Source organism: Schistocerca americana, chromosome 3 (genome assembly GCF_021461395.2).
Source record: "Schistocerca americana isolate TAMUIC-IGC-003095 chromosome 3, iqSchAmer2.1, whole genome shotgun sequence".
Lineage (NCBI taxonomy): Eukaryota > Metazoa > Arthropoda > Insecta > Orthoptera > Acrididae > Schistocerca > Schistocerca americana.
In genome coordinates, this window is record NC_060121.1 from 256,183,142 (window position 1) to 256,426,934 (window position 243,793).

The 243,793-nt window shown below is 39.7% G+C and overlaps 1 protein-coding gene and 1 long non-coding RNA gene across 2 annotated transcripts; one reads left to right on the forward strand and one right to left on the reverse strand.

Annotated features, from left to right (window-relative positions):
- Positions 1 to 96,080: 96,080 nt before the first annotated feature.
- Positions 96,081 to 152,253, reverse strand: LOC124605096. The gene is made up of 3 exons (XR_006978596.1): positions 152,167 to 152,253; positions 115,802 to 116,088; positions 96,081 to 96,164 (listed from the first exon to the last, which is right to left on the reverse strand). It is a non-coding gene; the product is annotated as an uncharacterized LOC124605096 (long non-coding RNA).
- Positions 152,254 to 153,134: 881 nt separating this feature from the next.
- On the forward strand, positions 153,135 to 239,816 carry LOC124605433 (pre-rRNA-processing protein TSR1 homolog). Its single transcript, XM_047137098.1, has 12 exons — positions 153,135 to 153,362; positions 172,708 to 172,981; positions 181,508 to 181,733; positions 205,076 to 205,276; positions 206,063 to 206,269; positions 208,964 to 209,135; positions 209,268 to 209,468; positions 213,143 to 213,363; positions 220,824 to 221,087; positions 225,786 to 225,896; positions 236,411 to 236,618; positions 239,626 to 239,816. The coding sequence occupies exons 1-12, from the start codon at positions 153,254 to 153,256 to the stop codon at positions 239,796 to 239,798; spliced, it is 2,367 nt and encodes a 788-aa protein (XP_046993054.1). The 5' UTR covers positions 153,135 to 153,253; the 3' UTR covers positions 239,799 to 239,816.
- The last annotated feature ends 3,977 nt before the right edge of the window (positions 239,817 to 243,793 follow it).

The window sequence follows — 243,793 nt, forward strand, 5'->3', positions numbered from 1 at the left end:
AAATTATGAATTGTAATAAGGAAATGCAAGGCATATTAAATATTTAAATATTTTTAAACTGGGGGAAAAATCAAAAAATTGTTAAAAAATTCAAAAGAACTTTGTTAAGTAAATTGAAGGATAAAGGTTAAATGTAATGGAACTAATTAACAATGTAATATTTGCAGTTAATTTTTATGCGTTATGCTGTATCCTGCTACTAGTGCATTTGAGTGCAAGTGCAGCAAGTACAGTGTCGCCATGCAGGCCCAGACCAATGAGGGAGGGGTGGGGTGGAAGGGGGGATCAAACTGGGGTATCTGCCCTGGGCAGCAATTTCAGGGGTCTTGAAGAAAAAACGTTGTTTCACAAAGTGCCTAGCATTCAATGCATGTTGGTCTATCGATTGCTGTTGCTGGGGCCTTCAGCCCAAACACTGGTTTCATGCAGCTCTCCCTGCTACTCTATCCTGTGCAAGCCTCTTCATCTCCAAGTACCTAATGCAACCTACAGCCTTCCAAATCTGCTTAGTGTATTCATCTCTTGGCCTCCCTCTACGATTTTTACCCTCCATGCTTCCTCCAATACTAAACTGGTGATCCCTTGGTGCCTCAGAATGTGTCCTACCAACCAATCCCTTTTCCTAGTCAAATTGTGCCACAAATTCTTCTTCTCCCAATTTCAATTCAGCACCACCTCATTAATTACATGATCTATCCATTTAATCTTCAGCATTCTTCTGTAGCACCAAATTTGAAAAGCTTCTATTCACCTCTTGTCTACACTGTTTATCGCCCACATTTCACTTCCATACATGGCTACACTTCATACAAATACTTTCAGAAAAGACTTCCTGACACTTAAATCTAAACTCAACATTAACAAATTTCTAACAATGGAAAATCCAGGATGGAATGTAACAATATTATGAAAAGGAAAGTCGCTACTCACCTTATAGCAGAAATGCTGAGTCACTGATAGGCACAACAAAAAGACTGTCACAAATAAGATTTTGGCCAACAAGGCCTACATCAAAAATAGATGACCAGACACACACACACACACACACACACACACACACACACACACACACACACACACACACACACAGAGTGTGTGTGTGTGTGTGTGTGTGTGTGTGTGTGTGTGTGTGTGTGTGTGTGTGTGTGTGTGTGTGTGTTGTCGTCTATTTTTTTCGACAAAGGCCTTGTTGGCTAAAAGCAATATTTGTGACAGTCTTTTTGTTGTGCCTATCTGCGACTCAGCATCTGGACTATATGGTAAGTAGCAACTCCCCTTTTCAAAATATTACTAACAAATTTCTCTTTTTCAGAAACGCCCTCCTTGCCTTCACCAGTCTATATTATTTATATGATTTTGAGACACATCCCTACTGGTTTTGAACACATTCTAAGTTGATTTCTGAACAAATCATAAGTTGATTTTTGAATGTCTGCCTTGTGCACATGATGTCTCTGCCAGGGGCATCTAGAAATAAGAAACTTTCCCACAGGCAAAAGGGGACAGGACTATATGAGCAGAGCCGAATAAGCCTGAATGGGTGAATGCCAATCGCTTTTTGTTTATGTGGTTGGTTGGGTGTGTGAATGATCAGCATTGTTATAATTATTAGCAAAATCTACATATGCTGACTACCAGAGTGGAAGTAAATGACTAACAGGAATAATAGGTAAGAAAGACTAATATTTAATCCTCTCAAAGTATCCAAGAAAATGATATTTTGAGAGAAATGTTTTGCCAGATTGCTACAATACTAAGGGTCAGTTGTACAGTCCCAGGCTAGCAGCCACTTAAGTTCTACTTTTGAAACACGGAAAATGCATTGTATGAACACGTAATAACGCCTAACTGGAGAACAAACACGGGATAACTAAACTGCTGATTCAAGCAGGGTTAGTGAAGTTAACTGGAGAATAAGATCTGAAAGTGGCAGAATAGTTATAGAATTAGTAATGACAAGATTGTTTGTTAGAACGAGGAATGAGAAGAAATGGGGATATCACACAAATTATAGGTAAGAATATGATGATTCAAAATTTATACAAAAGTTTTGTACTACTACTTTTCAATCTCATGCTTGAGAAACTGAACATATGAATGAAATATGAAACTATTGCCTAACATAAAACTTTTTGCTTGTAGAAAGCCTATGAAGCATTTGATATTAGTACTTCATGGGTTATATTCTGTTGTGTTATTTATGTAAATGAGGTAGATAAAAATGACCATTCGTGTCAAAACAGTCTCCCTTATTTGCCTTGTGTTACAACTGCTGCAATATTAGAAAGGACTATTTCCTTTTATCTAGCAGATAGTGACAAAATAGATGTAATCAAATCAAGAAATAACACCAGTCTTGGGTACTATTTGTATTAACACCTTTTCCAGTTTTAGACAGTGACATTTTGATTTTTCACATAACAAAATATTTGACAAACTCTGATGAGGTAATAGATTCTTTTCACAGAAAGGAGAGCACGCCGTGTAAAGTTGCAGCAAGATTAGAGAGAGAAAAAAATGCTGGGACCTAAGGATTGGAGAAATATGTACTGTCTTGCTTATCTCAAGTCTTTACTGGTTTTATGTTTCCTATATTTATTTTTATGTCACGCACAAGAGAAAGTTATTAGCTGATAGGGAATAAAGAGTGCAAATTTTATGAAGAGTTCTTATTCTCTGGGTTAGAAATAATGCCACCCAGTATTGATCATGAGTTTTTTTAAAGGGGGGTAAGATGTCAAACTGGCCGACTGGGAGAAGGAGAGGCACCACACGACATTTTAATTTCCATTGTCCTTAATATAGGTTTGATGGCTTCCATTACAAAATATATGCATTTGAATTCCACAGAGCAAAATACAGTGACGTGCAATAGAAGAATGCTGTGTGAAGGGGCATGGCACTGCACTTTGACACACTTAAGACCAAATAACGTGTCTCACACTTCCTTGAACACATATTTTTTATATATCAAACTCTCCGACTTTTTTAAAATTTTTGAAATTCTATCACAAATGCTTGAGGGGGGAGGGGGCATTACCATCAAGTTCTTGCTTCAGATCGGAAATATTGTAGATCCAAGGCAGTTGCCATAAGTGTGTACATAAATCAACCGTTAACTGAATCAGTGCAGCCCAGATGCTAGAGGTAGCCTGTAGGAAGTGTGCACACAGCACAGTCTCCACTACATCGTCTACAGGTGACTCATGCCTATACAAGTGCAGGACTTTACTGACTCACCCTCATTACGTTCTTGTAATTTGTACCTCTTACATCAGTTGTTGTGTGTGTTGTTTATATTGCACCTTCTGTATGATTCTTTTCTCTTGTTATGAGTGGAGTCATGAGAGGCTTATTTTCGTTATTGTTCAGAGGTTTATGAATAAAAGCCATACTTGTGTTACTTGGATTGGTTTTGTGTATTACTTGGTTGCTACACTTTTATACCTACAAATGAGATAAACCATGAGATGAGACTGGTATTGTTGAGATGGACTGGACAAATGGGCTGTATGTTTTCACATTGCAGTAAAAATAAAATGAAGATGGGAGTATTAGTGTCAAGTATCATACATAATACCTGGACCAACACAGCCTACATCTAACTCAAGTATCACAATCCATAATACACACCAGCTCAAGGTAACAAAATTAAGTGATTAAACAAAATTAACTGATAAACAAAATTACTTTTTTTTTACATTTATTCAGATGGAATGGAAATGTTAAAGATATAAATAAAAACATTCCAAAACTGATAATGTCAAAAAGCATAGCAAACAATACAACACATGGTATTAAAAATTGACTAAGAAGAAAAAGCATAAACTGATTTATTGAGTTTCCTCAATTTCTGACAGAGACTAAAATGGCTATGATCTTTTCAGATAAAAGTTAATGAAGCAAATACAAAAATACATTCTAAGCAAAGCACAATGATGAGATACAGGGTGTCCCAAAAGAAAATTTATATCTGATGTGTCAAAATAAAAAGGTTGAAGTCTATTGGCAAAATCTTTATTTATTACTGAAATATACAGGTTAGAAACTTCCTTCTTAATAATAATGTCATTTAAATGCAATCTAGCATGCCTAGATTATTCACTCAAACAATGAACAAAATTTTGAATGATGCTCAGTATGTTGACACTGGGATAGCTGCCACTTTTTTTCTTTCAATTGGTCCAAAAAAGTCAGATTATTGGCATATGCTTTATATTTGATATATCCCAATAAGAAAAAATCCATGGGGCTCAGATCTGGACTGAGAGAGGGCCAATTTATGTCACCCCTCCTGCAGATAAATTTGCCGGGTAAAAATTTCACAAACTCGCAGTAGAGATGCACTGGACATGTGTGCTATGGCTCCATCTTGCAGAAAACATGTTCTTTGGCTACACCCAGGAACTTTTTGCAATTCAGGCACCAAAACGTCATTTATCATCATCACATAACTTTCCAAATTCACAGTTACTGCATGACCACTGCTGTTCTCGAAAAAGTACAGGCCAACTATTCTTTGAGCCAACATCACAGCCCATACAGTAACTTTTCACAAATGAAGTGCTTTCTTATACTTTTGTTTAGGATACTTTACACTCTAGTAGTGGCAATATTGGCACGATCATTCAGGTGAAAAAGATTCTTGTCAAAAAACAAGATGATGTTAAATGAAGGGCACTCGATCATTTCATTAACAAACTGCAGCCTATGCCTATCATCCTTAGCCTTTAATTCTTGCACCAACTGGGTTTTGAAAGGGTGCAGTTTAAGGTCTGTTTGTAAAATTTAGTGCAGTGATGCTGCATGTACAAGTGTGTTCAAAAATAAACCGAATTTTTGAAATAACGCACCAACAAGCAGAGAAAGCACACTGCAGCTACCAAGCGGACGCACCTAGCAGCAGGCTTAGGCAACAAACTGCCATTTGCCTCATGTCACTCGCACAATTAGCAAGTGAACCACAGCTGCTGAAGTAAACATGTGTACACCCTGTTCATTGGATTAGTGCAATGAAGGAACCTGAAGAAATGTGTGTGAAATTCTGCTACAAACTTGGCAAAACTTTCATAGACATTTGAAATGCTTAGCCAAGCATATAGGAACAGCTGTATGAGTTGCACACAGTGCTACGAGTGGTTTACACTTTCAACTGGGCAGACTGTCGGTCTGCGACAATTCCAAGTCTGGACATCCTTTCTATGATGGCCATGTGGATAGCATTCGTGCTGTGATTCACAGAAATCATTGTTTAACTGTTCAGGAAGCTGCTGAGGAGGTGGGTATCAGCATAGGGTCATGTCATCAAATGTTGAGTGAAAAACGTGAGATTTGTCATGTCAGTGCAAAATTCGTACCGTGTTTGTTGACTGGCGATCACAACCATACCAGTGGTGAAATGCGCAAGGAACTGATTGCCACTGTTAATGACAGAACATCATAACCAGCAATGAGATATAGGTGTACGGCTATGATGCTGAAACGAAGATCCAGTCGTCGCAGTGTGTGGGCACCTTGTCCAATGCACGCATGAGTCAGTCATAGATCAAGGTGATGTTGGTTGTGTTTTTGACTACAAAGGCATTATCCACCATGAATTTGTGCCACGCGGTCAGATGGTAAACAAAGAGGTCTACCAGGGAATCCTAGGGTGCATGAGGGATGCTGTGGGAAACCCAGAGTTGGATGTTGCATCATGACACTGTGCCAGCTCATGCATCACTCCTTGTCTGCAGCTATCTAGCAAAATTACACGTTTCCATTGTGCCCCATCCACCGTATTCTCCAGACCTAGCCCCATCAAACATTCTTCTGTTTACCAAACTGAAAAACACATTTGTGTCTGTGTATGTGTGGGTGGATATGTGTGTGTGTGCGCGAGTGTATACCTGTCCTTTTTTCCCCCTAAGGTAAGTCTTTCTGCTCCTGGGATTGGAATGACTCCTTACCCTCTCCCTTAAAACCCACATCCTTTCATCTTTCCCTCTCCTTCCCTCTTTCCTGATGAAGCAGCTGTGGGTTGTGAAAGCTTGAATTTTGTGTGTGTGTTTGTGTTTATTTGTGTGTCCATCAACATACCAACACTTTCGTTTGGTAAGTTACATCATCTTTGTTTTTAGACATATTTTTCCCACGTGGAATGTTTCCCTCTATTATATATATATATATATTAGCGTGGTACACTTTAAGGTACATCACACAAATGTGCCAGTAAAATTTTTAATAAAGACATAAATTTCTGATCTCCTGAGCTCGAAATTTTTCTAAATTTAGTCGTCAAAGACGATTTTTAAATGAGAGTCAAATGCTCTGTGATTTAAGTAATTCATTGTACATTCTCACACGTAATTCATCTTGCATAAAAGGAAATTTACTTTGAAAGTAACGCTTTACAAACAATCATTCACAATATTTTCGCATGACCTGTTAGAAATAGGTTCGTTTCAGTAGTTGCCACAGAGTGCCAGAAAGAGGCGTCACTGCGCTTGCGCAGATACAATGATGCAGGAAGCCCGTATGTTCGCAGGTGTAAAACATTAAAAGATCTTACACTATGTCATAAAAGAAACAAGACATCAGAGGATATTCCAAGAACATCGGAAATTCGTGAACCATACTAAAATGCATAATTTGGCTTAAAGTGCACATTCGTATGTCCACATTCGAATGTAAACTTTCTTGAGTACCGGTACTGTATTATCTCATGTTTGGTTCTTTATTACGGCACAATGCCATACATGCTAGAAGATGAAAACACGCAGTTTTGAAATGCAGCAAACAGTTGAAACTAGCCCATGGTATGGAATTAAACACTACGTTTCAAATAAATTGACTGCCCCAGCGGAAAAGATTAATAAAAGCCAAATTTCTTTAGCAAACCAACAAAAATAACTTCATTGTTCTGCAAGGCGATTAATGCTTCACTGTCACAAAGGTGGAGATAAAGCCTGAACTAATAACGTCTTTAAGCCTTCTGTAATTATGTGAATGTATTTTAATTCATTTGATAGCTCACGGCCATAGACATTCGTTTACTTTTCGTTTAATGTGAGAGCAATAAATGAAGAGGAAACAGCAAAATCACTAAACATAAACACGGGTCGCTTGCAGACTCCCCACTACAACTCAGACTGCTCTGTGGATCAGCCCCCGATCTCCGATATTTCCGAACCGGAACAATATTACATAGTGGTGCCCAACCACACGTCTGTAGCCAGAAGCGGGAGAAGGTACTTCTCATACGCGACTCAACTGCATATGCACAAGAGCCCACTCGCAACTGCTCAAAGGAATCTAAAGTAAACAGTTGTGACGTCACGCTCATTGGAGGCAATTTGTTGTTAGGAAGCATTGCATAGTCTTCCCAAGGCCTTCGACACACTTTGCAGTTGGCAAACGCTTGTATGAGTATGGTGTTTTGTTGTTGTACATTTCTTTTGTGACTTAAGTTTTATTTTCGTTTTTTCTCTCTTTCATGTTTTGTTGCTGCAGTATTATTCTGCAGAAGGGGGATACAGTAATATCCTTTGTTAGAGTATTGGTTCTTACCCGTCAAAATCCCAAAAATTTAACTGAAAACTAAAACCATGAAAAATTCCCGGAATTCCAAAAAATTCCCAGGTTTTTCCTGGATCTCCTGGTTGTCCCGGGTCGTATACACCCTGTGAATCCATTTACTTCCACCAGATTATGTGAGCTATCTCACTGGTGAAATTTTATTCTGTTTTCCTTTTTCATTTCTCAGAATTAGGATGTTCCCAACAGTTAGAAGTAGAAGTTCTTGGGCCTCTCAGGTTGACTTCAAACTTTACAACTGCAGCAAGTGTGTCATCATTAAATTCTATCAAATAAAAAATTCAACCAAGAAAATCAATAAATTATTATGCAGAACTACTGGTCAGTACTTAATTTCAAATGATAGCTTTCTAAAACTAACATTTCTCCCATGATGTGGGATAGAAGAATGTGTTGGGGGAGGTTAAAAAGGATGGGCAGGTCACTCATACCATATGATGAAAGAGCCTGAATGGTCTGGCCTTGCTTTCTAGACCTCCCAACCTATCCCTCTCTCCTTCCTAAGGAAGACTCTATTTCATTTATTTACTAACGGCAGAAGCATCCCAACTACAATAAATTGTAAGAAAGGGGAGTGGGGGCAATAATATGTATATAGTATTGTTTTAGATTACATTGTCTTGGATCAAAAGTTGACTACATCCAATGCATTTGGATTAGCCTCATGTAGATCCTCCATAGCACAGATTTTTGGACACAACTCACACTGCAAGAGCTATGTGGTAGCCTGCAGGTGTACACAGTGATAGTGAGTCTGTTCATCCAGAAAACTCTGCCTCTATGTTTTCTTTGAACTTTGCAGCTTTAGAGCACAGTCTGTTGAGCAATTTCCATGTTGTACACTCCCTGTGCATGGCCGGGAGAGAATTCCTCTTTGCATGTTGGCCATCACTGATGGATGCGGTTCGTACTTTCCCCAGGTCCAGTCTTGTACTCTGAAGTATACCAGTTAGGTTCTGTGTAGAACACAGAAAGTTTTTCCTATGTTTAAGCCACTGATGAGCTGGCAAGTTATCATACAACAGATTTATCACAGAGGTTAATATTTTTGTTTTCTCCTTTTGGGCTGCCAGTTTCCATCTGATGTGTAGTGGTATAAAGTATCTGCAAGACAGTAGAGTGTGTATTTGGGTGTGTGCATCAGGCATCTTGTTATGATATAGGATTCATTAAGGGGTATGTCACCCAGTTTGCACAGCGCGACTTACCCCGTATCAGGCACACCAACTCTGCTGCTGAATAGGATAAAGTGGGAGCTGTAGTCCTTATCACCAAGGGCTGCAGACCCCATGTACTTACTAACAGTTTGTGAATGAAGTTTCTTGCTGCAAACTTTTTGTTTAGTGTTCACATGGTGTTTACTCTGGGTAAGTGTTTATCCAAGGTGATCCCTATATATTTTAGAGTTGTGCAGTGTTCCTGTGGAGTGCACTCACTGGTCAGCTGCAGAGTTCTTGTACTCTGTATGCTCTTCAGGGAAAACACACATGTTCAAGTTTTGGCAGGGTTGGATTGAACTGATTGTCCTTGTAATAGGCAGAAAGTTGTTCCAGGGCTGCTGATACATAGTACTCCAAGACATCAAAGCTATTTGCTTTGGTGGTGAAAGTGTGGTCATTGGCGTATATAAAAATTTAGGTGTTCTGAGAAACAAGTTGGCCATTAGAACTGGTATTATAAACAATAAGGCCAATTATACTGTCCTGTGGGAGACCATTCTTCTGTGCTCTCCACCAGCTCCTCTCTTGTTGAAAGTGCAAATAAAATCTTTGATTTTGGAAAAGTCTTCCAAATATTCATCTCCATTTGTAGTCCTTGAGAGAACCTATGGTGTCTCTAAAAGCAGTTGGTGGTCGATTGTATCTTAGGCCACTGAAAGGTTCAGAAAGACAGCCCCCACCTGTTTTTAGAATCATCCTTGATGTGGTGCATTAGATCCAGTGCTTGCACTGTACAGCATTTACTTGGTCTGATGCCAGCCAGTAATGGGATCAGAAATGACTTGATTAACTCTGTAAGGCAGTGGAGCAGCATTCTTTAAAGAACCATGTGCAAGCGGTACACTAGCAAATAAGTCCATAGCTTTTAGGATTGTCTTGTTCTTTATGCAGTATTAACACTGCATGGGATGGCTGGAGGACAAATGTAAGGATGTAGAGGCATATATCACTAGGGGTAAGATACAAATTGCCTACAGGAAAATTAAAGAGACCTTTGGAGAAAAGAGAAACACTTGTATGAATATCAAGAGCTCACATGGAAAACCAGTTTTAAGCAAAGAAGGGAAGGCAGAAAGGTGGAAGGGGCGTATAGAGGATCTATACAAGTGCAATGTACTTGAGGGAAATATTATACAAATGGAAGAGGATGTAGATGAAGATGAAATGGGAGATGTGATACTGCGTGAAGAGTTTGACAGAGCACTGAAAGACCTAAGTCGAAACAAGGCCCTGGGAGTAGACAACATTCCATTAGAACTACTGATAGCCTTGGGAGAGCCAGCCCTGACAAAACTCTACCATCTGATGAGCAAGATGTATGAGACAGGCGAAATACCCTCATACTTGAAGAAGAATATGATAATTCCAATCCCAAAGAAAGCAAGTGTTGACAGTTGTGAAAATTACTGAATTAGCAGTTTAATAAGTCACAGCTGCGAAACACTCACATGACTTTTACAGACAAATGGAAAAACTGGTAGAAGCTGACCTTGGTAAAGATCAGTTTGGATTCTATAGAAATTTTGGAACACATGAGGCAATACTGATCCTACAACTTATCTTAGAAGATAGATTAAGGAAAGCCAAACCTACATTTCTAGCATTTGTAGACTTAGAGAAAGCTTTAGACATTGTTGACTGGAAAACTCTCTTTGAAATTTTGAAGATGTCAGGGGTAAAATACAGGGAGCAAAGGGCTATTCACAATCTGTACCCAAACCAGATGGTAGTTAATAGAGGCAATGGGCACAAGAGGAAAGCAGTGGTTGAGAAGGGAGTGAGGTAGCACTGTAACCTATCTACGATGATATTCAATCTGTATATTGAGCAACAGTAAAGGAAATAAAAGAAAAATTTGGAGTAGGAATTAAATTCCACGAAGAAGAAATAAAAACTTTGAGGTTTGCCAATGACATTGTAATTCTATCAGAGACAGCAGAGGACCTGGAAGAACAGTTGAATGGAATGGACAGTGTCTTGAAAGGAGATATAAGATGAACATCAACAAAAGCAAAACAAGGATAATGGAACCTAGATGAATTAAATCATGTGATGCTGAGGGAATTAGATTAGCAAATGAGACTCTTAAAGTAGTAGAGCAAACAAGCTGATGATGCTTGAATTAGAGAGGATATAAAATGTAGACTGCCAATGGCAAGGAAAGTGTTCCTGAAGAAGAGACATTTGTTAACATCGAGTATAGTTCTAAGTGTCAGGAAGTCTTTTCTGAAAGTATTTGTATGGAGTGGAGCCGTGTATGGAATTGAAAGATGGACAATAAATAGTTCAGACAAGAAGAGAATAGAAGCTTTTGAAATGTGGTGTTACAGAAGAATGCTGAAGATTAGATGGGAAGATCATGTAACTAATGAGGAGGTACTGAATAGAATTGGGGCGAAAAGGAATTTGTGGCACAACTTGACTAGAAGAAGGGATCGGTTGGTAGGACACTTTCTGAGGCATCAAGAGATCACCAATTTAGTATTGGAGGGAAGTGTGGAGGGTAAAAATCATAGAGGGAGACCAAGAGATGAATACAATAAGCAGATTCAGAAGGAAGTAGGTTCCAGTAGTTATTCAGAGATGAAGAGGTTTGCACAGGATAGAGCGGCATGGACACCTGCATCAAACCAGTCTCTGAAATGAAGACAACAACAACAACAACAACAACAAGAACAACACTGCAATCCCTTGACATTTTCTCTAGATTTGTGAAATTTTGCCGGTCTTCATGCAGTTTCAATACCTATCTTTTTGTACAAGGGGGCATAAAAAAACAAAATGAGAGGGTGCTGCCATTTGTAGATGTAGTACAGAGTTCTTGCACTAGATGGAGTTAGTAGGAACCTTCATGAAACAACTGTGCAGACGGTGTCAGTGTGTAGAGGAAGGTGTGAGTGTAGTGTGTTTCTATGACTCTCTGGCATGTTCCGCTGGCAAAGTCATTATGCAATCTTGAAAAGAACAAAGAATGTGTGTGAAATTTTGTTTCTTGCTCAAAAAATCCGGAATGGAGACCCAGCATACACTTCAAGAGGCTTTCCAGATGGTTGCTATGAGCCACATAAGTTTTCAACTGATTTGACCACTTTCAACTTGACAAGATGATTAATGAAGAGCAACCTCATTCTGGATGCCCTCAAACTTTGCGAAACGAGGACAACAATGAAAAAATATGCCAAAAATTCAACAAGGATTGTCACTTCATGATCGAGCAAATTTCAGCAGAGACAGGCGTGAACTGGAGCTCTTGCCAGTGGTTTTTGGAGGATATTTAGACCTGAGATGTGTTGCCACTAAATTTGTTCCCCACCTTCTCAAACAGGAAGAAAAAAAACATACGCATGAATGTGTGCCAGGACCTGAAAAAAGAGACTGAAAGTTATCCAAACTTTTTAAACAAAGTCATTATAGGCTATGAGAGTTGGTGTTACAGGTATGATCCAGAAACCAAGCAAGTGTCAAGCCAGTGGATGACTTCCAACTCTTCCAGACCAAAAAAAGCAAGGCAAGTAAGGTTGAACGTGAAGACGACAATTGTCTTTTTTTATGTTTGTGGAACTGTGCATCAAGAATTCATATCCCTGGCCAGATTCTTAACCAGCAGTTTTATTCGGAAGTTTTAAGATGTCTAACAGAGGATGTGCAGAGGAAATGCCCACAACTGAAGCAATCAGGTGACTGGTTCATTCATAATGACAATGCCTCTCAACACACGGCCTTACGTGGGACCCATTATTCGGCATCTCAGGGATGGTCTGTCATTCCCCACCCTCTGACTTCACCAACCCTCCCCACGTGAATTTTTCCTATTCCTTTGAATAAAAAAGAAAAGCACTAAAAGGAAGTGTTATAATGATGTAGAGGCAGTAAAAACAGTGTTGCAAAGGGCACTGGATGATATTAAAGTTGAAGAGTTCCAGATATGCTTCAAACAGGGGAAAAAAGTCTACCCATCACTCTCTCTTTTTCCCCAATATCAATGAGACCATAGATGACCCTTTGCAATGCTTTCTTTGTTGAAACCACTCCTCTCACACAAAACATGGTCCTCATGCAGTAAGGCAGCTGTTTTCTGCACCAGTCCTAGTTTATTCAATATCTTCTGTTGCTGGATATTAAAGAACAAGTTTTTATTGCATTTCTGAGGAGATCATATTTTTCTGGGATAGCTCTGACAGACCTGGAGACACTGGAAGGTTTCAGATTGATTATATAATGGTATGACAGAGATTTAGGAACCAAGTTTTAAACTGTAAGACATTTCCAGGGGTAGATGTGGACTCTGACCAGAGTTTATTGATTATGAACTGCAGATTAAAACTGAAGAAACTGCAAAAAGGTAGAAATTTAATGAGAGGGGACTTGGATAAACTGATAGAACCAGACGTTGTTGAGAGTTTCATAGGGAGCATTAGGGAACAGATTGACAAGAACAGGGGAAAGGAATACAGTAGAAGAAGAATGAAACAATAGAAAATCCAAGATGTAATGTGCCAATACCAGAGAAGGAAAGTTGCTACTCACCATATAGCGGAGATGCTGAGTCACGACAGGCACAACAAAAAGATTCACACAATTAAAGCTTTTGGCCATTAAAACCTTTGTCACCAGTAGACACGCACGCGCGCACGCATGCACACGCATGCACACACGCACACGCACGCGCACACACACACACACACACACGCACACACACACACACACACACACACACACACACACACACACACACACACGTCTGCAGTCTCAGAGAGCTGAGACCACACTGCTATATGGTGAGAAGTGAAGGAATCAGAGGATAAAGTAGGTAAAACAACAAGGGCTAGCAGAAATCCTTTGGCAACACAAGATATACAGAAATTAATTGATGAAAGGAGAGAATATAAAAATGCAATAAATGAGGCTGGCAAAAAACAATACAAATGTCTCAAGAGTGAGATCGACAGGAGGTGCAAAATGACTACGCGGGAATGGCTAGTGTATAACTGTAAGGATGTAGAAGCATATATCACTAGGGGTAAGATAGATGACACCTACAGGAAAATTAAAGAGACCTTTGGAGAAAAGAGAACCACCTGTATGAATATCAAGAGCTTAGAGGGAAAAACAGTCCTACAAAAAGAAGGGGAAGCAGAAAGGGGCAAGGAGTATACAGATGGTCTACTAAAGAGTGATTTACTTGAGGGCAATGTTATGGAAATGGAAGAGGCTGTAGATGAAGATGAGATGGGAGATATGATACTGCATGAAGAATCTGACAGAGCACTGGAAGACCTAAATAAACAGTTTAGACTAGAAGAGAATAGAAGCTTTTAAAACGTGGTGCTATAGAGGAATGCTGAAGATTAGATGAGTAGATCATGTAACTAATGAGGTAGTACTGAATAGAATTGGGAGGAGAGGAATGAGAGGAATGTGTGGCAGAACTTGATTAGTATTAGGGATCGGTTAATAGGACACATTCTGAGGCATGAAGGGATCACCAATTTAGTATTGGAGGGAAGCGTGGAGGGTAAAAATCGTAGAGGGAGATCAAGAGATAAATACACTAAGCACATTCAGAAGGATGTACGTTGCAGTAGCTCCTCGGAGATGAACAGGCTTGCAAAGGATAGAGTAGCATGGAGACTGCATCAAACCCGTCTTTGAACTGAAAACCACAACAACAACAACAACAACAACAACAACAACTACTACTACTACTACTACTACTACTACTACTACAACAGCTCTGATAGTTTTAACGATTCATCTAACATCCTGGAGAACTGGGCCAGTCTGCCATTGTGAAGTTTTATCTTCTCCTGAATTGTAGTGAGGAATGGCAGTGATATTTCATATCTCTACCTATGTCCATTACTGGCATTAATAAATAATAAGTTTAGTTAACGAACACATTACCATTCATTCGATTTAAAAATATGCAATAGCAAATGTTCAGTTCACTGATGCAGTCAGCATATAACTTGGCCCTAAGGTTTGCTGTCTTCCAATTTTGAAGGTAAAAAAACAGCAGAATTCCCGAGTGGACAAGGTAGTCATGTTTACTATCATTCCAGAGGATACGAGGAGAAAAGTAGACTGAATATGAGTGAAGGTGAACCGCTTTGGGTTCAGAAGAATGGACACATGCATGTCCCTGAAGTGCGAGAAAACACAAATATTGCTTTAATAACTGAGCTGTTTGGAAGACACAAATAAGCAAACTTTTCATAATAGTTGAACCAAGTGAGAATAAGCATTTGTCATAGTCTGTACTAATAAAAGTAATTAAGTTAAGTTACCCAATAAAACTGATGGTGAAGAGTTTACTTACAGAGGTGGCTGTCCCTTGTTTGGGAGATATTGTGACAAGGTTGATTGAGTGCAGATAATGTTGCCAGTGGTAGTCGAACCTTAGTGATGCCATAGGCTGAATTAGTAGTTTAACTCATGTTGATGAGTGAAATATGTAAAATCATGTAAGAACTAACTTAGAAAGTGTGTGGTTCATGCCCACAGCTCTGTTGATTTTTAAGGGGTTTTGCTGATTCACAGAAAATGTGTTAGAAAGATAATTATTTTGAATTCATGGCTCTTGTGAAGACTCCTTAAATTCTGGTATTGATTTAATTTTAACACTCACACATAACAATTTAAATGGAGGACACAGAACCTCAACAATATGGTCTGTTTTTACCAGATGAGTTTGGTATTTATTTGCGGGCCAACTGACCTCCTTCGTGGCCTATTATTTTATTCAGTGTAGATGAATGTGTCACCAAAAGGAGCAAAATATCAGAGGAACTCACGCAGGTGACTTCTGTAGCTGAGGTCACAAGATGGTGGGTGTGAGTCAGAGTGTTATTGTCTGTATCTGTAGCTCTGCTAGCCGTCTCTGCAGATTCTCATTACATAGAGATATTATACTTTATGCTTCCACACAACTACTTTAAACCATTCCTAAATGTGTAAATGGGTGAAAGTTTCCAAACTAGAACAACAAGTCTGTGAAATTTGATGAATGATGCAATCAGAAGCATGAAATAAACAAAAGTTTCGAAAGCATTCTCCATGTAACAGCACAGGGAGTTTTAAAGCACTGAGAATAGTATAGTCTGGCAGCAGGGCTGGCCCTTGCATTTGAACAGTTGGAGTTTTATAACCCTCTGCTACCCTGTGGCAAACAGCAGATAACAGGAAATGTATGCAAGTAGAAAGTAGTCAGCTGAGCTAGGGCTGTGGCAGTATTTATGAAACTCTGCAAGAAAAGCACTGTGGTTCCTGCACAAGGGTTTGAGTCAATGAAAACATGCCCCAACACCACCGACTCACCTGATGTCAATAGGCAATGCTTCCGTGGAGATCGTGTAAAGCAGTTTCAGCAAAGTTTATTCAAAAGGTTTTTTTTTTTTTTTTTTTTTTTTTTTTTTTTTTTTTTTTTTTTTTTTTTTTTTTTTTTTTTTTTGCAACTCCTGGGCAGTCTTGTAAAATTGTAGAACAGAATGGCCACGAGAAGCCAATAATTAGTTTCTCTTCCACATGATGACACTTAGGAAATAAGTGATCTCAACATAACTGAAGCTGACTTCAGTGGCATTGATGTTTTCAGTCCTGATATTTACTCCACTGTCATTATGAGTGATGTCAAAATTCCTGAATAATTGCCTATTATGAGATCAGTAGATCAAGTAAAAATGGAACCAGTTGTACTCAATGTGAGTAATTTAGTAGCTAATGGTACTGATGACATGTAATAACAGAATCCCCTGTAGAGAAACTGTCTTGGATGTCATAACCATTGGGCAATATGTTTTGATGTTGTCTTTGTAGGTGCTCTCAGTTCTTTCAAGGCAGAATTGAATAAGGACAATGTCACTTTAAATGCAAACATAAAGACAGATTGATAATGCATGAATACATTTCAGTTGAAATTACCGAGAAGTCAAATGCATGTACACGAATCCGAGCTCAACATTGAAAAAAGTTGAAAGTGAATGCAAATGCTTATCACATCTTTACTGAATATAGAGGGAAAGCAGACAACACAAGAGGACACCATGTGTAAAGAGTTATCTAGTATAAGCACTAACATTATGCAAGAACAGTGAATTAGTTTTAATGACATTGTAGAGGAGGTGAATCATACACTTGACACCAAGTGGAAAGTGCATGTCATTCCAAAGTGTACATCTAGAGCATAATACTGGTACTGGTGAGAAATTATCTGAAATTAACCAGGAAATTCAACAGCAGTTACAAAGAATTATTAGTATTCACCTGTTGTCGCAGCAGAAGTTGCATTTACAAGATCAGGTAAGTCCAGTTACTTTGATCCATAAGGGACAGTGAATCTGAAGGCATTTACACAAGAGTTTATGGGTGTGTCACTGGTATATTGGCCAGGACACAAACAGATTTCTTTTACAGTGGGACATCTGAATAGACATGCAGTTTAGTGGATGAACGATATTTTCAATGCCTGCTCTGACATTAAACAGTTTCATGACAAATTTCTTCATGAACATTGGACAATATAAATTCAGTGGGAATTATCAGTGGTGATCGATAACAGCTGAACTGTGGTACAGCGAAAAGATTTTGTGGGTACTGATGGACACACCTTAAATACACTGACAGAGGAATTGACACTGAAGTCTTTGCTACCAGTTCTGAGAGAATGTTACATCCCTCAGCAGTTTATTGCTGCACCCTGGAATGATTACAATAATTACGTAAGATTCTTAGAATGAGTAAAATGCCTGCATGTACACGATGGGCAACATATGAAAACCAACAAAGTCAAGATCGTATCCGGCCAGTTCATATGGTGTTCAGCAGAGGCAGTTCACCAACCTGAGGTTGTGTGCAATGTAATGGTAAGCATTGGCTGACAACTGATTATCAAAATGAAGCAGCTAAAATAATCATGTCTTGGTTGGGATCAACTAAAGACGATGGAATCTGAGGTCCAAATGTACGTTTTGGATGTAAAAAATGAAGGAAAATGTTTTCAACTAAATGAAAAGAAAAGGGCAAAATTGTGACATCTTGATTAACCTTGAGGTTCAGAGGTGTGCATGGAGTGATACCAGCAGCTCATGCTTTGCACAGTTCCAGCAACCATGACACTTCTGACAAAAGAAAAGCAGATGTTATTTTCAGTATTGTAATGGTATTTAATGAATGGGAACAAATTGTGCTGTATTCTGCTATTATTGCGTGTGAGTGAGAGTGCGCCAAATGTAGTGTCGCCAAAAGAGTGTATTTAAATCGACCACCAATTGTATCAGTGTGGACCGGCTACTAGAGGCAGCCAGAAGCAAGCATCCACATGATATGGTCTCTGCTGCGCTGTCTACTGGCGACTCGTGCCTATATACGTGCAGAGCAGTGCTGACTCACCCCCACTATGTTGTTTTAATTTGTACCGCTCACATCAGTTGTTCTGTGTATCGCTTACATTACACCTTCTGCATGATTCTTTTGTCTTTTTATGTATGGAGTCATGAGAGGCTTATTTCCGTTATTGTTCAGAGGTTTATGAATAAAAACTTATTTGTGTTACTTGGATCCGTTTTGTGTATTACTTTTTTACTACATGACCGGTCATGAGTTTGGAACAGCTACCGTATGTGCAGTCTTTGAGTGTGTTCTCATTAGGTTTAGTCATTATGGGCACTGTGCAGAATGCCTGATTGAACAGCTTTCTTCAGCAGTGACCACTCTGTCGGCTTCCATTAACAAACAGGGTACCATTCCATCAGTCTATCTACTGACTTTTCAACTGCATGATGATTCAGCCGAGATTTGGGAAGTATACGAAAAAAGACTCAGACAGTATTTTTGGCTTTTGGCATCTGTTACTTTTGATCATATGTGCCAGAAGGCTTTACTCTGTGAAAAACCTCCGCTGGCAGAAGTTCTGCAGATAGCACAATCTTTTTAAGTTGCTCAGGCAGTGGGTGACCAAACTGAAGTGTGGAGCAATGTGGCAGTAATCACAAGCTGTGCCCATTAGGACAACAGATAGCTTGCAGCAGTAAACATACAGGCCCGGCACCAAGCAGACCAAGGCCAGCCCATAAAGCTGTGACTGCCATGCACCAGCACCAGCGTTCTCTGCTACTGTCTCATCCTTTCTGTTTTGTCCAGCACGAACATTCGGCATACTCTAAGTGCTAGGCTACTCGTAAATGCTTGCCAGAAGAAATGCCGCATCACCAGTGTGTGTCATTTGCAGAAGGTTGCTCAGGTTGCGAATACATAGAAAGAAGGATCCTTTATTCTATGATTATATGATAGCGGAACAAACACTGGTAGCAGTTACTTCTGTAAAATATCTGGGAGTATGCGTGCGGAATGATTTGAAGTGGAATGATCATATAAAATTAATTGTTGGTAAGGCGGGTACCAGGTTGAGATTCATTGGGAGAGTGCTTAGAAAATGTAGTCCATCAACAAAGGAGGTGGCTTACAAAACACTCGTTCGACCTATACTTGAGTATTGCTCATCAGTGTGGGATCCGTACCAGATCGGTCTGACGGAGAAGATAGAGAAGATCCAAAGAAGAGCGGCGCGTTTCGTCACAGGGTTATTTGGTAACCGTGATAGCGTTACGGAGATGTTTAATAAACTCAAGTGGCAGACTCTGCAAGAGAGGCGCTCTGCATCGCGGTGTAGCTTGCTCGCCAGGTTTCGAGAGGGTGCGTTTCTGGATGAGGTATCTAATATATTGCTTCCCCCTACTTATACCTCCCGAGGAGATCACGAATGTAAAATTAGAGAGATTAGAGCACGCACGGAGGCTTTCAGACAGTCGTTCTTCCCGTGAACCATACGCGACTGGAACAGGAAAGGGAGGTAATGACAGTGGCACGTAAAGTGCCCTCCACCACACACCGTTGGGTGGCTTGCGGAGTATCAATGTAGATGTAGATGTAGATATGGACATGGATGTAAACTGTGTGACTCCAAAGCTTGTGACTTTTCCCAAGTTGTTTATCAAGTCAAGTGTGTTTTGTCAAGTGCTCTGGCTACAGGTCGACACAGGAGCTGCAGTGACATTATTGAATTCTCAAACCTATGTAAGTTAGGCCCATCGCCACTGACACCAGCCATACAGAAGCTGTTGAGTTGTAACAAACAGAACACTACAATGTTGGAACAATTTATGGCATTAGCCTCTTAAAAGTTAATGGTTTGTTCCATTACATTCATGGTGGTTACTGATGCTGCTGTTGAGAACTTGTTTGGGGTGGACACATTTCAGGAATTTGGATTTTATATCACTGACACTGTATTCACAACTGGGAACACTATGTGAGGAGTTTTTGGACTTGTTTTGGAAGGTACACATTGTGCTACAAATTTTCTTTGAAATTCATGGCTCGACCTCATTTTTGTCGTGTGCATCCTATTCCTGTCACCCGAAAGACCAAGTGAAAGCAGAATTGGATGGACTTAAATCTCTAGGAGAGGTGCAACCTGTTGTGGCTAGTCTATGATCATCTTTGTTGGTTGTAGTTCGGAAGCCGTTGCGGAAACTTCGCCCCTGTGGCAACTCCAGTATTACTGTCAGTAACAGCTGTTTTCCTTCTTCCATGCTTGCTTAATGAGTTTGTTGTAGCTCAGAACTGGTATGTAAAACCTCTTGATACCATTTGTTGCATTCACCTTAGCCTTTCTTTTGTCACATAATGAAGATGATATGATCCTGTTTGCCTGCTCTGACCCACTACATTCTGGTGGTTCACCAGAAATGTTGACACTGTGTTTTGCCCTGACTCAGTGTAAGTGGGAAAATGTTTTCATTGTGTATGCCTCATTTTGACATTGTTGCATTGTAGTAAGACAGCTTTGCTCTGGGACTTCGAAAATTTTATCCGTTTTACTGCCCTATACAAGGTTGGCATGCAACAGTTTTTTCAACCTTCTATTGTTTATTTGGGTTCCAGGTCTCGCAGGATAGGATTTGTCCTCTGCCAGACCACATCTTCACTGTTACGACTATGTGTCACCCCTCATCCAAGAATGAGTTTCAGGCCTTCCTAGGGAAGATAGCTTACTACCATAAATTTCTGCTAGTGATAGTCACACTGATCCACCCATTGCAGGCCTTGTTATAAAAGAATGTACCTTTTTGCTGGAGCCTAGATTGCAAACATGCTTTCCAAATGTTAAAATTCAAACTACTCTCGGCTCCTTGTTTAGCTACATTCTCTCTGGACCAGCATATAATTTTGGCGACTAATGCCTCACAGTGCGGCCTTGGCGTGGTCCTAGAGCACTGATATGCCAATGGCTCTGAACAACCTGTTGCTTTTGCCTCTAAATCTCTCACTCCAGCACAGCAGCAATACTCTCAGGTAGAAAAAGAGGCTCTTTCCATAGTCTATGCACTCTAGAAATTTCATGTTTTTTTGTATGGCTCCAAGGTGCACCTTATTACTGAACATAAACCCTTGGTTTCCTTGTTTAACCATCACATTTCCTTGTCTGACAAGGCTGCACAATGCCTACAGTGGTGGGCACTATTCTTGTCTCACTACAATTATGAAATTCATTTTCAATCTACCTTTTAACGTGCCAATGTGGATGTCTTGCCCCACATTCCTGTGGGTCCTGATCTCAATTCTGATCATGAAGAATTGCTTTGCTTCCATCTTGATGCAGAACACAAGTCGCAGTCGAGGGTTTCCCAATTATGAGTTCACGCGTAGCAGCTGCTGTTGCTGCTGACTCGGTTCTCCACCAGATGGTTCAGTTTGTTCAACGGGGCTGGCCAGATAAACCACCAGGTCAGGCTTCAGATCCCCTGAATAACTATTTTTCCTTACAGTATTGCCCCTCTGTTTTTGATGGTGTTTTGCTGTTGTCCGTGGAAGACCTCTCTTCCAGGGAAGTCATTCCCAACACTTATAGGTGTGACGTTCTGTGCCTTCTCCACCAGAACCATTGGAGAGTTCTGGCACTAAACTGTTAGCTAAGAGACATGTTTTTTGACCAGAGATTGATGGAAAAATTGCCTTTCTGTCGTTGCTTTTGAGCAGTATGCCCAACAACAGGCAGCTCCCAGGGCATCTCTGTCCCCCTGGCCTGCTCCATGCCAGCCACGGGAACACATTCAAGTATACTTTCTGTGTCCCTTCTTGAATTCCTATTGGCTCTTTGTTGTGGATGCATTTTCTGGGATTCCTTACGTTTTCTGGTATGCATCAATGTCGACTGAGGTCACAAATCGTACTCTTTTGCGGGTTTTTTCTATTGAGGGGTTGGCTTGTAACTTAGTTTCTGACAATGGGCCCCAGTTCATTTCTCACACATTTCAACTGTTCTGTTCCTGTCAGGACATTCATCATGTTATGGTTCCACACTTCCACCATCAATCAAATGGCAAGGTGGAATGACTAGTGCATACATTCAAGTCCCAGATGAAAAAGTTGGTTGTGGTTCTTTGCTGGACGATGCCCTCCTTCATTTTTTGAGCTCCTATTGCTTTACGCCTATGGGGGAGGAGAGGCTGGCTAAGTTGATTCATGGCTGGCAGCCACACCCCCATCCTACCGACTGACTCCTCCACATGTGGCACCCTGGGGTTCCAGATTCCCAGCACTGGGCACCAGACACTGGTACATCTCCAGGCTCAGATCCACAGCCACAGCTTGCTGTTCTGGCCACGCCACATCCACTGACCCCTTGCCATCATTATCTCAGCCATCATCACCAACAGGTCAATGTGACACCTGCCTGCCGATGACAACATATAGATGGCAATGGCACCCCCCCTCCCTGGTGGTGTCGTCAGGCACCGTTGGGCCCACTGCCCTCAGACATGCTCACATCTCCATGCATTCCACCCCTATGCTCTGGTGCTCGCCTAGCACATCATCCCACACCCACCATTGGCACTGGCAGCCGCTGCTCCAGATCTGATGCATATGTCTCTCGTTGGACCACTGTCATCTCCCGGCATAGGCATCCTCGTCACATGCTGGAGAGATGTGTTGTATCCTGCAACTAGTGCATGTGACTGAGTGTGCCGAATGTCATGTCACCATGGCTGCGAAATCAATGGTTAACTGTATCAGTGCGGGCCAGTCACTGTAGGCCGCCTGTAGGAAGCAGGCACATGGCACAATTTCCACCGTGTCACCTACCAGCAACTCGCACCTGCATACACATGGAGCAGTGCTGACTTACCCTTACTATGTTCTTTTAGTTTGTACCACTCACAATCAGTTGTTCTGTGTGTCGCTTATTATGCACCTTCTGTATGGTTCTTTTGTCTTGTTACGTGTGAGCCATGAGAGGCTTATTTCTGTTATGTTCAGAGTTTTATGAATAAAGCCATATTTGCGTTACCTGGGTCAGTTTTGTGTATTACTTGGTTACTACAAACTGCAAGATAACAGTTACTAAATGGTGGGACATTTAGCCGACAAATATGAGATTTATGGGCTCCAAAAAATAATGTAGAACAAGATGCAGTCAAGACTGCACCAGTGGTTACAGTTGAGAACTCGACACTTAGGAATGGTTGAAATGTGCAGAAGTGCCTGATACTGAAAGAGATATATTTGTATTCAATGGTAAATCCAAGTATGAAACCTACTTAAGGCTAGATGACAATGCTTCATTCCTCTTAAACACACACAAAGTGTGGGGCAAGGCTAAGTGCATATGTGACCTGTCACTTCAAGACAGGCTACCTAAGTAGTTCTAGTATTTACCTCTGAAGAGAACATGAAATGTAAATTCTCCCACTAACAAAGATTTTGACAACAGAGCTGTTATTAAGCTGCTCTCTCTCTCTCTCTCTCTCTCTCTCTCTCTAATCAGTTCTCACAGTCCTTCCCCAATTCCCCATATACCCAATCCAAAGTGTGATGTGATTCATTCTGAAGGGTGTGTGGCACATGGGAAGATGTATCATGAAAAGGGCCTCATGGATACATGACTATCACCTGTTGGCATGTAGATACACTTCCAGCATCAAAAAAAGTAAGAAGTAATTTGAATGAAAAAATACACTGTCAGTCCGGAGAAATGGACTCGTAATTTCTATCTTCAGCATAGGCTGTGGTCATCAGCGTTTACAAAATGTTCCCATCTCATGCATATGTCCTTTCTGTTACTAATTTCATCCATAGAAATTTGGATCATCAATAATGTCTGGTGTTAAGTGTTCCTTGCACACAGTGTGTGTCTAATTAAGCTCTTTGGCATGACTCACTCAGTGTCTGTTCTTCGCAAGGTGGAAGACCTCCTACGTTCATGGAGAATTGTGACAGTTGGTTCCACAAGGCATTTTTGTAACATTTGCCCATGCTGCTGCTTTGAGAGAATTTGCTGGTACAAGCCATTACCAGGGGATGTCATGCAGAGGCTTCCCTTGTGCTCCTTGATGCAAGTATATGTATTTACACTAATGTTAGTTGCCTTAGTATGTATCCCAGTGGTTATGTCTGTTATCCTGTATTTGCCACTGTAATGAATGATATTGTCATGTTGCAAAGGGAGATGGCTATTGCATTTTATACGTGTACTTGGCTTGCTAAAGCTAACTTTTGATTGATGGTGTGCATTTGAGCATTCATCTGAGTCATTAACTCCACAATATTTGGACAACTAGCCCAGTCATCTTCTTCAGGTGTTGCGGACTATACCTACATATCATTGTTGCCTAGATTCCAATCAGACTGTAAAGTATTGTTGATTGCATACCGTTATTTATAGTTTTACTAATGGCATCCATTATGCCCTTTGATAGCCACTTGTTTTTCAGAGACTGCACTGTTATTCAGTGAAATGCATGTTCAGTGAAATGCATGTTCTCTCAGTGTTTTCCAACTCTGATGGATGACACAACTAGAGAGATCTTAATAAACTGACTGCTGGCTCCCAAGCTTTTTCTAAACTGCAACCCTCATGCTAGTTTATTTGATTTTCTGACACGTTTATTTCAATAGACTCTGTAATTATGCCATCTAAAAAGTTATTGTTTGCACACATTATTGCTGGTTGTATTTCATTTCAATATCGTATTCAAGTTATAACAGTACTACCATTGCAGTCTTACTACAAGTGCTTGGTGGCACACGCAAAACTGAAGTCTCATGTCCTGAAATTGTTTTAGTCGACTCTCTCACTGTTCAGTGACAGATACAATTGATTTAAGTTTGATATTCTTCCACATTTATTCAAATTAAATCACATTTGAGCAATGACAGTTTCCACAGCATTTTTTCATATAATCAGCAGTTTTTATTGTTTTGTAAAATCAGCAGTTTGTTGACAATAATTTGACTAGTAATACTCATCTGAGCAGTCCACTTTCCCCCTAGATAATAAAAGTAAGTGACCAAATGTAATGGGTTTGAGACAGTGGCAATAATTTTACAGCACACTTTCACAAACGAGTTCTGACTAATGAATATCATAAGGATATTATTAAGTACATAGTCAATGAATACAACAGTACTCAGATGGTCATGTGACTGATGCAGAAAATTTAATGAAATAAATAAGGCAGACTTTAAGTGATATGTTGACAAAATGATTACTGATTGCACAATAACTTTCATCAACCCTGTTTACATGAGCTGACCAAGAGACGTTAACTAGGTGAAAGCTAGATATGGACTTCATCACATAGATGTTATTGGATTGAATGCTAGCAACAGACTCATTTTCTCAAAGTTCAAATTTATGGGTGCCACTCTATTGAAACAATTAGTTATTTTGTTTAACTGTATTCCAGGTAGTTATGAAAATTGAAGGTACTATTTGATTAAATTCAGTTTCTTAATTAGTGGCTTATTTGGATGACCAAATTCACTTCCCATTCAGAAAAATTAGGGCAATGAAAATATAATGGCAAATCCGGGAAATAAACAAATTTAAAAGTTCAAATAATGAAAGCAATTTCAGGGGTGTTAAAAATTTAAGTATGAATAATTCCTTAGTTATCGTATTTTTGGAAAAAGTAAACTGATTGTTGGGAAGAGTGAAATTAAAGTTATCCAGTGAGCTAGTACTTTTTGTGGATAAACAGTTATTAGCCAAGAGCCTTTTCATGATCAACAGGCATGGGAACAACTTCAGTTACTAATTTACCTTTAAGAAAAATATTATATGGAAAATTAATTATTTCATTGGGATTAGCAGCACATAAATAATCTAGTGGACTATGAGTATTAATAAAGTACTGCTTAGATAGGAATTTTGACATTTAAAGTAAAGAAGCTATATCTGCTATCTGCCCAATAATTAATAAAAAAAATTCATTACCTAAAGGAATATAATGACAGAAAACTGAGTAATTCCATCTTCCTATGCTTCAATGTCAATGGTTGGCACAATTGACTATTTTGTTATTTCAGCAGTACAAAAGACAGGAAACCACTGACATTCTGACATTGCAATGTTGCATGGCTGCAAACAGCTACTCCATTCATTCACTAAATGTGAGGTGTGAGAATGTACTAAATACCATGAAAGAATTTACAGAACTCTGTGTATGAGAGTATCCCATGTCTGTAAGCAACGTAAACTGGTTTATCTGATAAGCACAAAGTTACTCATAAAATTACAAAAACCTGTTATAAATGTGTATTATAATACATCTTGTATGTGGAAATGTGACAGACACCAAGAGATTATAAGGAAAGTGTTAAACTAATTGTAGTGCACACACATGTATGAAAGTATCATCTTCTGCCTATGCATGACTTTTGCACTTCACAAACATTTTTTCATGTCATTTAACATCTGTCGCTGTGATATTTACCTTAATATTTTTACTGCAATCCATCTCCTTATTTTTAATAGCTTGTTCAATATCCTTTATTTTTGTTTCAAGCTCACTCTTCAGAGCATTTTTCTCGACAGTTTTTGTGTTTACAGACTGAATGGATAGGTTGAGAGCTTCTGTGACTTTTTCAAGCTGGTTACTCATTTCCTTCATCGAGTTCAATTTCTCAAGTCCAGCAGATATAGCAGCTTGCAGTTCTGCAGCCTATTAAAAAACAATTTATGAAAACATGAGAACATGAGATATGTTTAGCTTATCAACAACATAGCTTTGTCCACATTTTCTGTTAGTTAATAAAGAGGTGATATAGCAGCTTGCAGTTCTGTAGCCTATTTAAAAACAATTTATGAAAACATAAGAACATGAGATATGTTTACCTTATCAACAACATAACTTTGTCCACATTTTCTGTTAATTAATAGAGATAGAATAAAAACAAAAGGAACATTAGAACAAATATTTACAAAACAGTGATGATGTGGTGGAACATGACAATCAATGTCAAACAATGGAAAATCCAGGATGGAATGTAACAATATTATGAGAAGGAAAGTTGCCACTCACCATATAGCAGAGATGCCGAGTTGTAGATAGGCACAACAGAAATATTTCCACACTAACAGGTTTTGGCCAATGGCCTAGACAAAGGCCATTGGCCAAAAGCTATAAGTGTGAAAATCTTTTTGTTGTGCCTATCTGTGACTCAGCATCTCTGCTATATGGTGAGTGGCAACGTTCCTTCTCATAATGTTATTATGACAAGCAATGTCATTTTAAAAAAGGGCAGTACTTTAGAGTGCTGTTAATAACAACAATTCTCCCCACTGCCACTATAAAGCAAGTGTAAATGAATAAATAAATTAGTTTTATTGGAGAACAGTTAGTACAGAAAAGGAAGCATACAACTAAAACTATACAATTTTCAAGATTTTCATAATTATATCCAGAAAAATTACAAAAGTCCAAGCTCTTATGTACATTAAAAACATAATATGACACACTCCTGGAAATGGAAAAAAGAACACATTGACACCGGTGTGTCAGACCCACCATACTTGCTCCGGACACTGCGAGAGGGCTGTACAAGCAATGATCACACGCACGGCACAGCGGACACACCAGGAACCACGGTGTTGGCCGCCGAATGGCGCTAGCTGCGCAGCATTTGTGCACCGCCGCCGTCAGTGTCAGCCAGTTTGCCATGGCATACGGAGCTCCATCGCAGTCTTTAACACTGGTAGCATGCCGCGACAGCGTGGACATGAACCGTATGTTCAGTTGACGGACTTTGAGCGAGGGCGTATAGTGGGCATGCGGGAGGCCGGGTGGACGTACCGCCGAATTGCTCAACACGTGGGGCGTGAGGTCTCCACAGTACATCAATGTTGTAGCCAGTGGTCGGCGGAAGGTGCACGTGCCCGTCGACCTGGGACCGGACCGCAGCAACGCACGGATGCACGCCAAGACCGTAGGATCCTACGCAGTGCCATAGGGGACTGCACCGCCACTTCCCAGCAAATTAGGGACACTGTTGCTCCTGGGGTATCGGCGAGGACCATTCGCAACCGTCTCCATGAAGCTGGGCTACGGTCCCGCACACCGTTAGGCCGTCTTCCGCTCACGCCCCAACATCGTGCAGCCCGCCTCCAGTGGTGTCGCGACAGGCGTGAATGGAGGGACGAATGGAGACGTGTCGTCTTCAGCGATGAGAGTCGCTTCTGCCTTGGTGCCACTGATGGTCGTATGCGTGTTTGGCGCCGTGCAGGTGAGCGCCACAATCAGGACTGCATACGACCGAGGCACACAGGGCCAACACCCGGCATCATGGTGTGGGGAGCGATCTCCTACACTGGCCGTACACCACTGGTGATCGTCGAGGGGACACTGAATAGTGCACGGTACATCCAAACCGTCATCGAACCCATCGTTCTACTATTCCTAGACCGGCAAGGGAACTTGCTGTTCCAACAGGACAATGCACGTCCGCATGTATCCCGTGCCACCCAACGTGCTCTAGAAGGTGTAAGTCAACTACCCTGGCCAGCAAGATCTCTGGATCTGTCCCCCATTGAGCATGTTTGGGACTGGATGAAGCGTCATCTCACGCGGTCTGCACGTCCAGCACGAACGCTGGTCCAACTGAGGCGCCAGGTGGAAATGGCATGGCAAGCCGTTCCACAGGACTACATCCAGCATCTCTACGATCATCTCCATGGGAGAATAGCAGCCTGCATTGCTGCGAAAGGTGGATATACACTGTACTAGTGCTGACATTGTGCATGCTCTGTTGCCTGTGTCTATGTGCCTGTGGTTCTGTCAGTGTGATCATGTGATGTATCTGACCCCAGGATTGTGTCAATAAAGTTTCCCCTTCCTGGGACAATGAATTCACGGTGTTCTTATTTCAATTTCCAGGAGTGTATTTTTGTATCATGAAGTGGATCCTTTCTTTCTTCTACACCTTTGTGATGAGTATGTTGTGCCCACTCCCACTTACAAGATGACAACAGCCAGTTTCAAAGAGCTGCATGTATACATTTCTGGTTAGATGACATACAGGCACCCTATCAAACCTAGACTGGCCAACTATATCATGTATATGTCTGGGACTATTTGGATCTGCAACTAAATTATAGCCATCAGCATAAATGCAGTTAGGTAACTCTGGGGTAACTAACTATCAATGGGTGACTTCAGCTGGCTATGGCATTCCTGAACAAAGTCAAGGACTCTCTTCACAGCCAAACTGAGACCATTACTGAAGCATAGTGTCTCCGGTGGAGAACTAATTTTTTGTCTAGTGGGCTTCTTATTCTTTCCATTTTCAATTCATGTCCTCCTCCTGAATCAGTTTGTTTTCTTCTTTTTCTTTTTTCTTTTTTCCTCAGGCCAGCCCTGATTCTGAACTGAATATGGCATAATCCATACTATCCTTGACCTCTTACTCCACTCATTGCTTTTCTTTTCTCGTGATTTTCCCTTCCTCCTGACACAAGGCGGGATACTATTAGGCTGTCCAACCCATCTGTCTTGCTGAAAATTTAACAATTTTCTGTGCATAATTTATCATTTTTAAAATTATATCTTTCCAAATAAATCAAATTAAACTGGGACAAAGATAATTTATAAATGATTGCGCTTCTAAAAACAGCAGGAAAATGACTATAAGGAGAAACACACTACCTGTGATTTTGAATTAAGTGCAATTATAATTTTTGAAAGGCAGTCAGACAATGGAAACTGTCATATGAGAGCACAGAAATTACTACAGTGTTATACAGATGGAGTAATCAGCATGTCCTGAAGTAAGCACATCAAAATCTCCTGCTATGATACAATATTTCTTTTTTCCTGCAACGGTGCTATTATCAACAGTACTTTCTTGATTTTAAGTTTTCAGAGAGTGAATTTATCTTATTTAACAGCGAAATTTTCACTAACCTTTTTTTTTAGTTACATTCTGGCACTAGATGCTTCTCAAAATAAATGAAACATTATCCATTTATTGATTTAATTTTATTCATATAAAGTAAGCAACTTAAGATTTGAATTATAGAAAAATACACAATTAATCTCTGCTAATAATATGTCTGCTGGTTTAAAAATGTTTCTCCAAAATTCCTAGGAGAACTTTTATCAGGTTTTCACTATAAGTTGAGTACAGCTTGGGGCATTGTATAGGCTATAATTTATCAAAATCAAGTCATGGGAAGAAATGTAATGTACCTGAAAGTTTTATCCATACCAATATTAAGAATGTAAAAGTAGCTCTGTCTGTTACACTTTCATAATCAATACACTAAATCAATTTATATGTAACTTGTTATAGAGAAGTTAGAACCCCGAGGAAGAACACAGCCTACTTTAGAATTGTGTAGTACAAGTTACTTATTGACCTGAGGAATATTATGTAATTACGGAAACAAATCTTTACACTTTGCAAAAGCTATTTAGTCTTGATCTTTATCATATCTGAGAAAATGCTTTTTTTGATTGATATGTGCTGTTGTTGTTGTGGTCTTCAGTCCAAAGACTGGTTTACTGCAACCTACATCCTTCTGAATCTGCTTAGTATATTCATCTCCCTCTATGATTTTTATCCTCCCTACTTTCCTCCAATACTAAATTAGTGATCCCTTGATGCCTCAGAATTTGTCCTACTAACCGATCCCTTCTTCTAATCAAGTTACACGACAAATTCCTCTTCTCCCCAATTCTGTTCAGTGCCTCCTCATTAGTTATGTGATCTACCCATCCAATCTTCAGCATTCTTCTGTAGCACCACATTTCAAAAGCTTATATTCTCTTCCGGTTTACACCATTTATCATCCATGTTTCACTCCCATACATGGCTACACTCCATACAAATACTTTCAGAAAAGATTTTCTGACATTTAAATCCATACATGATGTTAACAAACTTCTCTCCATCAGAATCATTTGCCTTGCCATCCCCAGTCTACATTTTGTGCTTTCTCTATTTCAACCATCATCAGTTATTTTGCTCCCCAAATAGCAAAACTTATCTCCTACTTTAAGTGTCTCATTTCCTAATCTAATTCACTCAGCATTGCCCGATTTAATTCGACTACATTCCATTATCCTCGTTTTGCATTTGTTGATGTTCATCTTGTATCCCCATTACAAGACACTGTCCATTCCATTCCACTGTTCTTCCAAGTCCTTTGCTGTATCTAATGGCTCTGAGCACTATGGGACTCAACTGCTGAGGTCATTAGTCCCCTAGAACTTAGAACTAGTTAAACCTAACTAACCTAAGGACATCACAAACATCCATGCCCGAGGCAGGACTCGAACCTGCGACCGTAGCGGTCTTGCGGTTCCAGACTGCAGCGCCTTTAACCGCACGGCCACTTCGACCGGCCTTTGCTGTATCTGACAGAATTACAATGTCATCGACAAATCTCAAGGTATTTATTTTTTCTCCTTGAATTTGAATTCCTACACCAAATTCTTCTTTTATTTCCTTTACTGCTTGCTCAATATACTGACTGAATAACATTGGGGATAGACTATGGCACTGTCTCACTCCCTTTTTAACCTCTGCTTCCCTTTCATGCTCCATCAACTCTAATAATTGCCATCCAGTTTCTGTACAAACTGTAAATAGACTTTCGCTCCCTGTATTTTACCTCTGCATTTTCAGAATTTGAAAGAGAGTATTCCAGCCAGCATCGTTGAAAGCTTTCTTTCTAAGTCTACAAATGCTATAAATGTAGGTCTCCTTTCCTTAAACTCTCTTCTAAGGAAGTCATAGGTCAGTATTCCCTTGTGTGTTCCTGCATTTCTATGGAATCCAAACTGGTCTTCCCCAAGGTCAGCTTCTAACAGTTTTTCCATTCATCTGTAGAGAATTCGTATTAGTATTTTGCAATCATGACTAATTAAACTGATAGTTCAGTAATTCTCACACCAGTCAGCATCTGCTTTCTTTGGAACTGGAATTATTATATTCTTCTTGAGGTCTGAGGATATTTCGCATGTCTCATACATCTTGCTCACCAGGTGGAAGTTGTCTACTCCCAGGGCGATGTTTCAACTTAAATTTTTCACTGCTATGTCAAATTCTTCATGCACTATATATCTCCCATCTCATATTCATCTACATTTCCTTCCATTTCCATAATATTACCCTCAAGTACATCGCCCTTGTACAGACCGTCTGTACCCTCCTTCCACCTTTCTGCTTTCCCTTCTTTGTTTAGAACTGGTTTTCCATCTGAGTTCTTGATATTTATACAGGTGGTTCTCTTTTCTCTAAAAGTCTTTTTAATTTTCATGTAGGCACATCTATCTTATCCATAGTGATAGATGCTTCTACATCCTTACATTTATACACTGGCCATTCCCACTTAGTTATTTTGCACCTCCTGTCAACCTCATTCTTGAGATGTTTCTATTCTTTTTTGCCAGCCTTGTTTATTGCATTTTTATATTTTCTCCTTTCATCAACTAATTTCTATATCTCTTGTGTTACCCAAGGATTTCTGCTAGCCCTTGTCTTTTGACCTACTTCATCCTCTGCTTCCTTCACTATTTCATGTCTCAGAGCTACCCATTCTCCTTCTACTGTATTCCTTTCCCCTGTACTTATGAATTGTTCTCTAATTGCTCCCTATGAAACTCTCTACAGTCTCTGGTTCTTTCAGTTGATCCATGTCCCTTCTCCTTAAATTCCTACCTTTTTGCAGTTTCTTCAGTTTTAATCTACAGTTCATAACCAATAAATTGTGGTCAGAGTCCATAACTATCCCTGGAAATATCTTACACTTTAAAACCTGGTTCCTAAATCTCTGTCTTACCATTATATAATCAGCCTGAAACCTTCTCGTGTCTCGAGTCTCTTCCACGTATATGACCTTCTTTCATGATTCTTAAACCAACTGTTCGCAATGATTCAGTTATGCTCCATGCAAAATTGTACCAGGTGGCTTCCTCTTTCATTCCTTACCTCAGTCCATATTCACCTACTACTTTTATTTCTCTTGCTTTTTCTTTCCTTCCTTTTCCTGCTACTGAATTCAAGTCCCCCATGACCATTAAATCTTAATCTCCCTTAACTATCTGATCATACATTTCTTCAATCTTTTTATCATCTGCAGAGCTAGTTTGCATATAAACTTGTAATACTGTGTGGGCGTGGGTTTTGTGTCTATCCTGGCTACAATAATGTGTTCACTTTGCTGTTTGCAGTAGCTTATCTGTGTTTCTATTTTTTTATTCATTATTAAACCTACTACTGCATTACCTTTATTTGATTTTGTACTTTTAACCCTGTATTCACCTGACTAGAAGTACTGTTCCTCCTGCCACCAAACTTCACTAATTCCCAATATAACTAACTTTAACCTATCCATTTCCCTTTTTTAAATTTTCTATTCTACCTGCCTGATTAAGGGATCGGACATTCCACACTTCAATCCTTAGAACACCAGTTTTCTTTCTCGTGATAACGACATCCTCCTGTTAATCCCCACCCAGAGACCAAAATGGAGGACTTCTTTACCTCTGGAATATTTTACACAAAAGGATGCCATCATCAATAACAACACTGTAAAGATGCAAGCCCTTGGGAAAAATTACAGCTGTAGTTTCCCCTTGCTTTCAGCTGTTCGCAGAACGAGCACAGCAAGGCCATTTTGGTTGGTGTTACAAGACCACTTCAGTCAATCATCCAGACTGTTGTCCCTGCGACTACCGAAAAGGCTGCTGCCCCTCTTCAGGAACTACATGTTTGTCTGACATCTTAACAGATACCAGTCGGTTGTGGTTGCACGGCACAGCTAACTGTATCGCTGAGGTACTGCATAATTTACATGCTGTATAATGTGTAGCTATTTCGATAGCACAATGCATAGATGCCCGTTCCTGCCTATAACTCTCTGTAAAAACTGATCAGCAGCAATGCTGCACATGCCAACACATAATGTGTTGGGACATCTTGGAAGAGGGGAGAGCAAGGCACACATCATCAGCTATGCTTACCCAAACAGTCAGACACATGAGGGCAGCTGATCCTATTGCATGTGCAGTAACTTACTTATTCACCATAATTCATCACAACAAAACTGCTGATATGCAAGTGCAGCTGTGGGTAACAGCTAGTGTAAAATACTATTAATGAAGTCTTACAAAATTACTTGGCTGAAACAAATAAAATCTGTATTTTGGAGACTTCTGTATGTTAAATAGAAGATGTGAGATGGGAAAAAGTATATAATACCTTTGTCGCACATTCATTAACTTTTAACATAAGCTCCTGGATTTGCATTTGAATATGATTTTCAAGTTCCATATGTTCACTGAGCTGGAGTTCAATGCTGCTCACATTTTTTTCCTTTGATTTCAGCAGCTCACTTAGCTTTGACATTTCTGTTAAACTGTTGTTCTGCAATAGCTCAATATCAGTCCTGAAAAAATATTATATTACCATGTTTCAAACTAGTCTGTGAAAGAGCAATAACATTGGACCACAGGCATAATCCATCCACTCCACAAAAAAGGAGATAAAAGCAACCCAGATAATTACAGAGGTATCTCTCTCTTAGACTCCACCTACAAGATTTTCCCCAGAATCCTATACAAGAGGATCAAAGAGCAACTAGAGGAAGAATTAGGTGAATAGCAAGGAGGCTTCAGACCTTGGAGAAGCTGTGCCGAACAGATCATCACTTTAAAATTAACCATAGTATATTAAAAGGAACGAAATAAACCTCTTGTAATAAGACCAAGATGGCGCCGATAGAAAAGTGTAGTGGCACTGTGCTCTCCTCCAAAAGGCAAAAAATAAGCAGTTCGTCGTGTAAAGAATGTGAAAAGCGAGTGATGAAAGGTATTTGGTGTGTCAAGTGCAACTATTGGTTACACGAAAAGTGCGTGAAAAATAAACTTTAAAAAAAGCATAAGACTGTATCCATAGACCTTCAATGTTAAAATCTTAAGAAATTTTGGGCTCCATACAAAATTAATCAAATTGATATAACTCATAGAACTCACCTTAACCAACATTGTATCAAAAGTCAAGTTCAGGGGGGAACTCTCTGAGGCATTCATCATAAAAACAGATATAAGACAAGGAGATTGCTTGGTACCCCTGCTATTCAACTGCGCTTTAGAATTCATAATGAGGCAATGGTACAAGACTAACCCAAAGAACATCCAAATTGGAAGACCCAAAGACAATATAAGTTTAAATTGTCTAGGATTTGCTGATGTCCCCCTCTTGTCCAACAGTATTCAGGAAACCAAACAACAAGTTATCTCACTATAGGAAATAGCACAGAAAATTGGTCTTGGAATATCCATTGAATAAACAGTCATCATGTTAACTGACCCACCATTCATAAACAAAATTGCTGTAGGAAACCAAGAAATCAAAATTATGGATAAATTTAAATATCTGTGAGAAATCATAACATATAACCTCAATGAAAAGCCAACATGGCATAACAAAATAAACAAATTGACTAGAGCACAATATATCACCAAGAACCCCTACAACAAAAAGAGCCTGTCAATAGTAACAAAATTAAAACACTACAAAATAGTCAATCAACCAGAAATAACATACACAAGTGAAACCATCTTCAAAACAACGAACACTGCACAAATAGACAAAATACTCAAAATAGAGAGAAGAATCATCAGAACGTGCATCAAAAAATCGTACCAGAAAGATGGACACTGGAGAGTAACTACAAATGGAACAGTCTACAAGAAAATAGAACTGGTAATGAGTACAATCAGGAAGAAACACATTTAATTTTTTGGACATCTAATCAGAACACCAGAGAACAGAATCATCATGAGAATAATAGAAAAATTGTGGAATAATAAGTGCAACATTAAGTGGATTACAGAAATCAAGGAAGATGTGGATGAGCTACAGATTACATTGGAAGACCTAAGAAACAAAACTGACAAAATCAGGAAACTCAGAGACAAACAAAGCAGACTGAAAATGAGAATCAACAAACGGACAATAGGAAGGTTGATTTCCGAGAGAATGAAGAAGTACTGGGCTGACGGAAAACTGAAAAATTCTTTGTATAAAGTTGGCTAGAGTGGTCCAATGAAGGCCATAAAATGTAAATAATAATAATAATAATAATAATAATTTAAAAAATGTCCCTTTTAAGAAACACATTCCACGTCAGGAGTGCAAATCAAACTGCTTGCATACTGAGAAGAAACTCTTACAAATAATTTTTTGGAAACCGTGATGACTATCTTTTGAACACTCTAGACAGGGAACATACAAAATTCAGAAATATGCAAATGAAAAAGGAAGTAAATAAGAACATAAATTTGGACTAATAAGAATATAATCAGGCTCAAGTCTATGTGTAGTAATATATCACAAAGGTAATGAATATAATTAAGTCTACACTTACATCAAAAGACACACAATTATCAGATTTACATGTTAATGATTAAGAACTTCATTCACTCAAACCCACATCACATTCCAGGATCAAACAATGGAAATTCCACAATGGAACAACAACAATACGGGAAGGACACACTGTTCCTCACCACATAGTGGAGTCATTGAGTCACAGACAGGCACAGTCGAAAAGACTGCTAAAATATTTTAAGCTTTTGGATAAAGTCCTTCTTCTGAAGTAGAAAACATACACACAGTCATACAACCGCAACTCACACATGCATGGCCACTGTCTTCAGGCACTGATGCCCTACTTCGACTCTGACAGCTTAAAGTATTTCAGCAGTCTCTTTCACTGTGCCTGTCTGCATCTCAATGCCTCCTCTATGTGGCACTCTATTCTTACGCACCATATTCTGTAAATCCCAGTCCTGAAGGAGAACCTCCAGGGATGTGGAATATATTGAATGTCACCTCACGAGGCAGAATCAACCAGTGACAATTACTTCTCTAAATTATACTACCAATGAATCATGACTTGTGCTAAAGTACTCACATTGATGACTTTAAGAATTACTCTTAGATTACATATGTATGTAGATAGAGTGTACTTCCAATTATTCATGTGCAGACGTGCAATTTTTCCTCTAGAAAATAGCAATAAACAACCCACTGTTTGACAATAAGTGCCACATCCATTGTTTAAATGAGTGTTGTGTCACAACAGAGTACCATTTCCACAGTTATCCGCCATTTCCATGTAAATTGAAAACAAATTCAGTTTTCTGATATTAATTGGCATGCAAGTGTCAATGAAGCAAGTTAAAAAATTTGTAAAAGAGATGATGGAGAAATGAAAGAAGTGTGTTGACATTAAAATAAAAATTAGAATTAATTTAAAGAATTGAGAGGGGGGAAACTTCTGCAAAACTAGGTGCCGCTTACGGTATTGGAATGCGGGCTGTTTAGGACATTAAAAAGAATAAGAAGAAATGCTGTTCTAGTTCAGGACCATCTGCATGAAAACGACTGATGAGATCTACTTCTGATGAATTACATGCTTCTCTTTTGCAATGATTTAGGCAAAAATGAGCAGATGTCATTGTTACACATTCAGTGTGTGCTGAAACAGCTAAATTTTTTCATGAAGCTCTAGGGTTAAAATCAAAATTTAATGCCTCATCTGGATGTCTAATCAGATTTAAACAATGTCATGGCAGTTGATTCCTTGCAGAAAGAGTTCCAGTTATTTGTGGAAGGAGATAATTTCACATCAGACCTACTTTATAACGCAGATAAAAGTGTTCTGTATTGCAAATGTCAACCAACCAGAACCTGTGCTTTTAACCCTTTCCAATCCAATTTTTCTAATCACTGCATTATCCCCAACTCTTATTTATTTTACACAGGTAAGGATGTAAGGCATTATGGTTTATTACGCTACTGTTTCAACAATAAAAAAATAAAATAAAAAATAAAATAAAAAAATAAAATGCAATATGAGGTAACATGACAACTTTATTTTCTTTACATCAGTTTTTGCAACAACATGGTGTTTGTTTATGGCTGCTTATAATTTTTTTTCTTTATGGTACTTGTTAAGATATTCTTCCAGGTGAAGTCTAGGCTGCCTCTTGCATGTTTTGCAGTAGAAAATTGTCTCTCTTCTTCCTCCTTACGTTTGGTGCAAACCATGGAATCCTTTGTTTTTTTTTTTTTTTTTTTTTTCCTCCATTTTGCATTATAAAATGCATCTTCCCATTTACTCTCTTCTTGGTATCAGACAACGATGGTCTTTCTCTTTTCTCTGAATTTGTATTTCTCGCCTGGCTGACTGGCTGTTTGATTACATTTCCTCTGTAGGAATGGTGAGTCTGCAGTTGGTCTACACATTTGTTTTAGTCTATTGAATAAAGAACATAACTGTTCACTACAGCAACTTCAATCAGCCGGAAAAATAAGTTTTCCCACCACTTGAATGACCACCTTGTAAAACCATAGCAACCACATTACTGATCAGCAGTGTCCACTGCTCCCATGAACTTCATATATTCCAAAATAACAATGGGTTTCAGGAACCCCACCAGCTCTTTCCCCCTATAAACATCAGTTGGGTTTGAGGACCAAACAATGTACTCAATATAGTCACTAACCTCTTGTCATAGAATACAAGACACATAATTTTCATCTCACTTTGATAGGCACATAACTTATATTCACCAAGTTCTGTTTTCTTCAAATCGCATGGAAAATCCTTCCTGTAAGGTACAACTGTACCTGTTAGATGAAAATTCATTTTCCTGAGCAAGTTGAGGGCTTGTGCAGTAAAGATGTAATAGTCTGAAACACCTGCACAAGCCAGCAATTGCTGAACCAAATAAATCACTATTCAGGTGGCAAAAGGTAAATCTGTAGTTGTCTTTCCATAATACAAAATGTGAGGAAAAACATAAGCATCTTCTGAATCACACAGGCACAAATCCCGTAAACCACACTTTCTGAGCTTGTTTGGATTATGGCACTTGAATTGAATTCTTCCTTTGAATCCTACTCTGCTCTGCCCTATAGCCACATTTCTCATTGGTACATCAAGTTCTTTGCAATTACTGTCGATATACTTATAAATGTTCTTCACCTTGCTCCCTCTCGCATGTTGAAACCCTTAGCTGTGACAGGTGGAACTAAAAGCAGTTTCCAAAATATCTTGGAAAAAACTGGAGATGAGAAAAACTCCTTGAAAAATGGAGTTCATTCTAGACAGTCTTCTGTAAAATTGTCAAGTAATTCTCCCTTTAAATTCAAGGACATGTTCGATATTATACCAAGAAAAGCTTTCAATTCTTCTAATGAAACATTCCTCTATGATTGCCACACTAAGATTTTTTGTAAGTGGCATGACTTTCTCCATCCTTTCTTTAGCATATATATTTTCAGCATCCACAATTTCATTAGTAAGACTGTCAGTGAAGAAAAGTTGGAAATATTCAACTTCATATTTTGGTTAAACACCATGAGGAATGGTGAAATCTCATTGTGTGACAGAAAAAGGAAAATTCATGAGATCATTGTTGTCACCATGATAAACTTCCCAATTATTTGCTACAGGTTGTGTCTCTTCGTACTAAGTGTTGCCATGCACCTAGTGAATTCCTACAATTGAGCAGATGGAAAGCACAATGATGGAAACATGTCTGACATCAGACTTGTAGCAGAAAATTGTAATGTCAGACACAATCCAACAGTGAATCTGAAAGGGTTAAGAGTGAAGTTTGTGCTCCTGGATATAAGTCGTCTAAAGAAAGCAGCACAATTTTGTGCACTGCAAATGCTCCTGGGAACTATAAAGTGAAACTATTAGTGATTGGAAAAAAACTGAGCATTCTAGGATATTAATATAGCTAAGGATCTCCCTGTGCATTATTACAAACAAAAAGGAGCATGGATGGATAATGAAATTTTCAAAAACTGTTTCTACACACACTTTGTACCACAATTTCGCGATTTCTGAAAGAGAAAGGACTGCCACAGAAGGCTATTTTATTGCTTGATAATGTTCCTTCACATCCCAATGAGAGGATTCTCATATCTGATGATGGTCTTATCATAACTAAGTTTTTACTTCTTAATGTGGCTGTCATTATACACCCAATGGGCCAAGACATAGCTGAAGTGATAAAATGGCACTATTGGTCTGGTCTACTGAGAATGCTAGTTAAAATTAAACTCCACCCGAACAGGCCATGGAGGCTGAATGGTACCGACCTGCGGCTGTGCCATCCTCTGCCCACAGGCATCACTGGATGCAGATATGGAGGGGCATGTTCTCAGCATACCACTCCCTTGGCTGTTTGTCAGTTTATGAGACCCAATGCTACTTGATGAGGATGGTTTGATGGCATTCTGGAAAAAGTTGACAATTCTAGATACTATACACATGATTTCTGATGCCTGGCAGGAAGTCAAGCAACTTACATTAGTTTCATCATGCAGGAAAATTCTTCCAGATATAGAATAAAGAAAGTGATTTTCAAGGTTATAATGATGAAGAAATAACAATTGCACAGATAAATAATATGGCAACAGGTTTAAATGGTTTTGAGGATTTCAGTGAAGAAACTTGAATGAGTGGCTGAAGAACGACGCATGTGACCCCAGCTTCTAGCACATCAGTGATGCTGAAATTGTGACCACCACCTCACAACACAACAAAGAAGAGGACAGTGAGTGTGAAAGTGGAGATGAAAACAGTGACATCGTCAGTGATTGTGCCACATTCATTGCAATGTGTAGATACTTTTATAGATATATGGGTCATAGGGGGTTTCAGCACAATGACATTATTGCTTCAAGAAAAATTGGAAATCCTATGGAAAGATATGACATCTCTTCTCAGAAGCAGACTAAAATCACAGACTATTTTAAGAAATAAACTGACCTACAGTAACTGTGCACAGATATTGGATAAACTTTCGAACAATGAATACATGTTTGAAACTATCTTGATTATTTATGGATTCCCTCTGACAACCATGCCTCCACCCTTGCTACCCTCCCTGTTTACCTTTCCCTGTTGCTTCATAACTTGGGTTGTGAGTAACTGAATCCACTTTCCCTTCTTCCCTTTCTTCCCCTCTCTCCACCCTGATAAAGGAACAAAGTTCCAAAAGCTAGGAATGTAAATTTTCTGTTCCGTTTTGTGAATCTATCGGCTGTACTGAGCTGAGGTAAGTACTGGCCAGCCCCTCTATCTCTTTGTTAGTATTTGTTTCACATCTTAATATGAGATTTTCCATTAATCATTACTTGTGGTATTGTGGTCAAAGATTGCACAGTTCATCGTAAACTGACTCTGGTTATTAACTGCAAATACAATGTCATATTCATAGCTAAAAGACAAGTTCTGTGAACAATACTGAGAGTTAGAGTAAAGACAGAACTTTGGATATGGCAGAACAAGCCACAAGGGCCACAGACGGTAGACTACAGGAGGTGACTTGGGCAACCTTTTGAGATACGTTACACGCTGGGTTACAGAAGCATAGGAGAGCATTTAGGGAGGCCTATGAGGTATAAGTTAGTTGGCAGAATTAATGAGCAAAAGTGTTAGACAGTTAAGATAAATTAGGTGACAGAATTCATGAAGCAAGTTACTTACATAATAACTGAGAGACAGAGAACAAAGCTGTGAGAGAGAAAGAGAGACAGACTTGTGAGCGGGCTACGGTACATCATGAGAAGGCTTAGGTCAAATTTGGTGGCCTTATAGGGAAAGATTTCCTATCCGACCAATTGATTACACATAGAGATATGCACCCAGTACAGTCCACCAGGTCACAAAGGACTGTAGGGGGAAAAAACACGTAACACGTTTTAAATTCAAACAAACAGGGCATTATGCCAGGGACTGCAATAAAGATATATGGCATGTAGAGAGGAAGTGGAGAATGTCAATTCCTTGTAAAACTGGAAGAAAAATTCAGGGAAACTAAAGTGTGACAAAGCCACACAGTCAGGCAGTGTTGAGTTAAATAAGCCCACAGTTACGATAATAGACTGTGCCACTGAAAATGATGTGTCACACAGTGTAGAATTAAGAAAGAGACTGAAGTTGCTGTTAGACACTGGTCAGCAGTTGTACTTTTTAAAGAAAATGACTATTTCTATTACTTATACTGTTTGAATAAATGAAGCAGAAAGGCTTCGTCTGGAAGGTGTCAGCAGTGGAGCAGTAAGTACAACAGATGCGGTGAAAATACACCTCAGAGTGGAAGGTGGCAGAGAGGTTGGGTACAAATTTAATTTGTATGGGTCAGGGTTAGAAAGTTAATGTGAAAGATTAACTGGTAGAGACTTTCAAACACAGCATAAGGTTAAGTTGCTTATGTGGGAAAAGGGCAAGACACCCTTTGCAGCAGAAGAGGTTCCAATTTTGAGGGAGATCAGGAATCTGATTGAGAAATAGGACTGAGAGAGAAAAAGATACTCCTGTTAAGAGTGGAAATTAAGGTACTGCGAGAGAGTGAAAGATACTTGTTTATGCTGAAACAGGAGATTGGGGGTTGGGTTGTTTGGGGAAGGAGACCAGACAGCGAGGTCATCGGTCTCATCGGATTAGGGAAGGACGAGGAAGGAAGTCGGCCGTGCCCTTTCAAAGGAACCATCCCGGCATTTGCCTGGAGCGATTTAGGGAAATCACGGAAAACCTAAATCAGGATGGCCAGACGCGGGATTGAACCGTCGTCCTCCCGAATGCGAGTCCAGTGTGCTAGCCACTGCGCCACCTCGCTCGGTACAGGAAATTGCACAATAGTTGTACATACCATAGTCATCAGTGAAGGTGCAAAACAGCAAGTGCATAGTGAGTGCAATGAATCTGTCAGAGGACAAAGTTCAGTTGAAGAATGTTAGGTTGATAATGGAAGAATCAGAGCACCTAGTGAAAGTACACCAGGTAATAGGCAGCAAGAAAGCCAGAGAGAAGACACAAAGTCTTATTAGTGTTTTACGGAAAAAACTGAGAGATAATTATCTGAATTCAAAAGAGAAAAGTGCAATAATGGAGATTTGTATGCAGTACAGTGATGCATTCCATCTGCCAGGTGACAAATTGTCATATGCATCCACAGTAAAGTATCAAATACTGATAGCACCAGAACATGCAGGGAAGGTAGTGGATGCTAGACTGTCCAAAAGGAAGTTTTAAAAGAGCAAATTGAGCAAATGGTGAAAGATTACATAACTGTCAAAAGCAAGAGTGCCTGGAATACACTGTTATTGTCGATTCCACAAAAGATAAATGCCATTGGTAAACAGAAGTGAGAGTCATTGTGAACTACAGGTCATTAAATGATATCACTGTAGACAACACATTTCCATACCGATTATCTCTGATTTCTTTGACCAACTGGGGCAGACAAAGTACTTCTTGACACGTGATCTGGTAAGCAAATACTATCAAATATTGATGGACAAGAAGGATAGAGAAAAAACTGTGTTCAGTTCAAATTACCAGCATTATGAGTATAATAGAATGCCAATGGGACTAAAAGGACGTTTGCTATGAAAAAACTTGCAGGAGCATAATGTGAAGCTCTGTGAAATCTTTGATAGGCTGCAAGAGCATAATTTAAAGCCGCAACTGAGTAAGTATGAGTTCTTAAGGAAAGAAGTGATCTTCTTAGGCCACTGTATTACAGATAAGGAAATCACACCAGACATTGCAAAAGTGGACAAGGTACAGTTCTTCCTATTTCTTTAAAAAAAAAAACTTCAAAAGGGTTCCAAGGCTTAATCAGGTACAACTATTATTAAATGCAAAAAAATTGTGAAACCGCTCCATGAGCCTGTTAGAGAAAAGAGCATCATACGAATTGGGAAAACAACAAACAATGCGTTTGAGGAACTGAAGGAGAAATTTGTTAATCCACCACTACTTCAGTATCCAGACTTCGAGAAGCCATTCATGTTGATGACTGACGTGAACAGTGCAGCTTTGGGGGGCAGTTTTGTCAAAAGGCAAGAAAACTGGTGATGACTTGCCCATTGCATATGCATCCAGGTCATTGGACACAGTGGAATTAAACTACAGTACCACAGATAAAGAATTGTTGCATATGGTACATGCACTGAAGCAGTTCTGACTTCATGCACTATAGTCCAGACAGCTATCATGTTGTCACCACAGGTTTCTCATAGTCTGCAGAGGAAAGTCTTCTAGCATCCTTGGAAGATGGTCTGTTAGGAGGCTGCATGTTCAGTGTTCTATCTATGAAAAAAGAAACGGGCCTATGAGTTGATGGTTCACTATCCCACACCACACATTTAAACTCCATGGACACAGACATTCCAAGAGTCAAAGCCAAAGGGGATAGTCAACACACCAATAGCATGTGTTTTGGAGGTTTACCTGGTCAATGATTGATAAATGCGTCATCACTGAACAAGATACGTGATTCGTCTGGAATATCCTGTCTTAACGGGCATCTACAGATATTAACACCATTTTCATAATTGTTTCCATGCAGCTCTTGATGGAGAGAGATGCTATAGGCATGGAAACTATGTTGATGGAGAATGAGCAGGACATTTGCCTGACTCGTGTCACTTCCTCGTGCGTTTGCTTAGGGACTAACATGTGGAGCAATTAATTTTTGGCTCCCTTCTGTCATCACTTTTGCCTTCTGTTACATTATCTAAGTGTTACACTACCATTTTCATGTAACTGGTTGAAGAGGTTGATAAATAACTGCTGAAATGGATGACGTCTATCAGGATATCATGCCACATACACCATACAAGAACGAACTGCATTCTTCCTCCATTCTCCATACGCCATGAGTATGTCGACTGTTGCTGCATTGGTAAATCCCATTGTCCACTCATGACCTACTGCTGGGACTGTCACACACTAACTAACTGTTAAGTTACAATGCACTCAAGGAACACATAAGCACACTGAAAGCAAACATAGAAACGTCATACCTAGCACCTATGCAGGTTGAATGGCACAAACAAACGTCAGTTTGGAAACTTTTCAAAATACAATATCTCATAAATGACTTGCACTTGAATCTTGCAACAAATGCCACTGACATTCTAATTTACACTACTTTTAGTTTGTTGATATCAATAGGCATTGTTCCATTCAAAAAGTATATGTTTGCACAAAAGATACACTCCTAAGTTTTATTACAATCTGTTTAATGGCTGACAATACGAGCCACTGATTACCAATCCGTTACGTGAAAACCGCACAGCAATAGCACTTCCCATTTTCACAATATTTGCAGTGCAAGTTTTAGGTGATTCACTTTATATATGGATGTATGTCACGTCAGAGAGCTAAGTACATACAAGTGAAAACAAGAACGCCTTTAGAGATTACAAACACAGCTGAGTCAGTGACTGAAAAGTGTTCAATGGAAATAACATGTCCGTTAGATGTATCAAGTACAGATAAGACATATATGTTGATTTGTAAAGATGATTTAAGTAAATTACTTTATCAGTTCCAATAGAAAGACAAGATGCAGACACAGCAATTGAAGTGTTCATGAAACTAAAAGTATTAAGATATGGAATTCCATCGGGTTTTTTAAGAAACAAAGTTTGAATTTCTTGAGTGATGTTTTCAGATGAGTGTGCAAATTGTTAGGAATAAAGTGTGTACAGATTACAGATAATCATCCAGAATCCACCTGTGCACTGGAGAGAAGTCATCGTACATTTGTCGAATATCTATGACATTTCGTAACTGGATCAAAGTTCTTGGGACAACTGGGTGCCATACACAATTTTTACATTTAATACGACACCACACAGCAGCACATGGTACTCACCACTTGAACTATTATATGGAGGAAAAGCAAACGTAGCATGAATACTGCAACAGGAGAGAAAAAGCAAATGTAGCATGAATACTGCAACAGGAATCAAAGTTATGATTATGAACTGGATGTGAACAGATTAAGATAAAGAATGCAGGAAACGCCTGAGTACTGGGAGGGTTGATGGTAAACAATAAGAGAACAAAAAAGGAACAATATGGCAAGAAACATAATCTAAAATAATTTAAGATTGGTGACAAAATACTGCTCTTTGATGAGTCAGTAAACCAAGGCTAAAATCTAGAAAGCCCGATTCACAGTGGTGATCACCATACAATGTAGTAAAGGTTAATACTCCAAATGTAATAACAAACATTAAAAGAAACAAACATACATGCAAACAGACTGAAACAGTACTTTTAATATCAGCTGTGACATATGCAGGAAGAATTTTACTACTACTAGCAGTAATTACAACACATTACAACACAGAACAAATGACCAGGAATTTCAAAGTAACGAACATACATAAGCATTCAGAACTGTATTGTAATAATTTAGGGGGAGTTGAAACAAACAGTGCCACTTGGAGAACAGTTACGTATGTATATTATAGATGCAATAATAGATTGAATGGTATAGAAAATCAGCAGTGCAGAGATGTAGGGATACACTGAAAGAACTGAATGTAGGATTAATAGAGTGCTAAATGTTAGACCAACAAGTAACATCACATACAGAGAAAGTCACAGGGCTACAGCAACCACTGCAGCAGCTAACAAGGTACAAGAGCAGAGGAAAGATTGACTGATGTAGATATATTCACAGCCCAAAGTATATTAGGTTATGTAACAATCGTTCCTTTAGTTAATAATAATACATTTAATTTGTATTAAATTTTGAATTTTCAAAAGAGATTCTCCAGTCAAGAAAAGTACATATTTGTCAGTCTGAAAGACAGTTTTTGTTAATTGGTGAAGCCAAAGAAATAGTACACAAAGATGTCAGTTGAACAAGCAAATTGTAAGGAATTAAGTAAGGACAGACACCTATGCAGACAAACATTACACTACTCTCAGCTTTTGACCAGGAACAGTGTGAAGAAAAATTGCTTGATGCAGTAGGTGAAATTCCCAATGATTGTGTAGAAACAATACTATTGCACATATTTAAATAATAGTGAGTGGTTGTCTGTAGCTACTGAAGGGGAATATCTTACAATATTATGCAGAAAGCAGGCTCCAAGGGATGTACTGTTGAAAGGAGCTGGAATAGTAAGTTTTTACAGTAAATGTAAAGGGTATAAACAAGAGTGTTCAGATGGACAGACTGAGCAATATGCATAAACATGACCAAGAAAGATATAATGCCACAAGCTGATTTGGAGTTCAACTGTTGTGTAATACATAATGAAAAGACAAACATTTCCTTGTTTAATTCAGAATTACCTTTAGATCATGTTATCACACAGCTCGATGACTTGTAAAGTTGCGGGGAAAACGAGAACATGATGCACTTCAGGCACTTGACATAGCTTTCTGCCATGACTTATGTAAGCATAACACTTGTTACATTGGTTATATAAACACGCTGTTGCAGACAATGCAAATTTTGCAGGGATTGTTTGAGAATTCTATACAATTAATTTGGTAATAAAGATTGTTGTGGGAAAATTTATGTTAGAACTACCATATTAAACCAATGTCCAGATAATATGTCAACTCACTGATCTCTGAACAGAGGCACAGAGGAGGTAGTAATCTATGAAAAGGTTCTAAAGGCCATGACAGACCAGTAGCCTTTAGACACAGACAGTAAGTTGAAAATAAAAATACTGTAATGAATGAATACTAGAAATCAATGAATTATTTTTCAGAAAATCTTTGAAAACTGTATAGTAATAATAGCATGACAAGGTGAAGTCAAGTCCTCTCTTACAGAAATGTATAACCAGACATAATTGTTTTATATACGTAAACTTTGTGCAAGAAAAAATAAGATTTGAATGTCAACAATGGAAAATTCAGGATGGAATATAACATTATTATGAAAAGGACAGTTACCACTCACCATATAGTGAAGATGCTGAGTCAGAGATAGGCACAACAAGAAGACTGTCACAGTATAAGCTTTTGGGCAACAAGGCCTTTGTCAAAAAGAGATGACACATGCGCGCATGCACACACGCGCGCAGGTGGGAACTTTCCCTGCAATACATCCTACGTTCCCGTAACCCTCCTGGCCTCAACCTTTCTCAGTCACTGTACCTCACCCATTCAGCCTCCTCCCTGTTCCCATTCCAGCACTATACAGCCATCATTTCACCTCCACACCCAGTCTTTTAATTTCTTTTATTTCTCTCCTTTCCGCTACTTACCATCTCCCCCTTCCGCCCCTTCTCTCCTGCCCTCCGTCTAAACTGCAGCACTTGACTGTCCGCCACTCCCACCATACTATCCCTCCCCCTCCCCACTCCAGCCTCCTCCTTACCCCACCCAGTCGCCACTCCCATCATGCACTGGTGCTGCTGTTCACAGTGTGGTCTCAGCTCTCTGAGAATGCAGACGTGTGTGCAAGTTGCGTTTGCGTGTGTGTGTGTGTGTGTGTGTGTGTGTGTGTGTGTGTGTGTGTGTGTGTGTGTGTGTTGTTTGATATTTTTTTTGACAAATTTCATTAAGGAATAAATATAATGGGAAGCCCTAGTTAGTATTGACAGTTCCTTCGACAGACCTCTGCAGGATGTTCTTGACTTCACACCATAAATAACTTCCATTACACATTTTCACATTTTTGGATTCTGAAAACTTTAGCTTAGCTTGATGAATTACTTCAGAAAATGATCGTTTATGACATTATGGCACCTCAAAAGATTGTGGAGCACTGATTGACACAAATACGTATTCAAATAGGGGGTTTTCAAAGGTTAGACATATCAGAATAATTCGTAAGGCGTGTAAAGCAGAAAACTGATTTTGATGAGGAATTAGATCCTCAAATGAAGAACAGGTGTTGGCAGAAGACCAATAATTTCACCAAGGTCTGTACAATCCTTGAAAAAGATATGCTATGTGAACTGGTTTTCTTGTACAAAAGACATTAAAATGAAACTGGAATACAGTGGCATTATTGCATCTGAAAGAACTGTAATAAGCAAACTCACAAAGAAACTTCAAGGCTTATGGGACTGCCCAAAAGCCAAAATTTACTGCTACTATGATGTCAAAATGTCTTGCATGGGCAATGGAGCACAAGAATTGAGAATTGGACTTCTGGAAACTGGCTGAGTACCATTAAATCTGATAGTATTTGCCTTAATACAGTAGTGATAAATAAATTTTCCGAGTTCAAGTCTAATCCTAAAGCAAATCTTAATGGCTTTTTCATTTAGTTACAGTTTTGTTTTAGTGGTGAGCTACCATTTGAAATTTTGTTAAGTAGATCTCAGTCTATATGAAGGCGTCCTGGTGAAAAGAACCATCCTGACAGTATTGTGCAGACTGTGTAACATACCACCAAAGTCACAATATGGTCTGTCATCAGTGGCAAAGGCACTGGATGTCTCTACTTGGCTGAGGGAACAATGTGGCAAGGCTGGTTGGTTGGTTTGGGGAAGGAGACCAGACAGCGTGGTCATCGGTCTCATCGGATTAGGGAAGGATGGGGAAGGAAGTCGGCCGTGCCCTTTCAGAGGAACCATCCCGGCATTTGCCTGGAGTGATTTAGGGAAATCACGGAAAACCTAAATCAGGATGGGCGGACGCGGGATTGAACCGTCGTCCTTCCGAATGCGAGTCCAGTGTCTAACCACTGCGCCACCTCGCTCGGTGTGGCAAGGTTGGCACAAGGAAGTGTTAAGGGGGAGGCTACTAGCTAACATAAAATAATGGTCCCCTAAAGAAAAAACATTTGTGTTTATGCAGGAGGGAGCTCCATATCACCCACCATGATCAGTAAAAATCTTTTTGCAGCAAGAAAATATCCCTTTGTTATCCTGGTCAGGAAATTCATCTGACATGAACCCAATTGAAAATGTTTGGAAGCTGGTGAAAAGGGAAGTGGTGAAGTAAACAATCACCACAAAAATTTGTCCAGTGAAAGGATTATTCAAGTCTGGTATCATCGCCCACTGATTCAGGGCACTGTACTACCAGTATGTCACTGTGGGCTGCAGAATTAACAGCAGTGTGACAAAGAATCAAGAAGTTAGGCCAGTTACACTTATTTGACATTTCTTTAAAATCAACAACAGTTAAAACAGTGAGGTTTATCAGTTATAAATCACGTCATTTAGACTGGTCAAAATAATCTCTGCACCTTTTTGCTCCTCATATTATGTTAAAAACTGAAAGTGTGTCTAAGAATGTGGCCAGGTACTGTATATTTTAATTTGAGTGACTTTTGTGTGAAGTGTTTTTACACACACACACAAAAGAAAAAAAGAAAAAAAAGAAAGAAAGTGTGACACTTCTCTTGATTTCAAATTTTGAAATTTTTCAATGTAAATTACACAAATAAAGTCTGAACTGTGATCATAAACAATCTGAGGGTAAGGGGCAGAGGTAATTTGGGATTAGATCAAAGTACAGATAGTTCATTTTCAGGAGTAAATTCTTTAATAGAACAAATGTTGAGGGAATTGGACGATTTGATAACCGGACCGAATAAGGAGGTTGTAGGATTAAAGAAAGAGACTGAGTGATCAAATAACATAGCCCCCTCCAATCCCTCCCCATCCCCAAAACCAAAGGTAACACAAATGAGTGACAATGTAATGGATCTCAGAGATAAGCTAAAAGCTAATTTCCCAACTGACAAAAACGAGTTAAGTAAGGAAACTGTAATTTGGAATTATAAACCAGATAATCTAGTAGATGAAGTAAGTAGTTCAAAAAACAGATTGACCAGAGTTGAATCTTTGCCAAAATTTTGTGGGTCAGAAGATATCCAAGATAGGATTTGCTTCAAATTCTGAAATGAATACTGTGTCTCATGTTGGAAACCTTTATGTGCATAAGATGAAAAGATGAGAGAGATAATTTATGTAATGATTACATAGAAGTTGAAGAGCTAGCTTTGACTGAAGTAGAAAATACAGATGATGATGTAAAATATTTTCTGGTTTTAAACCAAGATTTTTTTTTGTTAGAGGAAAGACAAAATGACAAATTTAATGTGGGAAGTTGTCAGAAGCACATATTTATTTAGCCTGGGCAGTAACATATATGGATCAGATCAAAGTATATATCTGCACTGTTAGTTTAACACGGTAATAATCACAAAGGCTACTTAATTATCAAAGTGCATCATTTTTAAACACAATAGCATCATACGTAATTACACATTTTGTATCTACTGTACAGTCTAGGTACATACATTTTATTTTTATTCTACCATACATAACAACACATCTCAAATTTACTATTTATCTACCTACATCCATTTTAATTCCATTAAATTGTATCACAGTATCCAGATTTTTGCAATTCGTAAGTATTCATTGACTGAACAGAGAGGACTTTCTATAAACAATAGCTTTACTGTTTGTTTCAATTTCTTTTTTCTAGCTAATATTTGTAATGTGAAACTGTAAGCAGAAGCACAGCTTTACTGTCATATAAGCAGTAATTCTTTCTAGTTTAGCTGTGTTGTGTCGTGGAACTTTTAATTTTGTACTGTTTCTGGTAGCATGGTTTGATATATCTTCATTTTTATTGAACTTGTTCTGATGAAAACAGTAGTATTTTATATCTATGTACACTGTAAAAAGTTGAAATTTTAAGTTTTTTAATAGTGGGCTAGAGCTATCTGTTTTTCTTGCACTAGCGATTATTCTGATGGTTACTTTTTGCAGTTCGAAAATTTTTTTTCTACAGTCAACTGACTTGATATTTTTATTCCATAGGTCATGATAGCATTAAAATACAAGAAATACACCATTTGCATAGCATCATCAGCTACTGATGGTTTAATGTTTCGGAGAACAAATATAGCTCAACTTAGTTTGTTTAGTAGAGTTAGCAATGTGATCTTTCCACAGTAAACAGTTATCTATCGTGAGCCCTAAGAACTTTGTGTTTTCAACTTCTTGTAATTGTGGGGATTCTTCTATTACTCTTCTGTTGTGGTTCCTAAATAGTATTGTTTTAGTTCTCTCTTTATTTAGAGTTAGCCTACTGGATCCTAGCCACTGATGGATACACACGTATCATTTTTCTTTTGTTATAGTGTCATGTAGGTTTGTGCCAATGGTTATACTGGTGGTATAATCTGCAAGAAGAATCATTTTACTCTCAGTGTTAAGACTTAAGTCATTCATATATTTATCATTTATATATTTATCAGAAACAACAGAGGTCCTAATATACCACCTTGTGTTACACCATGACTACTCTGTTGAAACACTGATAAATATTTGTAATGTTTCCATGAGGTGATGTTAAACAGCCAGGAAGTATTTTATAACATGCATTTTAACCATCAGGTGTTTATTTGTCCCATTAGTCATCTTGTATCAGTTCAGTTATTAACCACCATCCAGGATGTAGGGTACAACAGATTAGTTAAAAGCATCCCATTTTCCTTTGAAGCTGAACAATATCAAAATATTCCAGTGCAATTGTACAAACAATTTGTCTTAGAATACAAAAATCAAACAATGGAAAATCCAAGATGGCATGTAACAATTTGTGACAGTCTTTTCGTTGTGTCTATCTGTGACTCAGCATCTCCGCTACATGGCGAGTACCAACTTTTCATAATATTGTTGTCTTAGAATACTGACAGTCATATCTTATGTCAAGCAGACAGACATCACTGGAGAAACAAGACAAACATTTACTGGAAGAATACAAATATTTCTTTCATTCAAACTTTATTTCTACTGCTTGTTTCTGTTTTGCAGGTACTGTTTAATGATAATAGCTGTCCCTCTAATCCCACAGTGATAAAGTTTCCTTATTAAATAGATTTTCAGCAGGGTGAACCGAAAGCAATTTAAAATCTACTGCATCTAAAGAATCAGTGTGTTAACAACTAGCTAAATCTGGTAAACTATTGCATCTTGACTAATGAGAATTTAGTAAACAATTTGAGAAAATTTTAGAAACAGTTTACAGTCAATTAGAAAGAACTGGTATGCATGTATTAACTGATGTTGGCTCATTTGACAGTTTGATTCTTTCAGAAAGGTTTTGATTTGTCTGTTAAGTTAAAGAAGAAGGTGACTGTAATGTGTAAACCTACAATTCCGTATGACTGTAAAGCATAAATCTACAGTTCTGTATGGTGATATGAGAATGAAAGTACAGATATCAAATGATGTTTTGACTAGGACAATAAAAAAACCATTAGTTAGTAGAATATGGGTATAGAGCAAGAAAATCAAAGTATACAAATCTGTCTACTATGGTAGAGAATTAATTCTGTTTACTGATTGTACATTAATTATACTACTCCCTTGTACTAATTTTTTAGGTTCACTATATAGTAAGATTTTTGTTGTTGTATTACATTTATTTATATCAGGATGCTGTAATACAATTAACTAGCATTCGAGTTTCAAGAAAAATTTTATTGTCCAAGGGGACACCCACACTTTTTTATTCTTGTGAGCACATGGCTCAGAGCCACATAACCCTATTTTCCATTTTTAATTCTTCTACACTATGTTATGTTATTAATCATAGCTAACACTTGGTTCAAGAATCATGAAAGAAGGTTGTATACATGAAAGAAGCCTGGAGATACTAAAAGGTATCAGAAAGGTTATGTAATGGTAAGACAGAGATTCAGGAACCAGGTATTAAACTGTAAGACATTTCTAGGGGCAGATGTGGACTCTGACCACACAATCTATTGGTTATGAACTGTAGATTAAAACTGGAGAAACTGCAAAAAGGTGGGAATTTAAGGAGATGGGACCTATATAAACTGAAAGAACCAGAGGTTGTAGAGAGCTTCAGGGAGAGCATTAGAGAACGATTGACAAGAGTGGGGGAAATAAATACAGTAGAAGAAGAATGAGTAGCTTTGAGAGATGAAATACTGAAGGTAGCAGATGATCAAGTAGGTAAAAAGATGAGGGCTAATAGAAATCCATGGGTAACAGAAGAGATATTGAATTTAATTGATGAAAGGAGAAAATACAAAAATGCAGTAAATGAAGCAGGCAAAAAGGAATATAAACGTCTGAAAAATAAGATCGACAGAAAGTGCAAAATGGCTAAGCAGGGATGGTTAGAGGACAAATGTAAGGATGTAGAGGTGCATATCACTAGGGGTAAGATAGCTACTGCCAACAGGAAAATTAAAGAGACCTTTGGAGAAAAGAGAACCACTTGCATCAATATCAAGAGCTTTGATGGAAACCCAATTCTAAGCAAAGAAGGGAAAGCAGAAAGGTGGAAGGAGTATATAGAGGGTCTATACAAGGGTGATATTCTTGAGGACAATATTATAGAAATGGAAGAGAATGTAGATGAAGATGAAATAGGAGATATGATACTGCGTGAAGACTTTGACAGAGCACTGAAAGACCTAAGTTGAAACAAGGCCCCGGGAGTAGACAACATTCCATTAGAACTACTGAAAGCCTTGGGAGAGCCAGGCCTAACAAAATTCTACCATCTGGAGAGCAAGATGTATGAGACAGGCAAAATACCCTCAGACTTTGGGAAGAATATAATAATTCCAATCCCAAAGAAAGCAGGTGTAGACAGATGTGAAAATTACCAAACTATCAGTTTAATAAGCCACGGCTGCAGAATACTAACACAATTTCTTTACAGACGAATGGAAAAACTGGTAGAAGCTGACTTCGGGGAAGATCAGTTTGGATTCTGTAGGAAAGTTGGAACATGTGAGGCAATAGTGATCGTACAACTTATCTTGGAAAATAGATTAAGAAAAGGCAAACCTACGTTTCTAGCATTTGTAGACATAGAGAAAACTTTTGACAATGTTGACTGGAATACTCTCTTTCAAATCCTGAAGATGTCAGGGGTAAAATACAGGGAGCAAAAGGCTATTTACAATTTGTACAGACACCAGAAGAAAGACATAAGAGTCAAGGGACATGAAAGGGAAGCAGTGGTAGTGAAGGGAGTGAGACAGGGTTGTAGCCTATCCCTGATGTTATTCAATATTTATATTGAGCAAGCTGTAAAGGAAACAAAAGAAAAATTTGGAGTAGGAATTATAATCCATGGAGAAGAAATAAAAACTTTGAGGTTTGCCGATGACATTGTAATTGTGTCGGAGACAGCAAAGGACCTGGAAGAGCAGCTGAACGGAATGGACAGTGTCTTGAAAGAAGGATATAAGATGAACATCAACAAAAGCAAAACGAAGATAATGGAATGTAGTCAAATTAAATATGGTGATGCTGCGGGAATTAGATTAGGAAATGAGACGCTTAAAGTAGTAAAGGAGTTTTGCTATTTGGGGAGCAAAATAACTGATGATGGTCAAAGTAGAGAGGATATAAAATTTAGACTGGCAATAGCAAGGAAAGCATTTCTGAAGAAGAGTAATTTGTTAACATCAAGTGTAGATTTAATTGTCAGGAAGTCGTTTCTGAAAGTATTTGTATGGAGTGTAGCCATGTATGGAAGTGAAACGTGACGATGAATAGTTTAGACAAGAAGAGAATAGAAGCTTTTGAAATGTGGTGCTACAGAAGAATTCTGAAGATTAGATGGGTAGATCACATAACTAATGAGGAGGCATTGAATAGAATTGGGGAGAAGAGGAGCTTGTGGCACAACTTGACTAGAAAAAGGGATCGGTTGGTAGGGCATATTCTGAGGCATCAAGGGATCACCAATTTAGTACTGGAGGGCAGCTTGGAGGGTAAAAATCGTAGAGGGAGACCAAGAGATGAATACACTAAACAGATTCAGAAGGATGTAGGTTGCTGTAGGTACTGGGAGATGAAGAAGCTTGCACAGGATAGAGTAGAATGGAGAGCTGCATCAAACCAGTCTCAGGACTGAAGACCAAAACAACAACAATATATGTTATTTCAACTTTCCTATTCATCTGTCACAGTTATTTTATTCTATATACACTGTCCACTCCATGCTAGGACATACTTATGATTGTCAAATCATACCAAATGTTTTCATATGTTTACATATGACACAAAATACTTTCTCCATTTATGCACATGTGATGCTGGACTGCTAAGCAACAGTGCTGAGTTTTTCATACTACTCTTATTTGACAATCATTGTGACTATCTGGTTTACAAATTGGATTCCATAGTCTCTATTTTACAGTATTATATGACTACATACAACAAAAACTTATATAGTGATAAATTTATTGAGGACTTAAGTGAAATAATTTTTGGTTAATTGTAGTGAAGGAAAATTCATTCCTTAAAACTAATAAATTATGAGACATAGCTGCTAGCCAGTACTTCAAGAGATGAAAGATGTAGGAATGTCAATAGACACATGTTAAAGTGAAAGCAACATGCTACCTATGTTTTGGTATTATCGTGTTACAAATCACATTCATGAAATTACTTTTTTTTTTTTTTTTAGAAACCAGTTATATTGCTGGATTATCATGCTTCTGACTGAGTTATGAAATGTTGCATATACTTGACAAATACCTTACCTGAAATGCTACAACCATTTGAGCCACATAGTGTAATTATGAATGATGATGTTCTGCTTGGAACATATAAATAATTATATGATCACAGTCTCTTTGAGCTGATATGAAAACAATAATGATGAATGATGCATACATTATGCTACTGGAAATCCTTGTTGTAATATTCAACAGATGCCTCACAAATCACACATTATGGAACCTCCATCCCCCCCCCCACCCCACCCCAATCTCACCAACACACACACAACCTTTGCGTGGATGGGAATTGTCATTGCAACACATCATTCAATCCTGTAATAGTCCTGGCCTAAATCTCTGTTAGCTCCTATCCTAAAACCATCTCCAGACCTGCTCCAAGATCTTCGACCCCCCCCCCCCCCCCGCCTCCAATTCCCTTCACTTATCCTGAGATCCTGTGCTTGAAACCTCCTGTCCACAGTCTCATTCTTCCTATATTGTATCTCTCCTCCCAGTCCTAACCTGCATAACTGCTATTGCTGAAGCAGTGAAGAGGTACTTTAGTAGAGATTAAGTTATGAATTACAATGAAAGAGATGTATGGATGGCAATTGCATGGGTGTTGTATGTTTAAAGAGTAAGAACATTGCATCCTTCAGAGTAACACCACAGTATAAAAAACAGACAGCAGTATGTTGATGTATGCTTATGGATATTAAGTTCTGTTCGATCCGGTATAATTTTGCACATGAAATAAGAAAACAAATTAACGCCGTATTTTGTATTCTGTAACTGGATAATTTTGCAATCTAAACCACATGGTCATCTTGAAATCATAATTTGACACAGAAAAGTAAATAAAAACTTAATGCAGGCTAGACATACAACATCATTTGGTAAGATGAGAAATAAATGTGGTAGTGATCTTAACCCATATCGCAAATCCTTGACTAAAGACTGAGATGTATTTATTATTCCTGGAGGAAACATCTTCCTCACTGACAAGGGGGCCACAATTACTTGTCACTGCCAATTTCATCCAGATTGATGGTATGTGCAAGGCCTGGCCAGAAATGAAAGTGACAGAAGTGGAAGCTCCAGATAGTCAGTAGTTAAAAAGATACCATTTTTGGTGCAGGTCGGATGAGACATGAGCCATTTTTATTATTGTAGCTGCCATGCAGCAGTTGCGTAGCAGAAAGAGTACAGAATGGTAATACACGGGTTGTGGCATCAAGTCCCTACATGGTAACAATTATTCTTTTTTGCCTTTTAATTTTTACATTACTTACACTGCAAATAAACAGAAATAATGGTGACTATATTGTATTTATTAATATTTTCATAAATGCTTTTTGTAAAAGTGTTAAGGAAGACTTCTTGGTTACCCAGGCCTGCCAATACAAAGTTTGGTACAGATTTATTGATGACATCTTCATGATCTGGACTCACAGTGAAGAAGAACTCCAGAATTTCCTCTCCAACCTCAACTCCTTTGGTTCCATCAGATTCATCTGGTCCTACTCCAAATCCCATGCCACTTTCCTTGACGTTGACCTCCATCTGTCCAATGGCCAGCTTCACACGTCCGTCCACATCAAACCCACCAACAAGCAACAGTACCTCCATTATGACAGCTGCCAACCATTCCACATCAAACGGTCCCTTCCCTACAGCCTAGGTCTTCGTGGCAAACGAATCTGCTCTAGTCCGGAATCCCTCAACCATTACACCAACAACCTGAAAACAGCTTTTGCATCCCACAACTACCCTCCTGACCTGGTACAGAAGCAAATAACCAGAGCCACTTCCTCATCCCCCCAAATCCAGAACCTCCCACAGAAGAATCCCAAAAGTGCCCCACTTGAGACAGGATACTTTCCGGGACTGGATCAGACTCTGAATGTGGGTCTCCAGCAGGGATACGACTTCCTCAAATCCTGCCCTGAAATGAGATCCATCCTTCATGAAATCCTCCCCACTCCACCAAGAGTGTCTTTCCACCGTCCACCTAACCTTCGTAACCTCTTAGTTCATCCCTATGAAATCCCCAAACCACCTTCCCTACCCTCTGGCTCCTACCCTTGTAACTGCCCCCGGTGTAAAACCTGTCCCATGCACCCTCCCACCACCATCTACTCCAGTCCTGTAACCTGGAAGGTGTACACAATCAAAGTCAGAGCCACGTGTGAAAGCACCCACATGATTTACCAACTGACCTGCGTACACTGTGAAGCTTTCTATGTGGGAATGACCAGCAACAAACTGTCCATTCGCATGAATGGACACAGGCAGACAGTGTTTGTTGGTAATGAGGATCACCCTGTGGCTCAACATGCCTTGGTGCAAGGCCAGCACATCTTGGCACAGTGTTACACCATCCGGGTTATCTGGCTACTTCCCACTAACACCAACCTGTCAGAACTCCAGAGATGGAACTTGCCCTTCAGTATATCCTCTCTTCTCGTTACCCGCCAGGCCTCAACCTCCACTAATTTCAAGTTTCCACCGCTCATACCTCACCTGTCATTCAACATCATCTTTGCCTCTGTACTTCCGCCTTGACTGACATCTCTGCCCAAACTCTTTGCCTTTACAAATGTCTGCTTGTGTCTGTGTATGTGTGGATGGATATGTGTGTGTGTGTTACCTGTCCTGACTCCTTACCCACTCCCTTAAAACCCACATCCTTTTGTCTTTCCCTCGCCTTCCCTTTCCGGGATTGGAATGACTCCTTCCCCACTCCCGTAAAACCAACATCCTTTCGTCTTTCCCTCTCCTTCCCTCTTTCCTGATGAAGCAACCGTTGGTTGTGAAAGCTTGAATTTTGTATGTATGTTTGTGTGTCTATCAACCTGCCAGCGCTTTCGTTTGGTAAGTCACATCATCTTTGTTTTTAGATATAGAAGAAATATTTCAGTTTATATGCAGTGTAAGTAGCACAAAAAAATTAAAAAAGATGTCCTAACATTACCACTCTGTACTATCTCTGCTGTGACAGTGACTGCCTGGAAACAACACTAACATAAATGGCTTATTTCTTGCCTGACTCAAGGAATTTTTTTTTTTTTTTTTTTTTTTTTTTTTTTTTTTTTTTTTTTTTTTTTTTTTTTTTTTTTTTTTGCCCCTAAATCATTAGCCATCTGGAGTTCCCACTACTGTTACTTCCTGTTCTGGTCAAGCATTGTACATACCACAAATTTGGACAAAATCAGTGTGACGAGTAGGTGCAGTCCCCTTGTGAGTTATTTTAAGAATGTACAGGAAAGTAGTGTACGGAATTTATTAATTTTCAAGTAACAATGTACTATGCTAGAAGTTGACAAAGCACACAAAATGTGGAAACCAGTTATGTTCATGCTGATGAGTAACTCAAGTTCTTGAATTTTATAAATTTGTATACATTAGTTACAGAAGATAATTTTATCAATTTCATCTGAACTTATTATATTTTACATATACTTCATCTTCCTTTATAGTCATTTTTCTTGTTGTAGGATCCACCTTGTTTTGTTACCAACAATATATTACGATATGTCAGTGTACTATGCATATGGAGAGAAAGCCAAAGAGAGTAGGGGAAAACTGAATGGAACATGAGAATGGATTACTGTATTAACATAACATCATATGTCAAGAAAAACATCAACAACATATTAATTGTAATTTTTATTATTTATAGTATATTGAGAAACTTGATAACAACTGAAGAAAAGTCATGTCACGACTACAACAAAAACCAGTTTACAAAGTCACTAAGTATTTAATTGTCAGAGGAGAGGGAAGGATGGTACGAAATAGTGGGAATCCTAATGAAAGACAGTGAATTGCATGGTCTGCTAAAGGATCTCGTGACACAATCAATCAGGCAGGTTACTAGAAAGAGTAGACATTGTGATGATTAATGTAGCAGGTGCATGAAAAGTGGATTGTGAGCTATACGCTGTAATTGAGACCTGTACTACAATTTAATAATAACAAATCTACTCGAAGTATAAAATGTATGAATACATTTTATGAAAATAATGTAAGGAAAAGATAGATTGATATCTTACTGTAAAGACAACACATTAAGTTGCAGACAGGCACAACTAAAAGATACTTACACATTACCAGAGAAGGAAAGTTGCTACTCACCACATAGCAGAGATGCTGAGTCGTGATAGGCATGACAAAGAGATTCACACAATCATAGCTTTTGGCCATTGTTTAATGTTTGCCTGACGGCTTTTCTTCGATCCTAACCCTGTGCTGTTTTCCTTTGTAACTACATTCTTTTGCATCCACTATACTCAATTTGACAAAGGCCTTAATGGCCGAAAGCTATAATCATGTGAATCTTTTTGTTGTGCATATCGCGACCCAGCATCTCCACTATATGGTGAGTAGCAACTTTCCTTCTCTCCATTCTGGATTTTCCATAGTTTGAACACACACACACACACACACACACACACACACACACACACACACACACACACACACACACACACACATATACATACATACACACACACGCGCGCGAAGGGACAGCAGTGAATGGGTTGGATGAGAGAATGGAGCTGTCTGTTAGTGTGTGCAGAGACTAGACTGCTAACAGATGCAGTGTCAGGAGGCTGTGGGCAGGGAGGTGCAGAAGGGGCAGGGGGAGGGGGAGGTGGAATGCAGTGAAAAAGGAGAGGAGTGGGAAAAGATGGACGGGTGTGCTGACAGAAGGTGGCGCACAATGAGGGTGGGAGATGAGATTAGAGTGGAGGTCAGAGGACAGGGAGGTCAGGGTGTATACGTGGAGAAGGAAAAAAAATTCCCGGATTTTTCCCGGATTTCCCGGTTAAAAATACACTTTATCCCGGATGAAAATACACTTTTTCCATGTTATACTCTTCCTCGGCACTGTAAAACTCATCAGTCCTATGGTTTTATATGCGGGAGTAGAATTTCCCGGCACTTTAGAAAACGAAACTCAGAGGGGGGGAAGACACGTTTTGAAAGACCTTTGATGTGCAACATGTACGCTGCATATTTTCGTATTACGAAGGTATGATTTTGAATTCCACCAAACACTGCATGTTACTTTCCGAAACATTGAAATTGAGATTGCGATGCGCTTTTGTAAGACAGTCATAGCTCCTGTCACGTGATCTCGCCAGCTGATGGCAGCATAGGACACGTGATGCAGTGAGTCAAAAGCAAGATCACTCTTAAGTAGCGTGAAAAAACAAATTAGAAAAGTTAATGGTTTAAATTAATACACACAGCTTTCACATATAATATTGGTCTCGAAGATTAATAAACTGGAAAAGAAGCTAAGCTTCCACATATAATGTTGATCTTTTTTGCGCGTGTTACACTTTAAGATACATCACACAGATGTGCCAGTAAAATTATGTAAATGTCTGATCTTTTGGGCTCGAAATTTCTTCTAAATGGGCGTCCTCAAAGAGTTGATTTTTAAATGAGAGTAAAACGCTTTGTGATTTAAGAAATTCATCATACATTCTCGCACATAGTTCATCTTACGTAAAAGGAAATCTGCTTTGAATGTAACGCTTTTCAAACCACCATTCGCAATATTTTCCTGCGACCTGTTAGAAATAGGTTCGTTTCAGCAGTTGCAAGAGAACACCAGTAACAGGCGTCACTGCGCTTGCACAGCTAAGATGACGTAGGAAGCCCATATGTTCGTACGTGTAAAACATTAAAAGATCTTACGTATGCCATAAAAGAAACAAGACATCAGATGATACTTCAAGAGCATCGAAATTTTGTGAACCATACTAAAACGCATAATTTGGCTTAAAATGCACATTCGTATGAAAATTTTCTTGGAGTATCAGTACTGTAGTATCTCATTTTTGGTTCTTTATTATGGCATAATGCCATACGTGAACTTGAAATACAGCTAACAGTTGAAACTAGCCAATAGTGTGAAATTAAACACTTAGTTTCAAATAAATTGACTGCCTCGGCAGAAAAGATTAACTTTAAGCCAAATCTCTTTACCAAACCGGCAAAAGTAACTTCATTGTTTGTTGGAAAGGTAGAAATAAAATCTGAAACTAATAACATATTTTAGCCTTCCATAGTTATGCGAACGTATTTTAATTCATTTGATAGCTCCCGGCCACAAAAATCCGTTTTGTTATCATTTAACGTGAGCGCAATAAACGAAGAGGAAACAGCAAAATCACTGAACGTAAACACAGGTCACGTGGATGCTCCCCACCTCCCCACCACAACTCAGACTGCTCTGTGCATCAGCCCCAGGTTTACTATTATTTCCCAACTGGGGCAATATTAAATAGTGGCGCCCAGCCACATTTCAGTAACCAGAAGCGGGAGAAGTACTACTGAAATGTGACTCAACTGCGCATGCGCAAGAGCCCGGGCCGCAACAACTCAAATGAATCTAATTTAAACAGTTGTCACGTCACGCTCATTGGAGGCAGTTTGTTGTTATAAAGCATTGCATGGTCTTCCTAAAGCCTTTGACACACTTTGCTGTTGGCAGACGCTTGTATGAGCACTGTTTTGTTGTTGTATACGGTGCAATTCCTTTGCAACTTAAGTTTTATTTTCGTTTTCTTTTTTCTCTCGTTCATGTTTTGTTGCTGCAGTATTAATCTGCAGTAGCGGGATACAGTAATATCCTTTGTTAGAGTACTGGTTCTTACCAGTCAAAATCACAAAAATTTAACTGAAAGCTAAAACAATGAAAAACTCCCGGAATTCTAAACAATTCCTGGGTTTTTCCCAGTTTTCTCCCGGATGAAAAAATTCCCGGGTTTTTCCCGGATCTCCTGGTTGTCCCGGGTCGTATACACCCTGGGGGGTGGAAAATTGGTTGGAGGGTGTGGGGCAGTATGTTACTGTAGGTTGAGGCTGGGATAGTTTCAGGAGTGGGGTGTGTGTTGTTAGGATAACTCCCATCTGCATAGTTCAGAAAAACTGGTGGTGGAGGGCAGGATCCAGATGGCTTGGGTAGTGAAGTAACCACTGAAATGGAGCATGTTTTCTTCAGCTGCATGTTGTGCCACAGGGTGGTCTATTTTGCTCTTGAACACAGTTTGCCGATGGCTGTACTTTCTGGTTGGTAGTCATACAAATATAAGAAGCTGTGCAATGATTACACCAGAGCTCGTATACAACATGGCTGCTTTCACAAGTGGCCCTGCCTCTGATGGGTAGAATAAGCCTGTGAGAGGACTGGAATAGGAAGTGCTGGGTAGGTGGATTGGGCAGGTCTTGCACCTGTGTCTTCCACAGGGATAAGATCCTTGTGGCAAGGGGCTGGGAGGGCATGGCATAGGGATGGATTAGGATGTTGTGGAGGATGGGTGGCAACGGAACACCACTTTAGGAGGGGTGGGAAGGATTTTGGGTAGGATGTCCCTCATTTCAGAGCATGATGATAGGTAATTAAAGCTCTGGCAAAGGATGTGGTTCAATTGTTCCCGTCTGGGACGTTACTGAGCAGGGAAGGGAGGGCGCTCCGTTGTGGCTGGTGGGTGGTGGTGAGAGGATTGAGGGTGTGAGGGGAAACGGAAAAGAAGATCTGTGGACTACGTCTGGGGGATAGTGTTGGTCTGTGTAGGCCTTAGTGAGACTCTCAACATAATGGGCAACATGCCATCCCCGAGTGGTCAGGCTATGAGGGAGGGATTTTTTGCTATGGAAGAGATGACAGCTGTCGAAATGCAGTGCTGTGTTTGGAGGGTTTAATGTGGACAGAGGTGTGGATGGAGCCATCAGAGAGGAGGAGGTCAATCTCCAGGAAACTGGGATGAGAGAAAAGGTGTTGAGATTGTGGCAGCATGAAGATAGGATGTCTTGGCCCTGAGTCCAGAACATGAAAATATTATCAATGAACTGAACCAGACTAGGGTTTTGGCATTTTGGGAGACTAGGAAGGTCTCCTCCTCTAGATGTCCCATACACATGTTTGTCATGTGGGTGTTGTGTGTTAGGATAGCATCAGTAGATTGTATGAGGAATGAGGTAGTGTATCTGGAAGAATGTTCCAAAAGTTGGTGTTCAACAGCAGTAAGACCATGGGCATGATGGATGTTGATATACAGGGAGGTGGCATCAATGGTGATAAGTAGGGATTCAGAAGGTAAAGGGGTGGGGATGGTGCAGAGTCGGTGAAAGAATTGGTTGGTCTCTTTGACGTGGGAGGCTATAATATGAGCAATTGACTGGAATTGTTGGTCAACAATGGCTGAAATTCTTTCTGTGGGGGCACAATGACCAGCCATAATGGGGTATCCAGGATTATTGGGTCTGTGGATTTTGGGGAGCAAGTAGAAGGTGTGTGTGGTGTGTGTGTGTGTGTGTGGGGGGGGGGGGGGGGGTTGTCATGGGGATGAGGAGAGACATGAATTCAGGGGAGAGGTTCTGGAAAGGACCTAAGGCTTTAAGCAGGGATTGGAGGCTACGTTGGACTTCTGAGATGGGAGATGGGATCACTCTGTCAGAGCTTGTAGGTGGAGGAGTCAGATAATTGGCAGAGGTCTTCCACCAAGTAGTCACTGTGGTTCACAATAACACTGGTAGAAGCTTTGTGTGCAGGTAGGATGATAAGGCCATGACTTGTTTTGAAATTGTGTATGGCTGTCCTGTCTTCTGCTGAAATGTTGGTGTTCTGAGGGACAGACCTTGGGGAGGATGAGAGGCCAAGTTGGTGGCAAAAAATTTCCAGAAGGTGACCAGCAGGTGGGCAGCTGGGAGGGGGAGCAGGATCATAGATGGATGGTGGTATGACCTGAGAGGGGCAGTGTTCAATGTTGGGATTAGGTTGGTTCTGGTTGGAGGGATTGGTGGCAAACAAGTGTTTCCACTGTAGATATTTGGAATAGGAGAGTAGGTCCGCACACAACACACAGCTTCAGGACTGTGCAGATTGTTGATGCAGCATCTGATGCCCCAAATTTATTTATTATTGTTGATCCCACTTCCCCCTACATCCTCACATCCTTCAGCATTTTATTTTTCATGCCTATCCATGCCTTCCACTACCAGATTTTCTGAAATGAAATACACACATTCAGACACAAAAAGTATCAAACACACACACCCATGGCCATGGCAAGCCTGTAGGTACATGTGTGTGATTTTGGGTGTCTGTGTGGGTGTGTGTGAAAGTGTGTACTTCAACTAAAGAATGAGCAAGAGCTAGTATAAATGGTTTTCTGTTGTATGTGTTTATGCACCACACTTCATCAGTTATGGGTGAGCAGTTGCCTTTCCTTTAGTTTACATATATATAATATCTTTAACATTTATTGTTTATCGTTCCATTTCAGTTGCACATTTATTTTTGTGGTATGACTAACATTCTCATGTTAGCCTCACATGGGCACTATGGGTTACTTATACAACTATGTAGATCAGAATAAGATAAGCTTCGATAGAAAAATCCTACTGTTAAATAAATGTGAAACTGAGACAAAAATTAAACAATAAATATTAAATATCAAAATGGTTGCTATTTCTCTCACAATGAATATGTAGGCAATACCGGAAATAAAATGTCAGTAAAACCAAGTACATCAGTTGATAAGCGGAAAGTATACACTGAGCTGACATCAGGGTATCAATAGAATAGAGATGAGTGTGCATTTTAAGTCTGAGTGATGGTAAGTGTTAGCTATTTCTCCATATAGTATCACATTTCCAAATTTCACTAGTATTTGTTAACTAGCATTGATTGTTGACAATAAATTTCATAGGAATATACATGCATTGTAAAGCTATTATCAGCATACCCAACTCCTAAAAAAGATATCTACAAAAGATTCGACACTGGACACAACATATTACCCCATTAGATGCTTCTACACTATGAACACTTGTGTCCTCAGAGAAGAGTTGCCTCAGAAAATGATGCTATAAGACATTAGTGTATGAAAATTAAAAGAAAATAAACCACCTTTTTGATGCTTTCATCTGCTAAAGACTGAACATACTTGAAGCGAAAAAATTGCAGAGCTTAGACCTTTCAAAAGATCTTTAATATGCAAATTCCTGTTCAGGTTTATTGTCAATACAAACACATAATGTGGAATACCCTGTGCTATTTACTGGCATTCCCTGATGCATTTCTTCTAGTGGTATGGTCAGACCTTTTACAGTAATCACTCTAATGAATTTTCTAGGATACTACTTAATTGTGCTCAGGCAAGTTATTAAGTATAGCTAGTTGTGCTTCATTATCTGACTGGATTGTCATTTATATAACTGAGAAAGTGTTTACCCATGAACATATTACACTACTGGCCATTAAAATAGCTACACGATGAAGATGACGTGCTACAGAAGCAAAATTTAACTGACAGGAAGAAGATGCTGTGATATGAAAATTATTAGCTTTTCAGAGCAGTCACACAAGACTGGCGCTGGTGGTGACACCTACAACGTGCTGACATGATGAACATTTCCTACCAATTTCTCATACACAAACAGCAGTTGACCGACACTACCTGGTGAAACGATGGTGTGATGCCTCATGTAAGGAGGAGAAATGCGTACCATCACATTTCCGACTTTGATAAAGGTCAGATTGTAGCCTATCACAATTGCGGTTTATCATATCACGACATTGCTGCTCACATTGGTCGAGATCCAATGATTGTTAGCAGAATATGGAATCGGTGGGTTCAGGAGGGTAATACGGAACACTGTGCTGGATCCCTACGGCCTTGTATCACTAGCAGTTGAGATGACAGGCATCTTATTCGCATGGCTGTAATGGATTGTGCAGCCACATCTCGATCACTGAGTTAACAGATGGGGAAATTTGCAAGACAACAACCATCTGCACGAACAGTTCAACGATGTTTGCAGCAGCATGGACTATCAGCTCGGAGACCATGGCTGTGGTTACCCTTGACGCTGCATCACAGACAGGAGCACCTGCGATGGTGTACTCAACGACGAACCTGGGTGAGCAAATGGCAAAATGTCATTTTTTTCAGATGAATCCAGGTTCTGTTTACAGCATCATGATGGTCGCATCCATGTTTGGCGACATCGCGGTGAACGCACATTGTAAGCGTGTATTCGTCATTGCCATACTGGCGTATCACCCGGTATGATGGTATGGAGTGCCACTGGTTACACGTCTCGGTCACCTCTTGTTCGCACTGACGGAACATTGAACAATGGACGTTACATTTCAGATTTGTTATGGCCTGTGGCTCTACCCTTCATTTGATCCCTGTGAAACCCTACATTTCAGCAGGATAATGCACGACCACATGTTGCAGGTTCAAATCCTGCCTCGGACATGGATGTGTGTGATGTCCTTAGGTTAGTTAGGTTTAAGTAGTTCTAAGTTCTAGGGGACTGATGACCTCAGATGTTAAGTCTCATAGTGCTCAGAGCCATTTGAACCATTTGACAACCTGTTCTTAAGAGGTGTCTTAACTCTAATAAACTAATAAATACTTTTAATGATGAAAGTGATGTTCTAAATTAACAAATGAAATCTTACAGAATTATTCATACATTCTTTTCATGCCGACATTCAGTGTCAGGACAGTGCAATTGACAGAAGTTATTCCAGTAATTCATTCAATGATGTACATGTGTATTGGCAATACACAGTTTATTCATATTAATAAACATCTGGTGTTCTTTAAAAGGAACTAGAATTGTGGTTATGAATTTCCTGAAAGCATTAACACTGAAGTTGGAGATGCAGTCCGGTGCACATATTCAAGAGGTCACGATCGAGAAACATAAAAAGGTAATGAAGAAACTGCATTAAATCATACAACATCCAACTGTAAATCTCAATTCTTTGGCCCCCAGGTAGCACAATAACTCATTTTTTTCTAGAAATATTTGAAAATTTCCCAGTGAGGATCTACACTGAAGAGTTGAAGAGGCTGATCCACCTGCCTACTATTGTGTAGGGCCGTCACAAGAAGTGCCACAACATGACATGCGATGGACTTGACTAATGTCTGAAGTAGTGCTGGAGGGAATTGATGTCACGAATTCTGTAGGGCTGTCCATAAATCCACTAGAGTACGAGGGGGTGGAGATCTCTTCTGAATAGTACTTTGCAAGGCATGCCAGATATGCTCAATAATGTTCATGTCTGTGGAGTTTGGTGGTCAGTGGAAGTATATAAACTCAGAATAGTGTTTCTGGAGCCACTCTGTAGCAATTCCGGACGTGTGGAATGTCGCACTGTCCTGCTGGAATTGCCCAAGTACATCAGAATGCACAATGGACATGAATGGACGCAGGTGATCAGACATGATGCTTACATACTCCCATATCACTCCAACTGCACATACCCTACACCATTACAGAGCCTCCTCCAGCTTGAACAGTGCTCTGCTGACATGCAGGGTCCATGGATTCATGAGGTTGTCTTCGTACTCATGCACATCCATCTACTCGTCTGACCAGGCAATATGTTTCCAGTCATCAACAGTGTAATGTTGGTGTTGATGGACCGAGGTGAGGCATAAAGCTTTGTGTCATGCAGTCATCAGGGGTACATGAGTGGGCCTTCGGCTCTGAAAGCCCATATTGATGATGTTTCATTGAATGGTTTGCACATTGACACTTGATGGCCCAGCATTGAAATGTGCAGCAAATTGTGGAAGGGCTGCACTTCTGTCACATTGAACGATTCTCTTCAGTGGTCATTGTCCAGTTCTTGCAGGATCTTTTTCTGGCTGCAGCGATGTTGGGGATTTGATATTTTACTGGATTCCTGATATTCACAGTACACTCATGAAATGATCGTACAGGAAAATTCCCACTTCGTTGCTGCCTCGGAGATGCTATTTCCAATCACCCGTGAACCGACTATAACACCATGTTCAAACTCACTTGAATCTTGATAACCTGCCATTGTAGCAGCAGTAACCCATCCAACAACTGTGCCAGACACTTGTTGGCTTATATAGGCATTGTTGACCACAACATTGTATTCTGCCACTCCACATATCTCTGTATTTGAATACGCATGTCTATACCAGTTTCTTTGGTGCTTCAGTGTATATACTGCAATAATTATAAATGAGTTTTCCAATAGCAACAATCCACAAGCACATGCTTCCCGTTGTTCATCTGAGAAGACGCTACCGGCTTCAATATTTTTGAACTTGATGCTATTTTTAACCTACGTGAGAACTACACACTTCTCCATATTTGGCCTACCCAAATATGGTGCTGATTTATAGGCATCTGTGTTTAGCATATGGTATTTATTTGTTACTCAGACAGACACATTGCATCAAAATACTTTTGGTTTCCTAGTTCATGCAAGTTGACTAGAAGTTCAAAAACTTTCTTTTCAGTCCTCTAATATTCTGGTGCTTTACAGTTGACTCAGTCAAACAAGTTGCTCTGGGGTATGTCTCTCTGAATGAGGCTCTTCTCCCACACCTCTGATCAGAGTATAATACATTAAGGAAGTACCATGTTTCACAGTTCTTGATGTCAAACAAGATGAAGTAGGAATTTCTATTTATCAAACTGCTTCTGTTTGTTATCAGATTAGGTCAACAGATTAGGTCAATCAAATGTATGGGAGAATAAAGACTAGAGGAAAAAAAGATGCAATAATGTATGTTAAATGTGATATCCTCTCCTTTTTGCAGAAAACTTTGCACAGATTAAACACTGTCTTCCACTTTGAAAAAACTACCATTCCCAGAACTACTTTAAAACCTTGTGTATGTTTCAAACTGTAAGACTGAAATACAGGTTTTGTATATTTGAAACACACATTTTCACTAAGTATGAGAGTAAATTCCACATTCTTGCAGAGTTAGAATCAAAATTATACAATTTCGTTTGTAACAGAAATAAATTTATCGCAAGTTATAAACAAAAAAGGAAGAAAGATTTGGGTGTAATGTTCGTATGACAAGGAAGCTATTTGATATACAGGACAAGTTTAATTGGACTTTGACAGGGATTCGACAGAAAATCCATCATGGCCAAATTGAATGAACCATCCAAACATTTGGAAGTGATTTAGGGAAACCACAATAAATATGAATCTGGATGGTTGACTGGAGATTGAATCACTCTCATCCTGAATGCTAATCCAATGTCTTAACCACAACACTACTTTGCTCTGGATGGCGGCACTAAATGTTGGTGAATTTGCGGTAAGTTCCTATGGGACCAAACTGCTGAGGTCATCGGTCCCTAGGTTTACACATTACTTAATCTAACTTAAACTAACTTACTCTAAGGACAACACACACACCCATGCCCAAGGGAGGACTCGAACCTATGTCACGGCGAGCCGCATGAACTGGGGCAAGGTGCCTCAGACCGCATGGATACCCTGCACTGCCTAAATGTTGGAACATAGCTTATGTGATAGTGTCAGACCAAAAATACTTAACAGAGGCTTCGCAAAATGTTTGTAATGTCTTTCACATTTTCCTCTTCCTCTTTTTATTTTCATTTTCTTATTAGCATTCAGTGCTAGTGTGTTACACTTCTGACAGAAATATGAGACAGAAATTGATTACGTTTCAATTTATGTGCACGTCACATGACCATGTAAGCATGGTCCACAGAAAATTTTCTGTTAATTTATAATTTGCATTCATTTGCATGCAACATGTACTCACATTTTCTGGTTCAATACATTCCTGTTCTTCGCAAGATCATCTTCTAGCTTTTCTTTTGTCTTGCGCTCTTCTTCAACCTGAGATTGTACTTGTTTCACTTCTGCAGAAATTTCAGAGACTTTACTCACCACTTCCTTACTTTTCATAACAGCCTCTTCTAGTGAACATTTTGTCTCATTATAGTGTGCTTCAGCTATTGGTATTTGGCCCAGTATATTACTCAAATCAGTTTCTAGTTTCTGTAAGCAAAAATTAATGACTAAGAGGACTAAGAGATAAATAACATGGATGTGATATTGTTGCACAAAAATTCTGTCTTGAAACAGTGAGTTAATTAGAAATTGTGAGCTAACAGGAAGTAAATGTAGTTTATAAACTCTGTGAATGAACACAAATAAAATACCATGCTGTCATGAGGATGAAAAATCACTTACATGTGTACACACTTATGTGAAACAACACAGATCTCGTAGTTCTGTAATTAGGGCTCAGCACATTTTCTACTAGTCACAGCAGATGTAATATTCCTCTACTCCAGAAATATGGATATAGACTCAGAGAGTGGCAGCAGTTTTATTTGTTTAGCAGATATTTCTCCTTCCAAGAGCTGTAACTCCAAAGACTTGGGTAAATGTATCAAATAGGGACCTCAGTTGGTCCACCATAGCAAATAAATATATGACAGGACAGATGGTCTGGCAATTTGTACATTACTGAAGACTCCTAAAATACAACGGCCATCTAGTTTCCACACCTATATGGTTTGCAGCAGTGATCCACCTAATTTGTATCAGGCTGACATAAAAGTGGTGAAGAAAACTCCAACCTTTGTAACAGCACAAAAGTATTTTTTCTCTACAAAGATAAAAGAAAAGAAAAAAATTGTTAACAGGGTGCAGATAAACATTGTATCCTAGTGTGTTATTAGTGCAGAATGAAGACAATGTTTATCAAATTTTTGTAGCAGCAGTACCTGAAGTGACAAGTTTAGCAGCAGTACATACAGAGATAGTTTGCAACATTACAGAAACAGCAGAGAAACTTGCTGGAGTGCATGGGAGAGGGACAGTTTTCCACTAACAGCATAAACACCAGTAGTATCTATGACAGTGCAGTCATCAACCATATTTCTGGAACTTGGAATACATATCTCCAACAGTTTCTGACATTTTGCAAGGTGTGACATCCCCTCGAATTTTCTGGGGAATTCGCACGTGCTACCATGACTGATGTGATGTCAGCACTACAGATTCTGTTTGTGGCCAAGAAAATGAGGGTGAACAATATACTTAACTTTATTCTTGATGGTCTTGTAAAAGTCAAAACTGCATAATTAGTATCTCCAGGTTCACAGCTGCAGCTTCACATAAGTTTGCATAATGGATTTTGTGATGTTAATTGCAACAAATTAAAAAAAGGCCATTGGTTTCAGTAATCTTCATGATTTACATGTTGCTTTTTGCTCCACTTAAGTAACAAACACATTAAAGTTTCAACATTAGCACTTTAACATTTACAGAAATTACAAAACATGTCTTTCTCAATAACACACTTGAAAAACATCTACTTTCTTCATTTTTCCATGGCAAACATGATGCATCATTCCAAAGTCAACATAACCTTTACATATTGACTTCTTTAAGCAAGTCACTGATAATTGTTCAAATTTAGGTTAAATATGTTGATAACTTCAACATTCTATATGAACACAATCTTGGATTCCTATTTTCAGCAGTTCAAGGAACTAAATCACAGTGGTTGTTGCAGATACTCGTAGAGACACAATTACAATTTAATGTTGTCTTTTTTTTAACACGGCTTTCCAAGTTTAAAATACTATTTCAATGTTACATAAATCCAAACATGACAATACTACTAGTATTTGTGTGGATTAAAAATATTTCAGAATTCCAGTTTCATATGCAATTTACGCAATGTCTTGGAACAGTAGTGTGTAAAGGTAGGATGAAGCAAACAGCTTGGTGGAATGACACAGTCAAGGCAGCCTGTAAAAGGAAAAAGAAGGCGTATCGAAAATGGCTACATACTAGAACTCAGGTATACAGAGAAAGGTATGTTGAAGAAAGAAACAAAGCCAAACAGATAATTGCATTATCCAATAAGAAATCTTGGGAAGACTTTGGAAACAGGTTGGAGACTTTGGGTCAAGCTGCTGGAAAACCATTCTGGAGTGTAATTAGCAGTATTTGAAAGGGAGGTAAGAAGGAAATGACAAGTATTTTGGACAGGTCAGGAAAACTGCTGGTGAATCCTGTTGATGCCTTGGGAAGATGGAGGGAATATTTTGAAGAGTTGCTCAATGTAGGTGAAAATACAATCAGTAATGTTTCAGATTCTGATGTACAATGGGATAGGAATGATGATGGAAATTGGACCACATTTGAGGAAGTGGAGAAAATGGTCAATTGATTGCAGTCCAATAAAGCGGCTGGGGTGGATGAAATAAGTCAGAACTCATCAAATACAGTGGAGTGTCAGGTCTTAAATGGCTACACAGGATAATTGAAATGGCGTGGGAGTTGGGACAGGTTTCATCAGACTGGACGAAAGCAGTAATCATACCCATCTTTAAACATGGAAACAGAAAAGATTGTAACAACTACAGAGGTATCTCTTTAATCAGCGTTGTGGGTAAAATCTTCTCAGGTATTGTTGAAAGGAAAGGGCGAGTATTAGTTGAGGACAAATTGGATTAAAATCAGTGTGGGTTTAGGCCTCTTAGAGGTTGTCAGGACCAGATCTTTAGCTTACGGCAAATAATGGAGAAGTGTTATGAATGGAACAGGGAATTGTTTCTATGCTTTATAGATCTAGAAAAGGCATATGACCGGGTTCCTTGGAGGAAGTTATTTTCTGATCTACGAAATTATGGAATAGGAGGCAAACTTTTGCAAGCAATTAAAGGTCTTTACATAGACAGTCAGGTAGCAATTAGAGTTGACGGTAAATTGAGTTCGTGGTTCAGAGTAGTTTCAGGGGTAAGACAAGGCTGTAACCTGTATCCACTGTTGTTCATATTATTTATGGATCATATGTTGAACACAATAGACTGGCTGGGTGGGATTAAGATATGTGAACACAAAATAAGCAGTCTCGCATACGCGGATGACTTAGTTGTGATGGCAGATTCGATTGAAAGTTTGCAAAGTAATATTTCAGAGCTAGATCAGAAATGTAAGGACTATGCTATGAAGATTAGCATCTGCAAAATGAAAGTAATGTCAGTGGGAAAGAGATATAAACGGATTGAGTGCCAAATAGGAGGAACAAAGCTAGAACAGGTGGACAGTTTCAAGTACTTAGTATGGATATTCTCACAGGATGGCAACATAGTGAAAGAACTGGAAGCGAGGTGTAGCAAAGCTAATGCAGTGAGTGCTCAGCTATGATCTACTCTCTTCTGCAAGAAGGAAGTCAGTACCAAGACTAAGTTATCTGTGCATCGTTCAATCTTTCGACCAACTTTGTTGTATTGGAGCGAAAGCTGGGTGGATTCAGGTTACCTTATCAATAAGGTGGAGGTTATGGATATGAAAGTAGCTAGGATGATCGCAGGTACTAGTAGATGGGAACAATGGCAGGAGGGCATCCACAATGAGGAAATCAAAGAATAACTGGGAATGAACTCTATAGATGTAGCAGTCAAGGTGAACAGGCTTAGATGGTGGGGTCATGTTACACGCAGGGGAGAAGCAAGGTTACCCAAGAGACTCATGGGTTCAGCAGTAGAGGGTAGGAGGAGTCGGAATAGACCCAGGAGAAGGTACCTGGATTCGGTTAAGAATGATTTTGAAGTACTAGGCTTAACTTCAGAAGAGGCACCAATGTTAGCACTGAATAGGGGATCATGGAGGAATTTTATAAGGGGGACTATGCTCCAGACTGAATGCTGAAAAGCATAATCAGTCTTAAATGATGATGATGATGATGATGCAATTTATGCAATTAATATTTACGTTGTATCCCAGCTCAATAGTTTTTACATAATAGAATATGCATTGTGTGTACTTTGTCCTCCGATATTTTCACTGAGATATAAAGCATCAAAAGGTAATAACTTTTTTTAAAATATATAATTTTTGAAGCCCAGTGTTTTAAAATATTATGTATCAATTTGGACCCCTTAATAGTTGTGATGGTTTTTCAGTTTTTAACACAAAATATGGTCACTGTTGGAAGGAATCCAGTATTACCTACAATTAACTTGCTTCACAAGATATTACCTTTGTATATAGACGGTCACAAATATGGTTGTAATTACTATAGGTCAGAATTTATCAATACACAAGAATTTAGGTGAACATTACAAAAGTCTAAAAGCATAAATATCAAAGACAACAGTCTGATGAGTATTTCTTCACCTACAGGTTTTATTTGCCTATATTTGAGATACAAACCAGTACTGTAGCACCCAATAATGGAAAAATAGTATTGTAATGTCTGACACACTGCCTAATTTGTTACAAAGACTAGTAATATTTCAGGTACACATGTCCAATAAGTTTTCTTATTGTTCTCTAGTTGTCGCACTTATGAGATGGTTCCCCAATTATGCCCATTCACAGAAACCAGTAGTTTGTTGTCTGATGCTTTGGGGGGGGGGGGGGGGGGGGGGGTGCGGAAGCACTTTTACCTGTACAAGTCAGTCATTTTGCGTTGTTGCTCTGTAGTATTTCCATAAACTTTGACATTTGCTAAATGTAAACTAGTATGTGTTGACTTGAGCCCATGAAAGTTACAACCAATATAAGGGTTCAGTTCAAACTGATTGTTTGAAAAACACAGAAAAAAAAGAAGATACTTGAAAAATCAGTTTATTTAAATGTACTCGCTATCATTAACACCACTGGAGTTAAGACTTCCAAAACATAAATTTTTTTAAATGTTTGAAGATTAAAAGTGAAAGGCTGTATAACCAAAACATAAAGTAACATATATAATAACCAAATAAAACACATTTGGAGAACAGTTGCTAGAGAATATTTATTTATTTTGTTTCATAAAAACATATAATTTCCTACTCACCTTACACTGCAGTGTTGAAGCTTCAAATTCCTTCCTTAAGTTAGTGTAATCATCACACATCTTCCTCAGATTATCAATTTCATTTAAAAGAGATTGTTTTTCCACTGTAATGTTGCTTAACAACTCTTTTAACTTTACCAGTTCCTGTAAATGAATAACAAATGCATACAATTAAGTCAAGTAATGAGTACATATAAAAATCGAACACCTGTTTCAGTCTGAAACAATATTGTCAGCTTAACAAGAGTCTAACTAGTATACTGGTTGTCACAGTATAAACAAATCTAGTTCTATAAATTAAAATAATTGGCAAGATGATTAGGAAGAGGTATGTGGATGGCTGTGGATTGTTAGTAGTAATAAAACTCAGCAAATAGGGTATGAGAGAAAAAAATGAGGCATAGGATGTTAGAAAGAGGGAGGAATGCAGCAGAACTGGAAAGTGACAACATAGAGTTAGAGAGAGAGGTGGCGGGGGGAGGGAGAGGGGGGGGGGGGGGGGGGGAGAGAGGGGGGGGGGGAGTTGGAGTAGGGGGGTGAAAGTACAGATGTGTAAAGGTATTTACTATGGAGATAGCAGGAACAAAGGTAGTGTCCGAGACTAAGATGTCATATGTAGTCATGAGGAGAGCTAGTGCTGGAGATGAGGATTCAAGTAGGATGGATACTGAAGTAGCTGTTGAAATCCTTAGTGTGTGGTATTTGCACATCAACAACTAGGTGGTTAAGTTTCTGGTAAGGCACTATCGAATGGTGGCCATTTATATAGGGTGTTTCAAAATGACATTTTAAAAATTTGTGGATGGGTTCCTTACATCAAAACAAGAAAAAGGAAGTCCAGTAAACATGGGCTCTAAAATGCATACCTTCATAACTGCGAGCACTTGTTCAATAAATGAGATGTGTTTCACTGAAGATGAAAGGTGCTCATAACTCCCAAGGTATGCATTTTAGAGGCTTCATTTACAGGACCTTTCTTTTCTTGTTTTGGTCCATACTATGTCCTCCCACAATATGAAAAGCAAAGAACTTACAATAGAAGAGCTGTTGTTCACAGTAGCTTTTAAGGTATGCATTTTAGATCACATGTTTACTGGTTTTTTTCTAGTTTTAGTGTAAGGAATCTGTTCCCAAACTTTTAAATCATTGTTCTGAAGCACAATGTAGATGAGAAACCTAAGTAATCATTATAGCAAATTCTGCACAGCAGGTGCAGCGTAACTGGTAGATGACATGACTGATTCCAAACCTCTGATATGACAAGAAATATCTGTGACAGGATGGCAATTTGAAGTGGTGTGTGTTTGTGTGAATGTGTAACAGGTCTTGCAGCTGCATCATCCACTTGGAAATGGTCCATGAGGTACAGGAGAGGAATCCATGGTGGCCAGCATCAAACCACGCAGAAACTGATACCCCCACTACCAACCCACCCCAGCTCCATCCACTGTTCCCCACAGCTTATGTGGCCTCTATGTGTTTAAAGGTTGTAGGGAACAGATATTTTGATACTGGAAGGGCAAATGCTGTTACTCTTTCGGTGATTAGTGGGTTTGGTAGAGACAGTCTATGGAGCCTTTACAGAGACAGAAATTAGCAACCAGGTTGGGAGTTTGTTGAGCTGAAAGGTTAAGGCTCAGAGAGAAGATATTTATCTTGCCATACACAAATATGTCACCAATGAGTCTGAAAAAGACAATGTGTTTAAGGTACCAAGTGGATAGTAATGATACCACTAAGTGTCCCATGATTAAGTTGTCATAAGACCATCACACACACATACCCATGGTAGTTCCATAGATTTGACTATAAATTTGGACTTCATAGTAGAAGCATTTACAGGGTGTATACATGGACAAGGAAAAAAATCCCAGATTTTTCCCAGATTTCTCCCAGATTTCTCAATTAAAAATGCATTTTCTCCCAGGTGAAAATACACTTTTTCCATCTTAAGTGGCAGTACACTTTCCCTCCCAACTCCAGAAGTTATGAATCCCTTGAATAGCTATGGTTTTACATATTGGCGCAGCAACATGTATGCTGCATATTTTCATATTATGAAAGTATAAATGTGAATTCCAACAAACACCGCATGTTACTTTCCAAAGCATTGAAATCGAGATTGCGATGTGCTTTTGTAAGCCAGTCACAGCTCATGTCATGTGATCTCACCAGTCAATGACAGCGGATATTCAAAGTATAGGGTACGTGATGTAGTCAGCCAATAGCAACATCACTGTTGAGTAGCACAAACACACAATTAGAAAAATTTAATGCAGGGTGTAACCGTGGACAAGGAAAAAAAAAAAATTCCCGGATTTTTTCCGGATCTCCCTGTTAAAAATACATTGTCTCCCGGGTGAAGATACACTTTTTCCATTTTAAGTGACAGTATACTTTCCATCGTAACTGTAAAACTTATCAATTCTTTGAATGGATATGGTTTTACACAGCAGCTTAGAATTTCTCGGCACTTTAGAAAACGAAACTCAGGGGGGAAAAACACGTTTTGGAAAGATCTTTGATGTGCAGCAACATGTATGCTGCATATTTTAGTATTACGAAAGTATAAATTCGAATTCCACCAACAGGAAAAGTTAATGGTTTAAGTTAATACACATAGTGTTGCTACAAGAAAAGCAAAGCTTTCACTTATAATAATGAAGATTTGTGGGGGCGTGGGGGTGTAGAACAGTTCTCTGTAGTACGCACTCTATGCTACATGAATTGTGTATATGCTGCAAGAATAAGAGTGCTCATTGTAAGTGACGGGAGTGTGAGTGTAATTACCACGCCCATGCCCCACTACCTACACATTAATGAGCTGCAAGAGAAGCTAAGTTTCCTCATATAATGTTGATATTTTTTTGTGTATGTTACACTTTAAGATACATCACACAAATGTGCCAGTGAAATGTTTAATAACAACATAAATGTCTGATCTGGGCTCGAACTTCTTCTCAATGGCTCGTCCTCAAAGAGTCGATTTTTAAATGAGAGTCAAACGCTCTGTGATTTAAGAAATTCATCATACATTCTCGCAAATAGTTCATCTTCTTTGCGTAAAAGGAAATTTACTTTGAAAGTAAAGACTAGTTTACATGATGAGACTATAACTGCGTTACCAGCCACCACTCATGCGCGCCGCGCTTTTGCCCAACTCAGTGAAACTAATTACTTTTGGCGTGTTCCAACTTTGGTGACATTAGGTGCCAGAAGATAGTTGCAATCAGAAGATAGATGGTTTGACAAGATCTGACCTGCAGGGCAAAATTTATTGAATTAGGAGCACATATGCAACTGAATTAAGAAAAATACAAGCAAGTACAATTCTGGCTGTTGAAATGCTCTCATCTACAAGACTAAAATCCCATCGTTTGAGTTGGCCTCCTCTTTCTCAAGGAATAGTGGTAGCAGGAGGGAAGGACAGACAAATCAAGAAGCTGCATGTTTTATTCAATGTCCAACTATTTAAAATGTCGCAGAACATATATTTGAATTCTGAAATGTTTCCATTGTATAGATCTATCTCCAAGACAGTAATTTGCAAAACATTTTCTTCTTAATGCGCCCTGCTTCAAGTAATTATTGCTGTTAATGTTAATAACTATTACTTTTAATGTTAATAATTATTGGCATTAATGAAAAAGCGTTATCACCACCTAAAAACTGCATCTTCTATCATGCCAAGTGTTCTCGACTGTAATGCACACAGTGTGATATGTAACACCAATTCTGGTGACAGTGTTTCATGCATTATAGTATCTTTTCCTTATTGCATAATTAACTATATTTAGAAGAAACGTGAACTGTTCTAGTGGCATTCTAAGATAATTAAAAGAACTACTTGGGTCATCCATTATAAATAATTTCTGCGAGGTCACTGAGCAATTGAGCTGACGTCTTTTCTTCATCCAGTCACAAATCGAAACAGGTTTCTTATTTTGTGTGTGTGTGTGATGTGCAGCTGCCAAAACTTTCAGTTCAGACATGACTTAGGAACCCACAAAACGACACTGAAGTGTATGTTGGTGTCGTCGTGTCTATCGTCATATACGAAATTATTTGCCTGCAACGCATTCAACGCAACGAGTTGCACAACCGAATGTCATCGTGTAAACTAGGCTTAATGCTTTTCAAACCACAATTCGCAATATTTTCCCATGGCCTGTTAGAAATAGGTTCGTTGCAGCAGTTACCAGAGAGCACCAGACAAATAACAGGTGTCACCACACTTGCCCAGCTACGATGACGAAGGGAGCCCGTATGTTTGTACGTGTAAAACATTAAGAGATCTTACATTATGTCACAAAAGAAACAAGACATCAGAGGATACTCCAAAAGCATCAGAATTTCGTGAAGCATACTAAAATTCTTAATTCAACTTATAGCGCACCTTCGCATGTCCAGATTCCCAATGAAGTAGGCCTCAACCTGATATTAAGCTTTACAGTGTGGTTTTCAGAATGTAAATTTTCTTGGAGTGCCAGTACTGTATTATCTCAAGTTTCGTTCTTTATTATGGCATAATACCATACGTGCTAGAAGATGAAAACATGCACTAGAAATGCAGCAAACACTGAGACTAACCAACAGTGCAGAATAATTAAACACTTTGTTTCAAATAAATTGACTGCTTCAGCAGAAAAGATTAATAAAAGCCAAATTTCTTCAGCAAACCGACAAAAATAACTTCATTGTTCTGCAAGGCAATTAATGCTTTACTGTCAGGAAGGTGGAAATAAGAGGAGACATCATGTACACTATGCACGCATTCAAAAACCAACTTATGATTCATTCAGAAATCAACTTAGAATGAGTTCAAAAATGTTAAAAATCAACAGGGACGCGTTTAAAAATCATATGAATAATTAATAGACCAATGTGCGCTGGATGCTATGCACTTTGTGAAACAAGGTTTTTCCCCTCAAGAATATGAATTTGGCACCCCCACCCCGAAATTGCCACTCGGGGCAAACACCCCGCATGTGTATGAGCCCACTCGCAACTGCTCGAATGAACCTATAGCCTAGCTTACACGATGACACTAGGTTGCAGGCAACTGCGCTACCGGCCACTGCACATGCACACCGCACGTTTGCGCAACTCGGTGAAACTAAACACATTGGGCACGTTCCAACTTTGGTGACACTAGTTGCATGAGTTTCGACGTTATGTGTGTTCGTAGAGTGTAGACAAACTAAATATGAAATGGGGAATGGAGAATTATGTTCACTTTTTGGATATCTATGCTTTGCATAGGTGTTTGTGGGATTTCAGTGATGCTGATTACAAAAATAAGCAACATATTGCTGCTGCTGAGACTGTCATATGCAATCATAACATAGATGGCTTGACAATGTCAGAGCTGCAGCGCAAAATTTATTGAGTTAGGAGCACATATACAACTGAATTAAGAAAAATACAAGCAAGTGTAATTCTAGCTGTGGCAATGCTCTTGCCTACAAGACTAAAATCCCATCGTTCGAGTAGACCAACTCTTTGTTAAGGAATATTGTTGACAGGAGGGAAGGCTGTACTAATTCAAGAAGCTGCATTCTTTATTCAAGATTCATCTATTTAAAACGTCGCTGCAGTGCTCCCCATTCACATACGTTAGAATTTTGAAATATTGCCACTGTACAGATCTATCTTCAAGAGAGTGGTTTGCAAACCATTCTCTTCTTAATGCGGCCTGCTTCGAATAATTATTGTTGCTAATGTTAATAATTATTACTGTTAATGTTAATAATTATTGATGTTAATGAAATAGTATCATCACCAACTAAAACCGTATCTTATAGCATGCCAAGTGTTCTCGATTGTAATGCATGCAATATGGTATGTAATATCAGTTCTGGCAACAGTGCTTCATGCATTACAGTACCTTTATTCGTTGTCACATAATTAGCTCTATTTAGAAGAAACTTGAACAGTTCTGGTGACATTCCAAGATAATTAAAAGAACGTCTTGGATCTTCCATTATAAATTATTTCAGCAAGGACACTGAGCAACCGAGCTGATGTCTTTTCTTCATCCAGTCATGAACTGAAACACATTTCTGATTTTTTTCTTATGCAGCAATTCCACGCAACAAGCTTTAACTTCATCACAACTTGTGCAACATGCAGCTGCCAAAACTTTTGTCTCAGACACAACTCAGGGACCCACAAAACGACGAAACCGAAATGTTACCGTGTCTACAGTCATATATGAAACCACTTGCATGCAACTCATTCCACGCAATGAGTGGTGCAACCCAATGTCGTCACGTAAACTAGGCTTAATGTAAACAGTTGTGACACCACGCTCATAGGAGGCAATTTGTTGTTACGAACCATTGCTTAGTCTTCCTACAGCCTTTGATTCATTTTGATATCGGGAAATGCTTGTATGAGCAATGTATTTTGTTGTATGTGGCGCAGTTCCTTTGCAACAGAAGATTTATTTTCATTTTTTTCTCTCGTTCATGTTTCATTGCTGCAGTATTATTCTTCAGTAGTGGGATACAGTAATGTCCTTTGTTAGAGAATCAGTTCTTACCAGTCAAAATTACAAAAATTTAACTGAAAACTAAAACAATGAAAAATTCCCGGAATTATAAGAAATTCCATTGTTTTACCTTGTTTTCTCCTGGATAAAAAATTCCCAGGTTTTTCCCAGATTTCCCGGGTCATATACACCCTGAATAATTGAGTTACAATACAGTTGATAAAGCAGATCACAAAGAAGGCTGTGCTTGAGTCAGGAAATTACTATGAAAGACAACAAAGCCACAGGTGTGCACAATGATGGAGTACAAGAGTATCAGAGCCATGGGTATTGAGGACTGCAATCAGCCTTTCCTTCTCATTCTGTCCGCTAATTCTCCCTTGCCCTGGGCTTCTGGGTGACTTTTCCGAACTCTACCCCTACTCCTAATCACCTCCATTCCTTCTCCTTCACCCCTTTTTCATCCCCTTCAGCTATTCTGACAGAAGAAGGAACCATTGTCTCCAAAACCTTGCACACAAGAAACATTTTTTATATGTTGTTCTCTTGCCGCCACTTGGTGAGTAGATTTTTTATCCACCCAATTAGAGGACAATATGTAGGTAGCTTAACTCAAAGCAATTTCAGCTGCTAACGTTATTTACACTTTCTCTGTAGTTATAAAGTTTCATTGTTCTTAGCTACCTGGGCACCTTCCTCTGCTTCTGCATGTATCACTCAGAATGGTATACTAAATAAAGCCTTTGTGATTTTTCCACCCAGAGTTTTGTGTAAGAACCTCATGGTAGCAAGTTGATATTTTGGTATAGATTATAACTATTTCATTGTGTTAGTTCCCAGACATTCATCCACAGACATGCCGAGTATTATGAATAATTGTCAGTAAAGAGTAAATATCATTGATTTTTTTAAAATTATTTTTAGGAAAACCTTTTCGACTAACAGTACATTTAGAATAATATAACTGGTTCGACCATCACAGACTGTGCAATTGAATTAGAAACAACTACATGTTTAAAGTAAAGAGTTATAACAGTGAATCTATTATCTAAAACAGATTGGATGGATATGGCACCAAGAGATCCATTTGCATAATCGCAATGGTTTTACAGGGTAAATATACAACAAGTATATGTCATTTAATTTTAAAGCGTTTATCTGAAGAGATCTAAGGACTGATCAAATATTTTCACTCCTTTATCCAATCCCTATGGCAGGAATACTTGTTTGCCACCAGTCACTGTGACCAAAATCTAACACTGAAACTTGCCTCTCAGTTCACACCTTCATCCAGTTGTAACCCAACCATATCCACCAGACCAATCCCTGGTTATCTTCCAAGAATCACTACTTTCAATCTGGTCCGTTTCTAAGAACGGAAACCTCTTGGTAGATGAAAGACTACACAGTCTCTAGATAGGCCTTGATCTGCACATCTTCTCCATGGACAAAGTGCCCACCATTATTGTGGTGAACTGCAGAGATTATCTGACAGAAGGTGTCTGCCAACTGTATAGTGCATGAAAATTGATGCGGGCACTTGATGTGCATCATTGAGAGTCCTGGACGGAAAGTGCCATTCTAAACTGAAGCTTAACTCACATTGTTTGTAAATACACTCCTGGAAATGGAAAAAAGAACACATTGACACCAGTGTGTCAGACCCACCATACTTGCTCCGGACACTGCGAGAGGGCTGTACAAGCAATGATCACACGCACGGCACAGCAGACACACCAGGAACCGCGGTGTTGGCCGTCGAATGGCGCTAGCTGCGCAGCATTTGTGCACCGCCGCCGTCAGTGTCAGACAGTTTGCCGTGGCATACAGAGCTCCATCGCAGTCTTTAACACTGGTAGCATGCCGCGACAGCGTGGACGTGAACCGTATGTGCCGTTGACGGACTTTGAGCGAGGGCGTATAGTGGGCATGCGGGTGGCGTGGGGCGTGAGGTCTCCACAGTACATCGATGTTGTCGCCAGTGGTCGGCGGAAGGTGCACGTGCCCGTCGACCTGGGACCGGACCGCAGCAACGCACGGATGCACGCCAAGACCGTAGGATCCTACGCAGTGCCGTAGGGGACCGCACCGCCACTTCCCAGCAAATTAGGGACACTGTTGCTCCTGGGGTATCGGCGAGGACCATTCGCAACCGTCTCCATGAAGCTGGGCTACGGTCCCGCACACCGTTAGGCCGTCTTCCGCTCACGCCCCAACATCGTGCAGCCCGCCTCCAGTGGTGTCGCGACAGGCGTGAATGGAGGGACGAATGAGACGTGTCGTCTTCAGCGATGAGAGCCGCTTCTGCCTTGGTGCCAATGATGGTCGTATGCGTGTTTGGCGCCGTGCAGGTGAGCGCCACAATCAGGACTGCATACGACCGAGGCACACAGGGCCAACACCCGGCATCATGGTGTGGGGAGCGATCTCCTACACTGGCCGTACACCACTGGTGATCGTCGAGGGGACACTGAATAGTGCACGGTACATCCAAACCGTCATCGAACCCATCATTCTACCATTCCTAGACCGGCAAGGGAACTTGCTGTTCCAACAGGACAATGCACTTCTGCATGTATCCCGTGCCACCCAACGTGCTCTAGAAGGTGTAAGTCAACTACCCTGGCCAGCAAGATCTCCGGATCTGTCCCCCATTGAGCATGTTTGGGACTGGATGAAGCGTCGTCTCACGCGGTCTGCACGTCCAGCACGAATGCTGGTCCAACTGAGGCGCCAGGTGGAAATGGCATGGCAAGCCGTTCCACAGGACTACATCCAACATCTCTACAATCGTCTCCATGGGAGAATAGCAGCCTGCATTGCTGTGAAAGGTGGATATACACTGTACTAGTGCCGACATTGTGCATGCTCTGTTGCCTGTATCTATGTGCCTGTGGTTCTGTCAGTGTGATCATGTGATGTATCTGACCCCAGGAATGTGTCAATAAAGTTTCCCTTTCCTGGGACAATGAATTCACGGTGTTCTTATTTCAATTTCCAGGAGTGTATTAAGCGGGGTCCCTACATGCCCACATTTGCATGGTGACCATTCAAAAAGATTTGTCACCTCTTCTTTGGTTCGTATTTGAAAACAAGTCAACTGAAAATGCAGCAATTTATTTTTGCCTGAAACTTCCAGGCAGATTAAAACTGTGTGCCAGACCGAGACTCAAACGTGGGACCTTTGCCATTCATGGGCAAGTGCTCTACCAACTAAGCTACCCAAGCACGACACACGCCCCATCCTCACAGCTTTACTTCTGCCAGTACCTTGTCTCCTACCTTCCAAACTTTACAGAAGCTCTCCTGCGAACCTTGCAGAACTAGCACTCCTGAAAGAAAGGATATTGCGGAGACATGGCTTAGCCACAGCCTGGGGGATGTTTACAGAATGAGATTCACTCTCTGCAGTGGAGTGTGTTCTGATATGAAACTTCCTGGCAGATTAAAACGGTGTGCCAGACCGAGACTCGAATGCGGGACCTTTGCCTTTCGCTGGCAAGTGCTCTACCAACTGAGCTACCCTAAGAATGACTCACGCCCCGTCCTCACAGCTTTACTTCTGCCAGTACATCATCTCCTATCTTTGAAAGGCAAAGGTCCCACATTCGAGTCTCGGTCCAGCACACTGTTCATTGCCAACTTTTTTGAATTACACACAGTGTCTTACTTCCATGTAAATATCCCAATAACTATGATATTACTATTAATAATGAATAAGAAAAATAGGAGTATGGGTAAGCTACTACAAACAGCATAGTGAACGCATTATTGTGGCCAAGATAGGTACGAAGCCCACATCTACTACAGTAGTACAAGTTTATATGCTAACTAGCTCTGCACATGACGAAGAAATTTATGAAATGTATGAGGAGATAAAAGAAATTATTCAGGTAGTGAAGGGAGACGAAAATTTAACAGTCATGGGTGACTGGAATTAGAGAGTAGGAAAAGGGAGAAAAGGAAACATAGTAGGTGAATATGGATTGGGGTTAAGAAACGAAACAGAAAGCCGCATGGTAGAATTTTGCGCAGAGCATAACTTAATCATAGCTAACACTTGGTTCAAGAATCATGAAAGATGGTTGTATACATGGAGATACTAAAAGGTATCAGACAGATTATATAATGGTAAAACAGAGATTTAGGAACCAGGTTTTAAATTGTAAGACATTTCCAGGGGCAGATGTGGACTCTGACCACAATCTATCGGTTCTGAACTGTAGATTAAAACTGAAGAAACTGCAAAAAGGTGAGAATTTAAGGAGACGGGACCTGGATAAACTGACTAAACCAGAGGTTGTACAGAGTTTTAGGGAGAGCATAAGGGAACAATTGACGGGAATGGGGGAAAGAAATACAGTAGAAGAAGAATGGGTAGCTTCGAGGGATGAAATAGTGAAGGCAGCAGAGGTTCAAATAGGTAAAAAGATGAGGGCTAGTAGAAACCCTTGGGTAACAGAAGAAATACTGAATTTAATTGATGAAAGGAGAAAATATAAAAATGCAGTAAATGAAGCAGGCAAAAAGGAATACAAACGTCTCAAAAATGATATCGACAGGAAGTGCAAAATGGCTAAGCAGGGATGGCTAGAGGACAAATGTAAGGATGTAGAGGCGTATCTCACTAGGGGTAAGATAGATAATGCCTACAGGAAAATTAAAGAGACCTTTGGAGAAAGGAGAACCACTTGCATGAAGATCAAGAGCTTTGATGGAAACCCAGTTCTAAGCAAAGAAGGGAAAGCAGAAAGGTGGAAGGAGTATATAGAGGGTCTATACAAGGGCGATGTACTTGAGGACAATATTAAGGAAATGGAAGAGGAGGTAGATGAATATGAAATGGGAGATATGATACTGCATGAAGAGTTTGACAGAGCACTGAAAGACCTGAGTCGAAACAAGGCCCCCGGAGTAGACAACATTCCATTAGAACTACTGACAGCCTTGGGAGAGCCAGTCCTGACAAAACTCTACCATCTGGTGAGCAAGATGTATGAGACAGGTGAAATACCATCAGACTTCAAGAAGAATATAATAATTCCAATCTTAAAGAAAGCAGGTTTTGACAGATGTGAAAATTACTGAACTATTAGTTTAATAAGTCACAGCTGCAAAATACTAATGCGAATTCTTTACAGATGAATGAAAAAACTGATAGAAGCCAACCTCAGGAAAGATCGGCTTGGATTCCGTTGAAATGTTGGAACACGTGAGGCAATATTGACCCTACGACTTATACTAGAAGAAAGATTAAGGAAAGGCAATCCTATGTTTCTAGCATTTGTAGACTTAGAGAAAGCCTTTAACAATGTTGACTGGAATACTCTCTTTCAAATTCTGAAGGTGGCAGGGGTAAAATACAGGGAGTGAAAGGCTATTTACAATTTGTACAGAAAGCAGATGGCAGTCATAAGAGTTGAGGGGTATGAAAGGGAAGCAGTGGTTGGAAAGGGAGTGAGACAGGGTTGTAGCCTATCCCCAATGTTATTCAATCTGTATATTGAGCAAGCAATAAAGGAAACAAAAGAAAAGTTCAGAGTAGGTATTAAAATCCATGGAGTAGAAATAAAAACTTTGAGGTTTGCCGATGACATTGTAATTCTGTCAGAGACAGCAAAGGACTTAGAAGAGCAGTTGAATGGAATGGATAGTGTCTTGAAAGAAGGATATAAGATGAACATCAACAAAAGCAAAACGAGGATAATGGAATGTAGTCGAATTAAGTCGGGTGATGCTGCGGGAATTAGATTAGGAAATGAGACACTTAAAGTAGTAAAGGAGTTTTGATATTTGGGGAGCAAAACACCTGATGATGGTCAAAGTAGAGAGGATATAAAATGTAGAATGGCAATGGCAAGGAAAGTGTTTCTGAAGAAGAAAAATTTGTTTACATTGGGTATAGATTTAAATGTCAGGAAGTCATTTCTGAAAGTATTTGTATGGAGTGTAGCCATGCATGGAAGTGAAACGCGGACGATAAATAGTTTAGACAAGAAGAGAATAGAAGCTTTTGAAATGTGGTGCTACAGAAGAATGCTGAAGATTAGATGGGTAGATCACATAACTAATGAGGAGGTATTAAATAGAATTGGGGAGAAGAGGAGCTTGTGGCACAACTTGACTAGAAGAAGGGATCGGTTGGTAGGACATGTTCTGGGACATCGAGGGATCACCAATTTAGTATTGGAATGCAGCGTGGAGGGTAAAAATCGTAGAGGGAGACCAAGAGATGATTACACTAAGCAGATTCAGAAGGATGTAGGCTGCAGTAGGTACTGGGAGATGAAGAAGCTTGCACAGGATAGAGTAACTTGGAGAGCTGCATCAAACCATTCTCAGGACGGAAGACCACAACAACAACAACAACAACAACATATGACCATTAATGAAGTGAGGGGCACATCATAATGAACCTGACATTAAAGCTACAAGCAAAACAAATTAATTTTTTTTACCGAATAGTTTCTGTAATATTGTCTGAGAAAGACTGCAGGGAATGTGTGCCAATTCTATCATCGCTGACCAGCCCAAACATGGCAAACGCTTGTTGGCCTACCCTTCTGAACAAACGAATGAACTCACTCAGCTCTTTGGATGAGAACTGGTATGATACTTCGAATTACAGGCCCAGTCATCTGTCTCAGAAGCCCAGCATAATCCCCAATCCTTACTCACTCCATCTTCACCTCCCTCCACATACAGACACATCTTCTATATATTTCCCAAAATTTTTATGCCCAACCTTCCTCAATGCTCTACTCTAGTTGGTAATTTTGCTCCCATGGAAAGAATATCAGGTTTTGTTGAAAAACACCAACCCACTGCAATACCCTAGCTTCCTATACCAAGGTCACAAACTACTTCCTTCATCACATCACAACCAACTCCACTTTATTACCACCTTCATACTTGCTACTCACTGGCAACATCAGCTGTCTGTATGACATCATCACCCACCTCCAGAGTGTTTTGCCATTAACAAGCATTATATTTCCCAATGTCCAGCCAACTCCAAACCTACATACGTGTCTCTATATCCCTAACCACAACTGCTTCTCCTTTGAGAGGAAGATGTACATGTGTACCTATAGAAGATGATGTTCTCCAGCATGGCACCCTTATATGCCAGCCTATTCATGAATGGAAATCTTCCTGATTATTCCAGATCCTAAACCTCTTGTCTCATTCAGATTCACTGATGCATTCGTGATTTGGACCTTATCATTAATCCTGTCTGTTTCACCCAGTCCTCTTCAGCCCAGCATCCCAACTTCCAGGAGGTTGATCTCCACCTCACCACGGCTTCAAACTACAAAACCTCTGTCTATATGAAGCTCACAAACTATAAAGCACCTCTATTATGACACTTGTCATCCTGTACAGACCAACAAATATCTCCTACACAGTATGTCCACCTACAAACACTGCACCTGCAATCACAAGAATCAGTTGCCTAGCATGCTGTGAGGCTTACTAAGGCCTCCACTGAAAGATTCTATAATCCAAACTTCATTCGCAAAAAGACCCACATAATTTTCCACCCATTTCCATGTACAAGCTACAGAGGTGCATCCGTTTCATTACTCAGTATCCCACTGCAGTAGAATATCTGCATTACTAGGGCTTCAACTGCCTTTCATTGTGCCCTGAAATGGGGAACATCCTCCTCACAATCATTCCTGTCTCTACTCATAGTGGCATTCTACCACCAATCCAATTTACACCTAACTCAACCTTAACTTACGTGTGTCATATCTTTCTAGAAGATGGGGAGAAAGACTTGATCCATACACCCGCCTATAAATCCTATTATAGTCCTTTCACTGACATAAACCAAAACAGAGGCAGAATCACCTATAAAAGCGGTCAGATCATATACCATCTCTGCTGACACTTCTGCAAAGACATTTACTTGGACATGATCACTGGCTAAATCAAAGGCCACCAACAAACTGAAGGTAAGAACTATGTTGATTATCCAGTAGTAGAACATGCTCCTGAGCACAATGTGCTTGACTTCAATAGCTGCTTGACAACCTGTGCCATTTGGATCTTAACCCCTCCACCTAAGAATTACACTTATGTGAAATATATCTTCTAATCCCCCTAGCTTTAATCTTTGCTAGCCCCTTCAAGCCATCCATTTCCTTCCACTAATCCACAATCACACTCTTCCCTTATACCTCCGCCCCCCCCCCCCCCCCCCAAAAAAAAAAAAAAAAAGAAAAAAAATCAATAATACCTATCCAGCACCCATTCCACTCTTCTACTTCATCATGTCCCAGATGGAACTTCCACAACTTGTATGAGTTTACAGCCACAGCTACCACAGTCTCATCCTATTTCCTTGCTGCCTCTTCATTCCAGCCATCAGCTATGTTTCCCTCCAGTACTTCCACCCTATGCTCTCCAACTGACACAAGCCCGTGTGTGTGTGTGTGTGTGTGTGTGTGTGTGTGTGTGTGTGTGTGTGTGTGTGTGTGTGTGTGTGTGTGTGTGTGTGTCAATCAAATCCTATTAAATCCTTAATGATACAACAATACTGTGAATGGTTATCTTTACTACTTCTATTACCTGTAAGCCTAACTGATCAATCTATATTTCAGATACTATATACTAACCCCAGCTAATTCATTTGAAGCACGTTCTTTCAGTTCAGAAAGTAGTTGTACTTCCACCTTAGTGTCCTTTAATGTTTGGTCCTTTTCATTTTTTTCACAGTACATATGAAGAATTTTTTCACCTGCTTCCTTGAGTTTTTGTTCAAAAGCATTACACACTATCTGCCACTGATTTTCATTTTTGGTGTGCTGTTCTCTCTCACTGTTCACTGAAAAAATGGTGTGTAATTAAAAATTGATATTACAATATTACATATGATTTAAGAAGTAGCCCAAAAATTTTATTGCGAAGCAGCATACAAATAAAGTTCACAAAAGTTAAGTTTCTAATAAAGGTAAGTAAAAAAGAGAACTATTTAATCTTGAAGTAAATGCAGAAGAGAACCAAAGAAGTCCTGCAGTTTGTATGCAGATGAAGTCAGCACAATCATCAACAGAAATTTGTATTAGTTGGGTAGCTATCACAGGAAAAGCATATATGTAACAGAAAATATGCACAACTGTCACCAGTTGATGAACTATCATCTTTGCTGAGGCAGTGTTTTCTTGTCATTGAATTACCATAAGTCATCTACTTGACAAAGTAAAACATCTGTTTTTGTGTGCTGCTGTACAAAACATGAAAGAAAATGACACATACTGTTTGCACTGTACACCAGTAATATCCACATATTATACAACCTAATAAATCGGCAGTGGCTGAACACTGTATTTTCACTGGCCAGAAATGAGGCATCTGGTAGAAATATCTGCGTTTCTTGAAGTTTTCCCAGTGGATCGAATATGCCATCATTTTTTGGGTGTGTATGTGGAATATTTTGAATTCATGTTCGAATATTTTGGCCAACAAATTTTCAGCCATTCTAAAGATGAGTTGCTTGCAAGATTTTTTTATAATTACTTTACAGGCTGTGGAGTAAATGCACAGGCTTCAGAAATAATGCTGTTGGTAATGAGAGTGTCAGTCATGGATTAAACTAAGAGAACAACAAAGCAAGCACAGAATCCGTGAATCCACAGAGTTTATGAACGTTTTGTACGTTGTTGATAATTATGGATGGCACAAATATTTAGAATGTTTCCTTTGCGACTGCAAACATGAAATGAGGCATTTCCATGATTTGTTGAGCTGGAATCTCGATTGAGGAAGTTGCCTGCCAATTTAATTATATTTCCACATCTTTCTTGACCACTGAATCTCAGTAGCATGATTCTATGGCAGTATCTTAACTTCCCCATGATCCACAGAACAGTCAGTGAAAATAAAATGTTCAGCCACTGCTGATTTATTGGGCTGTATAGTATGTGGGTATCACTGGTGTTCAATGCAACATTATTTTACAGTTTGTATTGTTTGTCCTATATATGTATCCTCATACATTATGAAACCACAGATCCCAGAAGAGCTGCCATCTTGGCCGGTGGAAGGAAAATCACATCGACTTTATGCTTCTTTGTTATTCTTTCAATTTATGAAGAGCTATTTCCCACATATAGTAGAAAGGCCACAGGCTTTACATCTCTTTCTTTTCAAGGCATAGCGTTTACCAAAAGCCCACTCATACTGATTTATAGTTGCAGGCATCTAGCTGCTATCACCCTTTACAAACTATGAGTGCACTTAAAGCTTTGGTACAGAGGGTTCATGCACTTAAAGCTTTGGTACAGAGGGTTCATGCAGTGTCCAAAACTGACAGCTTACCAAGTGAACTGATACACTTGGAAGAAATATTCCATAAGAATGGATATACAAAACATCAAATTAAGAGTGTTCTGCATGCACTTACACCAGACCACCCAAAAGAAGAACAAGAAGAAAGAGATGTAGAATCTACAGCCTTTCTGCTCAAAGTGGGAAATATCTCTTCAAAAATACCAAATATAATGAAAAAGCATAAAGCTGATGTGACTCCCTTCTACTAACCAAGACGGCAACTCTTCTGGAATCTGTGAAGGATGATTTGCTTCTACAAAAGGTGGGTATATATGAAATTCTGTGTGAGTGTGATAAAAGATATATAAGACAAACAATATACTTTGTAAAAGAATGTTGCACTGAATACCAGTGATACACCTGCCTTCTACAGCCGAACAAATCAGCTGTGGCTGAACACTGTATTTCCACTGGCCATTCCAAGGATTACAGGAAAGTGGAGTTATTGGCCATCATCCTACTGGGATTCAGTAGTCAAGGAAGCTGTGGTAATACAATTAGCAAAAACCTGCCCACTCTAGATAAATGTTTCCAGTTCTAGAAATTATGGAAGCCACCATTCATTTCAAGTCTACACTCTCACAGAACATGTTCCAGGTCTTTATATGTCACCTGTAATTAACAACAACACACTTTATAAGCACTGTGCATTTACAGATTCTGTTTGCTTTGTTTTATTATTAGACACATCAAGTGTAATCAATGACTCACACTCTTGTTAAGCAACACTGTCACCTCTGAAAAATGTGCATTTACTTCACAGTGTGTAAAGAGATTTAAAAACTTGCAAGTAGCACACCATGAGAATGGCTGAAAGGTTGTCAGCAAAAGTATCAGCACCTGAATTAAAAATATCCCAGATGCACACCTGAAAAACGATGGAATAATGGAATACATGTGTTTGAGTGGTACAAATGATAATAAAGGTGGCAGGAGAGAACACATAAGAGATGTGGGAACACGAGCTTTCAGAGCCAGTTTCCATTTTCTCCTGCAGCTGCTTGGTGAGTAGCTTTTTATCTGTCCATATTATATTTTCAAACATTGGTTATTTTCATTAAGTGATCATAAAGGTCATACACGCACTGAAGATGACCACTGCTGCAGGCATCATCAACTTTCAGCACATTTGTGTCATCATTCCAGTATGCAAACAGAAAACAAGCAATCAATGTCACTGCACCTCAACGCAGTTTATGCCTTGAAACAATTCACAGCATTTTGCAAGGCGGTGTGAACATACATCACATACAGCAGTAAGTACTAATCTATTAATACCAAATGATCTCACTGCAATGATAAAAGTAAATGACAGCTTTTGGTGAACCATTGTGTACATCCTAATGTTGTGACAATGATGAGTGTTATTGTTGCTGGTAATAATTTGGTAGATTTTGAAGCTGGTCTCTCTCTCTCTCTCTCTCTCTCTCTCTCTCTCTCTCTCTCTCTCTCTCTCTCTCTCTCTCTCTCTCTCTCTCTCTCTCTCTCTCTCACACACACACACACACACACACACACACACACACACACACACACACACACACACACAGAGTTATCTATCACATAGGTGGTGAGGTGTTTATAATGTGACAACCCACCTTCACAGGAGGCTAAATGGTAATACAGTAATGTCTCAGGAACCTAGGATGCAATTATCAATTTTGTACAAAGTTCCTGTAGAATGTAAATACTTTGATTCTAAAGTCATGAAAGCAGCCATGTCATATACCTACTCTGCTGCAAATATTGCACAGCCTTTTATCCTGATATGACTACCAACCAGTTGTCCACGAGGATGAATGGCCGCCACCTATTTGCTGCAAAAAAAGACGTTGACCACCCAGTGGCACAACATGCAACTGAGCACAAAATGTGCAATTTCAGAGGCTGCTTCAAGCCCAAGCCATATGGATCCTTGCCTCCACCTACAGTTTCTATGAACTACACACAGGAGTTAGCCTTACAGCATATCCTCTGCTCCCGTAATCATACCGGCCTCAATCTCAGGCAATCCACTGTCCCTGCACACTCCACCCAACAGTTTCCTCTTCCTTCCTCCTGCCATTCCCTCCCAGTTCATGTCCCCATGTCGCCTTCAGTGTGTGCCACTTCCTACCAGCCACTGCAATTGTGCCAGCCCATATACTTACCATCCCTCCCTTCTGCACCCCAGCCCGCAAACCAGCTGCGTCACTCTAAGCCACTGGCCACCCATCCCCAGACCCTCTCCTGCCTCCCACCTCCCTCTCCATACCCCACCCAACACTACCCCCATCACAACAAGTGCATTAGTGAAAAATAGCATTAGCCTAGCCAGTACCATGTAGTGGCATAGGAGTGTGTGTATTTTATATTACTCTAGTTCATCGAAGGATAACTCCAAAGCTAGCCAGTTTTCATTCTTCTGTGTGTCCCTATTGACAACTCAATGCTTTTGTTTTTTGGTGATTGGTCTCTTTTAATCCTAAAGTATTCAGGACGTAATTATGTGCACCATAGTTTAGGTAGTCCCTCAATTTGTACCATTGTACCAGTCTGTCTCAATAAGGGAACATATGTCGGAGGTATTTTCCAATTAAGAAGTTGCCATCCATTATTAAATTATCCTAGAGGTACAAATTACAAGTGAAGGAATTTATGTAGATATACTCTGCTAAATATGACACACTATCAGAAGGGAATTGGCAGAAAATAGGACAATAAATAATTAAGTTTTGCTGGCTTGCTTTCTCCATGCACCAGGTTGAAAAAATTATATAATATTACTTTGTTAAACATCTAGCTCACTTAAAATGTTCCAGCTAATTACAGCACATTCCTTAGTGTAAATCTGAAACTGATGACATAATCTTTCATGAGTTTTGAATAAATTCTGTAAAAGGTGAGAAAACATTTCCCGATTAATGATTCGTCAAATGCTATAAAAAGAAATCACAGATGAATGATGCTGGTACTTTTAAGTGACAACAAGTTAAAATTATCTAAGTGTACAAAATATCAAGTTTCAAATTAATTTATAAAACTTTGCAACTATACCAATATAGCAATGGAGCTTTACATACAGAGTTTCCTGTAGTGGTTTGCCTCATTGAGATGTCTGCTATGTAAAACATCAAATTTTTCTATCAGTTGTTCATAATTCTCCTTAATGGAATCATTTCGAGAAATTAGATTGTCTCTAGTTCTTTCAAATGACACAAAAGTGGTATTCATACTTTGAAAATATTCTTGCAGTATTCCAGAAATTTTACGGGTGTGCTGGACTCTGAAAGTATCAAAATATGTCAGTAATGCCAGTCCAGAAAACTTTATAATAAATAAATAAATTACTAACACTATATAATGTATTTGTAAACTCAAGCACTAAATACTGTGACTGACAAATGAGATTCAATCTTTGCTTTCTATGAAGTGAGAACAAAAGTGATGTAGAGCAATGACCATGATTCTCATGTAGTTCTCTTTTCTTCTTGTGTTTTAATATTATAAGTTGTTTGGAAACAAAATCATAAAAGTGCCATATGTTCCTAAATGTCCTAAACAGTGCTCCACTAAAAATCAGAGATTGATACAATTATCATCTAAGAACAAAATATTTTTGGTTTGTTCTAGTTAATAGTCAGTGGAATAATATATACCTCTCCTATATATATATTGCTTTGCACCTTGACAATATTTCGAAAAGGACAGACTGCTACTCACTGTAAAGATGACACACTGAGTCCTGTTTCTGGCCACAGTGAGCAGAGACAGTGATCATATATATGAGGTGCACCTGCTTGTGTGAATGTGTGTGTGTTTTCCTTTCTGTAAAAGGCTTTGGTCAGAAGCTCAATGTGTTCCAGTATTTCTGTCGTTCCTGCCTGCAGCTCAGTGTGTTACCTTTATGGTGAGTAGAAATCTATCCATTTAAAAATATTATTGATACTCCAACCTGGATTTTCCATTATTCACTTTGCATCTAACCCCTATACAAGTGACTGGTGAAAAAGTGCAGGGGATGTATAGAACCAGGAACAAGAGAGCAAAACTTGTAGGACAAAATAGAACAGAAGAATAGAAGTTTATTTTCTTATAACATACAATTTCAAGTCATTAACTTGATGTACATCTACACCTACATCTATACTATTCAGACCACTGTGAGGTACATGGCAGAGGGCACAGTTCTTCCTGTTCCATTCACGTTTGTAGCACGGAAGAATGATTGTTTGAATGCCTCTGGGCATGCAGTAATTATTCTAATTTTATCATCACAATCCATATGTGAGCAATATGTAGGGGATGTAGTACACTCCTATGGTAATCATTTAATGATGGTTCTTGAAATTTTGTTAATAGACTTTCTCAGCATACTTTATGTCTGTCTTCAAGAGTCTTCCAGTTCAGTTACTTCAGTATCTCTGTGACACTCTCCCATGGATTAAACAAACCTGTGACCATTCGTGCTGCCCTTCTCTGTGTATTTAATATTCCCTGTTAGTCCTATCTAGTATGAGTCCAACACATGTGAGCAATATTCTAGAACCGGTCACACAAGTGATTGGTAAGCAATCTCCTTTGTAGACTGACTGCACTTCCCCAGTATTCTACCAATAAATAGAAGCCTATCACCTGCTTTACTCATGACTGAACCTATGTGATCATTCCATTTCATATCCCTGACACTTGTATAAATTGGATGATTCCAACAGTGATTCATTGATTTTATAGTCATAGGATACTACTTTTCTTTTGTGAAGTGCAAAATTTTACATTTCTGAACATTTGGAGCTACTTGCCAATCTCTGTACCACACTGAAATCTTATAAAGACCTGACTGATAATTTACGCAGCTTCTTTCATTATAGATAACTGCATCATCTGCAAAAAGCCTGATTTTACTACTAACATTGTCTACAAGGTCATTAATATACTGGGTGGTTATAATTAAACCTTCCCTATTCAACATGTTATAACATGGAAAATAATTACCATATGAGGACCAAACTTGGTAGTATTAATGTCAAGCACACGGGGAAGAGAAATAAAGCAGAATTCATTCAATTGAACACTTTTGATGTGCTGCTATGATGCATCACACCATTACACACTGGTACCATTACTGCTCCAAAAGAGACTCAATATGGCGCCCATCAGTGTCCAGAAGAGTCTGAAAGTGCAAGATTGTAATCTGCACAGTAGAAGGAATCATGTCCTTATGCATCCTGGTTACTTCTCTTGATATGCTATGCTTCAGATCAGCACATGTGTGAATGTTCCCCTGGTAAACCCTGTCCTTCAGGTAGCCCCACAACCAGAAATCACAAGGAGTGAGATCAAGTGGTTGTGCTGGCCAAGCATCTGGAAATGATCAGCTGATAATTTGATCATTTCCAAATTTGTTTCGGAGAAGCAGGTGATCTTCATGAGTGACGTGTGGTGGGGCCCCATCTTGTATGAAACCTGTTGAGTTCAATGCATCTCTCTCCCATAGGGCGAGTATGACATGCTGCGAAGCATATTGCAATAATGCCAGCCAGTCACACTGCACATCTTTGGTCCTCGAGCACCAACCTCTTCAAAAAAGGATTGTGCAATGATGAACATAGCTGTGAAGCCACACCATACCGTGACACATTCACCATACAGAAGAACTTCATGCACAGTGATTGGAGCTGATGATCTCCACACTTGGCAGTTCTGTGTGTTCACCTCACCCAACAGAGAAAAATGAGCTTTGTCTGTTCATAAGATGGTCCAGGGCCAGCCCTCATCAACTGCAATCCTTGCAAGAAAGTGGAGAGTGAAATCAACTCATTGTTGTGCATCCTGTGGTGCAAGCTGCTGTATGATATGGATCTTGTACAGATACTATTTGAGAATGATTCGAAGCATCTTCCATACAGTGGACCACGGGATGTTCAACCGTCATGACACAGCATGGACACTGCCTGACAATCCAGAATTGCGTGCACCGCTGTCTGCCATAGCAACAGTGATTTTATCAGCCACATGTGGTGCAAATGGTCATCTGCCTCTTCCAAGAGTGTTGCCCAGTTCTCTAGTTGATTCGAGTTTCTTCATCATGCTCCGTACAACAGACAGAGAAAGAGGACCCTTCCATAAACTTTTCAGCAGGTGATATTCTTGAAGTAAAGCTGCAGAATTACTGTTGTTTTGATAATAAAGCTTCACCAATAATGCCCTGCTCCTTTTATCCAAGCTCATGTTGACATGTCAACAAGTGCACTGCAACTGGGCAGGTGTGTGAGACTATGAATTCCAATGATGGATCATGGCACCTGGTGGCCATAGTTGGAACTGGACAGGGGCACTGTAACACATGGAAATCATGCATCTCATACTCTGGACATTAATGCTATCAAGTTTGGTAATAATATGCTAATTAGTTTTCATGTAATTAAGTGTTAAATAGGGAAAGTTTAATTATAACCACCTGGTACAATATGAACAGCAAAGGTCCCAACACATTTCCCTAGGCACACCCAAAGTTACTTCTACATCTGACAATGACTCTCCATCTAAGACAACATGCTGTGTCCTCCCTATCAAAAAGTCCTCAATCCAGTCACAAATTTCATTTGATACCCCATATGGCCATACTTTTGACAAAAAGCATAGGAATGGCACTGAGTCAGATGCTTTTTGGATCTCAGTCAAAACATGAAAATTGGTTTACATTTTTCTTATGATATCATTAACATAATATACTGTACTGAATATGTATTTAATATACAACTAATAATTTTTGATAGAAAGAAACAAAATTTTAAATATTAACAGTCCTAAGTATTGCTCTCTCCTCCTCAAACTTTCAGGTTGTCCTTCACGAATTCTTCTACCGAATTGTAACATTTCTGCACTAGTTTCTCAAATAAAGCTTTTTTCAGCATTTCAAAATTTATATTGACCAATTTTCTTCCTTTCACTTTGCTGTAAATTTTCATACCCATATGAGGTCTTTTCAAAAAATTCCAGAACTTTGTCCACAAAATTTTTCTACATTTACTTGTTACTTACTGTGCATGGTCTCCTCTGAAATACTCTCCTCCATGATTGATACACCGTTCCCAATGCTGTTTCCATTTCTGGAAGCAGTCTTGGTCCACCTCTTGCTGGATCACACAAAACGCTGTCTGTGAATTTTCTTTTATCTAGTTCATCACTGCAAATCTTCATCCTTTTAAACGGATTTTCGACTTTGGAAATTAAAAAAAGGCTGCAGAGGCCAGATCTGGAGAGTGGGGAGGATAGGGAAGCACAGTGACATCATATTTTGTGCAACAGTGATACACCAACAGGGACAAATGTGCAGGTGCATTATTGTGATGCAAGAGCCATGAACTGTCTCGCCACATTTCAGGCCGTTTTCTTCTAACTTTTTTTTTTTTTTTTTTTTTTCTTTTTTTTGCAGGCATCACAACATGTTCCGATAGTACCATTAATTGACAGTGTGTCCCTGTGACATTAGTTAATGGTGAACAAATTCTTCAAAGTCAAATAAAACTAGCAACAAGGTTTTTGACATTTGACCTGACCTGACGAGCTTTTTTGGTCTTCGAGAACCTTCCCCAGCCCACTGTGAAGATTGAACCTTGGTCTCAACATCATCCACAACTCATCACTAGTTATGATTCTCTCGAGGAACATCTCATTCTCATTTAAGCAATCAAAAAGCTCTTAACAGATTGCAAGGCGAAGGTCGTTCTGGCTTTGACTCATGAGCCGTGGGACAAACCTGGTGGCAACGTGAGGAATTACAAGATGTTGTGTCATGATTTCATGGCATGATCCAACTGAAATGTTACATTCTTCTGCAATCTTTCAGTCAGCCTGCCTTTGATTGGCACGCATAAATTCACTGACGTTCCTTACATGAGCGCAGTCTGTACACGTCAAAGAGTGTCCTGAATGAGGTTCATCTTTAACTTCCATTTTTAAAGCATGTGAACCATTTGTAACACCTGAGTACACATCAAGCACTCATCACCGTAGGCTTCCTGTATCAGTTGGTGTGTGTCTGTAAAGGTTTTCTTGAGTTCCACACAAAATTTAATGCAAACACGTTGCTCCTCTAACTCTGCCATCTCGAAATTAGCTAACTATGTGACACAATGTTCTACCCGATACAACACTGATCAGCAACTAACAGACATACAACAATGAAACTTCTGGCAATCACACATTAAACACAGGTGTTTGCAGAGATGCCAACCACATTTTGCTCCAACACACCACTGGCACTACATTGCAAATGTTCCAGAATTTTTTAAATATATCAGGTTTAGTGTGGAGTTCAGGCATAACGTTTTAAATGATGGATGGGCAGCATAAAATTATTTTGATTTGTGGTGTTGTAATAATATTGAAAATGATCTGCTGGTCGATTTCATCTCAAATCATGCAGGTCAACAGTGAATGTGTCGTATCACTATTTCAAAGTTTGCTGAAAATGATATATGTTGAAGTTCCACATGATACCTCTCCAAAACTACAATATTTTGAGTTTCTGATGATTCATTAAAACAATACAGACCTCTCTAAATGAGAGTATTTGTGAAAATGTCGTAACAAAGGGAAAACTGAACAATTGCAATAAAGAAACCAAAATTGGTAGAGATCTGAATTTATTTTCAGTAAATACTTTATTCCCAATACAATGAGACATGATTAATACATACACACCTCTAAGCTTTATTTAAATATTTTTATAAACTATGAAAATTTGTAATTTTTTCGAATTTCAAAATTATGTTTTGAAAGTATGAATAGTTAGGGAATGTTAACTGTCTTGAGAAATGATGAAGAGGAAGGACTGCTGTCAGCTATGGCATTAATGCATGAAATTCTTAAACTATCAAAATATTTGTACATAAAGATGAAGAGAATCTGAAATTTTTTGGTTATTTAGAAATTATTTTCTCCAAAACCTCCATCCTAAATGTTCTAAAAATTTCATGGTGCATTAGTTGGTCATTGTACTTAGGGAATGTACAATCAGTGTGGACAATACCTATCTATACAAAACATGAGACAATTTTTAAGTAGACATAGTTCTACTTACAAGCTCAAAAAATTGTGGTCACTTAACTATTTAAATTGATTGCTGATTTTAAGTAAATGTCATGGAAACTGATATTCCTGAATCAAAACAATTACTTTACAGCATTATAAGTGAGTGGGAAAACAATTCATAATTTTGCTTGAAACATTTTATAACAAAAATGAGATACAGTATAGAATTTTATACCCATTTTTCTTTTTATGATAGCATTCACAAATTATTATTGTCTTCTATCATCATCTTACTTCTTCATGAGTTGCCATGAATTAAAATTGTCTACAATGTAACAATCAACACTGTTCTGCTGAAAAAGAGTTCATTCGTTTTTTTCACCTACTTCTCATTGAAATTGTATAACTGAGCTGAATTTGCACACGGACAAGGATGATCCAACAAGAGCAGTACTTGGGACATGGGAACTGCACACTGATCTTTTGATGATGGCCGTTTGAAAGTACTGGCAAGATGATATGGTGTTATAACGGAGATGGTTATATCTTGCAGCTCATGAGACACAATTATTATCATTCCAACCCCCTCCCCCACCTCCCCCCCCCCCCCACCTCCCACTGATTGTGATACACACAGGAAATGAAAAAGTCTTCTGATGTTTACTACATTCTCTGCATTTTTCACAGAGTAACAGGCTGCATTTTGTGGAGGACCATTCTTGCAACGTATGTGTCACTCCAGGATGCAACCCAGTAATGACTTGAGTGAATTCCCACCACAGGCTTCATAGTAGACCACTCTTCTCTCTTTTTTAAACAGAATTCCCTTAATGTGCTTTCATTAGAATTAAGAGTTTCATGTTTGTTACTAATGTTGATATAGTGTGTACAAATCCAGTAGATCTCTTATAGCATCAGCAGCTCCATGCTGAAGATTACATCTTGTTGCAAGATGTTTACAGAGACCTCTTACCCCATCACATGCACTTTTTTCATGACCTGTTGCTGCAACTATCCATTTTTTGTCTTAATTCCTGTAGTACAGTGTTGACCAAGATCATAAAGCTGAAAGCGGTTTTTAAAATGAAACACTACATCATCAGTCACATACACATGCTTAGGAATTGCATGGCCTCTAGATGCTATGTCATCAGTTATTGTACTGACAGCGTAGGATGCATGAGCACTGTCATGAATAATATCAACGCTGACAATAGCAAAACAGTTTGATGTTCCAAGGAAGTGAGCAGCATGTGAATATTGATACCTGTGATAAGTGGCAGTGGTAACTTTGAATTTAGTTCAACAGACCAGTTCTCATCAAAGTTGAAATGAAGAGCTAATGTGTCAGTATTCAGGGATGTGGCTGATTTTACTTCTACTATGGCCTGTCTCCAAATCTTCCGGATACGCTGGTGAGCTGTTCCTTTAATGACCCAATGTCTAACCTCTGTAACAAATTTCTCTGGCTCTATTGTCTTCTTCACCAACTCTCCTTCCTCCCACAATGCATAGGTTACATCATTGTCAATGCTTCAACAGTCATCACTTCAGCACCAGGACACAATGCACATTCCTGCAACATTTATCTTGTGACTCTTGTATACACAAAAGAATCAGGCCCATCTCTGTGTACTTCTTTTCTGTGACACTGCTTATGGCAAAGCAAAGAGGTTTCAAACTAGTGCAGTAAACCCATATGCATAGTTTCTGCACTGGCTGGTTTTTTACCTATTTTGGTCGTAAGAACTAGATTTTTGTGAGACCAATTTTTAAACTTGTATTCTGCTTTTTCATTAGGAAATCTGCTTCTCTTATTGATTTTGTCATATATCTTTTTAACCTTTTCACTATTTCCACTAACAGAGATACCACCAGCCTGGTTAGGACTTTGCCTGCTGCAATCTTTGTCATCACTTATGTAATATTCTAGAGCAACGGTAAGCATATCACCTTACAACGGATGCCCACAGTAAGAATCTGGGCATGTCCAAATACATTTCTCATTCTTTATTTCATGAGCTTTTGAAATCAAATAATGTGAGGCTGTGGGTAAGTATTTCTGTATCTGTTGCTTAGAGTTGCTACCTGGTATCAGTGTCAGTGACTGTACCTTCTCAGTAAAGTGGCTGCTGAGATAGCAGTATTTCGGTTTTGAGACCAAACATCAGATTCATGCACACTATCTTCGGGTTCTGCACCAAGTGCATCTACATTATAAACTTCATAAAGTTTTGATGATGTTTGCTTGTGTAAAATTTGTTTCAATTTCTTCCACTTTTCTTTTTACATACTGTTTTCTTCTTGTGCTTCTTACCTGTCCTGGATGTTTAAGAGTGGGTATAGTATGGGCTACAGCAGAAATGCTAACGTTCAATGCATCAACAACTTTACACCCAGGTATATAAACATCTGAAATGTCTTCTTCAGTTTCACATTCAGGTGATGGTGATCGTTCAGGTGGGTTGTCACTAAATTTCTTCTTGTAGTGAGCGTAGCAATTCCTGCACAATCGATGTCATAAAAATACCGTTACTTGAGGATGAAGATATTTCTGGAAAGCTCTGACAGATTTCCAATAACTGTGAAGTATTCTTCAGTTTTCATAAACACCACCTTCTTGTATCTGTTTCGTAGTCCATACACCCCCCTCACTCTTTCACTACTGTATTTACTCACTGACAATGGATGTAATAAAAAGTTCAAACCAAACACAAAACTCGATGCAGAACGGTTTATGAAGAGTGCTGGAAACAGTGTTGCCAACATGCATATTTTATACTATAAATTCAGTGATGCAAAATATGCAAAATGTCAAACTTTTTTAACACTTTACACAGAAAAATATTGCCCACTCTGTTTGCACTGACTGCTAACATATTAACCAAACAATATTTTTGGTAAGTCTCAAAAGTTTTCAGTCAGGGGTTTTTGAGTAAGTAATTCATAAAAACTCATACTTTTTTAGTAATAAATATTTACATAATACAGATAGCTGGAGCAGAGAAGATACTGTTTGTAACTACATTAGTAGTATCTGGTAATATGGCAGAAAAGATAGCATTATGTAACTTTCCAAATCAGAAAAAAATGTAAGTGTAAAAATTAACCTAAATATCATATTTTCGTCTTTTTTTAAGTTAAAGGGAGCCCATAAGTGTGTGGGTGTCAACTAAATTTTAACACACTAAGAGGGAGCTTTAACACAAAACATCTGCCAGCTCTCCACTACTTTTGGTATAATAGTTGTACATATAAATATTTTGTTCTCTACTGTTTTGAGAGTTATTTACAAAATATATATTTTGAAGTAGCATATTTCTAATGACTGTTTTCCAAAATTTTGGTATTCGGCACATGCGGCAAGAGGTACTCCAAAATACAATTCCGCACCATATTACTAATTCGAAGTAGCTGTGATGTACTACTTTTCTTATGTCCATACTGCTACCATTGTACAATATTTTCATTGCAAATGCTACGCTATTTAATTTATTTCCAAGGTACCGTAAATGTGAGCCCCATGATTTTTATCCAGTTGCATTCTTAGGAATTTCAAACAGTTACTTTCCTGGAAATCCTGGCTTTTGCGATTGATTTGAATATAATTTAATCCTGCTTGTTTTGTTTTAAACTGCATTAACTGAGTCTTTTACACATTTAATTTTAATCCATTTAAAGCAAACCAGGTATCTAATTTTTCTAAAGTATTTAACACAGTTTGAGGAATTTGGTCAGTGCTGTTACTTTCAGTGATTACAGATGTGTCATCTGCAAATAAAACTGAGTGACAATATTATGTGCTAGATTATTTATGTAAAATAGAAACACAATGGGATCAAAGACAGAACATTGTGGTATTCCTTGTGAAATAGTTTTCCATTCTAAAGTATAAGTTCCTCTCTCTGACGGTATAACCACTCTTTGTCTTCGATTGGTTAGGAAGGACTTAACCCTTCTAATACAGTAACCATAATTCCGTATTTTTCCAGTTTAAAGACTAACAAGGAGTGGTTCAACTACCAAAGGTTTTTGATAGGTCACAAAAAGTTGCTGTGGCGTGCAGTCGGTTGTCTAGAGAGGAGCTAATTTTATTTACAAAATGGTTTATAGCAGATATTGCGCGTTTTGCCTTTTTGAAATCCATACTGATTCTTTGAGATTATCTTAAATTTTTCTATGAAATTTTGAATTTGTATTGTAACTACCTTTTCAAATATTTTTGATAGTGATGGAAGAAGAGAGATTGGGCAATAGTTTCCCATATATTCTTTTGCGCCTTGTTTTGAATAGTGGCTTAACTGCTGTATACTTAAGTGTGTCTAGAAAGTAACTTTCTTGAAGGGACTAATTAATTATTGTAGATAGTAGTTGTGCAATTACTTTAGAGGCTGTTTTTAACACTTTTACAGGTATCCCATCCCATCCTGCTGTTTTCTTTTTAGTGATAGTATCATATTTTCTATATCTTTTAACAGTAGTTTTGCTCTTTTACAGTAGTTTTGCTTAATGTACTGAAAAGTTCACCTTCAAATTGCTCAGTATTACAGTAATTTACCTTATCCATGTAATTAGCTACATTGATGTTCGATTTGTTTACATTTACAAAGAATGCATTAAATAATTCAGAAATTTAAATTCGAGCAACGTTTACAACAGTTTTGTCCTATATCTTGATTTCAGAAATATCATCACCACTTGCTGTGGCACTTGTTTCACCTTTGATCACTAACCCTAATGCCTTTGATTTGTTTTCACTACCCAAAACAAATCTATTATTTGCCACTTCTTTTGCTGCCTTAACAAATTTTGTTTTTAAGTTGTAATTTTTTACACTTGTAACAAAATCATTTAGTTCTATACACAAACATGCTCACATATTATGCATATATGCTGGTGCATCTGAGGGATGATTGCCTCAATGCTCACATGATTTTGCCCAATTGGCATACTACCGATCCTGGTCTGTACAGCCTTAGAACGGAAACTTATACAAACATTCTTTCCACCATAATAAAACTGTAGAGATTTTTGAATGGCTACTGGAATCACAGAAAAGCCAAAATTGGTCCATATGAAGTTTCTTATTTAATAGGTTAAGAAACCACATATTGTAGGCAAAGAACTTGTGTTACCTACCAGTGGGAGTAAGAATGAATGAAATTGTTCTGAACATACATACCACAGATGCTGGAAGAACAACAACTGTGAGAATAGCTTGATTTCATATTAAAATTAAATCTGCAAGCAGTGACTCTACTCATGTTACTGATTGCCTGATTCATCAAGAAGCTTTACTGGGTAAGAAGATTTCTGCAGATCTAAATGCTCAATTACAAAATGTAATTAAAATTATCAATCTGACTATATGTCAAGCATATAAAAGTCTTCTCTTCTCAAACTTATTTGATGAAACAGAATCAAATTTCAGTACAGTTTTTCTGCATACAGAAGTGTGATGGATGCCATGAGGACAGGCTTAGAAACTGATGGTGTTAAAAGATCAAATAATATTATCTTTGTCTAAAAGAAATTCTGAATAAGTCAATATCTTCCACACTACAAACTGGCTGTACAAATTATCATGTCAGATATCTTTAAAAAATTCAACGAGCTAAATATGTCTCTATGAGAGTGGGAGTGGGGAGAATGCAATATATTTACACTGAAACACGAAAACCAGGCTCTTACGATTAAATTAAATATCTGGGAGCATAAAGTAGAAAATAACTAATATGAAATATTTTCATGTACAGATAGCTTTATTCTTGATACTATGTTTGATATTGATTTGGTTAAGCATATTATAATCAATAATTTGATATGAAAAAATAATTTTCAGATTTATTTTCTATCACAACCAAATTACAATTAGTTAGATTGCATTCAGAAACCTTTGTTATTGGAATGGAACATGTGAACCACCTCTTCCTAAAATCTCAGGAAAGATTTGCAGAGCTGCCCTGTGACTCCAATCACAAATCTGAATTTTCAAGGAAAAACTTTGAATAGTTTTTGGTTTGGTGTTCAGAGAGAAGTTATGGTACTTTTGGATTAAGCAGTTAATCATCATTTTCAACACTGGTGGCAATTAAAAATTTTTCAGTTCTTCACTACATCAAGGGACCATGAAAGGAGCAGTGATGAACTTTAAGCCACAATTTCAGCTGTTGTGTCAGAATAAGCAGTGATACCCATGGCATTAAAGGTACCTTTATCTCTTTCCAGCCTTCAGTGAAATGCACTTTGCTATATTCAAATTGTATGTGCTAAAATAATTAATACAATTTTTAAAATCTGTTACCTACTTCTTTTTGTTCATTTCCATTGTTGGTGTTTTAATATACTACCGGTACTTTATTATTTAATCATATATTTATCTAACTCAAGTATTTCTCTCTCTCTTTTCCAAATATTGTTCACGTGTAAAAATTTACTCAATTAGGGTTTCAACAAAGATGGACACTGGGATAGCATTCACGCAGAACAGTTGGCTTTATATTCTGTTAGTACTAATCAAATGTATAACAGTGAGAGGGGGCCAGGGAAATGAGTTTGAACTGAAGTATCATTCTGAAGACATGGTTATATTCTTCCAACTTACAGCTATCAAAATTCCCATCAGGGAGGCAATTCAAGCTAGGAAAGAAAAAAAAAAATTGCTGAGAATTCTAGATGTGAGGAGGAAGATGGTGTCAAGAAGCCCCTGATAAACTGATAAATTAATGGTGAGCTGTGGGGAAGGGAGGGGGGCAGCACATCACAATAATGACTTTTCTTCCCTCTTGAGGCACCTATATACCAGCCATAAGCAGTAATTTAGCTGCAGCTTTTAAACATCAATAATTCATATGGGATAATGTTCTTGTAATTAACACATTTTGAAATAGTAGTTATTTTAAAATTTGTCTTTTGTAAACCTCACTAAAATTCAATTTCAATGCTAGGTTAAAAACACAGAATTTCTTGAGATTTTATGACATTCCTGACGTTCCCTGACAATTCCAGAGTTTCCAGAAGAATTGCCACCCTGCCCATATACAATTGTATGCTGTTTACCTTTGACAATTCCATTGAGTGTTAACAAAAGTACAGAGGTGGCCACTTGTTGCAGAATCACTGCTTCTCTCACACTCATTAACATGCACAAACCATACCATATCTCCACACAATATACATGTACAGAACTCCCTAAAACTATTAATAAAATTTAACTGTATGTTGGTGAGTGTCATTTGTTGATACTGTTAACATTGTGCAATACGTCACTTCATGAAAGTGATATCTTACATCTCATATCCCTGTCCTTTGATGAAAGATGTCGCCCTAAATATGTAACATTCTTAACAGAATAAAAGATACTATTTCCCGAAAACTCTCTGTAGAATTACACCTGCCACATTAATCAATCATTTCTATCAGCTATTTAATTCCTTCAATTTCAAATCATGAACATAATTCATTTATACCAAGTACTCATTCAGTTAAGTTCATTCTAAGCCCTTTTCACTGTGTTGCCTATTGTGAATGCCAGAACTTCATTTACAATCAGTAACCACACCTTTGTCACAGGTCACATTTGAGGTATTTCTCCGATCTATTACTTAAATTATAGTTACGGCAATGATTCCAGCATGCATCCATTGCATACCATTGCTATGTTTTAAGCTGTGTTTTAACTAAAGTTACTGAAAAATGTGCAAACTATTTGCTTTTTTAGCTTTATAAACAATCAATAAGCAGTATTTCAATTTGGTTAAATAAGGGTTCTATCAATATCACTGCTATACATTAAAGTACACATATAAGAAAAACTATGTGTTGCCTATTCAGGCTTAATGAGACGATCACCATCTTGCTGCACTGATTTAACCCAGTTGTATATATAGGCCATTGATATTTATTTTAAATGAATTTCGCAACATAGTATCTGGTGAAGTACATGCTGTGAGACAATCACAAGCCCATATTATTAATGGCAAAGCTCTGAGATATACTTTCTACTTTCATTTGTGTATGGACACATCTATTTCATTAATCCATATGATCAAGCTATGTCTCATTATATTTCATTAGTTTGGAGAACTCTTCACTAATGAGAAAACAGAATTCACTGCCATTCCTTCTAAGAACTGTTTGGACACTCCTCAATCATTTACAATCCTGACAGTGCTAGTGTTCCTCTCAAAATTTATCTCCAAAACACAGTATAGGTCATCCCTTCTACAGGTCCACCTAACCTTTTCCTGCAACATATGATTCACACTTTTTTTTTTGTGTCGTCATCAGTCTTCTGAATCGCTTGATGTGGTCCACCACAAATTCCTCTATTGCGCCAACCTCTTGATCTCAGAGCACTTGCAACTTACATCCTCAGTTATTAGCTGGATGTATTCCAAACTCGGTCTTTCTCTACAATTTTTACCCTCTACAGTTTTCTCTAGAACCATGGAAGTTATTCCACGATATCTTTACAGTTGTCCTACCATCCTGTTCCTCCTTTTTGTCAGTGCTTTCCATATGTTCCTTTCATCACCAGTTCTGCAGAGAACCTCCTCATTTTTTGCCTTATCAGTCTACCTGATTTACAACATTCTTCTGTAGCACCACATCTTAGATGCTTCAATTCTCTTCTTTTTCAGTTTTTCCGCAGTCTATATTTCACAACCTACAACGCTCTGCTACAAGCATACATTCTCAGAAATTTCTTCCTCAGATTGGCTTATGGTTGATACCAGTAGACTTCTCTTGGCCAGGAAAGCCATTTTCGGCAGTGCTAGTCTGCTTTTAATGTCCTCCTTGCTCTGTCCGTCGTGGGTTATTTTGCTGCCGAGGTAGCAGAATTCCTTACGTCATCTGTTTTGTGATCATCAATCCTAAAATTAAATTTCCCCCCATTCTTACTTCTGCTACACCTCATTATTTTTATCTTTCTTTGATTTACTCTCCATCCGTATTCTGTAATCATTAGACTATTCATTTCATTCAACACAGCCTGTAATTATTTTCACTTTCACTGAGGATAGCAACGTCATCAGTGAATCTTATCATTGATATCCTTTCACCTTGAATTTTAATTCCACTCTCGAAAATTTATTTTATTTCCATTATTGCTTCTTTGATGTAGAGATTGAACAGAAGAGGTGGAAGACTACATTTCTGCCTTGCAACCTTTCTAATCCAAGCACTTCGTTCTCAGTCTTCCACACTTATTGTCCCTCTTGGCTCTTGTACATATTGTATATTACCTATCTTTCTCTAAAGTATATCCTTATTTTTCTCAGAATTTCGAACAACTTGCACCATTTTACGTTGTCGAACACTTTTTCCAGGTCGACAAATCCTATGAACGTATCTTGATTTTTCTTCGGCATTGCTTCCATTATCAACTGCCTTGTCACAACTGCTTTTCTACAATCTTTACCTTTCCTAAAGCCAAGCTGAGCATCATATAACAAGTCCTCAATTTTCTTTTCCATTCTTCTGTATATTATTCTTGTCAGCAACTTGGATGCATTTGCTGTTAAGCCGATTGTGAAACAATTCTCACACTTGTTGGCTCTTGCAATCTTGGGAACTGTGTGGATGATGTTTCTCTGAGAGTCAGATGCTAATATCACCAGACTCATTCATTCTACTCAACATTGTGAATACGTAGTCATTTTTTTGTCATTTTCCCCGGTGATTTTAGAAATTCTGATGGGATGTTATCTATCCCTTCTGCCTTATTTGCTCTTAAGTCTTACAAGGCTCTTTTATATTCTAATTCTAATACTGGATCCCCTATCTCTTCTATATCAACTCTTGTTTCTTCTTCTGTCACATCATCAGACAAGTCTTCCCCTCATAGAGGCCTTCAATGTACTCTTTCCACCTATCCAGTCTCTCCTCTGCATTTAACACTACAGCAATAAAAAATAAGTTTGAAGAAATTTCTCCACACAGGTATGACTTCACCTGATCTATTGAAGCTATTTACAAATGGTGGGGTCCTTACTCCTTTATACCACAAGAGCTCCAACACCTATTTCTCTGTTAATGTTCTGAGTGGATAGCCATACCATCATATGTTAATTGCCTGATTGGCTGTTGCTCCTCTTCGTATTCTTAGACAAACAGCAACCATTTTGTCTGTATGTAAGCATGATGTAACTAATTCTAGGGCAGGGGAGGGCAAACGTTGCACAAGGCTCATAACTGCACAACGCTGCTCGTGTGCTGCACGCGTGCAATCATCGACCGGGGCTGTGGCGACAGCCGGCAGGTTGCAGTGGTGTAGAACCAGGCTCAGGCTCTCTAACCAGGCTAAGCTGTGGATGCTGATGCGAAGTGGCCACTACATAGTGAACGTTGTATATCAAGAACTGGAAAATGCAGAGTGAATCAAGGAAACGGAGAAGTGGAGATTTGCTATCTTTTAAAAGGAATGGGACAATCATTTTTTCTTTCTGCAAGAACGTGAAAATTCAAAATGTTTAATATGTGGCAGTATTCTTGCTGGTCAGTGGAAATTTAGTATTGAATGCCATTATAATAAATTTCACAAGGACGAGTACAATTTATTGTAGAATTCTGAGTGGATGGGGAAATTTACTAAGCTTAAGAAGAGCAATCTGACGATACTAGATGAATCTGACGTAAGTTGCTGTTGACACTTTCTTTCTTCATGTCTCTCATCTAATTGATTTAACATTGTATGGATCACTGTTTTCAATTTTTCAGGACGACAACAATGATAGCCCAGTGGTACGTTCAAGTTATAAGATTGCGCTTAATATAGCGAGAGCTGGAAAACCATTTGCTGAAGGTGAGTTTATAAAGGAGTGCATCAATGATGCTGCTGATTTACTTTTCCCACTGAATGCAAATCAGTTTCGAGCTATCACTCTTTCTTGACGGATTGTAAGTCGTCGTATAAGTGCCATGGCAGATGACATTTACCGTCAATTAAGGAGTGCAGTGCAGTGCATTTTCCATCACACTTGATGAGTCCACAGATATTTCAGACACTACACAATTAGTGATTTATGTCTGTGGCGTGGACACTGCTCTGTGCATAAAAGAGGATTTTTTAGATATGATATCTTTAAAAAACACGAGCACCGGCGAAGACATCCTAAAAGCCGTTGAAGAAGCTGCCGATTCGGCTGGCTTAAACTGGTAACATTTGGTGTCAGTGACAACAGACGGAAGGCCTGCGATGAAAGGGGAACAAATGGGATTTGTTGGATTACTAAGAAAAAAGCTACAGTGTACAGGAGAATCATTGTACAGCATCCACTGCATTTTGCACCAAGAAGTACTCTGTGCAAAACCAGCAAAACTGGGGAACGTCATGCAAGTGGTTATTCAGACAGTTAAATATTTGAGATCCCACAGGCTTACACGTAGACAGTATCATACATACTTAGCTGAAATTGGGAAAGAGTACGGTCGCATACCATACCACAGTGAAGGCCACTGGCTTAACCGCGGTAATGTACTCAACAGATTTTTTGAGCTGACAATACCAATAAATCGTTTTTAAAGAACAAAGGAAGGTACGATCCCAAGTTAAAAGATCCAGAGTAGGTTGCTGACCTTGCATTTTTCGTATACAATACCGGACACATGAATGCATTGATCACAAGTTTGCAAGGAGAAAATCAGCTAATTTGTGAAATGGCTGAGAAGGTGCAAGCTTTCACTAGCAAGCTTGAGCTTTGGGAATGACAGCTCTTGTCAGGGAATGCAATGCATTTCTTAGTCTACTGTGCGAGAACAGAATTGCAAAGAATATGTTTCCGTACTTAGTGCAATAAAAGAGGAATTTCTCAAGCGATTTGGGGATATATCATATTCATCGCAAGCTTTTGAATGGTTCTCGAGACCATTTGCTGTTTCTGTAGATGATATTCATCCCAATTTGCAAATGGAATTAATATATCTACAGTGTAACTCTCGTCTCAGAGACAAGTTCCTTTTGGCAAGACGTGTAATAGACTTTTATCACGACTTTCCCCAGCAAGAGTTTCCTCATCTCCATCGTAAAGCCTCAAAGATAATGTCAATGTTTGGCTTGACATACATTTGTGAGAGATTTTTTTCTGTTATGAAAATTAATAAGTCTCGGTTAAGAGCAAACATCAGTGATGAAAATTTACTTAACTGTTTGCATTTGTCTGTATGTAGAAATTTTGTTCCAGACATTAAACGTGTTGTAAACTCCACCTGTGATAATTAAATAAAACATATCGTAGGTAATAGGTACTCTTTCAAACCATGATTTCTTTCAAGCACTCCTACTAACCATATTTCCTCATTCAATAAAGCAAGCTAGAAAACAAAATGCATTACAGAGGAAGGAGCAGAGAAACGGTATATTGGGAAGGGGAGAGAAGCGGGGGGCTAGCTTGCACCTGTGTGCAAGCAGAACACCTGCTAACTACACACGAGCAAGTGCACCGCACACGTGCAGGATTCCTGCCCGTCCCTGTTCTAGGGAATGCATGCATTTCCCATCTCTTCCCCTGATCAAAGTGAAGCCACCTAACATGCAGTGCATTACCTTGACACAATTTTCTACAATATTCATGCCTTTGATGCCAAAAATATGAGCAGTCTGGTGCCTTCTAGCAGGTGGCCTACTACTGGCTGATTCCAGTTGACTCCAGGACATTACCTGGGGATCTTTGATTCGCAGACTGCACCTGACGACACCTCGCTTCTGACTTACTGCCACCAGCTGTTGGCATTTGATGCTTCCATGTACCTCTGCTGTCGATGAGCCTCTGTTGCAGCTGCAATCACTATGCCACAGACACGAGTGACTCTGACCATTGGCGTCCGTCACTGGTGTTGTGGTGATTTGGGTGTCGTTGTCTGAAGGCATTGGCCACTATCGAGACAATGTCTTTGGGTGCTATATGAATTCTGTTAAATAAATCTGTTGTTTTTACACTGCCCATATGATCCCAGGATGGCCAGGGAGCTGGTTCTCCATGCTTGCCACCCTGTCTACCATCCTGCAGTGTCATCAAGACCTTATACGAGGTATGTAACACTTGGACCAACTTGACCCCTTCACAAACCACATTGCTAAATGCTATCCTTCATGATAGGATTTACAGAATATGACATGCAAATGAATCAGTCAATGACATTAACACAAAAATATTCAGCTACTCTCATTATTATTTGGATATTAGAAAGATAAAGCAAAATAAAAACCAATAAGATGCAACATGACAGGAGATGTTCATCAGTGCTGATAAACTGTCTCCTTTAAACCTCAGTATTTAAGTCACACAGTGTCATGTAAAAGGGATAGTAATCTCTCAAACAATGTTTGACATAGCCCGACAATGATTCACAATGATCAGTATAGCTCCACAGCACTTAATTGTTTTCCTAAGAAAGTATTTCAGGAAATACTGATCAGATCACACATTCAGAGTGGGTCCACACACTTGTTGTTATCCTGTAATTCTAATAATTTATGTATCACAGCTTGTTATGAAAATGCTAAAACTTACATGTCACTTGCTTGATTTTTTCATGGTGGTAATATTTTCACGAACAGTAGAGTACAACAAAAGATATATCATGAGTTCATACCACAGAAAGATAAGACAGATTACAGATCCTTACAGGGAATTAAATGTTGGAAATATAATAAGTCTGAGCTAGTTGTTCTGGTTGCACAAATAAAGAATAACAGGAATTCCTTGAAACATCATTATTTCAGAAAACAGTACACACTGGGCCAAAAAGTCTATTCCATCTTCAGTTTCACATTTCTCTCAGCTAAAGTACAAGAACCTTCCACCATATCATTTTTCTGCACCCTCTTACACTCTTAACCTTCCTTAAAATGAGTGTTGATTCATTATTTAAAGTTCTCACTTTTCTTTGAGTTCCTCTTGATGCTTCACTTCATTAGCATATTCCTGAGACACTTCTTCACAATTCATTTGCTGTTGTAATAGACTTTTCCTTTGTCTTTCTACTAATTCTTCAAGTTCTTGTAATTTTTGTTTCATTTGCTTAAACTGCAAGTCCTTTTTCACTTGCCATTGTATTATTTTACTCGATTCTCTTTTAAGTTTCTCTTGAAATGTTTCCATGTTCTCAAAAATGTTAAATACAAGCACTCAAAGTTTTACAGGTATCTTGCAACTGTCACAAAAGCACTGAAATGGAAAAAGGACAATAACTGAATGCATTTGGCAAAAACAATGAATACAAATACATGCACAATACTAAGGACGTATGCTATTGGGATGATTAAGAAATAGTAAGTGAAGAGATAATAAGATAATCACAAATGGCAGAAGTCATTATACAGTGCTGCAGCCAAAGTGTTGGGGGAGAGGAGAATGACAATTTTCCCTCTCCCTTTATTTCTTTCTTTGGAACGCCCAATGAAAATCTCTTACCTTGGTCCACGGCTGTAAATATGTTTATCACAGGGTAATTTCAAATTAGCTACCAATTAAACATCCAGTTCAAAAATTATTGAGAATTTTATGACTGGATTAAACATGACACATATGAAAATTGATAATGCAAATGATGTTCAATCCCCTTATGACAGCAGCTACCAGATAAGTAATATTAGATGCACATCATTGGTTACTGAAGTCAATGCACTGTTCATAATAATACTTGTAGTCCAAGACAAAGAGAAAAAAATGAACCATTAATCTAATCAGACTCACTATATTTCCACCTGACAGAAAACTTTGAGAATTCTGGTATTTTGATGGGGCACCTTGTTTATTTTGAAGGTCAATAAAACTAATAAAATTTTCTAGAATGAGAAAAACCTGTTTTATTTAGCAAGTATTTCAGTTTTATGTCATCGCAAGGAACTCACAATAAAATTTTTAAAATATAAAAAGAAGTCAAGAGAGAAAACCTGTGTTATCAATAGTTTTTTGTTGAGTAAACATAGAAATCATAATAAATCTTTACTTTTTAAAAGAAAGTCAAAAAAGAAATTTTTTGAGCACTTACTTTCTGTGGAACACAAGTGTTACATACGCTACTGGCAGACATCAGTTTTACCAACTCCGCTCTTAGAGAGATCACAAAAATAATTAGGTCACTAAACAGCAGTAAATCTCCAGAGTATGACAGCATTTCAACTAAAATCTTGTGCTGACTTGGTAGCACCTATATTGAGTTACCTTTGTAATAAGTGTATGAGCAAGGTATTTTCCAAAATATTGAAATAAGCAATAGTAAAAACAGTTTATAAGCATGGACATAGCCAAACGAATAAATTATTGATTCCACATTTCAAAAATATTTCAGAAGGTAGCTTATAATGGAATACTGATCACTCTTCTGACAATAAACTTCTAATAACTGCTCAGCTGGGCTTCCATAAAGGATTCTCAACAGAGAAAGCAATATACTGTCTCATAAACTCAGTTTGGTTGGAACAAAATAAGAGAAATTATTCTGTTTGCATTTGTGTAACTTGCTATGGACTTTGACTGTCTAATTCATAACATTCCATTTGCAAAACTCAAACATTATGTTGTGAAAGTCAGACTTCTTGCATGGATGAGGTCATATCCTAGCAACAGGAAACATAAGGCCATATTAACAAATGATACGAGGAGAAAAAAACTTAAGTTTTTTATTCCAGTCTTTGATCACAATATGAATTCTTTAGACGATGACTACCTCAGTTCTGATTTTTTGCTTCACTTTACAGAGCCTATTGACTCTGTCATAAGCCAGACATGGTACTAGTTTCACAAACTGCGACATGGTCGCGTATACAGTGATCCAATACTATCAAATGTGTATTTATTCCAGTCTTTGATCACAATATGAATTATTTAGATGATGACATCATCTAAGGAATTCATATTGTGATCAAAGACTGGAATGAAAAACATTTGACAATATTGGATCACTGTTTGTATATGCGACCATGTCGCAGTTGGTGAGAAAAAGACTAAGCTCAGACGGGAATAACATTAACCATGAAGTCCCAGAAGGATTTATACTTGGTCCAATACGTGGTCTTGACTAACATAACTGGTTTACCAAAGGCTTGCAGGATTCTTTGCATGTTTCCATAGGTAAGTGACACCAGATGTCTATGCACAGGTCACGCAGTTTGGCCAGTGGTTTGTGGATGTGAAGCTGGCACCCGATAGCATCCCAGATGTGTTCTATAGTGTTCAAATCAGGTGCATTTAATGGACAAGATGAGAGTTCATGATCACACTCATCAAGTCATTGTAGCATGATTCTGGCCTTGAGACATAGACATTTACCCTGCTGGAAGATTGCATTGCCACTGGGCAAGACAGCAAGTATGAAGGAATGTGGGTGGCCTGAAACAATGTTTCCATAGTCTACAATTCTCTTGGTCCCTTCAATTACTGCCACAGGTCCCATGGATGCCCAGGTGACTGTCATTCATAACATAACACTGTTGTCACCAGCCTCTGTCCATGGAGAAGTGCATGTTTCAAGAAATCATTCACATGGATGATTGTATATATGAGCATAATTACTGACCAGATGCAACAATAAATGTGAGTCATCTCACAGCTGACACATTCTACAGTCTAATCTCATGTATTCTGTGTCCACTGCAATCATAAATGACAATGCCAATGGGTCAACATGGGAAAATTTTGGAATCGTCTGCTGTGGAGCCCCATATTCAACAATGTGCGTTGAACAGTGTGCTTTGAAACATGCCTGCACCAGAACTGTACTTTGTCATCATATCTGCCACATATTGCTATATACCCTGCTTTGTAGAGGGGATAAGTTTCTGACCTGCAAATTCTATAATGAGACATGCATGTCCAACACTTTATAACTTACTTATGGTTCCAATATCCTTCAACCACTTTCCACAGATGCTCATGATAGCAGTACACAAACAGCAACAGGTTCCATCATTTCTAAGATGCTTGTTCCCAGGCACTGATCCTCAACAGTATGCCCTTTGTCAAAGTCACTTATGTCAGTGGACTTTCCCAATTGTGGCTCCTGTGATTCCTAGACTAATTCCTCATTTGCCTCTGGCCTGTTTCACATGAAAACAGATGGTGGCATTTACTCTCATATCACATATATTTGTGAAAATTTAAGAGTAAGAAAGTAAGTAATGAAAAAGGTTTAAAATAATTTTTCTACAATTTTTTGTTCAAAACTACAGTTAGGAGGATAATTTGGAACATGGGTCATTTTCACAATCTGGCATCGAGAGAGAAGGTGGCTTACCAGTTTGTAACCACTATAATTTTTTTATCTATGAATCAGTTTTATTCAATTTGGTGTCATTGGAAAATTAAAAGAATCAACTATAATGTAAAATTATTAAAATTCTGGAATTATGCATACAAATATTTACATAACTGGATTTTTCTAAATATCAGGAATTTTGTCACCAACATCACAAATTTCACCATCTTAATTTTTGTTCACACAAAGCCTATTACTAAACTTTCCAACATAAAAAGAAATCAAAAGGACAGTTTTCCATTCTTGCTAAAGCTCATACATTTTCAAAAAACAGCAATGATTGTTGTTTATAATTGCTAAACAACAATGAAAAATTCAGTCTAGCTGCTCCACTCACAGACAACAAAGGGTGTGTGTGTGTGTGTGTGTGTGTGTGTGTGTGTGTGTGTGTGTGTGTGTGTGTGTGTGTGTGTGTGTGTGTGTGTGCGCGCACGCGCGTGAGAGAGATATCTGAAAAACCTTTTTTTTTTAAGGGCGCAATAACAACTGAGGTCATAAGCACCCAAGTCATAACCTTAAAACTCTAATAAGTAAAAAAAGTTGCAATTAAAACACTAATAAGTAAAAGAAGTTGAAAGTGACTAAATGTTAAGCCCAATTGATGGAAGGAAAGAGAGCTAAAAACAAGGGCTTCCCACTGGAGAAAAGTCCACCAGATATGATGCAGTGACAACGGAGGTCCCAAACCAAAGATTAAATGTCCTTCACCATATTGCTACAACAGATAAAAACAAAAAGGCAATCGACAGCCCGCCATCCACTAAAACGTCAAAACTCAGATGGCGAACATACATCGGAATGCAAGCAGTTAACAAAAAGGCATTCAGTCAGGAATTGGTGGACCATCAAAGGTTGATGACAATGAGCACAAAGTGGTGGGGAATCATCCCTTAACAAATAGTGATGGCTAAAAAGACAGTGCCCAATATGCAATATCTGCATCTACATCTACATGGATACTCTGCTAATCACATTTAAGTGCCTGTCTGGGGGTTCATTGAACCACCTTCACAATAATTCTCTATTATTCCAATCTCAAACAGCACACGGAAAAAACAAACACCTGTATCTTTCCACAAAAGCTCCGATTTCCCTTATTTTATTATGGCGATCATTTCTTCTGATGTAGGTCGGCACCAACAAAAATTTTTGCATTCGAGCGAGAAAGCTGGTGATTGAAATTTTGTTAGAAGATTCTGCTGCCATGAAAAACGCCTTTGTTTTATGATGTCCATCCCAAATCCTGTATCATTTCAGTGACACTCTCTCCCCTATTTTATGATAATACAAAACTTGCTGCCCTTCATCGAACTTTCTAGATGTACTCCATCAATCTTATTTGGTAATATAGTGTCCTGCAGTCAGCAGGAAAAAACTGACAGTCTAGTTTGAACACACTTTAAAAAAGCCTTCTTGGCATGCACTAATTGTCAAATGCAAGAACAACAAGAAAACCCCACAATTCTTGTGGTGGCAAAACCAGATGAGAAAACAATACAATGAAAGAAAACAATGACCAAAAGCTATTCTACCAATTGCAAGATACAACTTGCTACTGGAAGCTCAGGGAGTGTATACTATGCTAGAGCCGGCGTAGGTACTGGCCGGAGCTGTCCCTAGCAAGAGATAAACACTGCTGATCTGACTGTCTAGGCGTGCTTATAAGGCTTAGTCAGCGGAGTGCTACAAGAGTCACACGAGTTGCAATTGGTGGAACACCGTCATATGTTGTCTGGCACAGTAGTACCATGTTTATTGTCCGCCCCAGTAGCTGAGTGGTCAGCGTGACGGATTGCCGTCCTCTGGGCCCGGGTTCGATTCCCGGCTGGGTCGGAGATTTTCTCCGCTCAGGGACTGGGTGTTGTGTTGTGCTCATCATCATTTCATCCCCATCCGGCTTGCGGGTCGCCCAATGTGGCGCCGAATGTGATAAGACCTGCGATATGGCGGCCGGACCTGCCCCGCGAGGGGCCTCCCGGCCAATGACGCCAAACGCTCATCATCATCACCATGTTTATTCAGAAAGCCCGTTAATGTTTATAACCACTGACGAAGTTTCACTGTGCGCTCTTGAAGAGAGGTTAGCAGCCCATCTTGCTTGTTGGTTGTGCGGGCCCTCTAACTGATAAGGGGCTGCTATGACATTTCTCCCCCTGAAAAAAGAATGCACAGCACCACAAACATCCATAGGAGTAGGGACATCCTGGCCGATGTCGTGGCTTCATGGCCGGCAGTGGCGGGAGGTGGTGATGCAGCACTGACAGCTGGCAGCAGAGACAGTGGCTGAGGTGGAGGCGTAAGTGGAGGTTCTGTCACAGGGTGGCTGGCAGCTCTTAATATGGGTAAATGAGAGATCGTGAGGAGACTGCTCAGGGTTCAATTGTTGAATTAAATTATACACCTGTGGACCGACTGTTGCTTAAAAAAAAGAGCCCAACTTTGATTTTAGTCATGGATCCAATGTGCCACTAAATGTTGTTCCAACCATTCGACATAATTTGACCATGGTTCAACAGACCTCTCAAAAGTCGGAAACGTCAGTGGAGCCACGTGCAAAGTGTTCAATTTACCTGTGATAGAATCAACTCTATGAGCTACCTCTTGCAATGCTGGGGAGGGAGGGTGAAGTTCTGACCTTGTGAGTGCTGCCTGAATCTGTGCTGAGTTTCCACCAAGGACTGAAGAAGTTCCTCTGAGAGGCCATTTAATTCAAAAATGAAAGTTTTATCCTCGTCAGCAATAACTATAGTGTGCTGCAGTCAGCAGGAAAAAACTAACAGTCTAGTTTGAACACACTTTATTATAATTTTAAAAAAAAAATCCTTCTTGGCCTGCACTACTAGTCAAATGCAAAAACAAAAAGAAAATCCCACAATTCTTGTGGTGGCAAAACCAGATAAGAAAACAAGACAATGAAAGTCAATAATGACCAAAATCTACTCAACCAATTACAAGATACAACATGCTACCGAATGCTCGGCGAGTGTATACTATGCTTGAGCCGGCATAAGTACTGGCCGGAGCTATCCCTAGTGGTAGGTAACACTGTCGGTCTGACTGTCTGGCATGCTCATAAGACCGAGTCGGCGGATTGTTACATGAGTAACATGAGTTCTGATTGGTGGAACACTGTCATATGTTGCCTGAAGAAGTATTTCTGTGGTTATTTAGAAAGCTTGTTATTGTTTATATCCACTGGTGATGTTTTGCTCTGCGCTCCTGAATGGGGCCACTATGACAGTGAGAATCCCACATCATGCAGCAGTATTCTAAAAGAGCATGGACAAGTGTAGTGTAGGCAGTCTCTTTAGTAGATCTGTTACATTTTCTAAGTGTCCTGCCAATAACACGCCGTCTTTAGTTAGCCTTTCCCACAACATTTTCTGTATGTTTCTTCCAATTTAAGTTGTTTGTAACTGTAATTCCCAGGTAATTAGTTGAATTTTTGCCCTTTAGATTTGATTGGTTTATTGTGTAACCAATGTTTAATGGATTCCTTTCAGCACTCATGTGGATGATCTCACACTTTTCATTATTTAGGGTCAATTGCCAATTTTTTCACCCTACAGATATCTTTTCTAAATCATTTTGCGATTTGTTTTGAGCTTCTGATGACTTTACTAGTTAATGAACGACAGTGTCATCTGCAAACAACATAAGGCAGCTGCTCAGATTGTCCCTAAATCTTTTATATAGATAAGGAACAGCAAAGGGGCTATAACACTAACACAAAAAAAAACCTATCTCTCAGTAAGAAGGCCGAGAGGAGGTTGGTCCAGCTGTTCCTGGGAAACGAAGACCAGTGGTGACACCAAAGTGACACCATATGCCAACAGATGGGAACACGAAGATCATCCGAAGTAATGGAGGAACTAGCAGGCCAAGGTAGGAGGATTGCAACCTTTACAGCAGCCTCTTTTCCTATCAGACCAGCGTGAACAGGAGCCCACGTTAACATCAGGGTGTCTTCTTCAACAGCAAGCAAGTGGAAGCTTTCTTTAAGCTGTTGCACTAAGGGATGGATCGATTACAGCACACAGAGGCTGTGGAGGGCACTGAGAGAATCTGAGTGCACGACACAATTAAAAAGCTTGTGTCACCTGATGTACTGGGTGGCCTGATAGAGGGGAACTGATAGCAAAAGTGGTCGGTACCAATGACGAAGGCACACTCAACATCACAATCAGTCTTAGAGCCATCAGCATACACAAAGGTAGTGCAGAAGTAGAGAAACTTACAGCATTAGATCAAATCCAGAGTAGTGTCGTTAGGAAGCATATGAAGTCCACAATGAATAATGGGCTGCTACACAAAGACAAGGCAGTGAAAGGATGACACCCACAGAGAACACGGCAGGTAGTGTGAAGTTAAGCTACTGGAGCAGTAGCCAAAAGCAAAATCCAGAAGGTAACACAGAACTCCATATTGGCAGTCAAGGGAGTCATCAAAAAGGAGGCCATAGGATGGGTTGTCAGGTATGTCAGAAACACAGCATGCACATCTGCTGAGGAGGACATCACACAAGCATGAAAGTGGTAGTTCAGTGGCTTCTGCACAGAGACACTCTGCTAAGCTAGGGTAAAAAGCAGCAGTGGCCAAACATATTCCATGGTGGTGGATTGTGTTAAGACAGCGTAAGAGGCACAGAAATGCAAAGGGATACATTAAGCACCCATAGTCTAGTTTTGAACGGACAAGGGATCAGTATAAACGGAGGATTGTGGTCCAATCCAGTCCCCAGCAAGTACCGCTTAGGACACACAGGATAGTGAGGGATCAGATACAGTGTTCTGCCAGGTAAGACACATGGAAGAACCACGAAAGTTTCCCATCAAGCATGAGCCCCAGGAATTTGGCAGTTTCAGCAAACAGAAGAGCAACAGGCCAAATGTGAAGACTGTGTAAGAGACCCTTTGCACTGCCAGAAATTTATACAAGTGGTTTTGTCAGTGGAGAAGTGGAAGTCGGCGTTGCTGCTCCATGAGTAAAGATGGCTAAGACATCGCTGAAGATGCCACTCAAGGAGACAAGTCTGTGGAGAACTACAATTGATTGCAAAGTTGTTAATGAAAGGGGAGTCGGAGATGCCTGGCAGGAGACATTCCATTATGCAGTCAATGGCTACAGCAAATAGGTGATGCTCAGGATGGAGTCCTGAGGCACCCCGTTCTCTTAGATAAAGGTGTCCGACAAGACCAAACCCAAACATACCTTGAAAACTCTGTCTTTTAAAAATCCCTGAAGGAAATGAGGCAGGTGGCATCAGAAGCCCCACATGTATAGTGTACGAAGGATACCAATCCTTCAGCAGGTGTCACACACTTTATCCAAATCACAAAAATGGTCAGAGTCTGGTATTTCTGCAGAAAACCATTCATGACATGAGTTGAAAAAGTGACAAGATGGTCAACTGTTGAACAGCATGCTCAAAGTCCACAGTATATAGTGGTTAGTAGATTGTGAAACTCAAGCCTTCATATTGGCTAGCCAAAAATCATACATTCCATCACCTTGCAAACACAGCTGGTGAGAGAAATGGGCAGTAGCTAGAAGGAAGGTGTTTGCCCTTACTGGGCTTAGGCATGGGTATGATAGTGGCTTCATGCCAGCATCTGGGACACGTGCCATCTGCTCAAATGTAACTCTACAAACAAGGGAGAAACTGCTTGCCCACAAAAGAAAGGTGCTGCAATATCTGAATGTGAACATTGTCCGGCTGCATGGTGAACAATCAGGATGAAGTCAGAGCTTGGTCTTGCTCCTTCATAGTAAAGGCAACATTGTAGCATTCATGATTCTGAGAGGATTACGATAACACCCAAGCCTCTCCCACTCGTTTCTGAGGGTGGAAGGCTGGGTGATAGTGGTTGGAGCTCAAAATCTCCACCAAATAGTGATCCAAGGTGTGGGAGATGGCAATATGGTCCACAATAAAATCATCTGTTATGGACAGGCTGGAAATCAGAGAATGTAACTTGGTCTCAGACAGCTGACGGAGGTTTCCCCACATGACGGAACAGGGAGTGAAACTGTTAAAAGAAGTAGGAAATGAAATACAGCTAGCTCTTTTGCCATCTCAAAGAATGCAACAACGCTGCACATGCTACTATGTACAACGAGTACAGTTCACCATGATAGGATGACAGTTAAAAACATGGAGAGCATGTCTCTGTGCATGAAATGTCTCTAGGCATGCCTCAGTCCACCTACGCTGGAACATGGCATGGTTAAGATGAAGTGTGAGGTACATAACATTCTGTGCGGGTAAGGACAACATTTGTAAGGTACTCTATCCTGTCATCACAATTGGGGAAATGTTGTTCATTGAAGGTCATCAGAGAGGAGCAAAGCTTCCAGTTGGCGTTAGATAGCTGCCAGTTGGGTTTGCACGCAGGTGGAGTAGGTGTTAGCAAAAGGAAAGTGCATGGGAAGTGGTGGCTCAACTACATGTCAGAGAGAATGGACCACTTGAGACTATAGCAAGCTGGACAGTGCAGAACGAGAAGTCCAGATAGGTACAGGTGTGCATGAAGTCTGAAAGTAATGTGGTGCTCCACTGTTGAGACAGAGGAGGTTGAGTTGATTGATTAGATTGCGACAGCTTGCAACCGGGTGTTCAGTGAGCTGGTTTGGCTATGGATGTCATCCTGGATGAGCAGATGATTACCCCCCCCCCCCCCCCCCCCATGAGATGGAATGCCATCCTCAAAGGTGAAGATCAAAGTGGGCTGGAAGGAAATGCGAGACATCAAAGCAGTTGCGAGAACACAATTTCATTTCCTGGAGGCAGAAAACAACCAGACACTACAATTTCAAGAGCAGCAGTGGGTACTCCTTGCTGGATCTAATGCCAAGAGCATTCCAGTGGAGAAGAGTCATAACAGAGAATGGGGAGGAGTGAACAAATGAAGGGTAGTCACTTAGGTGGCTGCTGAGTGATACCCTTCAAAGACTCACAGCTACAGGGTGCAGAGGGTGGAGGGTTCTGTTTCATGAAATCTACAGAGGCGTCAGCATTCTCCCTGGGTCAGGCTGCAGATTCCAGGGCTGATAAATGGTAGGTGGAGTGCACCAGAGAAATAGAGGTCAGCCAGGTGAGGGTATCATGCGGCGACACCTTTTAGTTAGGGAAGGAGAAAACCGTTTGCCTTTGTTCGATTTCTTACAACCTTTACAGTTGGCAGATGAAGATTCAGATGTTTGTTGGCTGGAGGGTCGTAAAAAGTCTTCATGGGAGTATTCCTTTTGTCCTTTCCAGCATGCAGGTCGTGTAGTAGGTGATTTCACCACCTAGTGCGAAGCTTTGGTGGCTTGTTGTACAGCTGTAAAAGAAGACAAGGATGCTACCATGAAACTGGGCAATTTCACAACTGCAGTACTGAATTGGAGGTCACAAGTCTGTGTAGTAATGTCCTTTATGGAGCAAGGCATAGCAAGAACTGTACTATAAGTGCTGGATGGTAATATGTAGGGATTTCCACTAGCCAACAACTTGTGAGCGACAGGGTAGGGCTCCTTTTCCTCATCCAGATCTCCTGGATGACCCACTCATTGAGATACGTGGGACATTCAGGGTTGAGTTGGCATGTTCGCCATTGCAATTGATACAGCAGGCAAAAGGAGGCGGCAATGGCCCTCGTGAGCATCTCTACTACAAGTAACACATTTGGTCATGTTTTGACAGGACAAGCAAATGTGACTGTTATGTTGGCACTGGTGGCAATGCATTAGGATTGGGATGTATGGTCATTCTGTGATGACTTCAGAGTCTGCCTTAATCTTTGATGGTAGCAACACCCAAACAAGTGTGAGAAAAAGAGTGCTTGTAAGCACTAAGTTTGCATCAACCTTTTTCATTATCCAATGAACCGCAGTGATTCCCTGATCAGAGATATAAGTTTGGATTTCTCCCTCGGTCAGATCATCAAGCAGCTGAGTGTAAATACTACACCACGCTACACCATGCTAAAGAGTTCAGTGTATGATGGGCCCTGACACAAACAGGATAGTCATGGAGGGGCAAATCTGTAAGCACTTGTTGGGCTTGAAAATCACAATCTACAGAAGCAAAGTCCCATTATGTAACCGAGACCAGGATTTCACAAAGACTCATTCCATTTACGTTTAGTAGATGTAGACTGAGATGGAGATAGAGATGATTGGTTCATTGCAACAAAATCACCCATGGCTGCCAGTGTCTCTGATGGCATGGTCCTTCCAACTGAGGGCACCCTCAGAGGGCTCACCTGCCTTAAGTAATTGTTCACACTTAAGATCGCACCTCCTGAACTTCTGACGGAGGGACCAATAGGCATTTGGGAAGCTAACACTTCAGGCAATCATCACTCCTTGGGCCTGGCCTGTACCAGCGGGTATGTGCAAACCATACCTGTCAATCCAGGGCTGGGAATTATGCATTACCCAGTCACCTGTTATGCGTCGAATGCATGGACCAGCCTTCAGGTGTACACAGGGAGGAAAAAGAAACAAAGAAAAACCTCAAATGCCAAAGTGGATGAAGGGGAGGATATGGATAATGTAGAAAGAAAGAAAGAAAGAAAATAGATGAGGGACTGTTCCAATACCAAGCAAGCTATTGAAACTTCGGAATACTTTCCCAAAACTATCCAAGACATATTCCTCAATCGAGGGGAAAAAGAGTACATAGACATGGAGAACAGAAAGGGTAGAGGTGCTGCAATGGTTGGGGACCCATGGTAGCCAAGCACGAACTCATCAGAGAGTGGTGAGTCCCCTGGGTGAGTTTTCATGCTTTTATTTCTTGCTTTAAACATGCCTGTCTGTGTCTCTCAGCACATTTCCTTTTGGTAAGTAATTTGAAAGTAAAACATGTATGTTAGCTTGTAACAAAAATGTATTGCTGTGAACTGGCAACAGTTTTATAATTGTTCTTACTTGGAGCATGCTATATGGACATTTCTAGTATGTACGGTTTAAATCCTACTTGTTTCCTGATATAAATGTTAGAGATCACCTACAACATTCATTAGCTATTTCTTGTTTTGCCTTGCATATTCTTCATAATACATCTTTGACTGTTTGGAGTGTCAGGAAAAGTTTGAATCATCCAGTCTTTTTCTGAAACACATAAAATCAATTTAGAAAGCATCATGGAAAACAAATGATCTATAGGCATAGTGTCAGCAGAGAGGTGTCAGAAGAAAAATAGTCATAACAAAGTGGTTGATTTACTAGACATGTCAAGTCTGAATCAAGCTGATATTGAATTACTGAAGCTAAGAAGTTTCTGTGAAAATACTGACAGTGATTATTTTTCTCATCAAAGGCTCTATTTAGGGACATTTGAAGGCAGGGGTTAGATAAATTACATATAAAAGAATTCACTCTAGCTGCTTACTCATGCAGAACTAACATGGGAAAAGGGGGAGTTGTTACGTACACTAAGACAGAACACAAGTTCAAAGGCACTGAGGCAAGTCGATTTTGTAGTGATCAGCACACAGAAGTTTTTGTTTGTGAACTAATACTGATAAATAATAGACTTTTAACTGTAACTGCATACAGATCCTATTGGGAAATTTTGAAATGGTGAGGAATGTGGAATCCTTACTATACTATCTAACAACAAAAACAATTTTTGACAATAATGGTCTTTCCTTCTCATTCTGTCCCATAAGTCTCCCCTGACTAGAGGTTCTGGATGACTTTTTTGAAAGTTCTCCAGTGCTTTTCCTTTAACCCTCTTCCTTTCCCTTCAACTCTTCTACATGAGGAAGGAGCTGCTAGCTCTGAAAGCTTGCTTCATATAACCTTCTTTTATATACATGTTCTGCTGCTGCTGCTGCTTGGTGAGTACATTTTTTAATCTATACAATTAACATTACTATACTATCTGTCAGATAGCATCAAGCAGTTAGTCTACGGTGACTTGAATGTAGATTTTGTGAAGAACCCTGATAGGAAAACTGATAGGAAAACTGATCCAGAAACCTTATTTGGATCCTATAATTTGATCTTAGTGATTTACTTTCCAACATGGGTGGATATAGTCAGTAGGATCTTAACTGATAATGTTTCCTTTAGTGAAGCTCAGAGTAAGGAAATGATAGTATACTGTGTAACAAATGCTCTCTCTGATCATGATGCACAGTTAGTTTGGATAAATAACATAGTGCCTTACAGTATGGATATGCTTTAGTGGAAATATGTTACAATAATTAATGACTCCAGGACAAATGTTTTTAAGAATAGTTTACAAGAGATAATTTGGGATGAAATTCATAATGAAGCAAATGCTAATGTAAAATTTAATCTGTTCCATGATAAATTTTTATCTGAAAACATCTTTCCACATAAGATAATCTGAAAGAACATTAAACAACTACACAAAAAATCATGGATCACAAGAAGGATTAAAGTATCTTGTGGAAGGAAAAGGGAAATGTACCTTTTGGCAAGAACAAGCAGAGATCATACAATAGTTTCACACTACAAAAACTATCCAAAAGTAGTAAGAAAGGTTATTAAAAAGTCAAGAAACATGCATGGAATTCATAAATCAATAATTCAGACAACAAACTTAAGGCTATATTGATTATAGTGATATGAGACACGACAACCAGCCGCAGAACAGGATAATGTAATTATTGAAATGAATGGAAGGGCTATAAATGATGAGTCACTGGTAGCAAATACATTTAATGATCATTTCTTAAATGTAGTAGGAAGTATAGGGACAAAAAGTTCAAGAGAAAAATCACAGCAGTATGCTGAAAAAGTAACTCTCATAAAATTCAGTCATGCAAATGTATCACCAACTCCGTCTTCTAAAATCAAGGAAATGATATATTCTCTCAAGAATAAAAGCTCATCTGGTTTTGATGGTGTTTCTAATGGAGTACTTAAGATTTGTTCCCATACACTTAGCTCTAGCTTATCTCAAATATGTACTGCATTTCTAACTCAAGGCAATTTTCCAGGGAGATTGAAATATGCTGCTGTCAAACCTCTCTTTAAGACAGGTGATGGGAGAGATGTCAATAACTACTGCCCTGTTTCACTACTAACATCGTTTTCCAAAATTTTTGAGAAAATCGCGTATTCTAGACTAGTATCCGACCTGAGAAAAAAAATTAGATCTTCAGCAGATAAGAGAAGTTGCTCTACTGAGAATGCCAGTTACATGTTCACTCACCAAATTTTACAAGCGTTCAAAAACAAATCAGTGGTAGTTGGTATTTTATACGAACTATAAGGCGTTTGACTGTGTGAGTCACGGTATTCTTCTAGTCAAACTGAGGTTTTATGGAATTGATGGCATGGCAAATCAATGGAAAACATCTGCCAGAATGCAGAAAGTTGTACTTTTTAATTCCACCAATATAGCCTGGGGACATAATTCTGACTGGGAAGAAATCACATAGAGGTTTCCCCAAGGCTAAGTCTTAGGTCCACTATTGTTCCTCATATATGTAAACAATCCATTTAATACACAACAAGCAGAATTAGTTTCTTTTGCACATGACACTAGTATTGTAATCAATCCAAGTATACATGTAGAAAAAGAAGTAATGGTAAGCAATGTTCATAACAATAGCATTGACTGGTTTTCTGTAAATGACCTCACTCTCAGTTTCAAAAAGATACAACATATGCCATGAATGGTAATATACCAGTGGTCATAGGTGTTGGAGCAGCACCTTTTTTAGGATAGGTAGGACAGAACAAAGTCAAGTTCTGAGAGAAGTAATGATTGAAAGAAACTTTCAGTTTGAGAAAGAAATCAAACAGCATAATCCTGGCACATGGGATCGGCGAACACAGCTGTTGGTTAAAAAGTTACAGCAATCAGCAGAAATTTTATTTCCACCCAATTTCATCTCAGTAAATGTGAAATGCCAACTATCTTTAGTGCATCAAAAAATTCGAGGGCTTAGAAGTAAAATTAATGAACTACTTATGTGCATTGATGAATTAAAGTCATCGAGCCCAGTTGATATAATATGCCTCTCTAAACATCATGTGACCACTGGTATAGATTTGTTAAACCTTACAGAATTTAAGTTAGCCTCTTACTTCTGTAGACAAAAATATGAAGAAAGGAGGAGTTGCCTCATTTGTTAAAAACAGATTTAAATTTAAGAATATTGACAATAATAAATTTTGCTTAGAGCAGCACTTAGAAGTATGTGCAACAGAGATAGAATTTCATAATAGGTCCTTTATAATAGTAGCCATATACAGAGCACCTTTAGGAAATTTCAACCAGTTCATAAACGGTCTTGAAGAATTATTGTCTCATCTAAAATTAAAAAACAAAGAACTAGTGGTTACTGGTGATTTTAATATAGATGTCCTGAAAAACACTGTTAGTGAACAGTTACTGAAATCAGTTACATTGTCATTCAATTTAATTTCTACTGTAAATTTCCCAACTAGGGCTTACAAATGTTCTAAGACTGCCATTGATAATATCTTTATAGACAATTCTAGGCAACTAAGCCACATTACAAAACCGGTTGTAAATGGGCTATCTGACCACAACATGCAACACCTAATGTTAAATTTTGAAAATTGTCAGGTTAAAACATCTATCAGAACTGAGTACAAAAGGCCAATAAAACAGTCAGACACTGGGAAATTTAGGAGATTGCTCAAAGAAATTAATTGGATGGATGCTTACAGCATCCAAGACACAAATGGAAAATACAAAACGTTCATTAATAAAGTTAGCATCTTATTTGAAAATTGTTTTCCCCTGAAGGTAACTCAAATTAAGCAAAAGTCTAAGAAACCACGGATCACCAAGGGATAAAGATACCATTTGAGACAAAAAGGAAACTCTATCTGATATGTAGGGACACCTTTGATACTAACATTATAGCTCATTACAAAAATTACTGCAAAACATTGAAGAAGGTTATCTAGAAATCTAAACACCTGCATTATGAGAAGAAGATAAATACATCCAGCAATAAAATAAAAACAATAAGTGATATAGTTCAGTCAGAGACAGGTAGGACCAGAAATGAGGAGGAACAAATAGCTCTAAAAATAAATGAAACCCTAGTAACAAATGCATGTTGCATAGCAAACCATTTAAACAAGTATTTTGTCTCTGTTACTGATAGCATGGGGTCTGACAACCCCATTCAGTAAATAATGTAATGGAATATCTGAGACCAGTGCACACAAGCAGCCTCAGTAAAACGGAATTGACACTTACTTCACTCAAAGAAATAGAATCCATCATAAAGTTCTTGAAATCAAAGCATTCCAGTGGTTATGTAACATATCAACAAAAGTTAATAAAAGAGTGTTCATGTGAGCTAAACCGTACCTTAAGTTATTTGTGTAATCAATCACTTATCACAAGAACATCCCCATACTGGCTTAAATATGCTGAAGTTATACCTCTCCACAAGAAAGGGGACACAGAAATGATGTCACATTACAGAGCGATCTTACTTTTGTCACCTTTTTCAAAAATCTTTGAAAAGGTTATGTTCAAGCATCTATGTATGCACCTTACTGAAAATAACATAATGTCAGAGTCACACTTTGGGTTTCTTAAGGGTTCTGATATTGAGAAGGCTATTTACACTTACAGTGAAAATGTCCTTAATTCATTAGACAACAAATTAGAGGCAACTGGCATATTCTGCGACCTGTCAAAGGCTTTTGACTGTGTGAATCACGGCATCCTTTTAAGTAAATTAAAATATTATTGCATCACTGGTAGTGCTGCAAAGTGGTTTCAGTCATATCTTACTAATAGAAAACAAAGGGTGTCATTATGTAACACGTCAGCAGTAGGCAATCAGACATCATCTGACTAGGAAGAAATTATATGTGCTGTTCCCCTAGGTTCCATACCAGGTCCACTACTTTTTCTTGTGCATATTAATGACCTGTCATCTGTTACATTACCAGATGCCAAGTTTGTCTTATTTGCAGATGACACGAACATTGCAATAAATACTAAATCAAATATAAATTTAGAAAAGGCAGCTAATCAAATTTTTATTGACATTAATAAGTGGTTCATAGCCAATTCACTGTCATTAAACTTTGAAAAGACCCACTATATGCAGTTCAGAACTTCCAAGATATTTCATCTAGTGTGTGTATAAAATATGATGACATGGAAATAAGAGAAGTTGAGAGTGTAAAATTTTTGGGACTGAAACTTGATAATAAATTCAGTTGGGAGCGACATACTAACAAACTGCTAAAGTGCCTAAACAAGTCTGTGTTTGCAATGAAAATGATATTTGACATAGGAGATATAAATGTTTAAAAACTGGCATATTTTGCTTATTTTCATTCCATTATGTCATATGGTATCATATTTTTGGGTAACTCCACAAACTGAGAAAAATTTTTTAGAGTACAGAAGCATATAATAAGAGTAATGTGTAGTGTAAACCCAAGAACACCATGTCGAAACCTATTCAAAGAACTGGGCATACTAACCACAGCTTCTCAGTATATTTATTCCTTAATGAAGTTTGTTGTAAATAATACATATCTTTTTCCAACTAACTGCTTAGTACACAGTATCAATGCTAGGATTAAGAACAATATACATAAAATCACTTACTCTTGCCCAGAAAGGAGTCCAGTATTCAGCAACACGTATTTTCAATAAGTTACCAGCAACCATTAAGAGTTTAGGTTCAGACAAGGCACAATTTAAACATAATTTAAAAGAATTTTTGGTGGCCAACTCCTTCTATTCCATCCACGAATTTCTCAACAAGTGCAATAGAACATTTTAATTAAAATTTATTACACTTTAATTTTTTACATTACTTGGTTGTAACAGCCAAGTAACTACCTACTGTGTGAATGATGGATGTATGGAAAGCCGACGTAAGTCTTCAGTCTGTATATAGAAGAAGTTTAATTTTAAATCTTGTACATAATTTGACTTTTCTTAACTGAGGATCATTGAAATGAATAACTTACTTTAACTTTTGACAATACTTGGTTGTAATAGCAAAGTAATTAGCTACTGTGTGAATGGTGGATTTAATGAAAGCAGATGTAACTATTCAACCTGTAATAATTTTAATGTACATAATTTTACTGTTTATTGACTGAGGATCATTAAAATTAATGAAACTCAAGTTTTTCTAGAAACCAGAGTACAGTCAGTAGAGATCCCACATGTCTCCAGTGGATCAAAGTACTGAGGAGGATGCTCGGGTTGGTTACACCAAACAACACTCCCATTTTATAGTAGTTCATTTATTCACCTCTTTACACAAGCAAGGCTTGGTGTCGGCAGGGTGGTCCGCGGGAGCCGGACCACGGTCAGCTCGACAGTGTCGTCAGGAGGCTGTGTGGGTAGATGTCATGAAGGAAGGTCTGGCCACCGAACCTGGAAGTCATCGAAGCACGCTGGGCATCGTACTGGGCATGCTGAGTGTGCGGCGACAGGTAGGTTGGCAGTTTGCGGGAGGAACGGAGGGATAACGACAATGTCTCCTGTGGGCATGGCGAACACACGAAGCATGTCCAGGTCGAGATCGGGCGAGAGGGGAACACATTTCACCAGGTGGCAGGCAATGGCAGAGGTTGTGTCATGAGCACCAGATGTAGGGAAACACACAACGAACAGTGTGTCATCAAGTAGTATTATAGAGATGTCGTGGATTATGTCTGGGGGGAGAGGCACAAACACCTCGAGTGAGGGCACGTTCAAGATAGGGGGTGTGAGAAACCTTGACAGGGCGAGGCAGGCGACGGTGGAGAGGTCGAAGGGACCGGCGAAGGGCCCGGCAGCAAGGGCTCAATGTGGGGAGCATGTGATCACTTGATGGAGAGTGAGAGACCAGAGTAGAGGGTGAGGTCAGAGAAGAGAGCGACGATTGGAGGTGGAAGTCACTCGACCGAGTGTTTAAGTCCAACGTGGAGGGACTGGTCAGAGCGTCGTGAGCCACGACAGTGAGTGGCGTGGTCGTGGCCTGAAAGGGGATAGCAGCTGGTTCGACATAGGTGTTGGCTGAGCGCCGGAGAACTCGGTACAGGCCGGTATATGGAGGTTGGAGGGGAGCACGGACAGTGTCATCTCAGAGCATGATGTACTCGCAATTGTTCAGAGATGTTGGGAAGCGGACCTTAGGGTGGGAATGGATGGTGGGTGGAGGGATGTGGAGGTCGATGAAGTGGCATCTGATGCAGTAAGTCAGACTGAGGGAGAGAAGCAGAAGGGCTCACAAGTTCGCCAGGGAGAACAATGTTCTGGCCGTATACAAACTGGGGCTATTGTGCCTTTGAGGTCTTCCTTATAGATCGCACGAATGCCAAGTAGCACAAGAGGAAGGACCTCCGTCCATATTGAGTCGTGGCATCGAAGAGCCGCCTTGAAAGTGCGATGCCAGCGCTCAACTAGCCCGTTACTTTGCGGGTGATATGCTGTGGTATGGATGCGCCGGATGCCGCAAATGTTACAAATCTCGTTGAACAGGGCCGACTCAAATTGTCTGCCCTGGTCACTCATGATGATAGCTGGACATTCGAAACGTGATACCCATGACCCGACGAAAGCTCGAACAACAGTTTCTGCCATGATATTTGGGAGCGGCACAGCCTCGACACAGCAAGTTGTTCGGTCGATAGACAAAGAACATAACAAAAGCCGTTGGGGGGGGGGGGGGGGGGGGAGGGCGGAGAATGTCAATATGAATATGCTGGAAACGCCCAGGAGGGATCGAAAAGGCACCAAGGGGGGTGAAGTGTGCTTCTGTACTTTGCAGCGTTGGCATGTGACGGAGGAGCATGCCCATTGCTGGCAGTCCTTGTTGACATTTGTCCACATAAAACGCTCCGCTACGAGGCAGGTGGATGCACGAACACCGGGGTGGGCTAAATTATGCAGTGCATTGAAGACAGCTCAACGGAGCGTGGTTGGGATGAGGGGGCGTAACGTGCCCGTACTGTCATTGCACCAGATCTCACCAGAAATGCCAGGGTAGGTGGTGTGGACGATGTGTAGTGAAGAGGTAGAGTCTGAAATCAGGTTTTGCGTGTCCTCGTCGGCGAGTTGAGGGTTAGGCAGTTCAGAGAGGTCTAACAGCAAATGAACGGTGTCGACTCGTGAAAGGATATCAGCAACTATATTGTCAGCACCCTTTATGTGCCTGCCATTGGTGGTGAACTGAAATATGAAGACCATGTATCTGAAGCAGCAAGGAGGCAGCTCAGCTGGTGGGTTTGTAATGGCTGCAGCCAGGGGTTTGTGGTCTGTTAAAACATAGAAAGGGTGTCCCTCAACGTCAGTCTCAAAATGCTTGATCGCTTCATAGACCGCGAGCAACTCCCTGTCAAATGCGGAATATTTCCGTTGTGCATTGGTGAGCTTGCGCGAAAAGAAATGCAGAGGCGAAATTTGGCAATAGACTGTCTGGCTACGGACAGTGCCGATGGCAGTATCGCTCGTGTCTGTGGTGATGAACAGCTGCGCATTGGGATTAGGATGAGCGATGGTGCAGGCCTCGGCAAGAAGATTTTTGAGGGCAGTGAAAGAGGCAGTCATAGCAGGAGTCCATGGAACGGGCCGAGATCCAGAAGTCTTGGTGCCTGCCAAGTCGTCCATCACTGGAACTTGAATCTCCGCAGCTCGAGGTAGATGATGGCGAAAATAATTAACCGCCCCCAGAAAGCGCCAGAGCTCTTTGAATGTCGAAAGTCTGGGTAGGTTTAGTATTGTTTGTACTTTCTCAGGGGCAGTGAAATGCAGTCGGCAGAGACCCGAAAACCAAGAAAAGTGACAGCGGGTTGATGCAGCTGCAGTTTGTCTTGGTTGGTCTCGAAACCTGCTGCCATGAGAGTGTTCATAACAGTTTGCACATGTCAAATGTTGACCTCAACGGAGGAGCTGAACGCAAGAATGTCATCAAGATATGCAAAGCAGAATTTTAGGTCGAATAGCACTTCGTTGATAAATCATTGGCAGGTTTGGGTTGAGTTTTTCAGACTGAAGGGCATGAATCTAAACTGAAATAACCCGATTGGGGTGGTGATTGCTGTCTTCTCGATGTCTTCAGGTGCCATGGGGATCTGGTGTTAGGCCTGTTTGCAATCAATGACCGAGAACGTGGTCACACCTGCGACGGAACTGGTAAAGTTGGCAATGTTGGGTATGGGGTAGACGTCCATAATTGATCGTGCGTTTAGTCGACGGTAGTCTCCACACATGCGCCAGGATCCGTCTTTCTTGGGTGTCATATGAATGGGCATAGACCAGCTACTGGCAGAGGGTTCAATGACACCAGAGCTTAGAAGTTCAGAAATCTGCTTTTTAAAGTCGGAGAGGCACTCAGAACAAAGTCGACATGGTTTACTGAAGATTGGGGGCCTGGCATGAGGCAAAGCTTGTGAACTGTGCTGTTGGTGATGACAGAAATGTTGCTGGCGGCACGGGAGGCGGTTTGTTTACAATGTGTGGCGGGCAGGTCAGACGAGGCGTGGTCGTGGTTTTCGGAGCCACTCGGCAGATCTGACAGGAGCGAATTATCCCAGGAGTCAATGTGACAAGATGGCCACTGGCCCGAAGCAGTGGCACTGTGGTCGGGTGAGCTGGGTAGAGCTCATGAAGTGTTAGTGAGTCCATTGTCCGAGGGTGCGGCCTGAGGCAGCACGGTCACAGGCGAAGTGCTAGGCATGAGTGCACTGTTTGTGTTGTTAGTGGCGGTCACATGGCGGCACACAGGAGCCGAATTGCATAGTTTGAGGTGCTGTCCGCGAGGGGAGGGGTAGGAGCTGTCAGTTCAGGAACACGTGACACTCGTCGCGCATGCGCATTCGGGTCCGGCTGAGTGTCAAATGCTGCCGTGTTAGGGGGGTGTGGTCCTGTGGAAATGTCAGTACACGTTATGGTAGACTTGATAGCACAGATGCGAGGGGTAGTGGGAAGTAAGCACATGGAGGCTCAATTGCTGGGACTACAAGCAGATTCAGCGCACTTACTGACCTTGCTTTGTCCTTGCTGCAGTGTCCATAATTCCTTTGCTGCGTCGGAGAGCTGGAGCTGAGTTTCGTGGAGCTGAAGAGAGAGTTCAAAGTTTTCCTTGCATAGGCGAGCAACGTTTCCAAGCTTGACAAGGCACTTGTGTGTTGTTTCTTCTAACGTCGTTGACAGAGACGAGCATGTACGGATGAGATGAGCCCGGACCAACGTGTCACGGGGGAGGTTTGCTCGACGGAGCACAGGGGAAGTGAGTTTTGGATGGGTGATGAAACATGGTGTTTCGCACTAGGTCCAGTGAAAGTTTGTGGTGTCGCAAGAAGTCAATGCCTAGCATAGGTTCATCAATTTCGCACACTAAAAAAGTCCACTCGAGTTTGCAGGTTGCGGAGAGTGAGACGACGTGTGAGGTTGAACCCGAGCATTGTAGTTTAGAGGAATTCACAGCTTGCAGTGAAGTATGATGAGGGCGAATGTTCGATGATGCTAAGGACGTGGGCAGCAGTGAAACATCAGCGCATGTGTCCACTAGGAAAAGGTATCCCGATGAAATGTCTTTAATGTAAAGTCATCCACAATTATCCGGTCGTTCCCGGACAGAATGGAGCACTGGGAGGTGCCTGTCATGCTGTGCGCAGGAGGCGGCACCCAAACCTACCTGCGATTGACGTTTGGGAAGTAGCAGGGTGGTCTGCAGTTTCTAGCTGCCTCACCAAACCATGTAGAAGTAACAGTACAGGTTGTTCAGTTGCATTTCCTGCGGAAAGTTCATTGCCAGTGGCAGGGGCTGAGGTTCGGAGGCCGCAGCAGGTTTTGTTGCGGGAGGGGGCGTGACCACAGAAAGAGCTGGTGACGTTCCAGTTGCTTGTTTACTGCTTCCCGGTGCGAGCGGAACAGTCGGCACAGTATGGTCTGAGCCGCGTCCGGCCGCAGAGCGATCAGCCTGAACCTGAGACTTGTCAGTTAGGCAGTGGCTGGCGAATGGAGCAGTGATGCATCATGTAGCTTGTCAGCAATCATCATTCTTTTCTCAACAGGTTCAGGAGGCCTTTGAGCCAGAGCAAAGCAGATGTAGGGAGATAGTTTATCTGACCAGATGGTGAGGAGAGCTGTGTCAGAGAATAGATCGGCGCTGGCCAGGGCACGTAGTTGTCTCCAGAGCTGGGAAGGTTTGTCTTTGCCTAGTTGCTCGACGTGGAGCACTTGCTGCATTGCTGCCTCAGTTGAGCATGTAAGCCAATGTAGAACTGTCTCTTTGGCTAGAGTGTACCAGGTAGAGTCCCGGGCATTGACCAGGTCAGCAATCAAGTCCTCCTGGTCATGCAGGTGGGTGATGAGGCACAGAAACCTAGTTGACTCGTCAAGTTTGGAATGGTCGAACACTTCATCCACAATTTTGAACCAGGTTGTTGCTCTGTCAGGATTAAACAGCGGCAGCGTCGGTAAGCGTTGTAGAATGTTCGGAAGAATGGGTTGAGTTGAGTTCGTCGGGGCACTGCCTGAATCAAGCTGTTGTTGCTGTAGTATTCCAGGAGAGTGTGTCTCCAGGGGATGTGGCAACGACAGCTGTTCGGGTGACAGCGTGAAGGTGACACGTTGTGGTTGAGTGCAATATGTTGCAACGCGGAAGGCTGATGTGGGCGAGACACCGTAATGTGTCGATTGCAGTTTCGGAAGCACAACACGTTGCGGGTGTGCTCGAATTGACGCGTAGCGGAAGAATGACGCGGGTGAGGCACCGAGATGTGCCGAGAACGGTAGCGGAAGCTTGACTAGAGCCGGCACGTGGGCGACAGGTGAGAAAAAATTCAAAGTTTTAGTCCGCGGAAAGCTCGACGTTTGATCAGAGCCAGGGCCACCTGTGTTGCAGGGAGGCTGCAGAGGTGCGGGCTGTCCAGAAGCACAGTGTGGGAAATGATGTCGAACATAGGATGGAATGTGCAAATGTTCACAGTTCATAGCCACACCACTCAAAACAGTGTGTGGATAAGGTGAATGTCATGGCACAAAACACTGAGGCATAGCAGTGGGGCGGAGGTGGAGGTCAGGCACAGATAACAAGTTATTGTTTGTGTTGCAGTCCAAGGTATCGAAGTAGGAAGGCATGTGCTGATGCTGAACCAAGGCAGGTGTGGGTGTGGTCGGATGCTGAGGAGGTTGACCTGTGAACGAAGCAGTTCTGTCCACGTGAGAGGTATCCGCATGGTACGGCACGGATAGCAGCATAGCAAATCGTTGTCCTGGCAGTGGTAGGTTGTCCAACAAAGCATTTGCAGAAATTGGCATTGGTCCCGCACTGCACGGAGATCCGTAAGAGGTAACTGCACAGTCGATGAGGGAGGGCACATGTGGAGGGAACAAAGGCATTTGATAGCTGGAGTCATGCACACTCCTAACCTCACTTATTGTTACAGGCTCGAAAACGTCCGGCGAAATCGGCGTAATTGTCGAGTGAGAGGCATCGTGTTGCAGACCTGGCGGGTGGACATCGCCCACAACACAATGCATGTCAATCACAAAATCTGGCGTAAGGCGTTGGGCCAAAGTCATTGTTCGAATGTTGTGTTGATGTAATACACGCGAAAATAACCGACACGGAGGCTGCAGACACAGTAAAACGGCGAAAACGGAAGACGTTACAACTCGGGGTCACCAGTGAGGAGGATGCTCGGGTCGGTTACATCAAACAACACTCCCATTTTACAGTAGTTCATTTATTCACCTCTTTACACAAGCAGGGATTACACAGAACTGGATGGTGGAACTGCACAAAGATAATGTTTAGCTTAGTTCAAAGACGATACTCAGATCGATGCTGGTGTCGACCTCGTCGGTGCCACAGTACATTGAGAAACATATATCTGATCCACAATATATCAATATTGGGGTCCCTCAAGGAAGTGTACTAGGCCATGCATTATTTCTGGTGTATACAAATGATTTCCCGCAACATATCAGCCATGGAGAGAAGATATTGTTTGCGGATGACAGCATCATAGTAATCACCAGTAAGACACCACCACAAATGTTGGAAAATTCTACTAAAGTGCTGAGGGATGTTCACAAATGGTCTCAGGAAAACAAAGTAGCTCTCAACACAAAGAAAACAAATACAATATGCTTTAGAATGAACAGAAAACAGAGTCCCTTAAATTTAAAACTATGTAACATCTCTATAGATGATGTACCTACAACAAAATTCTTAGGGTTGCACATTGACAGCCAAATGAAGTGGAATGAAGATGCTATGAAACTCTCGAAAAAGATATCCACAACAAGTCATGCACTTAAGAGTCCTTGTATCCGCATGCAGTAGTGAATGTTTGTGAACTGTATATTTTAGTTATGGTATTATTTTCTGAGGAAACAGAGCTCAGAATTTACAAACAGTATTTAAAATGCAAAATAGAGTAGTAAGAATCATAACAAAAAGCAGTAAGTGGGCCCACTGCAGAGAACTTTTCAAAATGTTACGAATTCTAACTGTTCCTTGTGAATTTATATTCCACACCATAGTGCACATCAAGAAAAATATAGAAAATTATAGCACAAATAGCATTTTTCATAACTATAGTACAAGAACAAGTCACTGTCTTCACCTAGACAGGAAGAATAAACATAAGACTCAAAATAGCTTCTTGTGTGAAGGTGTAAAACTATATAACAAACTGCCGCAGAAAATAAAAGGAGCAGATAACATGTACCACGTTAGGAAAAGTCTTAAATTGTTTTTGCAGGAACCCTGCTTTTACACTACAAGTGAATTCCTTAGTACAAAATAATTGTAAATGGCTTTTGTTTCACAATATTTTGATAAGGAGCAAATATGATTGTAAATAACTTATATGTCACAATGTTTAACTACATGTAACAACAAACTGTGTAAATATATGAATGTACGCAACTGACAACATCCATACATTTTGAAATGTCCATGGATGGCTAAATAAGTAAATAAATAAATAAATAAATAAACATTTTTGTAATGTGTTTATCTGACATGTTCCACACCCAGGAGGATCCCCTCTTTTGTGGTATATGGAATGAATAATTAATCTAATCTAAAAAATATTCAGTTTTGCACATCAGGGGGTACTACACCAATAACAACTGTAGTGCACAAAGAGGAAATAATAAACAGGGTGAAAATTTTAAAAATTTTAGGTGCCCATATTGATGAAAATTTAAACTGGTAAAAGCACATTATGCAACTCCTAAAATAATTCGCTGTGATTTGCTATGATCTTTTTAATAAGTATGGTGAAAGGACTACTAAGAACTGTTTGAAAGTTGTTTCTTTAAACATGCCAAAGGAATATAAATTTCCTTAACTTATCCCAGGTAACTAAGCTTTGTATAACATGCCAGAAGGCCATTTTATCTCCTTCATTATATAGCTTGCCCAGGATGGATGAATGTGGATTGGAAGACCCAGAATATACATCAGATCCATGTACAATCCTTGAACAACTTAACTTAATGATGGCTGTGAATAACTTGAATTTTCACCATTTACTGTTACCAAAAGTACGCAAGACAGGCACACCAAGTACATTCATTCCAAGTCCCACTGTTTGGTGTTAAAAATCCAACAAACAACATCAGAAGTACTAAATGTCCCACTGGAAAATATGTCTGAAGAACATGGAAGTGCTGAGCGCACAGACTGTAATAGTTTAATGCAACAACTTTTAGAGAAACTGAGCAGGCGTTGGGTTAAAGAAAAACTGCAAATGCTTACCTTAGCACCAACTTCATGGGGTAAATGGTGAAGACATAAAGGGTATTCCTAAAACAATACTGTATATCAACACAAATAAAGGTGCATTTTTGAGAATTTTTGGAAGCTACCATTGTCCTTTGCATAATCTATGAGCAGTCTGTAGTAAATTAGTGATTGTGATTTAGTTACTGTAGCAGATTTCTAACATATTGTGTTACATCTAGTTTTTCCTTATATAGGAGTAGCCCTATGTATTATATACATTTATCATAGATTAACTCTGTTTTCAAGTTTGTTAACAATTATAGTTAACATCAAATCATTTTAGGAAACTAGTAATTTTTAACACAGGCTTTTTTATTTGCTACAATATAATGAAAAGGAAACTTTCCACTCACCATACAGTGGAGATGCAGAGTTGCAGATACGCACAACAAAACGACTGTCACAAGTAAAAATATTGGCCAGTAAGGTCTTCGTTAAAATAGGTGACACACACACACACACACACACACACACACACACACACACACACACACACACACACACACACACACACACAATTAGTGTATCGGCTTCAGTTCTTGTAGTGGATTATTAACTTTTTAGCTCAACAGATTAAAAGATAATCAGTGGGCCTAATTTAAAGTTATTTGTTCACTGCCTTGTAATATACTGCACCACCCAAAATGCAGACCCATTGTGAATGATGTTCTCAAACACAGGATGAGTTGGTTGATGTTCGTAAGCATCTGGAAACCACCCAAACTACTGGCAAATGATTGGTAGTTCTTGCGAATCAGTGTGTTGGAAGAGCTCTCAAGAGTCGTCTACCTCAAGTACTATACTCTCCTCTGAAAATACGGGATCTGTCATTACGTGTCCACTTGATTGCGGATGGCATGTCAATGGTAGATCCAGGTGTCCTATACAGTGTGGAAGACGATCAAGAATGATTCAAGGTGTTGTACTGCTCCCCCTAGCCAACAAGTCTTTCACTGAAACTGAGCCAGTGGGATCAGTTCACCGCTCTGGGGAAACCTGTTTGGTCCGGTGTCAGGACGAGGCAAACAGAAAAGGGTGGTTGTCTATTAAGTGCTGTAAGTTCAAAAGAGTGGAAAATGATGTTACCCTTAGGGAAATGGCAGCAAAGGTCAGGAAAGGGTGCCAGGTGCACTTAGTGTGTAAAACACAGAAAGGATAGGTAAATGGGAAATGGAGGTGGTGTATTTGTCGCAGCAGACAAAAAACTCAAATCCCCCAATACAGAAATTGAAGTTGCATGTGAGAATGTTTGGCCAAGACTCAATATCATGGGTGGGCATAAAATGATAATTGGATCCTATTGACCGCCAGACTCGTCTCCTGATCTAACTGAAAACTTCAGAGAAAACCTTAGTTTACTTCTACGTAAGTTCCCCAATCATACTCTTAATCATTGGTGGAGACTTTAATCATGCAACAATTAATTGAGAAAATTAGAGTGTCGTTAGTGGCAGGTGTGATAAGACATCCTGTGAAACTTTACTAAATGCTTTCTCTGAAAACTACCTAGAACAAATAGTTAGCAACCCTACTCATGATGGAAATATATTGGATCTATTGACAACAAATGGGCCTGATCTCTTCGAGGATATCCACGTTGAATCTGATACCAGTGACCATCACGTGGTTGTGGCAACAATGATCATCAAAGTACAAAAGACAACTAAAACAAGTAGAATAATATAACTAAAACTAACAGAATAATATACACACATAAAAAATAAAAGTTTTGTGTCACATTGGTTCTGAGAGTTCCAGAACCTGTACAGAAAACTGGCATAGAGATCAACATAAACAAATAATTTCCACCCTTTTTATTGCTCAAGAAACCCACACATTGTATGTTGTATCACAAAACAGTGAGACCTTCAGAGATGGTGGTCCAGATTGCTGTACACATTGGTACCTCTAGTACCCAGTAGCACGTTGTCTTGCATTGATGCATGCCTGTATTTGTCGTGGCATACCATCCACAAGTTCATCAAGGCACTGTTGGTCCAGATTGTCCCATTTCTCAATGGTGATTCAGCGTAGATCCCCCAGAGTGGTTGGTGGGTCATGTAGTCCATAAACAGCCCTTTTCAATCTATCCCAGGCATGTTTGATTCGGTTCATGTCTGGAGAACATGTTGGCCACTCTAGTCGAGTGATGTCATTATTCTGAAGGAAGTCCTTCAAAAGATTTCTTCAGGAATTCTGGGAACTGGGGTGATGTAAAAGTTCTTTTGATGTGTGTATTTGTTCAGTAAACTAGATAAACAGTCAGTAGTGTCACATCTCAATGAGGAACTTGAAACTTTCAGCACAGGTCAGGAGCATGTAGAGGAACTCTGCCTCAAGTTTAAAAGACTAGTTGACCCACACTGGATAGATATGTCCCAGTAGAACAATTCACAATAGGAGGGAACCTCCATGGTATACAGTCACTGTAAAACAACTTCTAAAGAAAACAGAGATTACCACATAACAGGTGTAAAACAAAGTTTAGGGCTATAGAGAGAATGAAACAAGAGAGCAATTCATGATGCCTTCAATGACTACCATAGCAAAATATTGTCAAATGTCATTTCACAAAATCAAAAAAAAATTTGGTCGTATGTAAAGGCTGTTAGTGGCACCAAGGTTAGTGTCCAGTTCCTAGTGAATGAGACAGGAACTGAAACTGATGGTAGCAGAGCAAAAGCTGAAATGCTTAACTCTGTTTTCAAATGTTCCTTCCCATAGGGAAACCCAGGAGAATTGCCTCAATTTAATCCTTGTACCACTGAAAAATGACTGAAATATGTATTCATGCCAGTGGTGTTGAGAAACAGCTGAAATCGTTAAAATTAAACAAAGCTCCAGGCCCCCATGCAATCCCTGTCAGATTCTATACTGAATTTGCAGATGAGCTAGTCCCTCTTCTCACTATAATCAATTGTTGATCTCTCAAACAAAAAAACCATGCCCAGTTCTTGGAAAAAGGTACAAATCACACCTGTCTACAAGAAGGATAGTAGAAGTGATCCACCAAACTACCGTCCAATATCCTTGACATCGATTAGTTGTAGAATCTTATAACATACTATGATCTCAAACACAATGAGGTATCTTGAACAGAATGACCTCCTCAGTGCCAACCAGCTTTTTTTATACCACTCCGCAAAGCCTTTGATTTATTAGCTGAATTATAAATTATTTCATCATTATGCATTATTTTTGCTGCTTTAATTAGTTTTCTTAATATTTTGGAGTATTTTTTATAGTATGCGCGTACTACAGGTGAGGAATTTTTTGAGTTACATATTTCATGAAGTAGTCTTTTCTTCTGGCATGAAACCCTTATTCCCTTTGTGATCCAGCTGTTTGTTCTAGAGTTTCCCTGTATGGTTAATGTTTTCAGTGGGAAAATAAATCATCAGGTAAGGTCAAATGTCAAAACTGTGCTGATAATTTTCTTTAACTTTGAAAGATCAGTTCATCATGAATTCGTGCCACAGGGACAAACTGTTAATCAATGGTACTATCGGGACATGTTGCGATGCCTGCAAGAAAATGTGAGAAGGAAACGGCCTGAAATGTGGCGACACAATTCGTGGCTTTTGCATCAGGACAATGTACTTGCACATTCATTCCAGTTGGTGCATGATTATTACACAAAAAATAAAATCGCTGTGCTGCCTCACCCTTCATACTATCCAGACCTTAGCCCTGTAAACTTCTTTTTTTATTTCCAAAGTAGAAAACCTTGTTGAAAAGACAAAGATTTACAATGACATATGAGATAAAAGAAAATTCGCAGACACTGCTTTGCACAGTCCAGCAAGAGGAGTACCAAGACTGCTTCCGGAAATAGAAACGGCATTTGGAGTTGTGTACCAATTGTGGAGGAGAGTATTTTCAAGGAGACCATGCACAATAAGCAAAAGGTAAGTGTAGAAAAGCAGAATTTTTGAACAGACCTTGTATTTTTAATGTTAGTATTGAATTGTGGATTATAGTTCCCACAGAGTGACTGCTGAAAATATTAGCCATAATTTTAGAATCATTCTCTTTGTTGCATCCATTTCTTAACCTATCATTTCTTTGGCAGCTGAGCCATTCCCCCATCTCATTTTGCACATATTTCCATATGGTCTTAGTTTTGTTGCCAGATTTATTAACTTCCTCTTTCAAGTACATACTTTCAGATTTTTGTATCACCTTTCTTAACAGTTTGGCGTACACTTTACATTGTCCCATCATTTCAGAATTGTTAACATTTTAATTGATGCATAGAATTTCCTTTTTGTTTTACATGAGATTTTTATGCCCTTAGCAATTCCTGGCTTAAATGTAATGTTACACTGGTTTTCTCCAACTCTTTTCTTTGGAAACACTTCCTCAAAATATTTGTAGCTTGATTAACAAATCCATTAAATCTGAAGATAAGATCTGCTGCAATATATACACTGATCAGAACATTATGACCACCTACTTATTAGGCAGTATGCTTCGCTCTGGAATGGATAACAGCAGCAACACATCATCGAATGGAAGTAATGAGGCGTTGGTAGATCCCTGGAGGGAGTTGGCATCACATATGCACACACAAGTCACCTGATTCCCATAAATTCCACAGAGGGGAGCAATGAGCTCTGGCACCACATTCAGTTCCATTCTAGATTTGTTCGATCAGATTCAGATCTGGCGAATAGGGGGACCAACATGTCAACTGAAACTTGCCACTGTATTCCTTGGTCAACTCCATTACATTCCTGGACTTGTGACATGGTGCATTTTCTTGCTCGAAAATGCCACTGCTGTCAGGAAACATGATCGTTATGAAGGGATGCATATGGTCTGCTACCAGTGTACGATACTCCTTGGCCATCACGGTGCCTTTAATGAGCTCCACTGGACTCATGGATGTCCATGTGAATGTTCCCCAGAGCATTGTGGACCCACCAGCATCTTGTCTCCATCCTACAGTACAGGTGTCAAGGAGCTGCTCCACTGGAAGACTATGGATTCGCATCCTCCATCGGCATGATGAAGAAGGTATTGGGATTTAGCAGACCATGCAATGATCTGCCATTGCGCCAATGTTCAGTACTGATGGTCATGTGCCCATTTCAGTCATAGTTGACAATGTCATGGTGTTAACATTGGAACATGAATGGGTCATCGGCTGCAGAAGCCCATCGTTAGGAGTGTTCGGTGCACTGTGTGTTCAGACACACTTGCACTCTACCCAGCACTGAAGTCTGATGTTAGTTCCGTCACAGTTTTCCGCTTGTCCTGTTTTAGCAGTCTGCCCAGCCTACAGTGCACGACATCTCTAATGGGGTTGGTTGCCCAACAGCACGACATCTGGACATGGTTTCCCCCTGGCTTCACCAAGTGTTGAAAATATCCACCACAGCACTCCTTGAACACTGCACACATTTTGCAGTTTCCAAACTGCTCATTCCAAGCCTCTGGGCCGTCACAATTCAAACAGATCATGTACCTCCCCCATTCTACACACAGACAGCATAATCACTGATACTACATGCACTGTGCGTTTGACTGACTAGCAGTCATTCCTTGCCAGGTGACACTGCTATCGCCTGGACAGTTTTACATCGATAGTTCATCAGTGGTCACAATGTTCTGGCTGATCAGTGTACTTTAGGCCAGTCAACTAGCTGTCGTTTCTGTGTGTATGTCTCCACTGTTTCTTTATTTATTAATCTCTCTGTTTTCCAGACAGGTTTTGGTTATTTATCTTAAGACTGAACTGAGGGCCAGCAAGAATTATGGCATCATGGTCTGAAATTGTTCCAGTTCTACTCTGTTACTACTTTCAATCAATAAATGTACATTAAAGTCACCTAGTAATATGATTTAAATGCTTTGATAAGACTGCTTCACTCTGAGAAAGATTACCAGATTCTCCACAGATATCCTAATAATTGATAATATGACAATTGATGTACTATTTGCTGTCCATGAAATGTATTCGCAGTTACAAATATGGACACCCATTAGCTGTATAATGAAATGACAATTTGTGCCAGACTGGGGCTTAAACCTGAGTTTTCTGCGTAACTTGAGTGGTTGCCTTACCATTTGGCTATCTGAGCACGACCCAAACTTCCGTATGTCAATAATCACATGGCTATATCCTGTACTCACATATCTATTATGTATATTTCCATACAGGGAAGACACTTTACATGAAAGTCACTTGCCCAGTGTCGGCTGATAAATATGATATTTCAGTGCCTGTGTTATTCCCAATGCATGCATGTCCGAAGGAACTTTACATCGTTATCCGGAATAACACAGGTACTGCAATATCATATAAGTCCACTGACAACAGGAAAGTGACTTTCAAGTAAAATGTCTCCTCTATTCAGTAATATACATAATGGATGTAGAGTACAGGATGTAGACACATGGTTGATAAAATATGGAGGTTTGGTCTGGCTGTGAGTCATGCTCAAATAGCCAAATGGTAAGGCATGCATGCACGTCTGAAGGAACTTCACATCATAACTTGGATTAATGCAGACAGTGCAATATATTTGCTGTCTGTTCTATGAAACACACTTCAAAGTATTGCGGAATACAAGAATTGATTATTTCTAAGGCTTTAAAAACTAAATTATTTCTAGCATAAATCATGACTCCACCTTCCTCCACCGTCGATCTACAATACTGAGATGCTAAACTGAATCTGGTAATGCAGCGCATATGAATTCTGCTAGTGATATGCTATATGTGGACACACAATATGTCAGGTTGCTATTCACATTCAATATCATTTAGATTCATTACTGACTGGTCTGACTTAAGTAATAATGAAAGGAAACAACTGCAGCACCCTGTCACATTACAAATCATAATCACAATGTGATTTTCTTTCAAGAAAATGGACTATGATCTATAGCGTATGGTAGCAATGTCTTGTTATTCTTCTGAGCTTAACATCTCACTTGTCAGAGGGGAAGCTGATTGGTTTCCAGATGGACTGAAGAGAGCACATGGAGGTGTACATATTTGTAGTAGTTGAGACAGCACTGTGTTCTCTTATAACATCTTTGGTGCAAAGTGTGTATGATCAGGACAACACTAAACAGTGGGGCCAACCTAACAACACAGTACAATTGCTAAGTCACTGACTTCATATATGAGAGGATGGAGTTTGCTCTGTTCAGACATCCAGATTTAAGTTTGCTGTGATTTCCTAAATCATTTCAGGCTGTGGTGGTTCCTTCAGTAAGACTGTGGCTGGTCACCTCTCCTACACTTGTAAGCATACTCATATTCTGTGTGTATGAATACTGGAGCTATTTATTTTCATTGCATTACAATGAAAAATCCAACATGATTGAATGAATGATTAACTAAATAACCGAACTGGCAGATACTTGAAGATAGAGATAAACTATCCTAAAGGTTTTAAATGGCGACTCTAGCTATGTACTACCACCCCCTTACTATCACTCACATACGGATTGTGATGTCAAGATTAGGGTCTAGTGTAGCAGGGGATACAACCCGTCGGCTTTGGACAATGACGTCACAAGTCGCCAGAGAGCAGTTTACCATTTTCGCTTTTGCTGTTATGTTTCAGTTTCGTTTTTTTACTGATTGCTTAATAAAGTGGATCTGTTTATTCTATCTCGTGAGATTTTTTTTTTTAAAAAGCCAAAAACACTTATCAGCTACTGAAGGGAGCTACAACACTAAGAAGAATCGCTTCTCGTTTGGCGACTTGTGAAGTCATTGTCCAAAGCCGACGGGTTGTATCCCCTGCTACACTAGTCCCCAAGATTAGATGATTTGCAGCACGCAGTCAAGATTAGATGATTAGCAGCACGCATGGAGGCATTTAAATAGTCAATCTTCCCATGGTCTAAACATGAATGGAATGAGACGAAGCCCTGATAACTGGTAAAGTACCATCTAATGTGCACATCACAGTGGTATGCAGAGTATGGACCTAGATGGCAACAATCCACATACAGTGAAGGAAATAAAATGCAACAACATGAGGAAACAACATTATACATGTCCCCTTCTTCCGAAAATGTATGTGGGTTGCATAAAACCTACCCAATGTGCATCAAATGAAAAAATGACCACCAGTTTTTGGCACTTATGCAGTTTAGGGGGTACATGCGCTGATCACGAGAAAAGTACCTATTTCTGAAGGAAACTTGTATTTCTGATGATATCTATATGTACGGAATACCAAAAGAATTTTATTTCAAAAATTGAGTGTTACAGTCATATCTGATGTGCTCGTCGCCAAAAAGTACTTATTTTCACATGGATGAAAAAAAGAGATCAGTTAATTGTCTCAAATTTTTTTTATCAAAAATGATGTAGGCCCCTATTGCATATGTAAGCACGGAATTTCAAAAACTTTTTTTTTTTTTTTTTGCAAATAAGATGGAATTAATAACAAAATTTTCTCAAAAAATCATATTTGTTTATTTTGCAGAGATGTACATTAAAGCTCGAATCACAGATTAGGTAAAAAGAGCTACCTCAAGTTAATTAGCAGCATTAGGATAGATTTTTCGAACATAGTCAATGAAATTGTGGAATGGATTTTCCCCAAAACGTTGACGCCAGAGAAATTCCGCCAGGTACTTATTCAGCATAGCCTTTTATTTATTTTTTTTCTTTAGCGTTTTGCCAGACTGACTCCACGTTATATGTGGTTGCGTTTGTACAGGGATCGACAAAATAAAGCGAATGATTAACACTTCAAAAATAGATACTCTTCTCGTGATCTGCGCATGTACCCCCTAAACGGCATAAGTGCCCAGTTTTCAAAGGAACAAGTAGAGTATACAGTTTCCGGCATTGAATTTCAACCATTCAGAAAGATAAGAGTGTTCGCAGAACGGTACCGTAATTTTACTGAGGAATCTAGTGTTGTTTGTTACAAACAGGGTAAAAACTATTTCAAGCTTCTCGAAATAATTTCTATTGAACCAAGAAGCAATTGGCAAAGACATTGCATTTTGAATTAATGACTGCAGGAATTCAAACTTATAAATTTTTCACAGCCAGATGACAGGACGAAGCAAAATCTACTTTACCTTTTCGAGCGCAAAATGCGCAACACAAAACAGGGGCAACAAGAAGTTCTCCCCAGCCTGTGTTTGAAATACGAGCGCTTTACGAGCAATCAAAGATTAGACTGACGTAAATCCATAGACTGTACAACACCAATCGAGCGAATATTCTGCTTTAAAAATTATTCGTTTTGTAGCCGAAAAAAATTATCAATACTATCTTTACCTGTGATAAATCTACCTTCCTCACTAACTGTTGTCCTACATTTTGATTAATAAATTAAGCCCAGTCCACACGCAACGATCTGTCGGCGCAGATATCTGTACATGCAAAAGATCGCTGCAAATGTGGTGTGTTCACACGACACCAACCCCAATCTACTACTCGCCCGCCATCTATCGGTGTAAAAAAGAAATATCAGTGGCAAGCGACTACGCTCCCCATAAACGTCAAAGATTTAATTCAGCTATTTTGAAACAGAAATTGAAAAAGTTCTGTTGTGGTCTCTGTTCGCAACTTGTGTTGCAAAAAACATTAAGACCAACCGCAGGAAACAGAGAAAGCGGTCAAAATGGTGTAGACAGTGGCTGCTAAAGCGAAAGCAGTTTTCTCACGTAAATTTACTGCGAGATTTGCAGGGCGAACCTTAAGTAAGCCAAGCAGATCAAAATTCCATAACATTGGTTGGTATACTTGATCTACTCCTACACCAGATCTAGATTTCTTAACTTTGGATAACTCTTTTCGGTAAACAGTTCGCAACGATTTTTTTTCTCATTACTGTTTCTCTGTTTGCCGAGGCGTCAACTGCCCGCAATTTTTCAATTAGAGCATTGTATGGTGCTGTCTTTTAGTCTCGGTTACTATATTCTTTACTTTTAATGTCCCATAAACATGGGTGGTTTCTATATATTTCGATGAATTCACTAACAACTCTCGAGAACACTGACGAGTATCAGCCATTTTAATACCCTGTGCGCACTGCGCACAAATACAAACATTAGACTGAGCAAACAGCTGTTTCGCGCCAGATTTGCGGCTATCTCCTGTCCACACGCTCCATCTTGTCTGCGCAGATGTGGTTTGAGCCCACAGATTTGAGAAGTTTCGCTCAAACCTCCAACTACAACTTCCAGGTTTGCACAAACCTCAGGTTGGTGCAAGTCTTCTGTCCACTCGCAACGATCTGTCTGCGCAGATGTGACATCTTTGAACAGGGTTGAGCACGTGTGTTTGTTTATTTGTTAGTGATGAGCAGTGTTGCATCGTGGTGAAATAGCAGAAGGAAAATTGTGTTTGGCACAAAGTTAAAATGAATTCCGTTCAAGAGCGTCATCGACCTGGTGTACTTAAGCAACAAAATAAATCCCATAAACATGGTCGTCATCGGAGTAAAGGAGCTATTCACGATGCTCTTAAGGGTAGGTAAATGTTTTCGTACTACAGCAAGATAATTAAACGCCTTGCGACTTGTATAATGGATTTGTACTTAGGAAAATGTGAGCGTGACGTTGTAATTGAGGGTACTAGTGTGCCACTATTATTCAGCGTATGGTGTTCATTGGTTTAGATTTGGAATCAGAAGTACAGTAAGGTTTCTCGTATCAATGTAGTGAATGCCTTACAAAAGAAGTTCATAGCATGGTCAGCTCTTGGGTAAAAACTACAGTACGTCATGTAAACACAGAATTATACAACCCAGTAGACTATTATTATAACATATGAATCTATATGATTTTTTGCAGTGTTCTACAACTTATAGATAAATAGGCCTTATGTGAGAAATGAATATTTTTAAAATCATAAATACCTGACGTCCTTACTTACAATATATCATTGGTTGTTAGTAATGATGCGTATTATTTCCAATCAATTCATGCATAAATTTCGAATTAGTGAATGAAAGAAACAATAAGTATCAAATTTCAGATTTTTTTTCCTCCAAGTATTAATCTGGTAACACAAAGTATGATCTGACTGTTAACACAATGACTTAGGTTTCCCAGATCGTCTCCCGTATTATGTACATCAAATATCACAGGTGCACCTACCTGCAGGAAAATGGGATGCAAAGGATGATGCCCCGGCTCCAGGGGCATCATACATTTAAGAGTGGACAAAAAATCTATTTTATATTAATGGCAGTCTTATATGCTTGCATTGTCGAGGGTTTTACAAATACTAAAACACAGAAAATATTTTTTTTTTTTTCATTTTGTTGTTGTTTTTGTTGTTGTTGTTGTTTTCAGTCCAAAGACTGATTTGGTGCTACTCTATCCTGTGCAAGACTTTTCATCTCTGAATAATTACTGCAAACTACATCCTTCTGAATCTACTTCCCTTATTCATCTCTTCGTCACCCTCTACAATTTCTATCCCTTCCACACACACACACACACTCTCTCTCTCTCTCTCTCTCTCTCTCTCTCTCTCTCTCTCTCTCTCTTCCCCTCCCCTGCAACTACAATATTAAATTGGTGATTCCTTGATCCCTTGATGTCACAGAATCAAAAGCTTCTATTCTCTTCTTGTCTAAACTGTTTATTGTACGTGTTTCACCTCCACATATGGCCACATTTCATACAAATACCTTCGGAAAAGACTATCTAACACTTAAGTCTGTATTCGATGTTAATAAATTTCCCTTCTTTAGAAATGTCATTGCCAGTTCTACATTTTATATTGTCACTACTTCGGCCATCATGAGTTATTTTGCTGTGAAAATAGCAAAACTCATCTAGTATCACCTGATTTAATTTGACTACATTCCATTATCTTTGTGTCACTTTTATTGATGTTCATCTTGTCTCCTCCTTTGGTGACGACGTTCCCTGTGCTTTCTTTTATTTCTTCATTTGTTATCCTCGGTGTCAATGTCCTGGCTGAAAGAAAAAAAAAACAGGGAGTGGAAGTGCATTACTGTCTACTGCAAATGATGTAGCTGACAGATGCACAGTTGCGTTTCACAGTCTTTTACTTTCACTGTTCGCCCCCCCCCCCCCCCCCTCCCCCAATATTACACAGTTAAATGTGGCCAGTGACTATTGTTTTAACCTTTGATAAGCCTCATGAATAGGTTTCAGGCAAACATCCACACACTGCTACAATAGTTTACTATTGAACATCTACGAGCAGTAAAAACCTAACCACAAAGTTCACAGTTCTTGAAGAATAGAAACATAAGTATGAATCAGACACTGTCATTGTTTTAACACATGGCCTAATTGTGTAACACTTATTTCACAATTAGTTGAAGCATTGTTGTGCTAATCAACACAAGTTTCTCGTCCAAAACTCGGCAGTGGACTGGCTGTCTCGGGACCAAAAATCTGGCCCTTGTACATCCTTACAATAATAGGTGCTGAAACTACACATTGTTCAAAGTTTAATTTACAGAAATTAGGAATTAAAACTTAACTTGTTAGATTAACTGAATGCATCAAAAAATTCACTTCTTTTTTAAACAGTTTCTTCTACTGCAAGGTTTAGGCTGAATTATTTGTTTAAATCATGAAATTAACATACGAGGGTAATCCCAAAAGTAAGGTCTCCTATTCTTTATAAGTACATAGACCTGTTTATTTCTACAATGGTTTACATCTGTCTACAGCTTGAATATTTAGCTATTTTTCGACATAATCACCATTTCTGTCGATGCATTTTTGTAGATGCTTTGGCAGTTTTTGCAAGCCCATGTCATACCAGCTCACCGCCATGCTGTTCAGAAAGTTATGAACCTCTTCTTTCACCTCGACGTCAGAGCAGAATCACTTTCTGGCCAAATGTTCTTTTAACCTAGGGAACAGGTGATAGTCACTGGGCACCAAGACAGAACTATATGGTGGGTGGGTCATTATGTACCACTGAAACTGTTGCAGGAGGGCAACAGTTTGCTGAGCGGTGTGTGGGTGAGCGTTGTCATAGAAAATGTGTATGCCCTTGCTCAACATTCCTCTTCTCCGTTTCTGAATTGCCCGTTTGAGTTTTTTCAGAGTCTCACAGTACTTGTCAGCGTTAATTGTGGTCCCAGCGATTCAGCTCCAATGACGAGGTGAAAGAAGAGGTTCATCGCTTTCTGAACAGCATGGTGGCAAGCTGGTATGACATGGGCAGACAAAAACTGCCACAGCGCCTACAAAAATGCATCAACAGAAATGGTGATTATGTTGAAAAGTAGCTAAATGCTCCTGCTGTAAACTGATGTAAACCATTGTAGAAATAAACAGGTCTATGTACTTTTTAAAAAAAAGAGGAGACCTTTCTTTTGGGATTACCCTCATATGTATTTACGCAAGCAGTACTTTTGATAAAACTGTTAATTACTTTGTAATTAATTAAGGGCTGGCTTTGCTAACGTGTTTTCAAATAGAGCCAAATAAATACTTAAAGATTACTAGTAATTCATCTTCCAAATGTTTATAATTAGTAGCCTATAGAATTTATATTTGTTTATATGTCAACAGTAGAATTTAAGTTATGAAACAATTGCCGATTTTGCCCTATAATGAAAGATACTAACTAGGAATAGTCAAAATGAATAATTAGAAAATCAGTTACATACATCAAACTAAGCACAAAGTTAGATCTGGTGTTATATTCTTTAAAACTGAGGTCCAAACTTTTTCCTTTATGAATAAGCAGATTATATTCATGTGTGTTAATGGTAATTAGTTAAAAGTGAAAAAAAGAATTTCAAGTAGGCAGATGGCAAAACAAGAGGGGGAGTAAAAATATCCCAGCTCGCTTTGTCACACTTTCAACACGCTGTCCAATCAGTGCAACTGCTCTTCCAAGTGTTTTGCTGCCTCTGACAGAATTACAATCTCATCAGCAAACCTCTAGGTACTTATCTCTTCTCCCCAAACTTTAAGAAATGTGAATGAACAGTTATCTGTTTTAGTGTTGTATGTATGATGATAGATGAAGATTCTATAAAATTTGTTACATTGCTCACACCACAGCGACTGTTGGGCTACATCCTTCAATGTCACACTGGCAGTTGCTCATTGTTCACAGACTTGTCAGATCATAGGCATCGTGAACAGTGGAAAAATGTCATTTTGATGGGTTAAGAGGTACAGTTGTATTTGCAGAGTATCCAGTTAGCAGATGACTTAAACTACCTTGCTATCTCATAATAACTGCAAGAGCTCTTCGGCAGGGGAAAATGTGGTGACTGAGGGTCCTCTTCACCCATAGTATTGTTGAACCCAAGAACTACTTCATCATTCTGTTTTGACACTTCTGTACTAGTACCATTTGATGTAGATCCTTCAGTTATTCTTCATATGCAAAGCAATTGCTTTGCCTCACTGGACAGTCAACATTTCACATTCAACTTGACAAAGTCAGATGAGCCTGCTAGCTATGGGGCTGTAGAACAAGTATCCGTTTTTAAACCATATGCCATGTTTGTACAAAATTTGATCAGCATCACTGCAGTTTGTAAAAATGTAGGAAGGTCTTTCTACTTTTGTTAAAACCTGGTGCCGTTTCCACTGTAATTATGATATTGAAATCCACCTTTAGGTTTACGTTAGTCTCTTTGGCAGGAAGTATTTTCTGCTATGTACTGTGTACAGAAGACTATGTTTTTATATAGTAACATATATGAGGTGACTTACCGAGCAAAAGCGCTGGCAGGTCGATAGACACACAAACAAACACATACATACACACAAAATTCAAGCTTTCGCAACAAACTGTTGCCTCATCAGGAAAGAGGGAAGGAGAGGGGAAGACGAAAGGAAGTGGGCTTTAAGGGAGAGGGTAAGGAGTCATTCCAATCCCGGGAGCGGAAAGACTTACCTTAGGGGGAAGAAAAGGACAGGTATACACTCGCACACACGCACATATCCATCCACACATACAGACACAAGCAGACATCTTTAAATATGTCTGCTTGTGTCTGTATGTGTGGATGGATATGTGCGTGTGTGCGAGTGTATACCTGTCCTTTCTTTCCCCCTAAGGTAAGTCTTTCCGCTCCCGGGATTGGAATGACTCCTTACCCTCTCCCTTAAAACCCACTTCGTTTCGTCTTCCCCCTCTTTCCCTCTTTCCTGATGAGGCAACAGTTTGTTGCGAAAGCTTGAATTTTGTGTGTATGTTTGTGTTTCTTTGTGTGTCTAACGACCTGCCAGCGCTTTTGTTCGGTAAGTCACCTCATCTTTGTTTTTAAATATAATTTTTCCCACGTGGAATGTTTCCTTCCATTTATATATATATATATCATCTTGTTGTATTGGGTTGGTGCATAAGTTCATAGTGTTTTTTCATAGGTTTAGTAAACAGAACACACATATACACATAACAGAGACTTAAATCATCAGTAGTATATTCTCCTTCAATATTTACAATAATCTACCAATGCTGGGATAACTTTTCGATTCTGTGACTAGAAATCTTGTGGTTTTGAGGAGAAGAACTCATTGTGCCAATTTGGAGCAATCATCTGGAAAGAAGTTCCCTGAAGGCTGTTGGATAGAGAGTGGAAAAGGTGAGAAACTGAGAGCACAAGATCAGGTGAATAGGGTAGGTGCAAAAGGTCATCCGAACCCAACTCCTGTATAGTGATATTTATAAGTCTAGCAGAATGTGGTTGGGTGTTATTGAGGAAAAGCATCACCTCACACAGTCTTCCTGGTTGTTGTTCTGGACTGTGTCTGCAAGACATCTCAGTTATTGGCATTGAATGTCAGTGTTGATGGTTACAGCTTGGGAAATCAATTCATAGTACACCACATCATTCATGTTTCACCAGACGCATAACATTATCTTTTGTGGATGCGCGCGGGTCTTAGCACGGGTAGTTGCTGCTTTGTTTGGGATCAACCATTCCTTTCTATTCCTTATGTTAGCATAAAGACACCGTTTCTCGTCACCAGTAACTATATAGGATAGGAATGACCGGTCTTGTTCACGAGCTAATTGATGACAAGCAGAGTTGCGTGTATGGCCTATCGCTGATTTTTGTGGTTTTAGCTTGGAGCATGTGGTACCCAAACACCAGATTTTTTGATCTTTCCCATTGCATGCAAATGTCTCATGGTAGTGAAATGATCACAATTGATCAAATTTTCTGATTCTGTAGTTCAGATACCCATTTAAATCATCTCCATCAGACCCTGAAGGTCTTCCTCAACGTGGAGAGTCACTAATGTCAAAACTGTTTTGTCAAAACCATTTTGTTGCTGCGCTCTGTCCAAAGGCATTATCCCCATACACGGCGCAAATGTTTTTGGTGGACTCCATTGATCTTGCCTCTCTATTGACCTCAAGCAGAAGAATGTCAAAAATGTTCCAATTTCTCCACTTGGCACTCCATTTTCTAGTGTCCATAGAGTCACTCACTATCTCCAAATTGCAAAATTACGATATGTGAACTCGAATAGCAATAGTAGACTACAAATAAAAAAGCATATGTGGTGCACCAGAACTTAAGTCCGTTGAGTCACGCTGTAATTGCTGTCTACTTTTCAACATAGTTTGCTTCTACAGTGAACTGTAACAGCTTAAGCCACAGCCAATGAAAGTGCCATATCTGAACACCAGCAGCCGTGGCCAGTATCCTGCTGACTGTGCTGACTGAAGAACCCTCATGCTGTGTGCCCACTTCTCTTGTCATCACACTTCCACATGCTGATGACCTGGGATGTTGATTGGCCTCCAGGAAGCTTCTGCAGTTTGACAGACATCGACCTGTCAACAGATAGATGCTGTTCATCAACTTATATTCCAGACTTCTCTGCAGTAGCAGATCTCACCTTTCCATGAAGTCAGTGCTGCATTTTACCCCGGACCAGCAGAGTACATCATGATTGGCATGGCACGGCAGGGCCACACTCGACACCTGCTGCATGTCGATCATTGCTATGAGTCTGCTTCTGCAAGTCTGGAGTCTTCACTATAACTCAGATGCCACTGGGCCATAATGCATAAATCTCTGCATACCAGTACAGCTTGAGCAGCCACATCACCAGCTGCTCACTCCTGCTCTTCAGCAGTGGTCCAGACTTTGAGTCTGGCCAACACCATCGCCACGTCACTGGGATGCCACAACCTGCTACAAAGTATAAGATGTTGCTGCACTGCTGGATACCACATTGATGCCATCAAATAACAGTGCTGAGTCAGCATACCACTGTATGAGCAACTCGCATCACTGGGCTTCTGGTCATTGCTATGCTTGCCGCTATTGTGCCTGGACATTATGTGAAGACGGAAACACACAAACTCATGGCTGCATGAGGTGGATGGATTAATTGAAGACTTGTTTGTGTTCATCCTCATGCCTGTCCGCAGCCACTTCTGAAAAGTTACAAGGTGGAGTCTGGTAGTGTCAGCCAATCAATGTAGTAGCAACATTGGTTTCCAGACCATGAAGTTCAGTTAGTTTTCTAGAGTGTTATTGTTCCATGCTAACACATTGTTCTGTGTCTGCTTGTTGAGTAATTTTGTGAAGTGTGGCGTTTGGTGGGAGTATGGATTAGCCATGAGGCACACTGAGATATTCTGTGCAGTTGCAATAAAACTGTGTCCCGGATGGTGCAGTGGTTACCGCACCTGTCTAGTAAGCAAGAGATACCGGGTTCGAATCCCAGTCCGGTACACATTTTCACTTGGCGCTGCTGATTCCGCTTAATGTCCCGCTGCATCTGAAAGCAGTGATCCCCCTTCGATTTACATATAGTGTTTCACAGCTGTGGGATCTGCATGGTGTCTGTTTTTCAAAGGGACAGACACCATGCATTCATAAAGTCTCTTTGGTAGATCTGTTACATTTTCTGAGTGTTCTGCCACAATATGCAGTCTTTGTTTTGCCTTCTCAGCAACATATTCTACATGTTATTTTCAATTTAAATTGTTTGTAATTGTAATTCCTAGGTATTTAGTTAAATTTTTGACGTTTAGATTAGACTGATTAATCATATAACTGAAATTTAATGAATTCCTTTTAGCACTCATGTGGATGACCTCACACTTTTCATTATTTAGGGTCAATTGCCAATTTTTGCACCATTCAGATATCTTTTATAAATCATTTTGCAATTTGTTTTCATCTTCTAATGAATTTACTAGACAATAAATGACATCATTTGCAAACAACCTAAGACAGCTGCTCATATTGTCTCCTAAATCGCTTATACAGATAAGGGCAGCAGAGGGTCTATAACACTACCTTGGGGAAAGGCAGAAATCAGTTCTGTTTTACTCGATGACTGTCCATCAGTTACTACGAACTGTGACCTCTCTGGCAGGAAATCATGAATCCAGTCACATAACTGAGACAGTATTCCATAAGAACACAATTTCACTACAAGTCGCTTGTGTGGTACAGTGTCGAAAGCCTTTTGGAAACTTAGAAATGTGGAATCAATTTGAAATCGCGTGTCAATAGCACTCTACACTTCATTTTGCTTTGACATGATGTCCTATCAGTGCGAGATCTGTACCACAACCCAGATGGAACTTCCACAGGACTGATTGGCAGAGTTTTGCTGACAACCTAGATGAATATATATGTTTTATTCCACCAGGACCTAAAAACTACCCTTGATTCGTCGGGGCTGTTCTTACTACTGCTAAGTAGTTGATCCCTCATGGATACAGAAAGGAATAAATACCAGACTGGAATGGGCATTGTGAACAACTTTATGAACAGTATAACAAAACTGGTGATAGCAATATTGCAGATGACCTCCTCCAAAGTCTTGATGCTGCCAACTGAATATGATAGTGTGAGGTGGTAGAAAATGTAAATAAACTTCAGAGATTCAAGTAGAAAGGCATGCAGACTTCTGCGTAACCTTGGTGGAGCATCCAATAAATCCGGGCAGAAACCTGGTACTTCAGGTAGCCAAATCGCTGACCATATAGTTGCAACATCTAGATCATTCCGTGACTGACAACGTACCTCCAAAATAAAAGAACAACTCACACCTCTAAAAGCTCAGTGCCCAAACGAATCAAATTTCTTTTCTCCATTGACACTGACTGAAATGGACGAGGCCTTGAAACAAATTAAACATGGTAAAGCACCTGGTCTGAATAATATACACATGGAATTTCTGATAAACATGGGTAATGGTGGGAAAAAATGGCTGGTCCGCTTATTCTCCAACATCCTAGATAGTGGATCACTGCTAACGAGCTAACGAGAACAAATATACTGACAATTTTGAAACCAGGTAAACCACCTGACACCCTCACAGTTTGACCGATTTCCCTTTTGAACTGTACTTATAAACTCTAAGAGAGGCTCATCTATATGAGGGCTTTACCGAAAGTTTTTAGCAGAATGTGTGAAAAAAATTTATTTTCAAAAAAATGTTTACAACTTTCCAAAATACTCTCCATTAGCATGTATACATTTTTCCATTCTTTGAAACCACTTATAAAATGTGTCAGTCCAAGCTTCTTTTGGGATGTCACTTAGTGCACTCTTGTGCATCTTATGAAAACCGCTGCCCTTGAATTTTTTCCTTAGTCTTAGGGAACAGAAAGAAGTCACAGGGGGCCAGGTCAGGTGAATAGGGGGGATGGGATAACACTTGCACTTTTTCCTTCTCCAGAAAATCCATCATTCTGGCAGCCCTGTGCGCAGATGCATTGTCGTGATGCAGCAGAAGGTGCCCACTCTTGGACTTTGGATGCTGTGACTTCCATGTGGCAATGACTTTTGGAAGACAATCATTCACATACCATTCAGCATTGACTGTAGGACGTGTGTCCAAGGTCACAGATGTGAGATGCCCGATTTTTGTGAAGAAAGTTGCCACCATCTTTTTTCCAGAGCTCCGACTTCGTCGAACTTTTGTGGGTGGTTCCTCCCCTGGAAAGCACCACACAGAAGACTGTCTCTTCGTTTCAGGGTCATAATGGTAGACCCACGTTTCATCACCTGTGACGATATTGTAGGTGTCTTGGGACTTCCCTCCACTGAATTTTTCGAGCATGAAATGACACCAGTCCACTCTCACCTCCTTTTGGCTTTCTGTCAGGGAATGTGGCACCCAACGGGCACATCTCTTAGTAAGGCCTAAGTGACTATGAACGATGGTCTGTGCTGCTGTTGATCCAATATTTAGGGTCCCTTCAATGTTGCAAAATGTAAGCTGTGGATCTTCTTTGATCACTTTCCTCACAGCATCAGTGTTTTCAGGAGTCACAGCTGTTGCTGGCCGACGGGGACGCGAGGTTCATCTTCAATTGACTGCTGACCCCTTGAAAACTTGCGAAATCAATTTCCAACTGTGACCCTACAAGGGGAAACTTCACCAAAAACATGCAGTAAAGAAGAATGGCATTCTTTGGCACTTAAACACTTTTTATAATCGCCAAAAATCACGGCACGAAAGTCGCGGCTTGACAGCTCCATCCTGCACCGTCTCTGACTCGGCACTGCCTGTGCTTTCTTACTGCGCTGTGGGGGGATCACCGCTAGCCAGGGGCTGTGCGCCCACGTCCCAAGGTCGAAAAACATTGCTCTTTCGAATGAAAACAACCCCATTGTTCTCCGCCTTGCGGTTTACGGGCTGCTAAAAACTTTCGGCATAGCCCTCGTAATAGAATTGGCGGATTCATTCTGGAAGTTATCCCAGCTGAGCAAGCAGGTTTCGGGCCACAGAGAAGTTGCCGTGACCAGGTACTGGCCCTGACAACTTTCAGGGAGGCTGGTTTCCAAGAAAACATGAAAACATCTGTTACATTCATAGATCCAACCGCACCATATGACACAGTCTGGAGAGAAGGGATGATGTACAAATTACTAAAAACAAGCCATGATAAACAATAGATATTTCTGTGTTTACTTGGGAGAAAATGTGAACAAGGAGAGGAAATTAAGTAATGTCTACCACAGTGCTCCGTCTCAGACCCTCCATTATTCAACCTACATATCTCTGTTCTCCCAATACCAGGTCAACAAAATTCTGCTCTGAGGACGATATTGCCGTTGCTTGGATCTTGAATGAGCAGGGACAATTCTCGTATAAGATCTGGCCATTGCGAGCACCTATTTTAGAAAGTGGCGACATAAACCCAGTACGAGTAAAACTGAAGTATGTACATTCCATCTGACAAACAATCTATCGTGGAGGTCAGACTAAAACTTAGTGGAAACACTCTTTGCCATAACAAGTACCCTAAATACCTTGATGTCACCTTTGACCACACACTTTCATATAAAAAAAACATCTTGAAAATAGTGCTGCCAAGGTAAAAACTCTTAACAATATTATTAAAAAATTGTGTGGAATGATGGAGAGCTTCAGCAGATACCTTGCGTATATCATTCATTGCGCCGGTCTTCTCAGCAGCCAAGTATTGTGCCCCGTTGTGGCTAAACAGCTGCCACACCAACTTTGACATCCAGTTGAACCACACTATGTGGTTAATAACTGGGGCAATCTGTCGAACACCAATTTATTGGCTTCCTCTACTGAGCAACATCTATCCACACACAATCCACAGAAGTGATGCATTGCTTAAGGAATACTGCAAGCTCCAGGAGAATCTGTATTATTCACACAGGAAAACATACCAAGTTTACGATGAAACCCAGCGTTACAACAAGAAGAATGGCTACATGCCAGTAATACTGGAGTGAGAGACCTGTGGGACCAGAGCTGTCAACTTACTGAAAATCCTGAAGATTACACTTTCATATAAAAACATCTTGAAAATAGTGCTGCCAAGTGAGTGATTTTGAAAGTATAACTGTGTTACTGCTGGCCTAGAAATCAACAGGAAACTGTGGGTCAAATTGAAAAGAGCCCGCACTGAGCATGGCCGATGTGCAGACTCTCTTTACAAATGGGGTGCTACAGAGTCTCCGGTTTGTGACTGTGGGGCTCTGTACCAGTCAGTCAAGCACATTAGAAATGAATGCTCCTTGCATTCCTACTAAGGAGTTGGAGCAACCTCGTGAAAAATGATGATACGACTCTTATATGGATTAGGAAGCTAGGTATTGACATTTAGTTAGTTTTATATGTAGTTTTGTATTTTCATATTCCTGTTATACATGGTATTACTCCCCCTGTGGGCCCGAGGGTTAGAATAGGCCCGAGGTATTCCTGCCTTTTGTAAGAGGTGACTAAAATGAGTCTCACACCTTTTGGCCTGTAAGTGATGTCCCCTGTAGGGTTTGACCTGCATTTTTCACAATTGCATCGTGTCCATCGTGCATAGAGATCTTTAGCCCACTTTCTTGTCGTGACATTGCAGTCCCGCTCATCCTCCATCTCTTGAGCGAGGACACCTTCGTGAGTGCGTTTTCCTCCACCCACTATGCAGTGTCGTTTTCTGCATCAACGATGACCATGGAATTCTTTGCACCTCATATCCAGCATGGTAGCCAGTCCGTTGTGGGGCTGCCATGTACCGTGTTGGTTGGAGCCCCCTGACTACAAAGGGATCACTCTCCTGGTGCCTGCGCCATTAACTCACTATGTATGTCAAGGAGTAGATGCCTGTCACCCTGGGGCATCGGTACTCCTGGCAATGTCCATTGTGCCAGGTGGCCTTTGCCGCGGCTGGGTGGCACTAGTTGAGAGGGCCACTGGTGCTGGTGCTCAAATGCCAGCAGTCTCTAAGCATTCCAAGTCTCAGTGTACAATGCAAGGAAGTATGATCCTAAATCGTTCCCCTCCCTGGCCACACCATGGGAGGAATGCCAGGCTAAGGATGCCAGCGAACCTTATTTGCCCCGGTACCTCATAAGTATGAGAGCTGATGGGGACTCCTTTATCTTGATGAAGCCTCAGTTTTTTGTAGAGCATTTAGAGGACAAGTTTGGGGAGCTGGAGGGCTTGTCCAAAATGCGGTCAGGGTCAATCTTGATAAAAACGGCATCCTCTGCCCAGTCACAGGCATTACTTGCTTTTGCCAAGTTGGGGGATGATTCCATTACCGTCACGCCTCATATGGTCCAGAGTATTATCTTCCACAGGGGCCTTCTTTTGCAGTCTGACGACGAGCTGCACGTCAATGTAGAGCGATGAGGAATTCATTTCATCTGGCGCGTCCATCGGGGACCAAGGGATAACCAGGTTGCCACCGGTGCCTTCATCTTGACCTTCGAGGGTGACACATTACCCAAGAAGGTCAAGGTGATGGTCTAACGCTTTGATGTGAGGCCATATATCCCTACCCAAATGTGGTGCTTTAAGTGCTGGAAGTTTGGCCATATATCTTCCCACTGTACTTCCAGCATCACATGTCAAGATTGTGGACGTCCATTCCATTCCAATACTCCATGTGCCCCACCTCCCATCTGTGTCAGTTGCAGAGAGCATCATTTCCCTTGCTCACCATACTTGCAGGACTTTACAGTGAGAAAGCAAAATCATGGAATAAAAGACCTTGGACCGAGTAACCTACAGTGAGTGCCTACATCCCGTGGCTATGATCTCCTCTTATTCCGTCGCTACAAGAACAGTTGTAGCCCCATCAGTTCCATGAGTTCCAGTTGGCTCTCAGAACCGGAAGACTACACGTGCCCCGTTTATGGGGGGGGGGGGGGGTTCCTTGCCTCCCTGATGCTCCCGCATCACCTACCTCAGGAGCACTGTCACCCCAACCATCGGGGTCACCAGTCCCCACTTCTCAGCCGGAGAAGTGTAAGTCTTCTTCAGCTCCTCTCGCTCCGAATGGGTCCCATGGGTCCCTCCCTTCCCAGGTTTCTGCTAGTGAGAAAGATGACACCTGGCAGTGGCTGAAGAGCCCAAAAGCAGCTGGTCACAGGGCTTCACGATCATCCTCAGTCCCAGAGACTGAATCAGTGAAGTCCACCCAGCCAGAGAAACCTAAGGATCAATGAGAGAAATCCAGGAAGAAGACCCCCAAGACCAAGGGAATTGCGGTGGCACCCTCACCACCACTGCCTACAAGCTCTACGTCTGAGGATTAGATGAAGATTATGGCGTCTGCTGAGGACCTAGATCTCGCCATACCCTCAGACACAATGGACATAGCCTGTTCAGGAAATAAGTCAGTGGTAGCAGTTGACTCCGAGGCTTAGACTGCCTCATTGAGTGTTTCATGCCTTCCCAGTCTCACGATCACATCATCCTCCAGTGGATTTGTGGCAGTATTTTCCTCCACCTGGCTGAGCTACGGCAACTGTTAAGCTTTACGCCTTCTTTCTGCAGTGTCCTCCAGGAAAGCTGGTTCCCAGCAATGCAGACCCCTGCCCTTCGCAGCTACAGGGGATGTTACAAGATCCGTAGCAACTGTAATAGAGTGTTAGGTGCCTCTTGACGCTGAGGCTGACAGGATATGGACGACGCAGGAAATAACTGACTGCAACATATATCTCTCTCCAGATGGTGCGGTACCCCTGAATGTATTGGCTGCACTGATTGATCAACTCCATAAACCTTTCCTACTTTTGGGAGATTTTAACAGCCATAACCTCTTGTGGTTTAGCACCATGCTTACTGGCCATGGCAGAGATGTCGAAAATTTACTGACATCCCAACTCAACCTCTGCCTCTTAAATACTGGGGCTGCCATACATTTCAGTGTGGCTCATGGTAGTTACTCAGCCATTGATTTATCGTTTTGCAGCCCAGGACTCCTCCCGTCTATCCACTGGAGAACACATGATGGCGTGTATGGCAGTGACCACTTCCCCATCTTTCTGTCACTCCCCTGGCGTCATGCCCATGGACGCCTACCCAGATGGGCTTTAAACAAGGCAGACTGGGTAGCTTTCACCTCTGTTGTCACCTTTGAATCTCCCCCACATGGTGCCATCCATGCTGTGATTGAGCAGGTCACTACATCAATAATTTCTGCGGCAGAAAAAGCGATCCCTCGTTCCCTAGGATGCCCCCTGCGAAAGAGAGTCCCTTGGTGGTCACAGGAAGTCGCGGAGGCAATCAAAGAGCGTCTCCCCTTCTTTGTATGCAGATGACTTGTGCATTTCATATTGCTCCTCCAATACTGGTGTTGCTGTGCGGCGCCTACAGGGAGCTATTCACAAGGCACAGTCATGGGCTCTAGCCCACGGCTTCCAGTTTTCAGCTATGAAGTCGTGTGTCATGCTCTTCTGTCGGCATCATACCATTCATCCGGAACCTGAACTTTATCTTAATGATGATCCACTCACTGTACTGGAGACATATTGATTCTTAGGACTGGTTTTCAACGTCAGATTGACTTGGCTACCTCACCTTTGTCAGCTTAAGCGGGAGTGCTGGCAGCACCTCAGTGCTCTCCGCTGCCTGAGGAACACCAACTGGGGTGCAGATCGCTCTTGCTGCTGCAGTTCTACAGAGCCCTTGTTCAATCCCACCTTGACTATGGGAGTCTGGTTTATGGTCCAGCGGCGCCCTCAGTGTTACGTTTACTCGACCCAGTGCACCACTGTGGCGTTCACCTAGGGATGGTAGCTTTTAGAACAAGTTCAGTGACCAGTGTCCTGGTGGAGGCCAGAGTCTCTCCATTGCGGATCCAACATGCACAACTGCTTGCCAATTATGTTGCACCCATTTGTACTTCACCTGAGTGTCCGAATTACCGTCTCTTTTCCCACCCGTGACCGTTCATCTCCCGCATCGGCAGCCCAGGTCAGGGCTCATAATTGCGGTTTGCATGCGATCCCTTCTCTCCGAACTGGAGTCCTTCCCTTTACAACCTCTACTTGAGGTCCATTCCCATACACCTCCATGGTGTACACTGGCCGAAGCTTTGTCTGGACCTTTTGCATGACCCTGAGGACTACATTATCCCCACCGCACTCGGCTGTCACTTCCTCTCGATTCTTGACATGTTCCGGGGCTCTGAAGTTGTTTACATCAACAGCTCGATGGCTTTGCCTACGTCCACAGACGCCATATTGAACAGCATTCCTTGCCCACTGGCTGCAGTGTATTCACTGCAGAGCTTGAGGCCATATCTCGTGCACTTCAGTACAACTGTTCCTTTTCTGCTGAGTCGTTTCTTCTCTGTTCTGACACCCTGAGCAGCTTACAAGGTATTGACCAGTGCTACCCTCGCCATCCTTTGGTAGCAAATATTCGGGAGTCCATCCCTGCCCTGGAATGGTCCAGTCGTTCAGTGGTGTTTGTGTGAACCCTAGGACACGTCGGAATCCCCGGCAATGAACTTGCTGACAGTCTGGCCCAACAGGCTATGCGGAAACTGCCCCTGGAGATGGGCATCTCCGAAACTGACCTGCATTCTGTCTTACGCCGCAAGGTTTTTCTGCTTTGGGATATGGAGTGACGTAACAGTATGCACAACAAACTGTATGTCATTAAAGAGACTGTGAATGTGTGGAAGTCTTCCCTGCAGGCTTCTCGCAGGGAATCAGTTGTCCTTTGTCGGCTTCGCATTGGCCATACGTGTATCACACATGGTTACCTCTTCCGTCCCGAGGACCCACCTCAGTATTGCGGTGGCTCCCAAATGACAGTCGTCCACCTCTTGCTGGACTGCCCACTTTTAGACACTCTGTGACAGTTTTTAACTTTCCCAGCACCCTACCTTCAGTGTTGGTTGACAATGCCTCAACAGTAGCTTTAGTTTTACATTTTATTTGTGAGGGTGATCTGAGTTTTAGTGCATGTCCTTTGTCCCTCTGTGTCCTCTGCCCTAGGGCTTTTAGGGTGGAGGTTTTAATGTGTTGCAGAGTGAATGGCGTTTCCTTTTTTATTCCCATGGTCAGCCAGCCATGGTAATCTGCTTTCTTGTTTTTAGTCAGTTCTCCCTGTTTCTTCCATCTCTCTGTAGTTTTCTTGTCCTGTTTTGTCCATTGTAGTGTTTGTTGTCCTTCTGTCATTCTTCTGGTTCTTCCTTTCTGCTGTTATTGTGCTGTATGTGTTCTTTGTTTTCTTCTTTCTCTCTGAAAATTGTTTTACTGGGAACAAGGGACTGATGACCTTGCAGTTTGGTCCCTTTCCCCCCCTTTTAAACCAACCAACCAACCATAATATTACTAATGTCATATATCTGTAATTTAAACTGCATGTGAACCACACAAATAAATAAATAAATAACCATAGTAAATATTTTTAGCAACAAAGTCACTAACAATAACTGAGTTCTCTGTGTTTGCCTTAATACATATCAAACCTTTATTCATAATTTATAGTAATAAACATTGACAATTCTGTTAACTGTTTTAAAATTCCTTAATCTTAGGGGAAATGCTGACCTCTATTTTCAAACGTTCCTTTAAAAAGGAAAATCTTTCAGAATTGTCCCAATTTAATCCTCGTAAACTGGAAAGATGAATGAAATAAGTATTAGTCTTCAGTGGTGTTGAGAAACAGCTAAACTAATTAAAATTGAACAAAGCTCAGGGCCCAGTGAAAGCCTGTCAGATTCTATAGTGAATTTGCAGGTGAGTTAGTTCCTCTTCCGACCATAATCTGTTGTAGGCCTGTCTCATGTCACACCCATTTACAAGAATAATGGTAGAAGTGATCATGACATAATGAAAACTTTGGATCAAGGCAGTCAGGTAGATGCATTATTTCTTTATATCCAATGTGGTGTCACCGCCAGACACCACACTTGCTAGGTGGTAGCCTTTAAATCGGCCACGGTCCGTTAGTATACATTGGACCCGCGTGTCGCCACTATCAGTGATTGCAGACCGAGCGCCGCCACACGGCAGGTCTAGAGAAACTTCCTAGCACTCGCCCCAGTTGTACAACCGACTTTGCTAGCGATGGTTCACTGACAGAATACGCTCTCATTTGCCGAGACGATAGTTAGCATAGCCTTCAGCTACGTCATTTGCTACGACCTAGCAAGGTGCCAGTACCAGTTACTATTGATACTACCTCTCGCCAGCCTGCGTGAGCTAAAACGCGTGCCTTTCGGCTTCCTCTAATAACACGGTGTTGGCTCTCCTGCCAACCCACAACATCCAAAAAGCATTTTAACTCAATACCATATCCACATTTATTGTAAGAAGTACTACCATATGGCGTATCAGTCAAAATTTGTGAGTGGGTTGAGGATTTTTTTTTTTTTCAGGGAGGACACACAGGTTATCTTGGATGGAAAGACGTTGTCAGATGTAGAAGTAACTTCAGGTGTGACCCTTGCTGTTCATATTGTCATGTTGTATATTAATTACCTTGTGGACAATATTAATAGCAACCCCTGATTTTTTGCAAATGATGCAGTTATCTGTAACGGATTACTGTCCAAAAAAAGCTGCATAAATATTGAGTCAGATCTTGATAAGAATTCAAAGTCGTGCAAAGATTGGGAACTTGCTTTAAATGATCAGAAATGTGAAATACATGAAGTGGAAAGACCACATAGGCTCAGTTGTATGTAAAATGGGTTGAAGACTTCAGTTTATTGGTAGAATACTGGAGAAATGCAGTCAGTCTACGAAGGAGATTGATACAAATCACTCATGTGACCCATTATAGAATATTGCTCAGGGGTGTGGGGCCCACCCCAATTAGCACTAACTGGGGTTACTGAACACATGCAGTGAAGGGCAGTACAAATGTTCACAGGTTTATTTGATCCATGAGAGAAAGTCACAGAGATTCTGAAGAAACTTAACTGGCATACTCTTGAAAATAGGTGTAAACTATCCCGAGAAAGTCTACTTACAAAATTTCCAGAACTGGCTTTAATTGATGACTCTAGGAATATACTACAACCTTCTATGTATTGCTCACATATGGATCACAAGGACAAGATTACACTAATTACAGCACACACAGAGTCGTTTAAACAATTATTCTTCCCACACTCCATCTGTGAATGAAAAAGGAAGAAACCCAAATAACTGGTACAGTGGACATACCCTCTCTCATGCACTTCACCATGGCTTGTAGAGTACAGATATAGATGTAGACCAGAAGCCATGGTCTCTAAGGCAATACAGCTTTTTACTGTCTCATTCATCTTCCTCTAATTTCTTTTGTTGTCTCAACTGGCAGAACACATTTTGCCATAGCTAATGGTGCTCTTTCTGCAGTTAGTGCACGTTCTCACTTCTGTTGTAGTCTCATCGGCCTCTGATGTATCCAAAATTTCTGACCTAAAAGGTTTTTGAAGTTTCAGGGAATGTGGACATAATACCTGTTGGAAATGATATAAAGTGTTCTTTTTCATTTTAGTATTGTTTGTTGTTTCTAAGATATTTGTCATGTTTCCATCTTTCCATGCCTAGTCTCAAGAGTTTGTTCATGGTAAATTATCTCCAATTCACTACTTGCATCATTAAATGAAACATGCTTGACACAACTGCACTTTTTTTTATTTCTATTTTCTTATAATTAATTCCTGGCTCTGATTTGGCTATCAGTTATGTTGTACTTGTGTGAAATACTTAACCACAAAAATACTAAAATGTGAAGGTTGTTTTTTTATGGTCTCTCTGTCATATGTTTCATTACAATAATGTAGCTTTCATTTATGTAGAAATAATGTGCCACACAAGTCATCACAGTACTTTTTTTTTCTCCCCTCTACTGGTGAGGAGGGCGGGGGGGGGGGGGGGGGGGGGGGGGGGGGGGGGAAGGGTGGACTCCTGGTTTCAAATACACCACTTTTTAAAGGGCCTCCCATATTTGTGTTTTTTTGTGTGCTCTGATACTTATGTAGTGGTTTTCTTCACTATTTGTTTCAATAATAGGAGTTGTTAAATATGTGACATGATAAAAATGTGCATTTGTTTAATTTACCATAAAATGGGAACATTTCAGTATCAGTAGTCATCCTCTCGTTTTTTTAATAAATACTGCCATTTAAACTGTGTGTAATTCTGTATATTTACAGGACGTGTCTCTGCAAAAGCAACCACTAAAAAAGCTTCACGCGAATTGCACAGAGAAGAAAGACGCAATCAAGCCATGCAATTACGGCAAAAGAAACGTGAAGAAATGCTTCTTAAAAAACGTTTTTCATCTGGTGTCGGCAATAATCACCCTCTCCTACTATCAGTCGTCCCTTTATCAGAAAAAATTGATCCATTAGGTGTGCTTGAGCTTCTTAAGCAAGCTGATTCTGATGCTGTGATCAACAACAGTTCCACAGGCAATGTTCATATAAGGTTGGTTTTATGTTGCATAGATCTTTTAAGTAGTTAATATGAATGTGTGTGCATGTGTATAAATTGGTCTTATAAGACTTGGTCAGAAACAGAATAGCACAATGACCGTCAGATTGAGTGTATCCTCATTCCAATTCTTTCTACAGTTGTTGTTTGTTAGGTTAACCACTTTTTGTTAAATTCTTCAAATTTGATTACATAGTGAGATATAGGTTCCATTGCTATTTATAATTATTTTAAGAACACCATAATGCACCAGAGATAAGCAAACATGTTTATGGTCTCACCTACATGCATTTGTTTTGGTAAAGGATCCAACTACACAATACTCGTTCAGGAAAGTACACTATTCAGTGACATTAATGTGACCACCCGGCGAAAACCTTTGGGAGTGCGGACCATTGCGGGACTTGCTGGAAGAGACTCAGTGAGGTTCTGGTAGGTACCAACAGGGACGTGTAGCCCTGCCGACTCCAGTGCTTTGGCCACCTGTGCAAGGTTTCACAGTTGAGGATCCATGGCGTGAACAGTCTGATCGAGGGGGCTCCACAGATTCTCAGTTTGGTTTAAATTCGGGGAGTTTGGTGGCTAGGGGAGTATGGTAAACCTAGCCTGGTGCTTTTCAAACCACACAAATACACTGCAAGCTGTGTGACATGTCACGTTGTCTTGCTGGTAGATACCATTGTGCAGAGGAAAAACAAAAGGACATAGTCCCTAATGCGAATGCACTGCAAATTACGCAAACACCTCGTCTGAGGCGAGGCGAGGCGAGGCGAGGCGAAGAAGCTCACATCGCCAGCAGTGGCGCCCTCCAACAACACTCTGCCACACCCCGCACAGGCCATACGCCGGTCGGCCGCGCGCCAGCCCTCCTGCGCTGGACACCAGGGACAAGATGCGTCTTCCGCGAGTGTCGAAGGCTGCACGCGCCAAGCGGATGACAGGAGGTGCAACGAGAAGCTTACTACACGCCCACGGCCATCTGCCTGATGGAGCATAGGAGGTCTATTCAGAAAATTCCAGAACTTTTTCCACAAAACTTTTCTCCTCTTACTATTTACTTATTGTTCATGGCGTCCTTCGAAATACTCCCCTCCACAATTGATACAACACTCCCAACGCCGTTTCCATTTCTGGAAGCAGTCTTGGTACTCCTCTTGCTGGCTGGTGCAAAGTTCCGTTTGGAGATTTTTTTTTATCTCATCTATCACTGCAAATCTTTATCCTTTCAACGGAGTTTTCTACTTTGGAAATGAAAAATAAGTCTACCGGGATGAGGTCTGGCGCGTATGAAGGATGAGGCAGTGATTTTGTTTTTTGTGCAATAGTTGTGCACCAAAAGGGATGAGTGTGCAAGTGCCTTATCCTGATGCAAAAGCCATGAATTGTCTCTCCACATTTCAGGCAGTTTCCTTCTCACATTTTCTTGCAACCATTGCAACATGTCCCAATAGTACCATCAACTGACAATTATCAGCACATCATTGACATTTGACCTGACCTGACAAGCTGTTTTTTGTCTTGGAGAACCTTCCCCGACCCAGTGTGGAGATTGTACCTTGGTCTCTACATCATAACCTTAGACCCATGTCTCATCACCAGTTATGATTCTCTTAATGAACATCTCATTCTCAGTTGTGTGATCCAAAATCTCTTCACAGATTACAAGGCAAAGGTCTTTGTGGTGAGCCATGGGACGAACTAGGGAGCAACAAGATGCATTCCAAGATGCTGTGTCAGGATTTCATGATATGATCCAACTGAAATGTTACATTCTTCTGCAATCGCTTGGACAGCCAGTATTTCATTGGTGTGCACAAATTTGTTGAGGTTTCCGACATGAGCGTTGTCAGTAGACTTCGAGTGGTGTCCCATCTTTTAACGTGCATCCAGTCATTTTTAAACTGCGTGAACAATTCGTAACACCGAGTATGCCTTAAACACTCATCACTGTTGGCTTCCTGCAGCATTCGGTGTGTCTCTGTAAAGGTTTCCTTGAGTTTCATGCAAAATTTAATGCAGACACATTGCTCCTCTAACCCTGCCATCTCGAAATTCGCAAATTGTGTGACACAATGTTCTACTCAACACAGCACTGAACAATAACTAACAGACATACAACAATGAAAACAACCAATCTTTGTCAGTATAATTTAATTGGATGGATAAAAATCCACTCACCAAGTGATAGCAGAACACACGTCCTTTTCATGTCAAGCATTCCCTCACATACAGCCTTGGCATTTGAGGCAAACATATTTGTTCGGATGACGATTCTTTACAGCAGTACACCACTATTCTCATCTCAGCCTTCACTGGATGTAATTACCCTATCAGCCTAGTTCAAAAGCAAGATTTTGCTGGCCATCACATTCAGTCCTGGTGTTGCTGACCCCTCTCAAAAACAGCTTCGGAGCACATCACTGGTCACTCAGTATTATCCTGGCCGGTTACTCCAACAAGGCCATTACTTCCTAAAAATGTGCCCTGAAATGAGGTCCATTCTGTCTGAGATTTTGCCCACCCCACCTAGAATAGCTTTTCATCACCTCCCACTCTCTGCAATATTCTTGTCAGATGCTATGCTCCTTTACACTCATCTCCCACTGAGACCGTCCCCCCACTGCAAGATTTGCTCTATGCACTCTCCTACTACCAGCTATACGAGGCCTGTAACTGGCAAAATGTATACTATCAAAGAGAGAGCTGCTTGTGAAAGGACACATGTCGTATACCATCTGTTATGTAAGCACTTTTTGGCCTTTTACATCAAAATGAGTTAGGATGAAGTTAGGATGAATGGGCATAGGCAGAGGGTGTATGCTGGTAACACACAATATCCTGTTGCAGCACATGCTCTACAACATGACAATCATGACCTCGGTACCTGTTTTCGCCACACGCACCATCGGGATTCTTCCCCCAGACACCAGTTCTCAGAACTCCGCTATAACATGTTCTTGGTTCTTGCCACCCACCTGGCCTTAATTTACCTCTCTCTCTCTCTCTCTCTCTCTCTCTCTCTCTCTCTTCCCACCCCCACCCCCTCCCCCAACTCTGTTATGTACAATGGACTCAGTTTTTCACTCTTATTAACTCATTCACGATGTTTTCGCAATAATCTCTGTCCTGCATATTAACCCGTCTTCCACGTTTAAGCTCTCAAGTTTTCAAATCTCGTCCGGTGCAGTCCCCAATAACCAGTCTTTCCTTCCCATCTTATCTGAAAGTCTCCCTGTTGTGTGGTTCTGAAATCTACTCCTTTTCCTAGACCTCACTAGTCATTTTCTTGCATCCCTCTTCCTTCCCCTTCAATCTTTCTGCCTGAAGAAGGAGCCACTTGCTCTAAAAGCTTGCCTGATATAACGTTATTTTGTGTGTGTGTGTGTGTGTGTGTGTGTGTGTGTGTGTGTGTGTGTGTGTGTTCAGCCACCGCTTGGTGAGTAATTTTTTAATCTTTACATTTACATTATATAGACATAAAACAATGAAATTTTTGGCAGTTTCATGTAAAATACAGGTGTGTGCATGGATGCCAACCGCATTTCGCTCCAACACATCATTGGTGCGAAACTACGAATGTTCTGGAATTTTTTGAACAGACCTTGTAAACTGAAAAGACGGGGACCGAATGAGGTGGCGCAGTGGACTCACGTTCAGGAGGACGACAGTTCAATCCCATGTTCGGTCATCCTGATTTAGGTTTTCCATGATTCTACTAAATCACTTCAGGCAAATGCTGGGATGGTTCCTTTGTCTGGGCATAGCCAGCTTCCTTGCCCATCCTTCCCTAATTCGATAAGACCAATGACCTCACTGTTTGGTCTCTTTCCTCAAATCAACTCCAACCCAACCACTCAATAGATGTCCAGTTGTGGTACTGGCATGCAAATACCAGCCTTCATCGCCAGTGAACAGCAGTCAGCATGAGTGCATGAACCAGGTGCCTGCTGTGGAGGCCTGTACGTAGCAACATTCGCCGAGTAGTCATTGAGGAGAAGAGACTGTTGGTATCCTCATGGTTTGTCTTGGCAGTCAGTTGCTCAACAGTCGCTTATCTATTTGCCTATTCACATCACTGCAGCTGTTGTTGCCCCGTGTCATCTATGCCCTGTTGTGCACAACAGTTGCCTCATAGCCAGTTTTGGATAACGCCATTGTGTCATGCGTGATATACTTCAACCATGGTAGCATGTGAATAGCTTACAAACTTACCTCTTTTGGAAATTTTTTCACCCTTGGCCCGAAACCCAATAATATGCCCTTTTGGACGTCAAATAAATCACTCCGTTTCCACATTACAACAATGACTTTACTTTTTTCCACATACCCCAACACATTTTATGTACCCTTCACTGCTAGGACTGCCAGCAGCTGTCTGTGAGTGGTTATTGCATTTTGTTGTCAAACATAGGCGGCGGTAACAGTTATGTGACTTAACTGTGTATGATCAGGTATATTTCTTAAGTGAATGGAGTGCATGCACATTAGCTTCCATTGACAACAACAGTCTGTGAGCAGTAATGGTTCAAGTCACTCAAGAGAGATAAAGGTGACCTTGTGAGTATGACAGTTATAATAAAAATACATAAAAATTAAAGTACACAACACTATCCTACTTTTGGAACTATTAAGGAAGGAGAGAAGAACAGAATGGGGAAAATTAAAAAGGAAGGACAGGTCACTAAGACCCCAGGATGAAACCACCTGTGTGTCTGTTGGCAGTACTAAAAATTTCCCATCGTGAAAGGAATTACAGGCGAACAATTCTGTTACATTATTTAATAGTATTCTCGATTAAATTTTACTGTTAATACAATTAAGTGTGTCATTACACAATCCTAAGACACCAAGAAGCTATATAAATGAGTTCCCCATGAATGCACTGATGCATCTCCTGTAAAGATTACATCTGTAGACAAAGCAAAGACATAAAGAAAGATTCATTCCAGTGCACTTCATAACTGCTAGACATTGCTGGAGACTTGAAAGTATGTCACAATGACCTAGTGATTGTCAGGGGTACATTTAACTGCTTTAAAACACCTTCAAATCCTGTATGTCAAGCATAATAGTGCAGAAAGTTTGGTTTTGTATGGTGAGACTCTGCCTCATGTACTGTGTACACAAATTTCTTCTAGCTGACTACCATGTTTTAAGCTTTAGGAATAACTTACTCACAGAGAAAAAAATATCTCACTACAAATACTTTTGGTTAAATTATGTGGGATACTTATATGTAAATCAAAGTATAAAGCTACTCTGATGCTTTTCTCTTAGTACTACAACTACAGACACATAAAAATCCAGTACTGACTTTTAGAGGGCCATGATATTGCTGTATTCGACTGGTGTTACTGAAATTTTAATCAACTCGTTATTGATACTTATAATTACTTTAAATCACAACAACTAATAATAATATAACCAGTGCAAAAATGAAAACTGTATAAAGGATATCCTAAACCTATAGAGTCACATCATACAGCTAATAGTGACCTTATAGCTGTAAGAAACATACGGTCACAAATGAGTATTTTTGTTATTATGAGCGGGGCATGTGGGCTATTTGTTTACAAAGTGCTCATGTTTTATAGCAAATAACTTCCTGCCACATCAATACTGGTGGTTCCTCCTTGAAATAAATACATGACGAGTTTTATGTGCCCATGGTGGAGTTCAACACCTTTAACATATAGTAATAGATGGAGCATTTTGCTCATGAAATGAACTTTTAGACATGCAAGTATTTACATATGCTACTGTATTGTGCAACAGGATGTAGTGCCAGGAAAGCTGAACAAATGTAGGGAGAAAGGGTTTATAACACGCATCAACCTAATTTGAAGAAATTTACCACTCTAGAGTAGAAACATTTGAGAAAATGAGTCATTCAAGCTACAGAGAGCCGGACAGATATCTCAGCAAACAATTACTCATATAGTAGCAGTTGAGGAAAGAGTGTTTATTCTTGTATCATGTGGGTAAGCTTCATCACTAATTACGTGTCAACTATCTCATGAAATGAACACTTTGAAGGGTATGGTGGTCATAACACAACACGTCAAGCTACGGAACCAAATTATTTTGAACCGAGAGTATGTAGTTGTTTAAAAGGTATATTTTATCTGACATTATAATGTGTGCTTAGTGACTGGCAGTTGTCACTTAGCTTAGTATCCTTTGCTGTTTGTTTGGTTGTTATCCTGAGGTGGGGCCACATTGTGCAATAGTCTGACAAATCCAAACCAGTGTTTATCTTGAAAGTGATGCTGTACAAGTGTGTTATTGAGGTAATGTACGATATCAACTGTGTTTCTCTTTTGGTTAATGGAAGTTACAGGGATTGGAGACAAATTCGGGAACACCATGAGAAATGTATGGTTGAACACAAATGTGGATGCTAGCCAAGCCTGCAGATTGTGCTGTTATATTTTATCATGAATGGTAGCTATGCAATGTCCTCAATAAGTTGCAAGAGTTAGGCACGGTCAGAACAGTGCCATGTGTAGTTATGAGTTATATGTCAGAGCTATGTGACCTCAGATGTGGGTAATTTGTTGGTGCTCACATGGTAGGTGCTTCCATAACCAAAGTAGCTAATGTGTTTGGAGTTTCAAGAGACACCATATTGAAGATTTATATTGCGTACAGAGAAAGTGGAAAAAATAATCATCTTCTATGTCACAACATGGACGAAATTGTGTGTTGAACAATCATGACAGACAGTCATTGAAAAGCATTGTTACAAAAAAAATAGAGGACAACAGCTGCCAAAGTCACTGCAGAAGTGAATGTCACACTCACAAACACCTTCAACATAAAAAAATAAAGAGAGATTATTAAGCAGGGGTTTGCAAATTGAGCTGGAATCCCAAAAGCACTCATCAGTGGTGCAAATGACTGTAACTGGAAAACATGCTTCCAAAAGCCTTTAAATCTGGTCTGTGGAGCAACGGAAGAAAGTAATTTGTTTGGATGAGTCTTATTGCACACTGTTTCCAGCTTCTGACCACATTTGCCCCAGGAATAAACCATGGTGGGGATTGGTTGATGATTTGGGTGGCCATATTGTGGTATTCCATGGGTCCCATGGATACTCTGAAGATACATTACCGCCAAGGATTATGTGGTGATTTTGGCTCATAATATCCATCCCATAGTACAATATTTTCTCTCCAGTGGAATGCTGCTTTCCAAGATATGGCCCTTGTTCACATAGCTTGCATTTTCCAGGACTGGTTTTGTGAGCACAAGGATGAATTTTTGCATCTCCTCTGGCCACCAGTCACCAGGTATCAGTATTGTTGAGCATTTGTGGTCTACATTGGAGAGAGGGGTGACTGATCACTATCCACATTCCTCATCAACTGAAATTGCTACGTATTAATGTCTAGCTTTGGGAGACTTGGAACAAGAAATGGCTCACTGTGGCCGTTATGAGCAAGCTACATACCATAAAACAATCCACAATTGCATGGCGATCTTCCTTCACCTTTCTCAAAGGGAACATTCACTGTCCATTCACATTAATGTGATCACCTGTCATAAACTTGAATAATCACCTTTTACATCTAGGATCTGTATTTATCCATTCCAAGATGACTGGGAGTTGTTTTGAATGTCAATGTTTTTCCTATGCCATATTTGGCATGTTAATATGTTGTGTTTATGGTGGTTCCACATTTTTGTCCAGACCTGTACCTTGTCAGTGTCTCACTCCAACACAGATTCCAATAAACATGCTCCATTTATAGATATCTGTCTAGATGACATCTCAAGTTACATGAGACAGCTTCATTCCACTTCTTGTGATGATAGTGGCTGTACTTAATTTTCCCAAATACAATATTACTTTAAGGTTGAATCAGAATATCTAGTGTGATTACCCAAAAATTTGTCCATAATATGTTTGAAGCCTGATTTAGGTAGCATTTTTTCCCCACAGTTTTGTCGAACTGCATTACATGACCAAGTTAGGTGGTGTGATGTTGAAGGCACTCAGACTTGAATTCAGATGAGGAGTGTTCAAATCTCCAGCCAAGTATCAAGAGGTTTATCATGATTGTCATAAATTTGTTAATGTTGAATGGTGAGATGGGCTCGCTTGACGGAACATGGATGAAGTTGTTCTCCATCTTTGTCGAATCCAAGCTTTTCCTCACTCTCTAATGGCCTTGTCGACAGAATATGAAACTCTGTTTTTCCTTCTTTCATTTTGCTTCCTGAATACTGAAATGATTCCTCAATAAAGGCAATAGCTTATCTCACTTTTATTAATGTAGATGGTTGTGGCACTAGCAGTAATGCCTGCCACCTCTTGATGCCCAGCAAATATTCATTTTTTTTTTTCTTTTAATAGTTATTTAAGTGTTTTATGTCAGTATCTACATCTTGTATCAAGTGTTGCAGCTGTACACACCTTTTTGTCCCAGAATAATGTACAATTATTTTCACTACTGCTAGAAAAGTTCAAGTGACATACATAAAAAAGTAATTGTATTGTTTTTGTCCTGTCTCTAGCATTCCTCGACTGAAACAGCGGTTTACTATAGTATGCCCAAGACATGGTGACTTGTATGGTGTATTGGATGCCTTGAAAGTATCGGATACAGTATTGTTTCTCCTATCAGCTGATGAAGCTGAAGGCTTAGATACAACAGGAGAAGTACTACTCACAGCTGCAATGGCTCAAGGATTGCCCACACCAGTTGTTGCTGTAACACATCTAGACAATGTACCAATTAAGGTATTTACTGATACTGTACTGAATAATTTTCATAGAAATTGTGATGAAATCAATACATAAACTTGTTTTTCTGTCTCTACAAATTGTCTGCTTGACTGCTCGTTTTAGCACCATGACCACTCTTTCTGGATTGGTTAGAAGATTTTTGTCGCTAGCCCTTGTGTTCTTCTGGTAATTGTTTTCCATAGGCAGCTCCCTTCATTTATTATTTTTAGTACAATTTCATTTCATTATCCATCATTTTAATTGTTAAAATCCCTCTGTACTTCCACATCCCAAATATTTCCAGTTTCATTTTTTCTGATTTTTCCCACAGTCTATGTTTCACACCCATACAAGACAATACTTTTGGAATTTTGTTCTAGAAACTTATTCTTTAATTTTGTGTCGATATCTGATGATGCCAACAGATCCACTTTTTTAAAGAAAGTTTTCTTCGCCTGCAACAATTTATTGTTGATGTCTCCCTTCTTTTGTCTGTCGTGTATAACCTTCCATCTTAAAGATTAAAAAAAAATTGTTTCCTTTCTTATAAGTTATTTCTAAGTCTGATATGTAAGAAGTCATTATTCTCCTTTCTGCTATTTTATTCACTTTCATAATTTTCACTATCTGTAACCCAAAATCGATGCCAGCTAGTTGTACATTCCATTTAATATTTGTCATATGGTTTGCTTAGTTTTGAGTAGAAATGCAGTGTGTTATGGGAACCGTAATACCAGTATCTGTTGCCCTTGCACCTATGTTTCTACTTTGAAATTTTCATCCTGTTCCTTCATTCAGGGTGTATACGACCCGGGACAACCGGGAGATCCGGGGGAAAACCCGGGAATTTATTCATCCGGGAGAAAACCTGGAAAAACCCGGGAATTTTTTAGAATTCCGGGAATTTACGTTGTTTCAGTTAAATTTTTTTAAATTTTGACTGGTAAGAATCGATACTCTAACAAAGGATATTACTGTATCCTGCTACTGCAGAATAGTACTGCAACAATAAAATGAGAACGAGAAAAAAATATGAAAATAAAACATAAATTGCAAAGGAAATGTGCCATGTACAATAACAAAACACAGCTGTTTGCCAACAGCAAAATGTGACAAAGGCTTTAGGAAGACTATGTAATGCTTCATAACAACAAATTGCTTCCAATGAGCGTGACGCCACAACTGTCTACATTAAATGTGTTTTAGCAGTTACGAGCGGGCTTGTATCCATGCGCAGTTGAGTGGCGTATGAAGTACAGTTGTACCCCCTCCCCCTTCTGGCTACAGAAATGTGGCTGTTGGCTGTGTAGGCAGTCGCAGCAAGCAGCTAGATGCAACCGGGAAAAATTTTACTGCTGCGCCCAAGCTGCCAGATTCACGCAGCATGCGCATCAGGCACGGATATCTGAGAGGAAGGGGGGGGGGGGGGGGTCAGCTAACCGAGGTATCTGACCCGGGAGACAATTGTGGGGGGAGCGCCAAATTCATATTCTTCAGGAGAAAAAACCTTGTTTCACAAAGCGCCTAGCATCCGGCCCATGTTGGACTATCGATTACTCATATGATTTTGAAACGCATCCCTGTTGGTTTCTGAACACCCTCTGTACGTTGATTTCTGAATGAATCATAAGCTGATTTTTTAATGCGTGCATAGTGTACGTGATGTCTGACAGGGGTATCCTCCTCGCATCTAGAACTAAACTTTCCTGCAGGCAAAAGGGACCGGACTATACGAGCTGAGCGGAGTAAAGCCGAACGAGTGAACGCCAATCGCTGTCTGATTATATTGTTGATTGGGTTTGCAAATGATAAGCATTGTTATAATTACTAGCGAAATCCATAGAGTCAGACTACCAGAGTGGAAATAAACGACTAACAGGAATAACAGGTAAGAAAGATTACGTACTATCTTCTCGGTGTATCCAAGAAAATGAAATTTTGTCAGAAAATTTTTGGCCAGATCTCTACACTAGTAAAGGCCAGTTGTACGGTCCCCGTCTAGCAGCCGCTTAAGTTCTATTCTGGAAGTAGGTTTGTACGAAAATATAAATGCCTAACCAGATCAGGGATAACTAAACCGGTGATTCTGGCACAGTTAGTGAAGTTAATCGGCGTATAAGTTTTGACAAAGGCAAGAATAGTTCCAGAATTAGTCATGACAAAATTGTTTATTAGAAAGAGGAAGGAGAAGAAACAGGGACGTCACACAAATTAGGGAAGATAATGACAATTCCAAATTTACATAAAAATGTTGTACTACTGCTTTTTTATCTCATGCTCGAGAAACTGGAGCGTATGCATGAAATGTGAAACTATTTTCTAATATAAAGCTTTTTGCTTGTAGTAGGCCTAATAGGCATTTTATGCTGGTCTTCATGAATTATATTCTGTCATGTTACAAAAACGGTCTCGTTTATTTGGTGTGTGTTACAATTTCTGCAGTGTTAGAAAGGCCTATTTTGTTTTATAAAGCAGACACTGACAAAATAGGCGTAATCAGATCGAGAAACCACACCAGTCTTGGATACTATTTGTATTAATAGCTTACTCAGTATGGGAGAACGATATTTCAATTTTTCATGTAGCAAAATGTTTGACTAACTTTGATGAGGTAATAGATTCTTTTGCAGAATGGAAAGCACACCATGTAAAGCTGTAGCAATATTAGAGAGAAAACAATGCTAGGAGCTAAGGATTGAATAAATGTGTACTGTCTTGCTCGTCTCTTGTCTTTACTGGTTTTATGTATCCTATATTTAATTTTATGTCACTTAAAACAGAAAGTTCTTAGTTAACAGGCAATAAAGAGTGCAAATTTTCTGGAGTTCTTGTTCTCCCGATTACAAATAATTCCATCCAGTATTAATTGCAAGGTTTTTTTTTTCTTTCTTCTTCTTCTTCTTCTTCTTCTTCTTCTTCTTCTTCTTTTTAAAAAAAAAGAGGGCAGGATGTCAAACCGGGCGACTGGGAGCAGGAGAGGCACCACAGGACATTTTAATTTCCACTGTCCTGATTATAGTTTGATAGCATCCAGTACAAAATATAAATATACATGCTTCAATTCCAGGGAGCGAAATACAGTGACGTGCGATAGAAGAATGCTGTGTGAAGAGAGGTGGCACTGCACTCTGGCACACTTAAGAGCAAATAACATGTCTTACATTTCCTCGGACATATGCATCAGACATCTTCAGAAAGATGTCCGCTACAAAATGAACATATTTTTGAAAACTCGATTTTTTTAAAGTTCCGACGTCGTATCTCAAACGCTCGAGGGAGGAGGGGCGGGGGTCTAAGTATTGCCCCGGTTCGGAAATATCGTAGGTCGGGGGCTGATGCGCAGAGCAGTTGGAGTTACAGTGGGGAAGTGTGTAGTCTCCATGTAACCCGTGTTTACATTTAGTGATTTTGCTCTTTCATCTTTGTTTACTGCTCTTACGTCAAATGAAAACAAAACGGATTTCTGTGGCCGAGAGCTATCAAGTGAATTAAAATACATTCACATAATTACGGATGGCTGATATATGTTATTAGTTTCAGATTTTATTTATATTTTCCACTTTTCTGACAGTTGTGCATTAATCGCCTTGTAGAACAATGTAGTTATTTTTGTCGGTTTGCTAAAGAAATTTGGTTTTTATTAACCTTTTATGCTGAGGCAGTCAATGTGTTTGAAACGAAGTGTTTGGTTCCACACTATTGGCTAATTTCAACTGCTAGCTCCATTTCAAGTGCACGTTTTCATCTTCTAGCACGTGTGGCATTACACCATAATAAAGAATCAAAAATGAGTCGATACAGTACTGGTACTCCAAGAAAATTTACATGACGAAACCCATACTGAAAAGCTTAATATCAGGTTGAGGCCTACTTCATTGGGAATCTGGATATACGAATGTGCTCCTTAAGTATGCACTTTGAATGTGCCATTTTAGTATGGTTCATGAAATTCCGATGCTTTTGGGGGATCCTCTGATGTCTTTTTTTCTTTTATGACATAATGTAAGCTCTTTTTAATGTTTTACACGTACGAACATACGGGCTTCCTGCGTCATAGCACCTGCCAAAGCGCGGTGGCGCCTGTTATCTGCCACTCTCTGACAAATACTGAAACGAACCTATTTCTAACAGATCGCAGGAAAATATTGCGAATGATGGTTTGAAAAAAGTAAATTTCCTTTTACGCAAGGTGAACTATGTGCGAAAATGTACGATGAACTTCTTAAATCACAGAGCGTTTGATGACAAGCCATTTAGAAGTATTTCGTGCCCAGAAGATCAGACATTCATGTTGTTGTTATGAGCAAATTGATGTAGTGCTATGAGAATCTCCTCTGTGGTAGCTAATTTACTTGTGGAAAACTTTAAGGACAATTCACTGGATTCGGCTAAAAATTTTACTGGCACATTTGTGTGATATATCTTAAAGTGTAACACGCGCAAAAAAGATCAACATTATATGTGAAAGCTTAGCTTCTCTTGCAGCTTATTAACCTTAGAGACAAATGTTATATGTGAAAGCTTTGCTTTTCTTGTAGCAACACTATGTATATTAATTTAAAACATTAACTTTTCCTGTTTCCGCACTATTTAACAATGTTGTTGTTATTAGCTGATTACATCATGTGTGCTGGGGTCTGAATATCCGCTGTCATGGACTGGCGAGATCACGTGACATGAGCTATGACTGGCTTACAAAAGCACATCACAATATCGATTACAGTGGTTCGGAAAGTAACATGCGGTGTTCGGTGGAATTCGAATTTATACTTTTGTAATACGAAAATATGCAACGTACATGTTCCTGCACATCAAAGAACTTTCCAAAAGGGGTTTTCTTCCCTGAGTTTCATTTTCTAAAGTGCCGGGAAATTCTTTGCCCGTGTATAGAAACACCATTCAGAAGGATTGATAAGTTTTACAGTTCCGAGGGAAAATATACTGTCAATAAAACGGAAAAAGTGTGTTTTCATCCGGGAGAAACTGTATTTTTAGCTGGGGAATCCGGGAATTTTTTTTCCTTGTCCGTGTGGACACCCTGTCATTGCTTCATGGTCAAAAAAGTTATAAATATTATGAGAGGTGTTCAGTAAGTAATGCAGGCATTTTTTTTCTAAAAGCAGGTTGGATTTATTCCAGATTCCAATACATCATATTATTCCCCAATCTTTTGGCTTCAAGACCTGTTTTTCAACATAGTCTCTGTTCAATTTGACAGCCATACGTCACCATCCACTAACTGCCTGTGGATTGCTTTCTTCATTGGGCCAAACAGTCAGAAATCAGGTGTGAGATCCAGGTTATAGGGTGGATGAAGAAGAACAGTCCAATGAAATTTTGTGAACTCTTCTCATGTGTGAAGATCTATGAAAGGGCTTCTGTTGCCATATAAAAGAAAAAGCTCATTTGCATTTTTGTGGTGACTAACATGCTGTCCACCTGCGGGTCCTGGGGTAAGAATACGCCCGAGGTATTCCTGACTGTTGTAAGAGGCGACTAAAAGGAGTTTCACACGTTTCGGCCTTTGTGATGGTCCCCTGTAGGGTTTGACCTCCATTCTTAAAAATTTTCCCGAAGAGTAAACCAATTGGGGAACGGCGCCTTACATGGCGCATTGTGTCCATCGTGCACTGATATCTTTAGCCCACTTTCTGTCCGTCGCATTGCAGTCTTGCCCATTCTCCATCTCTTGAGTGAGGACACCTCCCTGGGTGTGTTTCCACCATTAAATATGCAATGATGGCCATGGACTTCTTTCCACCTGATATCCAGCACAGTAGCCAGTCCATTGTGGTTGGGCCGCCATGTACCCTGTTGGTTGTAGCCCCCTGACTACACAGGGATCGTCCTGCTGATGCCTGCACCGTTAACTCCCCACGTATGCCAAGGGGTAAATGCCCATCCCCCTGGGGCATCGGGACTCCCAGCAATGGCCATCCTGCCAGGTGGCCTTTGCTGCGGCTGGGTTGCGCCCGTGGGGAGGGCCATTGGTCGGAGTGGGTGGCATCAGGGCGGATCACACGTGATGAAGCATAGTCCATCATCTCTTGCTGGTGGTGAAACACCAGCACTCTCTAAGCATTCACGAGCTCAATTCAACGCACAGAAGTATGACTCCAAATCGTTCCCCTCCCTGGCCACACCATGGGAGGAACATCAGGCTAAGGATGGCAGCGGATCTTATTCGTCCCGGTACCTTGTATGTTCAAGAGCTGTTGGGGGGGGAATCTTTCATGACAATGAAACCTCAGTTTTTTGTTGAGCATTTAGAGGAGAAGTTTGGGGAGATGGAGGGCTTGTCCAAGATGAGATTGGGGTCAGTCTTCATCAAAACAGCATCCTCTGTCCAGTCACGGGCGTTACTCACTTGTGACAAACCGGGGGATGTTTCTGTAACAATCATGCCTCATAGGAGCTTAAGTATGGGCCAGGGTATCATATTTCACAGGGACCTTCTTTTGCAGTCTGACAATGAGCTGCATGCCAATTTAGAGTGGCAAGGTGTATATTTCGTCCAGCGTGTTCACTGGGGTCTGAGGGATAGTCAGGTTGCCACCGGTGCCTTCATCTTGGCCTTCAAGAGTGATACATTGCCCAAGAAGGTCAGGATGATGGTCTACGGCTGTGATGTAAAGCCCTATATCCCTCCCCCGATGCGGTGCTTTAAGTGCTGGAAGTTCAGTCATATGTCTTCCCGCTGTACTTCCAGCATCACATGTCGAAATTGTGGATGCCCATCACATCCCAATAGTCCATGTGCCCCGCCTCCCATCTGTGTCAACTGCAGAGAGCACCATTTGCCTTTTTTGCCAGACTGCAGGATTCTCCAGAAAGAAAGGAAAGTCATGGAGTACAAAACTCTGGACCGACTGACCTACACTGAGGCTAAGAGAAAATTTGAACGCCAACATCCTGTGCGTATGACATCATCTTACACTGCTGCTACAATTCTGGCACCATCAGCTCTGCCAACCCCAGTCACCCCTCAGAGCCGGAAGACTACACCTGCCCCCTTGATGGTGTGGGGCATTTCCCTCCCTGTAGCTCCTGCACCACCTACTTCGGGAGCAACACCGCCCCAACCATTGGCGACATTCGTCCCCCCTTCTAAGCCAGAGAAGCATAAGTCTTCTTTGGCTTCTCTCGCTAGGAAGAGATCCCTTGGGTCATTCCCTTCCCTGGATTCTGCTAGTAGGAAAGTTGACACCCGCCAGTGGCTGAAGAGCCCAAAAGCAGCTGGTCGTAGGGCTTCACGATCATCCTCAGTCCCGGATACTGAGCCAGTGAAGTCCTCCCAGCCAGGGAAACCCAAGGAGCAGCGAGAGAAATCCAAAAAGAAAACCCCTAAGACCAAGGAAATTGTAGTGGCACCCACACCACCGCTACCTACAAGGTCTGTGTCTGAGGATGGGGTGGAGATTTTGGCATCCGCTGAGGACCTAGATCTCACCAGACCCTCAGACACATTGGTTATAAACTGCTCAGACAATAAGTCGGTGGCAGCAGGTGACTCTGGGGTATAAACTACTCCATTGAATGTTCCATGCCTTCCCAGTCTCATGATGATGTCATCCTCCAGTGGAATTGTGGTAATTTTTTCCACCTCCTGGCTGAGCTACGGCAACTGTTAAGCTTTACACCTGCTCTCTGCATTGCCCTCCAGGAAACCTAGTTCCTGGCAATGCGGACTCCTGCTCTCCATGGGTATATGGGATATAACAGGAACCGTAGCAACTATAAACAAGTGTCAGGTGTATGTCCTAAACTCAGCCTCTAATGAAACTGTGCCCCTTCAAACCCCTCTTGAAGCTGTGGCTGTCAGAATAAGGATGACAGGAAATGTCTGTCTGCAATATATATCTTCCTCCAGATGGTGCAGTACCCCTGAATATATTAGCTGCACTGATTGATCAACTCACTAAACCTTTCCTACTTTTGGGAGATTTTAACGCCCATAACCCCTTGACGAGTGACACTGCTTACTGGCCAGTGCAGAGATGTCGAACTGCCTCTTAAGTACTGGGGCCGCCACACATTTTAGTGTGGCTTGTGGTAGTTACTCCGTCATTGATTTATCCATTTGCAGCCCAAGAATACTCCCATCTATCCACTAGAGAGCACATGATGACCTGTGTGGTAGTGACCACTTCCCCATCTTCCTGTCACTGCCCCGGCATCAGGCCCACAAATGCCTGTCCAGATGGGCTTTAAACAAGGCAGACTGGAATACGTTCACATCTGCAGTCACCGCTGACTCTCCCCCACATGGTAACATTGATGTGATGGTTGAGCAGGTGACTACAACAATCGTTATTGTGGTGGAAAACGCGATCCCTCCCTCTTCAGGATGCCCCAGCAAATGGCAGTCCCTTGGTGGTCACCGGAAGTTGCTGAGGCAATTAAGGAGCGCCAGCGAGCTCTACAGCGCCATAAGCAGCACCCTTCCCTGGAGCACCTCATAGCCTTTAAGTGGCTCCATGCCCTCATTCGCCAGCTTATCAAAAGATGAAAGCAGGAGTGTTGGGAGAGATATGTCTCGACCATTGGGTCGTCCCAAGTCTGGACGAAGATCAGACGTCTTTTTGGGTACCAGACCGCAACAGGTGTCCCTGGCATTAACTTCAACGGCATGTTATCTACCGACACAAACATGATTGCTGAGCATTATGCTCGAGCCTCTGCATTTGAGAATTGCCCCCCAGCCTTTTGCACCCTCAAACGGCAGTTGGAAAGGAAAGTCCTCTCGTTCGCTACATGCCACAGTGAACCCTATAATGCCCCATTTCCAGAGTGGGAGCTCCTAAGTGCCCTTGCACATTGCCCAACACAGCTCCTGGGCTAGACCGTATCCACAGTCAGATGATTGAACATCTCTCGTCTGATGACAAGCGACATCTCCTCGTAAACTTCAACCGGATCTCGCGTGATGGTGTCTTTCCATCACAATGGCGGGAGAGTACCATCATTCCGGTGGTAAACCTAGTAAAAACCCACTTGATGTGTATAGCTATCAGCCCATTAGCCTCACCAATGTTCTTTGTAAGCTGCTGGAACGTACGGTGTGTCGGCGGTTGGATTTGGTTCTAGAGTCAGGTGGCCTACTGGCTCCATGTCAGGGTGGCTTTCGCCTGGGTCGCTCTACCACTGATAATCTTGTGTCCCTCGAGTCTGCCATCTGAACAGCCTTTTCCAGACACCAACACCTGGTTATAGTCTTTTTTTATTTACGAAAACTGTATGACACCACCTGGTGACATCATATCTTTGCCACATTATACAAGAGGTATCTCCGCGGCCTGATCCAAATTTTTATCCACAATTTCCTGTCACTTTGTACTTTCTGTGTCCAAGTTGGTGCCTCCCATAGTTCCCCCCATTTCCAGGAGAATGGGGTCCTGCAGGGCTCTTTATTGAGTGTATCTCTATTTTTAGTGGCCATTAATGGTCTAGCAGCAGCTGTAGGGCCATCCGTCTCACCTTCTCTGTATGCAAACGACTTCTCTGCATTTCATACTGCTTTACCAGTACCGGTGTTCCTGAGCAGTGCCTACAGGGAGCCATCCACAAGGCGCTGTCATGGGCTCTAGCCCATGGTTTCCAGTTTTCAGTTGCAAAGTCGTGTGTTATGCATTTCTGTCAGCGTCGTATCATTCATCCCGAACCAGAACTTTACCTGAATGACGGTCCACTCACCATAGTGGAGATATATCGATTCTTAGGAAAGGTTTTTGACACCCGATTGACTTGCCTTCCCCACCTCAGGCAGCTTAAGTAGAAGTGCTGGCAGCACCTCAGTGCCCTCCGCTGCCTGAGCATCACCAACTGGGGTGCAGATCGCTCTACGCTGCTGCAGCTCTACAGAGCCCTTGTTCAATCCCGCCTTGACTGTGGGAGTGTGGTTTATGGTTCGGTGGCACCCTCAGCATTTCGTTTACTCGACCCAGTGCACCACTGTGGAGCTTTAAGGATGAGTCCGGTGCCCAGCATCATGGTGGAGGCCAGAGTCCCTCCATTGCAGTTTAGGCACGCACAGCTGCTGGCCAGTTACGTTACACACGTTCTCCTGCGCATCCGAATTACCATCTCCTTCTCCGGCACAGGTCAGGGCTTACAAGTGCAGTTCGTGTGTGATCCCTTCTCTTCAAACTGGAATCCTTGCCTTTACCAGCTATACTTAAGGTTCATTCACGAACACCTCCATGGTGTACACCTAGTCCGCGGCTTCGCCTGGATCTTTCACATGGTCCTAAGGACTCAGTTAACCCTGCGACTCTGCACTGTCACTTCCCCTCGATTCTCGACATGTACCATGGCCATGAAGTGGTTTACACTGATGGCTCGATGGATGATGATCATGTTGGCTTTGCCTATGTTCATGGAGGACATATAGAAGAGCATTCCTTGCCAGATGGCTGCAGTGTTTTCACTGCAGAGCTGGCAGCCATATCTCGTGTTCTTGAGCACATCCGCACATGCCCAGGCGAGTGATTTCTCCTGTGTACTGACTCCTTGTGCAACCTACAAGCTATTGATCAGTATTACCCTCACCGTCCTTTGGTAGCAAACATCCGGGAGTCCATCTCTGCCCTGGAATGGTCCAGTCATTCAGTGGTGTTTGTCTGTACCCCGGGTCACGTTGGAATCCCAGGCAAGGAACTTGTCGACAGGTTGGCCAAACGGGCTATGTGGAAACCGTTACGGAGATCGACTTCTCCGAAACTGACCTGCATTCAGTATTATGCCACAAGGTTTTGCGGCTTTGGGAGATGGAATGGAATAACCTCAGTATGCACCACCACCTTGATGCCTCTGTGGTTCACAAATGACGGTCGTCCATCTCTTGCTAGACTGCCCACTTTTAACCACTCTGCGGTTGAGTTTTAACTTTCCCAGCACCCTACTTTCAGTGTTGGGCAACAATGCCTCAACAGCAGCTTTAGTCTTAAGTTTTATTCATGAGGGTGAGTTTTATCATTTGCTCTAAGTCTTAGCGCATTTCCTTTGTCCCTGTGTGTCCTGCACCCTTGTGGTTTCAGGGTGGAGCTTTTAATGTGTTGCAGAGTGGCTGGCTTTTCCTTTTTACCCTCATGGTCAGCTAGCCGTTGTAACCTGCTTTCTTGTTTTACCCTCTTGTACCTGTATTTGTGTCTTTGTGGTTTTCTTGTCCCATTTTGTGCATTTAAGTGTTTGTTGCCCTTCAGTTGTTGTTGTTGCCCTTCAGTCGTTGTTGTGGTTTTTCCTTTCATTCTGTTTCGTGTTGTAAGTTTCATTGTCCTATTCTCGCCCTTATGGCATTGTTTCCTTCGGAACAAGGGACCGATGACCTCATAGTTTGGCCCCTTCCCCTTTCTTTTAAACCAACCAACCAACCAACCAGCCAGCCAGCCAACTAGCCTTTTCCTCATTAGTGTGTTGCTGCACTTCCTCACAAGCATCATACGTATGGCGTCTTTTAATTGTGAACCATACTTGGTGATGGGGAAGCAAGAACCAAAATACATGTGAAATTATTTAGATTAGAAATTGAATGACAGAAATGCAAAACATAATTAAAATCTCACAGCAAAAGAAGGTTAATATGTGTAGGGAAAATATTTTAAACTAATTCTGATAATAAAATTGTGCTGAGAACCAGAAAGAGTGGGTGTATTGTAAGAATAGTATGCTGTAAAAATACATAAAATAAGGGAAAGGCAACCACGTAGGCCTACCTATAGAGGACTGGTTCATGATGCATAGAAACAAAGAACAGAAAACAGTTACCTCTAGTTTCTTAACTTTTACTCTTTTTCTGATAGGAGTATGTTGTTTGTTGTAAGGTAGTTCATAGAAACAGTAACTTAGAAACTTTTTGAGCATAAATGCTGATAACACCTTCAATAACCTCACTTTGACAGAAAACAATGCAGGCTATTCCCGTGGCTATATAATAATAAGGTTCTATTGCAACTGCCTGCAATTAGTGTATCCTGCTGGTACATCATACATTCAATACAGTGGCAGACGTGAACTTGGCACAACTGTACTGAGGATATTGGGGATTTTTTTTAATTACAGCCACATTAATTTTATATTTCAAAAATGATTTTAATTGTGTGTCCTTTAGTGCATTTGTGAATCCTTCAAAACTGTTTATCAAACTGTTTGATCAATGTCATCTGGCTGGTGAAGATGTTCATCATCCGAATCCAGCAGTAGTTCTTCAGCCACATAATTTATCATTTTTTCAGCCAACTCATTATCTGTGCAGATGAAGCTGTCATATGCAGAAAGAATGGCTGTAGGAATGTTCCTCAAGAACTTCAAAGTCAGCTGTATTTGAATATTCTATTCAAAGTGTAGACTAGTGTACTGAAGTGTTTTTAAAATTCTCATTCCATCTAATTCATTAAAAACTTGTATCGTAATACAGGGTACATAAAGTTTGGAAACACTTTCAATTATTTATTGCACTAACATTGTACATATATCATACATATGTCAGTTTGAAGACAACCCCTGAAAGTTTTTTTTCATGTACAGGGTGATTCAAAAAGAATACCACAACTTTAAAAATGTGTATTTAATGAAAGAAACATAATATAACCTTCTGTTATACATCATTACAAAGAGTATTTAAAAAGGTTTTTTTTCACTCAAAAACAAGTTCAGAGATGTTCAATATGGCCCCCTCCAGACACACGAGCAATATCAACCCGATACTCCAACTCGTTCCACACTCTCTGTAGCATATCAGGCGTAACAGTTTGGATAGCTGCTGTTATTTCTCGTTTCAAATCATCAATGGTGGCTGGGAGAGGTGGCCGAAACACCATATCCTTAACATACCCCCATAAGAAAAAATCGCAGGGGGTAAGATCAGGGCTTCTTGGAGGCCAGTGATGAAGTGCTCTGTCATGGGCTGCCTGGCGGCCGATCAATCGCCTCGGGTAGTTGACATTCTCTGTAAACTGTTTATACCAACGTTTAATACACCACCTATCAGGAGGTTTAACACCATACTTCGTTCGAAATGCACGCTGAACAACTGTCGTCGATTCGCTTCTGCCATACTCAATAACACAAAAAGCTTTCTGTTGAGCGGTCAACAGCGCCTCAAGCGAACAAATGTACAACTAAATGAAACTTTATAGCTCCCTTAATTCGCCGACAGATAGTGCTTAGCTCTGCCTTTTGTGGTTTCAGAGTTTTAAATTCCTAAAGTTGTGGTATTCTTTTTGAATCACCCTGTATACTGCCACAGCGTAGTTCGGTAATTTGCCGATAGTCAGCGCTAGTCGCAAACATGGTGAGTTCAGGTGCGTAGCGAGCTGTTTCATGAAATGGCCTCCCCGATCACCAGATCTGGTGTATGTACCGCCTCTACCACGTGATGTAGCAGAGCTCCGAGAGAGTATGGGAAGCGACTGCCACAGTCAACAATGCCATGCTGGGATGGGTATGGCAAGAATTTGATTACCATATTCACGTATTCCAGGTCACTCATGTTTCGCATATTGAATGTTTATATTAAAAAAACCGCTTTCATTGATTCTCTTCAAAATGCAATTTGTGTGACATATGTACATTGTTTAGTTCTTGTGCAATAAATAATTGAAAGTGTTCCCAGGCTTTACATACACCCTGAATAAGGACAACAAGCCGGTGGGTTGTTATGGTTCGTTACCTGTGACACCACCACATGCCAACAATGGTGACAGCAATGTTAAATTAACCAAATTGCTGTTCCATTGATAGGTGCTTATCTCAACTGTAGGATGTGTTGCTTTTGTCTTTGCAATTATTAAACTTGATATTTGTTTTAACTTCCATTCATTTGAGATATGTGCGAGTGGAACAACACAAAAATCAGTCTCCACAAAGACAAACTTAAAACAGTGTCTACCAGCCTAAAAAAAAGTCCCCAGTCTCAACCACACACTACTATATGGTTTTGTGATGATTGGTACAGTAAATTTCACCATTAGTAAATATATCGTGATTACATCATAGTGGTATTACAAACTGTTACACTCTATAAATTATTCAGTTTTTCTGTTATTTATCAACAATGTTATAACCATCTTGTGGTATTCCAGTTCTTCTTATGTCCGTACTTGGTATAAAAATAGGACAAGGAATTCTGCCCTATACAAGACACCTTTTCAGTTTCATTTTACCCAGAAATCTTTCAGCACTTTTTGTGTTATTTTCAGTGGGTTATTTTATTTTCTTACTGTAAAATTGTTGTTACATGTTAACATTTAGAGAAACTTTTGGTACAAAATATTTACAATTGTGAATGAATAATTGTTGTAAAATATTATACATCATTTGTTTACAGTTCACAGTTGAGATATGTATTAACGACCTGATGCACTATATGTTGTTTATTACATTATATTTTAAAGTTGTAGTTAAAGCTTAATTGGATGTAACATTAGTTTATATACCTTGCATGAAGCTATTGGGTATTTATGTTGGTAGCTAGCCTGCTACACAATGTACAACTTGTCATCTGCAAACAGCAAAATGTAATTTTTATTTCTCTGTTTGTTATGCATTTATGAATGGAAACGAGTATATATCATGTTTCTTTGTGTGTAACTTATGGCTATGATGTTGTAGTGTTTTCTCATATGTTTTGGCGGGGCGAATGTGCTGATTTTTGTGACTTATGGTCGTTTAACAACACACTTTCTTACAAATTTTCAAACACGGGCAGAGTTTATGCCGCCATTACATGTTGTTGTAGCTGTGTAGTATTCATTTGTTTTGTAACGTGTTTTTCTGCGTGAGACAAGCAAGTTTTGAAGTGTATTTGGCATTTGTGGTGTGTGTGTGTGTGTGTGTGTGTGTGTGTGTGTGTGTGTGTGTGTGTGTGTGTGTGTGTGTGTGTTTGTGTTTTGTTCTTTTTTTTCATGAGTAGTTTTGGTGTGGGTGTCATTTATATGCTTAAGGTGTGACAAAGAGGGTTTTATTGCACAGTGATGCGTATTCATTTAATACTTTCTTTCCTTGGGCTATTTATTTTTGGATGTGATAGTTTTTTTCTATAGTTAATTTTTTGTATAACTTGCTACTAGTTTTAAGGATCTGTAAGTTAGTGTCAGTGTTTGTTAGGTTGTGATTGAGTGCTATCAGATGATCTGCGAAAGTTGGGTGTGAGCTGTTGCTTTTCAGTGCTCTGACATGTTCTGTATACCTGGTTCTGAAATTCCTGCATGTTTGACCCACATGTAGAGACTGACAGCAGTTGCAAGTAAGTTGGTATTTACCAGACTGGCTGTATTTGTCAGTGTTGGTGGTATTTCTTCCAACCCTGCTTTGTATTGTGTTATTGGTTCTATATGCTATGTTGAGTCCTTGTTTCTTTAGTATATTACCCAACCTGTGTGTGTCTTTGTTGTTGTAAGTCATTATGTGCCATTTGTTGCTTACTATCTGCTGATTTGTTGTGTTGCATTTGGTTGTGTTTGTGTTTCATGGTTATGTGTTGTTTTGTGTATTTTGTGGTTTATTTTATCTACTCTCTTTGCATCATACCCATTCTCCAGTGCAATTTGTTTTATTGTGTTCAGCTCTTGTGTGCAATCATGTCTGTTCATGGGTGGTTTGTTCAGTCTGTGTAGTAAATATCTGAAGCTGGCTTCTTTGTGAGTTATGGGGTGATTGGATTGGTCATGAATAATGGTGCTGGTGATTGTGGGTTTACTGTAGATTGTGAATTCATGTTTGTTGTTTCTCTTGTGTATGGCGAGATAAAAGAAAACACAAGGATTGCTGAAGAAAAAACCTACAGAAAACTACAGAACAAATTGACACAGAAAAAAGCCATTATCACAAAATCCGACAAGGGTAATTCGATCGTAGTCATAAACAAACAGGAATACATTGACAAAACATTAGAATTCATTCAAAGCAACAACATCATAGAATTAAGAAGTGACCGAACAGACTGATAGCTAAGTAACTTACAGAACACTCTGTAAAACATAGAAATGATTTTTGCAGAAACACAGATTAAAAGAATTATACAGAAAAATTCCAAGGCCCCCACCCTAAAATCATTGTCTCAAGTTCACAAACCTGGAAGACCTATACGTCAATTGTCAAACTTTACCAAGCACCAACATACTACTTAGCCAAACAAGCACACACTCTGCTGTAGATAATATACAAATACAGAGAAAACAGAAGTCTAAAGAACTCAAGTGACTTAATAGAAAAAATAAGAAATGAATACATAGCAACATTAATTTCACTTGACGTAATTTCCATGTACACACATTCCAACAGAAGAAACCATCAACATCATACAAAGAAACCTCCAACATACAAGAAATATCACCCATACTCAGGCTCATCACAGAGCAAAACTACTTCACATTCAACAATAAATTTTTCTCTCAACAAGATGGACTACCTATGGGATCCCCAATCAGTGGCCTTATAGCTTACATTTTCTGCAGTCAGATAGAAAAACAAATCTTTGACAAAATAGTTATACCAAAACAGTACAAAATAATATATTGGTACTAGACAGATATGTAGATCACTTAGTTTGATTAATAGACAAACCACAGACCTGCATAAAAGAACTTCATGACAACATAAACTCCATCCACCCACAAATACAGTTCACCACTGAAACGCAAACAGAAGTTTAATTTCTTAGATCTTGCCATACAGAAGAGAAACAACAAACATGAATTCACAATCTGCAGAAAACCCACAATCACCAGCACCATTATTCATAACCAATCCAATCATCGCATGACTCACAAAGAAGCAAGCTTCAGATATTTACTACTCAGACTGAACAAAAACACCCATGAACGGACACGATTACACACAAGAACTGAACACAATAAAACAAATTGCACAGGAGAATAGGTATGATGCAAAGAGAGTAGATAAAATAGCCCTGAACACACACACACACACACACACACACACACACACACACACACACACACACACACACACACACACACAAAATAAAAATTATGCTTTGCTGTTTGCACATGACAAGTTGTAGACTGTAGGGTAGACTAGCTACCAAGCCGGCCGTAGTGCCCGTGCGGTTCTAGGCGCTACAGTCTGGAGCCGAGCGACCGCTACGGTCGCAGGTTCGAATCCTGCCTCAGGCATGGATGTGTGTGATGTCCTTAGGTTAGTTAGGCTTAATTAGTTCTAAGTTCTGGGCGACTGATGGCCTCAGAAGTTGAGTCGCATAGTGCTCAGAGCCACTAGCTACCAACATAAATACGCAATAGCTTCAAGTAAGGTATATAAACTAATGTTACATCCACTCTTTTGCCAATTAAGCTATAACTAGAACTTTAGAAATAATGTAATAAACAACATATAATGCATCAGGTTGTTAATACATATCACATCTGCGAACTGTAAACAAATGATATATAATATTTTACAACAATTATTCATTCACAATTGTAAATATTTTGTACCAAAAGTTTCTCTAAGTGTTAATATGTAACAACAATTTTACAGTAAGAAAATAAAATAACCCACTGAAGAAAGCACAAAAAGTGCTGAAACATGTCTGGGTAAAAAGAAACTGAAAAGGTGTCTTGCATAGGGCAGAATTCCTTGTCCAATGTTATAATCTTCTATAAATACTTTTTCCCAGTGTAGTGCAGCAACTCAACATGGCATGGACTCAATGAGTCATTGGAAGTCTCCAGCAGAAATATTGAGCCATACTACCTATATAACCATCCATATTTGAGAAAGTTTTGCCAGTGCAGGATTTTATGCGTGAACTCACCCCTCTATTATGTCCCATAAATGTTCAATGTGATTCATGTTGGGTGGTCTGGGTGGACAAATCCTTCAAATTGCCAAGAATGTTCTTCAAACCCATTGTGAACAAATGTGGCCTGGTGGCATAGCACATTGTCATCCTTAAAAAATCCATTGTTGTTTGGGAACATGAATTTCGTGAATGGCTGCAATTGATTTCCAAGTAGGCGAACATAACCATTTCCAATCAATGATCAGTTCATTTGGATCAGAGGACCAAGTCTGTTCCACGTAATCACAGCCCACACTATTAGGGAGCCACCACCAACTTGCACAGTGCGACAGGGCCTTCTTGACAATGTGGTTGCATGGCTTCATGGGGTCTGCACCACACTTAATTCCTGCCATCGCCTCTTACCGATTGAAATCTGAACTCAGCCAATGAGGCCACACTTTTCCAGTCACGTAGAGTCCAACCTGTATTATCACAAGCCCAGGAGAGGTGCTGTAGGCGATGTCAGGCTGTTAGCAAAGCCACTCGCATACGTCATCTGCTGTCATAGCTCAGTAATGCCAAATTTTGCCACACTGTCCTACCAGACATGTTTGTCATACATCCCACATTGATTTTTGCGGCCATTTCATGCAGTGCTTGTCTATTAACATTGACAACCCTATGCAACTTGCGTGCAGGCAGAATCTGATTTTATCGCTGAAGACCATGGTGCAGCATTCCATCTTCAAAGTGATTCTCTGATGGCACCATTCAAACCATGCATGTAAATGCTGTTGAGTGATTGGAAAGTGAGCTACAAGTTTGCATGCCTGTAGTCCCGCTGCACCTAAGTGGTGCGCAACAGTCTGTGTTGACACTTCTGGGTTCACAAGCACTCTTATCTGTGCTAGCTGTACAATTTGCCACCATTGTCCTTACAATATGACGATCCTTTCAGGTGTCATTAAGTGAAGTCCGTCAGCCATTGTGTTGTCCTTGGTAGAGGTAATGTCTGAAATTTGGTATTCTTGGCACACTCTTGACACTGTGGATTTTGGAATATTGAATTCCCTTATGATTTCCGAAATTGAATATCCCATGCATCCAGGTCCAACTATCATTCTGCGTTCAGAGTCTGTTAATTCCTGTCATTCAGCCATAATCACACTGAAAACCTTTTCCCATGAATCACCCTAGTACAAATGACAGCTCTGCCAATCCCTTGCCCTTTTCTGTCTTCTGCACACGATACTTCTGCCATCTGTATATGTGCGGTGAATTCCATCCTGGGATGTGCTATTTGACATCTACTGGACATGTTCACTGCAGTCCTGTAAGAGTTGTTGGTTGATGAGTCACTTCTCTTCCCATCTATCCCACATACGTTCAATTGGAGACAAGTCGGAAATCATACTGGCCAGGGAACTTGCTGCACATCGTGCAGATCATGTTGAGTGTCACAGGAAGGGTGTGGATGAGCATTATCCTCTTGGAAGAACACTGCACCTACCTGTTGCAAGGATGGCAAAAGAAAAGGCTTAAAAACATTCTGCACTGACCGATCACTAGTTAACATCCCCTCCAGAGACACTGAAGGTGAATGACTGTTGTATCTTATTGCATTCCAGATCATAAGCTGTGTCTTATTGTACACCAAACCATAAAACATGGGATGCGGTCAGTATGTCGTGGACAGCTGCACTCTATGTTGTACGTGCAAATGACCATCACTTGCGTGCAGGCAGAATCTGATTTTATCGCTGAAGACCATGGTGCAGCATTCCATCTTCAAAGTGATTCTCTGATGGCACCATTCAAACCATGCATGTAAATGCTGTTAAGTGATTGGAAAGTGAGCTACAAGTTTGCATGCCTGTAGTCCCGCTGCACCTAAGTGGTGCGCAACAGTCTGTGTTGACACTTCTGGGTTCACAAGCACTCTTATCTGTGCTAGCTGTACAATTTGCCACCATTGTCCTTACAATATGACGATCCTTTCAGGTGTCTGTGCAGGGTGGATGTCCAAAGCCTCGCCTATGGGCATGAGAATGTTCTCATGTCCACTGCTACCAGCATTGTTGGACAGCATGATGCATCATGTCCATCATGCGTCACAATTCTCTTGAAAGGACCATCCTGCCACTCAGAAGGCCACAGTTTGGCTGCCATCAAACTCGCAGTAGGCTGCAGGAAGCACGAGTGCATCCCCATGGCATGGTTGCCTGCTTGCTGCACACATTTGCACCACACTGAGCCTTCTGACTGTGAGCATTCCCTGTTAAAGGCGTCTACTGTCCCCCAGGTGGCATATGCCACCATGGGATCGAAATTGAAGGCATCTTTCTAGATGTACTATTCTCCACCCCCCCCCCCCCCCCCGCCCCCACCCTCCACACAGTTAATAAGTGTTGTCTGCGTAAAATTTAGTTTTGCTAAACAAAACTTTCTGCATAAAACATACAGTATTTCATGACAAACATTCTCAAACTTGAATGTGATATTACTCTAGACACAGACAGATGGGGTACACCGATTCAGTCCTGGGAGGGGTGGGGGGTGGGGGAGGGGGGGGGCGTGAGGAAGGGCATGCAGCCACCAACTGTGGCTACCATTGCCATAACACATATAGCAACCAGGGAAAGGAAAAGATGATGACATGAGATGAAGTGTGTATTATCACAGTATTATTATTGAGCACATACAATATGAAAAATTATATTTTCTGATTTCAGTTTGAATTAATAAACACTCATTTATTTCTACATTAATCAACTTTATAACAACCAGTACTCTGGAATATAGTATGCCTTCTTTATTTCAGAAAAAGTAACATTTTCAATAACTCATGCTTGCCTAACATATGGTTCATAATACATTGGTGCTTCTCAGTTCATTAGTTCCTGTTGTGAGCTTACACACAATGGATTAATTTCCACAAATGTCTGTGCCATAAATTCACATATTATGTCTGTTCATTGTACTATTCACAAAAATGTTGCATCACCACTAAGGACAAGTTTATTGTGAGAACCATCCTGTTCCATATACTATTGTTTTCATTTAGAAAAGTCAGAGCAACTCATTTTCTTGTCAAGCAGAAATATTTGTAGCAGTTGCGAGCAGTGAGGTTTATGATGCTTCAATCATTTCTATGAAATGTTCCAAATAAACTACATAAAATATAGTATGGAATAACAGTTGAATTCAGATAGAGTGCCACTCGCTACAGAAAGGCAATGCTGAGCTGCAGGCAGGCACATTTAAAGAAAGACTGCAGTTTTTTGTTGTAAAAAAAGAGAGAGAGAGAAAAAAAGGCGACAGCCTCTGTTATCCCTGATGTCTGGGTGTTATGGCCCGACTGTTGTGAGATCAGCTGGAGTTGATAATGAGGATACAGGAATGGTGTGGTATGGTGAGGGAGTCGGTTAGCAGGGTATGTGTGTGGAAGAAGCTGCAATGCTGCCTTTTGAGAGTGGGCAGGTGGGAGGGGTGCTAGATGTAACTTCGTGAGGCTGTGTTTGAGGGAAAAAAGTGGGAAGATTGTAGTAGAGAAGGAAAATATTATACAGGTGATATGAGGTGGGGGTAGAAGGATTGTGAGAGTCTGGAGTGGGAGCAGGAGGGCATAGAAGTAGGTTGGGGACAGGGACTAGGGAAGGTTAAGACCAGGAAGGTTACATGAATGAGGGAGAGCTCCTACCTGTGCAATGCATAAAGCTCATTTCGATGGGAGAATCCAGATGCACCAGGCTGCAAAGTAGTTTTTGAAGTCAAGCACACCATGTAGTGCGGCATGCTTGGCAACTGGATGGTCCAGCTGTTTCTTGACCACAGTTTGGCGATAAGTATTCATGCAGACAGATAACTTTTTAGTGGTCATTCCCATGTAGAATACTGCTAAGTTGGTAGACTACATAGTTGAATTTACAGGTGACCCTGCCTTTGATGGGAAAAGAAATGCATTGACAGGAATGAATGTATGGAACAGATCTTGCATCTAGGTCTACTGCTGATCTAAGCCATTGGGTTAGAGCGGGGGGGAGGGGGGGGGGGGGGGTTAAGGATGGACAGTGGAATACTGCTTTGGGAGGTGTTGGGATGATATGACTCATTTCAGGATATAACAAGAGGTAATCGATAACTTGGTGGAGAACATGATTCAGTTGGCCTATTCCTGGGTGGTAATGAGTCATGGAGTACCTCCCGTTGTGGCTGGTCATTAGGTATGTAAGAAATGGTAGGTGATGGAGACACAAGGCACCAGAGATATGTTTATGGACAATAAGTGGAGAGTAATTTCAGTCTGTGAGGACCTCAATAAAGCTCTCAGCATAATTGGAAAGGGACTGCTCGTCCCTGCAGATGCAGCAACTGTGGGTGGCAACACTGTGTGGAAGGCACTTGTTGGTATGGAATGGGCAGTTGTTATCACAGTGGAAGTATTGTTCATTATTGATAGGTTTGATGTGGTTGGTGGTACTTATGAAGCCATCCATGAGATGGAGGTTAATTTGAATAGGTGTTCCTCATTCTCGATCCAGATCATAAATATGTCATCAGTGAATCTGAACTAGGTCAATGTTTTGGGATTCTGGGTTTCTAGGAAGGATTCTTTTAGATGGCTCATGATTAGGTTAGCATAAGATGGTGCCATGTGGGTGACAATGCCTATACCACAGATCTGTTTGTTGGTGCTCCCTTCAGATACAAGTAATTATGGGTGAACATATAGGTGGTCATGATGACCAGGAAAGAGGTTGTAATTTTGGAGTCAGTCGGGCACTGGGAAGGTGATGTTCATTGGTGGAAAGGCCATAGGCTTTGTGGATATTAGTGTAGAGGGAATTAGCATTGGCAGTGACATGTAGTGCACCAGTTGGTTAAGGGACAGAAATAGTCGAGAGACTGTAGTGTAAATGCTTAGTCTGTTATGTAAGAGGGTATATCTTGAAAGCACATGTCTGAGTGCCCTTATCATGGTAACATTCTCAACATTTCAGTTCCAAAATTTGCAGATAGTTTTTTGTGCACACATACGTTCTTCAGCACCCAAAAAGAGTTATGATAATGTAGGTAACATCTGTGACATTGATGGTGAGATTTGAGACAGTAACGCCTCTTGACATGCCACATTATCTTTCTTTCTTCTTAGGTATATATTCAGTAAGAATTCATACCTTTATACTTCTTATTTACTGATGTACATGTTATCATCATCTTCTCCTTCTTTGTTTACTTTTTCTAGTCTGTAGCTTGTAATAGAAGTGTCTCCATGTTTTCCTTTCCCTCTCTTGCAAATTCTTATCGTTTAAATTAAATTATGCTGTGAACAAAGAGACTGGTTTGCATTTACACTAAAGAAAACACTAATAAATACATATTCACATATTGCATGTAACTTGGGATCTAACAAAGTTAGAAATTTCCACAAAAAATCAATTTGAGAAAAGTAGTTCAGATTAAAGTCCATAAATATATTATTGATTACAGCCATGGTTTCCAAGTATAGTGCAATTTTTACATTTCATTGTTGTTATACTTATTTTTAAAACATACAGTTTAGCAGATGGTTGTTTAAATAATTGTTCTGAGATATTTTAGTGGTTTGCTTCAGAAACAGCATGATAGGAAGAACCATCTGCAAAAGATCTTCTCTCGTTGGCTGCCAGATATGAAAATAATGGCACTAGATAAGTGTGATGAGGCACTGAACGTATTACGCCGTGCTGGAAGCCAGAAGCTTCGCTCAGTTACTTATCGTGACCGTCGGCCACATATGCTGGTGGAAGAAATAGAATTTGTTGCAGATTCACAGGTAACAACTTGTCTCGGTTTATTTTCATGTATTCATCTGGTTGTTTAATGTGGATCGGTACACCTGTATATGTATACCAGTTTTTGGCCCATGTTTGCTAATAATTGTATCATTATTGCAGTTCATATTAAATGTGGTGTATACTAGTGGACTAGATTGTAGCTTATAGCAGTGTTCTAAATTAACTACAGTTATACAAGCAAAGGTGGAACACAAGTAATTTAAATAATCATATGCCTTTGTTAAGATAGTAATCTTTGCTGCATGTTTCTTTTTAATATATGGGTTGTCCAAATTTCATCAAATCGGGAACATAATTATTCTAATGTTAGAAATGAAAAGAGTAATTTGGTTGCATGAAGCCTCATAGAAATCTAAAGCCAGAAACTTTATACACCCATTCATCCACATATCAACTCTGTAATTTACAGAAAAAAATAAAAGTAAGCAGGAAATGCTTTTAAATGCGTTTGTTTATGCCATTTGTCAAAAAATCTCTTAGTTTGCAACCATTCTAGAAGTTGCTTATTTTCATCCATGAAAACCAGAATGAAAAATATTTTGGAAGTTATTGAAAAGGTTTAGAACCATGGCCATTAATGAGTATTTACTGCAAACTGATAATCTATTTCCCCAAACTTCATACTTCTGTCATAATCTCCTGTATTAAAGCTTAACTTCTTCCTGTTTGTTCTGTAAGTTCAATAAAAGTTTGATCATTACCTGAGTTCAGTAACATATTAATACAAACAGATGAATTTTATGTGATTGTTCTCCCCATTTCAGGAGGGGGACCATGGCACATTGAAGGTGTCAGGATATCTGCGTGGTCATGCACTGTCAGTAAATGGTTTGCTTCATATTCCCAATTGGGGTGATTTCCAGATGGAAAAAATTGAGGCTCCATCAGACCCATACCCCATTTCTGTAGCCCATAAGAAACATTCAGAGTCAGAAACACGTTTACTGGAAGAAGCAGATCCATCTAAGCAGGTACATGTATAAATTGCTGCATTTTTGTATAATATTGTTTCCTATCCTTTCTTAAAGACAGAAGAAAATTTATGTTATAATCATCGGGAATTATTAGTGATCTACTTGTGTGTTTGATGTATAATGTTTTTAATCTGTTTGAGTTGTGGAGACCATCAATTGCTTTTCAGAAATAAATTCCACAAGGAATTTTCATTGAGGATATGGCAATTTATGTCTATTTTTAGGTTTTTTTTTTTTTTTTTGTTGTATCACCTGAAATGTTGTAGGGTACAAAGTGTTGAAACAGCTGCAGTTTGTATTTGACCTGTTCCTCTGCAGCAACGTCAAATTTGTGGAATGGTGGAGTTGATCAGTGTCTGCTGCCATTGTCGTCAGCCTGGGCGATGCATTGAAGAAGGGCTTGCTGCAGGAGCTGTCAGTCCTCCAATAACAATGTCACCTTGTCCATCAGTTGTGCGAATTGCATCGACTGAAACTTAAGCAGCTCACATAATGATACAGGTTTCTCATGTGGAATGGCCAAGCCCAGAAAAGAATAAGCAACAAGTTGTGACAAGAATAACCACCAAAAAAGAGCTCCCTCAAACTTAAAGCTAAACACTGTTCACTCCTGAAACAGGGAAAAAATAAAGAAATAAAAATATTGAATGGCAGTCCTCCATCGGAGGTGATCAGACACAGTACTGGAAAATTAGAGGGTGCCACTTCTGCTCTGGTAATACAGTTGTGGAGATAGTGAAGTAGTGCCAGAAAATAGAAGACAATAGAGCAACCAGCCTCTGCCACCAGTAATTTATTGTATCCATGATGGAGGTACAACAGATAACAGAAGACGTGAGTAAGCAGCACAGTTTATTCCTCCACAAAAGAAGACAGAAACAGAAATATATGTAACTTCAGTGACTCGACTAGTATTGCCACTGCTACAGCAGTTAGCAAAGTCTGTGGATGAGTCTGGTGGTCAGATTGCTGAATAGTAGAAATCACAAGAAATTCCAGTTTCAAGTAGAATTGAAGTTCCGATGGCTGACAAAAGTGCCTTTGCTAACAGCACAACATAGCCTGCAGCACCTCTCCTGGGCTCATGACCATATCGGTTGGACCCCAGATGACTGGAAAACATGGCCTGGTCACACATGTCTTGATTTCAGTTGGTAAGAGCTGATGGTAGGGTTTGAGTGTGGCACAGACCCCACAAAGCCATGGACCCAAGTTGTCTATAAGGCAGTGTGCAAATTGGTGGTGGCTCCATAGCAGTATAGGCTGTGTCTACATGGGCAGCATAGCCCACTGTTTCTGCAGGGGACTTCCAACAACTCGTTGAGCCCCTCCCATGTCGAGATGCAGCATTACGCTGTGCAAAAGGTGGTCTGATATATTAGGGGGTATCCCATGATTTTTGTCAGCTCAGTGTATGTGGGTCACAAAAGTGTTGCAAATAGAGTTAATAGTGAAGAAATACTAAAGCAAAATGTACTGCTTGATGCCAAAGTAGTAAGCAATAAACTTATTCCTTTAATTATTTTGTGGTGGTGTCAATGAGAGAAAGTATCAGAAAGGTTTGAAATTATGTGTAAGTTTATTGGAAGTCATAAAGTGCTCTCAATCTCAAATATTGGATGAACATAGTGTGGATAGGTAATTTGTGTGTGATGAGTTACGGTGCCTCAAGACATATACACAGTTTCTAACTTTAATTCTTAACTTATTATGTTAAACCTTTAGCATTAGATTATAGCTCTCAGTGAGTAAAGTATGACAGCATTTTAAATTTTTAAGTTCCGTTACTAAGTATATGAAACACTGAAATTTAAATTTTTGTTACTCAAAGAAGCTGTTAGATACACAACATAATTCTGGGACTGTTTGGATTTAGCCATGTAGGACTATAGATGGTTCACATAACCAAAGATCTTGGAAAGGTCATAGAATATACCTACAGGGGCCTCGCCTTAAACAGCAGCACAATGTCACTGGAATAAAGGCAGTGACCACTGCTTTGAGAATGTGAAGACGAATCTGTTATTTGTCAGCATAAAATCATAATTTCATATTAATGATATGATACCTCAAAGAACACTTGGAGGAAGGCACGTGGTATGTTTTGTTAGAATAAGTGGATTCGGTCTTTGCTACAGTTCATCCTCAGATCCATACTGTTCTGCAAAGTGCAGGAGTTTCATTTGTGGATATTTGTGGATCTGAAGGTGAGATATATAAAAAAAAAAGCCAGAACCACTTATTCTAATGAAACATACCAAATAACCCAGACCCCCACCTTTCTTTGCTATAAAACCGAAAGATTAAGATTGGGAGCTGTGCCCAGAGAGAGAAGTGAGTCATGTTTTCCAGCACAAATGGGGCAGGGACAGTAGCAACACAAAATAGTCAGTTACGAACTGATGAATTTTGTGCTGTGAGAACTCTCTACAATTTGTGTAGAAAAGAGTTTTTCCCTTCTACCTGTGCCATTTTTGATATTTATGTGGATTTTGTGGTTACAGTAGATGGATGTTAAACAAATACGTTTCATAAATAGATGGCGTAGTTATCAGTATTCCTACAAAATAGTTTAGTGAGAACTAGATTCTAAGTTTTGTTTGTTGCTAAGTTTGCTTCATTGTTCAATGATAGTTTTAGTTTTTACAATTCTTTGTCACTCTGTTTCTGACATCTTCGATAACACTGTAGGAGTCACTACTGAGTGAAAATCCTATAGATCCAATGGATGCAGAACAAACATGGCCCACTGCAGAAGAAATAGCTGAAGCTGAGAAGGAGCAAAAGGCCCAGCGGTTGGTTAAGAGAGTGCCAAAAGGCATGTCTGACTATCAAGCTGCTTGGATTCCCGACTGTGATGCAGGTGTGATATTCTTCCACTTTTTCCTTTTGACGTCCCAAATGTATTCTTTCACTGTGTGATTTGTTATTATCTGTTAGTAATGTTTTTGTGTATAATCCAAATTGTAAACCATTTTGGGGTCCTAAATTACAGAAGTTGACAGTGATGATGAAAGTGATATCAGTGAGAATCCAGCAATGGATGCTCAATCAGAAATGAGTTCAGAGAATGATTATGAAGAAAATGAAGATGAGTATGAAACAGTATCAGTGTCTGAAGCAGGAGAGGATGCTGAAAAATATGATGAAAAAATGGACATGGAGGAAGAAAAAGAAACATTAAAAAAATTAAAAGGTGTGTATTTCTCTACTTTATTCAGCTGTAAGTATTATTGTGCAGTGCAACTATGTTTACTGTGCTGTCACCTCTGCCTGCCATCATTGCAATTCCACAGCAATTTTTTCATGAAAACCCTTGATAATATTCTGCTACAGTGTTTTTAGTGCTATATTTATGTAATAAAAACATGAAACTAGAAGTGAGATTGAAGTGTTTATTTAATTGCCATTGTTGAGATGCATGTCATGAAAAACATAAAGTAATTAAGTAGTGTGTGCGACAGAATGTGATTCCAAAGAGTTGGGAATTATTTATTCTGTATATGGCAAGTGGATAACAGTGCTTGTGACAGAAGAGCTGAATAGATAACTCATACAAAGCGGTAGTTAGAAAGCAGTTTTGGTGATATGTGGTATGGTGACAGAAATAGGAAGTGGTCAGAGTGAAGATGTGGTTCACCATGTAACTGATGCTCTTCACTACTTACTGTAGAAAGCAGATTGTACAAAATAACTACATAGGCATGTTGCATAGGATTAATTTATTCAGGAACTTGATTCTCCATTTCACATACACGTTAAGCCTGAAGTTTGGTTAGAGAAAAAATTTTCAAAGTTGTTAGCTGTTCCTTAACATTTCAGATTATCATTATTATTTCTTTTCTTTCTCAGACGTTATGTCTGGTTAAAAATGGAAAGTGACGCAGATCTTGATCAAGCGTGACTTCCTTTTAACTGTACGGTATATGTTACATTGCATTTAGGAACTTTCGGGTAATTGAACAGGTATCAATAATTACAGATTTCTGTAGTTGTATATATAAGTTTGGATGTAGCTGTATCGCGTTGATGTACTGGTGGATATTGTGTGGTATGACTCCTGTAGTTGATGTATAATCGGTATAATGTCAACTTTATCCTGATGCCACATGTCCTTGACTTCCTCAGCCAGTTGGATGTATTTTTCAATTTTTTCTCCTGTTTTCTTCTGTATATTTGTTGTATTGGGTATGGATATTTCGATTAGCTGTGTTAATTTCTTCTTTTTATTGGCGAGTATGATGTCAGGTTTGTTATGTGATGTTGTTTTATCTGTTATAATGGTTCTGTTCCAGTATAATTTGTATTCATTATTCTCCAGTACATTTTGTGGTGCATACTGTGTGTGGGAACGTGTTGTTTTATTAGATTATGTTGTATGGCAAGTTGTTGTTGTATTATTTTTGCTACATTGTCATGTCTTCTGGGGTATTCTGTATTTGCTAGTATTGTACATCCGCTTGTGATGTGATCTACTGTTTCTATTTGTTGTTTGCAAAGTCTGCATTTATCTGTTGTGGTATTGGGATCTTTAATAATATGCTTGCTGTAATATCTGGTGTTTATTGTTTGATCCTGTATTGCAATCATGAATCCTTCCAACTCACTGTATATATTGCCTTTTCTTAGCCATGTGTTGGATGCGTCTTGATCCATGTGTGGCTGTGTTAGATGATACGGGTGCTTGCCATGTAGTGTTTTCTTTTTCCAATTTACTTTCTTCGTATCTGTTGATGTTATGTGATCTAAAGGGTTGTAGAGGTGGTTATAAAACTGTGCCGATGTATTTATATGAGTGATTACTTTGTGTATTTTGCTAGTTTCTGCTCGTTCTATAAAGAATTTTCTTAAATTGTCTACCTGTCCATAATGTAGGTTTTTTATGTCGATAAATCCCCTTCCTCCTTCCTTTTTGCTTAATGTGAATCTTTTTGTTGCTGAATGTATGTGATGTATTCTATATTTGTGGCATTGTGATAATGTAAGTGTATTGAGTGCTTCTAGGTCTGTGTTACTCCATTTCACTACTCCAAATGAGTAGGTCAATATTGGTATAGCATAAGTATTTATAGCTTTTGTCTTGTTTCTTGCTGTCAATTCTGTTTTCAGTATTTTTGTTAGTCTTTGTCTGTATTTTTCTTTTAGTTCTTCTTTAATATTTGTATTATCTATTGCTATTTCTTGTCTGTATCCTAGATATTTATAGGCATCTGTTTTTTCCATCGCTTCTATGCAGTCGTTGTGGTTATCCAATATGTAATCTTCTTGTTTAGTGTCTTTCCCTTGACTATGCTATTTTTCTTACATTTGTCTGTTTCAAAAGCCATATTTATATCATTGCTGAATACTTCTGTTATCTTTAGCAATTGGTTGAGTTGTTGATTTGTTGCTGTCAGTAGTTTTAGATCATCCATGTATAGCAAATGTGTGATTTTGTGTGCGTATGTTCCAGTAATATTGTATCCATAATTTGTATTATTTAGCATGTCGGATAGTGGGTTCAGTGGGTTATTATTATTATTATTATTATTATTATTATTATTAATTTTATTATTTACTTTGTGTCTTTTGAGTCAAAAACAACGAAATCAATATTCATGTATTTGGAGTTCAAAGAAAAGCAATGAAATAATGTGGGGATGTTGTACTAATTAATATTCAAGAAATTAAATAATAAGATATAGTGGTAGATTCATCATTTGTGAGTTTAACACCTTGAGTTCCAATCACGTCAATTGACGGGATGCGGGAATTTCTGTGGAGTGCCGATCACATCATTTAACATGATCTGCTTTCTCCTACTTTTAAATGTGAAATCACGTTTATTGACGGGCTCGATCAGCCTTCATTGCCGTACTTGGTACATGTAGTGTCCAAAACAGCTGACAGATCGCGTACATTTAGTTCCTCAAACGGCCGATAGATCGCATTCGCTGTATGAACCCACGCAGGTAGAAAGTGGCGTCTGCTCGTTGAGTACATAAGTAAATGGGCATGGCTTCATGCTCTCTTACAGATGACGAAATTTTGTGTGAATATTTATGGACTTAGGATACCAGTTTTCTGTTAATGGATGTAAAACCACAGATTATGAGGAATAAAATGTCAGTAAAACATGTTATTCATTTCCGTAAACTTTTGTATATTTTGTAAAACCTTACAATCATTAAAAATATAAGGAAAAAAAAAAAAAAACGAAATGATCAAAGGAGCTGCATATACATTTTCTGGAAGATGATGATGCTGGCTTTCATAAAAAGTTAGTACCACAACAAAATGTTGGCTAGTTTTCTGTAAAACAAATGTACAATATTAGCAAAAAATGCTGGCATTCTAAGAAATGACACAGTTTACATGGCCGGCAGCAAAGTGTTAGAAGTCACTATCTTAATATTTCTCAATCTGTAACTCAAAGAAACAATGTAAAATGCAACTAATGTTTTTTCTTATGTAACACCTAATAAATTAACAAAGAGATTGCAAATTTAGCGGGATGTATTAGAAGTTAGAGTTGGAAATAACACCTCTCCTTTACTCAAAAACTAATGAAAGTAGGATGAGAAAATAGTATCCATTTTATGTCACCAGATGCAACACAACCATTAGACAAGGGCTATAATGGTGTAAACAACAGATGTGATCAATATAATTTACAAGCACAGTTTACTATGTGACAAATTTTTTCATAATGAATTTCATTGTATTTTAGATGGCAACTAAAATTCTGGTTTCACAGAAAAATACAGCCACCCATCCACTGTCTCCTCCCCCCACCCCCCCCTTTTTTTTTAAAATCTTGCTTTATCAGTGTATAACGCAGCTATAACTTTTAGCTTAAAATTTATATGTATCCATTTCATAAAATTTTAGAAGCCCGAGAAGATAAAATTTTCCCTGATGAACGTGACACTCCGCAGGACATACCAGCAAGAACACGATTTCAAAAGTATCGAGGCCTGCAGTCATTTCGGACATCACCATGGGATCCGAAAGAGAATTTGCCTCAGGACTATGCTCGTATTTTCCAATTTGAAAATTTTGAAAGAATGCGAAAAAGGCTTTTGAAGGAAGATAATATGGAGGGAGCTCTGGTAAGTTGAAATGATATTACTGAAATAAATTACTTCATGGTACTGATGTCATAGCATTTTTCCTCACTTAATGTATGATTTTTCCTAAATATTGATAAGATATCATTGATCTTAAGTAAGGTATCTTCATTTATCAGAAAGTTTACCATACCCATAGCTTTTTATCTGACTTTGCGCAGCTGTAATATATCCCTCGAAGAATGAATGTGTAGTAATAAAATAAAGGTGGGAATTTAAGGAGGTGGGACCTGGATAAACTAACTAAACCAGAGGTTGTACAGAGTTTCAGGGAGAGGGTAAGAGAACAAATGGCAGGAATGGGGGAAAGAAATACAGTAGAAGAAGAATGGGTAGCTTTGAGGGATGAAGTAGTGAAGGCAGCAGAGGATCAAGTAGGTAAAAAGACGAGGACTAGTAGAAATCCTTGGGTAGCAGAAGACATATTGAATTTAATTCATGAAAGGAGAAAATATAAAAATGCAGTAAATGAAGCAAGCAAAAAGGAATACAAACGCCTCAAAAATGAGATCGACAGGAAGAGCAAAATGGCTAAGCAGGGATGGCTAGAGGATAAATGTAAGGATGTAGAGGCTTATCTCACTAGGGGTAAGATAGATATTGCCTACAGGAAAATTAAGGAGACCTTTGGAGATAAGAGAACCACTTGTATGAATATCAAGAGCTCAGATGGAAACCCAGTTCTAAGCAAAGATGGGAAAGCAGAAAGGTGGAAGGAGTATATAGAGGGTCTATACAAGGGCGATGTACTTGAGGACAATATTATGGAAATGGAAGAGGAGGTAGATGAATATGAAATGGGAGATATGATACTGCGTGAAGAGTTCGACAGAGCTTTGAAAGACCTGAGTCAAAACAAGGCCCCCAGAGTAGACAACATTCCATTAGAACTACTGACGGCCATCTGGTGAGCAAGATGTATGAGACAGGCGAAAAACCCTCAGACTTCAAGAAGAATATAATAATCCCAATCTCAAAGAAAGCAGGTGTTGACAGATGTGAAAATCACCGAACTATCAGTTTAATAAGTCACAGCTGCAAAATACTAACTCGGATTCTTTACAGACGAATGGAAAAACTAGTACAAGCTGACCTGAAGGAAGATCAGTTTGGATTCCGTAGAAATATTGGAACATGTGAGGCAATACTGACTCTACGGCTTATCTTTGAAGCTAGACTAAGGAAAGGCAAACCTACGTTTCTAGCATTTGTAGACTTAGAGAAAGCTTTTGACAATGTTGACTGGAATACTCTCTTTCAAATCCTAAAGGTGGCAGGGGTAATATACAGGGAGGTAAAGGCTATTTACAATTTGTACAGAAACCAGATGGCAGTTATAAGAGTTGAGGGGCATGAAAGGGAAGCAGTGGTTGGGAAGGGAGTGAGACAGGGTTGTAGCCTCTCCCCAATGTTATTCAATCTGTTTATTCAGTAAGTAGTGAAGGAAACAAAAGAAAAATTCGGTGTAGGTATTAAAATCCATGGAGGAGAAATAAAAACTTTGAGGATCGCCGATGACATTGTAATTCTGTCAGAGACAGCAAAGGACTTGGAAGAGCATTTGAACGGAATGGATGGTGTCTTGAAGGGAGGATATAAGATGAACGTCAACAAAAGCAAAACGATAATGGAATGTAGTCGAACTAAGTCGGGTGATGTTGAGGGTATTAGATTAGGAAATGAGACACTTAAAGTAGTAAAGGAGTTTTGCTATTTGGGGAGCAAAATAACAGATGATGGTCGAAGTAGAGAGGATATAAAATGTAGACTGGCAATGGGAAGGAAAGCGTTTCTGAAGAAGAGAAATATGTTAACATAGAGTATTGATTTAAGTGTTAGGAAGTCGGTTCTGAAAGTATTTGTATGGAGTGTAGCCATGTATGGAAGTGAAACATTGACGATAAATAGTTTAGACAAGAAGAGAATAGAAGCTTTCGAAATGTGGTGCTACAGAAGAATGCTGAAGATTAGATGGGTAGATCACATAACTAATGAGGAGGTATTGAACAAAATTGGGGAGAAGAGAAATTTGTGGCACAACTTGACCAGAAGAAGGGATAGGTTGGTAGGACATGTTCTGAGGCGTCAAGGGATCACCAATTTATTATTGGAGGGGAGTGTGGAGGGTAAAAATCGTAGAGGGAGCCCAAGAGATGATTACACCAAGCAGGTTCAGAAGGATGTAGGTTGCAGTAGGTACTGGGAGATGAAGAAGCTTGCACAGGGTAGAGTAGCATGGAGAGCTGCATCAAACCAGTCTCAGGACTGAACACAACAACAACAAAATGACTGAACTTTAATATTCCAAAAGCTAACTGTTAGGATACCGAACACATCACAATGACCTCAGCAGGAGCACATTAAAAAGCTTGAATAAATACAATTTTAATGTTCACTGGTATTAAAACTCCTGCTAGGCTGAAGATGGCTTCATTACCTCCTATTTTTGGATGTCTTTGAGTCAGGCGCACAGTTGTCATTGGAGAGCAAAAAGCTTGGTGACGGCAGACCATGACGATATAAAGTATAATACAGCAGATGCTTTGCATTATGCAGAAACAGTAATTGGACTATATAATAAGAAATTTAGATTGCAAGGCTCGGCTTGTTAATGCAAATGTGTATATAATAGCGTAGTGATGGTGCAAAATTGACTCAGTACCAAACCAGTCGCTTCCCAGTGTAGTAAAATAGCTGAAAGGTAAACAAACTCTGTATACGTAATTAGTAAAGGAGTATGGACCAGTTGGCTCTAAATAAAAATATAAATGAACATAAATAAAATCATTGTTATAACTAAAATTACAGAGGACAAGGAAATGCATCCTTACTCAGGGTGCATACAGCCTGAGACAACTGGGAAATCTGGGAAAAATCCAGGAATTTTTTACAATTTCTGAAATTTTTCATAGTTTTAGTTTTCAGTTAAATTTTTGTAATTTTGATTGGTAGAAGCTGATATGCCAACAAAGAATTTTACTCTAGCCACTGCTGCAGAATAATACTGCAGCAATGAAACAAACAATGAATCACAGTGCACACACAAGTGTCTGTTGACAGCAAAATGTGTCAAAGACTGTGCAGTACTTAGTAACAAGGAACTGCTTTTGATGCGTCTTTCTCATGGGCCTTGTTTTGATGATCTTGATGTCCCAACTTTTAACATTTCTAACAGCTCAGAGGAAAATATTGCGAATGGAGGCTTGAGTGTTACTTTCAAAGTAAATTTCCGTTCACGCAAGATAAATTGTTACGTGTAAGAAACTGTGATGTGTTTCTTAAATCACACACAGCATTAGACTTTCATTCAAAACTTAAAGCTGAGGACCAGCTACTTAGAAAAATTTTGGGGCCATAAGACCAGCCATTTATGTCGTTATTTAAAATTTTGCTGGCACATTTGTGTTTGATGTATCTGAAAGGGAACACACGCAAAAAAAGACCAATATTATATGTGAAAGCTTAGCTTTCCTTGTAGCTGTACAGTGGGTCCAGACCCCCCCTCCCCATCACCTAAATCAAATTATACATGAGCTGGTTGCTTGTAGTAACATAGATGAATATCTACACGCTACCATTAGTCAGCAAGGCCAGCTAGAGATTTAAGCGATAGTTTATGCATAAGTTTGTACCAAGAAAGAAGAGAGGGACTGGCTTTGGCAAGTTAAAAATATGTATCACTACTGCAATAGCCTAATTACCTATCTATTAGCAGTTTAATGTGAACACTGGAGTCATTAATTGGAGGCTGGTAGGACTTTTGGGCTGAAATGTTTCAGTATTTCACGAGGCAGCAGAGCGATAAATATCATTACAGATAACATTAAATTAAAATCAGTGTATAAAAGTACACTTTGATTTGTCTGCATTACCCAAAAATCGCATTGGTCAACAAACTATCACCCAAACGGCCATGGTTGCATTTATATTGCTAAGTACCATCCAATCTGATCACAGGTGGTAACTCAGTTGTGAAAACCAATTCCAATCCAGAAGGATGGGGAAGGATTTGTGAAGAGCGGAAGAGGTATGTGATGACAGCACATTCTATAGTTTGTTCATTTGTAAAAGAGTTTTTTCAGCAGGCTGCTTCTCAATTTAGGGGGAAGTGGCAGGGTCAGCTTGGTGCTGTAGGCCAAAGCCAGTTCTTTCTGAATTCCTTTCCTTCGTAACATATTTCAGTTCCATTAGAGATCAGCAATTCTGCTTAAATGAAACGAGCTGCATCAAAGGCAAACCGAGCTCCTCTTTGGGGACTTCTGGCTTAGGCTTTTGCATTTGTCTGCTGGGACCTTCTTTCATGCAGAAAATGATCTTTCTTACATTTGCAAGATGTTGCAGATGCATAAGTAAATTAGGAAATTTGGGAAATGTAAGGTTGAATAATTCCAGATCCTTTGCATTTTCACCACCAAAATTTGTTCTACCTTCTCTGTCAAACAGAGATCTTATTATTTCAAAAGTCCTTTCAGTAATAATGAAGGTTTCCCAAAAAGTTAGTTCCCATCTGCCCCTGGTTGTTTCCTCAGCTCAAAACCATACTTAAAGAAGAGTGCAAAATGACCTTGGAGGGTGAAGCAAGATTGGAACATGACTGCTTCTTAGTGGTTTGCCAAAATACAGTTCTCATAAGTGACAAGATTATATCCCCACTTGGTGAAAGCTCAGAGTTCATTTTTGAATAAATTGGTTTTTGTTCTTTATGGAAATTTACAGAATAAATTAAAAACATGCCTTTCTGTAAGATTGTCTTTAACAAATCGAACCACCATCCCCTTTGTCAAAATCCTGGCTATGCCCTTCCCATTAACTTTTCCTATTTGTGTGTTCGCGTTACTTAACAACGATGTTACTATTAGCCGACTACATCACGTTTTCAGTTGAATAGGTACGTGGCATGATGGAAACTGATTAATAATTGCTTGAATAATTGGAAAAATTGATTGGAAAGAATAGTTGAAAGAAATTTGAAGGTAATTTATGAATCTGTGCACAATCCTGGGTGAACTTTAAGTGAAACCAATATCAGCCTTTAAGTGAAACCAATATCAGCAGACCTTTAATATCAATATATTCAAGGTCAAGGAACACTCCTCCAGATACTGCATAAATTCTTCTTGTCTGCACCGAACCTCTTGATGCAGGATCTCGGTGGTGAGTGAAAAGACGAACAGATAGGAGTTGACCTCTTAACCATGAGAATAAATTTTGCTTTTCCAATTACTTTTTATAACACTTTTAATGAACAGTTGAAATTCACATTTTTAACAATGCTGGGATGATGGATCCAAGCATATGTCCGTACGCTACCACTTCTCGAAACAAAAGGGGTGAAGATACAGGAATTAATAAACTGAAGAGTGTATTTCTTACTTTGTGTCATACAGGTATTTAACGATGTATCAAAACATTATCCTTACCATAAAACAACTCTTTAATTTACCTTTGGCGATGTCTGTAACTCATTCACTATACATGTAGCTTATAGATAAGAAAAGAAAAGAATGAAAAAAATAATATCATTCAGCACACTGTGCTCTGAATATCTGCTGTCATTAGCCAGCGATATCATTTGATGGAACTTCAGTTTATACTTCCATAATATAAAAATGTGCAGTTTAAGTTTTGCCACGCTTCAAAGATCTTTCCAAAATACATTGTTTTTTTCTGGGTTTCATTTCCTAAAGTGCTAGGTATAGAACCTTCACCTTTCAAAGGACTGATAAGTTTTACAGCTTCCAGGATCCGTGTACTGTTACTTAACAGAGAAAAAATCACCAACGGTATGATGCATTTACACCTGGGAAAAAGTGTAATTTTAAACAGGCAATCTGGCAAAAACTGGAAATTCTTTTTCATGTCCACATATATACCCTATTACATGAAGACAGTCGCAAGATAAAAGTTTAATAAGAAGGGTACTTCACTTGTTGCATTTTTTTTAAAACAGAAAGTGAATGAAAATCAAAAAAATACATTTAGTATAATTATATAAGTTCGGCTAGAAACTCAAAATGATTAGTTTACTGACATTACAAATACAGTGCTTTGCTGCTAGGTGTATTTATTGTTTCAGCATTTGATGATGCTGCTGCAAGTACATAAAATGATGTTAGTATTTGTATGAAATGTTGCAGACTGTTGTATTACACAAACTGAAATGATGAGATGATCTATAATATGTTACTAGGCACACAATTTTAAATTATAGTTGAATATATCAGCTTTTGTATTTTTTTAAATATCCCACCTACTATTAACGGAGTATACCAACAAGAAATAATAAAAGGCTGCAAATATCTAAATTCTTAAGTGTGCATTGTGATGATAACTTAAACTGGAAAAAGCACATAGTAAACATGCTGAAACCTAAGATTTGGTTACTTTTGCCGTAAAATAAGCATCAACTTTGTGAATATGGAAATCTGTAAGCTAACATATTTTGCATATTTTAATTATGTCTTATGGAATATTGTCAACAATACATCTGAGTTTGAAAGTAATAAAGATATTTTGAAGAACAACACTAAAAAGAAAAATGGTGTGCATATCATTTAGCAAATGGAACTTCATCACTGAATAAGATGAAATATGCAGTTGTAAAACTCTTAGACAATCTGTCCATGAAAATAAAATACATGACAGTGCTTCTTTTATGCAATATATTAATTCATTAATATACATAATAATTCATTTATACAGAAAGCATATAGCCATGTAAATATTTTTCTTTCTTTTTAAAAGTATATGTTCAGTTAATATGTTCCACGTCACAACAGTTGTGAATGTAATCTACAGAATACACAACTGACTGACTAAACTAAATATTGTTGTAAACAAGTCAAGGCATTGATAACATAATCATATTGTTGGCATTATTCATAATTATTTACTTTTTTTAAACTGAACTGGAATTAACTACTTCGAGAATTTGCTTGATTTTGGAAAATTCAGGAAGTGAACTTCTCCATATAATAATGTAATCTCGTTTCTATGGGCAATAAAGTGTGAAATAGGGAGAGATGATGATAGCGTTTCTGTGTAAAATAATTCAGTACGAATCTTGCTGCGCTATTTGTAAGGTTTACTGTAATTTGCTCATCTACAGTTGTTAATCCAAACCAGCACAAAATTTTAAAATCTCTCCAGCTACATGAAGTATTATATCAATGGTAAGTTTTTCATTGATTCAAATTTTCTAATCAGTTTTACATAATTCAAGTAATTTAAAATATATTATGATGTAGCCCTCCTTATGCACAATTATAGCTTCTGTCTTAGATATTTATATTTGCAAATAAATCCTACTTCAGAAATGGTTCTATAACCATTCAGCAAATGAAAACGTACCAGTGCAAGAATTCTGTCGTATATATTCTCTTGTATTTTTGCAAAAAGGATCATGTTGAGAAATATTTAAACATATTTCCTTTCTGTTGAAGGTTGGATGGTACATAACTGTACATGTGAAGAATGTTCCACGGCATTTCGTTGAATCCCATAAATCCTCTGACCCATTGACTATTTTTGGATTGTTGCCACATGAACAAAAAATGTCACTGCTAAATGTAGTGTTAAAGCGACCAAATACTCTGGGTGGCCAGTTACCTATAAAGTCAAAGGAGCAACTCATAATCCATTGTGGCTACCGTCGTTTCAAAGCATGTCCGATATTCAGCCAACACACTAATGGTACCAAGCACAAGGTGAGATTTTTGGAGTAATAAGTTCTGTTATTTCATGTATGATAAAACCATTTGCTCCCAACAGCAGTAAAAGAAAGTGCTGTTATGTTTTGTGTCAGTTTTTGTCATTTTAGGCTGACTAAAATTACACATATAAAGAAATTTAAAATTGCAGAGAAGAATGTAATAGTCTTGACAGTTGCTGGATTTGATTTAATGTTGTGTAGGTGCATCTGGCAATGGGGAATGAGTAGTAAATATTCAGCACCCTGCTCAACAGTATACTTCATCATTAGGCTTTATCATGCTTGATCTTCTTAAGTTGAACGAAAAAAAAGTTCATTCCTGCGGCACATTAATATTGTGTGCTGGAATGGGACTTGAAACTTGGTCTCTAGCTCTCACTACTTGTATACTATGAACTACGCTATCCATGCTTTGTTTTCCTCCATAGCCGCCAAGCTACACATTGTATGGTTTTTATGGTAACAAGCGACAAGTTGAAATTCTAAGAGGCGTACTAATATCTCAGTTTATAGTGCTCTTCTTGCAAAAGGCAGATGTCTGGATCTGAGTCTCTGTATTGCACTTAGTTTTAGGAAAACACACACTAGATTGCAGTGTGTACTCTGTTACAGAGCAGAGAAATGTTACCTAAGAACTCATCGAGGCTGTCAAACTCTTTACTGTATCATTTCTGTCACATACTTTAGATGAGTTTGCTCTCATATTAACTCCAGAAATATCCTAGGACTGGCTGGGTGTCACAATTTGGCTGTGGCAGTTGCAGTTTGGCACTTACATACTCTGGCATTAAGCAATTTTCTCTCCATCATATCATAAATCTAATACGGAACCAGTCTCTCGGTTATCTCGAATTGAGTTCTGTTTGCTGTGAGGTCATCATCGCTGTCACATATCTGTTGTGATAACATATGTACGTACAGTATAACCCCACTTTTACGTTCCTGCAATTAATGTTTTCCTGCCGTTAATGACATTTTTATTGCTCCCATCAAATTTCATGTGTCCACAGTGTTAATTCGCACCCAATTTTATGTCAACAAATACATAATTTTCAAATGAAAAAGTGTTGGTATGTTGATGGAGGCAATAAAAAAACACACATACACACACACAAATTTCAAGCTTTCGCAACCCAAGGTTGTTTCATCAGGAAAGAGGGAAGGAGAGGGAAGCCTTGGGTTGCCAAAGCTTGAAATTTGTGTGTGTGTTTGTGTGTGTCTGTATTGTCTTTATCAACATACCAAGTCTTTCTCATTTGGTAAGTTACAGCATCTCTGTTTTTATATATATTTTTCCCACGTGGAATGTTTCCCTCTATTATATTCAATACATAATTTCCCCGTGATTTACACTTTATGAAAAAATGTTTGTGGAGAAAAAATTTACATAAAATGTCATTGGCATGATGTTGGACATCAAGTAGTGTTTACATACATTATATGGCCAAGTTTCTTGACACCAGGATGCTCTACTCAGCGGATTTAAACTGGTACCAATACCAAACTCTACTCTGTGTGGTGGCTGATAGGAGTAACTGTTTGTTCAAATAAAGATATCGTGACCAATCAAAACCATTTCCAAACACTCTGTACAGTTCATGCACAGTTTTGTGATTGTTACAATCATCATCACACCTCTGTCAAACCATGTTTAGCAGGCTTCATCTTTTGGCCACTTGTAGCGCATGTTGACACCTTCATTCAGCTTGCATTGCTCAAATGTTTTTGGTTTAAACACAGCGCGAATTACATATATTTTCAGGCTGAGCAAAATGTGTTCCGAGAATCTATTCTTGTTGTTAAGTGGAATATTTACAAATGTGTTTTTTGTGATGTTACACAGAAAAAAATGAGTGATAATTTGCATGTGTGTGGTTTTCTACATAACTGAGGCGGCACAGTACCGGGTAACCTCAAAAAGACGACTACACTTCAAGAGACGCAGGACAACACACATGGAAACACCACAAAAAATACTTATGTAAATATTTGCACTTGATATCGAGAAAAAATTCTTGAAACACACTGTGCTAAGCATGAAAAAATATGTAAGTGTTGCAGTGTTTCATTATTTCAATACTGAATGACAGCTGCAGGCATTCCAAAAACATCGGTTATGACGTATGAAATTGAATCAAACGTTTCTGCTTCCCACTTATCAGTTCCCATTATATCAGCAATTCTTATTAGATAATAATAAGCCTGTATTAGTAAACAAGTGCCTGACAAGAGTATTTTGATGTCTATTACTCGCACATACATAAAGTGCAAGGTGGGTATCCTATACATAGCTTTTACAGCTTAAAATGTTATTCCCACATTTTACATTTTCCCGCATTTTACACAATTTTTTTAAAGTCCTCTGAAAAGCATAAAAGTGGGGTTTCACTGTATTTTGTTTATGAGGCAGTGGTATGGAACAGTATCTGAGGCTTTCTGACAATCAAGGAAGACATCTTCAATTTGAGTTCTGCTACCTGCTGCCTTCTGGATCTCATGAGTGAACAGATTAAATTGTTAGATGTGAGTGGTACTTACATAAATGATTTTGCTTGAGTTTTTAAGGTGTAGGTACACCACCACCTCAGCCACTGCTTAAAAAAATGATCTTAATTTTCACTGCTGGTTGTGTTCATTTGAATATCACAAGTGACAAATGCCTGGGACCTCATTAAGTGTTTTGACACACATCAAAACGGTTTCATGCTACCGAGTGAGGTGTCACAGTGGTTAGCACACTGCATTTGCATTGAGGAGGACAATGGTTCAAACCCGTATCTGGCCATCCTGATTTAGGTTTTCTGTTATTTCTCTAAATCACTAAAAGCAAATACAGGAATGGTTCCTTTGAAAAGGCATGGCTGCGTTCCTCCTTCATCCTTCCACAATCCGAGCTTGTGTTCCATCTCTAACAACCTCAGTGTCAACAGGATGTTAGACACTAATCTCCTCCCTCCAGTTTCATGCTACAAGTTCCAAAGCACTTGCACTCAATGATATTCAATTAACGCTATTGGTAGTGAAAAATAAAGCCTGTTTTAAAACAGCAGATGAGATAATAATTTACATACACCTTAAAGTATCAACAAATGTGGCAGCACAAATGTCCAGAATGTGCTTAAAATGATTTCGTGCTGATTGAAGCTTTCTGGCAAGTTAAAATGGTGTGCTGGTCTGGGTATACTAACATGGGACCTAGCCTTATACAGCGAATGCTCTTGGCATCTGGGCTACCTAGCGAAAATCCAACACCTGTTGTTGTAGGTTCAATTCTGCCAGTACCTCTCTTGCATTTTCAAAACTTAACAGAAACACTTCTGCATACTTTTCTGGACCGGCACTCCCAGAAGACAGGATAGCACAGGCGTCGTAAACGAGTCTTCCACTCAGCAGTGGAGTGTGCGCAGTTTTGAAGCTTGGAATGTAGGAGAGAGGTAGTCATGGAATTGAAGCTGTGAGGGCGGATCATGAGTAGTGACCGGTTTGTAGGAGCATTTCCCCCGAAAGCCAAAGTTCTGGATTTGTGTCCTGGTTCCGCAAAGAGTTTTAATCTACCAGAAAGATTCAAACCAGCAAATATCTTGCTGCCTAGTGAAAGATTCATTCTAGATCATGTTAATTCCTACATAGGAATTGTTCTGCCACCACTATAGTCATTGTATACAAGCACAATGGATGTTCCATAATATTAGAAGAAATTGATTTCAGTGATTTACTGTTTTGTTTTTGTATTTTATAGGTGGAGTCACCTTAAACAGATTCTGCTCAACTAGACTATTTTGGAGTCGTTCTGTTGAATGGGCAAATGAGATGCTACTTCAGAAAACATTGTGTTTGTAGTGAGAAACAAATTGACATTTTTCCTTGACACTGGGAGTTGCATGAAATGTGTAATAAACAGTATTTGTTTGGTCTAGCTCCATGTACTCATTGCAAAACTGAAATTATCAGTGTCCACCAAAACGCTGGAGGACAGTTGATTATTCTTGGGAGAGAGACGCAATAGAAGCCACCTCCTCCTCACTTGTTTCTGTACTGTAATTTTTGTCTTTGTTCAATATTTGAATGTAAGAAATGCAGTGTGAAGTTAATTATTAAAATAGTTTTAGATGACAGAATTTAATATTCCACTCTTCATTTGATCATCTTCCATTTCAGCACCATTATATTCAGTGAGCATTTTGATAAGTGATATTGTTCCCTTTGCTGTGTTTTCATAGAACCAAATCTTTTCAGGGGTTTCTGACAACTGAGCAAGTAAGATCTTGTTGTTGCAATCATTGCAGAAATCTCACATAATTGTCCTTACATTTTTGTTTACTCTGTTCAACTTTTATTTGCCAGCTCTCTCTTTGTTTTCGTAGCGTAGTAGCATCCTAATATTGTTATTGAACCTTGAATGGTTCTTCCCAGTCAGTATCTTCTGTGGCACCAGTCTCTCCAACACATGCCGTACAATACATCTGAATTTGTGCTGGATGTCCCTCATGTTCTCTTCCCCAGAGCTAGACATTTACTGCTCACTTATCAGACAGTTTATAGTTTTGGTGTGCTGTGTGGTACTTTTAAGCATAGAGATTATTATGAAAGATGACTTGTTAAATGCAAGAGAGGACATTATGACTCTCATCATTACACATAAAATAAATACATTAAAATTCACATATATTTGCAATATTCTGTCTTGTTCCAGTATGAGCGCTTCTTCCAACCAGATACCACTGTGGTTGCGAGTATGTACGCACCCATCATATTTCCGCCATGTCCTGTACTTGCTTTTAAGGAAACAAAACAGGGAACTCAAGTAAGTATATAAGTAACTGTGCCAGGTACCTTGCATGCTATCATAAAGTTTAAGAAAATGTCACATTTTACTTAGAATTAAATTACTTATTAAATTTTGTTTGGATATTGGCGGAAATTGTACTAAATTTCCAGGAGCGGATGTGGACTGTGACCATAATTAATTGCTTATGAACTGTAAATTAAAACTGAAGAAACTGCAAAAAGGTGGGAATTTAAGTAGGTGGGACCTCTAGAAACTGAAAGAACCAGAGGTTGTAGTGTGTTTCAGAGGAAGTATTAGGGGACAATTGACAAGGACAGGGGAAAGGAATACAGTAGAAGAAGAATGGGTAGCTTTGCGAGATGAAATAGTGAAGTCAGCAGAGGATCACAAGGTAAGAAGAAGAGAGAAATCCTTGGGCAACACAGGAGATATCGAATTTAATTGATAAAAGGCGAAAATATAAAACTGCAGAAAATAATGCAGGTGAAAGGAAATACAAATGTCTAAAAAATGAGATTGACAGGAAGTGCAAAATGGCTAAGCAGGAATGGCTAGAGAACAAATATAAGGATTTAGAAGCATATATCACTAGTGGCAAGATAGACACTGCCTATGGGAAAATTAAAGAGACATTTAGAAAAAAGAAAATTAAACCAGTCCTAAACAAAGAAGGGAAAGCAGAAAGGTTGAAGGAGTATATAGAGGGTCTATACAAGGGAGATGTACTTGCGGGCAACTTTATGGAAATGGAAGAGGACGTCAATGGAGATGGGGAGGTATGATACTGCGTGAGGAATTTGACAAAGCACTGGAAGATCTAAGTCAAAACAAGGCCCCAGGAGTAGACAACTTTCATTAGAACTACTGATCACCTTAGGAGAGCCAGCCATGACAAAAGTCTTCCATCTGGTGAGCAAGATGTATGAGATGGTGAAATACCCTCAGAGTTCAAGAAGAGTGTAATAATTCCAATACTAAAGAAAGCTGGTGCTGACAGAAGTGAAAATTACCGAACTTTCAATTAAATAAGTGACAGTTGCAAAATACTAACATGAATTCTTTACAGAAGAATGGAAAAACTGGTGGAAGCAGACATTGGTGAAGATCAGTTTGCATTCTGGAGAAAATTAGGAACATGAGAGGCAATACTGACTATGTAACTTATCTTGGAAGATAGGTTAAGGAAAGGCAAACTTACATTTAGAGCATTTGTAGACTTAGAGAAAGCTTTTGACAGTGTTGTCTGGGATGCTTTCATTCAAATTCTACTGGTGGCAGGGGTAAAATACAGGGAGTGAAAGGCTGTTTACAGTTCATGCAGAAACCAGTTGGCAGTCGTAAGAGTCAAGGGGCATGCAAGGGAAGCAGTGGTTGAGAAGGGAGTGAGATACACTTGTAGGTTGTCCTGGATGTTATTCAATCTGTATACTGAGCAAGCAGTAAAAGAAACAAAAGAAAAATTAGGAGTAGGAATTAAAATCCAGAGAGAAGAAGTAAAAACATCGAGGTTTGCCAGTGACATTGTAATTCTGTCAGAGACAGCAGAGGACTTGGAAGAGCAGTTGAACGGAATGGACAGTGTCTTGAAAGGAGGATATAAGATGAACATCAACAAAAGTAAAAATGAGGATAATGGAATGAAGTTGAATTAATCAGGTGATGCTCAGGGAGTTAGATTAGGAAATGAGACACAAAGCAGCAGATGAATTTTGCTATTTGGGGAGCAAAGTGACTGATGATGGATGAAGTAGAGAGGATATGGCAATTTCAAGAAAATCGTTTCTGAAGAAGAGAAATTTATTAACATCAAGTATAGGTTTAGGTGTCAGGAAGTCTCTTCTGAAGGTATCCATGTATGGAAGTGAAACATGGATGATAAACAATTTAGGAAAGAAGAGATTAGAAGCTTTTGAAGTGTGGTGCTACAGAAGAATTCCGGAGATTAGTTACCTGATCTACCCAACTGATGAGAAGCTACTGAATCGAATTGGTAGAAAAGAACTTTGTTGAACAGCCTGACTAGAAGAAGGGATTCTTAGGTAGGACACATTCTGAGACATGAAGGGATCACCAATTTAGTACTGGAGGAAAGTGTGGAGGGTAAAAATCATAGAGGGAGACCAAGAGATGAATACAGTAAGCAGATTCAGAGGGTTGTAAGTTGCAGTAATTACTCAGAGATGAAGAGGCCTCCACAGGATAGAGTAGCATGGAGAGGTGCATCAAATCATTCTTCGTACTAAAGAGCATGACAACAACTTTGGTCTCTCAACAGTTTTGAATTTTCATGCCTTGTAAGAAAGACCAACATTGAAATTATAAGAAAGAAACAACAGTGTAACATTTTAGTGTTTGTTTTAACTTGAGACAACTAAATATCTCAGAAATGATGCATCATACAAAAAAATTTATAAATGAAAAGTTAGTATTAGTAAAGAGGACATATGTGTGTGCTACAGCTGTCCACCTCCTAATACCCCTCCTTCGTGGGGAGGGCCAGGTGTGTTTCCTATTTTTATAGCATATTCAAATTCTACATCAGAAAATGTATACAGTTTACTCAAAACATTGTTTCCCATTCGTGGTAGATCACATAGTAATCAACAAATATCGAGTGTGCCAATTTTTACTATTACAAACCGACACATTTTATTTTACATTTCATTTACGATGCAGATATAAACCTTTGTGTTCTAATGGTTAATGCTTATGTTTGAAATTTACTTCAGTAAATTTGATTATACAGTACGGTTAGCTGTTTCAGAGATTGGTTAGAAACTACATTTAGTGTGACCAGGAACAGCAATGTGAATTGACTCGACAAAATCAAACATCTATATGGTGAGAGGCAAGGGGAATCACCAGTATCAAGCATCATTATGGGAACAGAAAACTATTATATCCACGTCATTGTTCCTGGATCACACTAAACTGTGTTTCGAAACAGACATTAAAATGACTGACAATACTGGATTGTACAGTCAAATTTGCAACGCTAAAGTAAATTTCAAACATAAAAATCAACTATTAGAACACAAAGGTTTACATTTGCAACATAAATGAAATGTAGAATCAAATGTTCGGTTTGTAATTACAAAAACAGGCACACTTGATATTTGTCGATTATAGTGCCATCTACCACGAACGGGAAACAATGGTTTGAGTAACTCATATGTATTTTTTTATAGGCTCCAAATACAACAATAGCAAATGATGTGAGTAAAAGGTAGAAGTTTGTTTCTAGATAAGAAACACACCATATACTGCTGACATTTGGCCTGTTGGGCAGATGTTTTCTGAGCAATACCTGGAGGCCACAGTTCCGTTATATTAAGAGAGTCAGAAAATATCCCTCAACAACCTCGGAAATTTTGTTGATGGAGTTCAGGTTCTGTTGATGGAGTTCAGGTTCGCACTGTGTGAACATATTTTTTCAACTTGAAATTAAGTATTGTGTTATTCATCATAATTGTTTTGTTGGGGGTTACTGAACTTCAGTGAACTATTCATGCTTTAGATTTTTGGAGCCCGTTTGTTGATAACTGAAACTTCCTGTGGTAATATGTCACGTATGATGTTAGGAATTGTATCACCCACAGTTACAGATTCATTAATTATTGCATAGTGAAAATTGGATTTTTTTTAATGATAGACGATTCCATACTTCTTGCATTTATAAAAAGCTCTCTCCATTCTTTTTGGTTTAGACTGCAAATTTGTTTCACATGAAGGTACCAAAGCTCTGGACACAATGTTCTTAATCTTGATTTTTATGTTGAATACCAGATTAATAATTTTAGACCTTGAAATTGCACACTTTTATTTTAATTTTTTTTAATAGAAATGTACACCCGAAGATATAAAAATGATGCACTACGAAGGAGTTATCCAAGTTGGATGGAAATTGGGAGATATGATGTACATGGAACAGACAGACAAATGAGTACACTTTCAGAAAAATGGGATGATTTATTCAAGAGAAAGAGCTTCAAAAATTTATGAAGTCCATAATGTGTTGGTCCACCACTGGCCTTTATGTAAGCAGTTATTTGACTGGGCATTAATTGATAGATTTGTTGGGTGTTCTCCTGAGGGATATCATGCCAAATTCTGTCCAACTAGTGCATTAGATCATAAAAATCCTGAGATAGTTGGAGTTTGCTGCCCATAACGCTCCAAATGTTCTCAATTGGGAAGAGATCTGATGACCAGTATGGCCAAGGTAGGGTTTGGCATGAAGAAAAACAGTAGAAACTCGCTGTGTTCAGGTGGGCATTGTCTTGCTGAAACATAAGAAGACAACAAAATGGGGCATAGAATATTGTCGATATACTGCTGTGCTGCAAGGGTGGCATGAATGACAACAAAAGGGGTGATGCTGTGAAATGAAATGAAATGGCATCCTAGACCATCACTCCTGGTTGTCAGGTTGTACGGTGAGCAGCAGTCAGATACATGCCCCACCACTGTCTGGGGCACCTTCAGGCATATCTTCCACATCTACATCTACATCAACATCCATACTCCGCAAGCCACCTGACGGTGTGTGGCGGAGGGTACCTTGAGTACCTCTATTGGTTCTCCCTTCTATTCCAGTCTTCAGCTGAGAATCACATTGGCTGGAGAGGAATTCTTTTCAGTGATGAGTTCTGCTTCAAATTGGTCCCCAGTGACCAGCAAAGATGTGTCTGGAGACACTCCAGATAGCTTTGGGGTACGAACCTGACAGTTGCCCATCATATGACCTGACAATGAGGAGTCTGGGGTGGCATTTCTTTTCATAGTGGGATCCCGTTGGTTGTCATCTGTGACTCCCCTACAGCACAGCATTGTATCAACAATATTCCACTCCCCGTTTTTTATTGATTGTCATGACAAGCCATTCTGGGCTTACATTTCAGCAAGGTAATGCCTGTCTGCTTGTCTTTATGGTTACCAAAGCCTAGTTTGACCACCAAGGTCACCAGAGAGCTCCCCAACTGAGAACATTTGGAACATTATGGGCAGGGCCCTCCAACAAGCTCGGGATTTTGATGCCCAGATGTGCCAATTGGACAGAATTTGGCATGGTATCCATCAGGAGGATATCCAAAAACTTTATCAACTGATGCTAAGATGAATAACTGCTTGCATAAGGGCCAGACGTTGACCAATGTGTTATTGACTTTCCAAATTTGTGAGCTCTTTGTCTTGAATAAATCATCCAGTTTTTGTGGAGTTGTAATCATTTCACGTCTCTCATTTCCCATCCCATTCAGATAATTCCTTCATTATGTAGTGTTAGGTTTCAGATTTCAGTACTCTAGGAACCAAATTCAACTTATAATATTCTAAATGACCAAGAGAAGCAGTTTCTAAAATAATTGCCATTTTTCACAATCATGTGTTACAATTGCTGCACTGATAATCACTGCAATGTTTCTGGTAATGTACATAGTGCATAACTATCACAATAAAAGTTGACAAAATACTCCATATTGTTATCATAGTTTAAGTATCCATAACCTTAACAATCATAACTATGCAGTTGTTGGTTTCTTCTAAGCACCCACTGAATATTCTCTATTTTGTTTGATTATTATCTGCATCCAGTTGCTCAAAAGTTTCATCTGTATGTGAGGTACACAAACCATATTGTGGCTCATTTAGTCCTTATCCTTTCTGAAGCCCAGCACATGGCTTGCTAGTCACCATTGACACCATCTCTCTCTTCAACAACATTTTCCATGTATCTGGTTTGTTTGCTGCTGAATACTTGATCAGTCATCTGAGGGCAAAATAAACATCTATTCTCATTTCACTCAGCAGTGCCTTTCATCATGGAGAGGCAGACATAGAGTACATATGCTGGAGTAAACGAACATTCAGCACTTCATCTGTTCTGGCTTCATGATCTGTTTTCATCATCTAGATCCATAACTTAAGGAATTCATTTTTATAAGTAAAATTTGTGCCACGTTTCTCTAAGTTGATAATCGGTTCACTAATGGATAACTAAATAACAGTGACCAGGTTTGAGTTCTGACATGTCACTCTGTTACCGTCTGTCATAACTGTGGACAGATTACAACAGAGTGAAACAATCTGGGAGCGTTAACATTACTGTGACACATGCTATGGCATCTCTCTGTGACAGAATGCTTACCTATTATTTGATGTTGCGCCCAACTTTGATGAAACTTGAATTTTCATATCTTGCTGTACTGGAAAAAAAAATCCTGGAAATTGATGTTTTTAGGGAGAATGCCAAGAGATGTACATTGGCCGAAAATAATTTTTAAAGGTGGTTCATTGTATTTTATTTGCCACTATGCCATAGTTGATGGCCAGTTCCAGCTTTACAATTCACAGTTTATACAGGTAAAAGGACACATCTCTCTTCCTTTGCATATACATGCAGAAGAGGAATCACGCAATCATTAAACAGCATCACAGTATTGGTTAAAGTTCACAATGGCATAATGTACAGAGATGGACACTTGAAATTAACAGTGCACACAAATAATTTTTAGTAAGATCATCAGCATTAATAATACTGTCCAGTTAATAGTGATGTGATATATGCACTCTGAAATTACATTTACTGTTTCACACAAGGTGTTACGGAGCAAAGATATTTCACAATTGGAGACACTTTACATTAGGCGACATATCTGTTGCACATAAAAATGGTGGCAGCAGAGTTTTACATGGAACGACATAATGATATTATCAGTGTGCTGGCCATTTGCCGACTTTTTCATGAACTGACATAATGTATTATTGGTATGACCTCCAGGTGCAGACTGCCAATTTTGGCAAAGGGTGGCTATTTAAAGACAAATGTAAGAACATGTGATTTATGAAAATACTTAATGCTTTGAAATTTGGCTAGTTTAGATTTTACTATATTGCACATATGGTTTATGAAAAATGTTTCAGGTAAGTAATTCATAAAACTACATGGAACATTATTATTACGTGTCATCTGAAATCCCCTGTTTAGTTGGCATCCATTTCTAAATAAGTATTGTATGAGCCTAAATTATTTCAAATCTTAATTACTGAATTAATTAGTAAGAGGTATTGTCTGATTCAGAAAAAAAATGCATCAGCAAAGTTATAGTGGCAATACTACACTCATTTAAGCAAAATAGGTGATTAAAATTTTGAGGATCCTGATTTTTTTATGTCAATTATTGCATAAGTTAATTGATTTCAGATAATTCCAAATATGTTCTTGGAAAGTCAGAAATGTCTGCTTTTGAATGATTAGTAACAATACCTCCTCTATGGCTTTTTTGCTCACGGTATTTTGCCGTTGTATGACATTATCGTAACTTCGGTTAGCTGTAATTTTTAATAACTCGGGCTGCTAGTAAAATCAAATGCATCATAGTAATCAGGTAGACAAATATAAACAAATAACTATAAGTTTAAATGAGACTTAATGCAAATATCAATTTTACGCTCCTGTATACATTACCTATTACGAATGCATCTGCATTAGATATAGAATGAAAGAGTGAAAATGTTAGTTATTCTTGGGTGCCGAAAACATAACAGGTGGATCAGATTCCAACTTCCTGCGTATCACCTTCCCCTCTCCTCTTCCAGTTTTGTGACATGAGGCGAACATATTTACAAATGCTGATTTATTCTGTGAACACACAGCCATCCTCAAAGCAGTTCATATCAACTGGCCTCAATGTCACTAATTTTTAAAGTATTTCTTTCCCATTCAATGCTTCCTAGCCTTATATATACCGGCCAGTTTCTGAAGCAATGTCCTAAACTGAAGTCTACTTATCAATCCTCAATCCATGGAGATTGTTCTTGTTTCTATTCTTAGACTGGGTGTTATATTGTTCTTGTTTCTATTCTTAGATAGAGTGTTTTATTGTTCTTGTTTCATTTCTTAGATGGGATGTTAATATTCTGTGTTTGTACTGATATGAATGACATTGTTCTTTTCATTGTTTTATTTAAATGTGTGTTATACTATTGAAAATAAGTTTCTTTTGTTTCCATTGCTTTATACTTGAAATTTGAGTATCGTGTAATAAATTAAAATCTGTCTCCATAGGTGGTTGTTGTTGTTGTTGTTGTTGTTGTTGTTGTTGTTGTTGGGGTCTTCAGTCCAGAGACTGGTTTGATGCAGCTCTCCATGCTACTCTATCCTGTGCAAGCTTTATCATCTCCCAGTACCTACTGCAACGTACATCCTTCTGAATGTGTTTAGTGTATTCATCTCTTGGTCTCCCTCTACAATTTTTACCCTCCACGCTGCCCTCCAATACTAAATTGGTGATCCCTTGATGCCTCAGAATATGCCCTACCAGCCGATCCCTTCTTCTAGTCAAGTTGTGCGACAAACCCCTCTTCTCCCCAGTTTTGTTCAGTACCTCCTCATTAGTTATGTGATCTACCCATCTAATCTTCAGCATTCTTCTGTAGCACCACATTTCGAAAACTTCTATTCTCTTCTTGTCCAAACTATTTATCGTCCATGTTTCACTTCTATACATGGCCACACTCCATACAAATACTTTCAGAAACGACATCCTGACACTTAAATCAATACTCGATGTTAACAAATTTCTCTTCTTCAGGAACGCTTTCCTTGCCATTGCCAGTCTACATTTTATATCTTCTCTATTTCGACCATCATCAGTTATTTTGCTCCCCAAATAGCAAAACTCCTTTACTACTTTAAGCGTCTCATTTCCTAATCTAATTCCCTCAGTATGACGCGACTTAATTCGACTACATTCCATTATCCTCATTTTGCTTTTGTTGATGCTCATCTTATATTCTCCTTTCAAGGCACTGTCCATTCCGTTCAACTGCTCTTCCAAGTCCTTTGCTGTCTCTGACAGAATTACAATGTCATCGGAAAACCTCAAAGTTTTTATTTCTTCTCCATGGATTTTAATACCTACTCCGAATTTTTCTTTTGTTTCCTTTACTGCTTGCTCAATATACAGATTGAATAACATCGGGATAGGCTACAACCCTGTCTCACTCCCTTCCCAACCACTGCTTCCCTTTCATGCCCCTCAACTCTTATAACTGCCATCTGGTTTCTGTACAAATTGTAAATAGCCTTTTGCTCCCTGTATTTTACCCCTGCCACCTTTAGGATTTGAAAGAGAGTATTCCAGTCAACATTGTCAAAAGCTTTCTCTAAGTCTACAAATGCTAGAAAGGTAGGCTTGCCTTCCCTCTATCTATTCTCTAAGATAAGTAGTAGGGTCAGTATTGCCTCACGTGTTCCAACATTTCTACGGAATCCAAACTGATTTTCACGACGGTCGGCTTCTACCAGTTTTTCCATTCATCTGTAAAGAATTCGTGTTAGTATTTTGCAGCTGTGACTTATTAAACTGATAGTTCGGTAATTTTCACATTTGTCAACACGTGCTTTCGTTGGGATTGGAATTATTATATTCTTCTTGAAGTCTGAGGGTAATTCGCCTGTCTCATACATCTTGCTCATGAGATGGTAGAGTTTTGTCATTGCTGGCTCTCCCAAGGCTATCAGTAGTTCTAATATAATGTTGTCTACTCCCGGGGCCTTGTTTCAACTTAGGTCTTTCAGTGCTCTGTCAAACTCTTCAATTAGTATCATATCTCCCATATCATCTTCTACCTCCTCTTCAATTTTCATAATATTGTCGTCAAGAACATCACCCTTGTGTAGATCCTCTATAAATTCCTTCCACCTTTCTGCTTTCCCTTCTTTGCTTAGAACTGAGTTTCCATCTGAGCTCTTGATATTCATGCAAGTGGTTCTTTTTTCTCCAAAGGTCTCTTTAATTTTCCTGTAGGCAGTATCTATCTTACCCCTCATGATACATGCTTCTACATCCTTACATTTGTCCTGTAGCCAACCCTGCTTAGCCATTTTGCACTTCCTGTTGATCTCATTTTTGAGATGTTTTTATTCCTCTTTGCCTGCTTCATTTACTGCATTTTTATATTTTCTCCTTTCATCAATTAAATTCAATATGTCTTCTGTTACCCAAGGATTTCTATTAGCCCTCGTCTTTTTACCTACTTGACCCTCTGCTGCTTTCACTATTTCATCTCTCAAAGCTACCCATTCTTCTTCTACTGGATTTCTTTCCCCATTCTTGTCAATCGTTCCCTAATTCTCTCCATGAAACTCTCTACAACCTCTGGTTCTTTTAGTTTATCCAGGTCCCATCTTGTTAAATTCCCACCTTTTTGCAGTTTCTTCAGTTTTAATCTACAGTTCATAACCAATAGATTGTGGTCAGAGTCCACATCTGCCCCTGGAAATGTCTTACAATTTAAAACCCGGTTCCTAATTCTCCGTCATACCATTATATAATCTATCTGACACCTTCCAGTTTCTCTAGGCTTCTTCCATGTGTACAACCTTCTTTTATGATTCTTGAACCAAGTGTTAGCTCCATAGATACTTATGCAAAAGTACACCCTCACATTAACAAATATGGATATGAAAACACAGTAAAGTTGTATCTGATTATTTGTTTCAGTGTATGTGTAATGATATTTTTCAGATGCTTGTTGGAATTGGTAGTGTGTTGTCCATAAATCCCGATAGGATTGTTGTGAAAAGAATTGTCCTTAGTGGACATCCAATCAAGGTGAACAAGAGGTCTGCAGTCGTGAGGTATATGTTTTTTAACAGAGAAGATATAAACTGGTTTAAGCCTGTCGAGCTTCATACAAAATATGGTCGGCGAGGACATATCAAAGAGCCTCTAGGTAAGTCTGAAAACGAAAAATAATTCATAAATGAGATATTAGTCTAAGGTGAGCGTGGCACATTAAACATATACTAGGACTGGAAATGCTTGTATTCTGTCACACCTACCTGTGAAATAAGAAAGTTACAGAACTTCAGTGCTGTCCAAGCTTCATCTTTAGAACTTTTCTTTCTTCATTTCTTCATACCCTTTCAGTGACTGTTGTGTGTATGCGGAAAGGGGGGGGGGGGGGTGTTCGTTTCCAGATAGTTACCACATTCCTTATTTGTCTCCATTCTGAAAAATTCATTAGTATAATATTCCTTTCCCTTATAAAAATTCAATTCAAAACTGAGGTAGGGGTTCATTGTTTCTCACAGCACTTGTATTTGAGAAGCAAAGTTAAAATCCCGCCACCTATCTGACCATCAAGATTCATTGATATCCCTAGATTGCTTAAGCGAAATGACAGGATGTTACATTGTGAAAAAGTCTGGTCACATTTCTGCCCATCAGTGTGTTCTGCATTTGCGTTCTGTTACTAATGATCATATTTTGTCTGTGACATTAAACCTTAATCTTTTGTCATTCTGTTTTTCCAAAACAAGAAACGTCAGTAACATATTTGTTGATCAGCATCTTTCAAAAATATGAAATGTCAACAGACAGTGAAAGCTGTTGGTTCCCAATTAGTGAAACAGTCTTTACGGGTAATGTGTCAAGCTTTGTAAAATAATGTCTGGATATAATTTTCTTCATTGTAGCTTATAACAGAATAGGAAAAATGTAGGGGTGCAGAGGAGAGAAAAGAGGAAGAAGGAAAGAAGAGTCGGATCTCTAAGTCATGCACAATTCATTATGTGCATGACACATTACCATATCTCCCTCCTCCTCTCCCCCCCCCCCCTCTCTCTCTCTCTCTCTCTCTCTCTCTCATTATTCTCATTATGTTGGAAGAAACTGCCAGGTTGTTTCTTCTTGCAATTGTTGTAGTTTATAAAAGCCTCTTGCTTTTGTTCCTGTTGGTTGTGGCTATTTGTTAGTGTGGAAGCTACTGATTGTGTATACTGTTCCTGCTTCGTGGAACTGTTACTTATTTGGCTGTGCTGTGGTGAATCATCTGCACAGCATGTCTGGCCGTCAAGGTGATGTGTGCCAGTGTGGTTTGCAGTTGAGCTCCCATATGTCTCAGTGCTTTTGTAGGAGGTGGCTGCCACATCGTAGGTCCTGTCTCTCAACATCTTGATGTCAGTGATGTGATGCAGCTTCTCGGTGGGGAAGTACCTTGGAAGATAGAATGCCATCTGGAGTGCTCTATCCTGGAACGTTCGAAGTCTCTTGTGGTTGCTGTCACCTGTATTGCCCCATACAACTGCCACATATTCTAGTAGTGGTCGTATGGTGACTTTGTTCAGCATGAGACCGGCATGTTCTGGCAGCATGGTGGTGGGGCTTAGTACTGGGTAGAGCAACCTCATTCTGCCCAGTGCTTTTCCTGTGATGTTCTCAACATGTTGTCGCCATGTTAGCTTCCTGTCTAATGTGACGCCAAATTACTTTGCTGTAGCACCTCATGGTGCAGGGTCACCCCTCACCGAGTCTGTGGGCATGTTTGGACTGATGTGCCAATGAGCAGTGATCAGCACCTGACTCTTCTCATCGTTGTGAACCAGCCTCCACTTCATGGCCCAAGTTGTAAGGGAGTCACGGCTTGTGTACAGGGAGTAAAGTACTGAGCCGATGACCAGCCCTTGAGATACTCCTGTAAGTTTTCAGTACTCCATGGAAAATTTCCTGCCCCATCGTGAAACGACTTTCCTCCAAGATAACTCTGGAGGAGACTCATGTGTGACACAGGTATTCGCAGCATGAGTAGCTTGTGCAGGAGACAGTCAGGCCACAATCAATCAAAGGCACATGACACATTGAGCAGAAGATCACCAAATACTCATGTCGGTCAACTACTGTGAACACTTCCTCTGTTAGGCACAGTAGCTGGTCTGTTGATGAGTATTGCCGATGAAAACCAAACTCCTCATCAGGGAGTATGGCTTCTGCTTCTAGGCGAGTCAGCAGGTGCATCAGGTATAGCTGCTCAAAGATTTTCGACAGTGTTGGTAGTAGGCTGATGGGGTAGTAATTCCTTGCCAGGCTGGTGTCTTTGCCTGGCTTCGGAAGTTCAACTATCTCAGCATGTTTCCAGCATGTTGGAAATTCACTGCTAAGCAGCACCTGATTTAAGACTGTAGATGGTCGGCTGTTAGTTATTTCAGCAGTTGGTTAGTATTGATGGCTTGTCCATATGCTTTCTTGCTGTTACAGCAGTGATGTTGAAGCTGCACTTACTCAATGGTAATGGGCCGTATTGCGTTGTCTTCTGCGCGATGGCTGAGGAAAGCAGTGAGACATTCTGCCACAAGCCTCATATGGTCATTGTCAGCGGGATCGTCCACTGGTATGAAATTTGCCATGAACATGTCCATTTCCTCAGAGATCTAGGCCACAGTGATTTGCTGGCAGGATGTTAGTGTTTGTGATCAAGATGACTGGCACATGGTCCAGGGAGAGTGCTGCATGCATGCTGACCACACTATTGTGGCTGATTCCCTTGATGATTACAATGTTGAGGACATCTGGTCGTCTTCTCGCTGGGTAGACCCCAAAATCCCATGACTAGAGATACATGCTGTGTGCATAGCTGCGTTTAGATGACCAAAGCCACATATTTTAGTGATAATTATTGTAATTGGGCCTCAGTATTATAAAATGATATAAATTATTATGTAGAAATTATGTTGTTTAACCTATTTGCTTATAAAATTGGTTGATGCACCCAATACTTCAATTGGAAAATGTCAGTTAGTCTACAAGCAAAGAGTAAATACTTAAATCTTTCTATATCCTCCATGCATACCACCTCCATTTAGTATCTGATGAAGAAATTAAATTTAAAGTTTGTTTTTTATCTTCATAAATATTATAAACAATAAATATTATTTGATAATTGAGCTTTTTGTTATTTCCAGGTACTCATGGACATATGAAGTGTGTCTTCGATGGCCAGCTTAAATCACAGGATACTGTTCTCATGAATTTGTATAAACGTGTGTTTCCAAAATGGACTTATGACCCATGTGTGAGAGTGCCGCATTCCTTGTACAATTATTCAGACTTAATGTCTGTGGATGAAGTAGATTAAAGATTTTATATTACCCATCTTGAGTATAAATGTTTATTTATTGGCAAAATATTGCTGAGTCATTTGTTTGGTCATTTTCTTTGAAAGGAGACAGTATTGTGTGTATCTCAGGAGACACAGTCTTAGAACCTGTTGGGCAGGCAGCTTTGCCAGTTTAGCAGAATTTTTGATCACCTCTACCTTATGCTGAAACACACAAATACAGTTCTTTGTTATAGATACACTAACAGTGAGTTTCTGACAAGCACAGAGAACATCGTTGTGTAGCAGATGTGAATGAAGAAAGAAGTGCAGGTTATTGCCCACTGTGAGTGTATGTATGGAACTTATTACCGATAAGTTTGCTTGTCAACTGAAAGCATACAGTATTGCTTGATCTGCACTGATAATGTTGGTGGTTCCACGACATATGTAAGAGTATGTTGATAATGTAATAACAGGAGACTGAGTAATAGCTCCAGAAGGTGGACCACTTACCACAAGTTCATTAAATGTTTCAAAATGACAGTCATAGTGAAGCAAAAGACAGAAAAATATATGACAGAAGAAGGTAACTTTGTGATTTGAATCAAAGGATTATAAATGATCATTCACAGATAGCAGGTATTTTTAATAATCGTATTTAAAAATGTCATAGAGACATAGAATCAAAGAGCTCAGCAGTAAGATCAAAGTGGTATGTTGAGGAAGCCGCATCCATAATAATTGATGATATATTTCCTTACAGTCTTCCCCAAGGTTATGGCATTTTCAATAACCAAAGAGTTGTTGCCATATAGTAAGTACCATCCTTTCTGCAGCATGTGATGCATTACAAAGCTAGGACGTTATTGATTAATTCCCCCCGCCCCCTCCAGAGATTAAAATACACCATTGCTGAACCCTCTGTTAGAAATATAATAGGAGTGATGTCAGTAATTACTGACTTGTTATACTCCTTACACAATGATCTAAAATTTGTGAGAAAGTAATGTGCTTAAGAATAGCGCTTTGGTAGTAGTATTATGTGTAATAAATCACAATTTGGTTTTCGGAAATATTGCTCAATTTATAGTGCCATATACAGTCACCAATTTTAAGAGGATGTAAAAACAACAAAGCATCCTGTCTGTATTTTCTGTACCCTAAACTGTATAAATTGCAAAACGTTAAAAAATTGAAGGTTTTTTGGGATTAATCATGTTGCTAATGAATGCCTCGCATTGCACTTAACAAAAATAATGCAGGGAGTTTTGCCGCATAATGCAACAATTGCAGACGGGTGGGGGTGGGGTAACCATTAATAGAGTTCCACAATATTCATTATTGAATGTGTTTCTCTTGTTTATCAATTCGATTTAATACATATATAGTGACACAGATTTGTTTTGCAGGTGACACAAGTATTGTAATCAATCCCTAAACATATAGCACTAGGGAAATTGTAAATACTATGTTGTATTTATTGACTGGTCATGCAAATGGACTCTTAAATGGGAAAAAATACAGTACATTCAACTCTGCACTTCGTGTAGATAATTAAAAAGCTGACCAGAGGGCCCAGTGCCTTAAACCTCCCAGTAACTAACCATACAAAACATTTTGAATCAGTTACTGTAGAAGAGGGCATCAGACAGATTGTGATATCATCAGTGATTACAGATGCCATAAGGTGTGTTAAGAAAGACATGAAAATATTTTAATTAGCAAAAGTGAGGGGATACAGACTACACAGTATACGAGTAGTCAATAGCAAATACTCAGATCTGAGGAGGAAGTTGTGGAACACACATGGATAAAATTCAGAAGCATTCTGCAATACATCTTGCACCAGTATGTGCTGGCTGCTTTTGTGAGGGATGGAATAGGCCCGCAACAATTCTATAATACTCTTAGAGAGTTGTTATGATAACAAAGAACACTTCATCATGGACATAAACAAAGTCAAAGCCTAGTTGACAGAGAAAAGCTGAACTAAGGCAAAATGAGCAGGAGATTAATGCAAGAAGCATTCTCTGAATTCAAAGTAAAATTTTGGCAGATTTGATTGAAAACTCGAAGTAGTTTTTGTGTTATAAAAAGTCAGTAAGTGTATCAAAATCATCTGTACAGCCACTCAGTGGCCATATTTGCACTAAAAAGGAAGATGACTCAGAGAAGGCCGAAATACTGAATTTGATTTTTCCAAACTGTTTCACTGCAGAAGATCATAATGAGATTGCTCCTTTCAGTTGTTGCTTGAATGCCTAAATGTGAGGTATTGAGGTATGTGATAGCAGAATAGAAAGTTGACTAATCAGTGAACATTAGAATGGGATCTGGCCAGGTGGGATTATGCAAAAGAACTTACTCCACTTCTAGCAACAGTTTATCGTGGGTTACTAGAGGTAATAAGGGAATTCAACAATTTGAAAAAAAAGTGTTGCTCATACCCATTTTCAAGAAGAGTCATCAGACAGATGTGCACAATTGTAGGCCTATATCCCTGATGTCAGTCTGTTGTAGAATTACAAAACATGTTTTATGCTAATGCATAAAGATTTTGAAAATCAAAAATCTCCTCTATAAAAACCAAATGGAGTTTGCAGACAGAAATCTTGTGAAACTCAGCTCCATTTGTCCATGAGATACAAAGTGCCATACACTATAGCATCTAGGTTAATGGCATATGCCTTGACTTTCAATACTGTTTTCTGCTATCATTTAGTGGACAAAATACAAACACATCGAGTATTGAACTAGATTTGTATTGGGTTCAGGCTTCATTGCAGATAGAACTCAGCACATCATCCTCAATGGAACAAAATTGACAGAGTTAAAGGTAAAAGTAACTACTATAAAATACACAAATGTAACCATCTCGAGTGATCTGTAGTGGAATGACCAAAGAAGTTTTAGGAAAAGCAGATGTCATACTGAGATTCTTCAGGAGAATCTTTAGGACATGTAATTCATCCATGAAGGAAATGGGTTACAAAACACTGATTTGTCTGACTCTGAGTATTGCGGGTTTATCTGGAACTCTTACCAAGCTGGATAAATAGAAAACATCCAACTAAGAACAAGCTTATTTAGTAGGCATGAGAATGTTGTGGAGCCGCTCAATAAACACCAGAGGCAGGCACTCCAATAGAGACATTATGAAACACAGAGAAGTTTACTGCTGAAATTCCGAGAGTCAGGTAAGGTATTACCCCCCCCCCCCCCCCCCCACACACACACACACACACACACACACACACACACATGTGTGTTGCAAAATGATTATGATGAGAAAATCAGAGAAACTAGAGCTCATTCAGAGGTTTACCAACAATCATTATTCCTACATATCATTTGCGAATGGAGCAAGAAAGGGGGAAAAAAGATAGAGGTATCAGACAACCTTTCGCCACACACGATAAGATGGCTTGTAGAGTAAAATTGTAGATGCAGGAATAGTGATCAAGCAAAAGGTTCAAAATTTCTGTGTGTACATATTGATGAGAATTTAAATTGGGAGGGGGGGGGGGGGGCATTTTCAAACTTAAACAGTTCAGTTTATCCATTTATGCATTTCATGTCATTCAAGTCTTGAAGAGAAACTGATCAGTCACATAATATTTGCTTAATTTTATTTGACAATTTCCTGCAGAACAGTGTTCTGGAATATCTAATGTGGTGTATTGTAACAAATCTAGTTCACAAATTATTAGTTGTTTATTAAAACTTGAACATTGTAAATACTTAGCTTTGGAAACAAGTAGTGTTCATACACACAACATGAAACTGATGCTGTCATTGGCAGTTATTACATTTAGCACTTCATTACAGAATGATAGTTTCACAACAGAGAACAATAGTCTTTAACTGGATTTAAAGTTCAGAATAAATGTTCTATCCACACAGAGACAGATCTGCACTGTAATGGTAATGTTGTCGTAAATAATAATTATAATTGATCATTGGGTTGAGTGGCACTGCGACCAGACATCTAGCTGTGGCAGCATAAGGAAGCCCTAGGGGGCACCTCTACT

Coding starts and splice junctions, on each gene's coding strand:
- LOC124605433 (XM_047137098.1), top strand. CDS start 153,254: ATGAATTCCGTTCAAGAGCGTCATCGACCTGGTGTACTTAAGCAACAA. Junction 213,364..220,823: donor ATAATATGGAGGGAGCTCTG/GTAAGTTGAAAT, acceptor TTTCTGTTGAAG/GTTGGATGGTACATAACTGT. Junction 236,619..239,625: donor ACATATCAAAGAGCCTCTAG/GTAAGTCTGAAA, acceptor TGTTATTTCCAG/GTACTCATGGACATATGAAG.